At 41.1% G+C, this 288,358-nt stretch overlaps 1 protein-coding gene across 6 annotated transcripts; it reads right to left on the reverse strand.

Moving 5' to 3' along the window:
• Positions 1 to 5,850: 5,850 nt before the first annotated feature.
• On the reverse strand, positions 5,851 to 171,474 carry LOC126235873 (ubiquitin carboxyl-terminal hydrolase 45). 6 transcript variants are annotated; one of them, XM_049944782.1, is made up of 16 exons: positions 171,305 to 171,465; positions 166,056 to 166,186; positions 165,654 to 165,793; positions 152,951 to 153,105; positions 118,727 to 118,842; positions 103,722 to 103,852; positions 92,330 to 92,491; positions 91,528 to 91,746; positions 76,798 to 77,040; positions 73,872 to 74,088; positions 70,755 to 71,009; positions 68,923 to 69,558; positions 50,154 to 50,338; positions 43,786 to 43,893; positions 25,246 to 25,317; positions 8,501 to 8,621 (listed from the first exon to the last, which is right to left on the reverse strand). In XM_049944782.1, exons 2-15 carry the CDS (start codon positions 166,150 to 166,152, stop codon positions 25,282 to 25,284), a joined length of 2,700 nt encoding a protein of 899 aa, XP_049800739.1. In that variant the 5' UTR covers positions 166,153 to 166,186; positions 171,305 to 171,465; the 3' UTR covers positions 8,501 to 8,621; positions 25,246 to 25,281. The 6 variants fall into 6 exon arrangements, with proteins under 6 accessions (XP_049800735.1, XP_049800737.1, XP_049800734.1 ...); XM_049944778.1 differs by lacking the exon at positions 25,246 to 25,317 and having other exon boundaries at positions 5,851 to 8,621; positions 171,386 to 171,474; XM_049944780.1 differs by lacking the exon at positions 25,246 to 25,317 and having other exon boundaries at positions 5,851 to 8,621; positions 152,951 to 153,102.
• Positions 171,475 to 288,358: the final 116,884 nt, after the last annotated feature.

Genomic DNA, 288,358 nt, shown 5'->3' on the forward strand with positions numbered 1-288,358 from the left:
ACAGAAGAACCCCAAAAGTGCCCCACTTGTGACAGGATACTTTCTGGGATTGGATCAGACTCTGAAAGTGGCTCTCCAGCAGGGATGCGACTTCCTCAAATCCTGCCCTGAAATGAGATCCATCCTTCATGAAATCCTCCCCACTCCACCAAGAGTGTCTTTTGCCGTCCACCTAACCTTCGCAACCTCTTAGTTCATCCCTATGAAATCCCCAAACCACCTTCCCTACCCTCTGGCTCCTACCCCTGTAACTGCCCCCAGTGTAAAACCTGTCCCGTGCACCCTCCCACCACCACCTACTCCAGTCCTGTAACCCGGAAGGTGTACACGATCAAAGGCAGAGCCACGTGTGAAAGCACCCACGTGATTTACCAACTGACCTGCCTACACTGTGAAGCTTTCTATGTGGGAATGACCAGCAACAAACTGTCCATTCGCATGAATGGACACAGGCAGACAGTGTTTGTTGGTAATGAGAATCACCCTGTGGCTAAACATGCCTTGGTGCACGGCCAGCACATCTTGGCACAGGGTTACACCGTTTGGGTTATCTGGATACTTCCCATAACACCAACCTGTCAGAATTCTGGAGATGGGAACTTGCCCTTCAGTATACCCTCTCTTATCGTTACCCACCAGGCCTCAACCTCCGCTAATTTCAAGTTGCCGCCGCTCATACCTCAACTGTCATTCGACAACATCTTTGCCTTTGTACTTCCGCTTCGACTGACATCTCTGCCCAAACTCTTTGCCTTTACAAATGTCTGCTTGTGTCTGTGTATGTGCGGATGGATGTGTGTGTGTATGCGAGTGTATACCTGTCCTTTTTTCCCCCCTAGGGTAAGTCTTTCCTCTCCCGGGATTGGAATGACTCCTTACCCTCTCCCTTAAAACCCACATCCTTTCGTCTTTTTCTCTCAATCCCTCTTTCCTGATGAAGCAACTGTTGGTTGCGAAAGCTTGAATTTTGTGTGTATGTTCGTGTTTGTTTGTGTGTCTATCAATCTGCCAGCGCTTTCTTTTGGTAAGTCACTTCATCTTTGTTTTTTAAATATATTTTTCCCACGTGGAATCTTTCCCTCTATTATATTCAGATCATTTATTTATATAGAAAACAACAGTGGTACTATTGTAACCTCCCTCTGACTAATTGGCCTACCCTGCTTGCGATATAAAATATGAGCGTGGATCGCGTGTATGCCTAATGGATTTTTTCTAGTTGTATAAGGCTATCTTTTCCCAGTAAGTAGGAGGAAAGTGTACAACCAACCCTTCTGATGGAAAGTCTACTAAATTTAAAAGTAATCAAACCAAACAGGGCTATAATTCGGAAAATGAATGTTATTTTGTGCATTCACTCATTAACAACACTGGACAGAAAGGGGTACCACTGATCATGAATTCAAAAGTTACACTAATGAACGAAAAGGAAGGAAATAACGGTCGCTAGCCCACTAGGGCAATTTGCATCCAAAATCCTGTAAAAGATGACGGGAAATATAAATATGTATTACTAAACACTGACATAGAAACTAAAGGTGGCCACAATTTTTTTTTTTTAAACACTAATTTTAAGTGAGTATGTAATGATAAAGAAAACTGTGAAATCACTCTTACGTTACGTTTGGCATTATTCTGAAAAAGGCAGTCAAGTAATGATTTGAAAGTATGCAATTAAATTGTATGTTAGTACTGAACTTCATTAAGTAAACAATGACTTTCAGTGACCTCAGCGTAAAGTCATCAAAGAAATTTAAAAAAAAAGCAAGCACTTTTTACTTTGGTGTTACTTATTTTGAAAATTTTACTGACTTGAACAGAATTAAACACTAGAATACGTACCAAACCAAATAGCCATGTGCTCCATAGTATATGTAAAATAAATAAAACTTCCACACTCTTAATTTGTGCATTTCTTTAGATTTAGATTTTTTCCAGTGACTGATTCTCAAACTTGAAAAATGAAATTGCTTTACTTTGGTCATGTACTGAAGCCTCTGTTGTACAACAGTTAATTGAAATTAGACTGAGGCTAAAATTCTTAAAAGATAAATTACTCATTAATAAATTGTCTGTAACTATTCAATTTGTTTCTTATGAAACTCAGTTAGCATATTAGGGGGGAAAAAAAAACAAGGATTCTGCTTGGTAACAATGTCGGGGGGGCGGGGGGGGGGGGGGGGCGAGGGGCGAGGGGGGGCGCAATGAGGACACAATCACACAGAGTTTAACTGGTTATTATTTAAATAAATAATCTTCTCAATCAAATCACATTCAGTTATGCTGCTGGGTTAGCCGTTAATACTTTCTACCTATGAACAGTCTTACTTCAGTGCTGCGCATATGACAAAACTCTGAGCGGACGACGAAACTGTGTTGCTGGAACTGCTGCTGTTGTTGACGACGGTACCATATTGTGGAGCCATGGCTAATTATAGAAACAAGCAATCGTAATTAATACAGCCACTTCCGCCCGTCCACTGTCCGTACTCCTGCTCTAGACATCTGTCTGACATGCGTACATGATGTCACCGAAAATGGTACTGTCTAATGCGAGAGCGTTAACACCACACTTCCACAAACTACAAGCACTGGAACCCGTCTCCCGCACTCTGCACAACAACTCCCTACACAAAGATTCTACAACACACAAGCACTGCTATTATAGTTGCTAGTCGATGCAAATAACAATTTCTTTGGCTTTTTCCCAGAACTTATAAGTTTCACAGTAAGACACAGATAAATAGAATGAAATGTCAACAGACTTCTACCTAAATTTACACATACAGTGAAGCAATGTCCTTACTTATTAAAAGAAAGCATTTAAATTACAAATATTTACATACAATAAAAAAAACTAATAATTGGTAGCAGGTGCCATGCATCCTGCATTTTCGGTGTTACACTATTACACTTCCCTCGGGCGCTCCTGACAATATTCTTGTCTCTGTATATGAAGTATACAGCCACTGGCCACATAAGTTTAATGTAAAAACCTTGACCAAGTTTCGATACCAGCAAGAGTATCTTTTTCAGAAGGAAGTCACATGGTGTCACGTAATTCATGACTTCCTACCAAAGAAGATACTCTTACTGGTATCAAAACCTACTCAAGGTTTTTACATTAAACGTATGCAGCCAGTTGGCTGTATACTTCATACATTGAAAATTAGTTTATGGTTATTCCTGTCAGCCTTGTTTAAAATTTTGAGACATAAATGTCTGTTACTTAAAAAGTCTTCAAGCCACTCGCGTCTTCCATGTGCTTGTTGTACCTTCGTTACCAGTCTGCAGTGGGGCATCATCTCAAATGCTTTTCGGAAATCTAGGAATATGGAATCCGCCTATTGCCCTTCATCCATAATTCGCAGTGTATCATGTGAGAAGCTGACTGCTGCACAAGACATGTTTTCTAAAATTCTGTTGATTCTCATTCAAAATCGGAATACAGTCAAGAATTCTGCAGAAAATCGATGTTAAGGACATTGGTCTGTACCTTAGCAAGTCTATTCTTTCATCCTTCTTATACACAGGAGTCACCTGCACTTTTTTGCAGTCGCTTGGGACTTTGTGTTGGGCAAGAGCTTCACGATAAATGCAAGCTAAGTAATATCAACAATAATATCACCATAATGATGACATTGAGATGCAGACAGGTACAAAGAAAAGACTCTTGTGTAACATCCTTTTCACTGTGCCTGTCTGCAAATCAATGTGTCACCTTCATGGAGAGTAGCAATCTATCCTTTTTATAATATTGTTGAAACATTGGAACAGTCTGGTGCTATTATCAACCCGTGTTAAGTTATTACTGACTGGTTTTCCCCATATGCAAAAATTTAGGAATTCTGAATGTTGTGAAATAGCCATCAGCCAACTAGGGATGCTATTATCTCTCTAAACAAACAATGGCAGAAGCTAAGTTACAAATATTCAGTTACCAGGCACACAGATTATCCCACCAACTTTAAATGACCAAATGAAACGGTGGAAAACAATACTCATAAAACAGCATACGTAATTACAATTAAATCTCTCATTTTGGGGTTTTACACTTAAATGCCTCAGTTGCACTAGTAATCCAGATGACTGATGACACACTCCACTAGAACTAAGAACAAATGTTAAGTGAAACCCTCAATACTGAACAAATGCTTAGTTGGGCCTGTAAAGGAACCAGAAAATGGCCACATCTTCATCATTCATACATACTGATTGAGTAAAAATGAATTAGGATAGCTGATAGGAATTAAATCCCACAGCTCTTGAATAAGTGTCCACTGGCTCAATAGCTGTGATGTATCAGCCTGTTCTTCCTTCCCCCCCCCCCCCCCCCCCTGTTGCCGAATAAATGAAATAAGCAGTAAAATATTAATTAAACTATCAATAAATATAGTTTCAGAGCACCAATATGGCAGGCTTGGTTAAATTAAAACACAAACACCCTCATATGTAAATATATTTCAGGTAATAAAGTTACATTTCAAAATAATCTCAAGAAGTATATGTATCTAAAACTTCACAGAGCTAATTATTATGAAATATATTTAATGCTGACATAAAAATTATATGAAATGCACATATACAAACCAATATAAATAAAAATAGCTGTTTACTTACAAGTAACGCCACTTAAATAAAACTTACAATACATCAATAAATAAACAACTCCTTCAATAAGATCAAATACAACAATACAGACAATTCCTCTGCAAAATGCAGTTATCAGTCAAGACATTTCATCACAGGAACTGCACCCTAAACACAAAACTGTAACAATATTCTTCCACAAGAAAAACACTACTAATAATGTCTCAACTATTTTCCCAGAAAAAAAGCAAAAAATGTGTGCAGGAAACTCTCAGACTACCATGTCAGAATGACATAACACAGGTCTAATAAATAAATACAAGGGTAAATGAGAGAGATAGGGGGAGAGGGGTAGGGAGGGGGAGAGAGGTAGGGAGGGGGAGAGAGGTAGGGAGGGGGAGAGAGGTAGGGAGGGGGAGAGAGGTAGGGAGGGGGAGAGAGGTAGGGAGGGGGAGAGAGGTAGGGAGGGGGAGAGAGGTAGGGAGGGGGAGAGAGGTAGGGAGGGGGAGAGAGGTAGGGAGGGGGAGAGAGGTAGGGAGGGGGAGAGGGGTAGGGGAGAGGTAGGGAGGGGGAGAGAGGTAGGGAGGGGGAGAGAGGTAGGGAGGGGTAGGGAGGGAGGGGTAGGGAGTGAGGGAGGGGTAGGGAGTGAGGGAGGGGTAGGGAGTGAGGGGAAGAGAGGTGGAGAGCCAGGGGGGAGAGGGGGACAGTGTGAGGGGGAGAGAGGGGGAGGGGGGAGAGGGAGGGGGAGGGGAGAGAGGGAGGGGAGAGGGGGGAGGGGAGAGAGGGAGGGGAGAGGGGGGAGGGGTGAGAGGGAGGGGAGAGGGGGGAGGGGTGAGAGGGAGGGGAGAGGGGGGAGGGGTGAGAGGGAGGGGAGAGGGGGGAGGGGTGAGAGGGAGGGGAGAGGGGGGAGGGGAGGGGAAGCGGAGAGAGGGGGAGGGGTGAGGGGGAGGGGTGATAGGGGGAGGGGAGAGAGGGGGAGGGGAGAGAGGGGGAGGGGAGGGGAGAGAGGGGGAGGGGAGAGAGGGGGAGGGGAGAGAGGGGGAGGGGAGAGAGGGGGAGGGGAGAGAGGGGGAGGGAGAGAGGGGGAGGGGAGAGGGGGGAGGGGAGGGAGGGGCGAGAGGGGAGGGGAGGGAGGGGCGAGAGGGGAGGGGAGGGAGGGGGAGGGGCGAGAGGGGAGGGGAGTGAGGCGTAGGGGAGAGGGTGAGGGGAGAGGGGGGAGGGGAGTGAGGCGTAGGGGAGAGGGTGAGGGGAGAGGGGGGAGGGGGGAGGGGAGAGGGGGAAGGGGAGAGAGGGAGGTGGAGTGGGAGAGTCAAATATATATATAAAAACAGCAACCCCTTGGACCAATTTAACATTAAGCAGCGTGCCACTGCAAAGTCACATGTCTTCCAGTTTCTACAAAGGTGCTGGTCCTTTTCATACAAACAATAATGCACCATTGGTCATTTGTAGGGAGATGTGATTACTACAATCATAATAGTGTTATGTCACACATATCCATTCAGATCTGCAGTAGTTGTTTAGGCATAGTACATAGAGATTGTGCATACAAACACAGACAGTGAAATTTAGATTTTACATTTAACAACATGCCACAAATTTTATATAGTGACAATTCTTTCGTGAATCTACATCATCCCAATATTTCCATATGAAATGAATGACATGCCACTTTGCATACAGTATAAAACACCAATAATTTCTCATTCACTGTATCATGTCAAATAGTTTACGTAAGTTATCACATAAAAGTCTGGTTTTCACAATTTCAATCTCAACACAAAATCCTCCTCTTCAGAGTTGTTCAGATACCTTCAACTCCTCATATCATTGTTAAAAATCATCGAACTAATGTATTACCATGAAATGACAAAATAACTGCAATTTATATTCAAACTGCTAAACTGCTTTGTACCTTTAACAAGGCAAATAATTCTACGGTCACATCATTGCGCGCGCACCCACACACACACACACACACACACACACACAGCATATTACTGGCCACTACAGTGTCCAGAATTTCCATCCTATTACATCAAATGTCTTTGTTCATCACACTTACTTCCACTTTTTTAAAACATACCTTCACATAACTCACATTCATATAGCACACAATTTCTGAGAAATATTTTATACAACAATGGACATAAGTATGCAATACATTTCAATGAATTTATTTTTAAACTGTGTAAATATTTAGTTATAACTAATTTAGCCAGCACAATTTCTGAAAACCGTTTCCATCAGTAAACAATTGAGTAGCATAGATTAGAAAACACAGATAAAGAGTACCTGCAGTTCAGAAATAATGGCCAGTTACATAATTTTGAGATGTGGACTTAGTATTTGCTTGTCATCATCAATTTTTTTTCCTTTCTTTTTTCTTTTCTTGTAGCATTCGTAGAGATTGGCCAATTTTCCATCTGTTAAAGAGCAACATTTTTTTTATCATTTCATACGAAACTGTCTTTCTTGTTGTAAACTCTTCACTGAGACTTACTGCTACCACATTGCTTCATCTCTGTGACAACATCTGGTATTTCCAATTTATATGAAACATGTGAGGAAAGGAATACTGTAACTATAAAATGAATTTTATTCTGTACTTTCTCTTTTCTGTAACTTGCACGTCATTACTTCACCCTTTTAAACACCTACAGAATTTATAATCAAGTTCAATAAATGAATACCTTCCCTGAGATGTTTTCTTAGAAATTTCTCATTAACACTGTTTAAATAACTGAACTTTCACAAACACATAATTTTGTAAAATTCTCCTCTTATCTACATTCAGTTTCACATTTTTGTTCTTAGCTGTAATAATTAATGATTTTCTTATCACACAGCTCTCTGCACACAGCATAACTCAGTAGTACACAGCAAGAGGAATACAAATATAGACAGAAAAATGCCATATCAGCTAACACTTCATTTTTGAGAACAGATATAAAACCAAACAACACAAAAAAGCAGTGCTCTCAAATATAACAGAACAATGTATCATTTTTCCATTACATAAAGATAAGAAGACAGATGGCCTCAGTCAAAACACTAACTACTTGCCCAGAGCTACACAACAATTACACCAGTATTTCTGACTCAAAAATAATGTCAACTACCACAGAGATTTTCCTGCACACACAAAAAATAGTTATGTAGCAAAACACATCACAACAGCAACATTAACAACAACTGAAATGCCAGCACGACATGAAGGAACTTTCTTATGGATGAAACATCAACTGTTTTGGCAAACATGGACAGATTTCCTTATAAGGTAGGTACTAATGAATCAAATCTGACATTGATCATGCAACATTCACTCAAATGAAAAGGATCATCGTTCTGAGCAACACGAATATACCACCAACAAAGCATTTCTACACATCAAACCTTAATGGCTACTATGCTTCATAAATTTCATAACAAAATCCTCAGAAGAATCTGCAAGAAAACAGTGTAAAAGATACAGTACGTGTGCACGCGCACGCGCGCATGCGCACACGCGCGCACACACACACACACACACACACACACACACACACACACACACACACACACACACAGTTCAGAAGGGTTACTTCACAGTTTACTACATGTGGAGGAATTAAAATAGTTCTGTTCAAAAATGTAGGGATATTTCTTTTCGGGTGTTGTAATCTTACATTCATAGAACTAAATAATTAACAAATAAATATCTTCCAACAAAATAATTGATACACGCTGGCAAATAAATGCCATCACCTTGCACACCACTGAAGAACTCACACACACACAGTCTTCACCTGCTACCATATGCGCTCATAAAACAACATATATGCCTGACTGCGCATCACAACCTCTTCTTCAACTTCTCTCACTCTAGAGTCACTGACATAATACCAGCGACCTGGTGGCGGAGTGAACGTTCCACCTTCTGCAGTGCCTTGTGCTTGGCTCTTCATTGTCTGAGATGTATTTCTGTGGGAGCCTTGTGATGTGGGGACAAATGACCAACGGTAATCATCTTCTGACAGTATTGGTCGCACCTGTAATCAAAAATTTTTTATTCTTCTACAAGTTTGTGACAACTTACAATTACACATTAGACACGTGTGTGGACATATTACTATTGCTCTCAAAGTTTCACAGACAGGTTACAACCTCCTGCAGAAATTCTACATAACAGTTACAGCACTATTGTTTCAAAAGTGAGCAAACCTAGGATGTCTTATCATATTTTTTGAGAAAAAGAAATGAGAAGTCTTGACGATAACAACAAATATGCAATATTTTAATGAATGCTTGCTTTAAAAAGACACAAAAAATGTAATCTAAAGTGACATAAGACATGTGAAATACCTGAAACGAGGAATAACTGCAAAATTATATATGGCCGATGAACTTTACTGTAATTTTTCACAGGGGTGCAAAGACTAGCACTTGCTTTAAATGCTTATAAAACAAATTTAAAACTGTGCACTCAACAAAACACAAAAATGCAAGGTTCTCTTACTACAATATCAACGAATCATAGCTGGAATTAGGGATGGGAAAAAACTGAATGGTTAAAACCGATACTGATATTTGAATTCTGAATGAACGGTATTTTTCGGTATTTGTTTGAGCTCAGTTATAAGAGGTACATTTTATTTTTTACTAATAACTGAGTAAAAAACCCAAAATATCTATTAACTATAGCAGCAGTGCTAAAATTTTTCATTTTAAAATAAACCTTTTCAAAAAGAAGTAATTTTTACACATAAAATTTGTATTGGTTTGAAATATTGCGTTATTATAGAAAACAATGCTGGCAGAAACAAGCAACAAACACAGCATAAGAATTTGTACTGCATTATCAACACAATAATGTCCCTGTTGGTGTGTGTCATAGCTTAAGGTACGCAGTATGAACAGTGTGCAAGACTTGCCCCAACCTGGTCTATACAGTAGTTTCTCGCTGTTGTTGCCAAACATCCGGTGTATTGCAGAACGGCGTCAATCCCTAGTCTGGAAATATTTTTATGAAGTGACATTGCAATGAAGTACAATGCTTCATTTGCTTTAAAAGATTAAAGATTTATCTGTCATTTCTATGAAATAATCAAAGAGGGAGGAAACTATGGTACCACTACGGGTTTCTCTGAGAACAACACAAATCTTAGTACAAGAGGAAATTAGTAGTTTTCGTTCCAGCAGGTGCCCTTAATATCCATTGCTGTTCCACTGGATCATCAGGCTGAGGGTGTCTTGGTTAGGTGTGAACCAGCCAGGAGGAAAGGTCAAGTCTCAGGATCACTGTATGTCACCAGTGGGGGTGGAAAACATACGAAAATCTGTTCAGAGTCACTTTCTCCTGAGATTTCTTCTTCTCCTCCTCCTTCTCCCCTTTCACAACCTTTTTTCTTGAGAGAGCTTATCCACTGTAGGTGTAGGAATGAAATAAGAGCAGGCAGCCCTGGGACTCTCAGTCCGTGGCTATTCCGGCTACCGGCTGGTGTCGACACTCTGATCTGCAGAGTTCCAGGAAGATGGTTCTTGAGACGGAGCTCTGTCACCAGTATTTGCCACAGGAGGATGCTGCTTCCCCAGCCAGGTGTGGTGAGTGGTTCCCAAAGGTGGTGATGCAAGAACCCAAAGAGAGGAGGGCCTATCGAGTCCATGGGAAAGTTAATTTGTACAACCATCAGTTGATGCTGTGCAAGGGAGCAAATACACCACATACTGTCGATGACCTGCCCACAATATTGGCAAAGATCAATATTACTCAAACTGGATACAAATTACATTTCTTCTGAGCTTTAAAACAGCGGAGGCAATCTGACCTCCAGTTCCTGGATTTTACATTCCTTCAGTTGGTCAGCAGATTTCAGAAATTGGGAAGGATGTCTTTCTGACAATTTACCCAGATAGGTGGTAGTGCCCCTGATAAATTTTTGCCAGAAGCGGCCACCCAAAGTCTCCACAAAACTGGTCATATATACACCAGGAAGACATATACCTGAAGCAGTAGCATGTAAAACACCAAAACAGGAGTGAGAAATATAACTTCACACTGCAGCAGTAACACAATTTTGACCTTTTTCTGGAAACAAAATCTCTTTCAAAAATGAGGATGAATGTGCCGTGCCGGTGTCTAGTTTGTTGTCTGGCGGGCCTTGACACACACAATGTCTAAACTCATCCAGTCTTTTGCTAACAGTTAAGCTCATTTCACATTCATTCTGAAGTAACCATTGCATTTCCACCTCCCTGAGTATGTGCGTAGTTCTTCGTTCATTTACAGTGTTGGGTCCTGGTGAAAAATTAATCACTGTACCATGTTCAGGTTGTTATGGGGATTGTGTTGGTAACAGGTACATCACCAAGATATTTAAAAGTTGTTTACAGCCAGGAAAGGATAGGATCTGACTCTTAATTAAGATGGAATCACTTTGTAATTTGCTAAGAGAAAAGAGTTCACCTAGTAAGATTTCAATAGCCTCCAACAAAAAGCATTCATTTAGTACAGACAAAGGACACTGCATATGTTTGGGGGCAAACTAGAATATGAGGAGAATAACTGATTGCAAATCTTACAGTTTTGTTTTCCCCTCATGGAGTAACCAAGGGAAAGTACCTAAGACCATAATAATTGATACTAAATTGCGGTCTGTCTGAAGAGACTGCCTGCCAGATCCTCACAAACACTGGCTGATACACTGGGTAGTTTCTTGATGCCAAAATATCCGCTATGATGCTGTCTACTCTGGATGAGGGCTCTACCCACAAGCACCACCCAGATAGAGAAAACAGTTGGAAGCAGTACTGTTATCTTTGATGTTTTAACATATAAATGTCATACTCCTTACTTATCACTGGTTTCTGGAACTTTCGAAGCTGAGTGTGCCTCTTCCATGGAGGAAGCATTGTTTGCTGAATAATGACAACAATGCCCGAACAGTAGTGGTCTCACTGTGGGCAGAGGAGAGTGACTGTCGGGCTTCCGCACAGAGCAATTGCGAGCAGTTGTGTTGTGGATAAATAATATGAAAAATTTGGCAGAAAGATGCACGAGTTGAAAGTTTTATGTCATATCGTAGAAGAAAAGTATTATAAGAATTTAGTTGCTTCGAGGAAAGGTGTGTGGGAATAATTATGAAGTTTAGGTTGAAACAGTGACGTTAATGAATCAGTAATTGTCATGGAGGAAAATATTGATAGTAGAATGTAAATGTGAAGGCTTCTGTGATCAGTGAGTACTGTTTAATTAATGTGGAAATGCAATGGTTACTTCAGAATGAATGTGAAATGAGCTTAACTGTTAGCAAAAGACTGGATGAGTTTAGGCATTGTTAGGGAAGTGAGTTATGTGCTAAAGGGACAATAAAATAAGGTCATTTGACTTTTATTATTATTTCAAAGTTAGATTTTAAATTTTTCTACTGAATAACTTTAATATTTGGAATGTATAAGAGACCTCTGTTCATATTAGGAACATAGATTTATTTCATAATGAAGTGGGTTCTCTGTGCAAAGCTGCCATACTACAGCCAGACAGCTGCAAAAAATTAATCTACAAAAAAATAAACTGAAAAGACGACGACAGAGCTTTATGTCTGGTGCCGCATGAAGGATGACTGCTCTTTCGTGAAGAACATTATGCAGCTTTACATTTGGTATATGTGCACGGACAATTGTTTTCTAGTACAGAATAGCAATTCGAAACTCAGGAATGAGAAAAAACTGATAACGGAACAACACTCCATGGGGAGAACATAATTTTCAACAGAATCACGTGTGAAACCGAAATCTACAGAATCCTGGAGCGCAGTGGTTTGAGATAAGATGAGGAATTCTACATCTTGGATTGCAGTGGTCCGAGACAACCATCTCAATAAGACAAAAGCTGCGGTCTGCAGAATCACACCATTACACAGCAACCAACAGCTGCCGCATTAACACCAATTGTATGTAGTTTAAAACTGCTGCTGTAGACGAACATTTAGAATCATTAGGCATGTGGTGAATTTCATGTGAATGAAGTTAGTAAGACTTGTGTTTTGTACTTTTTGACTTTCAAGCATAAAAATGTCATCAGAAAAGGAACAAGTACCACTTCCGGAAACAGTCTTGATATGCGTCTTCCTGGATCATGTAAACTGCCAGCTGTAAATTTTCTTTTATCTCAACTATCATTGCAAATCTTTGTCCTTCCAAATATGTTTTCCACTTCTGAAATTAAAAAAAAGTTCACAGTGGCCAGATCTGGAGATTACAGAGAATGAGGCAGCATAGTTTTTCGTGCAATAGTCACGTGCCAACAGGGATGAATGTGCAGTGCGTTGATGTGATGGAAGAGCCATGAACTGTCTCACCACATTTCAGGCCGTTTCCTTCTCACATTTTCTCACAGGCATCGCAACAAGTCCTGATCGTACAACCGATTAACAGCTTGTCCCTGTGGCATAAATTCACAATGAACTAATCCTTCGAAGTCAAATAAAACTGTCAGCATGGCTTTGACATTTGACCTGACTTGATGAGCTTATTTCGGTCTTGGAGAGTACTTCCCAACACATTGTGAAGATTGAACCTTTGTCTCAACATCATAACCATAGACCTATGTCTCATCACCAGTTATGATTCTATTAAGGAACATCTCGTTCTCACTTGCACAATCCAAAAGCTCTTCACAGATTGTGAGATGAAGGTCTTTCTGGTCTTGACTGAGCCACGAGATGAACTTTGTGGCAACACAATGCATTCCACAATGATGTGTCAGGTTTTCGTGACATGATCCAAATTAAATGTTACATTTTTCTGCAATCCCTCGGGCAGTCAGTCTTTGGTTGACATGCACAATTTCGTTGACGTTCCTGACATGAGCACCATCAATAGATGTCATCTTTAACATCTGTCCAGCCATTTTTAAAACCGTTTCCACCATCTGTAGCGAGTATGACTTAAGCACTCACCACCTTAGCCTTTCTGTATCATTTGATGTGTGTCTGTACAGGTTTTCACTAGTTTCACACAAATTTAATGCAGATGTGTTTCTCCTCTAACTCTGCCATCTCGAAATTCACAAACAGCGCGATACAACGTTCCACTGAATACAGCACTGAACAATAACTAACAGACATACAACAATGAAACTTCCGGCAGTTACACATTAAACACAGGCATATGCAGCGATGCCATATGCATTTTGCTCCAACATACCATTGGCGAGAAATTACGAATGTTCCGGAATTTTTTGGACACACCTCGTATGTCATGAAACGTAAAAAGCACCTGTTCATTTCCAGTGGAGTCACAATTAGAAGCAACTTCAGTCACTGACTTGTTAATTGAAATACCTAGTTCTAAACTTCATATGTCATGCAGAATGACAGGTACTGCAATCTTAGGTGAAGAAATGACTAGTACAAGCACAGACTGTGATAGTATTGCATTGTCAGTCTATGAAGAATGTAATCTGTAACAGAAGGATCAAGCAGATGATGCAGAGACCTTACTGGTTATACACATTCTCAGTGCAGATTCAGATGTATTGTCAGTAGATGAAGAATGTATTTTGAAATGGAATATTCAAGCAGAGGGTACGAAGATTGTCACCACAAAGGAACTGGAGCAGACTGTTAGAAAACAACACAGCATTTAAAAGAGAAATGTCAGAGTTTGTTAGATCAAGGGAAGAAACTTGAATACATGTTGTTTGGGGAGCAAGAAAAGGAAATTTTGTCATATAAAGAGATTGAGATGTTCTTAAATACATTTTGGTCTAAAAGAACTAAAGATGAGAGTTTAAATTTTATTTGCGACCATCCATATTACCAGAGATATGACAAAATGTATACAGACTTTTTGAAAAAACTCAATATTTTGAAGTTCAGTATAAAGAGAACAACATTGTCTGCAGGACGACACAACGCCTACTGATCAAAGTTTGTGTTCATCTAACTGGTGCAATAACTGGTACTGTAGATAGATGCAAAGAAGACCCACACAAAACAGAATAGACAAGAAGCAATGAAGTCGAGAGAAAATACAAGTAAAAGGAATAAGAGAAGGTGCGATTACCACTGCAAAGACGTGTCATAATTATGGCTCTGCAACAGGTGGACAGAAACAGAGGAAGAAATAAAAGGAGAAAAGATTGCGCAGAATGGCGCAAAGCAGAATAGGCCGATCACTTACAAAAACATAAATATTATGCGATGGAAGTGGAGAAGAAAGAGGAAGATGAAGAGGTCGACAAGATGTGTTTTGCATTATACAGCCACAAGAATCCTGACTGGCACTTATGAAAAGAAGAACTGTCAAATGTTTATGAACAGTGATTTATTTAATAATTATGTACTGATGTGTTAAAATACTGAATGTGTGTTAAGTTAGCAGCAATGTAGACTGTCCTTATAGTGAACAGTAAAATTTTCTTTCTTTTGGCATTTCATAATTGCAACATTTAAAATTTCAGAGTGTTACATGGTGTGTGTGCTTTGGTTTCTTGTCAGGCATACAGACACTGTGCCGTGTGATTGTTTCCACATTTGTTGCACTCAGACATCACGTAATGGGGGTTCTGGTGATGGAGTCATCATTACCACCGCACCTCGCCTCATCTGCATTCTAGAAGGTGGGGGATGTGCCGGCCCAGGAGGGCGCTCACTCTGGTAGTCGCCACCAGCTGTGCCTCCATGGAGCCAATGCTGCTTGGAGGGACTGCGCAGTTGTCTGTTTAATTCTCGCCACCAACATGCTGCCGGCTGTTATGAAATAACTGAAGCAAACAGCAGTTGCCTGGCGTCATCAACAGGAGCAGAAATGTCAAAGTCAGCTGCTATGTCCATCTGTCAGTGAGTAAGCACAGAGCTTAAATTGTTGTGCACAAAAGCATAGTGTCAATTATGTGTGTGTTTGCAAGTATTTAGTTTCAGCTGACAATCATCACCTTTTATTTCTTTGTGTTAAAAACATTATTTCAACTGTAAATAACAGATTCGTTGCCTGCCAGACATTACCCACACACATACAATTTTTATTTAACTCTTTATGTCAAGATAGATGAATAAAACACATTGATACAAGCGTTGTGGGAAAAAAACCGCAAACTGGCATTCATAAGAACAACAACAACACCAAAAATGCAGCAGGAGCTTAATATGTAAGAAATTGTCCACGCAACCTGCCACTAATGATGCCTTGTAGAAAATAAAGGCGAAACGCGTATGACACTAAAATTGTGTTTTATTCAGTTGCTGTTCGACGGTCCATAAGTAAAAATTATCAATATACCATAATATTACACGCAACTGAGGAAGACAGGACCAAAAAAGTTGTTGAGGTCATGTTTTCCATAGATGTATAAATTATTTTTTGTTTCCCAATCTGATCATGAGAAATGATGATCTATAGGATGATCAGTTGTAAAATGCCGTTAGGTAGCCAGCTGGTAACTAACTGAATTCCTGCTTAATGAAAGCTTGCATTTCTTTGAATTCTTCAACGCACTGAGCAGCAGTTATTGTATTAACAAATTGACCTTTTTTCAGCTACCTGAGACTGCAGTCGTGTGTGTGTGTGTGTGTGTGTGTGTGTGTGTGTGTGTGTTTTTCGACTATTGTTGGCGAAGGTCTTAATGGCCGAAAACTTTATTTGTGACCTTTTTTTTTGTGCCTATCTGCGGCTCAGCATCTCTGCTATATGGTGAGTAGCAACTTCCCTTTCATAATATTGTTACATTCCATTCTGGATTTTCTATTGTTTGATTCTGACTTACTTTATGATTTTCATGGTCCAAAATGTGTCTGTGGCTTAGACTCAGGGGCAAAACCTAAGAAAGTTCCAAAAAATGTTGCTAGAAGCTGCTGTACATAGTTACTTTGCCACAGAAGGCATTTTGTTAGTGTTTCGAGTACCTAAGTTAATTATTTTTTTTATCAAGTGGGAAATTCAAATTTAATATTGCTCACCTTTGAATTTAGCAGTTTTTCATGCGCGCGCCACACACACACACACACACACACACACACACACACACGTGCACCCGCTACATTTTGACAGTTCCAGCTCCATTCAGAAGCTGTCTGCACATGTCAATGAACTGGATTGGTGCAAAAGTTTGTTGCATTTTCCCATAAGTTCAATAAACACAACAAAGACTTTAGTCATCAATGACATATTTTCCTTCACTATTTACAGCTGTTTGTCAACATTGGATCTGTGACTATAAATCATGTAGTTTTGAGATGAACTCGTTGAGCCATGTTTGGAGTGCATTTTCACCTGGAAAGGAAGCTCTTTGAACGCTGTTTTCAATAAAGAGTAGAAAAGATGAAAATCTGATGGTGGAAGATTATGTGAGTAAGGTGGGTGCTGAATGACTTCCCAACCCAACTCCTGTCCAGTGTTTTTTGTTGGTCTAGCAGGATGGAGCAGCATCACTTCATGCAAATGGTGCTTCCTTTCTTTTCATTACGTTAACATAAAGACGCCATTTCTCGTCACCAGTAATGGTGCAGGATAGGAATGGTCAGTGTTGTTCACAATGCACATATGGCCAACTGCTTATTTTTGATTTTGGCTTATAGCATTTGGTACCCATAAACCCAATTTCTAAACATTCCCCATTGCGTGCGAATCTTGCACATTGGTGGCATGATCACAGTTCATCACACTTGCCAGTTCTCACATACACTCATGCAGATTGTTCTGGATTAATGCATTTAAATGACCTTCATCAATCCCAAAAGGTCTTCCTGAACGAGGGGAGTCACTAATGTCAAAACGATACTCCTTAAAATAAGAAAACCATTTTCTTGCTGTGCTCTGTCCAATGGCATTATCCCCAGACACAGCCTCTGCTGCCATCACCCCTCTCTTGAACTCTGACACAAGAACATGTCAGAAATGTTCTGGATTTTCCAACTGGCACTTAATTTTCTAGTGTCCACAGCTCCATTCACTACCTCCAAATGACAAAATGACAATATGTAACTCAAAATAGCAACAGTGAACTACAAATAAAAAATGACGATCTATAAACAAACTCACAACAACAGAAACACTAACATGCAAAATAAAAATGCTACTAACTTATGCACCAACTTAGTACGTCAAGACATTTCTCAATACTGCCAATATTTACGATGTAACAAGAAATTCCACTGTTTTCAGGTATGCAGTCCAGTAAGACTCGCCTGTGATGTCACCCTTCACAAACCACCTGCATGTAGTTTGTAATTACAGCCACCTGTATTCTACCCACCTGTATTCTACACAGTCGCACCCTAACTTGTTTGCCAAACAACACTGACAGGCATAGGAGACACTGCAGGAGAAAGATTTTCTGCAGTGATGACAATACTTACAGTTCACACTTTGCGTGGATCATTTGTGTTGGAAATGATTGTGTGTAGACAGATTATACTGTTTACAATGTTAAAAAGTAATCTAATAAAGTACGCTGTCTAACCACTACAAGAGATGATACAAATCAGTGTCCTGAATATGTGGACTGGTCTTCACTCAGTTTATATCCTTTAAATCAAATGTGATACTCTGTCAGGCCAAAATGTAACTTTCTTGGATGAAAACACTATTTCATTTGAAGAAAAAAAAAAAACTTCAGATGACATTCATGTGATATGCAAAAACTAACAACAACTAACACATGCTGTGGTACAGTCTATAAAAGTCTCAGTGGCCCCAGCTGCCCTAGTTTCAGTTGAAATATTTTGATAGATATTGTGAATACTCACTGTTGTCAGTGTTTGCGATGTAACAGTAGCCCAACAGGCTGCATTTAATTCTATATGAATTATTACAAACACGTACTACTCCCCGCAAATCCCTAAGAGGTGGGGCCACTTTATACATTATCCACTATATGATGAGCCATATTTGATTCATAAGTTTGGCTTGAAACTAGGGTAATTTCTTTTTCCTTTGAGTCTCGTTCCTGGAGTGTAGCCTGCATTCAAGGTCGGCTTACATTTAGGTAAACACGATAAAGGTATAACAATATTCTTTTTGCTTCCACTGATCAAGGTAAGGACAGTTGAGATATCATAATTGCTGAGATTAGGAAAATATGACTAAAGGAAGTGAAAAGTAATGCATAATTAGAGTCAAAGATTTCTCAGTGATGCTGAGCTAGGAAAAAAGAAGGGTATACAAAGTTTTGAATTCTTTGAGAACTGACAATATTGTACAGCACTCTTATTTTTTGCACAATCAATGATATTTGTGAATAAGTTCTTATCATTGTAAATATGACCCTGTTTATTGAGAAAAATTACGATTAGGATAAGTGGTAAACCACGGAGGCTAAATCACTTTGCACACGAATTATTATTATTATTTCTTTCTTTTCTCAGACGAAATGTCTGGTCAAAAATGGAAAGTGACGCGGACCTTGATCAAGCGTGACTTCCTTTTAACTGTACGGTATATGTTATACTGCATTTAGGAACTTTTGGGTAGTTGAACATGTATCAATAATTACAGATTTCTGTAGTTGTATATATATATAAGTTTGGATGTAGCTGTATTGCATTGATGTACTGGTGGATATTGTGTGGTATGACTCCTATAGTTGATAGTATAATTGGTATAATGACAACTTTATCCTGATGCCACATGTCCTTGACTTCCTCAGCCAGTTGGATGTATTTTTCAATTTTTTCTCCTGTTTTCTTTTGTATATTTGTTGTATTGGGTATGGATATTTCGATTAGTTGTGTTAATTTCTTTTTTTTATTGGTGAGTATGATGTCAGGTTTGTTATGTGGTGGTGTTTTATCTGTTATAATGGTTCTGTTCCAATATAATTTGTATTTATCATTCTCCAGTACATTTTGTGGTGCATTATGTGGGAACGTGTTGTTTTATAAGTTTATGTTGTAAGGCAAGCTGTTGATGTATTATTTTTGTTACATTGTCATGTCTTCTGGGGTATTCTGTATTTGCTAGTATTGTACATCCGCTTGTAATGTGATCTACTGTTTCTATTTGTTGTTTGCAAAGTCTGCATTTATCTGTTGTGGTATTGGGATCTTTAATAACATGCTTGCTGTAATATCTGGTGTTTATTGTTTGATCCTGTATTGCAATCATGAATCCTTCCGTCTCACTGTATATATTGCCTTTTCTTAGCCATGTGTTGGATGCTGCTTGATCGATGTGTGGCTGTATTAGATGATACGGGTGCTTGCCATGTAGTGTTTTCTTTTTCCAATTTACTTTCTTCGTATCTGTTGATGTTATGTGATCTAGAGGGTTGTAGAAGTGGTTATGAAATTGCAGTGGTGTAGCCAATGTATTTATATGAGTGATTGCTTTGTGTATTTTGCTAGTTTCTGCTCGTTCTAGAAAGAATTTTCTTAAATTGTCTACTTGTCCATAATGTAGGTTTTTTACGTCGATAAATCCCCTTCCTCCTTCCTTTCTGCTTAATGTGAATCTTTCTGTTGCTGAATGTATGTGATGTATTCTATATTTGTGGCATTGTGATCGTGTAAGTGTATTGAGTGCTTCTAGGTCTGTGTTACTCCATTTCAATACTCCAAATGAGTAGGTCACTATTGGTATAGCATAAGTATTTATAGCTTTTGTCTTGTTTCTTGCTGTCAATTCTGTTTTCAGTATTCTTGTTAGTCTTTGTCTATATTTTTCTTTTAGTTCTTCTTTAATATTTGTATTATCTATTCCTATTTTTTGTCTGTATCCTAGATATTTATAGGCATCTGTTTTTTCCATCGCTTCTATGCAGTCGCTGTGGTTATCCAATATGTAATCATCTTGTTCAGTGTGTTTTCCCTAGACTATGCTATTTTTCTTACATTTGTCTGTTCCAAAAGCCATATTTATATCATTGCTGAATACTTCTGTTATCTTTAGTAATTGGTTGAGTTGTTGATTTGTTGCTGCCAGTAGTTTTAGATCATCCATGTATAGCAAATGTGTGATTTTGTGTAGGTATGTTCCAGTAATATTGTATCCATAATTTGTATTATTTAGCATGTTGGATAGTGGGTTCAGAGCAAGGCAGAACCAGAAAGGACTTAATGAGTCTCCTTGGTATATTACACACTTAATCTGTATTGGCTGTGATGTGATATTTTTTGAATTTGTTTGGATATTAAGTGTGGTTTTCCAATTTTTCATTACTATGTTTAGGAACTGTATCAATTTAGGATCTACTTTGTATATTTCCAATATTTGTAGTAACCATGAGTGTGGTACACTATCAAAAGCTTTTTGGTAATCAATGTATGCGTAGTGTAGCGACCTTTGTTTAGTTTTAGCTTGATATGTCACCTCTGCATCTATTATCAGTTGCTCTTTACACCCTCGTGCTCCTTTGCAACAGCCTTTTTGTTCTTCATTTATAATTTTGTTCTGTGTTGTATGTGTCATTAATTTCTGTGTAATGACTGAAGTTAATATTTTGTATATTGTTGGTAGGCATGTTATGGGGCGATATTTAGCTGGGTTTGCTGTGTCTGGATGATCTTTAGGTTTCAGGTAAGTTATTCCATGTGTAAGTGTATCAGGGAATGTGTATGGGTCTGCAATGTAACTGTTAAATAATTCAGTTAGATGTGAATGTGTTGAGGTGAACTTCTTTAGCCAGAAATTTGCTATTTTATCTTTTCCAGGGGCTTTCCAATTGTGAGTAGAATTAATTGCTTGGATGACGTCATGTTGCAAAATTATCACTTCAGGCATTTGTGGTATCATCTAGTATGTGTCTGTTTCTGCTTGTATCCACCATGCATGCCTGCTATGTTGTACCGGGTTTGACCATATGTTGCTCCAGAAGTGTTCCATGTCTGTTATGTTTGGTGGATTGTCTATTTTAATGTGTGTGTGTTATCTATTGTCTGGTAAAATCTCTTTTGGTTTGTGTTGAATGTTTGGTTTTGTTTTTTGTTTCCTTCTATTTTCACTTTTTTTGTATCTTCTAAGTCGTTTGGCAAATGCTTGCAATTTCTGCTTCTTTTCATCTAATTGCTCTATCGCTTCTTGTTGTGAGATTTTACCTAACCTTTTTCTTTTTTTTCTGACATTTCATTTCTTATAAATTGTGTTAGCTGTCCGATGTCTTTTCTCAGTTTTTCTATTCTGATCTGTAGCCTGTGTTGCCATGCTGGTTTTGTGGGTTTCTTCTGTGTGTTGGTTGGTTCTGATCTCTGCCTAGTGTGTATATTTAGTGTAGTGAGTGCTCCTATATAAACAAGTAGTTTTAACTCTTCCATAGTTGTGTTTTCAATTATTTTGTTGTGTATGATTGTGTTGATAGTTTTTATTGTTGTTTCGACTTGTGGGTTATTTGGCGGTCTATGCAAGAATGGTCTAATGTCTGTATTTGTGTCTTCGTATTCTATGTATGTCAGCTGAAATTTTTCTCTTCTATATCTAACATGTGTGTCACTTCGTATTCTATTTGTGCTTGTTCTGGTGGCTGTCTAAGATTTCGTTTTCCTCTGATTGTTTAATTGATGCATGTTGTTCTTTGTTTGTTTGCTCTGGGATGTTTGAGTCCATTACTGTATTTTCTTCTTCTTCTGATTGCACATTATTTTGTTCCAGTATCTGTTGTTCTTGTTGTTGGATGTTTTCTAATTCTGACTGGGGTATCCTGTTATTTTTGATTATTACACGGATCTGATCAGCTAGTCGTTGTTCTGTTAAAAATTTTAATTCTGGGTATCTGGTAATAAATGTTGTGCATACTTGTGATCGGTATCCAGTTGTGTTGGTTCCTTGGTTTGTTGCTTGGTAATAACAGAACATGAGGTGTCGATTAACTTCATCTGACCATCTCATCCACTGTCTTTGTTTTCCTTCTAGGGTGGTCACAGGAAGCATATCCTGCAAAACACCTCTATTTGGATTTAAATAATTTTCCAGTTGGCTAGCGGTGTCGTTACCATTGTGGGCGGGCATAGGGTTCAAGCGTTGTCTCCGACCATGACGGCGCTTGTCCGAGGCTTCTTTAGTTCTGTCCTGAACCAACTAATCACACTAAAAGGGGGGTTAGCCCTATTAGTTGTTTGTTCTTTTCGTTGCCTTTTATGACTGGCAGAACATACCGGAGGCCTATTCTTTTCCCGGGCCTCCACGGGGTTTATTATTATTATTATCCCCCCCCCCCCACACACACACACCCATTTTCATTTCTGTGTGTGTTGACTGCCCACTTGTCACATATACACTCCTGGAAATGGAAAAAAGAACACATTGACACCGGTGTGTCAGACCCACCATACTTGCTCCAGACACTGCGAGAGGGCTGTACAAGCAATGATCACACGCACGGCACAGCGGACACACCAGGAACCGCGGTGTTGGCCGTCGAATGGCGCTAGCTGCGCAGCATTTGTGCACCGCCGCCGTCAGTGTCAGCCAGCTTGCCGTGGCATACGGAGCTCCATCGCAGTCTTTAACACTGGTAGCATGCCGCGACAGCGTGGACGTGAACCGTATGTGCAGTTGACGGACTTTGAGCGAGGGCGTATAGTGGGCATGCGGGAGGCCGGGTGGACGTACCGCCGAATTGCTCAACACGTGGGGCGTGAGGTCTCCACAGTACATCGATGTTGTCGCCAGTGGTCGGCGGAAGGTGCACGTGCCCGTCGACCTGAGACCGGACCGCAGCGACGCACGGATGCACGCCAAGACCTTAGGATCCTACGCAGTGCCGTAGGGGACCGCACCGCCACTTCCCAGCAAATTAGGGACACTGTTGCTCCTGGGGTATCGGCGAGGACCATTCGCAACCGTCTCCATGAAGCTGGGCTACGGTCCCGCACACCATTAGGCCGTCTTCTGCTCACGCCCCAACATCGTGCAGCCCGCCTCCAGTGGTGTCGCGACAGGCGTGAATGGAGGGACGAATGGAGACGTGTCGTCTTCAGCGATGAGAGTCGCTTCTGCCTTGGTGCCAATGATGGTCGTATGCGTGTTTGGCGCCGTGCAGGTGAGCGCTACAATCAGGACTGCATACGACCGAGGCACACAGGGCCAACACCCGGCATCATGGTGTGGGGAGCGATCTCCTACACTGGCCGTACACCACTGGTGATCGTCGACGGGACACTGAATAGTGCACGGTACATCCAAACCGTCATCGAACCCATCGTTTTACCATTCCTAGACCGGCAAGGACAATGCACGTCCGCATGTATCCCGTGCCACCCAACGTGCTCTAGAAGGTGTAAGTCAACTACCCTGGCCAGCAAGACCTCCGGATCTGTCCCCCATTGAGCATGTTTGGGACTGGATGAAGCGTCGTCTCAAGCGGTCTGCACGTCCAGCACGAACGTTGGTCCAACTGAGGCGCCAGGTACAAATAGCATGGCAAGCCGTTCCACAGGACTACATCCAGCATCTCTACGATCGTCTCCATGGGAGAATAGCAGCCTGCATTGCTGCGAAAGGTGGATATACACTGTACTAGTGCCAACATTGTGCATGCTCTGTTGCCTGTGTCTGTGTGCCTGTGGTTCTGTCAGTGTGATCATGTGATGTATCTGACCCCAGGAATGTGTCAATAAAGTTTCCCCTTCCTGGGACAATGAATTCAAGGTGTTCTTATTTCAATTTCCAGGAGTGTATTAATCCAACTATAAAGAATTGTAAAATTTCAGAGCAGGGACAAGTTAGTGTGAAGTGTACTTAAGATTTTTATCATATTACAGTATAACAATTCAGGAGAGAGCCATTGCTGTGTTGTTTGCAATGTGTGATTGTCTTCTGTGGGGACCTTGTGGCTGGGTAAAATTTCTAAGATATTTCTGTTTACTTTTTTGGGGGGTTTTCAAGAAAGATTTTTTACCCATTTTTAAAAAATTCTCCTGGGGAGATGTAAGGAGTACTGCTATCTTTGACACTGCAACATATTGATATTGTATTCCTTACTTATCCCTGCCTTCTGGAACATTTGAAGACAGTGTCAGTGTCAGGCTTTCGCACAGAGCAGCTGCACACAGCTGCATTGCAAATAAATGGTACGAAAAATCTGTTAGAAAGATAATTAAGAGTTGAAAGTGTTATGTCACACTGTAAAAGAAAAGTCTTTCAGTAACTCAGTTATTTCATGGAAAAGCACACAGTATTGATTATGGGATTTATGACAAACAGTGTTTTATTTGTGAATCAGTAATTGTAGTGAAGAAACGTATTGACAGCAGAATGTACATGAAAAGGCTTTCATGATCACTTATTACCTGTTTGATTAAAGTGGAAATGCAATGGAACAATGGTTACTTCAGAATTAATGCTACATGATCTTCACTGTTAACACAGGAGTGGATGAATTTAAACATTGTTAGGGAAGTACGTTATGTGTTAAAGGGATGATAAAATTAAGTTATTTTACTTGTACTGTTATTATTTCGAAGTGACATTTTCCATTTATCAACTGGGTAATTTTAATATTTGAAAGACATAGATCCCATACCCGAGTGGATAGTCCAGTAAGCACAAAAAATTAATCAAAACAAATAAACCAAAATGATCGTGACGAAGCTTTACAAGGCCACCTGGCACAATGGCCAGTGTCCGGAGTCCCAATTGCCCGCCAAGTCGACTGGGACCACCACCTCAGCATGCTCAAGAGGACAGATCAGGCAACAATAATGTGATTGCTGCAAGGTCCGGGGGCATCCACCATATGAGTACCTGATGATCCCTCACATCATCTGGTTTTCATGCTTGTTATTGAGCAACCCTTCCCTGCATGAACCACACAATCTGTAAAAAGTTTTAAGAGGCACAGGTCAAAATGTGCTGCAGGGACCGAACACAAATTAACCAATATAAACAGAGTGAAATACAGGAAAAAAATGGGAGAAGGCAGAATCGACATCCTACAAGTGAGCTGGACTGTCAGCAGGAAATCTGTCCTAGAGAACGAGTAATGACATAGTAAAGTAAAATTCAGCACAGACAAGGAAAATGTGCTACAATGGCTTGGCACCCTAGGCTCGCCGTGTGCATACTCACTAAGGAACGATCACCGCAAACAGAAATAACTGGCCTAAGTCTATCACTAATAAAAAATCATCAGTTCAAGAATAGGCTCACTCTCAGACAATTTGGTAAAAACTGATTCAGATAAAGTGGTGAGCTAAGCACTTTCAGGATTTCAAATTAATTGGGAATTAACAAAGTTGTTTAAGTTTATGCAGAATGGGGAAACACAACTATGTGAGCTGTATGTAAAGTACCTAGACTGCCAAGAAGTCAAAATGAATTCATTAAAAAATAATTCAATACTTACCATATATACAAACTGAGGTGTCATATCTTAACATCACACTATAAATATTAATGACTGTTTTATAAATATTATTTAACAGGAAGAGTGGAGGAAGATTACTGATGTTCAATACCCAGCACAAAATTAGGAAAGTTGAAATATATTTACGGTAAGTACTGATAATATTGATATATCAACAGTGTAATATCAATTTATTAGTATTAATTCTATACAATATTGATATTTCTGATAAACCACTGCCACCCCTATTTGGGACTCATATTAAACAGGACTGAGTAGGAATATTTAGCATACAAAAAGAAGAGCAACACAATTGGTCACATGTTCGTCCCACTTCTGTCACAGAGCAACACAGACATGCTGAAAAACTTGAACTGCCTTATGCTTGAAAATAAGATGGAACCTACCTCATAAAACACTACGCAAAGTTTCAAGAACCACAGAGAGAGAGAGAGAGAGAGAGAGAGAGAGAGAGAGAATACATGTGCTAGATCTAGAAACAGAGATAATACTAAAAGCTAGACCAATCTTCAGATATTTAAATGTGTCCATGCGCCAATAATCTTTCATCTAATAGTGAATTGTTGCCTGCTCTCAATGTTTATTTGCTATTTGCTTCACAGAATTTGTAGGGTGATGCACATAATTTAGATCACAAGGGGATAAAGGTAGAGAAGCCGCAACTGCTTGATAACACAGGTGAATGCCACCAGGTGACAACATGCATCCTGGTCCAGTCGTGTTGTGTGCTGTCAGTGACAATGCAGAGTGCCACCTAACCAGAGGAAGAAGTCAACTTTGGATTCTTTCTGAGAAGACTCAAAAAAAGTCTGTCATCATTTGGTTTAGGGTGTAGACCCAGCAGTAATAGGCTGGTACTGCGTTGGTAAAAGTGTAATTTGTGTGTGTGTGTGTGTGTGTGTGTGTGTGTGTGTGTGTGTGTGTGTGTGTGTAATAACTTTTTAAACAGCACTTGTTGCTGTCAGTATCAAGACTGCTTCAGTCCATGACAGTGGCACCCAAGACATTCAATAAAATGGAGACGTTTGATGCCAAAACCTGAGTAAGCTTGCTCAAATTTGGTTTATGCTACGGAAGGTGGTGATGGAGTCATAAAACTTTTCTGAACTGCGCTGGTGACTCATTTTGCCCCTATGAAACTCTCAAAAAATTCTTAAGAAAATTGACTGTGAGGTCTTCCTGATCATCCTTAAGGAATGAAGATGGAGGGGGGGGGGGGGGGGGGGGGGGAAGGCGGGGATAATATTGTTAGCTCTCGATACTATTAATCCCTGAGTCAAGTCTCATTTAAGTCACTATATTTTTCACTTTTTTCCATTCAATTTTATACATATGTCATTTAAAATACACAAAATATGTACTTATTAACACATACTCAATTCAATTTTTATGAAAAATGTGCACCCATGTTCTTATTTCAAATTGCACATCACACACAAAAATCCAGTTTTCACTGAAACTATAAATCCTTAATTATTGACTTTTTATAAAGGATTGTTAATAAAGATTATTTAAATTTAAATGATCTTTTTTCACCTTAGTGTATTTTACATTTCACAGACGTGCTGGTAGAACATGCAACTCTGTTTAAAAATTTACACATCCAGGATCAAACATCAGCCATCCACGTGACAGTCAATCATTCAACCATGCAGCCACATGGCTCGGCAAAAATACGACCTTGCTCCAGGGTATTAACGGCACTCTGAAAACTTCAAAGCCTATTTTCTTGAGAATTTTTGAGAGGTGCACTGAATTTCTTTGGGATATTGGTATTATAGTTCTGAACTTCATGTGCCAAAAAAATCCAAATGTCATGTGGTCCCCTTGTTCATCCAAAAAGTCCGAGACAGATTTTATTTCTGGTGTACAAGCAATGTCAGTGCAACAACTGCGGTGGCAACTTGAATTAACAACTGTAAGCAACATATGTGCATTCGACCAGCCAGTTGTGAGCAAGCATTGTCGAGTAGTGGAAGTGCAATCCTAATGTGTCAACACTGTTGTGTCACTAATGCAATGAAGCAAGCAGATGGAGCAATGAACAGTGATTTGATTTAAAGTTGTACTCAGCAGAATGGCTATGGAGACATCTGAGTCTACGAAGTCAACCTAAGGTATTAATTGTTTAAGTTGTGCGGGGTGTTTGATTAGTTTAAACATTTTAGAGGCTGACAAGAGATTATGGCATCCCACCTCACGTTCATCCAACAGAAACATTGAGAACATTTGTGGTCTTTTGAAAAGCAAGCATCATCATCTCTCACACAGAGCTATAGCTAAAGAATTGAAAATCTCTAAATCAAGTGCTCAAGGCATTCTCCAGAATGTTTCACCAAGGAGAAAAGTGTGTGCAAAGTCTGCCTTGCATACCTTGACTTCTGATCAAAAACAACATGTGGATGCCTGCTGCGACTTCACTGAAATAAAAAAACGCAGACAATTGTTTTCTGGAATGGTTTGCCAAGACGGGGTGTATACAGGGACAAGGAAAAAAAAAACAACCAGATTTCCTGGTTAAAAAGTACAATTTCTCCCAGGTGAAAATACACATTTTCCCTGTTTAAGTTACTGTAAACTTTTCCTCAGAACTGTAAAACTTATCAAGCTTTGAATAGTTTAGGTTTTACAGACCGCCGTAGAACTTCTGGGCACTTTAGAAAACGAAAACAAACAAACACACACACACACACACACACACACACACACACACACACACACACACACACACAAAACAACAATGCATACGCACATTTTGGGACAAGTTTCAATGTGCAGCAACATGTACACTGCCTATTTTCGTATTACAAAAGTATATATTGAAGTTCCAGCAATCACAGCACTTTAGTGAAATCGATATTGCAATGCTTTTGCATGCCAGTCATAGCTCATATCACATGATCTCTCCAGCCAATGACAGCAGATGTTCAGAGGACAGGGCACGTGATGTAGTCAGCCAATAGCATCACTGTTATGAAGCATTAACACAAAAGTAGGAAAAATTAATGGTTTAAATTAATGTACATAGTGTAGCTACAAGAGAAGCTCAGCTTTCACGTATAGTATTTGTCTTTTTTGTATTTGTTACACTTTAAGATACATCACGCAAATGTGCCAGTAAAATTTTAAATAATGACGTAAATATCTGGTCTTCAAAATGTTAAGCTTTAAATGAGAGTCAAACACTCTGTGATTTAAGAAATTCAAAGGACAGTCTTGCATAAAATTAAATTTACTTTGAAGTAACACTTTTCAAACCCACCATTCACAATATTTTCCCGTGACCTGGTAGAATTCATTTCACCAATTATCTGGCAATGCCAGAAAACACGTGTTATTGCCCACGCGCAACTACGATGACGTAGGAAGCCCGTATGTATATAGCATTTACAGATTTTGCATAGCATTAAAGATGTAGGCCCAACCTGATATAAACTTTTCGGGATGCAAATTATCTTGGAGTACCGCTGTATTAGCTCGTGTTTGGTTCTTTATTATGGCGTAATGCCATATGTGCCGGAAGATGAAAATGTGCATTTGAAATTTAGCAAATAGTTGAAACTAGCCAATGGTGTGGAATGAAACACTTCGTTTCAAATAAATTTACTGCCTCTGCAAAAAAGACTAATAAAAGGCAAATTTATTTAGCAGATCGACAAAAATAACTTCATTGTTCTGCAAGGCAATTAATGCTTGACTGCCAAAAATGTGGAAATAAAATAAAATCAGCAATCTGAAACTAGCCTTCCGTAATTATGTGAATTATTTTAATTCACTTGATAGCTCCCAGCCACAGAATTATATTTCTGTTTTCATTTAACATGAAAGCTGTAAATAAAGAGTAAATAGCAAAATCACTAGAAGTGGACACTATTCCCCCTCCCCACTACAACTCAGACTTCTCTGCGCATGTGCAAATCTGGCAGCTTGGGCACGCCAGAAAAATTTTTCCGCTTAGTATCTGGCTGCTTGTTGGTACTGATGATACAGCTAACACTCCTAACAGTCGCACTTCAAGTAGGCAAAAGCGGTAGAGGGTACTGCTCATACGCGACTCAACAGTGCACGCGCAAGAGCCCACTAGCAACTCGTCAAACGAACCTGATGTGAACAGCTGTGACGTCACGGTCATTGAAAGCAGTTTGTTATGAAGACTTGCATAGTCTTCGTCCTGTAGTCTTGACATGTTTCGCTGTTGGCAGCCACTTGCGGGTGCACTGTGTTTCATTGTTGGAAATGGCACATTTCCTATGCAGCTTACATTTTAATTTTTTTGTCTCGTTTATATTTTATGGCAGCAGTATTGTTCTACAGTGGTGGGATATAGTAAAATTATTTGTCAGAGTATCAGTTCTTACCAGTCAAAATTACAAAAATTTAACTGAAAACTAAAACAATGAAAAATTCCCAGGTTTTTCCCAGTTGTCTCCCAGATGAAAAAAATTCCCAGGTTTTTCCCAGTTTTCTCCCGGATGAAAAAATTCCCGGGTTTTTCCCAGATTTCCCAGTTGTCCCGGGGTGTATACACCGTGCAAGACAAAAGGACACGCAAATGACAATATTGAAAGCGAAGCCTATGCTCCTCACAGTTCGTGATGCTCATAGCATTACCCACAGGGAATTTGTTCCCACTAGCACCCCTGTAAAGACCCAGTATTATCTGGGTGTCATCAATCAGTTGTGCAAGAGGATTCAGAGAGTTAATCTGCTACAATGGAAGAGGAGGGATTTCTTCTTGCTGCATGACAATGCACTTTCTCACATGGTTTCTGGAGAAACAAGAAGTGCCAGTTCTCAATAAGCACCCATATTCACCCGATTTGACACCAAATGACCCCTTTTAATTCTCAAAATAATAATTCAGACGAAGGGTGAACACTTTGATGATACAGTCATCATTAAAGTCAATGCAACACATGAGGTGAAAACAATATGGAGAGGGACTTTTCTGAGTTTCACTGCGCATGTTGCATGTTATACTCAAATTGGGGGGCTGGGCGAGACTGTACAACACCTGCAGCATTCATACTAACATCTTAAATTTTCTTTTTTTTATTACTCCAATAACTTTTTGGACTGATGGAGTAGGTGATCTTCAAATTATTGTTGGTAAATTGTAAAGAAAGATTCTGCAGTTAAAAGCAGACAAATGGGGGCTTGGTTATCTGAATGAGTAGCATAAGATAATTCATGACACATATGCTCAACACGGAACTCGCCGCCGCCGCCGCCGCCACTGCCACCACCCACCACCGTGCGTCAAGGAAAGCTAATGAGTCCATAAGAGTGTGTTTTTGGAAAACTTAAAGGTGCTACTGCACTGGGCTAAAGGACTGATTTTCATATGTTAGAAACTGTAAAACTGACGAGTACTGGGAGACACACATGACCTCATTAGCACAAAACATATATGCACAAGAGTAGATATAGATGTGTAGTGTCTGTTCTAACACTGGTGGCACAGTGGTTGGATAAATTACACGATTACATGACATTTGGCCATCTGCAGGTGTTGAAATAAAACAATAGCGAAGGTTGAAAATTTGTGCCAGACCAGTGCACTAATCTGGATGCTCTGCTTCTCTAGAACAATTACCCAACAGCTTCGGCCATCAAGACAAACTTTCCGTCTGACTCAAATTCTCAACCTGTCACATGCAAGTAGTGCCCCATCTATTACTCCCACTGCTCATATCATTCTCCAAGTTCCACAGGCAGCAGCCAATCCCAGCAAGAGGTAATGAACGAATGAAGACATTTGCTTCCATTAACAAGTTGGTACTCCTGCTGCACAAAGACAGTGAAATGACACACAGGTGATCCAGTGTTTTCTTTGACCCAGAGTAGCCACCACTGATCCTCTGTCATGTACATCTATTCGCAATCAAATGATGGACAATGATGGTGGTTTCTTTCTTTTTGCCTATCGTACTCAAGTATGTGACAAAACTAATGTGTTTGACTATCTTGGTACATGCAACTTCTCTAGAATAAATGATAATTAATCGAAATGATATCAACAACACCTGAGGTGGGGGGTGCAGGGTGGGGTGGGGTAGGGTAGGGTAGGATGGTGCGGGGTAGGGTGGTGTGGGGTAGGGTGGTGTGGGGAATTCCCAGAATTTTCGCGGTGAGGTATGGAGAGATGTGGGAGGCAGGGAGCGGTTGGTGGGAAGCATCTAGCAGCTCGTGGTGCAGTGGGGAGCCGTTTGTGGGCTGAGGGGGCAGGTGGCAGACGGCTGGGTACGTGTTTTCACAGACTAGTGCATGAGATAGCAACACACAGCTAGCTGACACGAATTGGGTGGGGGTACTAGACAAGGCATGGTGTCTTCTCCCCCCCCCCACACACACACACACTAGTGGGGGGGGGGGGGGTAGGCACAGAAAGTTACCTTAGGTTTAGACCAGGGAGGTTACAGGGGCGAAGGATGTGCTGTAAGGATAGCTCCCATCTGCACAGCTCAGGAGCCATTTAAATCTTCCATGTTGTGCTCCACTGCACGTTGTGCCACTGGGTGGTCCATCTTGTTTTTTGGCAACAGTTTGGCACTGACCATTCATTCTTGTTGACAGCTGGTTGGTTGTAATATCAATTTTAAACACTGTGCAGTAGTTGCAGCAGAGCTGCCATATAACACGGCTGCTGTCACAGGCGGCCCGGGTGGAATAGGATAAGCCTGTGATGGGACTGAAGTATGTATTGCTGGGTGAGTGGATAGGGCAGGTCTTGCATCTGGCTCTTCCACAAGGGTATGATCCCTGTGGCATGGGTTTGTAGATGGGAGTGGCATAGGGATGGACTAAGATGCTGTGGAGGTTGGGTGGGCAGTTGAACACCATTTTAGGAGGGGATGCAAGTATCTTGGGTATGATGTCCTCATTTCTGGGCAGGATGATAAATAATCAAAGCCCTGACAAAGGACGTGGCTTAGTCGTTCCAATACCGGGCAGTATAAGGTGACAAAGGGGGTGCTTCTCTGTTATTGGTTCTTGGGATGGATGTGAGGAGCAGGTGTGAGTGGAGATATGGCTCGGGAGATCTTTGTGTACTGCAAAGGCCTTTGTGAGGCCTTCAGCATACTGGACAAGGGAGTTTTCATCATTGCAGATGCATCTGCCACAGGTGGCCAGGCTGTATGGAAGGGATTTTTTGGTGTGGAAGGGTTGGCAGCTGTCAAAGTGTAGATACTGGTGGTGATTGGTGGGTTTGATGTGGACTGAAGTCCGTTCCTGTGTATCACACACACCGGCATTGTGAGGGCAAGATTAGAGTAATTATAGCACGCACAGGCATTTAAACAATCATTCTTCCTGCACTCCGTACATGAATGAAATGGGAAGAAACCTTAGTAACAGCTACAATGGGATGTATCCACTGCCATGCACTCTGCAGTGGTCTGCAGAGTGTAGATGTAGAACTAGGTTCACATGGCATTAAATTGGGGTAACTTGATATGTGATGGTTGTGACAAGGGTCCAGTAACTACTGCAAAACTCTTCAGTAGAACAATGTCAGGTCTTTTTTCCATTCTACTATATCATGGAAGATATAGGTTCTTTAGCTTGCTGTAGTTTAATTTTGCATACTGGGCCATTCCATCTCAAGCAGGGTGTATATGTGGACGAAGAAAAAAAATTCCCGGAATTTTTGCGGATTTCCTGGTTAAAAATACACTTTCTCCCAGATGAAAATACACTTTTTCTGTGGTAAGTGATAGTATAATTTTCCTCAGAACTGTAAAACTTATCAATTCTTTCAATGGTTGTGGTTTTACACACCGGCGTAGAATTCCCTGGCACTTTAGAAAACGAAACTCAGAGGAAAAGACATGTTTTGGAAAGATGTCTGACGTGCAGCAACATGTACACTGCATATTTTCGTATTGCACAAAAGTATAAATTCGAATTCCACCAAACACTGCATGTTAGTTTCCGAAGGATTGAAATTGAGACTGTGATGCGCTTTTGTAAACCAGCCGTAGTGCTCATGTCAAGAGATCCCGCCAGCCAATGACAGAGGATATTCAGAGCATAGGATATGTGATGTAGTCGGCCAATAGCAACATCACTGTTAAGCAGCACGAACACACAAATAAGAAAAGGTAATGGTTTAAATTAACATACATAGTGCTGCTACAAGAAAAGAAAAGCTTACACATATAATAATGGTCTCTAAGATTAATAAGCTGCAAGAGAAGCTAAGCTTCCACACATAATGTTGATCTTTTTTGTGCGTGTTACTCTTAAAGATACATCACACAAATGTGCCAGTAAAATTTTTAACGACGACATAAATGTCTGATCTTCTGGGCTCGAAAATATTCTAAATGGTCGTCCTCAAAGATTTGATTTTTGAATGAGAGTCAAACGCTCTGCGATTTAAGATATTCATCGGACATTCACGCGCAGAGTTCATCTTGCATAAAAGGAAATTTTCTTTGAAAGTAACGCTTTTCAAACAACCATTCGGAATATTTTCCTGCGACCTGTTAGAAATAGTTTCGTTTCAGCAGTTGCGAGGGAGCGCCAGATAACAGGCAACGCCGAGAATGCACAGCTACGATGACGCAGGAAGCCCGTACATTCGTACGTGCAAAACATTACAAGATCTTACATTATATCATAAAAAAAAAAACAAGGCATTAGAAGATACGCCAGGAGCATGGGAATTTTGGGAGCCATACTAAAATGCATAATTCGGCTTAAAGGGCACATTCGTATGTCCAGATTCAGATGTACATTTTCTTGGAGTACCAGTACTGTATTATTTCATGTTTGGTTCTTTACTATAGCATAATGCCATACACGCTAGAAGATGAAAACGTGAACTTGAAATGCAGCGAACAGTTGAAACTAGCCAACAGTGTGGAATTAAACACTTCGTTTCAAACAAATTGACTGCCTCAGCAGAAAAGATTAATAAAAGACAAATTTCTTTAACAAACCGACAAAAATAACTTCATTGCTCTGCAAGGCGATTAACACTTGACTGTCAGAAAGGTGGCAACAAAATAAAATCTGAAATTAATAACATATTCCAGCCTTCCGTAATTATGTGAATGTATTTTAATTCACTTGATAGCTCCCGGCCACAGAAATCCGTTTTGTTTTCATTTGACGTGCGAGCAATAAACGAAGAGGAAACAGCAGAATCACTTAACGTAAACACATGGAGACTACCACCTCCCCACTACAACTCAGACTGCTCTGTGCATCAGGTCCGGATCTACCATATTTTCGAACCTGGGCAATATTAGATAGTGGCGCTACCCCACCCTCGAGCGTTTGAGGTAAGGCGCCAAAAATTAAAAAAATCGACTTTTCAAAAATACCTTCATTCTGTAGCGCACATTTTTCTGAAGAGGGAACATAAGACATGTTATTTGGTCTTAAGTGTGCCAAAGTGCAGTACCACGCCTCTTCACACAGCATTCTTCCATCACGCGTCTCCCTATTTCGCTCTGTGGAATTCAAACGCATAATATTTTGTAATGCGTGCCATCAAACTATATTCAGGCCACTGGAAATTAAAATGTACTGTGATGCCTCTCGTACTCACAGTCGGCCGGTTTGACATCCTGCCCCTCATAAAAAGAATCTCGCAATTAATACTGGATGGGATTATTTTTAACCGGCAGAGCAAGAACTCTTCAGAAACCTGCAGTCTTTACTGCCTATTAGCTAGTAATTTGCAGTTCTGTGTGACATGAAATTAAATATAGGATACATAAAACGAGTAAAGACAAGAGACAAGATAGATAGTACACATTTCTTCAATCCGTAAGTCCTAGCTTCCCCCCCCCCCCCCCCCCCCCATGTAATCGAAAAGCAGTAGTACGAAATTTTTATACAAATTTGGAACCGTCATATTCTTCCATAATTTGTGTGAGTCCATTTCTTCTCCTTCCTCATTCTAACAAACAATCTTGTCATCACTAATTCTGTAACTATTCCTGCCAGTGTCAAAACTTATTCTTTGGTTAACTTCACTAACCCTGCCACAATCACCGCTTTAGTTATCCCACATTTATTCTCCGGTTAGGCGTTATAACGTGTTCGTACAACGCGTTTTCTACACTATTCCCAGAATAGAATAGAACTTTAGTGGCTGCTAGCTGGGGTCTGTATAACTGGCCCTTAGTAGTGTAGTGGTCTGGCCAAAAATTTTCTGTCAAAACTTCACTTTCTTGGATACACGGAGAAGACAATAAGTGATTTTTGTTGCCTGTTATTCCTGTTAGTCGTCTATTTCCACTCTGGTAGTCTGAATCTATGGAATTCGCTAGTAATTATAACAATGCTGATAATTTACAAACCCAGTCAACCACATAAAAAGTGATTGGCATTCACCCGTTCGACTTCATTCCACTCAGCTCGTATAGACCCGTCCCCTTTGTCTGCAGGAAAGTTTATTTCTAGATGCGACGGGGATTCCCCTGGCAGAGACATCACGTACACTATGCACGTGTTCAAAAATCAACTTATGATTCATTCAGAAATCAACTTAGAATTTGTTTGTGAAGAAAGGTCTTTTTCCTCAATAATATGAATTTGCCCCTCTGAAACTGCCACCTGGGGCAGATATCCGGGTTTGCCCCCGGCCCCTAGTTCCGGGCCTGTTGGGCATATGTGAATCTGACAGCTTAGGCGCACCAGTAAAATTTTTCTGAATAGTGTCTGGCTGCTTGCTGCTACTGCCACACTTCTGTAGCCAGAAGCAGGAGAAGGTACTTCTCATACGCGACTCAACTCCACATGCACATAAGCTCACTCGCAACCGCTAATCATTCCACTTGGGACCTGTGGAATGGTACATTAGCTTATTTGTTTTAGTTGTAAATATTTGTCATGTATTGTTGTTTTTGTGACATGTTCCACATCCTGGAGGACCACCTCACTACAGATCAATTGGAATGAAAGTAAATCTAATCTAATCTAAAAACGAATCTAATGTAAACAGTTGTGACGTTACGCTCATCGGAGGCAATTTGTTGTTGTTATGTTACATTGCATAGCTTCCTAAAGCCTTTGACACATTTTGCTGTTGGCAGACACTTGTATGAGCACTGTGTTTTGTTGTTGTACTGGTGCATTTCCTTTGCAACTTATGTTTTATTTTCTTTTTTTTTTTTTTCCTCTCTCTCATTCGTTTTTTATTGCTGCAGTATTATTCTGCAGTAGCAAGACACAGTAATATTCTTTGTCAGAGTATTGGTTTTTACCAGTCAAAGTTACAAAAATTCAAAAATTTAACTGAAAACTAAAACAATGAAAAATTCCCGGAATTCTAAAAAATTCCCAGGTTTTTCCCGGTTTTCTTCTGGATGAAAAAATACCCGGGTTTTTCCTGGATCTTCCGGTTGTCCCGGGTTGTATACACCCTGTCAAGTCATCTAGGCCATGACACCCATTATCTAGTTGTGAACTTGAGATTTTGTGTACTGCTTTCGTATCTAATATCATGAACTTCTGCCAATTTTTATTGCATTATATACATTCTATTGGTAGCAATTGCTGAAAGTTTGATGTAATGCGTTACTTCAAAGCAAACTGTAAAAAATTTGAAAACTGGCTGCAGTTTTTAACAAAAAATGGTATGCTGACAGTTTTTCCCTGAATATCCTTTCAGACGTGCAGTTTCTGAAAACATGTTAGAATTGTCCAATTAAATTTTTGTAAATTAACTTTATTGTTAAATTAGAAAAAATATTTTGTACAACTGCCCCTCTGGAAAACACAGAAAAAATTAGAAAGTGATCTACAAATAATTAAGTTTCATCACACAAAAAATCAGTTTTGAGAAATGAATGGCACTGGGGAAAAAAATTATCCTGGAGAGAAATACAATTACTACCCAACAGACATTAACAACTTAAGTACACATAACAAAATCCAAATTGAACAAGAAGTGTAATTTATGAAACAAAATTACACATTATAAAATACAGGGCAACTTGCACATTACATGACATATGAACACTTTCTTACCTCTGCAATAACCAAATTAACTCAATTTAAAAATACATAGCATTTTGTTTATAATACTTAAGCATTTTGTCCTTTTTTTTGGGTATGAAAACCACTTTTCTTCCACCAACTTTGAGGACACTCTGCTCAGAGAATAAGTACGGCCTGTTGCTGTGGTTATACCAACTTCACACAGAATATGATAGAAAGAAACATCACAAACATCATTATCAGGCCAACAGCAGGACGGGGATGGTCCGTGAGGATGCATGAACCTTACTGTAACATCTCCTTCTTCACAATTCACCTTCTCAACAATTCCCAAATACCAAGAAAAGTCATATGTACATGGAACATAGCAGTTAGGCTGCACAGTGCATTCTGGCATTAGTGTCTAAAGTGCATCTGAGAAATCATGCACAATACTAAAATCCATATCACAGCCCAGCCTTTTTGCTCCAACCTTGGTTGGTGATATTGGTACAATGTGATGCATAGGTCTTGTTCCAGGAATTGTTTTTGCACTTGTGAAGCGCTCAGAAAGATAATGTCTGACTTGTACAGTTTCATCTTTTGAAACAAAGATAACTGAAATGCCTTGCAGGTTCTCACGTCCAAATTCAAATACTGTGAAGCTGTAAGTATTTGGTCTTTATAAACTCTTTGCAAACTTGTTTTTGTGATAAGTCTTAACAGTGCCACCAATACCAACCATCATAGGGAGATTTGCCATGACTGGGAGCAAAAAAGGACCAGCTGCATTTTACATTGAAGTCATGTTCATGGTAGCAGATATTTCTGAAATTCTTACAATTTTTATATTGTGCAGCACCACCATCAGTGAAATATTCAACATATGCAAGATTAATTTCTGGGAATTCACACTTAAAAAAAAATTCAGTACAGTCTTCTAATGTCTGGTACACCAAGGCAACGTCATATTCGAGATCATCAGAAACAATACAAATACTTTTTGCATGCAACTGTTTGTCCTTTTTGTAACATACATGGACAGTGCGAAGAGTGCAGCTGCCATTGTTCCAATTGTACCCCTGTACTTCATCTTCAACAACAAAACTGAGATTTTCGCTGAATTCCACTAAAATTAACACTGATCGATCATCAAGTGTTTCCTTCTTCATTTTCAGATAATCAGATTGTGATTGAGAAATAAAAGAGCATGGAGTAATTTTTTCAATTTCCTTAATTAATGTATCACAGAATTCTGATAGAGAAGTGATTTTAACACTTACAGTTATTCGATCAGTTGATACCCATTGATTGTACTGAACCATCTTCTGTTTCATTTTCTAAGTGAGTTTTAAGCAATGAACTGACAGGGAATTTTTTACACAGACGAAGCATACAGGCTCAGTTATTTACATCACATATTATTTTAATTAGATCTTGGCATGTTTCTTTAACAGAAATAGAATTTAGAAGCAATTTAACATTTTGGTAGTAAATGCACATATACATGGTATGTGTTCCTGATGATCCTGCAAGTATACACTGTTTTGGTCGAAGAGAAGCAAATTTTGAGAATCCTACTTTTGTCTTTAGGATACTTAACACAGTTCAGTTAAATTACTTAAAACAAGATGCTTTTGTTCATACGTATTTTTGCTGGTGCTCACTTTGTCTTTTTCCCAGGCATTATTCTTGTGTTTTAATCATCCAAATTAAAACTCTTTACTTTTGCACTGTATCACGTGGCAATGTCTTTCCTCTTTTCTGCTCAGCCATCGATAAAATGCCCTTCTCCATTAAAAGAGCTCTTTCTTGTCGTACCAAATATTCAGAAACCCGAAATTTGGAACTGACTTTCTGTCGAGACCAAGTTGGTAGCACAAGAGTCAGTAACTGAATTTTTTCACACTTATTTGCATATTCAATTTTTTATTTGATTTTGTCCATGAGTTGATCATGATGTTTTGCCTTTTCTTCCAGTTCTGTTAAATCACTGTCAGGGATAGTGCTTGCATCAGCAGCCAGCTCAACTTGATATGTATGTGAAATTTTAGTTTTCGGAGTGTTAAGCAGCAAATTATTGTGGGATAACGTTTATTCCAGTAAGATACGCAGATGTGGAGCCGGTGGTTGAAAGGAGGCTGCAGAATTGTGCCTTAGTGATGACTCATAGCATAGCTGTCACTACGAGCCAGCATGAGAACGGGCTGCCACGTCATCTAGTACGAACGTAAATTAATACCCCCTATGAATCTAAATAAACTATAGACATGAATATAATAGAGGGAAACATTCCACGTGGGAAAAATATATCTAAAAATAAAGATGATGTGACTTACCAAACGAAAGTGCTGGCAGGTTGATAGATACACAAACAAACACAAACATACACACAAAATACAAGCTTTCGCAACCAACGGTTGCTTCATCAGGAAAGAGGGAAGGAGAGGGAAAGACGAAAGGATGTGGGTTTTAAGGGAGAGGGTAAGGAGTCATTCCAATCCCAGGAGTTGGCTGGCTCTGAGCACTATGCGACTTAACTTCTGAGGTCATCAGTCGCCTAGAACTTAGAACTAATTAAACCTAACTAACCTAAGGACATCACACACATCCATGCCCGAGGCAGGATTCGAACCTGCGACCGTAGCGGTCGCTCGGTTCCAGACTGCAGCGCCAATCCCGGGAGTGGAAAGACTTACCTTAGGGGGAAAAAGGACAGGTATACACTCGCGCGAGCACACACACACACATATCCATCCGTACATACACAGACACAAGCAGACATTTGTAAAGGCAAAGAGTTTGGGCAGAGATGTCAGTCGAGGTGGAAGTACAGAGGCACCGTTGGTTGCGAAAGCTTGAATTTTGTGTGTATGTTTGTGTTTGTTTGTGTATCTATCAACCCGCCAGCGCTTTCGTTTGGTAAGTCACATCATCTTTTTTTTTAGATATAAATAAACTATAGTAAATATTATCCAATTAGTTTCAAATTTGGTATACTACTTTCTGTTATTCAGTAGAAGATTTCAGCTTTTTATTGGTTATAGTTTCAGAGATTGAAAAAAATTACTTAAAAGTCATAAAACCGACATTCACTCAGTTTACAAAACTTTGATAGGAGTAATAACAGTTGGTCTTTTGTTATCATTTGAACCCAAAACCAGAATTTTCAGTATATAAAATAATTTAATGGGATTTTTTCTTTTCATAAACTTTAATTACCTTGCATTTCGTAGTATAAAATTCATGAAAAATTAATATTTGGTTATTACGTTGTCGTGTGAATAAATGGGAATGAATGAGAGTGTTTATGTGGGACGTACGTTAAAATTCCATATTTTCTGTAAAACTTGTTGCAACTGGACAGTGGGAAAGATGTATTGTACCCACGTTGTTGATGATGTATGTCGAGGTGGGCGTGCTTTTGTAAAAGACCAGCCAGAATATCAGTTGGAAGTGTAATTGGTTTCTAAATTAATTTCAATATTATTTTTCATTTCGGTCATTTTTATTAAACAATATATTACTATTTGCATTTGGAATAACGTCAATGACTTTCTGTTTAGCGATTGCCGCTGTTTAGTTTTGCCGCAAGAATGATCTAGAAGGATCATTTTGATTGGTCAGTCAGACTTATCAGCCAGTCAGAATTAAGATGTTCCCATGCACCGAAAGTTGGATAGGCAGGGAGTGGGGTAGCATCGATATAGTCGCTCACTAGCTATCGGACGTATAAGGTCATGTTACATGTCACGGTGCGCATTATGTGTAAAATGAAGGAATACTGAGTTTCTCGCGTTTAGTATGAGTCATGACTAAAGCTGTTGCAGTTAAGCACATTCTGACGAAAGCAGGACTTTTTGGATTGATTTGTTGGAAAGTTATGAGCGTGTGAGATTTCGGCCTTTAGTGAAAAATCAGTGTAGCATATACTGTGTTCATTATGGAATACTTGGCGAGCACTTCTATGATAGAAGGCCACTGATAAGACCGAATGTGAAACTCGCTTATAGTAGTGGATCAGTGATTGCTGGTTTGCGTATTCCATCAGTTCGGGCTGGAAATGGATTTATTGCTGCTTCTGCATGTGAAATTTGTTGTTTTGACTGTGAACTGAGAATGATAGAGTAGTATCTCACTAAATGTGGACTTGATAGCCATTCCCAATTTTTGCCTAAGCAATAAAAAGCCTTGTCTTGGAATTTTCAGACACTTATTAAAGTAAAAAATACACCATATTACTGCCCAAAATATTGATAAATATGGCCCTGAAGAACTGTTTTTCACTACTAGAGTTACATGGCCTCAGCAGGGTAGGTATTAGGTGGCATTTTTCTTCAATGCTCCTTTTTCGCTGCCTAGTAAGTACCTACGATTGCAGAGTGAAGGGACGTTGAACGGCAGCCGTACTGAGGTACGTGGACATTTAATACGACCAATATGAGGTACGAACTGCCCCAGCCTTGCTGCAGGAGCCCCAGCTGCCGATTCCAATTTTCATTTGGCTGCTGCGTACCGACTATGCTAAGCAACTGAATGCTGGAGATACTCCTAAGCTAGTTAAGCTAGTATTGAGCACAGATTTTTCAGGAGTCTGCACCTTCTTCACATGACTGTCAATTATATAGCCTGGCGATGAATCATCACTTGCTCATTTTTCATAGATAAGTTTGATATGGAGTGGGCACATTTTCTCCCCAGGAATAATGCTAAAGCCTCTCATTTTGAAGGTTTTTGCCTTTTCTAAACTAATTTCACACAATCCAGATGAAACAGATCGTTTATGGCACTTGAAGGGTTGACAGCAAATTTTCTTATGTAGAGAGAATCTGCTAAGGTACCTGCCTTTGTGTTTAACACACACACACACACACACACACACACACACACACACGAAACACTTAATTCACAGTATGAAAGACTGTTGCTTCGTCATAATAAAAGTTCTTGTTCTTCACTGGTCAGTTCATCCACACAAGTCACCGCATTATCACATATATCTTGCAGATACTGTCCCAGAAACACTGCCTACTTGTACTTCCCATACTGCTTTAGCCATAAAACCAATATCTGTCATAAATAATTCAAAAAATGCTTGGTGTAACCTAAAAAGTAATTAAATAATGAAAAATCTTTCCATCCCAGTGTTTCATTACAAAAGTATTTCACATTATTATTGAAACATTAGGGGAATTACTTTTCTTTTGGGGTGAATAGTTAAAAACTGCAACAATTGAATTTTCAACCAATAACTGAATCTGGGTACAACCCAGTACAAGAGCTCAGAAATGCATGCTCAGTGAACACGACTTAAAACAAAGGAACTGGATGATGCAATACATGTAGTGTTCCCAGATATGATTTGTTCCTAGGGAAATCCAGTGCAGCCAACTTCAGCAATTTAGTGGTGACATGGTAGTCATGAATTATAAACTTCAATATTTCTTTTACAATAACATTGTTTTTCACACTTCCCATTACTTCTACATCCTGAATTTTTCAAAGTTATCTATGAGGGGGCAATACCTTAAAATTATAATGTCCATGCACAGATTTTGTTTAAAAGAAATAATTTACAATTTTTTCTCGGATGTGGATGATGGATATTCACTACAAGAAGCAGGACTATAAAAATATAAACCTTCTTTTTTTTATATATATATATTTAAAAAAAAGCAGCAGCTTCCGCTGCAAAAACAGTAGGAACTATTGCATTTTTAAATTATAAAGGAGCTAGTCTATGAAAGCCTGAGTCTACACAACTTATTATCATAAATGAAAAAGTAATTGACCTGCTGCATTTACATTTTGGAAATGTGAATATATCTACGTAAACTTACACTATCCAAAATTTCATGGATTTGCGTGACAATGGGTGTCATTTCCTAACATTTCTGGATGATTTGACATGGAATGACCCTATTTGCTTCTTTAAAACACAATATTGAAGTCAAATACCTCTGATAAATCATATTTACCTTGACAAATGCAACATAATGCCCTCCATGAAGTGTTCCGCTGTGTTCCACTACGCCATACAGAGAATACATTATTTGATTTTGATCTGGCCTCACAGTTGGAGACTCCTGAAAAAAGAATGGAAGGGCTCTTAGCAACTGAAACACATATCAGTAACTATTTTATAAATCTGGGTATCAGAAATAAAAGTGTGAGTCTATAAGAAATAATCATTTCAAACGTTCTAAGGCTGTGTGTTTCGTACAATGTCTCCCATTTAGTTACTACAAATGATAGGTAAGTACTACCATGACAAGCATACAAAATATGTATACTGGTTTGAGTGCCCTAATCTGTACGTGCTCCTTAAAGCAGCTTTCACATGATAAGTCATACACAACATTTTGTTAATTGCAGTTTATTTTAAATCACTATGGTTACAACTATGAGCAGAACAAACCAAAATGTTGAAAACGTATTGACAAGGATATGAGAATGCCTGAAATATATTGTGACTGATAGAGCCAGTGGGTTATACTTTATTATAGGCTATGATTGACAGAAATTACGGTGCCAACAGGTATGTCTCCAGGAAGCATCACAGAACTGCTAATAATCTCTATGCACCGGGTGGTTATAATTAGATAGCAGCTACTTACAAAGGTGCAGTGTGCACCGTAATTTTATATTGCAGCAAAACTGGAGAGAGATTCTAATGTGTTAATGCAGAACTGATTAATGCGGGGGAATGGGGGATTGAAATAACTGAGACCGTTTTTTCTGAAGAGTCCCAAAAAATTGTAGAGCACCACTAAGATACATATATTTTACACAAATGTCGACTGCAGATGAAATATCATGTATTCTGGATGTTTGTCTTAAGGCCTACGTGAACTTTCATGGTAGTGTGAAACATAACATGTTTCAGGCAACCTAACAAAACTTCTCACCACTTTTTTTCTGAAGTACAAAACTGTGACTGCACTGTTTGTCAACTTTTTTTTCAGTTTTTGGACTATTGTAGAACCTACAGTTACAAAGTTCTCTATTGTGAACACTGTGATGCATTTAATTTTGCATTAAGTCAATCAGTTCAGGAGATATCACAATTTAACGATTTCATATGTTCATCGCAATGCCAAAGTTTAAAAATTCAAATTAAAAGCCAATCACCTAGCAATTTTACAGCCCCAATTCTTGCTGATTCCGAGAAAGCAATTAGTTAATCACAAAATTCTAAATTTCAAATGTTTTTAGTTGTGTTAGATACAATTTTGGGGCAGCACACATTCTTCTATCATAACATATTTCTGAAATCTATTTCGAAAATTCAGTAAACCAAAGTTTTCTGAAAATAACTGTTTTTTGGATTTAGCATACTTTCTATTTCACATACGATAAAAATTTTTAACTATCATTTAACAATTTATAGATAGTTTCCATACTGAAATTCAGTGAAACATGAATGTGGATGAACATATGACATCAAAAAGGGGTGTCTTGTCTTATAGCAAAATACAAGAATACAAATCATTTTTTACTTGGAATTATTACTTCCAAGGTCTGATATGGCTGATTTAATATTATTTACTTTTTCGTATCATCATTCAAATTACAATTTACCTATAATTAATGAAAAACATGACATTATTAATTACTGCCTAAGGCTGCTGCTATAAGTAGCCAAAGAGGAGAGCTGACATAGCAGCCTGGCAGTGTTCTTAGCTGAGTATAAACACTGTGACAGAATATTAGTATTAAAGCATTACAAAGGCAATAGTAGGTGAGCTTTTATTATTAGATGTGTATATTTCCAGTCACTGTCAGGATGTAGTTTCTGGTGTCATTACAGTGTGTATTTGGAGCAAATTAACTGCCCAAAAGCAGTAATTTCATGTCAGTGTTTTCAATTAACACCAAAAAGGTAACCAATTCCATATCTCAAGTGTTGTTATTTTGGAAGTTCACAGTGTTAGTGGACTATGATGTAGGGTACAGTACAGAATGGAATTGCTTCATGTGCTGCAATTAATCAACATTTTATGTGCAACTGGGACTCGTGGAGATCTGTGACTAACTAGACATGATTCTGGATCACACATCCATGATGGCCTGTCAGCTTTTTCTCTACATTTGCCTAAAATATTCCCTTTAGAGTAATTTAAGTTGGTTCCATAACGCTCAAAATTCTGACATTAAGTGCACCTTTGACATGCTTATTTTAAATAGTAGGAAGCTCGTAATCAGAAAGTAATTTTTGGACTCCTTACATAGGTCACATAAAGAAAATCTTACCGTATTGTTTCCCTGCAATTCCTATATTTTTTCTACTACTGTCAAAATATGTATATCTTAAAATTAAACAAGATAAAATTCTGAGTACTGGAAATAGAGAAATCTTTTTCTCTAGTCACTTAATTATCACTCCCCAAGCACCCACAGTTGCTGCCTCCATCGTCTAGTGGTCAGTATTGATGGCTATTGACATAATGGACCTGGTTTTAACTGTCAGTGGTGGAAAGTTCTGAAATGGTGTACACTCAGCCTCACAAGGCCAAATAAGAAGCTGCTGAAATAAATAAGCAGCAAAATTGACATGCAGGACACTGAAGTGGTGACAACCAAATGGGTTACATCAAGAGCCCAGTCACACAAGATTGATTTATTTTATCACCCACAGTTGTCATCCATTGCCCTTCTAACCTTCACAAAATCCTACTCTAACATTAGGGCACTGCTAGGCCATTATTCTTAACCCAATTCTCCTATGGCTACAATTGTTCCCACTGTAAAACCAGCCCCATCCCTTCACCAAATAACACTTGTTCCAACACCACTGCTTGAAAACCTGACAACACCAAAGGCAGAGCAACATATGAAACACTACTACAGCTCTGGTCAGGCCTACTGGCCTCATCTCTCTCTCTCTCTCTCTCTCTCTCTCTCTCTCTCTCTCCCCCCCCCACCCCCCCCTTTCTAAAAAATGGCAACACTGAGCAACAATTGTTGCCTAGTTCAAGCCTAAGCAGAGTGTCAGTAGCAAGATGGTGTGTACATTTCTTTGATAAACTGCCTCAAAGCAAAAGCATATTTTATGCTATTATTCATGCAGTTTATTTACTGAGCGAGAGTGTTTGTGAAAGCTGAAAATCGAAGACTGGGTTTACAAACAGCTCCAACAAACAAGACGCACTTTGACATCAGGAAGAACGTGACTGAGAAAGGCAACTGAACATCTTGTAGACAATGGTGCTGCAGTGTTAGCATCTATATGCATTACCTTTAGGGAAGACTTGCAGAATGTAGGGAAAATCAAAAGTGATGATATAAAAAAAAAAAAAATGCGGTGATATGCTACTAAAAAACAACCATTGTAAGAAAAAAAACCTTGCTAATGTGAAGGTTACTTGCGCAGCAGCTTGTGGCATTGGTTTAAGAACTATCTGACATGTATGTTGTAAGGGAAAGTCCCCAATGTCTGATTTTCCCATGAAAAATATTAAACAACACAGCTCTTTAATCAAACTAAATGACTTAAGATAAAGACGAAGTGAGGCGGAACGTCTATGAATTTTACAACAGTGGAAATACCCAACATCAGGAAAACTGATAAGTTAATTGAAAAATAAAATTTACTGGATCTGCTCGACACATATTAAACAATATAGGATTGAAATACAAAAGTCAGACTGAAGGCGGACAATTTCTACTTGAATATAACAACATACTGGCCTCCAGAATTCAACGATGTATTCACTATGGATTTCAGGTGATGTACTTATATTCAATTTGTGCAAACTTGGGTTATTCAAAACCATTCTTTATAGTATACGTGGTACGATTTGAGTCAATGTGGGGGGCCTTAAGGTATACGTTGGGAAAGAGGCCATGCTGACTGGTGCACATATGGGGTCAGCAAAGACTGGTTTCTTGAAGAAAGTGAATTAGTTTCAGATGTAGCAAAACACACAAATCAGAAGATCATCATTCAGAAATGAACACAGCAAAGCTTAAAAACTGGTCTGGGATCAGTGTTTTTAATTAACTGGAGGAAGGTTTCATCATTGTCATGAACAATGCCAAGTATCATTCAACAGGCATGAACTGAGTGCCAACAATGAAAACACAGAAGGGTGACGTAGCAACTTGGCTGACTGGAAAAAATACTGTCTTCTCATCTACAGACATGAAAGCTGATATGTTGGATAAAGTTCATTTCTGAGCTAAATGTATTTGCAAATGAAAGGGGGCACTAAGTAGTATGCTTACAGCCTTATCATTGCCAGTACAGCCTGCTCTGAACTCATTTGGGCCCAAGTCAAGAAAGAGGTAGCTGCATAAAACAACACATTTCAAATCACAGATACTGACTGCTTACTGCACGAGGCCTTGGAAAACACCACTGCCTAACAATGGCAGAAACATGTTCAGCACGCAAAAAATCTACAGAAAGGTTTTGAGAAAGAGTCATCCGAGACACTGTAATCGAGCTTATAATCGTCAATTGCAATGATGATTCAATAACCACAGATGATATGAGCAGTAAAGAAGATGAATGAGAAAAATTCACTGAGGAAGGTGACACAGGTGAAGGCAACTGAGATGGGACATCTGCCACATTTTAAACTTCCCTCAATTGACTGTGCAGTTACAACATGAATGTTTCATAACTAATAATTTAATTAAATTATTTGTATTATTAGCATTTTGTATTCATTCACAACCAAAACTGACATGCATGGGATTGGATTCCATAGGGAACTAGTGTTCTCTATGACTGTACAATGATTTGGAAAACAAGAAAGGTATTTACAGCAGTATCACAGGAATCTAGTTTTACTGCAGATCTAGATTTCAAGCTATCTTATAGGTAACATCAGTGCATTTAGTATGTGTCAAATCAATTATGCATTTTCATCAGGGTGCTAATTTGCTTGAAATTCCAGTAGTTATATTTTTCAGTCTGATACACATTTTTGTCGCGATTTATATACATTTACAATTCATAAAAACATGTGATACCTAATGTTGTATATAATAATTTTGTACACTGCAGACTGCAAATAAGAAATTGAATGACAAGACATTTTAAAATGTTTTCAAATTCAAATACTGGGATAATCTAATATTCAATTTCTAAGCATGCTCTACAGAATGTGTCTAATGACCAGATAGCACGCTATGCTACAGGGGTCATTTGAGTCTTCCCATCTGGTACTAGTTTTCCTGAGCTCCAAAGAAAGGAAACTGCTGTGTAAGATAGGCCCTTATTCACCACCTTCCTTAACTTTATCTTGGTTAACAACCAATCCTATTTCTTTTTGGTAGCATTTATTTACTCATTGTGATTTTCATCCTATTCTACTTTTTTTTTCTAGCTCTTATCTGCACAGTTCTCATTTCTCTTCCTCTTAAAGCGTCTTTACTTCTCACTCAGTTCTATCATCTCTAAACTAATACTGACACAGGGCTTACCAATGTACTATGTTTTATCTCCTACTCTGATGCGGCCCCTTTCATCTTTGTCCCACCTGTTCTCACAACAGGTATATCCCTCTTTATTAAGGCCTGAGCAACCTGGACCTCCTTTAAAATCTTCCTAAAACTATCTCTCTTGACTATTTAAAGATGGATTAACAGTGCAAAAAGCTAAGATAGTTTTCTCGGCTTTTACATGTGTGTATCGGCAGTTTATGGAATTTAACCTTCTGAAGATAGGTACTGGCTGTCATATCTTCTTGCAATTCCACAGTTTTCTGAAGTGAATTTTCCCTTAGATAGACAATATATATTAAAATATATACATGAATAAATGCATCTTCATAACAACTAAATAACTATTTCAAAGCAGTACCTTTGAATTTTTTTAACGGTACTTCTTCAGTGAGACATACAATACATTATCAGTTTTTTAAATCAGGCCATAAGAGTAAAGTGGAATATTTATGATAAATGTGTCATCTAGCTGTATCACAAAGTTTTAATATTATGGAAAGGACAGCTGCTACTCACTATATAGCAGAGATACTGAATCGCACAAAGGCACAACAAAAAAAGCCTGTGAAGCAAAGCTTTCAGCCAAACAGGTCTTCAGAATAGACAACACACATGCACGTGTACGTGTACGTGTGTGTGTGTGTGTGTGTGTGTGTGTGTGTGTGTGTGTGACGCGCGCACGCATCTTGTCTAGTCTGATGAAGGCGTTTGGCCAAAAGCTTTGTTTTGGCAGTCTTTTTGTTGTGCCTATCTGTGACTCAGTATCTCTGCTAAATGGTGAGTAGCAACTACCCTTTTCATAATATTGGCACTGTTCCATCCTGAATTTTTCACTGTTTGTAACACGATGTTGGTCTATATTATGTTACACAAAATTAACATATTCAGTTACCTTAGATTTTGTGGAACAAATAGGTGCAAGGTCCAAAACCAGTGGAAAAGTAACATGGCGAGTGATCTTCCGCAATGTGTTCACATGAACCTGGAACCTTTTGAGGTGCAAGATCAGCACTGCTGGTGGGCTGCTGATCAGTAGTTGTTTCGTGGAGTTGGTGCACACCATCTTACCCTCTTTTCCTGGAAAAAGAAAGGACTATGAGCCAAACAAAATCATTACAATCTACAGTTTACTGATATTATCATCTCAAGACTGCAACAAAACATGAAGACGTCTTGTTAACAAATACATGATTTGAGACATTGTCGAATAAGTACGACTAGTTTCACAATTGACAGACCTCTAATGAAACAGTTACTGCATTTTAATTGGTTCATTGTATCAACTATGTCACTGCCCTTCCTTCCAGAAATCCAGTTATGCTCAAGTTGTCTCTGCCTATTAGAAGTGCATAACATCACATTACCAAAGATATATATATCTACACATATATCTCACAAACAGCTGTATAGAGCATGACAGAGGGTATTTTACTCATCATTCCCTTTTCTAACCATACAATGAAGCCTTTCACGACCGGATGGTACTGTTGTTGATAATTCTTCCGGGTTATATGGCTGGCAGTCGGCAGGACTCAGCAGGACCAGCCATACCTCTGAGGATGTCCGACATAGTATTGGACGAAACGTTAGGAATAGAAGAATTCCATGGACCACGGCCATATAACCCGGAAGAATTAACAACAACATTCCCTTTTCTGACTGTGTTCACTATCTCACAGTTCAGTTGAATGTAAAAAGTTTACAAGAAATTGTTACAAGCTATATCACACAGAGATATGTAAAAATAAATTCTCAAATTTGATGATTTGCAAACAAAGTCAAGTACCGTTTTATGTGACATGAGAGGTTAGTCTGTTAACAATATTACTGGATGAACTGTATGCGATAGGGCAAGTAGTGTTGTGAATAATACATATATTAAAAGACTGCACAGAATCATGTCTGTCTTCCCTCAAGACCATCACTGTAGGATGGAGTGATGTTCAATACACAGGGTGACTCATAAATCAGGAAAAATATTTCCTACATAGTGTCATCCACCTAGCAACAAATGCAAAATATTTGTTCACATGTTCCTATGTCAAAATAGCAAAGTAAGCAAATCAAAAACAACTGAGGAATGTGACAGAAGCTTGATAGTTCTAGTGCAACTAGATAAGCTCCGGAGAGAGAGTGATGTGCTCGCTCTCTCTCTCTCTCTCTCTCTCTCTCTCTCTCTCTCTCTCCCCCCCTCCCTCCCTTTTCTTTCTCCTTTTAGTGTCATTTCCTAATCTAATTTCCTCAGTATGATTTGATTTAATTTGACTACATTCCATTACCCTTGTTCTGCTTGCTTGGAGCAGACATTGGTAATGCAGGTTTTGTGTGTGTGTGTGTGTGTGTGTGTGTGTGTGTGTGTGTAAAAGTGCCCTCTATTGGGATCAGAAAGGAACAATGTGAATGTCCACTGCAGTGCCATTTGTCTATCAGTCATGCTCAATGTGAGGTCACTGAGTCATGTATGCAACCCACTTCTCTACAGCAGCCACAAAAGAGGAACTGCGAGGTTTAGTGCAGTTTCCAACTGGAAACGACTGTCAGGAAGCGAAATTAAAGCCTGAATGTCTGCTGTGTATGGCAAACAGAATATCTCATGTGCAAGGGTTTTCATGAAATAAACTATTTTGAGGTCAAGTGTCATGGAAAGATAGCAATCAGCCCGTGCAGTCTTATTGTGTCATTACCCTTACTGTCATCGGAAAAAGTGGGCAGTAGTGGGTGGAAGACATTTGGCTCATGTTGGGCATCAGTTATGGTACTACTCACACCTTCATAACAGGGTATCCAAAGGTACAGAAAATCTGTGCACAATGGGTTTACCCATAGCCTGACAGAAGACCAGAAGTTTAAGCTATATTAACTTGTAAAAATCGGATTTATATACCAGCTGAAATATTTATTCCAATGCATGTATTCGACACTACAAAAAACATCTCCAAAATCCTTTAAAGTTTATTCTTTAATGATGTTGTTACGATGTATATTCTTTGTACTTTGTGATAATGTTTTGTCTTCTGCTATACCATTCATGGACCTAATAGTGATGTGTTACGACAATGAAAGGAATCTGTGACCACTGGAGGTACTCTATTTTACTTATTTTATTTTTATTTTTTGATGTATGTTTAGTTTTTGTCAAAACCCAAAACCATTTTCTGAAATAGTGTTTTGTTTCTCCACTAGACAGTGGCACAAGTTCCTCCAAAAAATCTTAAAAGAACACACACACTAATGTCATACTAACAAACGTAAATCTTCCTTATGATGGAGGATTAAACTTTTGAAACGCATTGTGGAGATAAATGAACAGTGACAGGTAACAGTAAACTTGTTGTTTCATTTAATGTTAATAACAGCCACAGTAAAGCCTAACCTAAAATATTAGCATTTAAAGAATACTAGAAGTTGAAATGAATGTCTACATCACTGCAGCACATGGAATGGTATCATGATGAAGAGTATTGTTTCCTGCCCAATATTGTCATTGTACCTAGCCGGAGAGGAAGTGCCAGAGCCAACAATGGAAGTACATGGATTCACTCCCACCAAAAAAATCCAAATCTGAGCATGCTCAATCCAACCTTTTTCTTTGACTGCTAGGGCCTGCTGCTGATTGACGTTTTGGCTCAAGGCACCAAAATTAATGCACACCAGTATATTGTTGATGGATGGCATCATTCTGCTGCAGGATAATGCCCACCCACATGTTTTGACTATGTAACAAAAAGTTTCACTGGGAAGCCCTTACACATCCTCCAAATAGTCCCAATCTCTCAACATGCTTTTTTTGGGGGGTCGGGGTGGGGTGGGGGGGTGGCCTGAAGGAGGACATTTGTGGCCATCTATTTGTGCCAGATGAAGATATGTACATTTGGGTCCATATGTTTTTTTGCTTTGGTTTTAGGGCGCAAAACTGCTATGGTCATTAGCGCCCGGTCTGTGACTTAGGAAACAGTAAAAAACCGAAAATGGAAACCAGCAGCAATGGGAACCAAACTCAAAATATTGGAAAAACTAAAAGCAGAAGGAAGGCTGAAACATACACTACAGAAAGGGGTTGGCTGTCCCCAAAAAAAGCTTCAAATGACTGACGTCATTTCACTGGCACTAATAAACTCGAGAACGCCATCGGCCGAGCGTGTGTCACCTGCTAAAATTGACGATATATCAGGCGACAGCTGTAGACGGGCACGTAATGGAGTAAAATAGGGGCACTCAATTAAAAGGTGTCATACCGTCCACAGCTGAGAGCAGTGGGGACAGAGTGGGGGAGGATCGCCGCTTAAAAGATGTCGATGGGTAAAAAGACAGTGCCCTATCCGGAGTCTAGTTAAAATTACCTCCTCCCGACAACGCGTTCAGGAGGAAGAGGTCCAAGCACAAGGAAGAGCTTTCACGTCCCGCAATTTATTATGGGGAAGTGTCGACCAATGTGCGTGCCATAAAAGAACAACATGACGACATAAAACACTCCGTAGATCGGCGAAGGGAATCGATTCAATAGCTGGCCGAACAAGAGAGACTGCAGCCTTGGCCGCTATATCGGCCGCCTCATTTCCACAGATACCAACATGTCCCGAGAGCCAGAGGAACGCCACCGAGACGCCCCCCAGGTTGAGCAAGCACAGACAGTCCTGAATCCGGTGGACCAGACGGTGGACATGGTAGAGAGCTTGGAGACTGAGGAGAGAGCTGAGAGAATCTGAACAGATAACATACTGTATCCGCTGAGGCGGCGGATGTAGTGGACAGCCTGGAGAACAGCGTAAAGCTCCGCAGTATAAACCGAACACTGGTCGGGAAGCCGAAATTGATTTGCGGTGTCGCCAACAATATAGGCACTCCCTACACCAAACTATGTTTTTGAGCCATCAGTGTAAATAAATGTGGCTTCCTTCATTTGTGCACATAGAGCAGAAAATGCCCGATGATAAACAAGTGAAGGGGTACCATCATTGGGAAACTGACAAAGGTCATGGAGCAGGCAGATCCGGGAACGGAGCCAAGGCGGTGCTGTACCCCAAAGTTGTCAAGAAGGTTTTAGGAAAGCGGAAGGGAAGAGAATGGAGCAGTTGACGGAAGCGAACTCCCGGTGGTAGTAGGGAGGAGGGGCGGTCTGCATACCCTACATCAAAGGAGGCGTCGAAAAAAATGTCATGGGCTGGATTAGCAGGCATGGAAGACAGATGGCTAGCATAACGACTCAGAAGGACTGCTCGCCGATTGGACAGCGGAGGTTCAGCAGTCTCAGCATAAAGGCTTTCCACAGGGCTGGTGTAAAAAGCTCCAGACACTAAACGTAATCCTCGGTGGTGGATAGAGTCGAGACGCCGAAGAATAGACGGCCGAGCAGAGGAGTAGACTATGATTCCATAGTCCAATTTCGAGCGCACTAAGGCGCGATAGAGGCGGAGAAGGACCACTCGGTCCGCTCCCCAGGAGGTACCATTCAGGACACGGAGGGTGTTGAGGGATCGCAGACAGCGAGCCGAAAGATAGGAAACATGGGAGGACCAGCACAGTTTTCTGTCAAACATAAGACCCAAGAATTTAGCGACGTCCGAAAACGGAAGGTTGACAGGTCCTAGATGTAAGGAGGGTGGAAGAAACTCCTTACGTCGCCAAAAATTAATACAAACGGTCTTACTGGGAGAAAAACGGAAGCCGGTTTCGATGCTCCAAGAGTGGAGGCGATCGAGGCATCCTTGAAGACGTCGTTCAAGAAGGCTGGTCCGTTGAGAGCCATAGTAGATCGCAAAATCGTCCACAAAGAGGGAGCCCGAGACATCAGGAAGGAGACAATCCATAATTGGATTTATGGCAATGGCAAACAGTACAACAGTCAGCACGGAGCCCTGGGGTACCCTGTTTTCTTGGGAGAAAGTACAGGAGAGAGTAGTGTTCACCCGCACCCTAAATGTGCGCTCTGCCATAAATTCGCAAAGAAAAAGGGGCAGCCAACCTCAAAAGCCCCAAGAGAACAGTGTGCGGAGGATGCCTGTCCTCCAACAGGTATCGTATGCTCTCTCCAGATCAAAAAATATCGCTACTGTTTGGCGTTTCCGGAGAAAATTGTTCATGATATAAGTGGAGAGAGCAACAAGATGGTCAACTGCAGAACGATGCTTTCGGAATCCGCATTGGGCAGGTGTTAAAAGACTGCGGGACTCCAGCCACCAAGCTATACGGCAATTCACCATACACTCCAAAACCTTACATACACTACTCTTGAGAGAAATGGGGCGATAGCTAGAGGGGAGATGTTTGTCCTTTCCAGGTTTCAGAACAGGAACGACGATAGCTTCCCGCCATCGTCTGGGAAAAGTACTGTCGGTCCAAATTCGATTATAAAGGCGAAGGAGATAACGCAGACTATGGGTTGATAAATGTAGCAACATTTGGACTTGGATACCATCCGGTCCTGGGGCGGAGGAGCGAGAAGAAGAGAGTGCATGTTGGAGTTCCCGCATGGAGAAAACAGTATTGTAGCTTTCACGATTTTGAGAGGAGAAAGCAAGAGGTCGCACTTCCACTGCACGTTTCTTTGGAAGAAACACTGGTGGGTAATTTGAAGAGCTCGAAATCTCAGCAAAGTGCTGACCCAATGAGTTAGAAATTGCGACGGGGTCCACTAATGTATCATGCGCGACAAGTGAGCCCAGAGATCGGGGAGAAACTAGGCGCGCCTGATAACCGTCGAAGCCGACTCCAAACTTCCGAGGAGGGAGTGAAGGTGTTAAATGAGCTAATAAAGAATTTCCAGCTTGCCTTCTTGCTATCGCGGATGACGCGACGGCATCGCGCACGGAACTGCTTATAGCGGATACAGTTGGCCAAAGTAGGATGGTGGCGGAAAACGCGAAGAGCACGTCGCCGCTCACGTATTGCGTCACGGCACGCCTCATTCCACCAAGGAACTGGGGGGTGCCGGGGCAATTCGGAGGTGCATGGTATTGAACGTTCCGCAGCTGTAAGAATAACGTCTGTAATATGTGTGACCTCATTGTCGACGCTGGGGAAGTGACGGTCATCGAATGTCGCTAGAGACGAAAAAAGTGTCCAATCGGCTTGGGCAAACTTCCAGCGTCGCGGGCGCATACATGGCAGTTGAGGTTGCAGTCTAAGGACACATGGAAAGTGGTCACTCGAGTGTGTATCATCAAGGGCGAAACATTCGAAGCGCCAAGCTAGCGGAACAGTACCGACCAAAAGGTCCAAATGAGAGAAATTTGTCATGGAGGCAGACAAAAATGTAGGGACCCCAGTGTTGAGGCAAACTAGATCCGCTTGTTGGAAGACGTCTAGCAATATTGAGCCACGTGGACAAGGATGTGGAGATCCCCAAAGCGGGTGGTGGGCATTGAAGTCCCCAACCAGCAAATAGGGGGGTGGAAGCTGACCAAGAAGATGAAGGAGATCAGCTCGTGCCATTGGTGTGGACGATGGAATGTATACAGTACAAAGAGAAAAAGTATGTCCAGAAAGGGAAAGACGGACAGCGACAGCTTGGAAGGAAGTGTTTAAATGGATTGGGTGATAATGGAGAGTATCATGGAGAAGAATCATGAGTCCTCCATGGGCTGGAGTGCCTTCAACAGAGGGGAGATCATATCGGACGGACTGAAAATGAGGGAGAACAAAGCGGTCATGGGGACGCAGCTTTGTTTCCTGAAGACAGAAGATGACCAGCGAGTAGGATCGTAAGAGGATCGACAATTCATCCCGATTGGCTCGAATGCCGCGGATATTCCAGTGGATAATGGACATAGGGTGAACAGAAAATGGAGGAATGTGACCAAGGTTGCCATCAACTCAACGACTGCTCAGAGCGTGCGACCGACAGCATGGAATGGCATTCAGCCGAAGGCAGAAGATCCTGATCCATAGGTTGTTCAGGAGCAGCTCCTGCCACCAGCGATTGGCCGGTTGATCGGCCGCCAGCAGTGCGCCTCGGCGACACAGAAGACGGCCGAGGGTAATTTCCGCCAGATGGTGCTGTAGATGAGACACGCCTTGGCGGAGAAGGAGATGAACTGGGTTCCTCAGTAGCCTTCTTGGAAATATGATGTTTAGATGAAGGAGGAACTGATGGTTGTGAAGTTGGGGTACATAAAAAATCTTCACGAGTATGCTCTTTTTTCAAAGTCTTGGTGTCTGACTTTTGGGCTCGAGATTTAGCAGAACCCGATGAAGGGTGAGCCATAGAGTGGGCAGGCGAAAGTGGTGAGGTTGAACGGGCGATCTTTGCGCTGGCCGATCTGACGACCGTGGCACTAAAGGTGAGGTCGCAAGTCTGCGTGGCCGCCTCCTTTGTTGGCCGAGGAGAAGCAAGGACAGTGCTGTATTTTCCTGTCTGAGGCACGGTGGGCTGTCGACTGGCGAATAATTTTCGAGCAGCAAAGGTCGACACCTTTTCCTTCACTCTGATTTCCTGGATGAGCTTTTCGTCTTTAAAAACGGGGCAATCTCGAGAGGAAGCAGCGTGGTCACCCATACAGTTGATGCAGCGAGGGGATGGAGGTGGACAAGCACCCTCATGGGCATCCTTGCCACACGTAACACATTTGGCCGGATTGGAACAGGACTGGCTGGTGTGATTGAAGCGCTGACACCGATAGCAACGCGTAGGGTTTGGGACGTAAGGGCGAACGGAAATTATCTCATAGCCTGCTTTGATTTTCGATGGGAGCTGAACTTTGTCAAATGTCAAGAAGACAGTGCGAGTTGGAATGATGTTCGTGTCAACCCTTTTCATAACTCTATGAACAGCCGTTACGCCCTGGTCAGACAGGTAGTGCTGAATTTCTTCATCAGACAATCCATCGAGGGAGCGTGTATAAACGACTCCACGCGAGGAATTTAAAGTGCGGTGCACTTCAACCCGGACAGGGAAGGTTGGAGCAGTGAAGTACGCAGCAATTTTTGTGCCTGGAGGGCACTGACTGTTTCTAACAACAAGGTGCCATTCCGTAATCTGGAACAAGACTTTACAGGACCTGCAACTGCATCGACACCTTTCTGAATAATGAAAGGGTTGACCGTGGAGAAGTCGTGACCTTCATCAGACCGAGAAACAACAAGGAACTGTGGCAACGATGGAAGAACTGTCTGTGGCTGAGACTCAGTGAACTTACGCTTGTGAGCAGACATAGTGGAAGGTGAGGAAACCATTGCGGAAGAATCCCCCATGATTACTGGCGTCTCCGATGACGCGCTCCTCCCTTGTGGGGGCCCTCTCTGAGGGCACTCCCACGGCACTTTCGGAAGGTATCAGCTCGGGTAATCACCCCTCCCTGGGCCTGGCCATTACTAGGGGGTACGTACGTGTCCTACCTGTCTACCCGGGGCGGGGAATTACGCGTTACCCCGTCACCGGCTACGCACAAAAATGCGTGGGTCGGCCTTCAGACACGCACAGGGAGGAAGAAAGAGAAAGAGAAAAACAAAGAAAGGGAAAGGAAAGAAGAGAGTTCTCAAACGCCGCAGCGGAGAAAAGGGTAAAGAGAAGAGGTAAGGAAAAGAGAAGGACAAAGGAAGGATGAAGACATACAAGCAGAGAAGGCGAAGAATGCGTTACATTTACGAGCGTCCATCTCCGGACGTAGGCACAAACCATACTCCCAGAGGGGGAGAAAGGGAAGGAAAGAGCCAGAGGTGAGGGGAGGAGGGGCGAAGATGGGGGATAGGGAAGGATGCGGAAAGGGAAGGTATGCAGCCCGGAAAGGAAGGAAGGCCACATTAGCTCGGGGTCCCGTGTGTTTCATTTTTATCTGACTACTCCTTATAGCTGCTCAGTCTACAGACTGAGTAACACCGGAGTCTGTGCTATAATCCTGTCTCACTCCCTTCTTGACTACTGTTTACCTTTAATATCCTTCAGCTAATATGATTGAAACTTCCTGGCAGATTAAAACTGTGTGCCCGACCGAGACTCGAGTTCGAGTCTCGGTCGGGCGCACAGTTTTAATCTGCCAGGAAGTTTCATATCAGCGCACACTCCGCTGCAGAGTGAAAATCTCATTCTGGAAATATGATTGAAGTCTGGTTTCTATACAAGTTGCAGATAGCCTTTCGCTGCCTATATTTTACCCTGCTACTTTTAGAATTTCAAGGACAGTATTCTCTAGTCAACAGTTTAAAGTTTTCTCTAATCCTAAGAGTGCTGTAAACATGTTTGCCTTTTCAGCCTTTTTCTAACGTAAGACTTAGGGGAAGCATTGTCTCAGGTGTTCCTACATTTCCACAGTATTCATATTGATCCTCCCGGGTGTCAAACCCTGCCTTTCTTCTGTAGATCATTCATGTGAGTATTTTGGAACCATGACTTATTAATCTGATACGTCAGTAGTGTTCACATCTGGTAGTACCTTAGGAACTGAAATTATTACATACTTCTCTGAGTCTAATGGTATTTCTCCAGTATCACGTATCTTGTACACCAGGTGAAACAATTTTGTTATGATTGGCTCTCCGTAACATTTCTCCAAGTCTGAAGGGATATTTTCTATTCCAAAGGCCTTGTTTTGACTTAGGTCTTTCAAAGCTCTGTTTAATTCTTCTCACAAGTCATATATTTTTGTATATTAGGATCTGAAAAAAGAAAGTTATTTTCATGCGAAGCTCTACTTAGTTTAGAGCTCACAATAAGAATATTACTAATACCTTACAAACAGTTCTGGTCCATGAACATTTTTCCACATGGGCAACTTATCATTTGACAGTCCTTTCTGTTTCACCCAAGTCAACTTTCGCCACAAACTGCAATATACACTGTATACCAATCTTCCACTTGGATGCTCTTCTAAACTTGGTGCCCCAAGCGGCAGCTGGGCAGCTTGTATGGCTTGAGCCAAACTGTCCCTACTTACTATGTACCAATTCTGACTGAGAAACACTTCGAAGTGCAAGACATCAAGCACCTTTTAAGAATAATCATCACTCAGGAAAAAAAATATTTTGATCCCCAGAGATTAATCAAAAACGGTGTTTTTCTGTAACTGATAACAAATACTACAATGTACATTAAACAATAAAAAGTGTCCATGACAGTAAAAGGACTCAACAAAATAATTAGACGAAGAAGAAGAAGACGAATATGAGGATTACACTCTTCATACATGACGTTTTCGATTCATTAATGATCGAGAGTATTAAAATTTTTGAGTGTAACTCTACTATTCCATATTTGAGTGATTTAAGTAGCTTAGCACACATTTTCCTTTTACTCTATAGCTCCCAAGGCTACAGATTTGGAGTGACGTTTACAGCACTGCTCTATACATCAATATCTACATACACCAATGCTGCATGGCAGAAGCTACCTTGTAAATCACTAGTCATCTTCTATTTGCAAGTGGAGGAAGGAAAAAATGACTATATCCTTACTCCCATATGAGCCCTGATTTATCTTGTCTTGTATGTTGCCAGCAGTAGGACCGTTCTCAGTTTGTCACAAATTCCAGTCCTTTAAACTTTTTCAATAGTGTTGCAAGATAAGATCATCATCTTCCTTAAATGTATTCACAGCTGTGCTCATAGAGCATTTCCATAACATCCAAGTGTTGGTCTCTAAAATGCTTCCATATCTCCCTTTCATTCAACCTGGTGGGGACCCCAAGCACTCTGGCAGTGCTCTAGAATGGGTCATATAAGTGTTCTGTACATGGTCTCCTTTACAGATTAGCTAAATGTCCCTAGAAGTCCCAAGTAAAACAAAATTGATCATTTATATTCCTTACAACTGACCTTTTGTGTTTGTTCTACTTCATGATGATTTACAATGTTACACCTAGATATTTAATCAGCTTGACTGCATCGAGCAACACACTAATTATACTATTTTCAAACATTACAGGATTATTTTTCCTACTCATCTGCATTAATTTACATTTTTTTTTCACATTTGGAGAAAAATGCCTTTCATCACACAAATTAGAAATTTTTTCCAAGTCATCCTGTATCGTCCTCCAATCACTCAGGCAATAATAATTTCCTGCAGATTTCAGCATTAACAGCAAACAGTCGCAGATTGCTCACGTTGTCTCTTATATTGTTTTATGTATACAGATAACAAGAGCACTCCTATCACACTTCCCTGGGGCACTTGTGGCAGTACCATTGTCTCCAATGAACACTTGCCGTCTTTAACAGCATACTAGGTTCTATTACATCAAAAGTGTTCTCACCACTAACGTATTTGAGTACCTAATCTGTATGCTCAGAACTTCATTAACGGTCTGCAATGTTGTACTGAGTTGAACACTTTCCTGAAATCTGGAGAAATTAAAGCCACCTGTTGTCCATCATCCATAGTTCACAAGATATCATGCAAGACAAGGCAAAGCCTAGTCACACTTACTCTTTACTGTCTGCCACTAATTTTAACAAATTTTCTTCTGGCCAGTTTTTTCTACCCCCATTTTTCAAGTTTTGTAACACTTATACATAACATATGTACTGCTTCTCATATCTGGTGTACAAGAACTACTACTAAACCATTCCCAAGATAAGGTACTACCACACAAAATGAGGGTTACAGAAAGTTGAGTTTTATAAATAATGTATAACTGCCTTAGGCTGTTTGGTGTAACATATCACTCTGGCCGAGTGATGTGTAGTTATATGCCTACCTAGCTGACGAATGAGGGTCACAATAGTTGAAACCACATAATAGTTTAGTGGTTACGGATGGAAAGCTATTTGTGGGCTTTTGTCGTCTGTTTTGCACATTAAGCTTATATGGCTGCACGCCACAGACAGCAATCACAGTTTTTCCACAAGCTGTGGTGCCTATGCGTGGTTTTTGTAATCTCTGTGAAATGACGTGCTGGTTTGGAGCAGTGTGGTGTGCCACTGAGTAACGAATACATCATGACAATGCAATACAATGCCACAGCCAGCGGACAGAAGAGGCCTAGAGAACCGTCAAAAATTTCATTAATGTAACGTAATGAGTAAATGTATGATAAACTGTACTTATGAGCAATGATTTCCCTTTACCAAAAGTTGAAATACAATAAGTGATAGCATGTAAGCTTGTGTGTGCTGCACAGTCAACAGTCCACAAATGAAAGTTATTGGTCAGGCACAGCAGTTAAGAATTGAAAAATAACCGCAAAGTTAAATCTGAACACACAAATATTTTTAGTGGAATTTTGCAACTGTTAATCTAATTTATTTTTGAATATTTGAACATTTCGACCACAGTTATACTGCAAAAACGGCAGTTAAAATCATACAAACTGTATGAAGAGAAGAACATTTTCACACACAGTCTTAAAATTCATCACTGATATATTGAAATTATGTTGTTGTTGTTGTTGTGGTCTTCAGTCCTGAGACTGGTTTGATGCAGCTCTCCATGCTACTCTATCCTGTGCAAGCTTCTTCATCTCCCAGTACCTACCGCAACCTACATCCTTCTGAATCTGCTTGGTGTATTCATCTCTTGGTCTCCCTCTACGATTTTTATCCTCCACGCTGACCTCCAATACTAAATTGGTGATCCCTTGATGCCTCAGAACATGTCCTACCAACCGATCCCTTCTTCTAGTCAAGTTGTGCCACAAACTTCTCTTCTCCCCAATCCTATTCAATACTTCCTCATTAGTTATGTGATCTACCCATCTAATCTTCAGCATTCTTCTGTAGCGCCACATTTCGAAAGCTTCTATTCTCTTCTTGTCCAAACTATTTACCATCCATGTTTCACTTCCATACATGGCTACACTCCATACAAATGATTTCAGAAATGACTTCTTGACACTTAAATTTATACTCGATGTTAACAAATTTCTCTTCTTCAGAAACGCTTTCCTTCCCATTGCCAGTCTACATTTTACATCCTCTCTACTTCAACCATCATCAGTTATTTTGCTCCCCACATAGCAAAACTCCTTTACTACTTTGTTCATCTTATATCCTCCCTTCAAGACACCATCCATTCCGTTCAACTGCTCTTCCAAGTCCTTTGCTGTCTCTGACAGAATTACAATGTCATCGGCAAACCTCAAAGTTTTTATTTCTTCTCCATGGATTTTAATACCTACTCCGAATTTTTCTTTTGTTTCCTTTACTGCTTGCTCAATATACAGAGTGAATAACATCGGGGAGAGGCTACAACCCTTTCTCACTCCCTTCCCAACCACTGCTTTCCTTTCATGCCACTCGACTCTTATAGCTGCCATCTGGTTTCTGTACAAATTGTAAATAGCCTTTCGCTCCCTGTATTTTACCCCTGCCACATTTAGAATTTGAAAGGGAGTATTTCAGTCAACATTGTCAAAAGCTTTCTCTAAGTCTACAAATGCTAGAAACGTAGGTTTGCCTTTCCTTAATCTTTCTTCTAAGATAAGTCGTAAGGTCAGTATTGCCTCACGTGTTCCAGTATTTCTATAGGATCCAAACTGATCTTCCCCGAGGTCAGATTCTACTAGTTTTTCGATTCGTCTGTAAAGAATTCGTGTTAGTATTATGCAGCTGTGGCTTATTAAACTGATTGTTCGGTAATTTTCACATCTGTCAACACCTGCTTTCTTTGGGATTGGAATTATTATATTCTTCTTGAAGTCTGAGGGTATTTCGCCTGTTTCATACATCCTGCTCACCAGATGGTAGAGTTTTGTCAGGACTGGCTCTCCCAAGGCCGCCAGTAGTTCCAATGGAATGTTGTCTACTCCATGGGCCTTGTTTCGACTCAGGTCTTTCAGTGCTCTGTCAAACTCTTCATGCAGTATTGTATCTCCCATTTCATCTTCATCTACATCCTCTTCCATTTCCATAATATTGTCCTCAAGTACATCGCCCTTGTATAGACCCTCTATATACTCCTTCCACCTTTCTGCTTTCCCTTCTTTGCTTAGAACTGGGTTTCCATCTGAGCTCTTGATGCTCATACAAGTGGTTCTCTTATCTCCAAAGGTCTCTTTAATTTTCCTGTAGGCAGTATCTATCTTACCCCTAGTGAGATAAGCCTCTACATCCTTACATTTGTCCTCTAGCCATCCCTGCTTAGCCATTTTGCACTTCCTATCGATCTCATTTTTGAGACGTTTGTATTCCTTTTTGCCGGCTTCATTTACTGCATTTTTATATTTTCTCCTGTCATCAATTACATTCAATATTTCTTCTGTTACCCAAGGATTTCTAATAGCCCTCGTCTTTTTACCTACTTGATCCTCTGCTGCCTTCACTACTTCATCCCTCATAGCTACCCATTCTTCTTCTACTGTATTTATTTCCCCCATTCCTGTCAATTGTTCCCTTATGCTCTCCCTGAAACTCTGTACAACCTCTGGTTCTTTCAGTTCATCCAGGTCCCATCTCCTTAAATTCCCACCTTTTTGCAGTTTCTTCAGTTTCAATCTGCAGTTCATAACCAATAAATTGTGGTCAGAATCCACATATGCCCCTGGAAATGTCTTACAATTTAAAATCTGGTTCCTAAATCTCTGTCTTACCATTATATAATCTATCTGATACCTTTTAGTATCTCCAGGGTTCTTCCATGTATGCAACCTATCATGATTCTTAAACCAAGTGTTAGCTATGATTAAGTTGTGCTCTGGGCAAAATTCTACTAGGTGGCTTCCTCTTTCACTTCTTAGCCCCAATCCATATTCACCTACTACGTTTCCTTCTCTCCCTTTTCATACACTCGAATTCCAGTCACCCATGACTATTAAATTTTCGTCTCCCTTCACTATCTGAATATTTTCTTTTATTTCATCATACATTTCTTCAATTTCTTCGTCATCTGCAGAGCTAGTTGGCATATAAACTTGTACTACTGTAGTAGGTGTGGGCTTCGTATCTATCTTGGCCACAATAATGCGTTCACTACGCTGTTTGTAGTAGCTTACCCGCATTCCTATTTTCCTATTCATTATTAAACATACTCCTGCATTACCCCTATTTGACTTTGTGTTTATAACCCTGTAGTCACCTGACCAGAAGTCTTGTTCCTCCTGCCACCGAACTTCACTAATTCGCACTATATCTAACTTTACCCTATCCATCTCCCTTTTTAAATTTTCTAACCTACCTGCCCGATTAAGGGATCTGACATTCCACGCTCCAATCCGTAGAACGCCAGTTTTCTTCCTCCTGATAACGACATCCTCCTGAGTAGTCCCCGCCCGGAGATCCGAATGGTGGACTATTTTACCTCCGGAATATTTTACCCAAGAAGACGCCATCATCATTTAATCATACAGTAAAGCTGCATGCCCTCGGGAAAAATTACGGCCGTAGTTTCCCCTTGCTTTCAGCCGTTCGCAGTACCAGCACAGCAAGGCTATTTTGGTTAGTGTTACAAGGCCAGATCAGTCAATCATCCAGACTGTTGCCCTTGCAACTACTGAAAAGGCTGCTGCCCCTCTTCAGGAACCACATGTTTGTCTGGCCTCTCAACAGATATCCCTCCGTTGTGGTTGTACCTACGGTACAGCTATCTGTATTGCTGAGGCACACAAGCCTCCCCACCAACGGCAAGGTCCATGGTTCATGGGGGGGGATATTGAAATTAGGTTCCATAATTTAAGATATGTCAAAACATATTACACTGCCTGGCAATCTCATGACTACCTTGCTTTCACTGTAAAATCTGTAGACTGTCATTTGTATAAAAGAACACAGAACTACGAACTATTAATGAGAACATAAAATAGCTTACATCATGAATCACTTGCATTAAGGGAGTGCTATTACTACCACAGGAACTGTAATACCATCAGGCAATTGAAACACCCAGATTAATTCACATCATTGCAGCAAGTAAAATATGAACTTCTTCCATATCAGTGATGATATTTAAATAGGCTTTGTGAAAGTGGGTACTCTTCAATGTATGAGGAGGACAAATGTGACAACTGAAATACATATGAAAGAATACAACAATTACTTAGTTATACAAAAAAATGAAAACCAAACTCATGGGTATCTTATGTAGATGAAACAATGCAGTGTGGTAACACTTGGTTACCACCTCTATCACACCAGCACCTCGCTGTCCGTTAATTCAGCAGGATGCGAGACGTCGGCCCATCACATATTAATTCAACTAGCCCACTCTGTCGTATGGTGGCTGAGCTGACAGTCAGGTACCAAGATCGATGGGCACCAGCCACACACGCTGACAAAGAATATGGCGATTCAGAACTTCCTCAGTCTCACTTCTGCTTGAACTAGCTACCTCTAGATACAGTGCAACTGCACAAGAATACAACGGCAATCTTGGCGATAGAAGCAAGTTAGTAACATACAGAGTTTGGCATAAATAGCTCTCAAATTACTAAGAATAACTGCTTGGGCTGTGTACGGGATAGAGTGCTGTAATGTGTCTTATTCGTTACATGTGGTACTGCCTTCTTACTTATAACTGCAAGGAGGTCACAGAAGCAGATGCCCAACATGTGAGTGGTTTTCATAGTATTATGCCAAGAAAACATGTCACTGATCTTGGAATTTTTATTAAAATTGTGGAAAGATTGCTGCACCCACATGTACAAACGCGTGTGTGTGTGTGTGTGTGTGTGTGTGTGTGTGTGTGTGTGTGTGTGTGTGTGGGCGCGCGTGCACACACACACACACACACACACACACACACACACACACACACACACACACACACCCTTACGAACGAATATACCGTATTTACTCAAATCTAAGCCGCACTCGAATCTAAGACTCGAAATCAAGGAAAAAAAATTTTCCCGAATCTAAGCCGCACCTGAAATTTGAGACTCGAAATTCAAGGGATAGAAAAGTTTTAGGCCGCACCTCCAAATCGAAACACAGTTGGTCCATTGTAATATGAGACACAATTTAGATCGAATGAATGACGATACAGCTACAGTAGTTTGGTTCGAGTCGTAAGCTTAGCAGTTAAGCTTTACCAGGTAGCCATTGCTATGCGTCAGGCGCTCCGTCCTTATTTATACGGGTACCCTTCCTTTTTCACATTCTACGTCTGGTTTGAATCAATTGCTTATTTTTCTTTGATCTGATAAGTGCCGTTCTCTTTGTTACAGGTGTTTACGTCACTCTACGCTGAAAATGTGTTTTTGTACTGTGTCATGCATTGTTTGTCACACTCTGATAATGTATGTGTACGACCTGTCGTCGCTCGCGGCATGGCTTGCTTTTGTGCGCGCTAACGCCGCTTACGATTAAAAAAAAGAGAGAGAGAGAGAGAGAGGAATTGTCTCTTTAGCGTAACAATGGCAACAGACTGCTATTTGTTGTTACTTACACTGCTGCTTTCTTTGATAATGATCAACAAGAACCAAATAATAGACTGCGTATGACATATGTTCTGAACGAGAGTTTAGCTAAAATTTTTCGCCGTTTGAAAATCTTTGCAGACGCCTCTTTTGTACATCACATTCTGCACAGAAATTAAGAGTCATCTTAGATTTTAAAATTTAGTCAATTGCCGTGCTTCATTTCTGACTGTATCACTATTAGGCATAAGAATAATACGAATATAAACATGACATGATATGTATATTCTTCTGCATTTGCTGTTGTCTCACACTAGTTTCGTCGTTTATTAGGCAAACAAGATTTAAATGAGATAGCAGTAAACACAAAAGAATACATGGTAAAATGTTTATATTCGTATTATTCTTATGGTCAAGAAAATACTGCATGTGATTCACAATTCATAAAAGTTCCTATTAGCAACAATCTCTTCTCACAGGTAGGAAAAAATTAAGAACGGAGAGTTGGCCATATTGACAAACATCCCAAACAGTCTTGCCAGTCGGATTTTCATAGTACATTGAAATGCTGCTACATTCGAAGATGAACAATACGGAATTTGTATTTACTTCGTTGGATAATGTAAGAAAATGCAATGGTCGAAACTCGGGGCGGAGAAAAAAAGCTCGTCTTCCACCCTTCTTTTAAATTTATTTACTGAGTCAGAGGTTTTGGCACCAGTATTTATCTTTGTGCCTGCAAAGCATGCCTGTGTATCACTACATATATTCGACGGCAGAAGTTAGTTGTGGCGGTACCAACATTTTTAAGAACTTCCGCTTACTTTGCACTCGATTCTAAGCCGCAGGCGGTTTTTTGGATTACAAAAACCGGAAAAAAGGTGCGGCTTAGATTTGAGTAAATACGGTATGCCCTAATGCTAAATGAAAAAGTGCTAACTTTTTGTGAGGGGTAGAAACCCAAGCAGCTGTGTGTGTGTGTGTGTGTGTGTGTGTGTGTGTGTGTGTGTGTGTGTGTGCGTGCGTGCGTGCGTGCGCGCGCGAGCGCGCGCACGCGTGCGAGGAGGCAGGGATACAGTTTTCTGATGAAACTTCTAGCAGTATTATCAAGAGTTAAGGAAGGAAAACAGCAAATAATAAAGATACATTACTCCCATTTTCAAATGGATGAGACCATGAGTATAAGTTACATGATACTAAAGACAAAAATAAGGGCATTTTATTGCGCATATCACACAAATAGCAAATATGTAAGCATGAATCTTGCAAAACTGAGCTCAATACCCATCCTCAAATGTGCTAATAAAAAAATCAATGTTATATTTGAGTATACAGTCTTCTTGGAGATAAAATCATACTTCAAAAATAAGGCTACATCAACAATATTTTGTTAACAGCCAATGTGACTGACTCGTGAATCAATCTTGCTGCTGAACTCACCTTTGTTGTGCCTCTGGGTGCAGTTCACACAGCCCACTTTGTTGTTACCAGTCATCAGCTCAATTGCAGTAAATTGGTTCAAGCAGGAGAGCACTGAACACTCTCCCTCTGCACACTGATACCGTGGTGCAAGAGTTCGATTTTTGGTATCATATTCATCTGTTCCCTCAGGTGATGGAGGTGATAGGATGGGAGATGGTGTACAGCTTGTTACACCATTCAGAACAGCACCCGTCTCGTCACCAGCTGCACCACCAGGGCTCAAAGACAGAGTGCCAATTCCACTGCAGATGTCCACAACGGGTGTCTCTTCGCCGACTGACTGGTTGGGTGTGGGCACCATGTCATCTGCCTCACGGAATCCAAAGCGAGAGAACGGCCTATCCTCCAGATCAGCAAAGTCAGCCGAACCCATATCCGGCACGGGGCTGCCACATGCGACTTCCACACTGACATCAGAGGAGGCAGGACTGGGTGCTCCTGTTGGTGAAGATGCAGGTGGTGGAGGCAGAGGGATTATCTGTGGCAGTGAGAGTGTCAGCTCAGACCGCCCCGGGAGTGACAGTGTCGGTGAAGGTGAGTGTGGTGGTGGTGGAGGAAGTGGTATGATGGACAACGGGTCTGCTTCTCTTGCACCTACGAACAGAAAATGTATTAACCAGAAAATATTTACTTGTTTTAAAACATTTACGCCTTTTAAAACTTAGGTCTTTATAACTTCAACTTAACTTTGGTGCAAATTTTGCAAAAGCAACAATCACACTTCTCATTACCAACTGCTTAAGCTTTTTTCTGACATTACTACTAGTTTATTGTGCATGTTACTGCCTGGAGACTGGTTTTCTGCAACTCTTCACATGACTTATGTTTATGTATCTTCATATCGGCATAATATATACAAATACATCCACTGGAATGTACTCACTGTGCCCAAGCCTTGCTCTCTATTACCAAATCAAATATTCCTTGATGCTCCGGGATATACCCTGTTAACCTAGCCCTTCATTTATTAAGTTGTGTCACAAAGCTATTTTCTACCCATTTCTATTCATTAGCTTTTAATTAGTCATTCAATAAACCTATCTTTGGCATTCTTACGTAACAGCATATTTCAAATGCTCGTATTTTCCTATTGCTTTTACTGTTTATCATTCACTTTTCACAGCATAAGTTGCTCTCTAGACAATTACTTTTAAAGACTACTCCCAAATGTTTAAATTAATACTGAATAGGAACTTATCTCTTTTTCAGAAACCATTTTCTTGGTATTGCTAGGCTACATTTTATAATGTTTCTACTTAGGCCACTGTCTGTTATTTTACTGCTCAAAGAACAAAACGAAGTGTCTTATTTCCTTATCTCATTCTCTCAGTATCGCCAGATTTAATTGAACTACATTCCATTACTCTTGTTTTACTTTTATTTATGTTCACCTTAGAACCTATTCTCAAGACACTACACATTCAATTCAACTGATTATCTATGACCTTTGCTATCTCTGACAGAATTTCATTGGTAAATGTAAAAGTATTTATTGCTTTATTTTAAACTTTAATCCCTTTCTCAAATTTCTTTATGGTTTCTTTGCTGCCTGCTCTAGGTACAGATGGAGGATAGGCTACAAAGCTATCCCATTCCTTTCTCAACCAATCCTACAAAAATACTGTTAAAATATTCCTGCACAATCTCCAAAATTTCATGAGTCTGGGCTCACCCTGTATAATAGCAAATACAACCTACAGGATCAACAACAAAAAGCCATCAAAACAGCACATAAACCTGCTTATATGAAAACAAAAATTGCTCACAGTGATTGCATTCAGAATACTCACAAGCAGTTGGAGACCCAGGGCTGGCTAATGCTGAATCACCATTGTTGAGCAATGGCCCCACCACGATGTGCTCATCGTCATTGTAATCAGCATACTCATCACAGAGCAGTGGAGCGCCCAAAATGGGGCTTGAACCTCCTGAGTCCTCCCGACCCACATCTGCCTTCTCTGAGCTGTAGCCAGACTCTCCATTCTGCCCTGGTGCCAGTGTTGCTTCTTGCTCCAAGTTATCTTCTACATCAGCATCACTGTGCTCTGCATATCAAACAGACCAACATTTATTTACACCTTATTTCTAATGGCCTTACTGCAACCAAGTTTGTACTAATACTCAACTAAACAAATTATCAAACAACAAATCATTTTCTGCAATTATTTTGTCACTGATAAAGAGTATTATATACAAATAAGTTGTCTGAATTACCAAATTCCCCATACTCACATCCAGTATCAACATCAACACCACACAACTTAAGTTCTCTGAAGTTAGCTTTTTCAGTAGGGAAAATATGTATGTATTTGATTTGTGTGTCCACAAATAGTTAATAACAATCTCAATTCCTTGTTAAGTATCCTCATCAGTGTTCCACAGATCGGAGATCAGGCAATGTCTGTGTAAAAAACTAAAACTCTGTACCAGAAGATTTTTTTTAAATGAATATTATATAAAACCTTTTAGAACTGCCACTAATATGATTCCAATCAAAAGTTTGTAACTAAAGTAAATATGAAGAAGTTCACTTCACATTGCTTATATTTTTGATCATGTCTGATGTACAACTTTTTATTTTGAAGCAATTTTAATACAGTTTTATTTGATATACTCACTGTTTACTTGGAAATTGATCTAATGATCAAATTTTGGGTAAATGTAAATAAAACACATATTGCACAGCAAATGGTGATGCAGTGTAGAGGAACAGAACAATATTGACTAAAACGATGCCCTCTGGCTTTTGCAATTTTATGAAGGTTGAGATAGGAAAAAAATATTTGTATTTATTCCATAATGTAGTACCATTCAAAGTTTTTGTTTCCATACTGTAATACTAGTCAAAGCTTTTAGTCACTACAAATGTGGTGCACAAAAGAAACATTTTCCTGAAAGTGGTACTCCAATCTTTTTTTTTATATTTTTTTTAAATATAAAATCTCTACAGAAGCTATGGGAAAATGGCTAAAATCAACTTTATTGGTGAAGGCTGAGTCATCACAATCTGATTATTGTTCTACTGTATGTTCTAGCAATGACATGCAGTACTTCAGAGGAGTGTTGCCATAAACTACCATCAGTATTCTTCAAATTAGCTTCAGCCTGCTTCCAAAATGCAGAAATCTACCTCAATAAAAATATACTTCTGCAATTCAAAGAACTGTAAGAACTTATATATACTGACATGTTTCTGCAGGGCTATTTAGCTAAATAAGGAAAGGAGTTTCACTAGCTTAACACTAAAATACTGAATTATAAGGAGACAGAATGGCTGTCCAGTACTTACATTCATGAGGTGAAATTCCAAATACTGCCAACAGATGCACTTAAAAGTAGGAAAAAATATTCCTTGCTATTGGAACTTTTTAATTCCCTGCCTCTAGAAGTGGGGATGGTTGGGACAGCTGGATATAGCTGACAGGTCACTTTGACACCATACTGATGGGGATTCACCTGTTTTGTCTTTCTTCGTCCTCATAAAGATGCTGAAGAAGGTGTAAAGGACAGCAGGAAGTCAAAGACATTACAATGATAAGCACTGTGCTGGTATCATCATCAATCCAGAGATGATGGAAGGTATCGAGTTAAATGTAAAGACAGAAGAGGAAGAGAAATTATAGTGGCATGAATAATACAATTAGGGACTACGAGGAAATTGGAAAACCCAGTGTGTGTGTGTGTGTGTGTGTGTGTGTGTGTGTGAGAGAGAGAGAGAGAGAGAGAGAGAGAGAGAGAGAGAGAGAGAGAGAGAGAGGGGGGGGGGGGGAAGTAATGGAACCCAAAAGTTGGTTTTACAAAGCTCTCTCCCACACTATAACTGAGCTGGCAAAAGCTAATGCCTGACAGTTGCAGTGGGCTGGGCGTGGCATAGCTTAACCAATAACATAATGTGATTTTGTAAGCATCTCTATGGCAATGCCTCATGTTGTCACAGCTCTGTAGATAACAATTATTTTTACCTGCAGCCATTTTTGCTTCACACCTGAAAGCTGGCAACAGCACAGCAAGCTGTCAAGGATCTTCTTCTCTGTCTCGACTGTAGCCTATCCTGTGCAAACCCTCCATCCTGCACACACTTCCTGGCATTATGCAACTGACAATTCCTTGATGCTTTAGAATGTATTGCATCAACAAATTGCGTCTTTTAGTAAAGTCGTGTCATAATTCTTTTTCTCCCAATCTGATTAAGTAATTGAGTCAGTAATGCAATTCTTTCATTGGGTAAAAAGTTGGAGGTTGGGGGGGGGGGGGGGGGTGATAAAAGCCTATAGCATGACATACTGCACCATACCCTGTGAGAAATTGAGAAATATTTCCACATTTTCTAAACTACAAAATCAGTTGATAACAGTTCAAAATTATTCACATAATTAACACTATTAATTATTGACGTATTATCTTCATACACATTTAGGTCTGTTGTAATTTGTCTAGATCAACACTGACCAGAATGGAAAATCTATTATGTTAATGAAGCAGATTTTATACTAAATATTCAAAATTACTTCAACTGGTCAATTTTACAGCCTTAGTTACTCTCCCTTTATTGCACGGAACTATATTCTTCAGAGGTCCTTCTGGCATGCCCAGGTATCTCTGTAATTAACCAATCATTTAGCAAAGGTAAGCTCTGTAATGCAAAGGAAAGGAATTTAAGGTCTATGTCCCAGCAATAACATAGTCACTAGAGATGGAGTACATATGTGGACTGTACAACGATCAAACAGTTTTGGTTGAGGCTATTTCAAATGTGCTGTTTCAGTATTTTCTTGAAGTTATTTAAAGAAACAACAGAAAAATTGTTTTTGAATGGTCAGCCAAAGATTTGGGTGCCACTCTTCCCAAAGGCAGGTCTAGTGGACTGAACCACTGTGCACCTCTCTCACTACCTTAAAACAGCTTACCTGACTCTCCGGAATTCCTTTTGCTGTTTGTTTCCTCTGCTATTGTTGGTTCAGCTTTGTGCGGATCAGCATTAAATCCTTTCTTTATTTTTCTGGCTTTACGTTGCATTCTTCGTTCTTTTTTCAGCTGATGTTTTGAAGGGTGATCGTCTGTAGAATTACCACCGAAATCAAATGATTCCATGCTGTTCTTTTTCCTCACTGCTGGAGGCTGAGGCTACAAATGACAATCACAAATATTCTTAGCACTCATATATCACAGACTCAGCTAATGATCTATTCACTTAATGGGGACAGGCACCTTTCATTACAGTCAGATAACTTGACAATTTTTTTGACACAGAATTACAGTATCACTACACTTTTTTTCCTTTTTTTCAGGAATCTACCAACTGTGCTAGTTAGGTATACATGTTAAGACTCCCCCCACTTGTTCCATGCACCTAGTGTACAAATGAGCTGAGAAATGAAACTAACCATCAAAAACTACTAGAAATATTTGAATGAAGTAAATAAATGTCATCAAAATTAAGTGATGGCACCCCAGAAGTTGATCATTTATCCAAAGAAACCAAATTTGTAACAAACATTGCACTCACTGATCAACATGACGACGACTTCCCAGAGTTAAAGCGAACAATGTCAGAAACTTCTGTTGCATCCCTATTATGAGGTTATCGGATGGGCAAAAAGAAACAGTTCATTGTTGTAATGTACTTACTGTAAAAATAGGCATACTTCTTTTAATTAAAACACCCTATACAGTTAACAAAACCAATTAGAGGAAGTAGTCATATTTGAAATTTATATAAAGAGCATTACATAGTATATACATATAGCAATTTTTTTCTTTTAATCTTAATTTGCAACAAAGTTTGATAAATGTAACCCAACCCCACACAGGCTGCTTATTAATATGATCATCTACAGAGGAGGATTATCATTATCTGCCAAGACCTTTAATTCACAAGGGAGATGGTCAAATATTTTTATAACTGCACATTTTGTTCCTTTTTGTGCGAGAATAACATTACGTTGTGAATAGTGAAGGATATTTTTCTTAGTGGAGGATATTTTCCTTTCTAGTGTTATATTTATGAATAATTTATTATTTTCAAATACTGCCTGATTCTTCACAACAAACTTCTTGAGACAGTAAATGCATTGCGAGACTTGTTTGCATTACTAATTTTTTTAGCAGTTGCTTACATGAAGACTGAGGATGTATACCATTAGCATCCTTAAAAATGTTTCTGTGCAATGAATGCTTATTCTATTGTGGAACTGCCCCAGATAATTATCCTCTATGACATCAATGAATGGAAGTATGCAAAGTAAGCTAACTTTCTAATACCTTGATCATCAAAATCAGAAATTACATGTAGAGCAAATGTTGTAGAGCTTGAGCATTTGAGAATATATGTAATATATGATTTCCAATTCAAGTTCTGATATGCACAACCAGGAACTTCGAACAGCCACTTTTACGCACTGAATTTCCCCTATGTTATATTGTTATTGATGGTGACATCTTTCCTTATACAGAACTGAATGAACTGTTTTTCCTAAGTTCCGTGATGACTGTTCACTGACATGTTCAATAACATCTTTGAATATTTTATTTATTGCTCATTCTGTTGTTGAAGCTCTGTTGGGCTAGAGTTTGATGGTTGCATAATCAGTAAAGAGTACAGTTTCTGCTTTATCAGTGTGAGATGGAAGGTTATTTATAGACAGCAACTAGAACTGAAACTTGTGGAATGCCAATGATAAGATTTGAGAAGGACAAAACAATAGGCAGTCTATGAGATATTCTGAGTGGCTAACTTGGACAGAACTGCTTATGAGGTCTAAGCCTCTATTTGGGGAATGCCTAATACTGTCGCAGGAGTATGACTCAGAGACTATGCTACTAACAATATAAATGTCATTCTCGAAAACAGAAACCAGTTTATCATGCAAAAAAGAGAGTGATTTGTTCACCTGAGAGTGAATCTACGTGATGACAGACTGAACCATGTTAATGCTCTCAATTATGCATAAAATTAACATTATCCCATCTGCTTCTACAATGACTGAGAACAACAATTTTTGTCATGACCGGTCATACAGAAATTAATGAGCTAAGTATGCTAACAAATGACAGTGTGAATCTACTAAACTACAGTTAAGGAAGTAATACGCAGTGAAAGTATTAAGGAATTTTCAGAAAAAGCGTTTTGTTTTGTTAGACAAGTTCTACTCCAAAATAGGGCAATTGTCTTGACAGCTACATCAAATATGTGTACATCCCACACATTTGAAAGGTTAATTTTGGAACTGGATAGAACAACTGACACTGTAAAAAAATGAATACGCTAGCAATGAGTGAACTGCCTATGAATCCCATACATTAGTCTAACTTGTTTACCATGAACAACAGTAGTATTGAATAAGTTCCTGATTTCACAGTAACGGAAGATGGTCCAGTGATGCAAGTTTGGCTGACAACACCTGTGAAAGTCACAGTGTAGAACAAGGAGTTTGTTACTAGAGACTGCTGGGAGAAGAGAGAAACTGATTATGTTAGTCCCAGAAAGAGATACTGCTGGAAAAAAGAGAAACTAATAAGGTTTGTTGTATAAAAGTTAATGAGACTGGGAGTTATGGTAGGCAAGGTAATCCCATGTTACGTTCACTGTTAGAAATCCAGTTTAAATTTGCAAGCAGAGGTGTAGGTGATACCATTTGTGAATGCTAATTCATAACTGCACTCTCCTCACACCCAAAGTGCTATTTAACTTTTGTCCTACAAGCAAAAGACTGTTTCACAAATAATCAGGACAGTTCCAATTATGAATACCAACATATGTCCAGGAATCTTTCTTCAATACACTGTTAAGTAGTACAATTCAATGTGTGGTCACACAAATAGCCACAGACTCACCTTATCGCTATTAATGGGCAGACTGAGATCGAGAAAGCTCTCAATTCGTTGAGAGTGGTGGAGACAGTCCTGGCACTCCAGTGTGCTCACCAGATGCCCCTTGAACACCTGTTCTGGATGCAGCACTAGCTCCTGTGCCTGCATGCCATACACTTTTGCTTTCTTCTTCACCTCCTCATCCACTGATGCTGGATCTGTTTTTGGTGACAGTCCTAATTTTGCCATGATAGTCTTCTGATAGCGCTGTGGAAAAAGTACTGATATATCAAACTTTCAAAGCTGATTTGTTTTAAACTAAATTAGAAAAATAGCTCAGCCCTTACATTGATGTGACAGACGTCATGGGATATTTTCTAATATCATGTAGCATCTCCTTTCTACCAGCGCAGCACAACAACTCAATGTGGCACGGACTCACCAAGTCATTGGAAATCCCCTGCAGAAATATTGAGACATGCTGTCTCTATAGCTGTCCTTAATTGTGAAATTGTTGCCAGTGCAAGACGTCGTGCACGAACTGACATCTCAATTATAAGTCATCTAGGGTCCAACTGATACAGTCGCGAGCCCAATAGAGGCACTGCAGGCAATGTCTTGCTGTTAGCAAAGGCACTCATGTCGGTTGTCTGCTGCTATAGCCCATTAATGCCCAGTTTCTCCCCACGCTTTCCTAAAAACAGATACATTTGTCGTATGTCCCACACTGATTTCAGCAGTTATTTCATGTAGTGTTGCTTGTCTGTTAGCAGTGGTGAATCTGCACAACCACCTCTGTACTTCATTGTTAAGTGAAGACCATTGGTCTCTGGGTTATCTGTGGTGAGAGGTAATGCCTGAAATTTGGTACTCTCCGCACACTCTTGACACTGTGGACCTCAGAATATTTAATTCCCTCACAATCTCAGAAATAGAATGTCCCATGCATCTAGCTCCAACTACCACTCTGCGTTCAAAGTCTGTTAATTACCGTTGTTGTTGTTGTGGTGGTCTTCAGTCCTGAGACTGGTTTGATGCAGCTCTCCATGCTACTCTATCCTGTGCAAGCTGCTTCATCTCCCAGTACCTACCGCAACCTACATCCTTCTGAATCTGCTTGGTGTATTCATCTCTTGGTCTCCCTCTATGATTTTTACCCTCCACGCTGCCCTCCAATACTAAATTGGTGATCCCTTGATGCCTCAGAACATGTCCTACCAACCGATCCCTTCTTCTAGTCAAGTTGTGCCACACACTTCTCTTCTCCCCAATCCTATTCAACACCACCTCATTAGTTATGTGATCTACCCATCTAATCTTCAGCATTCTTCTGTAGCACCAGATTTCGAAAGCTTCTATTCTCTTCTTGTCTAAACGATTTATCGTCCATGTTTCACTTCCATACATGGCTACACTCCATACAAATACTTTCAGAAACGACTTCCTGACACTTAAATCTATACTCTATGTTAACAAATTTCTCTTCTTCAGAAACGCTTTCCTTCTCATTGCCAGTCTACATTTTATATCCTCTCTACTTCGACCATCGTCAGTTATTTTGCTCCCCAAATAGCAAAACTCCTTTACTACTTTCAGTGTCTCATTTCCTAATCTAATACCCTCAGCATAACCCGATTTGATTCGACTACATTCCATTATCCTCGTTTTGTTTTTGTTGATGTTCATCTTATATCCTCCTTTCAAGACACTATCCATTCCATTCAACTGTTCTTCCAAATCCTTTGCTGTCTCTGACAGAATTACAATGTCATCGGCGAACCTCAAGGTTTTTATTTCTTCTCCATGGATTTTAATACCTACTCCGAATTTTTCTTTTGTTTCCTTCACTGCTTGCTCAATATATAGATTGAATAACATTGGGGAGAGGCTACAACCCTGTCTCACTCCCTTCCCAACCACTGCTTCCCTTTCACGCCCCTCAACTCTTATAACTGCCATTTAGTTTCTATACAAATTGTTAATAGCCTTTCGCTCCGTATATTTTACCCCTGCCACCTTCAGAATTAATACAATATTCCAGTCAAAATTGTCAAAAGCTTTCTCTAAGTCTACAAATGCTAGAAACGTAGGTTTGTGTTTCCTTAATCTAGCTTCTACGATAAGTCGTAGGGTCTGTATTGCCTCACGTGTTCCAATATTTCTACGGAATCCAAACTGATCTTCCCCTAGGTCGGCTTCTACTAGTTTTTCCATATGTCTGTAAAGAATTCGTGTTAGTATTTTGCAGCCGTGACTTATTAAACTGATAGTTCGGTAATTTTCACATCTGTCAACACCTGCTTTCTTTGGGATTGGAATTATTATATTCTTCTTGAAGTCTGAGGGTATTTCGCCTGTCTCATACATCTTGCTCACCAGATGGTAGATTTTTGTCACGACTGGCTCTCCCAAGGCAGTCAGTAGTTCTAATGGAATGTTTTCTACTCCAAGGGCCTTGTTTCGACTCAGGTCCTTCAGTGCTCTGTCAAACTCTTCACGCAGTATCATATCTCCCATTTCATCTTCATCTACATCCTCTTCCATTTCCATAATATTGTACTCAAGTACATCGCCCTTGTATAGACCCTCTATATACTCCTTCCACCTTTCTGCTTTCCCTTCTTTGCTTAGAACTGGGTTTCCATCTGAGCTCTTAATATTCATACAAGTGGTTCTCTTTTCTCCAAAGGTCTCTTTAATTTTCCTGTAGGCAGTATCTATCTTACCCCTAGTGAGATAAGCCTCTACATCCTTACATTTATCCTCTAGCCATCCCTGCTTAGACATTTTGCACATCCTGTCGATCTCATTTTTGAGACGTTTGTTTTCCTTTTTGCCTGCTTCATTTACTGCATTTTTATATTTTCTCCTTTCATCAATTAAATTCAATATTTCTTCTGTTACCCAAGGATTTCTACTAGCTCTCGTCTTTTTACCTACTTGATCCTCTGCTGCCTTCACTACTTCATCCCTCAAAGCTACCCATTCTTCTTCTACTGTATTTCTTTCCCCCATTCCTGTCAATTGTTCCCTTACGCTCTCCCTGAAACTCTGTACAACCTCTGGTTTAGTCAGTTTATCCAGATCCCATCTCCTTAACTTCCCACCTTTTTGCAGTTTCTTCAGTTTTAATCTACAGTTCATAACCAATAGATTGTGGTCAGAGTCCACATCTGCCCCTGGTAATGTCTCAAAAGCTGGTTCCTAAATCTCTGTCTTACCATTATATAATCTATCTGAAATCTGTCAGTATCTCCAGGATTCTTCCATGTATACAACCGCCTTTTATGATTACCGTTGTGCAGCCAAAATAATTCTGAAAATTCTGACATGAATCACCTGAGTATAAATGACAGCTCTGCCAATGCACTGCCCTTTTAAACCTTATCACGCAATACTACAGCCACCTGTATACGTGCACTTCACTATCCCTTGGCTTTTGTCACCTCAGTGTTCAATGACTGACTCAAAGGGAGTATCAAGAGCATTCCTACTAAGAAACTTAATTTTCTCCTTCTTGTTTGAACCTCGATTGTGTGTCTTGCTCTTACTAGACAAAATGTCCTAAGATATTTTCACCTTATTTAAAATCTGTCCACAGATCAAAGTCATTTATCCAGTCATTCATTAATCACAATGGTATGTTAACAGTTCAAAGAGAGAAGGCGGAAATAGTGAGTTCCTTCTTTTGAAATTGTTTCCCCGCAGAAGATCATACTGAGGTTCCTTCTTTTGACTACCACATAAGAACTACAATGAAACATGCAGAAAAGTAATTGTTATAACCAGAAATCAAATGTAACTGCTTGAATGAACAAATGGCACAGAGCCTAATGAGATACCAGTTTGATTCTTCATAGATAGGGACTGGAAAAATTCGTTTCAACAATAACACGACGAAGAACACGAATTTGGTGGTTATTTTTAAGGAAATAATGCGAATTCATCAGTTTTTAAGGAAGTAACGCGAATTCGGCGGTTTTTAGGGAAGTAATGCAAAATCGGCGTTTTTCAACAAAATTTGTGTGTCTCCTGGTAAGAAGTGCCGTAAATCTAATGATGTTAGTGACATATTTAATACTGAAATGTTCCATGTTCAACCGTCGCACTACTTTTTGCATTCGTTGTGTCACTGTGTCCTTTTGACTACCAACTTTTGTGAGCACACACAAACGACTACTGCATGAATTTTGATTACTTATTTCTTTTGTAGTGTAAGTGTCACAGTATGCCGTTTCCAAGCAATGGCACAATGAGAATATATCACACAAACACATCATCCTGCTCATCAAATGCAGTTAATAATGCAGCAACGATATATGGCTTGAAGAAATGTGATCATTGACACTTTAGACAATAGCCGGAAGAGTAAGCCATAATGTGATGGATATTTTCGTGGTTTATGATACGAACGGATGTAGGTTTGCATGCTAGTATGTATTTTTTTCCATCGTAGCATTGTCAACACAGTCTGGGTCTTTGTTATGAATGTAATGCATGTATTCAAAAGAAGGTGGGCGTGAACACTGCCAACACCGTCTTCAGCTTATGACTCTACCACTTTTTACAGTAAAGTAAAGGAAAAATCCAAAAGTGTAATAAAAGTATGTTCTTCAATAAATGATGTTAACATTTCCGTCTAATTAGAGATTGAAGAATGAAATAAATATTTGGGTGTTTATTTCCGTATATATGATAAGTTCCGAATGGTTGGTGCGGCAGGTATCTTACAGGACAGCACTAATTTCTCCTATGGAAACAAGCAGCTATATAAAATTCATCTTTTAGGATTTCCAGCACACTGGATTAATAACATGACAGTACCTTGAGTTAACCAGTTTGATGCAGAAAACAGCCAAAGTTGCAAAATTCAGTTACTTTTGTTTAATTGATGACCAGTTTCACATATTAGAACTCATTCTCAAATCATTCAAACAAAGAAAAAGGGGTACTCTGCGATAGCACGCAAACCACGTTAATATTGTACATGCTTGTGTTTCAGCCATTAGTCAAGTTTACAAACACCATTCATTGGCAGGACAACTGTTTTGCATATGCTCGCTGCCAACCCTCGCGAATAAACAATATTGTGCGTATACCAATTGCATTGTGGTTTTCAAAGCTGAGTGCAAATTTTTCTGCATGTATTAACTTACCAAAATTTCAATTAATATTAATATGCTAGTTTTCAAATTTCGTTGAAATAAGATTCATTTAAGAATTTACCAGACAGCTTGCCACGCATGCGCAGAGTTGAAATCGTGTATAAGTGGTGCCTACTCGCACTCTTGGCTACTTGGGAGAGTGGCTGTCTCCTGTATAAGCAGTGAGAGAAAGCAGCCAGAATCTACGCAGAAAAATTTTTCTGACACTGCCAAGCTGCCAGATTCGGGCATGTGCATAGCTGTCTGAGTTAGAGTAGGGGTACACTTAACTTGACTCTTGTTTTGTTTGTGACACGTTTTTCAATCATTTCAAAGCTATTGCAGTCCCGTGTTCAGATACTCATTTTTACCATCTGCTTTTTTTCCCATTGTATTCTTATTCTAGACTCAGCAATAAACGCACGTGTTCTGTGAAAATGTCGAAGCCTGCAGTCACTGCTGACGAAAGGGTGAGAGAATTTGAAATCAATTGTTTGTATGTTCCCGACACGTTAACAGTGTTTTGTGAAATCTGCAATATCACAGTTTCATGGGAGCCTTAAGATTCTATAGCGGTCTACAATTAGCAGCAGCTTTGAAACTGCAAAAAAAGAAGAAGAGCGATTGTGAATATCTGGTCGAAAGGACTGTGGAAACATTTTTGAAGGCCAACATTCCACTCCACAAACTGGAGAACGAAGACTTTCGGCAGTGGATGAACGAGCTCATGAAGGTGAGCAGTGGTGTTACTTTTTTATTTACATTGTGGCTACAGCCTGCCTCAAAATTATTTTGGTGAATATTCACTTTATGTGTACTCCCAATCAGTTCAAAATTGAAGTCTGTACCTCTCATCTTTGATAAAAATATAGGGGGCACTGGAGCAATTAGAATAGAAATTAATATCTTTTTAAATACTTGCAAAGCTTCAGACCAAAGCAACTCAGATATTTCAGTTAAAATTTATACTAATGCTCAGACTTTCCAATCTTTGTATCTTATTTTAGGGACAAACCATTAACTGTTAAAAAATAATAATGTTAAGTCTGCAACTGTAAGTTCTAATTAGCACATCTGGAGGTACTGAAACAGTGTGTCCCACTCCTTCACACTTATAATAAATGAATGTATTGTAGGGCTGTCAGGAACATACCTAACCTCAGCACTACATACCCTGAAATTTTCACCAAAATCTAATTAGTGAATCTTAAATAATGGTATTAATTTAAGCATAAGATCTAATTGTTACAAATACACAACAACTTCTTGGTACCTTTAACTTGCTTGGGTTACTGTTTGTAGGCCATTGTTCTAATAACCTGGCATTCCAATTACTCCGGTTCCCCCTATTTTGCTCTTTGTACAGTATCGCATTATTTTAAAGGTTCAGATAACTAACAGACTATTCTTTTTAGGTGCTGGTAACATCCCATTTTGTAAAGCAAAGAGAGACTATTTGCCTACAATACAACAGCAAAGGAAACGGGGGTTATGGAACAACTAGCAGCGAAAGATGATATATTAGCCGACGAGACCACTGCCGGAAGAGGCCGTTGTGTTTTTGCTGTTTTGTTGAGAACTATTGAATCTTGGAATGAGCAGAAATTTTTGTGGCAAGTGTGAAAGTTCTCAATGCAGCGAACTCGACACAATGTGCTCGTGCTATTTTGGGGCTCTTGAAACATACACTCCGGGAAATTGAAATAAGAACACCGTGTATTCATTGTCCCAGGAAGGGGAAACTTTATTGACACATTCCTGGGGTCAGATACATCACATGATCACACTAACAGAACCACAGGCACATAGACACAGGCAACAGAGCATGCACAATGTCGGCACTAGTACAGTGTATATCCACCTTTCGCAGCAATGCAGGCTGCTATTCTCCCATGGAGACGATCGTAGAGATGCTGGATGTAGTCCTGTGGAACGGCTTGCCATGCCATTTCCACCTGGCGCCTCAGTTGGACCAGCGTTCGTGCTGGACGTGCAGACTGCGTGAGACGACGCTTCATCCAGTCCCAAACATGCTCAATGGGGGACAGATCCGGAGATCTTGCTGGCCAGGGTAGTTGACTTACACCTTCTAGAGCACGTTGGGTGGCACGGGATACATGCGGACGTGCATTGTCCTGTTGGAACAGCAAGTTCCCTTGCCGGTCTAGGAATGGTAGAACGATGGGTTCGATGACGGTTTGGATGTACCGTGCACTATTCAGTGTCCCCTCGACGATCACCAGTGGTGTACGGCCAGTGTAGGAGATCGCTCCCCACACCATGATGCCGGGTGTTGGCCCTGTGTCGTATGCAGTCCTGATTGTGGCGCTCACCTGCACGGCGCCAAACACGCATACGACCATCATTGGCACCAAGGCAGAAGCGACTCTCATCGCTGAAGACGACACGTCTCCATTCGTCCCTCCATTCACGCCTGTCGCGACACCACTGGAGGCGTGCTGCACGATGTTGGGGCGTGAGCGGAAGACGGCCTAACGGTGAGCGGGACCGTAGCCCAGCTTCATGGAGACGGTTGCCAATGGTCCTCGCCGATACCCCAGGAGCAACAGTGTCCCTAATTTGCTGGGAAGTGGCGGTGCGGTCCCCTACGGCACTGCGTAGGATCCTACGGTCTTGGCATGCATCTGTGCGTCGCTGCGGTCCGGTCCCAGGTCGACGGGCACGTGCACCTTCCGCCGACCACTGGCGACAACATCGATGTACTGTGGAGACCTCACGCCCTACGTGTTGAGCAATTCGGCGGTACGTCCACCCGGCCTCCCGCATGCCCACTATACGCCCTCGCTCAAAGTCCGTCAACTGTACATACGGTTCACGTCCACGCTGTCGCGGCATGCTACCAGTGTTAAAGACTGCGATGGAGCTCCGTATGCCACGGCAAACTGGCTGACACTGACGGCGGCGGTACACAAATGCTGCGCAGCTAGCGCCATTCGACGGCCAACACCGCGGTTCCTGGTGTGTCCGGTGTGCCGTGCGAGTGATCATTGCTTGTACAGCCCTCTCGCAGTGTCCGGAGCAAGTATGGTGGGTCTGACACACCGGTGTCAATGTGTTCTTTTTTCCATTTCCAGGAGTGTATAATATACAGTACGATAATGTTAAGGCAGTAGTGAGTGACAGTGCTAAGTAGATGAACAAATGTGTCGACTCCTTGAAAACAATAATAGGTGATAATTTAATCCATGTTCAATGCTGAGCACGTAAAATTAATCTAACTGCTAAAATTTATTTAAAGGAACTTAGTAAGTTAAATACTACAATCCCTTATTTAAAGAGTGCTTTTTTAAACACCGGAAAGAGGAAACATTTATATTTGCAGTTTCTTCAAGAGAAAAACAGAAATCCACAGATTTTTCCTCTTCCAGTTTTAACATGAAGGAACTCTTGGCTCTCCACAGCCACTTACATAGCAAAATATTTTGAGATAATGATTGAATTCTTCCACAGTGATGATACGCAAGAGCTGTCGAATGCAGGCATTGAGTATATTATTTCACTGTCAGATAATGATGTAACTAGGATTCTTGCAGAGGCCATGTTTGTTTAAGAACATGCCAGAGACTTGATGAGCATGGCTGTCTTCTTAGCGACTTCAAAGCATCCAACTTCACATGAACTTTGAATAAAGTTGAAGCATCTTTAAGTATGCTTCAGTATTGTGGGAAAAGGAATATTTGGCAATGAAAACAATGAGATTATAAAAACGATGAAGAGGGAAGTGCTTGAGGCAGAAATTAAGGGGGAAATGAAGTGAACTACACTGCACCTCCAAACAAGATTGTCGACTCTCATGGCCACAGATCCAAGTAAATCAGTTTTCAGAGCCTTGGATTCTTGTTTTGATCCAAGGACAATAATTCTCAATCCTATTAACCCCGAAGTGGCCAGGATCTTGCAATCTGTACCTGGGATGACTGTTCTTAGTACTGCACATACTCTGAAGGGGTATCAATCTCTACAGAATTTTATTCATAACCAAATGTCAATGTAGTCGGGACATGTTGGCATAGCGAAATGTCTGCAGGCAACTGCAGTCGACCATCAGCAATTTGAAACAATCAGAAATTTGCAGCTGCAGGACTGAAAGATGTTTGGTTCCCTTGTTCCAATGTTGACAGCCAGAGACTGTTTTCTAACTATAACGAAGTACTGACAGACAGGCAGCGCAATCTCTCTGAAGACAACACTGAAATAATGATAATGCTGTCATTCGAAAAACTGTTTCATTATTGCTATTCCATAACAAATTTCAACTATTTAACATAAATATTTAAGTTGGAGAGAAAAATTGTCGAGTGACAAAAACATACTACGGACCTGAAACAAGGGGAGTTCTGTAGATTTTCCAATCTGTTGGATACATCATTGATATGTATCAACTCCACACCATTCTGGCCAAGCGCAGCAACAGTATATAAATGTTAAAAATTGAAATAATAGTCTTTGTTGAAGATACTTTATTGATGGTGCGTTTCATGCTTTTAGCGCCATCTTCAGGTCATTCTTGAGCCTCTGAGACCGGCTTCTGTCGTCTACACAGCTCAAGAACGATATGATGAAGTGTGAAACATGTCATTAATAAAAATCTGCAGCATACTGTTATTTTCATTTTTACATTTGGTATTTGTTTTTAAATAATTATTTGCGTCAAAATTTTTTGTTAAAATAATTTTTCTCTACTTTTGTCTCATGTTTGGCCCACCCTATCTTAGGAATAGTTCCATTTTCAACATAGTGCTGAAAAATGGTTAAATATGACAAAAATATATAATTGATAATAGGAAGAGCTTACCAGAAAATAACACTGTGCAAAAAATAACACCGATTTTGGCCATAACGTAACACCAATTTTTTCCTGTCCCTATTCATAGATATACAAAAGGATTTTTTTGCCTTCTAACAGCAATTTTATAACAGTCTGTTAGAGGAACAAAGCACTTACAGCAACATGAAGATGTGAAGACCATTCTTGTTTTAAAGAAGTGTCATCAGACAGATGTGTGTGACTACAGCCTCAAACACTGACATCAGTCAGAATAAGTTAACACAGTTTATTAACTTATTTGAGACTAGAAAGCCCCTAACAAATTGATACAAATTTCAAAAACAGCAATTCTATGAAACTTAGCCCACTCTGTTCATCCATGAGATCTAGAAGTCAATGAACCCTGTGTCACACTCAGTGATATATGTGCTGATCAAAAGCAAATTTGTGTCTGTTGTTTTCATGGCAAAGAGCACAAATGTCTTGTTCACTGAGCAGCAGAGAACTTTAATGTCTCTTGGTGGTAATCTATGTCATCAGTCATTTGCTGAGTATATTCCAATCCCCAGTTTTTACTCTCTACAGCTCACTCTAGTACCATGTTAGTTATCACCTGATTTCTTAACAGACAGCCTGTCATCCTGTCCCTTGCCAGTGCATTCCACATATTCCTTTCCTCACCACTACCAGGGAGAATCACCTCATTCCTCACCCACCACACCATCTAATTTTCAACATTCTTCTGTAGCAGCTCAAAAGCTTTCATCTCTTCTGGTCTGGGTTTTAGTGTCTGGGTTTCACTATCATACAGTGCCGTGCTCCAAATGTACATTCTCATGAAGCTCTTCCTTCAGTTAAGGCCTATGTTTGATACTAGTAGACTTATCTTGGCCATGAATGCCCTTTTTGCCAGTGCTACCTGTTTTTTATGTTCTCCTTGCTCTGTCCATCATGAGTTATTTTGTTGCCTAGAGAGCAGAATTCCTAACATTGTCTATTTCATGATCCCCAATTCTTTTGTTAAATTTGTCGCTGTTCTAATTTCTGCTACTTCACATTCCTTTCATCTCTCTACGATTTACTCTCGATCTGCATTCCCTGTAATTATTCTTCACTCTCACTCAGGATAGCAATGTCATCAACAAATCTTATCAGTGATATCATTACACTGAATTTTAATCAGACTCTTGAGCCTTTTTTTCCTTCCCCATCATTGCTTTTCGATGTATAGATTGAACAGTAGAGGCAAAAGATGACAGCCCTGTCTTACACCCTTTTTAATCCGGCTCTTCGTTTTTGGTCTTCCAGTCTTATTGTTCCCTCTTGGTTCTTGTACATATTGTATATTTTTCCCCTTTCCCTATAGCTTATCCCTATTTTCCTCAGTATTTCGAATGTCTTGCATCATTTTAAATTGTCAAACACTTTTTTCAGGTTGACAAATTCTACAAACATGTCTTTATTTTTCTACAGTCTTGCTTCCATTATGCAGTACATCAGAAATACCTCTCTACCTTTTCCACTGCCAAGTCTTTTCGTCATCTAAAGATCCTCAATTTTCTTTTCCAGTCTTCCATATGGTTATTCTTCCCAGTAACTCAGATGCACTATTGTTAAACTGATTGTGTGATAATTCTCGCACTTGTCAACTGTTGCCATCTTCAGAATAGTGTGGATGATGATTCCTGAAGGCTGATGGTATATCACCAGTCTCATGTATTCTACACACCAACATGAATAGTCTTGTTGCCACTTCCCCCAATGATTTTAAAAATTCCAAAGGGATGTTATCTATCCCTTCTTCCTTATTTGATCTTAACTCATCTAAAGTTCTTTTAAATTCTGATGCTAATACTAGATTCCCTCTCTCTTCCCTGTTGACTCCTGTGTGCTGTTCTACCATGTCATTAGACAAGTTCCCCCACACCACAGACGTCTTCAATGTACTTCTTCCACCTACCTGCTCTCTCCTCTGCAATTAACAGAGGAATTTCCATTGCATTCAACGTTACCACCCTGCTTTTTTTAAAATTTTATCAAAGGTTCTTTCGACTTTTCTGTATGTTGAGTCAGTCCTTCCAACAATCATTTCTTTTCAAATTTCTCCACATTTTTCATGCAGCCATTTAATTTTAGCTTCTCTGCAATTCCTGTTTTATTCCATTCCTAAGTGATTTGTATTTCTGTATTGCGGGGAATTTCCCTGCACATTTTTGTACTTCCCTGTTTGTTCAATCAACTGAAGTATCTCTTGTGTCAGCATGGTTTCTTCACAGCTACCATTCTTAGACCTATGTTTTTCTTCCCAATTACACTGAGTGCCCTTTTTAGGTATATCCATTCCTCTTCAACTGACATGCCTACTGAGCTGTTCATTATCATGATATATACAGCCTCAGGGAACTTCAAGCCTCTCTTAATTCCTTTGTACTTACATATCAATCTTCTTTGGGTATTGATTCTTCCTGGCTAGTGTCTTGAACTTCAACCTACTCTTCATCATTACTAAATTGTGATATGAGTCTATATCTGCTCCTGGATTCACCTTACAGTCCAATCTGATTTCAGAATCCCTGCTTCACCATGTTGTACTCTAATTGGAATCTTCCTGTATGTCCCAGCCTTTTCCACGTATACCACCACCTCTTGTGATTCTTGAACAGTATACTCACAATTACTAACTTATATTTACTGCAGAACTCAATTAGTCTTTCTCGTCTCTACATCCTACTTCCAAGCCCATATTCTCCCATCATCCTTTCTTCTACTCCTTCCCCCACAACTGCATTCCAATCAAGCAAGGCTATTTGATTTTCACCTCCCTTTATGTACTGAATTACCTGTTCAATATCATCATATACTCATATCTCTTCATCTTCCATTTGCTAAGTCATCATATATATCTCAACTATTGCTGTTGGTGTTCATTTGCCGTCAATTCTGATGGTAAGAACACTATCACTGAATTGTTCATAGTAACTGACACTCTACCCTACCTTCATATTCACAATGAATTGCACTCACATTATAACATTTTCTGTTGCTGTTTATATTACCCTATACTCGTCTCTGATATGAAGATGCCTCGAAAGGTATAGTAACAAGCTGTTAGTGAGAAAAGGTGTATACAGGAAACAAAAAATATGCACAAAGTTGATAAAGCATTGGAAGATATCACTGTTCCCCAGTTCCAGTGGCTGTGCAAGTATTTGCTCCATTGGAAATCCGATCTGTCAAAACTGGCTTAAAAATCAAGCTACAGGTCTAGAACCCATTTAACAAGAGCATGCTGAACCTCAGCATCAGTCCTAAAGTGATTACAAGTGCTTCTTTAACAGACTGAAGAGACAAAAATCACTTTGTGAGAGACCCAAATTGTACAGAGGGTGTTACAATACAGCCCAATGGAAATCTGGACCAAATAACATAAATGAAACAGTGTGGTGTTGGGCATTGTCATTCAACAACACAACACCTTTAAAAATCAATCCCAGTCATTTTCTCCAAACTGTCTTCTGTAGCCATTCTATCGCATATCAGTAACCTGCAGCACCCTCAGTCCATGGATGAGCAAATACATCACAGCAGCACACAGTGTGTGTCCCAAAAGACTGAGACATAACTTTCTTCATGGCTCAGAAGTCATGCACATTTTTGAACTTATTTGCGATTAGAAAGTTTCTAACAAATCACCACGAATTTCAAAACCGGCACCTTTATGCAACTTAGCCCATTCTGTTCATACATGTGATCAAGAGAGCCACATTTCGACCCATGACAATACAGTAGAGGAAGGGATCAATATCTGCCTCATACCACATTAAACTGCATGAAAGATAACCCCATTTGCTTGGCATTATTCTCATCTGAGAGCTGCCATGGTATGCTGTTGCCACACCATACAGCAAGAATATATCTTCTGATAGTCCAATGTGTTGTGCATAATATCCACTGCACTGCTAATGGAGATGTTGAGTTTGTGTGCAACTGCAATGGTCAGTCTGAATTAGCCCTTCAACATCATCAGAATTGGATGTAGTTGATTCTCCTGACCTTTGCTCGTCTCGCACTTCTGTTCTGCCTTCCTCAAATTCCTGCCACCAAACCCATGCCTGTATTTGTGATATTACACTCACTCTGTAAACTTCCACTAGCTGGCAATGAATTGCACCTGGGGACATTTGTTATAAATGGAAAAACCCTATTACACTGTGTAACTTCGTAATTATCCGTCTTTAAACAGTATCTCTAAGTGCAACAACACAGCTGTCTCCATCTACCAGCAGCGTTCAACAATTTTGATTGTTTCTTCAATGTAGACATGGAATTCAATTCAAATGTGGTATTTATACACCTGTGAGAAACCTCTGCTACCTTTCTTACAGGGACACTTTCGTGTTATTCCAGACACTTTTTATATCTAATACAACTATTGTCATAACAGCTAAATCCTTATGCTTACTTTTCCGAGCATGTTGCATACAGCCTGAATTTTCTACCTAATGGAGACATCAACGTCTGATGACCAGCTAAATATTATGCTCACTTTGTTTTACAAAGGAAAGTCAGCAATTACGGTCTCAACTTTTCCGGTATTTATAATGTTATACTGGATAAATGGAAGCAAGGAAAGAAATTTTTGTACAGAGCTTAATGAAAGCAGTTTTCAGATTAAGGACAACTTCATCTAAATTCTGTAAGAGCACGAAAACATGAGTATTATTTGAAATTCGATCTCTCTACATAGGGACACAAATGCATTCCAAAATTATCACGCTGTGCACATAATCAAAAAGGAAAAAAGCCCACTAACCCACTCACCTTAAGGTCTTCGGTGCGCACTTCTTCAAGCAAGTGTCTGAGTAACTCATGTGCATCATGCTGATCACCGCCAGCAAACTGTGGACAGCGCTGAGATAGTTTATCGAGCAGCTGCCGAGGATCTAGTATTTCAACTCGGCCTGACCGGAGCTGGTGCAGTATGTCAACCAGCAACTCTGTCAGTTCCCGCCACTTGCATAGATCACCTTCCAGTGGAGGCTAGAGAAAAGAGTAGGCTGTAAGACCAATTTCGTTCCAGTGTTGGCTGTGGCATTCTAATATCGTAAGGTTGGACAACAACAAACCAAAGAGTTGTGAAAATTCTTGTCCATATGAATTGCAATCAACTAAAAGTTACAAATGATAAAATTGGAGCTATTTCAAAGTGGCAACAAAAACTAACCAGAAGGAACACACACACAGTATTTGTTTATTTGTAATCTTCTATTAAAATAAATGTATCATATTCCAAAGACAGAACATGTAACAAATTTAAGTGCAAATAAAGAAAAGCTACCACAATCCAAACACTGATTTAAGCAGCACAATGGTGCTCCATAAACATCAGAGCAAACTTCTCCAACCAAACCTTGCAACAAAAATGGAATTTGATTAACGGATCAATGGGGCCTTTTTTCTTCCCTTGGATTCCCAAAACACTATCACATGTTAAAGTCACATTAACTCCAGAAAAAATAGGATGACCAATGGGGGCTTATCGAACAATCCATCTGAGACTAAATATTGAGAATACAAAATATGGCATCATTAAATTAATAATGAATACTACACAATTTCTTACCAATTTTTCTTCATTTTCCAGCAGTGGGTGGGCACCCCCTGGTAGCTGGAATTTCGCACCTGCTTCTTTCATTTCCTCCAGAACGGGCAGCAAGAAGGGTGTTTGAGCTAGGCACTGCAGGACAGCATTGAAGAAGCAAGTATTTCCCAGATTTTTCAAACCCTGTGACACAAAAAAAGCCATGGGCTTAGGCAAGCATGACAAAAGGCTTTATCCTTCCCTAAACTACTAATAACCTGTCAAACCAACTGTCCATCATACCTATTATGCTCATGATTGTCTAAATTTTATTGGCCTGTGGTAAACACAGGCATCAAAAATTCTAATCCAGTCATCTTTCTAATTTGTGTGTGAGCTAACTATGTACCCTTCCAAACCACACGATACCACAAGGCAGAGGATGACACAGCAGCCAGTCGACACCCTTCGGCCTTCACAGCCTGGACAAGGAATTCAAGGTGTTATGTAACACCATGTGTTTCCCATCCAAGCCATGAAGGCCAAGGGATTTTGACTTGGAACTGTGTCATCCCCTACATTGCAGTGTCATGCAGTATGGAAGGGCATCTGGTGAGCACACTGCTCTTTGACCGTTTTGGTAACTTTCCAGACCGTGGAGCAGCTACTACACAATCAAGTAGCTCCTAAACTGGTATCATGAGGCACACTACAGAAAAATCCTTGGCAGCACCAGAAATAGCACCAGGTCCTCCACGTGGTAGCCATCTACAGTGTACACTCGGCTATGGAGGCAGACAAACATTTATAAGCATCAGCATTAAAAACAGATTAGTCATTATAACTTTTTCTTTGTTATTGTCAGAACAAATACTCAGAGGGTACTCTTGTGGCAAGTTCATTACTTGCCTTTCCCCTGTTTCTATACCGTTAACAATATCAAAACCATCTGTATAGGCAGTTTTCCAAAACGAAACAGTGTTGCTGTGAATAACGTCACGTAAAACCTTGATATGACATGAGAATAGACATACAATATATAATATATTAATTTCAGAAAACATTCACTAAGTGGCCCATATTCCCACTAGGTCATAAGCAATCTTTTATGTCCAAACCTTTATGAGACTAGGTTGTCTTCCTTCACCAGTGACTAGTGACAGTCTCTCCAATTATTGTTATACATCATTTCAGCGTGACATCATCTGTGCTTCTCCTTCCATATTTATTTCTAATTGTATAAGACTCACCCACAAATTTTTAAGAAACTATCACAGTCCTAGCCCTCCTGAGTGTTTCCCTCATCTCTTCTCAACGAAATTTCCTTCAATTTGTATGCATCGGTGGATCCTCAGACCGCCCTATGATAAAAAAGGTAAGTATACTTGGAGAAAAGAGGCAAATGGAAAAGAAAAATGAGAGCAATCACTGCAAATAATAATCACAAATTGCCCACAGAACTCCAACTGTGCTACCTGTAAATGAAGATCATCATCCCAATTCCAAATAGGTATGCAATTTGTAGATAAAATGCAGAGCATTAGACTGAATATTTCAACTGAATATGACAATACGATAGAATGGGGAATGGTAGTAAGTGAAAATAAGATCAGAAATATGATTCTCTGAAATGAATCTGATGGAACACTGAAAGACCTAAGAGGTGACAAGGCCCCTGCAATAGAAGACATTGCTCATAATCATTGAGATATATGAGAGAGCCAGAAATGACAAAACTACTCCAGCTGGAAATGGGGTCAATGTGGCAAGGTTTGTAGGTGGAAGTATCTCAAAACTGGTGGAGTCCTTCTGCCAGGTAATCCTTGCAGTTCAAAACAACAGTGGTGGAGCCTTTGTCCGCAGGTACGATTATAAGGTTGGGATTATTTTTTAGATGGTAGACTGCAGTTCTTTCTGTGGATGTAAGGTCAGTTTGCATGTTGAGGGATCTGCCATATGGATCCTTCCCACCAACTCCAGTTTGTCTTAATTGCACAGGTGGGAACTTTCCCTGCAACACATCCTATGTTCCCATAACCTTTCTGGTCTCAACCTTCGTTAGTCACTGTCCTCACCCATCCAGCCCCTTCCCTGTTCCCATTCCAGCACTACAGAGCCGTCATCCCATCACCACACTCAGCAGTCTTTTTGTTTCTCTCCTTTTCTGCTACTTCCACCCTACCCCTCCCCACCTCTCCCCTGCCCTCCGCCTAAACTGTAGCACTTCACTGTTTGTCACCCCCACCATAATATCCCCACCCCTCCCCGCCCTAGCCTCCTCCTTACCCCCACCCAGTTACCACTCCCATCATGCACTGGTGCTGCTGCTCGCAGTGTGGTTTCAGTTGCCTAAGATGTGCGTGTGTGTGAGTGTGTGTATTGTTGTCAAGGGCCTTAATGGCTGAAAGCTTTAATTGTGAGAGTCTTTTTGTTATGTCTATCTGCGACTCAGCATCTCCACTATATGGTGAGTAGTAACTTTCCTTCCCGTAAACTGTCAGTTTAACCCATTTCTGCCTAGTGTAACATATATGTCACGGAACAGCCTGTCATTGTTTTCTCTCATTGGCAACAACGCCTGTGTTTGGAGTGGCTATTGTTGTATGGCTTTCAGATAAGGAGGCTTTGTTGTTCATGTTTAGGTAGGTTTCAGTCAGTTGCAAGCATTAAGTGGTCAGTGTCTGGTGCTTCAAGTACGGAAGACTTTCCCGAATGAGATGTCTTGGAATAAGAAGTAAGTATCATTTTTTATCGCAAATTATAATACAATTTGTTTAAATTATGGTTGATTATAATGTTAAAGTACTGAAATTTATGTTAATGGTTATCGACAAAATGCAATTCTTATTTTTGTGGCTCCAAATACAGTTTTAATGTTGTGTTGCATATATGTCACGCTAGGCAAAACAGTGAAAATAACGATTCGTTTTCTTTAGAGGTACATCTCTCCATGAGATCCTGGCTATTCTTGAAGGGGAGGAAGAAGATGCAACAGATATATTTATTGAATCTCCTGAAGCTAAAGTGGATTTGGATGAAGATTCTGGGGAAGAAGATGGGGGAGGAAACGTCGATAATTTTGGACCAAGGCAACTCCAGGCTGTTGCAGAAGTGGTTTTAGCAAGTAAAAACAGGTTCGGTAGTGAACCTGAGATTAATTTCTCTTCTGATGACAAACTAGATGAACAGGAAAAGTCACAGTTCTTAAAAACTGTAATCAGAGATTGGAAAAAAGACGATCTGCGTAGTGTTAGTTCTGTATTTCCTGAGAGTCATTATAGTAAATACAGAAACTTGTCTCCAGTTCAGTTCAGTGCTTCGAATTATTTTGGAACGACGAAGTAATTGAATTTCTTCTCGCTGAATCGACAAAGTATGCTTTGTTCAAGAACTACTCAGATCCAAAAATAACATATGAAGAGAGAAAAGGTTTTCTAGGAATTCTAATTCTTTCTGGCTATAATCCTTTACCTAGCAGAAGATACTACTGGGATTCTGGATTGGACATGAGAAATGAAATGGTCCACAGCACGATGAGAAGGGACAGGTTTGAATCAATAATGAGATTCATTCACTCGTGTGACAACACAAAAATAGATGCTAATGATAGAATGTGGAAACTTCGTCCATTAATAAATATGCTAAGAAAAAAATTTGCTCTCCACTTTCAGCCTGAGCAAGATTTGTCTTATGATGAGAGCATGATAAAGTATTTTGGCAGACATGGATGTAAACAGTTTCTGAAAGGTAAGCCCATTAAATTTGGGTACAAAGCATCGTGTCTAAACACAACCATGGGTTATCTAGTGCACTTTCAAATATACCAAGGAGCTGATCCTCAGAGGAATGAAAAATATGAGAAAGCATTTGGAAAATTTGCTGCTCCTTTGATTCAAATGATCAATTCTCTTCCTGAAAAGAACAAACATCTTCCCTACAGATTTTATTTTGACAACCTGTTTACATCACAAACATTGTTGATTTACCTGAAGCAACGAGGTTTTGGTGCAACTGGGACTATTTGTGAAAATTGTCTGCCTAAAGTGTGTCATCTCATACCTTCTAACGATATGTCCAAAAGGAATAAGAGAGGAGCTTTTGATTACAAGAGCAGCAAGGAAAGTGGAATAATCATTGCCAGATGGTTAGATAATTCTACAGTAACAACTGCTCCCACAAGCCATGGTATCAGTCCAGTCAGCACCGTTGCCCGATACTCTAAACAAGAGAAGAAAACAATACTTGTACCTCGACCTAATGTAATTGGAGAATACAACAAAAATATGGGAGGAACTGACCGAATGGATGAAAATGTAGCGTTATATAGAATGAGTGTAAGAGGAAAGAAATGGTGGTGGCCAGTTTTTACGCGGCTTCTAGATATCTCTATACATAATGAAAACTGTAAAGAGAGACCTAAGCATGAATACCATAAGCAGGTTCAAATGGAGGTAGTTGCAGTAGTTATTTAGGAGATGAAGCAGGACAGAGTAGTGTGGAGACATGCATCAAATCAGTCTTTGAACTGAAGACTACGACTATTACTTCGTGAAATTAAGAGTCCAAACAAATATTACAAGAAGTGTAAACATCTAGGCTCAAACCACAATCTATAGTTGAGTCAGCATAAGCTGATCCCTGACAGTTGCAGTGGGCTGGGTGTGGCAGCTTCACAGGCCTACCTCAACCAGTAACATATTGTGATTTTGTTAACTTTTCCATGGCAACACCTCAGTGTTGTCACAGCTCTGTAGACAGCTACTGTATTCACCTGCAGCTGTTAGTGCTTTGCAGCTGAAATCTGTCAGGGATCTTCATACATTGTCTCAAATATAGTGCATGTGAGAGCAATAAGCCAACAGGGTTACCACAATACCAACTAGGCTCCAGAAACAGAAACATGTATAGCTCTCTCATATGTCCATCAAACCACAGGCTAACAGATTTGGTTATGTAAATTAGAGCATTGCCATCTTGCAATTTGGTAAGGTTGTCACAGTCATACAGCATGCATCTGGCTATCCAGCACACTACTGGTGTATAGCTTCTGAGAAAGTGAGCTCTCCAAAGAAGTGAGGTCATCTTGTTTTTCCTGGCCTTATCCTGTATCTTAGTGGTGTCGGCACGTTAATCTGGATTTGACAATATTAATGGTAGGGTAGCCAGATGCCCTCCCTGTCCCAACACTTTCCCTCCCACCCAGACAAAATTTGTAAAACCCATGTGTCTGTATAGTGTTATCACATATAAAAGTGAAAGAACATTGTTGAAGTATTTGCGCATCATGTAACTGAGGTGAGATGTCACTACCAGCCCAGAATGCAGAAAAACTACCTAAAAAGAACATCCAGATTGTCCGGTGCACCGGCCAACATTGTTTATCCATTGGATGTATCTGATCCAGAACCAGTGCATCTCCTTGAATTCCAGAAGAGGCACACTAATGTACACTGCTATCCTGGCAGTTCCAAGTAAATAAGAAAACAAATAGGTCAGTATTACAGCAAATAAAAGCAGATTGACTCTTGGAAGGCCCGATACTGAAAAAAGAACTGACCTACCTTCAACATATTATGAGAAGACATGATTTTCTGGGAAACACGTTAAGGCTGGGAAAGACTGAAGGTACAACGAGAAGAGGGAGACAAAGATTGAGACTGATCAATGGCATGACCGAAGTAATGGATTCCAACCTGGAAAGTCTGTACTGAGGCACAACAAACAGACAAGATACATATATTTCAACCCTCCCCCCTTCCCCGCCGCCCATGAACTTTAGGCCTTGCCACTGGTGAGGAGGCTTCTGTGCCTCAGCAATACAGATAACCATACTGTAGGTGCAACCACAACAGAAGGGTGTCTGTTGAGAGGCCAGACAAATGTGTGGTTCCTAAAGAGGGCAACAGCCTTTACAGTAGTTGCAGGGTCAAACAGCCAGGATGATTGACTGATCTGGCCTTATGCAAGGGAAAACTACAGCTCAAATTTTTCCAAGAACATGCAGATTGATTGTATGCTTAAATAATGATGGCGTCCTCTTGAGTAAAATATTCTGGAGGTAAAATAGTCCCACTTTTGGATCTCCAGGCGGGGACTTCTCAGGACGTCGTGGTTATCAGGAGAAACAAATTGGCGTTCTAAGGATCGGAGCGTGGAATGTCAAATCCCTTAATTGGTAGGTAGGTTAGAAAATTTAAAAAGGGAAAAGGATAGGTTAAAGTTAGATATTGTGGGAATTAGTGAAGTTCGGTGGCAGGAGGAACAAGGCTTCTGATCCAACGAATACAGGGTTATAAATACAAAATCAAATAGGAGTAATGCAGGAGTAGGTTTAATAATGAATAAAAAAATAAGAGCACAGGTAAGCTACTACGAACAGTGTAGTGATCGCATTATTATAGCCAAAATGGACACGAAACCCATGCCTACCACAACAGTACAAGTTTATATGCCAACTAGCTCCACAGATGAAGAGATTGAAGACATGTATGATGAGATAAAAGAAATTATTCAAATCACAAAGGGAGACAAAAATTTAATAGTCACGGGGGACTGGAATTCGATAGTAGGAAAAGGAAGATAAGGAAAAGTAGTAGATGAATATGGAATGGAGGTAAAGAATGAAAGAGGAAGCCACCTCGTAGAATTTTGCACAGACCATAATTTAATCACAGCTAACACTTGGTTTAAGAATCATGGTAGAAGGTTGTATACGTGGAAGAGGCCTGGAGGCAGTGGAAGGTTTCAGATAGGTTATATAATGGCAAGACAGAGATTTAGGAACCAGGTTGTAAATTATGAGACATTTCCAGGGGCAGATATGGATACTGGCCACAATCTATTGGTCATGAACTGCAGATTAAAACAGAAGAAACTGCAAAAAGACAGGAATTCAAGGAGATGGGACCTGGATAAACTGAAAGAACCAGAGGTTGTAGAGAGTTTCAGAGAGAGCATTAGGGACTGATTGACAAGAATGGGAGAAAAAATATATGGTAGAAGAAGAACGGGTTGCTTTGAGAGATGAAATTGTAAAGGCAGCACAGGATCAAGTAGCTAAAAAGATGAGGACTAGTAGAAACCCTTGTGTAACAGAAGAGATATTGAATTTAAATCATGATAGGAGAAAATATAAAAATGCAGCAAATGAAGCAGGTGAAAAGGAATACAAACATCTCAAAAATGAGATCAACAGAAAGTGCAAAATGGCTATGCAGGGTTGGCTACAGGACAAATGAAAGGAAGTACAGGCATATATAACTAGGTGTAAGGAGAAAAGAGAACCACTCGTATGAATATCAAGAGCTCAGATGAAAAACCAGTTCCAAGCAAAGAAATGAAAGCAGGAAAGTGGAAGGAGTATTTAGAGGGTCTATACAAGGCCAATGTACTTGAAGGCAACATTATGGAAATGGAAGAGGGCGTAGATGAAGACGAAATGGGTCCTAAGTCGAAACAAGGCCCGGGAAGTAGACAACATTCCATTAAAACTACTGGGAGACCTAGCTCTGACAAAACTCTGCATCTGGTGAGCAAGATGTATGAGACAGGCGAAATACCCTCAGACTACAAGAATAATATAATAATCCCAATTCCAAACAAAGCAGGTGTTGACAGATGTGAAAATTACCGAACTATCAGTTTAGTAAGTCACGGTTGCAAAAGACTAACATGAATTCTTTACAAATGAATGGAAAAACTGGTAGATGCTGACCTCGTGGAAGATCAGTTTGGGTTCCATAGAAATGTTGGAACACCCGAGGCAATACTGACCCTACGGCTTGACTTAGCTAGAAGCTAGGTTAATGAAAGGCAAACCTACGTTTCAAGCATTTGTAGACTTAGAGAAAGCATTTGACAGTGTTGACTGGAATACTCTTTCTAATTCTGAAGGTGGCAGGGTCAAATACAGGGAGCAAACGAGTATTTACAATTTGTACAGAAACCAGATGGCAGTTACAAGAGTCAAGGGGCATGAAAGGGAAGCAGTGGTTGGGAAGGGAGTGAGACAGGGTTGTAGCCTATCACCAATGTTATTCAAATAGTATATTGAGCAAGCAGTAAAGGAAAAAAAGAAAAATTTGGAGTAGGAATTAAAATCCAGGGAGAAGAATTAAAAACTATGAGGTTTGCCAATGACATTGTAATTCTGTCAGAGACAGCAAAGGACTGGAAGAGCAGTTGAATGGAATGGACAGTGTCTTGAAAGGAGAATGTAAGATGAACATCAACAAAAGCAAAACTAGGATAATGGAATGTAGTTGAATTAAATCAGATTAGGAAATGATACACTTAAAGTAGTAAAGGAGTTTTGCTATTTGGGGAGCAAAATAACTGATGATGGTCAAAGTAGAAAAGATATAAAATGTAGAATGGCAAAGGTAAGGCAAGCATTTCCGAACAAGAGAAATTTGTTAACATCTAGTATAGGTTTAATTGTTAGGAAGTCTTCTGAAAGTATTTGTATGGAGTGTAGCCATGTTTGGAAGTGAAACATGGATGATAAACAGTGTAGACAAGAAGAAAATAGAAGCTTTCAAAATGTAGTGCTACAGAAGAATGCTGAAGATTAGACGGGTAGAGCACATAACAAATTAGGAGGTACTGAATACAATTGGGGAGAAGCAGAATTTGTGGCACAGCTTGACTAGAAAAGGAATCGGTTGGTAGGACGTGTTCCGAGGCATCAAAGGATCACCAATTTAGTATTGAAGACAGCATGTAGGGTAAAAATCGTAGAGGGAGACCAAGAGATGAATATACTAAGCAGATTCAGAAGGATGTAGGTTGCAGTTGTTACTTGAAGATGATAAAAGCTTGCACAGGATACAGTAGCATGGACTGAAGACAACAACAAGATTTTTCAATTGAAAGGGCTATGTAGAAGGAGTAGAAGTAAAACAAGGAAACTATTATTCAGATGCACTTCTGTGCATCTCTAAATTCTACTCAGCTGGACAACTGAAAAATATTTCAGCACAATGCTCAGCATGCTGCAATTAAAAATAATAACTGTATTGCATGAACAGTTAATGCACCATGATACAGAACTTTGGTTGTTCTTTAAAAGTACAGTAAATTCAAAGGGAACGTCAACACTTACGTGAGCACAAAGTATCAACAATGTATCGCAGAACAATGATGCAAATTAAGTGCTTGAATAAATCAGACACACAGCAAAAAGCCTGCCCAAGAATGTTACCATTTAACGCAGACAACAGACATGAAGAGAGGAAGCAGCATACAATATGAAGAAATGAGATTACTTTCACACAAGATGACAAGCTGACGATTTACAAAGGTATTCGATCTGCGTTACTACATCTGGTGTTAAATCATTATTTGGCTCAGAGACAATCCCCTTCATAATCTAATGAACCCATATAATTAATAGAAGGCAGTATATTCACTACTGTTCTCATTTCGGTGAGAATAAAATCAGTAAATAACAAACAATTTTTAAAATAAAAAATTGTGTAATGTAACACATTTTTTTAAAGTGACTACAAAGTATAAAATAATTTCTCCTAGTCCCATACAAATTCATAACCCCATGCAGATAATTCTGAAAACTTCTGATTGTGCTTTTCAGTGGTTACGAAAATACTTGAAGATTTATAATGAAAAACATGGGTGCAATTCAATACATAACTGTTGCAAGAATTTTATACATATTTTCATAGCTATTAAAAATTTACCATCACAAAATTTCAGAACTACCTGAAGGTGTTAGGAACCTATTTGGGGCCAGGAGAACTTTTTTATACTTTTCAGTTGGATTTTAAAATGTGTTACATAAAAAATTGTTTTTATTTATATAACTGTGTTTTTTAGTCTTGTGTATGAAATATCTCAAATGATTTTAAACATACTGATGAGGAGAGACAAGTTAAATTTCAGGTTTATTTCTGTATCTTTTCCCCTGATAACATCTCAAATAGTGCTAATAGTATATCAATATGTATGTTATTTTCCTGTAAAATAAAATACATAACCAAGTATAACTGATCATACACTACATTTTTTACAAGATTTTTATTTCTTTAGATACTAGCTTTATGCCCATGGCCTTGCCCTTGTACATATATGTCACATATACCCCTCCCCTCCCCGTCCCCTCCCCTCCAACCCCTTCTGTCCATCTCCTTGCCCCCTCTCTTTGCCAATTTCCTTCTCCCCAGTTTCTGTCCATCTCAACCTTTCCCCTCTTAGTATCCATCTCCTCCTAGCACCTCTCCACCCAGCTGTGTTCAACAGCGTATATGTCCCTGAAAAACATGCACTACATGTCAATCCTGTAGGCAGCCTAGATGTTAGGTGTTCCTAAACGTTTTGACCCTCATCCAAACCCCAATTGAACAGACCAATGAGAAAGTGAGTTAACATTGCACTGTCATCCAGTTCTGAGCTATGTTTAAAATTTCAAGTGTGTAGGTCATCGGGGAGTTAATTTAAAATCAATTGCAAAATTTGTAATGAACAGACAGACAAAGAAGTGACAAAACAAAAATGGTTCAAAAATGGCTCTGAGCACTATGGGACTTAACTTCTGAGGTCATCACCCCTAGAACTTAGAACTAATTAAACCTAACTAACCTAAGGACATCACACACATCCATGCCCGGGGCAGGATTCCAACCTGCAACCGTAGTGGTAAAACAAAATTGTGATAAAATAGATAAATAAACTAAGACAGAGAGAAGAGATGACAAAGTAAAGGACAGCTGATACACTTCTGTTGAAAGTCAAGTGTTTATGGCAAAACATAATAGAAATATTAAATTCTATGCACGAGTTTCAAACTGACTGACACACAATTTCACAAACAAAGCTATAAATTCTTACATATTTTCAGTTATTAAAGACTATTCCTGTATCTTGAACTGTCAAATTCAGCTCCTGGAACGTAAACTATGAAGGTTAAGGCTTGCAAATAGCAATGCTGTTCAGTCTCTGTCAAAATCCTTTGTTATGTCAAACATTATACATGAAATGTGTACACAGTCGTGAATATGAGTGTCCTAGAATTTTCTCCTTTTGGCAAAAACCTCTATCCAACATTTATTTCTTGCTATACTTTTTCAGATAAAGTAATAACATAACTATTGTTCAGATGAAAGTCAAATTTGGAGCAAATGATACGGGATGGAAAAGAAAACTTACAAAGTCCCTCTCCATTGCATCCCATAAACTGATACACTTCAGTCCTCCATTCTCAGCCAGTATTTGACTAGTTTGTATGTATTACTGATTTTGCAGTCAATTTTTTTCCTTTAGCATTTGAGAGCAAATTTTAGAAGTAAAGGACTGTTTTTCTTGTGGAAAGAAAACAGTGTGTTTTCTGTGTATTATCAGTATAAACTATTAATGAACTCCATTATAATACTGACCACCTTACAAAAATAATAAATAACATATGAAGATTACAACTCACCCTCACTCTTGGCAGATCATTCAAAACAGCCTTCCTTATTTGTTCAACAGACGAAGCCACTACTGCAATAGTGTTTGTTACATCTGAAAGTGGTTGGTTTGTATCTGGTTCATTAACCATGTTAACATCACCTGCAATAGAAAACGTCGAGAAACTGAAGCATACGAAAAGCATGGCTCGAAATCAGGACAAACATTTCATATTGCTAAGTCACAATTAGACTTAACCTAAAATTTTTACAATCAAATGTCAACATACGAGAGTCCATGAGCAAACCATTATTAAAAGAATTCTTTCAGTACATAAATTTTAACATTTATACTCCTGTGAGGTCTTACAAGTGTAATTTTGACAAAGAAAACTGCTCAAAACAAGGTTTTCACCACTAAACACTTGCATTACACTTTCTTGGTTCTCTTGTGACTGCAAGAAGCACTATATAAAGCCACTGTGTAACTGAGGTAAGATAAACATGCATTTTCTGTGCAGTGTAACTGGGACAATGCAGCTTGTGTATACCAGTCACTCAACATGCCTCCAACTATCATTTCAAGTTTAGATCATGTGTACTTTGTCACTTTACAGCAGGGAGAGTTGGGATTACACAAAGCCACTCTCTATACTGACACACTATACAGTGGCACTGCTCAAATATTTATAAGATCCGAAACATTGAAGACCTGATGCCTAGTAGTCACTTGTGGTCAACAATATGAGCTGAAAGACTACTAGTTTCAATTTAGGGATCTCTCTCTCTCTCTCTCTCTCTCTCTCTACCTACCTACCTATTATGGGGAAAACACATATACAATTGTTACACAAAATATCTAAATTATTACTCAAGCAGGAATTCATAATACTTTATTTGTTACTCGCAGTGTGATTTCTCGATTACTCATTACAATTGTATGGTTAATTTACCTGGAAATAATTCTTATAAGGAAATGTTTATAATTTAATATTCATAAGGAACACATGGAGTTGAAATTTTTGGTGAGCAAATAACTGTGTTTACAAATTGGCATACTCATTTAGAAGCTCTCATTTTCCTCTTCTCAATGTTTTTCTTTAACTTGCTCTTTCAAAACTTATTCATACTCATACTCAAAGCTCTGTTCTTCCAGAATATTTGAATCTTAAATAACAGTTATTTTCAAAATGCAGTAAAATAGTTTTGCAGCTGGATTTCTTCAGATTCTTAAAAGACCCATTTTGAACCAATCAACTTGTTAGTTTGATAATTATTCAATTTGGAAAATTTAATTTTTTTTAAGCAACATTGGAGGGGGGGGGGGGGGGTCGGCATGGCCTCTGGGAACACCCTTGGAAGTAGAAATTATGTCTATGAAATAGTCCTCATTATTTTGACTCTTTCTGATAACAAAAGTCATAGTTAAATTGCTCTTTTCTTAATTGGGATTTTGTGTCATCTGATTTTGCTATCTCATATTAATAACTAATATGTTAAACCACATTTTGATTTGTATTCTTATGCACATTTATAATCAGGTTAGCAAGACAATGCTTCAGGCAATCCCTGTCTATCTAGCGAGATGTTCAGTTACCATATGTCAGTCTGTAGTTTGCACTCATTTCAACAGCATCATGTAACCAGTATTGTAGTAAAGTCAACATCTCTGTGTCAATACTGAAGTCAGTATATGGTTAGTTGTTGAAATGTTCCTAATAAATTAGAAATGAGTTTGCACCTATATGTGCTCAGTAATAAAGTCAGACAGCACCTTATGATCACCTACTAAACATCTCTGTGTGCTACTTGCCATCAAAACCAGACATTTATTATGCTTAGTCAATAACACTAATTGGATAGTGATAGTGAAGTGACCATGTAACAAAGTTAATTTCATGTTGTTTGATAGAACTTAACTGTGAAAGCGTACTGCAAAAACATTTCTGCTCTGTCAAAACACTCATAGTGTAGGTGTGTGATAGGTGAGCTGCTCAAATCATCGAATGAAAGCTGATTATCACCATATCATTGACATCAATAAATGTGAAAGTTTGTAACTTTATAAGTCATACAGTTTTGTGTTTGTCATTTAATAACCCCTCATTACACCAAGTAATACAGTAGCAGGAAGACGGACAACAAAGAGAAGTAGCACTACAACCAATGTACAATCCAGGTCAGTAACCTTACATGGTTTAGGGAGCAAGAGAATACCTGGAGCTGAACCTGGATCAATAGCATCATGTTCTCTTGATGGATAAATCCAAGACTTGTTTGACACCTGACGTATGTTGTATGGAGGTGGCTAAGTACCAATGTATGTATACGCTACGCAGTACCATTGGTTTGCAGCAAGGTGGGTCAGGCATGTTTTGGATCAATATTATGTACCCATGTCTGACACCTCGTCGCTATCACGACTAATCTCAGGGCTGTCCAGCATTGGGAAAGGAGCCTCCTCCAGCCCAACATTCAACATTTAGTTGTGTTCAACTTCCAAGGCAATAATGTATGAGAACACCACACCCACCTTGTGAGTACCTTTCTGCAGAAGACAGGAACCAACCAAATGGAATATCCTGTAGTATCTCTTGACATGAATCCAACTGAGTATAACTGGAACCAGCTGAATTTAGTTGAGCATCATTGCAGGAACACCCCTAAATACTGGATGATCTTAGGAAGAAGCCTTCAAGGAAACATGGGCTAGGCTTAGGCAACAACGCATCAACTATATTGTGGATGGTATACCAAGTATGATCCAGGCATTTTACAATGCAAGTGGTGGATCAACAATGTACTGAATGTTATCCACAACTGATTTTTATTTCACAGATTAGCAAAGTGTACACTTTCGAACAGACTGCCTTTATTTTGGTTGTTGTTGTTGTTCACGATAAATGCATGTTTTTCAGTCCTAAGTCCAAAGGCTTGTTCTATCATTCCCTGTTGAGAACAAACCTACATAGATTCGCAGATATGCAGATGGCACAAAACTTAGTTTTGAATGGTTTATGCATATGTCAGTTAATTGCAAGTGATGACTGTAATGAGGATATTATTTGGAAAAACAGTAACTAACCACAGAAAGGTATTTACATTGCTATTTTCTGTCCACTGCATGCACCCTAAAAATTATAAGTATTTTGATTCATATTTTTCATTTTCCATTTCTAAATAGTGCCGAATGTTACCCTAAAAATTGCACACAAAAAAATCAACTTCTATCAACCGTATCTCTGTTGATCCCTCACCCATCTTATGACAGAGACCTGGTTTTCTGGAACATGTCACATAAATAAATTGACAGACTACAGGCATTGGTGTACCTCAACAAAAAAAAAAAAAAACTAATCATTCTTAAATTTGTCATAAGATACTGTAATGTAATCCACACTGACCCTAACAACATTTACACAATACAGGGTGTACATAAAGTCCGGCAACATTTTCAATTATTTATTGCACACGAACCAAACATTGTACAGACATCATATGTATGTCATTTTGAAAAGAACCACTGAATTTTTTTTTCATGTAGACCACCACAGCATAGTTTGGTAATTTGCTGATAGTTAGCGCTAGTCGCAAACATGGCAAGTTCAGGTAGGGAGCGAGCTTTCTATGTGTTGAAGTTCGACAAAAACAAGTGTGCTACAGCTGTTCAACGGATGTTTAGAGCCAAACACGGGAAGAAGCCACCAAAAAGGAAGGCCATATATCACTGGCACCACAAATTCGTTACGACGGGTTGCTTGCACCCGGCAAAGAGAAACGGACATCCCAGTGTGAGTGAAGTGAATGTGGAGCGCATACGAGACACACTAGCACGTACGAGAGACATTCATAAGGAGTCCAAGGAAATCGGTGTGTTGTGCATCCCGTGAACTCGAAATGGCTCCAATGACAATGTGGAAAGTCCTGCGACATAAGCTCTCTATGAAACCATTCAAATAAGAGCTAGTGCAGAAGCTCAATGACGACGACAAAGACAAACATTTTGAGTTCTGTTCGCAGTTGCAACAACTGAATAAGGATGGGGATGGCATTGTTGATCGCTTAATTTTTAGTGACAAAGCCACTTTTCATGCTAATGGGAAAGTGAACAGGCATAACTGTCGAATCTCCACATGAAAGCATTGAATTTGAGCAGGATTCCCCAAAGGTAAATGTTTTTTGTGTCTTATCACGTCAAAAACTGTACGGGCCATTCTTCTTCACTGAGAGCACTGTCAGTGGACATTTCTACTTTGACATGCTGCAGCAATGGCTGATGCCTCAAATGCAATCAGACTTTCTCCATTCATCTTTCAGCAGGATGGGGCTCCACCCCATTTTCATCATGAACTTCGTAGGTACCTGGACATGGAGCTGCCACATCGATGGATCAGCTGTGAAGAGGACAGCTGTTTCACGAAATGGCCTCCCCGATTGCCTGATCTCACTCCGTGTGACTTTTTTCTGTGGGTACACTTTAAAGATCTGGTGTATGTACCGCCTCTACCACGTGATGTAGCAGAGCTCGAAGAGAGAATACGAGAAGCAACTGCCACAATCGACAATGTCATGCTGGGATGGGTATGCCAGGAATTTAAGAATTTGATTACCGTGTTGACGTCTGCCATGTCACTCATGGTTCACATATCGAATGTCTGTAAAAAACTTTCAGAGTTTCTCTTCAAAATGCAATATGTATGACATCTGTACAATGTTTAGTTCTTGTACAATAAATAATTGAAAGTGTTCCCGGACTTTATGTACACCCTGTATAATTACTCCGTCTTAAGATCCCCATAACCTGAAGGTTCACCTTCAGTACTGACCAACTGCTATATAATGAAACTCTCTTCACTTTCAATTCTTTCAGTAGAGTTTAACACTCAACAAGTGGCAGCAAGAGGACACACGTACAAATGTATTTAAGTTTCCAAGTTTTTGAAGCTAGTGGCCCCTTCTTCTGGCAGACGAGCTGAAAGAGAAGGAAGAGGAGTGAAGGAAAAGGAATGGTGGGGTTTAGGAAATGGGCATAATTTGGAAAAGTCACCCAGAACCCCAGATCAGGGAAGACTTACCAGAGGGGATGAGAAGGAAAGGCCTCTCCTCCTCATCCTGTCTGGTACATCTCCCCTTGACCTGGGGTTTTGGGTGCCTTTTCTGAACTCTCCCCATTTCCTAAACTTGACCAGTCATTTTCCTTCATCCCCCTTCATTCTCCTTCAACCTTTCTGCCAGAAGAAAGAGCCACTGTCTCCAAAAGCTTGCAAATTTAAATACCTTTATATGTGTGTTCTCCTGCCACCGCTTCGTGAGTAGATTTTTTATCAATCCAATTCCATAATATTTTCAAACATTATTACGAGGGCAGTTCAATAAGTAATGCAACACATTTTTTTCTGAAACAGGGGTTGTTTTATTCAGCACTGAAATACACCAGGTTATTCCCCAATCTTTTAGCTACACAACACTATTTTTCAACGTAATCTCCATTCAATGCTACGGCCTTACGCCTCCTTGAAATGAGGGCCCGTATGCCTGCACGGTACCATTCCACTGGTCGATGTCGGAGCCAACGTCGTACTGCATCAATAACTTCTTCATCATCCGCGTAGTGCCTCCCACGGATTGCGTCCTTCATTGGGCCAAACATACGGAAATCCGACGGTGCGAGATCGGGGCTGTAGGGTGCATGAGGAAGAACAGTCCACTGAAGTTTTGTGAGCTCCTCTCGGGTGCGAAGACTTGTGTGAGGTCTTGCGTTGTCATGAAGAAGGAGAAGTTCGTTCAGATTTCTGTGCCTACGAACACGCTGAAGTCGTTTCTTCAATTTCTGAAGAGTAGCACAATACACTTCAGAGTTGATCGTTTGACCATGGGGAAGGACATCGAACAGAATAACCCCTTCAGCGTCCCAGAAGACTGTAACCATGACTTTACCGGCTGAGGGTATGGCTTTAAACTTTTTCTTGGTAGGGGAGTGGGTGTGGCGCCACTCCATCGATTGCCGTTTTGTTTCAGGTTCGAAGTGATGAACCCATGTTTCATCGCCTGTAACAATCTTTGACAAGAAATTGTCACCCTCAGCCACATGACGAGCAAGCAATTCCACACAGATGGTTCTCCTTTGCTCTTTATGGTGTTCGGTTAGACAACGAGGGACCCAGCGGGAACAAACCTTTGAATATCCCAACTGGTGAACAATTGTGACAGCACTACCAACAGAGATGTCAAGTTGAGCACTGAGTTGTTTGATGGTGATCTGTCGATCATCTCGAACGAGTGTGTTCGCACGCTCCGCCATTGCAGGAGTCACAGCTGTGCACGGCCGGCCCGCACGCGGGAGATCAGACAGTCTTGCTTGACCTTGCGGCGATGATGACACACGCTTTGCCCAACGACTCACCGTGCTTTTGTCCACTGCCAGATCACCGTAGACATTCTGCAAGCGCCTATGAATATCTGAGATGCCCTGGTTTTCCGCCGAAAGAAACTCGATCACTGCCCGTTGTTTGCAACGCACATCCATTACAGACGCCATTTTAACAGCTCCGTACAGCGCTGCCACCTGTCGGAAGTCAATGAAACTATACGAGACGAAGTGGGAATGTTTGAAAATATTCCACAAGAAATTTCCGGTTTTTTCAACCAAAATTGGCCGAGAAAAAAATGTGTTGCATTACTTATTGAACTGCCCTCGTATTTTCCTTTATATATTTCAAAAAATTTCATAATTAACAAATTTCTTTTATTAAAAGTTTCAGGTCAAACACACTTAATACCTAGACATTCAAAACTGCTCTACCCTAGTTACAGTTGCCCATCAAATTGTAGGTTGTTCTTTACATGAATTGAAAACTATTTTCACTACCTGTAATTTCAATCAACATGCTTCTTTGCAAGTGTTTAAGGTACATGGGAGAGCCAGTAACCACTTTCTCAAATTTAACCATACCTGTGAAAAGCCAATTTCTGCAGATTTGACTTAAAAGCACAATTGTAATATTCACATACTGGTTTTTTTTAAGGGCAGCGCCACTGCTCCAGCTCATGGCCACTTTAGGCAGCACTGAAAGAGTCGATGGCCATTTAAAAGCACCTAAATCAGCCATGGGCTGAAGCAGGACTGCTGCTGTTCATCCCTAAAAGAAGCCATGAGTGGGTAGTACAAATGTAGTCTTAAGCCAAACTGCAGAAATTGAATCTACTTACCGCTACCTCAAGTATGGAAATGTGCCTCTGTTCATACATTAAATTTCCAGTATTACCAAATTAAAATACAACAATGGATGTACTTCAAAATAGTGTATTTTATAAATCAATATCCTCTCTCTTTCTTTTTTGCAAGTCACCCTATGGAGTAAAGTGGTACATACATATTGCATCAGATGCACCCAACCCCTTTTCCAATTCCACCTTGAATTGTTACATGAGAAGAAAGACTATCAACTGCATAGACCAGCAATTCTCTAATTTCAAGATCATTCTCACTACATGAGAAGTATTCTGGAGGAAGTAATATGTTTTGTTGTCTCTTTGCAATGTGGGCCTTTGTGCCTTTATAAATACGGCTCTCGCCAATGCAAAATACTTTTCCATTATTCCCCATTCTATTTGTTAACTAGTGGGACTCTTTCATAATGACTAAACAAATTGCAACATGGTATTTCCTAAGCAGGAGTGAATGCTATAGCTGTCATCCCCTCTTTACAAAAACATAACCTAAATGTATGATTTAGTAGGATATTTCCACATGGAGGGATGAATAGATGATATGTAAATCAGCACTTCATCAACAAAGTGAATAAATGTAATAATTATAAATTACCAGTACAGCTAGTCACATCACTAAATTATCCTTCACTTCTACTGTTGTCCCATTAAGTGTGATATCAATGGCACATTTATTATGCTGCAAATAAATGTGAGGAAAACTACATCAAAGTCTCGGTGCAGTAAAAAAGTCACCAATATTAGCAATTACGAAGAGGGATAAAAGGTTTGACAGCCCTGCACCATAGGTACAGCACGAGACACACCCACTACTTTCAGTGCTGTGGTCACCTCTCACCAACTGTGGGAAATGCTTGCCCTTGGCTTGTGATGGTAACAGTTGAGTTGTGCCTCTATTAAATTGGTGTCCAAAAGCATGTAGTGGGAGAGCTGCTGATTTTGAACAGTGAAATAATAAAGTTAGCAGCATGGTGTTGTCTAGAGTTCAGTTCCCTCAGTCCATGCTGATTGTTGTCCCTGTTAAAACATTCATTGCTAGCTGTGGCAACATGTGAGCTGTTTTTTTATGAGGTGAGCCTGGCTCATCATTACCTTCCCTTGCAACATACTCCATCCTCTCAATTTTGGTTGGCGTGACTACATGTACACCCTTAAAATTTAAAGTATCCTTTACCCATATATAAGTGACACTCTTAACACAATGAAAACTGTTCTGCTACGCCAATTTCAATTATGTTCCCACCAAGGAACGAAATAACTATGTTCTCACCAAGGAACTAAATAAACTTTTTATTTGTTTTTTTCTTAATAAATATGATTATTTTGTATGATGAATAACTGCAGAGGGAAGGAGATAATGTATCCCTTGTATGTCATGGTAAATACAAAATCCACTATCATTTAAAGTATAGTACACAAAATACATTGAATTCCTTGTGCAAAGGAAAGATGATATTAATTGCCATTATACTGGAACAGCCTCACAGCACACCACCTCTTCCCAGAAGCCTATCCTCCCCCCAATTTCTAATGTCTCCTTTCTTCACCCCGTATTACCATAAACTCCATTCTGAAGCTTCTCTATTTCTTCTGTTAATCCCATCTGGTTGGATCCCAGAAGAACAAACAACATCTAAATAAAGATTTTTTTTTATGTAACATCTTTCCTACACCAATTGCCCTACCCTAGAATTCATCCCATAAAACTGAGTATGGCATCTCCTCCCCATCACTACACTTTAACAGCTACGCCACCTTAAATCATTCTGGACAGCCACTCCCCTTTACTTGATGACTGAGTGATTTCAGTGACTGATCACTGATCCCACAGTCAAACAATGTTAGATCTTTTCACAGTCATATGACAATTTCTTGAAGTAACCAGATGCTGCTTTTGCTTCCAATAGTGTCTCATTAAGAATGTCATACTGAAAAGAAGAAGGCCTCAGATATGGCCAAACGATTCGGCTCATATTTGGTAGGCCATTTGTGTACAGCCTAAAAAGAAAGACTAAGCTATTTTCCTCATCACCCCTCTGTTTTTGAGAAAACCACCCCTAAAGTTCACGACTCCCAATCAACTCAAAACTGATGGAATCAATAGATAATTGAAAACTGTGCATTTTTCAACATATATGAAGTCCACAAACACATACTTTCCTAGAAATCAAGTAAAGAAATTATTATGACTGTAGATTATGTAGGCATAAGGTATACGCTGTTCAACGAAAGCATCGCTGTCTTAGCAAGCAAGGCATCTGATTGGTGAGCAGAGAACCTACGTTCAATTCAAGATGCATTCAGCAGTTCTTTTTTCCCTCCAATTGTATTTTTCCACACTGAAATTGGTAGTAATGTGAGAATTAATAAAGTAAGTGAATCACTAAGGAATAATAACAAAATAGATAAACAAATTTCTCAAATGACTTGGGTTAATAAAGACCTACAATTTTAAGCATTGTACAAAATCAGTTCCGAGTAACACTGCTGCAAATATGAGCATTCGATTCACATTATAGCATATGGGAGAAAAGCGAATCCTTGTTGCAGTTGATAGTGTAATGCATTCATACATGAAAAAAATACTCCATCACTGCAACTGGAAAATTTTTGCCTAATGTTTTCATGTGCTTATAAAAAAACAGGAATCAAAGTGATTGATATAGAAGAAGTCAATCGTAAGCCAGACATGTTAAAAAATTATTTACATCACTTGCTCCAAATCCAAGAAATTGAGAAATACAATTTACAAAAACATCTCAAGAACATTGTAAGCCCATACATTCCTGATTCAGTGAAATCCCTATTTCACCTTTTCATGTGGTGTGGACTTAAAAAATGCAAAACTGAAGAAAATGCAGAATCGAGGAAAATGTTAAAACAGCCCAAGATATGAGCAGAAATACATGTAATTGTCATTTACAATTAACAATCACAATCCTCTCCAATACTTAGTACAAAATCTGTCTAAGTGAAGGAATTAAATGTACAATACCATGTTTACACATTAATTTGTGATAGTGAATTTTCTCAGTTCTTGAAAAATCACAGATGTGCAACAGCACATAAAAACTCATCAAAAAATTGAAATTGGTATCTGCATAAACATAAAAGAGCTGTTTTCAGACATTCTACAACCACAAATTATTCACTCAAAATGTGCATTTTTGAGGGATCACCCTTTGTGCTCACCTAGAAAAAGGCAAAAAGTTTATGAAGATGTTTGAATTAAACCAAAAACATCACAGCAGCTAAGTGGTTAAACCATAAGCATAGATGCGGACATCTGCTTAATGACATACTTTGTCACCATTGCTGTTTTTGTTTAATGCTTTCCCTGCGGGCCCACTTCATATGCTCACTGCCGTTAAAGTGTTATTTTAGATTTGAGGAGAGAAACAGAGATGTTAAAAAATGAGTTTACTTCCCCAATTGATGTTACAAGCTTATTAGAAGGGGGCTCAGTGAAATTTCTGTTCGCTGTGTAAAATGTAAATTTGAAAGAAAGCTCAGGTACAACAGTTTCACTTCATGGCCTCTATCATTGCTGCCAATCTCTCTGATCTATAGTATGTGGCATCTGCGGTGCAAAGTATATACACGAGTAGTGTATGTAGTTGCTGCAGCTGTACCATGTCAGTTTTGAACATGGAAGTCATTAAAATGTGCTACTGCAAAACCTTTGTTCTAGTTATGAATGACATCTCTGTCACAGCTCATCTGCAAAAAAAAGTGTATTTTCAGCACTTCACAGAATGCTTTCATCCCTACCTGCACCCCCTTTCCACATACCCATTAGGCGAGCTAATTTTGTGTGTGTTAGTGTGGTGTGGTGGCTGCACTGGCTATTAGGTGACTTAACAAGTCGCTAACCGATAAGAGTTCACTAGCTGGAATGGGCGGCGTTTCCTCAATTATGATCAAGCAAATTCTTCGAGACTCAGTGTTTGAATTTAAAAGGTTGACGACTGATACTGTTGCTAATGCTGCAACCTAGCAGTAGTTGTATCATAATTGTGCAGTGAAGCTAAACATTACAAGTTGTGTTGGCAACACCAATTGTGGATTACGTCAGCATTTCCTCTCTCACAATTCAGCTCTCCACAAAGACCTAAAATATTCCCGTAACTCTGCCAAAAGCCGTGATGTGAACCATCTGTCTTTCGTGCCGCTTAGAACTCGTTGAATCACATCAAATGCCAGTAGGAAAAAAAGGGATGAAGTCAAGTGAGACATCAAGTAAGAACTTAGAAATGAGGTAAACATTACTAGGAAGAAATGTAAAATCAGGGAATTTTTAGCATCGATCTTATGGGTTTGTCACAGAGGCTACGAATTTATGGTGCCGACTCATGAAAATCTTAAAATCATTGAATGTAAAATCGAAGTTCCACTGTAATAACAAGTTTTTTGATAATGGATTCCTGGAATGAATAAACTAATACCATAATGTATGACAACATATTTATAGATGGCAAGGTTGAACCACCTTGCACAGTAGAAGTAACACCACCGAACTGCACACCTGTGTGCCCACCATGTGATGTTTATTTCTATCACCAAATTTCAAACTTTATTTCGTGGCTTCAAACTTGCAGCCTGCTTCTGAAAACCTACCAGAAACTGCACAACTGCCTGGATGGAATAACAATTCACAGTACAATTCATTATCAACTTTCAGCACCAACTTTCAGCACCAACTTTTCAGGCAATGTTATCGTATGCTTGGTATGAATCAAAATTAATTCTATATATTAGATGTTCTTGATTCTGCAAGTGGATTTGCTTTGAATGTTTATATGACAAGTACTACTGATCAAGTTATTCAAAGTTAACTGAGGACATGTACAAGAGTAAATAGTGTATGGAGGTTCAACGCGATTAAATTTTTAATTCATTACTAATGCAAGTCATTTGCAAAATTGAAAAAAGAACAGCAGAATACATGTGGGAATCAAACACAGGTTCTCTGCTTCCCATGTAGATGCCTTAGACACTTCCCTTGCAGGTTCGTAAACGGCAGTCATAAAAGTTTCTTCCCTCAATTTCAAGGAGAATGTGTGTATGTGAACCCAGTATATTATTATGAAAAATGAATGTTCAGTTTTCAATTACCTATCAATTTTGTCAATCCTGAATTGACTGCAGGCCCTGAACTTTGGAGTGGTTTTCTAGAAAATGCAGATGTATCTCAGTCTCTTTTTTTTTTTTTTTTGATTTAGGGCACAAAAACAACTAAGGTCATAAGTGCCAATGTCATAACCTTAGAACACTAATAAAAAACGACTACATGTTAAGCCCAATTGATGGAAGGAAAAGAGCTACTAACAAGGATTCTCTCTTGGAGAAAGGTCCACAAAATACACCACAGAGACTGCGGAGGTGCCGAATCAAAGATTAATGTCCCCGCCATACTGCTGTGATGGATAAAAAGTAAAATGTGGTCGACAGCCCGCGCGTTGTTTGCTAAAACTGCCAATAATCAGACAGCAAACATACACTAGAAAGTATGCAGTTACAAAAGGGGCATTCGGTAAGGAAATGGCAAACCGTCAAGGGTTGACAACAATGAACAGAAAGAGACATCACCACTTAACAAATGGCAACGGCTAAAAAGACAAAGCCCAATATGCAACACAGTTAAAATTCTCTCTTTGCAGCGAGAGGGCCGAGAGGAGGTTGGTCAAGCCACTGGGAGAGGTTTAATTCCCCAGGGCTTGTTTCCACGAAGAGAAGAGCAATCGTGATGCCAAAGTGACATCACCTGCCAATAGACGGCAACATGGAGATCATCTGGAGGAATGGAAGAGCTAGCAGGCCGAGATAGGACTGCTGCCTTGGCAACAGCGTCAGCAGCATCATTTCCTACCATACAGATGTTACCAGGAACCTACATGAACATCACAGTGGCTCTCTCAACAGTGAACATGTGGAAGCTTTCTTGGACCCATTGCACTAAGGGATTAACTGTGTGCAGCGCACAGAGGCTAGAAGGCCACCAAGAGAATCAGAGCAAATGACACAATAAAAAGGCTGTGTCGCCGAATGTAATGGGTGGCCTGATAGAGGGCGTAAAGAGTTCTGCTATAAATACTGAGTAGAGTTCTGGAAGCCGATATCAAAAATGTCGATGCCAAAGATACAAGGCACACCCAACACGACAGTCAGTTTTAGAGCCTTCAGTGTGCACGAAGACGGTATTGCTAAGTTGTGTGCAGAGGTAAAGAAACTTACAAATATAGCTCAGAACTGGAGTAGTTTCCACAGGAAGTGAATGAAATCCAAGATGAACATGGGCCGCCGCACAAAGCCAAGGAGGTGAAGGGTTCACACCCATCAGGTAGTGAAGTTAAGTGCCGCAGCTGTAGCCATAAGTGAACCCCTGGAGGTAACAGAGAAGAAGGGCGCACCAAATACTCGTGGTCAAGGGAGTCATTGAAAAATAGTGCACAGAATAGGTGGCCAGGTGTAGTAGACAAATGGTAAGCAAGGAGGACATCAGACTGGTATTACAGTGGTAGTTTGGCAGCTTCTGCATAGAGACTCTCAACCTGGCTAGTGTAAAAGAAGCCAGTGGCCAAACTTATTCCACAGTGGTGGATAATATTAAGACTGAGTAAGATGGATGGACATGCAGAGGAATTAACGAAACACCCTCAGTCTAGTTTCAAATGGACAGGGGACCAGTATAAACAGAGGAGGGTTGTTCGATCTGCACCCCAGGAAGTACCATTGAGGGCACACAGGGCAATGAGGAACTGGTACAATGTGTAGCCAGGTAAACCACATGGGAGGACCAAGAAAGTTTTGCATCAAACATGAGTCCCAGGAATTTTGCAGTTTCAGTAAATGCAAGAGCAACAGGCTAAGGTGTAAAGACGGTGGAAAAAAGCTATTGTACTGCCAGAATTTCAAACAAACTGTTTTTTCAGTGAAAAAGTCAAAGCCATTGTCGATGCTCCACAAGTGAAGACAATTGAGACATCAGTGAAGAAGCCACTCAAGAAGACATGTCCATGGAGAACTGCAAGAGATCGAAAATTCGTCAACGAAAAGGGAGCCAGAGATGCCTGGCAGTAGACAGGCCATAATAGGGTTAATGTCTATAGCAAAGAGGACGACATTAAGATCAGGACCTTGAGGCATCCCATCCTCCAAGATAAAGGTGTCTGAAGTGGCTGAACCCAAACGTACCTTCAGGCCAGCTTAGAGTCTTCTATTTTAGGATATATACAAGTGACCTGCCAAATATCAGCCGAATCGGTTGACCATGTCTGAGCACTTCCCCTCAGTTCTATTTGCTGCAAAGTCTGCTATCCAAATGTAACCTGCACCAACACTCCATATAAATATATTATTTTTACTACACAATGATTGGAATTGTACTGAGAGCTTTAAACTGGATCCCTGCTGTTAGAGCCCTCTTTACGTACTGGAGCCACCTGAATTTTGCTTTGTCTCTAGTCACCTGCCTCATGTACTAGCTAACTGGAACAGTTGATACTAGAAGGGGAGCTAGCTCTTCAGAATTCCTAATTTACTTATTTTCTTATTAGATCTAGCACAATTTTCTCTATCAAGTGTCTGAGTTTTCTTTTAGTTTTACATTCTCTTATTTCTGATTTGTTATTTTTACAGTTGTGCAACAACTGAAACAAGAAACTTTTAGGATCTTTTTGGTAATGCAGTTGCAAAACTTTCTGACATTGGCAATTTTATTTGTTTTCCACATGGTATTCCAATCCATCATTGTACACATTATAAAGCAAATACATCAAAAAGTAACAATTTATATTTTGATGCTTACCATTTAAATGAGGCTCCTTTGCTGGCTTTGGACATTCTAGACGCTTCAGGAACTCGACACATTCATGTACTTTCTTCCTGCAGACTGGATCTATTTCTTTGTCACATTCGTAACACCTAGAAATTAAGTTTTTTTGTTAGTGTCAATATTTAAATGAGACGCTGATATTTTAATGCAATTTTTTTTTTTTTTTTTTTTTTAAACTTCTATTGACACCCTACTGATTCATATCTACTAAAGACTTCTGCAACCATGACCTGGCAGTCAACTGTCTTTTCAATGTGGTGCCTGTCAGAACCAAATCTGTTGTACATTGCCACCTCCAATTCTACTACTTGTCATTTGCAATTTTTAATATTTGAATCTTTCTGTTCTCCATGTTTGACACTCATCATCACGCTCATTCCACATGTGCCTATTCACACACCATTACTGTTAACCTCTCACCTATTTATCCAGTCACTTCCTCTGTAATCACATCTTACACCTTCTCCCCAATCCTCAGTAACTTCTTCCGCCCACCTAACAGCAAACACATGATATTTCACTGTTCCCAACACAACATAAGTGTTAGACTAACATAAGTGTAAATATGGATGTGCACAGGTGTGCAAATTTGTTCAGTACCGTAAAAATTTGGAAGCCAAGAAAATTTGCTCATCTAGTTGTATGCTAATACTTCTAACCACAAGATAAGCTGCATTAACTTGGTGAAAAATAGATTTTTTAAAAATTTTTTCTAGGACTGTATACATAGGTTAAAATTTGTGATGACAAAATTGTGTAAAAGATATAAATTCCTTTTTTCATCTAGGATGTATTTATTAGCAAACAATGATTAGCTGATTTTAGTTTTAAGCCATTTTTAAGTGGATGTGTAGTTATATTGAAATGGCTTAAGCAAAATCTGGGACTTGAATCTGGATCTCTCTCTCTCTCTCTCTCTCTCTCTCTCTCTCTCTCTCTCTCTCTGTGTGTGTGTGTGTGTGTGTGTGTGTGTGTGTGTGTGTGTGTGTGTGTGTGTGTGTGTGTGTTGGGGGGGGGGGGACGCCCGCACGCGTTGCGCGCGCACGCGCACGCACACGCACACGCACACACACACACACACACACACACACAAATTTCAACCAAACTTGTTAAGATTTTAGTACCCAGAGACAATCGATTATCATTATTTATGGGAATGGTGGCAGGAGTGGGAAAATAGTGACATGTAAAGCCTCTTTTACGTAAGAGTGAGTAGCAGTGAACACAACTGTACATACATTCGTAGACAGTTTACAGTGTTCATTACCACTCACTTATACCTGTCAATGATCATTTACATTGGAGGGAATGGCAGAGAACATAAAATATAGCGTATAGAATGCTAATACTACGAAATCTGCAAATTATTTATTTATTTTCAACTGCCTTATAGGTTTCACTTCATACAACACACAAGTTATAGCCACAATACAAATCTGGGGTATTCAGATACAAATATTTTGGATAGTAAGAGCGCTATTTTTGAGAAAACATGCAAAATGGCCTAAGGAAAGAAAAATGTAGGCAGCTGGGTTTTTATTCAAGTGTGAAATGCGTGGAGGTACTGCATTTATCACTAAATTGCACCTCCAGCCTTTATTAAGATAATTCTAAATCCCGGCACATATGTTGGTTGACACTTTTTGCTGGCTTCTATTGCAACAGAAGAAAATTTAAAAGCAGAGTACTAATTACTGATTACTGATTAGCAACACAACCTCAAGAAAAGTTAGTAATTATACAGATTTTTTAGCAACTGGAGACAGTTAAATTAATACCCTAACAGTTTCGTACTTTAATAGTAGGTACACCTCTGACAGTTCTGGATGTCTGCAGTAATATATACAATTTGCAAAGCACTTCAGGATTTTATTAAAATATGCATGAGGAAGACAATCTCAATAAAATACTATTAATAGAATAAACAATGGACAATCCAGGATGGAATGTAACATGTTATGAGAAGGAAAGTTGCTACTCACCATACAGCGAAGATGTTGAGTCGCAGATAGGCACAACAAAAAGACTTTCACACTTAAAGCTTTCTGCCAATGGCCTTCGTCAACAATACACACACACACACACACACACACACACACACACACACAGTACTTGATAAAATCTGCGATGTATTTTGTTGTAAGGGAGATAGAGAGAAAGCAATATTTATTTATTAGATAGTTCCAATAAAAGCTTCTAAAATAATAGTGATACATTTGTGATGTAATCGCAGCTACGTTGAATGTGAGCCGTGAGAATAATCAGAACTTTCATATATATTTAATTTCACATTAGTCACATGGAATTTATTATCTTTCTTATGCCCCCACTTTCATCTTTGAGTTCTTTGGTGACTTCTGATCAAGTATTCTATTTTCCTTACAGATTCTGTGCTGTGGGTCTCCTGGATGCCACAAGCATCTGTAACACATATTCTTCTTGTTAGCAACAAGATCAACACTAGCAGAAAATGGGTGAATACGTGAATGCGAACTAAACATGACCAAATGCTGTTTGCTCATGCTCACTCACTATTTACACCAAAAAGAATGCTAGTTTGCTTGAGTTACTCTGGTGTAAACTAGACTTGAGCACAAGCCTTGAACACATGGAGAAATTTCAAGGAAACTTGGTACATACATAACTCAGTACTTGGAGAAATATGCAGCTGATGAAAGATACACTCAGCAAATTTAATGTTGTGCAAAGGTCTGGACAAGTGACATGTAAAAATAATCGTTAACAAACTACATTATACCTGGATCAGAATAACAAAGTGATTGATAGTGAAGTACAGTTGAGTGTGGAACGGAGTGATGTTGCTCCTTAGTCGGTGAGTGCGCACGGATTATGGCTGTAACAGCAACAGCTGTGCAATTCCTTATTGGACTATCTTTTAATACCACCGTTAATGTGTGGTATTGAGTTCACTTTACAGGATCGTTATAGCCTTGTGGCTTAACAAAAGTACTTCCATGTATAAAATGTAAGGTAACGGGGATAATATGGAACTGTTTCAAGTAATTTAAAATTTAAAGCACAGCAGCAGAGATAATATGCTGGGCAAAATAGACCGGAAAATACTTGTTTTGTGTTTTGATGGGCGTTGTAGTTCCGTTGCATAGTGTATTGGTTTTCTTTTAATTGCAACAAATTATATAAGTGTGGTGATAATTTGTAAAATTATATAATATATTTAGATTTAAGTATTTAAATATTATAAAATATTGTAAATGAATTGTGGCCATGTTTAGCGATTATTTTGACTACTGTGGTGTCATGTGACCCGACTCAGGACTGTGGATATGAGCGGGAAAATTGGGGTCTTTTGGTCGTTGGCCGTTGTGGTGGGGAGTTGGGGGCGGAAAAGTGCCGCGAGTGCAAGCATGGACGCGAGTGTATGGGTGTGAGACAAACAGTGTACGAATTGCACCGATTATTGTTTGTGAACTTAAAAATGCATGGCCACAACGTTAAAGTGTTTATTTTGAATAAATAAGTTTCAATCTGAACGTGTATAGTTCAATACACTGCTCTTCAAAAGCCAGCCATATCTGACTCAATAATAGGAGCGCAAATGCAACCGTTTACTACCAACCCCCTTTGCAAACAGTGTACGAATTGCACCGATTATTGTTTGTGAACTTAAAAATGCATGGCCACAGCGTTAAAGTGTTTATTTTGAATAAATAAGTTTCAATCTGAACGTGTATAGTTCAATACACTGCTCTTCAAAAGCCAGCCATATCTGACTCAATAATAGGGGCGCAAATGCAACCGTTTACTACCAACCCCCTTTGCAGATGAGCCACGTGAAAAATAGGTAGTAAACGAGCCCGAGTTCAGTTGCAATTGGGGGCTCGTCCGGGATAGGACTTTCTTCCATATTCCATAGTATTTCGGAATCGGATGTCCGTCTGATGTTAGGCTTTTGAACAGTCAGTGTGGGGGTTCTGAGCTAAATCAGTGCATTAGCAGTACCGGAGTGTTTGTGGTGGACAAGATACGCGCTGCCACGTGGTTACGCTGATATACGGCCACCACAATTGTGAGGCAGTCATTTACACAGTCTGATGAGTCGACCACGTGTTGCCGCGGGTAAAACAGTTGTCCGTGTCGTGACCACGTGTTGCCGCGAGAAAAAACTGTCGCCCGTGCCACGTCCACGTGATGCTATGGGTAAAGCAGTCGAAGCTGTATCCACGTACTGCCGACGATCAACGCCATCGGCCGTGCCACCGACCAACACGACTACATGCTGCCAGGGGCCTACGCAATGTGTTCTTGCTCCTGATCGAGTTTGCTGTGTGTCCACGCCGCCAATTACGATTCATTGCATAGCTGTGCTGCGGAGCTCACTGCAGACGTTGCGTCACACGAGGATATAAAAGGTAAGTACAGCCAGCAGCTACATTGCAAAATTGTGTCCTTTCATTAGCCATGGCCGATGAGACGTGTGAATCTCAAAGTGAAGGCGAATAAGTGGATGTTAGGAGTAACTGTAGTAGTCCTAGTATGCCAAAAGACATAGGCTGGATACCAGGAAGTGACCTGAGTACATTTTTTGTAAAACTTACTAGTAAATAGGGAGAAATAGACTCGAAAATAGGGAACATAAAGACTGCAATAGTTGGAGAAATGGATTCAAAAATAGGGGATATGGAATTAAGGCTTAGTGATAAAATAAAGACAGTGAGTGAAAAATTTGGTCAGCTAGATCTCAAATTCACTCAAATTACAGATAAAGTCGAAAACACAGTTAAAATTGTCGAGGGAATTATTGAGAGAGTTGATGAGGTTGAAAGAGGCCTAGTAGCCAAGGTGGACACTGTGCAAAGTAATCTTGTGGGGCAGATTCAGTTACAGGAACAGAAATTCACATTATTTCAAAGACAAACAGAGGCAGACATTGAATCCATTAAGATAGGAGTGCTGGATTGCCATAAGGGAATTACTGATAATAAAAAGGAATTAGAAGGGGAAATAAATGTCTTGAGGGAAACAGTTAATACTGTGGCAGCATGGAATGGAAATTTATTGTTGGGATATCCTCTGGGGCATGGATTTCAGTCAAAACCTTTTAGTGGAGAGAATAAATACCATGCAGTTGGCTTTCTGGCTGCGTGTAAGGATAACTTTGTGACAGGGATGAGTGAGCAGGCAAAAATTAAATATGTTAAGAGGCAGTTGGAAGGGGGAGCTCAAACCTGGGCGAACCAAAATGATGATAAATTTTGTGATTTTAAAACCTTCGAAAACCTGTTCTTGAACAAATACTGGGAGCAGGCAAAACAATTAAGATTGCAAAACGATTTTTTGAATGGACCCAGTTACAAGAGTGGAAAGGAAAGTATGAGAGAGTTCTGTGTTAGAGAACTGAATACATTAAATCATCTAGATAGGCCACTGGGTATATTGACAGAAATATCTACACTAAAGAGAAGATTACCAGAGCATTTGCAATGGGATTTGATTCACAGTGCAACAGATTCAGTGGAAGAATTTCTTAATTTTGTGGATAATATGGACAGGGCATTGCGTTACAGACCTAAATACATGGAACATAGGGAGAGTGGAAGGTATCATGAAAGGGGAAACAGTATTAACTATGAATACAGTAATAATCATAACAGGTGGAGAGAAGATAGAAGTGATCAGAATAATCAGGATAGAGATTGGAGAAGCAGACCACAAAGATATAACAGAAATTTTGGGGGGAGAAGAGACAATTTTGATCACATGAGGAATCGGGCAGGTAGGTTAGAAAATTTGAAAAGGGAAATGGATAGGTTAAAGTTAGATATAGTGGGAATTAGTGAAGTTCGGTGGCAGGAGGAACAAGACTTCTGGTCAGGTGACTACAGGGTTATAAACACAAAGTCAAATAGGGGTAATGCAGGAGTAGGTTTAATAATGAATAGGAAAATAGGAACGCGGGTAAGCTACTACAAACAGCTTAGTGAACGCATTATTGTGGCCAAGATAGATACGAAGCCCACACCTACTATAGTACTACAAGTTTATATGCCAACTAGCTCTGCAGATGACGAAGAAATTGAAGAAATGTATGATGAAATAAAAGAAATTATTCAGATAGTGAAGGGAGACGAAAATTTAATAGTCATGGGTGACTGGAATTCGAGTGTATGAAAAGGGAGAGAAGGAAACGTAGTAGGTGAATATGGATTGGGGCTAAGAAATGAAAGAGGAAGCCGCCTGGTAGAATTTTGCACAGAGCACAACTTAATCATTGCTAACACTTGGTTTAAGAATCATGATAGAAGGTTGTATACATGGAAGAACCCTGGAGATACTAAAAGGTATCAGATAGATTATATAATGGTAAGACAGAGATTTAGGAACCAGGTTTTAAATTGTAAGACATTTCCAGGGGCAGATGTGGACTCTGACCACAATCTATTGGTTATGACCTGTAGATTAAAACTGAAGAAACTGCAAAAAGGTGGGAATTTAAGGAGATGGGACCTGGATAAACTGAAAGAACCAGAGGTTGTAAAGAGTTTCAGGGAGAGCATAAGGGAACAATTGACAGGAATGGGGGAAATAAATACAGTAGAAGAAGAATGGGTAGCTTTGAGGGATGAAGTAGTGAAGGCAGCAGAGGATCAAGTAGGTAAAAAGACGAGGGCTAGTAGAAATCCTTGGGTAACAGAAGAAATATTGAATTTAATTGATGAAAGGAGAAAATATAAAAATGCAGTAAATGAAGCAGGCAAAAAGGAATACAAACGTCTCAAAAATGAGATCGACAGGAAGTGCAAAATGGCTAAGCAGGGATGGCTAGAGGACAAATGTAAGGATGTAGAGGCTTATCTCACGAGGGGTAAGATAGATACTGCCTACAGGAAAATTAAAGAGACCTTTGGAGAAAAGAGAACCACTTGTATGAACATCAAGAGCTCAGATGGAAACCCAGTTCTAAGCAAAGAAGGGAAAGCAGAAAGGTGGAAGGAGTATATAGAGGGTCTATACAAGGGCGATGCACTTGAGGACAATATTATGGAAATGGAGGAGGATGTAGATGAAGATGAAATGGGAGATACGATACTGCGTGAAGAGTTTGACAGAGCACTGAAAGACCTGAGTCGAAACAAGGCCCCCGGAGTAGACAACATTCCATTGGAACTACTGATGGCCTTGGGAGAGCCAGTCCTGACAAAACTCTACCATCTGGTGAGCAAGATGTATGAAACAGGCGAAATACCCTCAGCCTTCAAAAAGAATATAATAATTCCAATCCCAAAGAAAGCAGGTGTTGACAGATGTGAGAATTACCGAACAATCAGTTTAATAAGCCACAGCTGCAAAATACTAACACGAATTCTTTACAGACGAATGGAAAAACTAGTAGAAGCCGACCTCGGGGAAGATCAGTTTGGATTCCGTAGAAATACTGGAACACGTGAGGCAATACTGACCTTACGACTTATCTTAGAAGAAAGATTAAGGAAAGGCAAACCTACGTTTCTAGCATTTGTAGATTTAGAGAAAGCTTTTGACAATGTTGACTGGAATACTCTCTTTCAAATTCTAAAGGTGGCAGGGGTAAAATACAGGGAGCGAAAGGCTATTTACAATTTGTGCAGAAACCAGATGGCAGTTATAAGAGTCGAGGGACATGAAAGGGAAGCAGTGGTTGGGAAGGGAGTAAGACAGGGTTGTAGCCTCTCCCCGATGTTATTCAATCTGTATATTGAGCAAGCAGTAAAGGAAACAAAAGAAAAATTCGGAATAGGTATTAAAATCCAGGGAGAAGAAATAAAAACCTTGAGGTTCGCCGATGACATTGTAATTCTGTCAGAGACAGCAAAGGACTTGCAAGAGCAGTTGAACGGAATGGATGGTGTCTTGAAGGGAGGATATAAGATGAACATCAACAAAAGCAAAACGAGGATAATGGAATGTAGTCGAATTAAGTCGGGTGATGTTGAGGGTATTAGATTAGGAAATGAGACACTTAAAGTAGTAAAGGAGTTTTGCTATTTAGGGAGCAAAATAACTGATGATGGTAGAAGTAGAGAGGATATAAAATGTAGACTGGCAATGGCAAGGAAAGCGTTTCTGAAGAAGAGAAATTTGTTAACATCGAATATAGATTTAAGTGTCAGGAAGTCATTTCTGAAAGTATTTGTATGGAGTGTAGCCATGTATGGAAGTGAAACATGGACGGTAAATAGTTTGGACAAGAAGAGAATAGAAGGTTTCGAAATGTGGTGCTACAGAAGAATGCTGAAGATTAGATGGGTAGATCACATAACTAATGAGGAGGTACTGAATAGGATTGGGGAGAAGAGGAGTTTGTGGCACAACTTGACCAGAAGAAGGGATCGGTTGGTAGGACATGTTCTGAGGCATCAAGGGATCACCAATTTAGTATTGGAGGGCAGCGTGGAGGGTAAAAATCGTAGGGGGAGACCAAGAGATGAATACACTAAGCAGATTCAGAAGGATGTAGGTTGCAGTAAGTACTGGGAGATGAAGAAGCTTGCACGGGATAGAGTAGCATGGAGAGCTGCATCAAACCAGTCTCAGGACTGAAGACCACAACAACAACAACGAGGAGTGATAGAGAAGGTATGAGAATAGGAATGCCAGATGCAAATGGACAGGGTAGGCAATCAAAAAACTAATTGATGCCTCACTTAAGGTCCGCAGGGGGGCTGGTAATTATGTGAACAGGGCCAGACAAGGACATGGTGGGATGAGTAATAAAGTCAGCAAGGAAAATAGGGAAATTGGGATATGTCATATGGATGCTGTCTCAGGAAATGAAAATCTATGGGGAGGTTTTAACAATTATAGAAATACAGATAAAAGGTATAAGAGGGAAAAAGGGAACAAGGCTAATATCAGCAATGAACAGTGTGAGTTTAACATTGATGACATGTTTAAAAGGGAAGAGAAATTACAAGCAGAGGAGGACAATATTGGTTTGTGTGCAGCAAAATTCATCGAAAGATCAGAGACATCATAAGGGGGAACACAAGTGGATATGGAATTAAGGCGCAATGTTCACAGTAATAATGGGTGTGATGAATGGGTAGCGATGACTATTGGAAATAGTATGGAGAATTGTGGAAAAGGTGAGGAGAGGGTTATTCAGTGTGATGTAAAGGCTAATATGAGTGGTGTATTTGACAATGTGGAAAATGCTAGTAAATTACCTACTAATAATGTTACTGTGCTTGTGGGTGTAGGTGTTAACTGTGGTAGTGATAATGACTTCAATGTGGATATGGAAATGTGTAATGATATGGAGTATGTTGCTGTAGGTTGCCCAGAAGATAAAATTGAAACCTATGTTTTCTTCACTGATGATGCAAGCCTGAAAGATGTTAATTGTAGATGGTTAGGAAAGGAAGAGGCTGATTATGATTTGAGTGATTGGGTGTCCTATGCAAAATTACATAAAGCTTTGATGCCTGAAGAATGGGATAAAATAAAATTTAAAATTGCCAGAAAATTGGAAGAATTAAGTGAAGAAGAGAATTTTGAGTTTGCTATTAAGGATCTGTTTGAAGGGGATACTGATGTATGTTTTGGAGAAAGACCTAAAGATATTTGCATTATGCAAGAGGAAAGCAGGAGTGAAGTAGAAAGAGATTTATTACAGGAATCAGGGCTGAACAGAGTAGAAATAGAGGTGATACAGCCAATAATTGATATCAATGTGGGAGGAGCTACAGATATAGCATTATTAGACTCTGGCTCAAGTTTATCTGCAATCTCTGAATCTTTCTGGCAGCAAATTAAAGGTTTAGGATTAATAGAATTACCAGTTACAGGAGTTAAATTTAAGACAGCAACTGGGACATGTAGCAAGCCCATCAGCAGGGAAGTATTACTGGAATTTAATAGTAATGAGTACTGTTTTGATATTAGTTGCTTTGTGGTGAAGGGTTTGGCATTGAATGTAATTTTGGGTATGGACTTCTTGTACAAATATGACTGTAGCATTTATGTAAAGGACAGAGTGGTAGAATTTGATGCTGGTGGAAATAGACGAAGAATAAAATTTAAAGGGGAATTAAAAGGAGGTGAGACAATTACTCATTTACAAAGGATAGAAGAGGTAGATGATGAAATGTGCACTGAACAGCAGATACATGACAAAGTAAATGAAATGGGACATTTAAATGAGAAACAAAAGGTGCAGCTTACAGATTTATTGTGTAAATATAAGCATGTGTTCTCCGACAGACCTGGAAAAGTCACAGATTTCAGTTATGTTTTGAGGGTATTGCCACATGAAGTGATAAGTGCCAAACCTTATCCTATAGCAATAGCTAATAGAGAGGCTTTAAGGGCAAGGATACAGATGATGATGAAGTGGGGCATTCTGGAAATGGGGAGGAGTGAGTATTGTAATCCAATAGTAGTGGTGAAAACGAGGGATGGTTCTGTAAGAATAGTATTGGATGCAAGAAAACTAAATAAAATAATAGTCAAAGAAAATAATCAGCCAGAGAACATGGATGAGCTGTTGCAAAAATTTTATAATGTTAAAATTCTGTCAAGTGTTGATTTGACTTCAGGGTTCTGGCAGGTGCAATTGGCTGAAGAGAGCAGAAAGTACACAGCTTTCTTATTTGAGGGCAGGACTTATATGTTTACAGTTGTGCCATTTGGTTTATCAATATCTGTAGCAGTTTTTGTAATGGTTTAAAGTCATGTGTTGGGTGATGAACTAATGAGAAAATTGACAGTGTATATAGATGGCATTTTGATTACGAGTAGCAATTGGCAAGAGCACTGCCAGCCGTTGGAGGATGTATTCAAGGCTATATCTAAAGGGGGGATGACCCTTAAGTTAAGTAAGTGTGAATTTTTTCAAGCAACATTACTATTTCTCGGTCATCAGTTAACTCCTGATGGCATTCTGCCCAATAAAGAGAAAATCAAGGCTATTGTTGACTGCAAGATGGCAACGAACAGGAAACAATTGAAATCATTTATAGGACTATGTTCATTCTACAGGAAGTACATAAGTGATTATAGCCTGAATACACCTAACTTATGTAGACTATTAAAGAAAAGTGTAACCTGGTGCTGGACATCTGAGTGTGACAGGGAATTTAAAGCCATCAAGAATAGCTTAAAAAATAGCAAAATTTCGTTCTATCCAGATTTGTCTTTCCCTTTCTGTATTGGGGCAGACAGCTCAGATTATGGGATAGGGACAGTGCTATTTCAGGAGAGGGTAGTAGATGGGAAGACCGAGCACAGGGCAATCGCTTTTGCAAGCAGAATGCTGTCCAAACATGAATTAATGTATGGTATCTCAGAGAAGGAACTTTTAGCCATAGTTTTTGAATTTTAGAAGTTCAGGATATATGTGGAAGGTAGGAAAGTGATTTTTACACAGACCATAAGGCTCTGAGCTATTTGCAAGAATGTAAGCTGTTAAATAATAGACTCATGAGATGGGCCCTGTTTCTGCAGCAGTTTAACTATGAGATAAAATATGTTAAAGGCACAGACAACAACGTGGCTGATGCCTTATCAAGGTTACCTTTCATTGGAGAAGAACATGAAGGGAATGGAGATGAGAAAGAACTACAGATATTATATATGAAAGGAGTGGGTGGAGAGAAGGAAATAGATCATCTGTAAGGACACGAGGAGACTTCAGAATGGGGGCCAAACCTTGAAGTTTATCAAAACAAACTTTGGAAGTAGAGAACATGAAAAAATAGCTAAATATTATAGAATTTACAAGGGTATTTTATTTAGACGAAGAAATTTGGACAAAGAGGAGTGGAAGGTATGTTTTCCAGATGAGCATATGGAAAAATTAATCAATTACATCCACCTTAGCCATGGGCATTATGGGGCTCAGAAATGTTTGGAAATACTGCAGGACTATGTTAGTTTTAACAACATGGCCAGGAGAGTAAAGAGACAGTTGGCTTCTTGTGACAAATGTCAAAAAGTGAAGTATAATACCATTGCAGTACAAGGAGAGATGCAGAATATTGTTCCTTAAAGAAATGGTGAACTGCTGGCTATTGATTTATTTGGGAGGCTGCCAACAGGTCGAGGGGGTGTAAAGTATGTTCTTTAAGCTGTTGATGTATTCTCAAAGTTTGTAAGGCTGTATCCAATGAAAAAGGCCACTAGCCAGAATATAATTACCAAGCTAGAGAAAGATTACTTTGTGAATATTATAAAACCAGAGAATGTTCTGTCTGATAATGGAGCACAATTTGTATCTAATGTGTGGGGGAAGTTTATGCAAAGATCTGGGATAAAGCATATAAGGATTTCAGTGTATCACCCTGCGGGAAACCCGGCTGAGAGGTATATGAGGGAGCTGGGTAGGCTATGTAGGACATATTGCAGTAAAAAGCATAGTCCTTGTGCAGAATACATAACTGTGTTTGAGGATCTTATGAACACAGTGAAGAGTTGTGCGACAGGATTCTCACCCTATGAGCTCATGAACGATATCAAGCCAGACAATCTAATAGCAGAACACACAGATAATTGGAGTATTATTTGTGTTACTGTGTGTGTTGTGATGCTACTGTTGGTGGTCAACAAACTTCATTACTGTATGTATTTGCAATAAGGGAATCTGTTGTCCAATGGATTTGCACAACTGGTGTGGGTGTGATAGAAGCCTTGTTGCAAGTCATACGGGAACTGAAACCTACTGTATATATATGGTCTCTATTTCTGTATAAATGTGTGGAGAGTATAGGAGGAAGGAAATCCGCAAATAGTTTGTTTAAAAAAAATAGTTGAGATTTTATTAAAATTTCTAATGTATCTGTGGCACCTGGTGTTGATACTGGTGCGTGGGGGTAGAATTGTTGCTGGGACAGTCATGTAGGGCAATCACTACATACGCAAATTGTAGAGGCATATGGGAAATAATTAACTTGCTTATTATGTCTCCATGAAGTGAGGGAAAGAACACTAATGGCTAAGTGGATAATTGTAAAAGTTTATGACCTTGGTGAGTTTGTTTGCCATTTATGATTGAATCTAGTTAGCCATGGAAATGGCATAAAAGAATGGGTTTCAAGATATTGCCAAATATTATGTGAAAATTTATATAGGAATTCATGGGGAAAAAAATTGAGCATATTTATGTACAGTGATATAGCTGTATGGATGCTTAAAAAATATAAGAATCTGCATCTGGGAATAAATTCTCTTGGTGCAGGGGGTAGAAGTGTCAGAGCTCCTGATCTGGGAACATTTGAAGGGTGAAATAGAATATATTTAACTATGCCATGTTCGTGTTTGATTTGTGTGCATGTTTGTCATTTGTACAAACCTCAATAAGAACTGATCAGTGAACACAGGATGTTCCAGGGAGGATTTGGATAGCCTGACTCCTGGGAAATGTGGGTCTACATGTCTAGGCAAGATTTATGAGGATTTGATTAAATTTTGATAGGATGGCTTGGCTAACGAGAGGAAGCACAGTACTGCTGGCTGACAAGTTTGGGAAGACTGTATTCCAATGCATAAACCCGTGAACACAAGGATCTGGTTACAACAACTTCGTGCAACTTAGAGAAACAACTGTGTAAAAATTGGAAGTGTTAATGTGCAGTGAGTGTGCAACCTACATATAGACTAACATGGGCATTTATATAAGTTTATTTGCATTTTGCCTGCCCAATCAGGCTCAATAGGAGACTATCTAATTGTATATTTGAGTTGGATACATTGTTGGATTATGTTTGTATGTTTTCTGATGACAGTACTTACACTGATTAACTCACCACTAGAACACTGCTCTACATGTTTTGGTGCCATTATAGTTATAATTGAAATGTTTAATATATAAAGTAGTATGGGTTCACTCCATTTGGTGCTGCTTCATGTTGCCATTACTAAGGTAATGTCTCCATGAAGTGGGGGTATGTAAGGTAAAAGGGGATAATATGGAACTGTTTCAAGTAATTTAAAATTTAAAGCACAGCAGCAGAGATAATATGCTGGGCAAAACAGACCGGAAAATACGTGTTTTGTGTTTTGATGGGTGTTGTAGTTCCGTTGCATAGTGTTTTGGTTTTCTTTTAATTGCAACGAATTATATAAGTGTGGTGATAATTTGTAAAATTATATAATATATTTAGATTTAAGTATTTAAATATTATAAAATATTGTAAACGAATTGTGGCCATGTTTAGCGATTATTTTGACTACTGTGGTGTCATGTGACCCGACTCAGGACTGTGGATATGAGCGGGAAAATCGGGGTCTTTTGGTCGTTGGCCATTGTGGTGGGGAGTTGGGGGCAGAAAAGTGCCGCGAGTGCAAGCATGGACGCGAGTGTATGGGTGTGAGACAAACAGTGTACGAATTGCACCGATTATTGTTTGTGAACTTAAAAATGCATGGCCACAATGTTAAAGTGTTTATTTTGAATAAATAAGTTTCAATCTGAACGTGTATAGTTCAATTCACTGCTCTTCAAAAGCCAGCCATATCTGACTCAATAATAGGGGCGCAAATGCAACCGTTTACTACCAACCCCCTTTGCAGATGAGCCACGTGAAAAATAGGTAGTAAACGAGCCCGAGTTCAGTTGCAAAAATGACAATGTGTCCCTAGAACTTGTATAGCTCAACAAAAGAAGCAGGAAGCGCACTGATTTTACAATAACCAGAATGAATCATGTTCAGTTGTCATATTCGATATGTAAGGGGTGTTAAAATGGATCTGAATCATTCATGCAAATACAATAATTAACAATATTGAAATAACATAAACTGCTTGAGTACTTACCAATCACTGTAGCATGCACGTATAGTTTTATACTCGTGCAGAGGATTATTCCTTAATAATGAGAAGATTTATTGTGCAACTGCAGTACACGCCATTTGGTCAAAAATAGGAAATACAAACACAAAAAAAAAGATTAATTAAGCCAGAGAGTAAATGCCACCAACTACAGAATCACTTTCTTCCTTGACACTGTCATTATGTGACATCTGGTCCATTGGCGAGCCACTGGAGTTGCCCAAGGATATAATTATATTTTCAATATACCCTCTACACTCCCTTCACTTTTCCATGTTTCTTTAAAAACAGCGTCTGTGTGACAACATTTCTCCACTTCTCTGGCATTATTTGCGCCACTGCATCATGTTGAAAAGAGTCCAAGTTTGTTATGCATGTTTCTGTCTTCGTCCTCTTTGCATGTGTGTGCAGTTTAGATGAACCAGCTCTTCCCCCTTCTGCACAGTATTTCTCCTTCCAAATTTTGACGGCAGTATTTTTGTATATCTTCAAGCCGTCTGCAGTTCCTTCAACTACCTTCGTTAGAGGCAATACAAGCCAGGATGTTAGAGGCATATATTTCAGTAAAGTACGTATCATGATGGATGTTTTCAATTATTCTTCAAGCCATATCTTGTACCCGGCTATGTGGATATTGTACTGTGAAAAAATTAATCGCAAAAATTTCCTTGGGCCCTTTTGTACGTATTAACTCTTTCATGTGTACAGGTAACATAGACAAAGCATCAAGTACAATATTTTCAGAACATTTCATTTATTGTATTTTAATGTCATAGTCCTGTACAAACAGCATCCACCACAGTAATCAACTATGCAATAATCGACTGCTCATTAAAAAGGATAAAGCTTGGTGATCCGTATATAAATGTATTTCTGACCCCCTTATTAGTGTTTGGAATGTCTGAATACCCCATAATAGTTCCTTTTCTGTGGCTGTAAAGTTTAATTCATGTTTGTCGAGACTCCGGCTAGCAAAAGCTATAGATCTGTGATCTGTACTTTCCAGACCCCACTCTCCTTGGAAAAGTTCTGCTGCTATACCATAGTCGGGTGTATCTGCTGAAATTTTAAATGGCTCACCCGTAACCGGATAGTGTAATATGGGTGATTCGACTAGTGCTCTTTTTACATTTTCAAACACATAATTGGTCTCTTGGTCCCAAACCCACAGTATTCCCTTCCTTAATAAATGTTTCTCGAGTCTTTTAGCTCTTGACTTCATATATACCATCTACAGCACCCGGCCATTCCAATAAATCCCTTCAATTGTCTTATGTTTCTAGGGGGTGGACACTCCTTAATGGCCTTTATATGTTCCAGATCTGGTCTAATTCCTTGCACTCCTATGATATGCCCCAAAAACTTAAGCTCTTGCCATGCAAAGTGTGATTTAGACAATTTTACTGTAATACCTTTTTCTTCAAACCTTTTCAGAGTTTTACTCAAGGTCAGGCAATGCTCTTCCCAAGTAGATGAGATTTCGAATATATCATCTACATATATCACTAAAACCTTTAACAATTCCCTTCCTAACGCCTCGTCCAGTGCCCGTATAAACACAGATACTGAGATATTTAGCCCGAATGGCAACATATTAAAATGATACGATTTCCCATCAAATAGAAACACTGTATCTTTCTTTGATTCAGGATGTATCCGAATTTGCCAATATCCCAATATCCAGCAGTCAGGTCCATCGTGCTAAAATACTGTGCTTTCTCAAATTTGGACAATAATTCATCGATGTTAATGCGTGTGTCTCGTTCTGTCTCTATATGCTTATTCAAAGTACGAGCATCTAGTACTAACCGCACATCTCCTGCAGCCTTTTTTACTACTACCAAGGGGTTATTCATGACGCTAGTACTACATTCTACTACAAGGGGCGTTTGAAAAGTCCATGCAAAGTCCGAGTGATGGCACCACCGGCGCATATCGAGGTCATGTTTAGGTAGTAGCATCTTTGGAAAGAACGCACACCAAGTTTCAGCCATATTGGTCAATTTCTTTGTGTTTGGCATTCGTGTGAATCAAGGAAGTCGAGTGATTGTCAAAAAATGGACGAAAAAGATTTTCATGTCGTGATGAAACATTAGTTTATGAAAGATAAAATGCCTCAGGAGACTAAAGAGAAGCTTGATAAACATTATGGTGACTCAGCACCTTCGATTAGAACAGTTTATAATTGGTTTCAAAATTTTCAGAGTGGCCACATGGGCACAAGTGATGCTGAACGTTCTGGACACCCTGTGCAGGTTACAACTCCAGAAATCACTGATAAAATCCATTATATGGTAATGGATGACAGAAGAGTTAATGGGTACATAATATTTTGCATAAACGTTTGCACATGAGATGGGTTCCATGATTGCTCACGCTTGACCAAAAACGGAATCGTGTGAAGTGTTGCAAGAATGGTTTGCAGTTGTTCAGGAAGAATCCGCAGGACTTTAAGCGTCGTTTCATTACTGTGGATGAAACATGGATGCATTACTATACTCCTGAGACCAAACAATAATCTAAACAATGAGTTACCAAGGGAGAATCTGCACCAAAAAAGGCAAAGACCATTCTTTCGGCCGGAAAGATTATGGCGACTCTTTTGGGGTTCACAACAGATAATCCTCATTGACTCTCTGGAAAAGGGTAAAACTATTACAGGTAAATATTAATCATCGTTAATGGACCATTTGAAAGCTGAGGTGCAAGAAAAACACCAGCAATTTGACTGCAAAAAAGTCCTTTTCCATCACGACAATGCACCAGCGCACAGCTCAGCAGTTGTGGTCACAAAATTAATGGAAATAGGATTCCAACTCATTTCACATCCCCCTGTTCTCCATACTTGGCTCCTTCGGACTATTATTTGTTCCCTTATTTGAAGAAATGGCTGGCGGGACAAATATTTTATTCAAACGAGGAGGTGATTGCAGCAACTCATAGCTATCTTGCAGACAAAATGGATTACTATCTTTTAAATTTACATACATAGTCACTACTACTACCCGGACTATCAGAAAATACCATTTCATGTTCCACTAGAATTTTAGATAAATCTAATTTTTGTTCACTGGTTAATATTGGCAATTCGTTTATTTTGTTTTGTGTGTCAGCAAGGTGTGATACGTGACTTGCGTTATCAATCACTGGTGACAATCTTGCTGTAGCAGTTAGTCTCAGACATCGACTCTTAGTTGTTTGTTTACTAATATAGCTATCCGTTACAAACTTCACACAATATTTGTAGTCACCTTTTCCAAAACAAAGAAGATTCTCCTCAAAATTCAATATGATGTTAAATTCTGATACCCAGTCTAAGCCAAATAACACATCCCTATTGATATTTTCTACTACTAAGAGTGTCTGATGAAATGGGATATTCCCAATGTTGCAGTTCACCTGGGTCTCATGTTTTACAACTTTGCTCTTTGTTCCAGTAATACCAACTATATACACCCCCGTTACTGGTAATACCGGTAAGTGATATTTCGTTCATAGTGTGTGAAAGAAAACGCTAGAAATAAGTGACACTTCACAACCGGAATCTATAAATATATTAATGTCTCTACTTTTCCTATTATTATTGGTTGTGGATTAATGACAGTTAAGCTCGGTTCTTCCAGTAACAACCATTCTCTTGTTGGTATTTTATGCATGAAATTAACATACCTATTATAAACCAGGCCTCCTAATGTATTTCTAAGACTTGGGCCCCGGCCCTAGATCCAGATCGCTCTATGTTAAATTGGCCTCATGTCTCTTCAAATTGCTATTATTGTTATTACTACCCATTCTGAAATTCTGATTTTCACTTTGATGCATGTTCTCGTTGTGGTCTTTGTTTAAGGCATCAAGTGTGTCTTTAAAGGATAATAATTCTTCTACGGTTTTCCACCCACTACATAATATATCCTTCCTTGCATATATGGGTAAACGTCTTATTAAAATTCGCACCAACCCTTCTTCCATGGGCTTATCTAAGTGCTCTCATTAAATGACAGTCAAAATACTTTCGCATCATACCCCACGAACTGTTGTTATACTTTGGGTCCCAAAAGCTGGATATTAGTTTTTCCTGGGTGCATGCTGACCAATACTTCTCCTTAAACTTTTTCTGGAAGTCAGCCAAAGACAAAAAATTCTCTACGTTCACTGTGCCCCACTCTGAAGCTTCTCCTAAAAGGTACCCCAACGCAAATTCAATCTTTGTTGAATCTTCCCAGTTTTTCGGCAAGGCGCGATTAAACCATTTCAGAAAATGAGTAGGATGTACTTCCCCGCCTGGCTTAAACTTTGGAAACTGTCTTGATAGTCCAGAATTTGCCCCTTATTGAAGGTCGGTCTTTACCTCACTGATTAACACCATGTTAGGGGAAGTCACCTTCTTGTCTACCGCATCCTGGATAAGTTTGAATTCTTTCCATAAATTATCTATGGCTCTCTTAGTATCATTAAGTTCTGAAGCTAAATTTGAAGAAACATTGTCGGGAGTTACCCTCTCGGCAACTTTTCAGTCGATTATTTCCTCTACCTGTTCCTCCAGATTACTTATATTTACTATTGTCTGAAGTGGCTAGTTTCCTGTTTAACATTTCGTTCCAAGTCATCTACTCGAATGCTTATGACTGCAATTTGCAATTGGACCATAGGTATTAATTTATCCTGTTTGTCCAAACTCTCCTTTAAGGTGTGCAACCTATGCTTTACAGCATCGAATGCAACAGTGCATACGCTTTGAAATGATCCTAGCTTTTCGTAAACTTCAGTTTCTACATTATTACATTTATCTACAATATCAAATTCTAGTTTTTTAGCTAAGTCCTGAAATTGGTTATTCTGTGCCTGACTAAAGTCAGTGAACAGTTGGTTTACATGGATAGTCAGGAAATTACTTAATTCATTCTTTAAATCTAACTGCAAACTCTCCACTTCATAATTTAAGGCATTCAACTTAGCATTTAAAACCTCACCCTGTGCTTCTAGTTTTTCACTTAAAGTAGCACTTAGTTCCTTTCTTATAGCAGCTGAATCCGCCTTCTGTTCATCTCATCTATCATTTAACTGAGTATTTACTGAGTCTTAAATTAGACTTAGTTCTTGTCTTAAAGTAGCTGAACTTGAACTCTGCGCGTCTAATCTAGAATTTAATTGTAAACTCTGAGCTTCTAGATTTTTACTTAAAGTAGTAATCTGGGCGCTTTGAGCTTTGATTACATTCACTACTTCCGACCAGTCTGGCATTTCCCTAGTCACTCTAATAGCTGTGGCTGGTTCTGCTAGTTGCTGTTCTTGATCCATATTCTTTCTACTTTTGGATAAAGTTATCATTAAAAAAAAAAATTCACCTCTGAGTAATAACTATGCCTGCCCGGTTAGTCGTGTGGTATGTCGGCGTTGCTGCACAAACAAGGTCACCATGCAGGCGTACACCACCATTACTCTACCGCGCAAACATAGGGGTTACACTCATCTGGTATAAGACATACCCTGGAGGGGTCCACCGGGGGCCGAACCGCACAATAACCCTGAAAGAGTGGTTCAGTGTGGGGCGGCAGAGGGGTGAAGTGGACTGCGGTAGTCGCTGTAGGGTTGTGGACCACTGCGGCTGCGGCAGGGATGGTCCCTCTCTGTCATTTCTAGACCCCCGGTTAACAAACAATACAATACAATAATAAATATACTAACAGTCTATTATTGAACAGTGTCCTTAACTTCACACTCAATTGTCTTTCACACACAGTTTTAGGCTGCGTCAGTGAGCAGGTGTGGACTCAGCGCCGGTGAACAACACAGGCGCTGGCAGCGTCAAAGGTTGGTTTCAGCAACAGTGTCAGTGAACGGATTTGTAGTCAGCACCGATGAGCAGCAGCTGGCGTCGTTGGCGAAAGTTGATGGTTACAGGGTCCACGCCCCCACAATGTGTGCGAGTGCTGCTTACTCCCCACACTGGATCTTCATCGTCGAATAGTTTTCGTCATAACTCTTCTTAGTCTAAACTGTTGAAACTTTCCTTGCATGGTATTTATTAATTTTCACTCCTTTTTGCCGTTTATGCAGAATCCAACTCTGTGAACCATTTCCCTATCTTGTTTCTAATGGTTGCTATGGCAACTCACAATATCCTTTTATCTTGATTTCGTTTCGAAATTCCTCTTTCTTCGAGTCCTGATCACGTCAGTCGCCACGTTCTAACGGTTTCGGCGACAAGAGAAGTGGTGCAAAGCTGGATCGCTAACTTCATACTCCTCTTACTACAGTTGACTGACTTGAAACTTTCAGCCGATCCTCTTCTCTGGATATGCGGCTGAAATCTATCTCCACAACTTCTTCTCCGAAGAAATAATGCTGGTTAGATGAAATAACAAATATTCTCTCTCTCCCTGGAAATAACTCTGTAACCTCATACTTTCAGTTCAGTTCAGGTATATTTTTTTCTCCACAAGTTTCACATAAACATACAAGTTTTTGTAAGTCAACTATGACGACTCCCATTAGACACAATTAAACATAATCACAATTGCCTGGTTTTAACAACCAAATAATTTATAGAAGTCCCCTGTGTCTTGCCTTGTTTAGAGCTAAGATATGAAGTTAGTTAAAAGTCTATATTCAAATGTTCGTTTTTAACAACAATCACATATCACATTCACTAACACAGCAAAGAGTAGCATTTAATTACTCCGTGTCCTCTCCTACAGCATCTGTGGCGCTTGCGGCAAACACTTGTCAGTGCCGTTCATCTTTTGCAGCTCCTGTCTTCCCTCAATCAACATCCTGTACACACAGACATGTGTTGTGCAGTAAATGGGCTCTCTCTCACACTTATCTTTAAAATATCGCATGTTCCAGGAGGCAGAAGGTCGAGTGGTTCCAGAATTTACGTGTAAATTCTCGAAGCACTACAATATTCTCACACATTGTTCATCTTGCATAAAAGGAAATTTACTTTGAAAGTAACGCTTTTCAAACCACCATTCAGAATTTTTCCCATGACCTGTTAGAAATAGGTTTGTTCCAGCAGTTGCCAGAGTGCGCCAGATAACAGGCATCACTGCGCTTGCGCACTTACAATGACGTAGGAAGCCTGTATGTTCGTACGTGTAAAACATTAAAAGATCTTACATTATGTCATAAAAGAAACAAGACATCAGAGGATAATCCGATAGTATCAGAATTTTGTGAAGCATACTAAAATGCATAAATTGGCTTAAAGTGCACATTGGTATGTCCAGATTCCCAATGAAGTAGGCTGGTTTTCTGGAAGTAAATTTTCTTCAAGTATCAGTACTGTATTATATCGTTTGGTTCCTTATTATGGAATAACGCCCTACGTGCTAGAAGATGAAAATATGCATTGTTTGGTTCCTTATTATGGAATAACGCCCTACGTGCTAGAAGATGAAAATGTGCACTAGAAATGCAGCAAACAGTTGAAACTAGCCAGTAGTGTGGAATGAAACACTTCATTTCAAATAAATTGACTGCCTCAGTGGAAAAGATTAATGAAAGCCAAATTTCCGTAGCAAACCGGCCAAGAAAACTTCAGTGTTCTACAAGGTGGTTAATGCTAATAATACATTTTAGCCTTCCGTAGTTGTGTGGACGTATTTTAATTCATTCGATAGCTCAAGGACACAGAAACCCATGCTGTTTTTATTTGATGTGAGAGCATTAAACGAAGAGGAAACAGCAAAACAGCAAAATCACGAAACGTAAATATGGGTCACATGGAGACTACCCACCTCCCCACTACAACTCAGATTGTCTGCGCATCACCCCCGGATTTACGATATTCCCCCTCCCCCCCTCCTCTCCGGCCCTAAGCAGTTGAAATAGGACTTTCCAAAAAATATGTACATTTTGTAGCACACATCTTTCTGAAGAGTCTGATACATAAAACAAATATATGTTCGAGGAAATGTAAGATATGTTATTTGGTTTTAAGTGTGCCAAAGTGCAGCGCCATGCCTCTTCACACAGTATTCTTCTATTGTATGTCACTGAATTTCACTATGCGGAATTCAAACGCATATATTTCGTAATGGATGCCATTAAACTACATTCAGGGCAGGTTTGACATCCTACCGCTCTTTAAAAAAAGCTCGCAATTACTACTGGATAGGATTATTTGTAGCTGGGAGAACAAGAGCTCTTCAGAAATTTTGCAGACTTCATTGCCTACTAGCTCGTAACTTGGTGTTTCGTGTGACATAAAATTAGATAAAGGATACATAAACCAGTACAAGACAAGAGACCAGCAAGACAGTAGACATTTCTTCAATCCTTAGGTCCTAGTACAATAGACATTTCTTCAATCCTTAGGTCCTAGTAATTTTTTCTCTATACTCTTGCTACAGCTTTACATGGGGTGCTTTCCTTTCTGCAAAAGAATATATGACCTCATCAAAGTTTGTCAACTTTTGCTACATCAAAAATCGAAATGTCATTGTCTAATAGTGAGGTAGCTGTCAATACAAATAGAACCCAAGACTCACATGGTTTCTCAATCTGATTATGTTTATTTTGTCACTGTCTGCTAGATAAAACAAAATAGGCCTTTCTAATATTGCAGCCACTGTAACATACAGCAAATAAACGAGACTGTTTTGGCACATATGGTCATTTTTATAACACAGCAGAATATAATTCACAAAGTACCAATATCAAATGCCTAATATGCCTGGTGCAGTTTGGGACCCCCCCGTCCCCTAGATCGAAGCCTGCTGCGTATGGGTGAATCTGGCAGCTTGGGCGCGCCACTAAAATTTTTCCGGGTAGCATCTGACTGCTTGCTGCTACTGCTTCCACAGCTAACAGCCGCACTTAAGTTTTATTTCCATTTTTTCTCTCGTTCATGTTTCATTGCTGCAGTATTATTCTGAAGTATCGAGGTACAGCAATTTCCTTTTTGTGTTCTTACCAGTTATAATCAAAAAAATTCAATTGGGAACTAAAATAATGAAAAATTTCCAGAATTCTAAGAAATTCCCGTTTTTTTTCACAGTTTTTTCGCAGATGAAAAAATTCCCGGGTTTTTCCAGGATCTCCCTGTTGTCCCGGGTCACATACACCCCAGGAGTACTCTGATTGGACGAAGCCATCTCCAACATGTGAATTACCAACTATCAAGTACTTTTAATCAAACTATAGGGGTATTTTACTCCCAACTGACAGTAATATTTTTCCTTAGTAAGCCACATACTTTCTTAGTTTGGCTGAAATTTCTACAGGCTTTCTTTATAATAGTAAGACACAGATCAACCAAGTTCATTTTTACACAATAGATAGAATTCATACCTTTTCCTATATTATATAAGGTCTGGATTTAAAAAATTAGCAGGTGTTAACTCACCAAACCTAACCATAGACACGGCCACTGCAGGAACTAACTTGATCACATGGTTTACTATTAACCTCATTAATAATATTATTGAAAGGGTAGATTGTTACGATAGAGAGGAGACATGGCATTGCAGACAGGCACAATGAAAAGACTGCTATACATTTAAGTTTTCAGTCAAAACTCCTTCTTCTGAAGTAGAAAAGAAACACAAACACATTCTCACAAGCACAATTCACACACGTGGCTACTGCCATTGTCTGCTGTGGCTGATTCCATCCTGAACTTTCCATTGTTTGTTAACCTCATTAAAATGTGTTGACAATGATGAGGAGAAGGCAATGGCAGTGATAATAGAAGTGAGGAGATGTGCAACCAAATTTTGACAAGCAAAAGTTAGATATGTCAATGGTATGCAAATTATGGAAGGAGGGTCACGTTGTTGATCTGATCTGGATTCAAATGGCTCTGAGCACTATGCGACTTAACTTCTGAGGTCATCAGTCACCTAGAACTTAGAACTAATTAAACCTAAGTAACCTAAGGACATCACACACATCCATGCCCGAGGCAGGATTCGAACCTGCAACCGTAGCGGTCGCTCGGTTCCAGACTGCAGCGCCACTCTGGCCGGCCGATCTGGATTCAGGTATCTGCCCCAAAGCAGAAGCAAAATCCATAGAGTAAGTATGTCGGTGGTAGGAATAATTTTGTTACTAGTTAAAAATTTCTGCAATACAGGGAATACCACTTTCACAAATTTCAGCCTCTGTTGCATAGAACTCAGCTTCCAGCCTTAGAAAAAATTTTGAATAACTGTGTTCCCTCTGTGGGTTCTGATTTCAAAAGGGGCAGAATAGACAAGTCGTCATCTGCAAACAAGCAGACATACTTGCAATTAAGATTTATTACAGTCTATTTTGACAGAAAAATGAAGCATAAGGATTAAAGCAGCCAGTTGATTATTTAGAAGAAATATTGTTTCATGCTAATTTCAATGAAATAGAGGTTAGCAAAGTGACAGTTTGCAAGAAATACTGTCATACAAAAGTGACAATGTTTTACTGTAGTGCATGCAGGCTATTACATAACAGCCAAACTCTGAACTATCATATGGAAATGGGCAGGAAAAATGTAAAAGACAAGGAAAGCAACACTTTTGACTTTAATTAAGGAGCACCAACCTTCTCTACTATTTTTACTGACAAAATTTGCAAGAAAATTGAGCCACCACACTGGTCGGGAACATGTACCCTCACTCCCAATCTGTAGCAAAATGGGTTGTGTGTGCTTCTTGTTTGCTGCACTAGATTGTTACACTAAGACTGTAATGTTGTATCTGGTTAGAACAATGTTGGCCATGGTGTTGGTAAGATGCATGAGCAATTTCGCTGAAGAGTTTGGCAACCAAATCTTATTGGACTATGGACTGCAATTTATGTCCCAAGTTTGGATCTGTGTAACATCCAACAGTGGGGCCCATCACTGTACACAGGAGAGGTGTTTACCATGCAGCAGCCAATCCTGTCGAGAGACCTTTCTGCGAAGTTGGAAAGCCGACCCAGCTGCACTGATGAGGAAAACAGGTGGGCCAAGTACATCCCACAATCTGAGAGCACAATAAACATTCTAATCCATGGCCGGTCACAGGCCGAATTAATGTCAGCAAAACATACAGCCACACCCCTTAGAGACATGGAAAAATTATCCCCAGTCCCAGATGTGACAACAAAAACTGCTCCCCAGAACAAAAGAGGTAAGGAAGCCTAACGAAAAGAATGGCTCATGGCAGAACTGCCAACAACTTCCATAAAGATAGATGACATGGTGTTGATTGGAACATTTGTGGCTCAGATTGCCTAGATAAACAAGATATCCAAATTCTACCTCCTGTTTTATGCCCTTATCAGGTAAAAAAGAAAAGGTGATCAGCAATCATTTGTACCTAGTAGTAGACACTGGCTTGAAAACAGATACCCAAAATAGCAATCTAAAGGCTTTCATCCACTAATGGATCCATTTCTCAGAACATTCCTGAAATTAACATCAAAACCAGACATTATGTTTTTAGTTGTTTTGCTTTAATGTTGTTTCGTTTGTGGTTTGTTAGAAGTTTCTTATTTCTTTGGTTTCAACATTTAATTGACAGGGAACAGCAACTTTATTTAAATTCCTTAAATCGTTTGTTTATTAATGGTTCTGTCAACAGTTGCAGTTATTTATAAGGTGATCAGTTTCAAACCCTTACAGGTTCATTTTCATGCCTAGCCCATTGAGGCTGCATTAACAGTGCCGGATCTTAATAACAACATGTTCGCAGAATGAATGCTACAATTCACACATCCCTCTTACCAAGTCAAGCTGATTTTGACTTGCTCATCCTGCTAACATTTATAGAGCATGTGTTGCCACTCAATGTTATTATTAAGACCAGGCATTGTCAGTGCAGTCACAGTGGGCCAGGCTTGACAATGAACCTGTAAGGGTTTGAAACTAGTCCTCTAATAAATTACCACAACTGTTGACAGAACCATTAATAAACGCTTTAAGAAAATTTTCCATTTGGCGTTAATTGTCCAGACAAGGACTGTGTTAGTTAGATATATTTAAATTTAAGATTATAGGCTCTTGATGGCAAGCAGTTCTACAAGAGGGATCCAGAGGCAAAAGGTAAGAAACTTCCTCTGCTAGTAGAGGCATCACAAGTATTTAGGAGTGAACTCTGTTTCAGTTGTGAAAGAATCTGGAGATACAGACACTTGTCCTCAAGTAGGAATGGTTTGGCAAGAATGGAAACGACTTGGATCTGTTCTCCTAGTTCAGGATACACCCTTCAGATGTTTGCCATTGCATGGTGTGGTTCTGACCAGTGCACCCTACTCCTTTTCTAAGTACCAGCCAATTGCAGATCAGATTGAAGGATCAATCTATGTCATTAATTGTCTCCAGATGAATACACAGCTCATTCTAACCACAACCCTGAGGTGCAGTAAACATCAGTGCAAGCAATGTAAACCACACCAGTGGCAGCTGCTGTGTAAGAATACAAGAGCTTGTGAACACCCTAACTTTTGACACCTTGCAAATTTATTGGTTATTTTTCTTTGAATGATGTTAAAAGTAACGTAGATGCAGTAATCTGAAATACACAGCACAAAATCTACCCTGCTGTGCTACATATTGCTCCACTAGACTCAGCGAAACTTGGCATCGGGTCGTGAGCAAGCCTTCACTTGTGCACATTTTAAGGAATTTCTGCACAAGCGCAACTGGCTTGACATAATTGCCTTACAGACCAAATACATACAGATTTGATGAACAATGTGTACAGTCCATAGTGTGCACTGCTAGCCCTTACCACTCAACTACTGGTTTACATCAATGCCACAGGTGGTAGCACACTGCAGCAGTCTTTTATCTACATACATTCACCGTAAACCCCACTATGTGGTAGCACACTCCACAGGTATGCACATTCACACACTATATACTAAAATTAGATCAGATATCAGTTTGTGGGGTCCTGAATGAGATATGATACATAAAGTTTTGGATTTTATAACAGAGTAATCCATTCTCAGCAAAACCATAAAACACATCACCATCGATTCTGAGACTGCAGCATTTATTCATGCTCCAGACAGCTGTTGATTTGATGGTTTATCTGTACTGTAGGGCCACATTGTACATATATTTGAACATTCATGAAAAGCTGTCTCACTGATTTCTTTGATATTCAAATAAATTGGTGGGTCGAAGACCGTGTGCTTTTGGCTCTTATGGCTCTCTGTGCCTCATCTGTATTTTAGTCAAGTGACCTTGTTGGTAGATAGTACCACATGAATTTAATCATTTTTGCAAATGGCGGTTTGTGTTTGGAGTTGGTTGTCTACTGCGCAGGAATCGGCTTTCCCGTGGAGTGTCAACATGAACTCTGTTGAACCTGTATTAAGTGGTTCAAATGGCTCTGAGCACTATGGGACTTAACATCTGAGGTCATCAGTCCCCTAGAACTTAGAACTACTTAAACCTAACTAACCTAAGGACATCACACACATCCATGCCTGAGGTAGGATTTGAACCTGCGACTGTAGCAGTCGCGTGGTTCCAGACTGAAGCACCTAGAACCACTCGGCCACAACGGCCGGCTGTATTAAGTGGTAACAGAAAAGATAATTACCAGGAAAGCACAAAGAAACTAGGGCATTCCAGACCAGATTCGTTGTCTGAGAAAGTGAAGGAATCAGATCAGCATGACTAAAAGCAAACACTTAACAAAGAAGTGTATAGCAAGTGTATGACGCTACGTGGGGGCAAGGTAGGAGTGCCCGATTTTCAACCCAGAAGTTAATTTGTTAACTAATACATGAATTAGGGAGCTTGTACCTTAGTCCAAAAAAATAAAAAAGCATGAAGGACTCCCACTTACACAGAAATATGAAACGGAGTAGCAAGAGCTTAAACATTATCTCGTTCTTGGCATAAACTGTACTTAATTATGTACAAAACAACAAAATTCCATGACAACAAGACTTCCTTTTACAGACGAGTTATGCATATTATTATTATTATTTCTTTCTTTTCTCAGACGTTATGTCTGGTCAAAAATGGAAAGTGACGCGGACCTTGATCAAGCTTTACTTCCTTTTAACTGTATGGTATATGTTATATTGCATTTAGGAACTTTCGGGTAATTGAACATGTATCAATAATTACAGATTTCTGTAGTTGTATATATAAGTTTGGATGTAGCTGTATTGCATTGATGTACTGGTGGATATTGTGTGGTATGACTCCTGTAGTTGATATTATAACTGGTATAATGTCAACTTTATCCTGATGCCGATGCCACATGTCCTTGACTTCCTCAGCCAGTTGGATGTATTTTTCAATTTTTTCTCCTGCTTTCTTTTGTATATTTGTTGTATTGGGTATGGATATTTCGATTAGTTGTGTTAATTTCTTCTTTTTATTGGTGAGTATGATGTCAGGTTTGTTAACTGGTGTTGTTTTATCTGTTATAATGGTTCTGTTCCAGTATAATTTGTATTCATCATTCTCCAGTACTTTTGTGGTGCATACTTTTATGTGGGAACGTGTTACAAGTTTATGTTGTAAGGCAAGTTGTTGATGTATTATTTTTGCTACATTGTCATGTCTTCTAGAGTATTCTGTATTTGCTAGTATTGTACATCCGCTGTTGGTGTTTTATTATTATTATTATTATTATTATTATTGACAGCAGCTAAAGTAGTATAAATGTGTTTATGAGCATAACTGTTATACAGCAGATGCTATTAATTTTGCACTCTCATATTTACCTGAATTTAAAAATTTGTGAACACCCAGAATGTATGTCTACGAGCCGCCACTGAACTATGTCAACAGAAACCCATAACTTGAGAAAACTAGTTTCTCCAAGCAGGCAAGGAATTGGGATTACGAAAATAAGAGTGAAGTTGTTATGCAACAACTGTTATTGTTTAGTTGGGGTTCAAAAAGTGGATCTTATCAATAATAAAGAGGGATTAACTACGGGAAACCAGGTTGGTAATCTGAAAATGCGCTATTGCAGTTACACAGATTGGTTCAACTGAACACAGGGCTAAGTGTCATTACACAAAAAAATTGTTAAGAATGAAGCAAAGTACAGGGAGTACTCATACTCTCACCTCCCAGCCGGTCTGTGACACGAGGATCAAGAGAGATAAGGCCAAAACGAAGTCATTTCGATATCAGTCTCATTTCTGGTATCATCATCTACCACAGTAGAAAAATAGCCAAATTCCTTGATGTAGATTAAGATAACACAAACATGTCCACAGAGAAGGTTTAGTGTTCAGAACTCCGGGGGGGGGGGGGGGGGACAACTGTTTCTAATAAATGTATAATAGAAATATGAAGACAAAGAGTAAACATACTTATTTTGTGTATTGATAATATAATATAAACGAATAGATAAAAAATCTACTCATCAAGCAATGGCATAAACACAAAAGGATTTAACTTTTACGAGTTTTCGGAGCCAGTAGCTCCTTCTTCAGGTACGAGAGTTGGAGGGGATTCCTCCCCAGTGACAATAAGCAGTGGGAAAAGTTTCTGGGTGAGTTACTCATTAAGGTTTTTTTTAAGGATCTGTCAAGGCGAGACCAAAAGGACAATGACAACACCAAAACACACACACTGACTTGCTGTAGGAGAGACAGTGCTGCCCCCTAATCAGGTTGGCTGTATTGAACTATTTTTCCTCCAGAGTAGCAACACTAGTTTGTCATCCCAAGGTGATAAAACCAGGAGCCACAGGCTCTGAACCTAAATCTGAAGCACTTCCTGATCTCCATTGGTTGATTACAGTTTATCATAAGACTGACATGCAAGTCAGCGAACATCTTAACCATGACACATTCTGTAAATAATTACTTTGCAGCCAAATGTGTTCAGTAAAGACATGAGAACACAACTGCATTTTTCAATAATGCATGACAGGATCATGATCACAGTGACTACATGTGCTTGTGTACAGGTATGTGGGTGGTCCACTGCCTACTGTACATTGCACTGGTGATAAGCAACACACTGGTACACTTGTGTTCTCATTTCCTCATCCAAATCTCATGGCTCATTTGTTATGTGTGTATCCTCCCTTGACTGGTTCTCTCTAAATACTACATATATTTTTTATGAGAGGCTGGATAAACTCTCACTATTATCTATTTTAAATCATGTATCAATTTTCTGTGCATAGCTTGTTGAGGCCATTTGTAATCTGAAACTGAGGATTCTGGGCTATTCCCACTTTCTGGAAGCTGTTTCATTTTTTTACATTGTTCTTGAGAGCATAATACTGATCTTAATTCAATATGCAGTATATCAGTTTCTTCTGTAGCCCTTCCCTCTGGCCCTAAATAATCTTAACCATGCTACAATTGAAACACCCGTTTTTGTTAGCGAGGTCAGATGCTAATGATCAAGGTGGCAGGCAATTTTACAGGGAGCACTCAGATTCTCATCTCTTGATCTGTCAGCATCATAAGGAGCAAGAGAGGTAAGACTAGCAAGAAGCCGTTTTGGTCTGAATCACATGCCTGCCAACACCATGTATCACCACACCATGTATCACAGCAGAAAAACAGTCAAAATCCTAAATGTAGATTAGTGATAACCGAAATTTGTCAACAGGGTACATTTAGTGTTTCAGATCTCCATAAATGTGAAGATTAAAAGAAAAATTGTTGCTAAGAAATCTCTCTCAGAAATGAGAAGAGAAAGGTCAATGTACTTATTTTGTGTGCCTGTTTGTTTACCCGTTGAATCACAGGAAGGATTAGCTGAGTTGCAAGTACAGTTTGATCAACAGTAATCTACATTTTCTCTTAATTAAATCTTGTCACGAAGAGTGATACAATTATTCTCTCCAAGGCTTCACAGGCCTGGAGCTTCTCAAGCATTTACTGGAACTAAACAGGCACTCCAATATGTATTAAATAACTTTGTAAAGCATTACAGATGAAAGGCAGAGATCAGGATTAAAATTTCAATCCAGTACACACATTTTTGACTTGCCACAAATGCTCACTGCTTTAAGTTCCGATCTTCTCCAGGGAAAACAAGTTAAAAATGATCACCAAGAATGGATTTGTAACTAATAATCTTTTTTTTCCTCTTTCACTTACAGTTTCAGAGTATTTGTCCTATTATTTCTTGAGGACGTAGACATACACCTAGTCAGTGTAGAAGAAACTGTTACTCTTTAAGAGTAGGCTGCCTATCATAATTCAGCAGTAGAAATTACATTCTTCCCAATGCCTTTCCCTTCATCTTCACATGCCCTCTGCTCCACAACAGGTGACAGTGATCTGCTCTCCTTTCCAGCTTTCCCTTCTTTCCTCTCTGAGGAAGGAACATTCAAGTTCCAAAAAATGAATATACACCGACGGAGCAAAAAAAACTGCAACATCAAGGAGGAATCGTGCAACACAAATGAAAGTTGATAGTTTGGCTAGTTGCACCATCTGAAAGATGATGTCTATTCAAATTTCATGCCACTCATATAAAAGTGGCACTAGTAGTGTCACCATGAGGATGTGAATCAGGTTTGCTTTAAATACACCCTGTAATAGTTGTGAGCATTACTTACCTTTGAGTTTGGATATGGTGAGTTTACATTAGACAAAAATACCTTTAAGGCAACAAAGATGGCATTATCAAGAATTCACAGAGTTTGAACAAGGTTATGTGACAGGGCTACGAGAAGCTAAATGTTCCTTCTGCAATACATCAGAAAGACTTGACAGGAATGTAGCCACTGTACATGATCACTGGAATCGGTGGTCATGAGAATGTATGGTCACAAGAAGACCAGACTCTGAACAGCCAAGTAGCACTACCAAGAGGGAAGACCATCATGCTCAGTGCATGGCTCTGGCACATCATACTGCATCTGCACTAGAGTGACACAGCAAACTGTTACTAGTCAGTTACAGCTCCAAATGCTCTTTACCAGGCATTTCACTGACCTCAAACCATCACAATTTGCGATTCCAGTGGTGTCAAGTGAGAGCTCATTGGATGAAACCCCATTCTGCCTCAGTGCCAGTGATGGCCGTTTGTTGATTAGGAGGAAGCCAGTCAAGGACCTGCAAGCAACCAGTCTGCATGCTAGACACAGTGGAGCTACACTTAAGAGTTATCACTCTGACTGCGAAATTGTATGTTGATCTCGTGATTTGACCTGGTGTGCCACCATTCCTGAACAGCATTCCAGGTGATGTTTTGCAACACAATAATACTCGCCCATATACTGCTGTTGTAATCTACCATGCGCCACATAGTGTCAATATGGTTCCTTGGCTTCCTCAATAACCAGATCCATCTCCAATCAAACACGTATGGGACAGCATCAGACAACACCACCAGTGTCATCCTCAGACAGCATTAACCATCCCTATATTGACTGACCAAGTGCAACAGACATGGAATTCCATCCCAGAAACTGACATCTGGCACCTGTACAACACAATGCATTCATGTTTGCATTCAACATTTTGGCAGTTACACTGGTTATTAACATACCAACATTTCACATTTGCAATGGCTTATCTCACACTAACTTCACCCTGTGACCTTGCAATGTTAATCACTTAACTATGTTACCTAGACAAATGTATTCCTGGAAGTTCATTACTCTATGTTAATTACATTTTAGTGTAGCAATTTTTTTCCGTCAGTGTACGTTTTCAACGTCTATGAGCAATCACGTAGAAGCAGCAACTGACCAGCAATTCTGTCTCATTGCAAATTTACAATTTCCTTAACTGATCTTTGCCTTTGATACTGTGAAATAATTTACCACTTTTGATATTCTACAGAGAGAAGATTATGTACATATTTTATATGCCAGTAAAAGAAGGTGACAGCATACAGTTAGAGACGATAAAAATGTAATATATTACTCTTAAAGTCATTTTCATCAGTGTTTATCATACTAACATCGTATTCCATTTCTTTTACAGTAGAAAGTGGGCATAAAGAAACGCAAAAACAATGTATTACAACGTGGTACAGAAACCAGAATGCCTCTACGTAAGGGAATGCCCAGCACGGAATTGTAATTTAAACAAACAAGAAATATTAGAGCAAAGAATCCTCTGGAACATTTAAGATCACATAAGAAGCACAGAGGCCAAGAAATTAAGAAGCAATAACGAAAAGTATCAAAATACAGAAACAGTAAGGAAATGACTGATTTTATTTACACACACACACACACACACACACACACACACACACACACACACAGGTTGAATGTCAACAGGCTAACAAAACAGATATACTACCATCTCTGAAGCAAAAAAAAATTAACAAAAGTGGATTCACTAAGTTAAAAAGATTTAAACACATAACATACATAAAAACACAAGAAACAGCAGAAAAAGGTACCCCCAGAAGAGAGAAAAAACACAAGAAACAGCAGAAAAAGGTACCTCCAGAAGAGAGAGAGAGAGAGAGAGAGAGAGAGAGAGAGAGAGAATAAATCACAGCTAAACCAAAAATGGAAGTGCGTTAGTACCCACCAAATCTTCCACTGCTCCGTGTTGACTGCGAGGGCATGGCTGTCCGAGTGGGGGGTCCGCTGGTGCTTGAGGGCATGCTGTGCTCGCATGCGTCCGCAGCCCTGATGACCACAGCGGAGGCAGAGCCACAGGCCTCCCACGGAACCAGAATCCTGCTGAGGGATTACTGTCTTTTAATTTTTTAAAGTTCAAAATATTTTCTATAAATAGTGTTGCACAACCTCAATGTATTTAAAGATTGGTATCACAGAAGCACTGAAAGCCATTGTAACATACTGTTTCTTCAGACATAAAGTTTCGAACAAGTGAACATCTACCAGTCAGATATTAACACCACACCAAGTTTTAAGAAAGGTTCCTTGGTATCAAAATCATAATTGTTTCAACCAGCTGTTTACAATATGACTTTGGCCAGACAGTATGTTGAACACTGCAAATGGTTGTCTATTGTAGTACTTGGCGATAAATGAAAAATATATAACAGATGTATGTGTACATGATAACTGCTGTAACTAAAATCAATTATGTATTTAATGGCAAGAAACAGTCCTTTCAACTGAGGTAATGTTAATTTACAACTTGAAGGAAGTCAGTTGACAGAAACCAGTTTGTGAATACACACACACACACACACACACACACACACACACACACACATTACAGCAGCTTTTGGTGGTTTCATAATGCTGTTCTTTTAATGTCCCGTCAACAAAAGCACATTATGTTGCTAGATGCACAAATTTTTATCTACAATGAAGTGGAGAACTCTTTCTCAGGGCAGGGAATTGTCATCTACAGGCTCGACCAGTACGATACTTCCTGCCAATTGGGGACCTCACACAATACTGAATGACATATGTTTTTAGTGGATGCTGAGTATTTTGTGACCTGATCCTCCCCTTCCCCTACATCAAGTGCTTGTCCCTCACTCAGGGTGTTTTTTTTCCTGAAATTTGTCACGTCTAAGGTAATTCTGGTCTCCTAGAAAGACAAGGCAGTTACCTGATGTATATTACGCATCACATCCCCTGATGGTATACTACAATCACTACTTTTAAATACAGCAGTTAGATAAACCTAACAATGTTTGCACCTTTCCCTTTCTGCACCTTTCAAATGAGGAATTGCCACGTGGATGGCACCTTCAAAGCCTCTGCACAGACTAAGAATGGGACTGACTTCCAGCAACACCACTGCCTATCGCATTCCCTGATGGTGTACTACACCCACTACTTTTTAATACAGTGTTTCGGTAAACCTAACATTGTGCAGCTAAAATAGTCATCATCGTGTAAATACCCTGTAGAACTAAAGCAGTCATGCTTTGTCTGCTAATATGACCTAGCAAATGCATTGTAAAATGCAAGTGTCTTAGAAGAACCATGTCTTCAAACCCCGAAGTATGACAATCAGGGAATATTATGATTAAAAGTAACTTTCAGAATTCTTATAAAATCCTCAAAATAATAAGTATAACTAAATTCTGAAAGACAAGAAAGAACCCTCACACATTTCTCAGTCAAGTACTTGAAACAATTTTCTTGGTGCATTCATACAGCACCCAAGAGTTAACTATTTTGAATATGCTGCTGCAATTAATATGACAAAAACTGAAATTTCTGTCAATGAATTAAGGAACACTGTTGGCAGCCTCTTACCAAGAAGGTTATACTGTTCTTGGCATATGCCATATAAGGCTGACAGGATAACACTGATCAGCAGCTTAAGATAATGATGACTGAGGTAAATCCATACTGTCACAGGATGTAAAAACACACATGGATAAGGAGCATGAAATGAAGAATTTGATACGCCAGATTTTTGCTCTGTGCAGAGGAATGTGCCTAATGAGATGCAACATTGTTTTTATGTTACAAGTGAAACTTAGGAGCCATCATACTGTATGGAATTAAACTTTGTACAGCGAGGGTTTTCTTTATCATAGAGTAAATGGAAGGAATATAGCTGTTTTAAAGCATACGCAAATTTCAAAAATGTGTTGTTTTAGCTACAATCTGTTATCATAAAATGACAGGAAACTACATACTGGTACTTAAATGTCTCGTGTATTTGGTGTTTTTAGTGTTATAACCTTGTGCTTTGAAAGTAGACTGTTTCAATGTTATGGCACTATTGTGATCTATCAAAAACAAATTGTTTTTGGTACAATCTGTCACAGTTAAATATCAAATAATGACATTTGCAGGTACAGTCTTTAGACAGTATATACCATATTGCCATATAAGGAGGTGTTGAAGCTGTAGTAGAGCAGCTGATAGCATTGTGAGCTTTAAAGTAAAAGGTAGAAATATTATCTGCAATAGCCAATGTTATTTGCCATAATTCTTGTTGTACAGGCCACTGACTGGAATGTTTCCCCAGTGGCCAGAAATCTTAACGTAACTGTCAGTTTGTGACACAAAGTAAACACAAGTTACACACTGGCAGTTTTTGTTATCATCAAATTTGTGTAAAATATATATACCTATCTCTTCATTTTAGGGGCTGCCTCATGTTTGTATCTTACCGGCAAATACCTTTTTCAATTATGGTGAGCAGCTTCGAAAAAATCTCCTCTTCCTATTACAAATCTTGAAATTTAATTGCTGAAGTACATTACTCCAGAGTGAGGATAGTCAATGCAATACCAAAAATATGGATATTATGCATATGCAAACTGACATTAGACACTATACTTTAACTTATATTTAATTCAAAACAGAAAATGGGATGAAGATTCAATTGAGTTAATGAATAACTTTACTAGTATGTATCTCAAATCACTATACAGGATTATGTAGTGTTCCTCTACAGCAATTCACTTTTCAAATCCATCAACAAGTCCGCAATCTTCTTCAAGATTTTCACCACTCTTCTTCGACAATTAATGCACCCTATTTCATGAGCATCCATTTTCATAAAGGAACCGTGCGATTTACATGCGAGATGCAGCCAAGCTACTGCTGGAAAATGCCGAGGTCGCAAATCATGAAGAGGAGCAAGTTCTGTGAACGTAGCATTTCAGAGTGCGCAGCAACCACAACGGACACCACACCTGGCATGCTTTAAGATTAAGAACATGTTCCATGTGAGGACAGCATAAAGGATTGAACATAAATCTGACAACATACCTTGAAGCTGAAATCAGTGAGCTAGCAGGAGGATAATGTGTGTGCACGAACAATTACGGCCTGAACAAAAGTAAGATTACATCTAATATGAGCCTACTTGGAAAGCCACCTCTACTGGGGCCTGTATATGATCAATAGAAGTTGAAAGCCACTATGGGGTGATTTCTCAGACACTTTCAGCATGACTGATTAATGGACCACTTCCACATGTTCAGCTAAATTGTTGATTTCATTTTATACATAAAATGGAATCAACAACTCAGCTGAATAGCCAAAAGCACACTATCATGCCACTAAGATGCTTTCTGGATTCAGGTCCAGATAAGGCAGCGGTTTATATAAGAATTTTTAACATTGTGCAGCCCTGTCAGCAACTGTGATAATTGAACATGCAACACGTTAGCCTCAGTTGCAAATAGAAACCAAACTTTACCCAGGTTTAAGCCAAAATAATTTGGTCTTCTTCAGAAGCAAGTGACACTAAACTACCATATGCCAAAGTTTGGCCATGTCAAGTATAAACCTGTAGCACCGTAGTAACTAGTCATAATCTACATTACTTGGGCTGAAGAGTAACAGCAGGCTCCACTGTGCGGATGAGGTCGGTAGGCCACAAGAGCTGCACCGGAACTAAATGCGGCGAGCAGCTAGCTGTGTACCGAGCATTGCTGATAGTCATGCGCATGCGCGCGTGGAAATATAGATACTTAACAGTAGCTAACTTTACATTAGGAATTGGATTAATATAATCATTAAAACCTTTAATGGCATAATATGTAAAAGAACTTACTTCTGAGGAGACCAATACCCCTATTTAGGCATTGCTGCCTTTCTCTCAACCATTATGTTTTGCTAAGAATATGTAATTTGACACAATATACATGCACGTACATTGTTCCACTGTAATTATGGCGTTATATGCCAAAAAAAGATCCTCGGAAACCTAACACTTAGCCTGAAGTTTGAGCAATGTATTCAAAACTGAGAAATAATTTTGCCAAGTAATATCTATTCTTTCTCACAGGCTCCAAATCTGTTATAGGGGTATTAGTCTCCTCAGAAGTAAGTTCTTTTACATGTTACGCAATTAAAGGTTTTAATGGATATATTAATCCAACTCCTAATGTAAAGTTAGCTACAGTTATTATCTGTATTTCCACGTGTGCATGTGCATGACTATCAGCAATGCTCGGTACACAGCTGCTCGTCACGTTTAGTTCCGGTGCAGCTCTCGCGGCCTACCGACCGCGTCCGCGCAGTGGGGCCTGCTGTTTCTCTTCAGCTAAGTAATGTAGATTATGACTGGTTACTATGCTGCTACAGTTTTATACTTGACATGGCCAAACTTTGGCATGCAGCAGTTTAGTGTCACTCGCTTCTGGAGGAGGTCGAATTATTTTGGCTGAAACCTGGGTAATGTTTGGTTTCTATTTGCGACTGAGGCTGACGTGTTACATGTGCAGTGGTTTATCACCTGGTCCAAAGCTGTCTCTATGCAGCTAGTGATGGCAACACTGGTAGCTATTAAGGCTCATTCAGACTTTCCCTTATTTACAAAGAAGAATTTAAGTTCCTTCATTTCACAACCTGGAATGTCTCCCAGATTAAATAGAAAAGGCCGTGATGATTTTTTTTCTCTCGCTCAGTAATGTGCCAGCATTCTAAAAACGAAAAAAAAAATTTTTTCAACTGCCTTGCCTGCCTGCCTCCTTCCCTCCACGTTAAATGGGCTCTGATGCTGCAAAAATCCACCTCACAGATAGTGAGCTACTCCCATTTTAATTTTATATTCTCAAAAACAAGATTTCTATCAAATTGCTTGTGTCAGACACTTTCCATATCGATGTTGGCGATGATAATACAAAGCACAAAAATAAAATTACAAGATAACCACTGGACAGTACCTACCTTCACAAGGCAACATTTTTAGTACTGCCGACACACACAAAAGTACATAAAACTATTTAAGCTTTCAGAACTATCAATTCCTTCATCGGGGAGGAAAGAGGTATAGGTTGAAGGAAATTAAAACTGATGGACAGGTCACTCATACTGCAGGATGAGAGGGAACAACCTGTTGTGAGGATGATAGGAGGTCTCTCATTCTGGTGCCTGAATGACCTGTCCAGAATATTTATTAGAAAATTTATAAAATCTATAAACAACCAAGAGAACATGAAAAAAAAAAAATAAGATAGTATAAAAATGAATAACACATTACAGAGGAAAGTTCTGAACTACTGCAAGGAACACCCACACCAAACAGGAGTAGTGTGTCACAAGGAAACCTTTCAATTTAGATTTGAATGTTTGAATTTATCACTTTCTCTCAGTTCTAGTGTAAGTACACTGAAAACGAAATCTGCTGTATAGTGAACCCCTTCTCACACAGTGCTTGGAGAAAAATTAACCAAGTTCCTATAATTTTTCATATAATGTTCACAGAATGAATGTTGCTATTTTAAATCTCTTCCCTGTTTGTTGACCTGTTTTCCTAATCCGATAATGTTCCACACAATCCACACCTGCATCAAAATAACAAAGTGAATGACAGGTAAGCTTGGAAGGGGGGAATGTTGCCAGTTTGCTGTTCGCACAAGGACAACAGGGCTCTGGTAACATCAGCTGTGAGGTTACATATTGAGGACATTCACATGTTCCCTGCTAAAGTGCAGTACTGAGGTCATATTGCAGGATAATGACAGTCTTTCCTATAAAATTCCACAGCTGTCTCCACACATTCTGAAAAAGAGAGACACCACACAGACAAAGTAAGCATGTAACAAAAGTCAAAACTATCACTTTTAAGAAAGTAATTGTTACCACATCTGACTGGTAACCATAGCTGCGGAAACAGAGCAGCTTGACAGCTGTGGAGACGGACAGGTGTGGCCAAATTAATGATCAGATTGGTTGTTGATATGTTAGCTGTCCTGTAAAAAACTAGCTGCAAGTCATTATGTTATTTTGATCCAAGTATAAATCAAAGAAAATACCTTCCATTTACAGCCTGCCACCTAGTCTTCTAATGCTTCACATGAAAAAGAATGAACCACATTTTTGTGGGGTACACCTTCCCTGACATGGAACTGTTTGTCTGACAAATCATGTGTACTGAGATGCATCAATACTCGGTAATACAAAGCTTTCTCTCAAATTTTTGAAAACTCTGGTGTGGGAGGGGGAGTAATTGTCTACAAAAATTTTTATTTAACTTGAGAACTACTGACAGCGAGTGACTCTTTTTTTGTCACAAATAAAAAAAGATGTGCTTCAGTATTTTGGGAATTGAACCCCTAAGGGCATGAAATAGGGGACGAGATTTTGTATGAATATATTTCATTATGAAAGCCTTCAAACTAAATCCACAAAAATTAAAAATTTGGCTTTTCAATTAGAAATAGCAAAAAAACGTGTTTCATTGTTTTTAGAAATTCAACCCCTATGGAGGTAAAATGGCAGATGAAAGTTTTTATGCAAATATTTCATTGTTTAAGCATTTTTGAAGCTAAATCTACGAAAATTTCTATTTGGCTTCCCAGCTAGAAATAAAACATACACATGCCACTGTTTCTGGAAATTCAACCCCAAAGGGGTTATTTAGGGATTGAACCATTTTATGGAAATATTTCATTGTAAATGCATTTTTAAAGTGAAATCTTCGAAAAATGGTGTGCTCTTGGTTAGAGATGAAAAACTATGTGTTTAACTGTTTTGGAAATTCGACCCCTAATGAGGGCGGAATAGGGTCAGACTGATTCACTGACTCATCATTGCCCAGCCCAAACCACTAGGACAAAAACTTTGAAGTTTGGAGAGGGTGTGGCTCTTATGCTGGAGGAATTATTTAAAAATGGACTGTCTGATATTCCACTCCTAAATGGGTCTAATAGGAGATGAAAAGCTTTTTGAAAGTATGTCGCTATTAAGAGGATTTTGAAGCTAGACCTACAATAACTGGTGTTTGAAAAAAAAGAAAAGAGAGAGAGAAAATTATGCTTATTTCTATATCGTCCATAGGGGAGTCAGTTCTGATGGTCAAATGACGGTATATTTGTACAGTCCTCCTGTGTGACAGACAGGTGTCGTCGGTGCCGACATGAGCCGCAACTTGCATACGACTGCACCTTGCACGCTCCACAGCCACTGGCAAGGCCAACTCCACATCACGGATGAGCCCCCCCCACCAGCAGACATACCGAGTGCACACAAGCCCTGAATGCTATTTGCCTAAGGGGCTCCTAAAGCACCTAACATTGGATCTCTCAATAAACTGTAAAACAGCTGAGACAATACTCCATAGGCATACAATTTCATTCAAATTTGTTTGTGAAAAATTGTGTCAAAAGCATTTTGGAAAACTATAATTGTGCAACAAAAATGAGATCCCCTGTTGACAGCACTCATTACTTTGTGTCAATAAAGACTCAGCTGTATTTCATAAGAATGATGTTTTCTGAATCTGTGTCTAATAAATTGTATGCTGTGAAGTATTTTATGATGTTGCAACATAGTGTAGCTTACAAAATTCTACTGCAAATCAATGTCAATGATACAGATACACAATTCAGTCGATTACTTCTATTTTCTTTTTGTGAACTGATAGATATGACCTACTCATCTTTCCAGTCTTTGAGCATGAGCTTTTCATCGAGCAAGCTGTTGTATAGGATTGCTAAAAGTGTAGCTATTTCATCAACATACTTCACATGCCCCTTTCATAGTTGACCATACTGTTGTAACTTTGTTCCACGAGCTTTCTGTTTTGTTGGTATAATGCTCTGATTAAGCCTGTCCGGTGATGTACTTCATCAATTTTCAGCATTATCATAGAAGGGGGCATTGGGTCCGATAAAAATCAATCAATGTGACAAGCTGATCGTGATGACAGCAAAAATCCTTAAAAACTGAACTCAGATCTGAGTCCATTATCACAGGAAGCGTGTTTGATAAAATAATCATGCTGCACAGTACAGCTTGTTGTGCTGATATAATGTCTTTGTATTTCTGATATTTTACTACCTTTGTGACTTCTGACCAGCACACCGTCTTCTTCCTTTGCATGTGTTTGCATTGAATGAAAAAAAAGTTCTGTGCCTCGAGTTTTTAAGTGTCTCCTTTTTACTCAAAAATTAAAACTTGTTTATCATATGCTGTTATAATTTAATCATCACCTGTCCAATAGTTTATGGGCCTAGAAAAACGTGTTAATTTACTGGTCGCAATGCTTTATTTTCTTCATGTCAATCTCGTCTCGAAAATGTGTTCAATTACATCAAGTGTTTTACCTGGAAAGTGAAAATGTAAAAGATAAACTGAATGAAGCTTTTCAACATACAAAAAATTTGATGAAGGTAATTTTTAGTTAAGGAAGTATCAAATGGAAATTATGTTTCAAGTTGAGAAATTACGAGAGGCTGCTGACATTAGTGATGTAATATATGGTGAAGACACAGATGCACAGAACTTGAGAAATGAGCTTAACGTAAAAGCAATGCTTTTTATTTTATTTGGCACAGAATCTGACCAGCTGAAACTTATGTCGTGTGCTGCAGCAAATGGTACATGGAATCGGCTTAAGGTAATTCATGAGCAGTAATCTGCAATAAATAAAGTAGCATTGAAATGACAGTTCTCTGATTATAAGATGTCACTATGTGATACTACAGCGCAATGTATTAGTAAAGTTGAAGCATTGGCACAGCCCCATTGCAGATTTTGGTGTACCAGTAGGAGACGGACAGCATTGCTAAAGCTTTAGGCAGAGTTCTGATAAAACATGGTTGGTTTGTTATAGCATGGGACTCTTGTGACAAAAGCAGGCAGACGTTTGATAATTTAACAGCAAGACGAGAAACGTGTCACAGAGTGAAGAATGGCATCTGCATTCATTGCTGCCAATGGTAATCACAAAAGGGTTAAAAATCAGAATCAGTGTTTGCAAAGCACTTTAAGCAAAAGGTCTGTGAGTAAGAAGAATGCTGATTGATGTTACTGTCAAAAGAACGGTCATTATAAGGCTGACTGCACGAAAGACTGATGAAATTTTCAAGAGAAAATCAAGAAGCTAAACATCAAGCTCAGAGTTCAGAAATGAGGAACATTTTGGTTACTAATTGTGATACTGTTTGTCTTGCTGTTAGCACTAGGTCAAAACACACTAAGTCACACTAGGAATACTCTTTAATGCTCAAACCATTAGGGAAGTTCAAAGTTCCTGTACAGATAGGAGATAATTCAGTTGCCTCTGCTGAAGGTATTTGATCAATGAAGTTAAATGCACTAGTTAATGGAGCATGGGAACCTCATACACTGGAGGCTACACTGTATGTATCTTATATGGAGTGGGGAGGGGGAAAAAATCTGTTTTCAAGGGAAGATGTAGGCAGTAAAAGTTCGGAAGTCACATTTAATAATAATAAGATTGAGGTCTTTAGTATGAGGCTAGTGGCAAGTAATGTAACAGGTGAAAATCAATGTTACAGAATGTTATTTTGAACGGACAATATGGAAGAAGCAAATTGTGCATCTTCTGACTTAGCTCTGTTATGGTACAAGAGGTTGGGACATGTAAATTTCAGAAATTTGAAGAAAATTGCTGACTGTGATATGATCCCAGAAATAAAATAAAATGCCTTAAGTAACTTTCTCTCTCAGTATGTTAAATTGCATAGGAAGGGATTTAGATCAAATTTTCAGACTTATGCCTGTGCTCCAGGAGAATTTATTCATGTTTATGTATGTGGAGAGATGCAACACACATTATTAGATGGAGCTAACTATTTTCTTGTATTTAAAGATGACTGTATTTCATATAAATTTCTATATTTTCTCAAGAACAAAATTTACGTCGCTTCTGTGTTCTTAGAGTTTCAACAGTTTGTAGAAAGACAGGCAAGGAATAAGCTTAAAGTTATAAGGACTGATATTCGGACAGAATTTGTTAATGATTAACTTCATAATCATTTCAAGAAGACTGGTATCATCCTTGAATCCAGCTCACCACATACACCAGAGCAGAATGGTAAGGTTGAATGTGAAATCAGATCTGAAGTGGAATGTGCTCTCACAATGCTTATCAATTCTGTCTTCCAGACATAATTTGGACAGAAGCTGTCAACATGGGAGTCTGTACATTAAATTGCTGTCTATGTATGCATAATAGTGATGAGGTGCCTTATGAGAATGGTTCGGGAAGAAAACATCATTAAAGCATATGATGAGATTTGGTGCTGAATGGCTTTTCCAGATTCACCAACAGTTTCGGTCCAAATTTCAAAGTAAATCAAAGATGATGGTAATGGTTGGTTACAGTAACAATTATAGGCTGTATGATCACACAGCAAAGAAGATAACTTGTTCACGAGATGTGGTTTTCAATGAAAATGCCACAGAGCACACTACAACACTCAGGCCCAAGAATGTTACATTCAAGTATAACTTCCTGACAGCTGCAGAAGAGGAATTTGTGCAAGACCACGGATCCTATGCTACTGAAAAGGCTGCTCAGTCAGGAACAAATCTTAGAAACCATTAAGAACTTTGCTCTCCAGTTTGTTTCCAAAATTATGTGGTTTATGCAGCAATCACCGATGAACCACAAGCTTTCAGGAAGGTGATGGCACCCAAAGACTCTGACGAGTAGTACAAACCAATGAAAGATCAAATGCCATCATTGGCACTAAATAATAGGGACAATTTAGTTGGTCTACCTCCATATCACCAGGCTGTTGGTTGTAAGTGGGTTTACAAAATTAAACTAAACCAGGTGGTAGCATAATGAGGTATAAAGCTAGGTTGTGTCCAAAAGGGTATTCTCAGAAAACTGGACTTGATTACAGAGAAATGTTTTCACCTGTTGTTCAGTATGAATCAATTCACATTTTTTTTTGGTTTTCGCAGGAGTGTATTATATTGTAGTGAAGCAATTTGATGTGAAACCTGCTTTTCTCAACGGTGATTTGCGAGATGATATATTCATGAAAAAGCCTGAAGGTTTTATTTGTGAAAATGCAAACTTAGTCTGCAACTTAAACAAAAGCATTTACAGACTGAAAGAGTCCTCAATGTCAGAATCAAAAATTTTTCCAGTTATTAAGTGTTTCATTTTCAAACAGCTTCACTCAGATAGTTGTATATTTTGTGCTTAAAATGATGGCCAAGAACTGTTTTTATCTATTCTGTTGACGATTGACTAATTATGAGTAAATCAACAACAACTATAAATAAAATACATGAAGAATTCAAAACTCATTTTAAAACTGTGCTTGGCAATCCCAGTTACTTTGTCTGCAATGAGGGGTACATTAGTCACCCCTTAGAAAAATTTCACATGAACAATTGCAAGTCCTACGCAACACCCACTAACTGCAGTTTACAGTTGAATTTAGGACAGTGCTCAGCAAATGAAGATCAGAAATCTATGGAAAATGTTCCATTTCATGAGGCTGTGGACTGATGTTTGCTGCACAATGACAAGACGTGACATCTTTTCTGTCAATCAAGTCAGTCAGTTTTTTTCTTTAACAACCCTGGGCCTGAGCACTCAACTGTTGTTAAGCACATTCTGAAGCATCTCCAAGGTACAAGAGACAAAGGTGTTAAACACAGTGGCAATAAGCTTAAACTTCTGTCACAGGGTCATCTCACAGGCAAAAATGTGTTGCCAGATCCACAACAGAAGCAGAGTATGTCTGAGCATCTGATACAGCTCATCACCTGGCTTTGCACATTATTACAGGTGCTTGGAGTTAACATGGAACAACCAACACTACACTTTGTGTACAACCAAACTGCATTACAATTAATGAGGAACAATGATCATCACAAAAGGATTAAACATATTGATAAGAGGTTCAATTACATTTTAAAAAACTGAGTGATTATTCTATTCTTGTTTCTTACTTGAAGTCAGTAGATCAATTGGCAAACATGTTCACAAAATCACTGTCAAAAGAAAAGTTTCTATCTGATTGTAAATAATTATTGATTGTGTCTTTACAATCAGCAAACAAGAGTGGTAGTGTTGCACAGTATAGCTTGTTGTGCTGATAGTGTGTCTTTGCATTTCTAATATCTTATGATCTTTGTCATTTCTGATCAGAACAAGGTCTTGCATACCTTTGCATGTGTTTGCATTATTTTCAAGGAAATGTTCTGTGTCTGGAATTTTTAAGTGCCTTCATTTTATTCAAGAAATAAAACTCAGTTCATCATATGCTGTTGTAATTTAATTACAGCCTGTCCAACAAATCACACCGAAGGAACACACCAGAAATAAAAATAATTCAAAAAACACTCAATTTGTTGCTCTCCCTTGAAAATTAAATTAAAACTACTCACTAACTGGGATGTCAAATGAATGGGATGCTTTTTCATTTATATACTGACATAGAAAGCCACCACTAAGTACAGGAGTTCTGAATTTTTAGAACAGTGCCCAATACTTAACCAATACTTCTGTACTTATCCGCCTGTGTTATAATTATTTCACAAGTTGGGCCATCCTCTACCATATCTAAATTTTACCAAACTGAAGGTGTCTTAACATGTGGGTAGTAATAGCCACTTACTGTTCCATCAGTTGATACTGTTGCACCAGCACCACTCTTTAGACATTCTGCACATTCACTCGCTATGCCTCCTGGTTTCAGTGCCTTCTTCACTCTTGTGAAGTCAACTGCTTTTGTCACATGGGGACAGCACTTACCACCTGCATTAAAAAAAATTTTTTTCAATAATATCAAAAACTGAACAAACAACTGAAAAGAAATTTAAATACCTTTGACTATAAACTTCTCTTGCAAAACTAAACTACAGATTTGTACATCATCATCCTACATTTTGTAAAACAGTTCATACATACTGATTAATATAACAATATTTCCTGAACTATTGTTTCAACACTGAGTATCATCACACAACAGCCATAAACTAAGCAAAGCATAAACTCAATGTAGAATACACACTCTTACCTGTAGCACTAGCCTGATTTTCATCATTAGAATCTGTTGAATCAGCTCCATTTTGCAAGGATGGCTCTTGTTGACGGCTCTTCTTCTTTTTTCCCATGTTAAAATTTAAGTGTGCTCTGGCTACCTGAAAACTGAATGTAAAACAATGTGTGTTACACACCAATACAAAAGCTCACCATGGAACCGTTTACAGCTAAGACTGAGTGAGGGACTGAAAGTGTTCTCCTCCTCCACCCCCCCCCCTCCCGATACCTTGGTTGGGTTGACAGACTGACATCTAACGTAGACCAAAGTCTAGATTACGATGAACTATGGTATGGAATTGGTAAGGCAATTAATGTGACTACAGAATACGAATTGTGATAGAGAAACTGATCTATAGTGAAGCCCTTGGTCTATGATGACTCCAAATTTAACTCATTTCTCACTATCAAAACTGAAACTGCAAGATAAGTTCAGGAAACTATTAAATAATACACAAATCACCAACTAGTCTTTTCACGCATGTTTAACAACATATACCACACATACACTTTTAAAAAATCATGATATCACACCAACAACGATGTCAACATGACAGATATTTGTGCCTCAAGAAAGAACTACTGGATGACATCTCCAGCAAACACAACATCTCCAGAACAAAAACTAACAAACTACTGGGGCGTGAGTATAGGGGAGTTTTGGCTGAAATTGAAATTTAGTGAATAAAAAATATTTGTCAGGGACTTGCCTAATACGTATTATAGCTTCTATGAATTTACTTATTTATGAAAAAAGTGCACTAAAGATTAAGTAAATACAGAACTGCGGCATTGCTACAGGTCAATCTGTTACCAAAATATTTTGTAGTCACACTCACTAGCTTCAACTCACTACCAAACTGTCAGCTTCAGTCTAACCTACATAATGGACTGCATTACAACTCAGTCTTTTACTCAGGGTGGGATGCAATATATAGGGTGGCTCACATTCAAATCCTCCTTTCTCAGGCAGTCTCAAGTTCTCGTCTGTTTATGCTCCAGCCAACTACCATGAGATATAGGTCCACACTCTTATGACAATTACGACACACAAAGAAACATCATAGGTGCTGTGTCTGAAACATATGCCACAGTTCAAAGAATACACCAATGGACTGCACTATTCATTATGCCATAAGCAGAAGGGAAAAGCGAACAGGGGTGTCACTACATAACTCCTACCATATATGTGTGTCAGAAAGGACGATGACTTTATCAAAAACATATTTAATTATCCTGAAATTTAAGGAAACACAATGCCTACTATTCATTCTTCTTCTGTGAAGCATTCTCTGAGAATTGTGCAGAAAGCAGGAGTTTATTTGGTCCTTCTATAGCTCAAAATAAATTTGTTGACAGATGTAAGTAGTGTGGATGGAGGGGTTGGGGGAGGGGCAAATCTGCTTTTCCATGTACACAAGCCATCACTGTGTTTGGCTCTCCACCTCTACCTCATGTAACCTATCTCTGAACTTAGCTATCAAACAAGCAACACAAAGAATGTTTGTCATCAAAGAAAGCTGTGGTTGGCTGATGCCTGATCCCCACTACTCAAATCACTGAAACTATCACAATTTAATTTAATCATACAATATCATCCAATAATACAGTTGTACATCCAGGTACCAGCATTTTATTTCCTTTATAATTATAATTAAATCTTCCACTCCAACATATTTGCTAATCTATCCGTTTACTTTCCTATCTCTTCCACAATTCCTAACATACCATTCTCCATTATCTGGAAAGCAATTCTCAGGTAATTAATGTTTTTTTTAGTAAAATTCCACGAGTCTCTGCTGCGAGTTTAAATTAGCAAACACTGATTTTTAGACACACCAGAGGCTTAGTTCTGACAGCTCCTCTTATTTTATAAAGACCATCCAGGCCACTTACTCTTGTTTATTTCTTTCCTTAACCATCCACTCATCTTTAATTGTCCCATCAATCAGTTTAATAACTTTATTAATAATTTGTACAAGTTTGTTTCCAGTGTGTCATTTACCTGTTGTTTCAGTTTTATCGTTACGGATCTTCAGGCCAACTTTCAAACTTATTAGAACACAGTAACATCAACTTAACAACATTATGTCCTGAAATGACTTGTTTGGAAGTATGGTAACAGGTCTTCTCCACGTCAAGAATAAGCTCAAATGGAGTCTGTATTGGGTCAGTGTGTGGTAATAGTAAGTCCCCTTCAAAATCTTGGCTCTGTCAACAGTCTAATCAGCAGTCGAGCCAAGGTATCAGTTAGTCTGAAAGGTGATAATTCAATTGTGAGTTGGCGAAACTAACAAATGTGAATACAAAATAAAGATTATAATAACTGATTGATTTGGAGCACAGACCAGGCTCCGTGTTCCCTTCATATTTAATATACCTTTTGTTATGAACAACTGTCAACTCCAAAGTATATTCAGAGAAACCGTAAGACAATGTAAACAAATCACCAACTGCAAAAAAATGCATGACTGGGATGGAGTGCTCTTCAAAACACTCATTCCTTATGGGAATGCCTATGGCTCTTGCATAACCCCCCGCCCCTCCAGAACCAGCATCTCTTCAACACCCATACAAAGCTGCTGAGGAGCTTTCTGCATTATTCCTGATAATGCAGTTGTTATTAGTGCTTGGGAACAAAGATCCCTGTGGGTATATTATGACAAGTAGATAAATATTAGGAATACGGAAGTGTCCGATTCCACCCGTCTGCTTTGTCCCATGACATCATCAATACGGTGGAAATGGCTAAGCTAAGTGACTCCAATATGGCGCCTATGATATCACTACACACACACGGCAACAAACACGAAAATACGTATAAATTAGGGGTCAAGGGAAGTGTCAGATTCCTGTGGATTTTGTTGTTATTGTCATTATTATTATTATTATTTTATTATTTTATTTATTTATTTTTTCTTTTTTCGTCGTCTTGTGGTTTTGGGATGGTGGTGAGTTTTTTTAATGTTATATTTAGCTTGTACCCTCCCAAAAACCCCCAATTTCCCGCGGTTGTCCCATCAGTTTGTATTTTTGGAGGGAGATGTCTTATTTATACGTATTTTCGTGTTTGTTGCCATGTGTATGTAGTGATATCATACAAAAACCCCCAATTTCCCGCTGTTGTCCCGTTAGTTTGATTGTATTTTTGGAGGGAGATGTTGTTGTCTAATTTAAGGTCAACGGCAGCTGACGATACCAAAATACCAACGCCTACAGCAAAAACCACAGAAATTGGAATCAGATATTCCCCTTGACCACAGCTGACAGTACCAAAACACCTATATAGGTCAACTACAACTACTGATATGTAAAAACCAACACCTTCAACTACGAAAAACAAAACCAAAAACACAACACCTCAAAAATTAAAAACTCAAACATCCCTACGTAAATTAAAACACATTCAATACACAATAAATACACAAAACTTCACAACTCGAGAAAAACAGACCCAAAGAAACAATTACTTACCACCAACAAATTTCAGTTAGCCAGCCCCCCCCCCCTCAAAACACACACACACACACACACACACACACACACACACACACACACACACACACACACAGAGAGAGAGAGAGAGAGAGAGAGAGAGAGAGAGAGAGAGAGAGAGAGAGAGAGAGAGAGAACGCCATAAAACACAACAAGACAACATTTACAAACACAACCAACTCAAACTCCGTGCCGTAATAATGTCACACACCACACCACCTTATGTCATGGGTCAAAGCAGATGAGCGGAATCGGACGCTTCCGTTGACCCTAAATATTTAATCAATTTCAAAGGATCAGATGATAAATTCTGCAATTCTGACATTGAGCGTGAGCCCAGTGGTTTAGCTGTTTTGCAACTTTTGTAGAGTCTACAAAATAAGAACACACACCTGCACTGTTTCATCTAGCATTCACTCAATCTCAGAGCTACTGGTAGAAAAAGTGTAATCTTGCAAAGTTGAAGCACAGTGAAGCCCAATCATTGTGCAAATATGTGGAGGAACAATTGGTAAAATTATTATAGCACATATCTACTTCAACCATGGTGGCAAATGACTTAAGGAAGTACACTCTTCTGCCATCAGTAAAATAATATAGGCCAACATGCATACAGCTGGCAAAGGCTCAGATAATTTGTTTATAAGTCACCATGCCAATGAAAAGCTATTCTATTCATTAAACAAAAACATAACTAGACAGAAGCATAGTATGTTGGTCAGCACGAAACTCAAATTAACAATTGTTTGCTCTTTACAGATTATATAAATGTAAGAACTATGAATAAACCACTGTTCCAAAGTGGATGTTTTTAAATTTAGGCTAATTCATTCTACACTAGCCAACTGGTGCTTTTCTAACAATTTATAAAGACTTTTCTTTATGAAAAGAAATATGACACTGCAATATCAACATACTGAACATACTGGCCACATATCCAGCATCATGTCCTCTAATAGCTTTTTTATTTGTTATTCAAGGCTAGTTACAATTTTGTGTTAAGAAACTGATCTCCAAATGCTGAGAAATAATGTGTCAAAAGTGGGTAATTGGCATTTGATGTCTTTGACTGCAAATTAACTACAATACCAATGAACTACCGTGCCCGAGTAGCCACATTTCCGGATAAGGAATAGAAGTAATATTAACAACAATCTCTAAAGATTCTGTAAATTCAGGAAGGGGGGACGCATACCTTAAAAGGCGCAAGAAAATTGACATAGTTTAAAAGGGTGGCATACTAGCACAATTTGTAGGAACAGTATCAAAATAATTATCTGCCTTGTTACTGTTTACATAATAAAGCACCATGCATCAAGGCGAAAATGTTACGAATGGCAGCAACTGCTACGTGCAGTATTCCTCAGGTGAGTTAGACATGTTCAGGTGCTTTGTCTCATGCTCAGTCTGACCATTTTGACTACAGGGAATGACAATTACTTGTTTACTTCACTAAATGTCACGAATCAATTTTCACGAGAAGTGCCACACCAAACGATGGCAGTGGTAATTCACCTTCCATTAAGTGTCACCACAACAACACAACGTAGCCCTAGAAGTGCTCACTCACAGATGTTCACAGTATAGACACAACATAAGCCTGCAAGACTATAGACCAAACTGGCATTCGATGACTACACCAACATCAATTATCTTTTGTACGGAGTAACTTCAATTAACAGTGTGCCACAAGTAGGGTTTTCGGTAACCATTCTACAACATTTTACTCACAAGCGTTCGCTTAGACAGGATAGTACAGTTCCACACGAATAGCTGACAACGTCTTTCACCTTTTTTAAGTTATCGACTTACGAGAAAATGTCATTATATTAATTCTGTACTGATATATCTGTTCCAAAGTTGGGCATCATGAACACCATCACCTTCGTACGACAACCTCATGGCAACTATCAGAGGGATTACAAGAACAGCGCTTGCAGGTCTAAAGAGTTAATCTCTGGTGAAACGGCGCTAACTTTCAAATGTAGTTACTAGATATCGTGTCTGGTTAGCCTGCTACAAAAACTTTTTTTTTATTTGGTAAGTTTTGGCGTCCTCCATATTCAATGTGCTACAGATGTAGCACTAGTTGAGTAAGGAATGAAATAAAGCATGGCCTGTGTGGACGCCAGACAAAATTCTACTGATATAGTTGAGAAATCATAAATCATAGATAATCGACATGCGTATTTCTCCAACTGTGTTGTTTTGCTACAAGAAGCCAATAAAATAAAAAAAATTCTCTCAGCACACGAATCCTTGGTCTTCTTAAGGAGTCACGTCACTTGACATGCAATGAAATATAGTCGTTGGTCTATACAAAACTGCTTTGGGGAAAGTGCCATAAAATATAAATACGTATTCGTAACAGTACAGGAAAATTCGCAGTTGAGAGACGAACCTTTCATTAAGTTTTCAACATATGGGTACCACTAATTCTATCAAAATATTCATTACCCACAAGTCGAGTTTGTTTCGGCTCCGTTGTACAATTTTGGGCCAAGTTCATTGTTGTTAGATATGTTCAGAAAACAAATGATTAACGTACTAAGCAATAAAAACTAAAGCAAAAGAGTGCTTTTCTCTTCGCCTACTTTGCTACCCTCTTATGTGTGCTGTTTCTTAAGATTCATAAATACGTGACAAATGTTAAAGCACGTGAATAAATTGATTATCAAAATAATAGGAAAAATTACACTGAGTGTAGCGTGATGGCTAATTGAGTAAGAATCAGACTATAAACTCAAACCTGTGAGTTCAATGCCAGGTTGGTATCAGAGATTCTTCTGTCTATGCTCTGAGTATAATATGCGAATAATAATCTCGTTCTGTAGTTTAGATTCCTTGTTAAACGCTAGATCCACTGTGTCTGGCTGGGTAAAACAATTCACACGTCTGGAAAAGGTAAGTTCGTAAAATCTCCAATAGGCTCTTTTTCTTTTTCTTCTGATGAGTAGGCAGTTAGGATATTCCTGTGGCGTAGTGAGTTGTTACAAATGTTTTCTTGGATTTCCAATGCATCTCCTACCAACTGGTCTATATGACAAAAGTTATTTTAGTATTATTCCTTCTTGTAGTTTATTCAGGTGTCAGAGCTAGTTTTATAGTACCATCTACTAAGCCTAGTAAAATACTGTGGCACTCAAACTAACGTTCCAGCTGAAGACAGCTTTACTTTTTATCTTTATTACCATCTTCGTAACTTGTTATCATCGATTATTATTCCAGAATGAAATTTTCACTCTCTAGCGGAATATGCGTTGTTATGAAACTTCCTAGCATATTAAAACTGTGTGCTGGACCGACACTCGAACTCGGGAGCTTTGTCTTTCACGGACAAGTTCTCTACCAAATGAGCTACCCAAGCACGAAAACCTGTAGACCTTTACTTCCGCCAGTACCTCATCTTCTACTTTCCAAATGTCACAGAAGTTCTCCTACAAAACCAAGACTAGCATTCCTGGAAGAAAGGATATTGCGGAGACACTGCTTAGTCACAGGCTGGGGGACATTTCCTGAAAGGAATTTTCTTTGTGCAGCGGAGTGTGCGCATACTCTATGGAAAACATTGAAGGTTGTACGATATATTGTAAAATATACTATCGGATTCAACTTTTATTTTACAAACTGCTTAGACTGTATAGTCTCTGGCCAATATTGTATATCTGTGTCAGCTAAGATTCGTATGTTGAACTAGTTATTTTGCGGGATTTGTTTGTTGTGAAATGGAAATGGCTTCGAAATCAAAGGAATGCACTTTCAATTGGGAATTACTGGAAGTATGCAGGGTACTGTCAAGCTTGCGGCGTGTTAAATGAAACGAGTATAAGTGTCGCCAAAAGAAAACAAAGAAATACGATCAGCTTTTGTCGAAATGAAAGGAAATGTTCAGTACCCGAAAGCGCTTTTGTTAGTATACAAGTTAAATTCGTTGCAGACAAATTATAAGAATGAACTGAAAATAATTATGAGTGCATCGAATTAGCGGAGTTGGTCCCGACGAACTGCTAGAGACAACACTTTGGACCTTTGATGCCTTGAAGGGCAAAAAATTGTTAACGTAATGTAAATAAAAATTTGTGAACTTCTTGTATTTTTAAAATCGAATTTAAATAAATAAATAGTACGTAGATATAATTACAATTATTGGTATAGCCATTTGCAGAAGTACATGAAATGAGCGAGCGTTCTATCTTCAGAACGTTCCAGTAATCATTTGTCTCACTTATACTCAAACCAGTTAGTAAATTATCATGTGTCAATCACGCTCTCTTCTTACACCACTCTTCCATTCATCTACATTGCGTCTTTTTCTTCACACGAGCCAAATAAATAACAACTAATCTGGGTATTCGCCATGTTTGCACGTCCGAGATTTAAACGAAGTTTGTGCACTATCGCTTTGTTGGCTGGAGGCAACCGCCGATGTATTGCACAGTATTGTTGATAGTCTGGAGACCGCTAAGGACACGCAGGAACAGCTTGTAGGCCACTCAGCTGGTTCCGATACTGCAGCCTGAATTACCGGCCCACTTACCACAATAACAATATGGTGGCCGATGTTTGCTGTTAAGACTTTGCTGCTCGTTTTGCACTCGAGCACAGTGTACTTTTCTTTTACCATGCCCCTCTGACAGTGAACAATCCATTGTCCGACCATGGCATATAGCGAAATTGTCCATTTAACTGTGCAAACTTGGACAAGTGAACGAACGATGAATTATCTGATAGCCGCTGTGAATAAGTTATTGAAGGAAGTGTATTGGCAATTTCCATTATGTTTGTTGTTTTGAGAACAATATACAGTTCGGCGTGATTGATACCTGATACCCTGATGGGCCAGTTACAAATTCCTCATCACCTCTAGGAACACTTTAATCGTGGCGCTGGTGGGACGGACATGGTTTAAAAGTGAGCAGTCATGACTGGAAAAGGGAAGTAATCTAGGATCCGACAACTCATTACTCGTTTCAACAACAGGCGACCCTTATTGTTGAACACGCCCAAAGAAATCTATCCTTCTGATTGCTTAGTTTGTATTGTTAAACAAGGATGACTTCATTCATGCTTGTTGGAAAAGTTTTATCTTGTATGACAACTGTGGTGTAAATCTGAACCTAAAGGAATCCACTATAGGCTCTTTTCTATTTCTTACAAATAGGTTAGACGCTGACTAATTGACAGCAAGTGAAACCGAGACCCAAGCACTTGTTTCTATTCTTACATGATTAACGTCCCGATGAACTGAATATTGGCTCCTTTGGGCCACGACTGTGAACGCGACGCTTGCAAGCATAAGACTATGAAGGAACGTCTTGTCGATGCTGGGGTTACCAGCGACGATTACCACCTCCACTGAAGAAGAACCAGAGGGTTCACGACTCACTACACACGAAAGTACTACTCCGTGTTACTTTGTAGGTAGCCAATTTGTGCGCTGCTATTGTTACATATATTTATTACCGAAATTTATCCAGTAAAAGTAGAAGCACTGTATAGCTTCTTATCACCTGACCTGTGTTGTCCTATTCTCCCTGCAATGAAAAAACACAGCTCATTGAGTTCTGTATTGCCAAAGTACCTCACCTCCTATTTATGTCGAGCACTAACAAAAAATAATGAACAGGGTAGAAAGTTTCAAGTTCTTAGGTGTGCATATGGATGGAGATATAAATTGGAAAACCCACATAGTAGATCTACTAAAACGTTTAAGTGCAGCTACTTTTGCCATCAGATAATTGACAAACTTTGTGTTGTAGCGTGTGACTGGTGCTTTTTTAAATTTATTTCATGTGGAATGCAGTAGTCACTCGGAAGGAGAGTAGTTCACAGACACATAAGCAATCTCGGTTAATCCGCATTCGGGAGGACGATGGTTCAAACCAGCGTCTGGCCATCCAGAGTTAGGTTTTCCGTAATTTCCCTAAATCGCTTCAGGCAAATGTCGGGATGGTTCCTTTAAAAGAGCACGGCCGACTTCCTTCCCCATCCTTGACATAATCCGAGCTTTTGCGCCGTCTCTAATGACCTCGATTTCGACGGGATTTTAAACCCAATTTTCCTTCCTTCGGTTAAGCCTTGTAGAAGTGTGATACGTTCGTTACTGTCCATGATAGTATAAATAATTTAGAAGGTATTGTTAATCACCATGTCAGACATTTGCATGTGAAGTGGCTGTTTATGAGAATCTGTTTCTTTTCCGTTCATTTATTTCATTATTTTTTTATTTAAAGTAATATTCATTCATATATTCGCAAAGTATCACCTGTGCAAAACTGGCAGTTTTGTTGAGAGATTAGAAGTTTTGCACGTCAAGGAATTAATAATTTAGTAGCTGTTGCGTAGACGATTAATGAGGTATAACAAGTCAAGGTATATCATACGAGGGTGGTTTGATAAGTCTCGTAAATTTCCATGAAAAACGAACGTTGTCCCTTCATCGTTGGTAAGCTCGATTATTCAAAGGAGATCGTATAAGGAACTTCAACAATGTACAGCGTACAGTTCATTATTGAAAGTCCTCTTAATTGGTCAGTTTATCAACTGCGATTGAAATTGAGGAAAACCAAGTTTCGTGCTGTTATTAAACATTTTTATTTGGAGGGATGAACTGCCAAACAAATCAAAACAGAACTGAATGAAGTTCACGCAGACATTTCACAATGACAGAAGACCATTTACCTATTGTTTAACGAATTTAAACGTCATCGGACAAGCATCGAAGACGAAGAGCGGTTTGGGACGTCCACTTGAGATCACTAAGAAGAGAATCATTGGTCAGATTAAATAACACGGTAAAGGAAGACCGCTGAATAAACATTCGTGTGATTGCTGAGACTGTAGGCATCTCGCCTGAATGGGTGCATAACATCCTGCATGGAGAACTGGCTAGGAGAAAATGTGTGCGCGGTGGATGCCGCGATTGCTCACCATCGACCAAAAGCGCATCCAGCACAACATTGCAACACACTGTCTGGCGATGTTTAATAGCAGTCCGCCAGACTTTTTGCGCCGATTTGTCGCTGTTGATGAAACCTGGATCCATCATTGCACACCAGAGTCCTAAAGGCAGTCAAAACAACTGACAAAGGCTGGTGAAAGTGCACAGAAGAAGACAAAGCTCATATTTTCACCTGGTAAGGTGATGGCCATTGCTTTCTAGGACTCTCAAGGAATAATCCCCATAGGTTACTTGGAAAAAAGAAGAACCGTAACTAGACCCCACTATGCTTCATTGCCGGATCGTTTCAAACTTTCTTTGGCTGTAAAAGAACAAGGTTGGCATGCAAAAAATACTCTTTCACCAGGATAATGTACCATCCCAGACATCAAAGACAACGGTGTTGAAAGTGCATGAACTGGACTTCGAATTTGTTCCTCATCCACCCTATTCACTAGACTCAGCCCGCAAGTGACTTTTTCCTGTTCCCTAACTTGAAACTTTGGCTTGCTGGGAAGAAATTTTCATCAAGTGAGGAAGTGATAGTTGCAGTCAATTAGTATTTTGCAAAGTTTGACAGAACTTGTTTTCCGATCGGATGAAATTCTGAAGGATCACTGGACCAAGTGTATGTCTCTCAAAGGAGACTGTCGAGATATAAGGTGAATTGTTTAAGAAGCGAATATTTTTTCTTGCTTTTTTTTACCAGACTTATAAAACCACCTGAAAGTGGCATCGTTTAGTGATATGAAATGGAGTGGTCAAGTAGGATCAGTAAAAGAGAAGTCTTCATAGTTACTGCCAAGGTGTTGGGAAAATCAGCATGTCTACAGAAGAGATTAGTTTCAAAACGCTAGTTGTACCTGTACTAAGTACAATAAAAAAGGTTTAAAACAAAAGAGAAGAAACCGAAATACATTTTTTTTTCGAAGAATGCCGAAAAAGTGGTACTACATTTTCAAGCTAAGCTAATTTCCATTACAGTACAACATTTCACGTTCCCTCTCATATTTACTATTGTAGATATACTGATGAGGCACATTATGAGCATCTGCTTAACAGCTTGTATGGAACGCAATTCGCGATTCTGCGTGGCATGTATTTGAAAATTCCTTGGTAGATTTACGGAGGTTTATGGTACCAGACGTCTACACACAGGTTACGTAATTCTCGTAAATTACAGGCACTGAGATGACGCCCGATAGCGTCGCAGTCGTGCTCCATCGTGTTCAGATCAGGCGAATTTGGTGGCCGAAACATCAACGTGAGCTCACTATCACACGCTCTTCAAACCACTGTCGCACGAATCCAGCCTTGTAGCATGGACAGTTTACTTGTTGGAAGACGCCATCGCTGCAGGAGAAGAAATCAAGAGAGAAGAGATTGAAATTTTAACTCTGTACGGAGTGTGCGTTGATCTGGAACTTCCTGGCAGATCAGAGCTGTCTGCCGGACCGACTCGAACTCAGGACGTTTGCCTTTCGTGGACAAGTGCTCTACTGACTGAGCTACCTCAACACGACTCACGACACGTCCTCACAGCTTTACTTCCGCCAGCACCTCGTCTCCTTCCTTCCAAACTTCACAGAAGCTCTCCTGCAAACATTGCAGAAATAGCACTCCTGGAAGAAAGGATATTGCGGAGACATTGTTTAGCCACAGTCTGGGGGCTGTTTCCAGAATGAAATTTTAACTCTGCAGCGGAGTGTGCACTGATATGAAACTTCCTGCCGGATCGAAACTGCCGGCACACAGTTTTAATCTGCCAAGAAGTTTCAAGAGAGAAGAGATGCAAGTATTCCGTAACAACGATCACATGGTGATGCAGACCGAAACTATGAATTAAATTTAGTACCAGCGCTACAATACGATTCCTTGTCTCCTTGTTATTAGGTAGATGCGCTAGCCATTGCGCCACCCTGGCATTGCTACTGCATGTCTTCCTCCCTGATCTAAATTCCAACTCAAGCCTCAGTCCATTGTGATTTTCTCGACGTTGGTACACATGTTAATTCATTGCTTCTGTCTACATCAATATCTTAGACAAAGGTGAGACTCAGTACGTCTCAGGAACATCAACTGTATGTAATCAACGATCACATAGTTCACATCTGTCACGGGTGCCTTTGATTATTACCACAGGTACAATGGAGGCCCAAGTGAATGTCCTCAATAGCATAACTCTTTTCCTAGTGATCTGCATCCATGGTGCAGTGCATGTTTCCAGCAGCCGTTCACCTGGATGATGGAGTATCCGGACACGATCACTGACACAGAGTAACGAGAAACGTGATTCTGCTGACCAGATGACGTGTTTCCAGTCTTGACGATACATTGCCCACTGCAATCGTAACTGATGATTTCACTGCCGGTTGGTGTAGCCGAGCGGTTCTAGGCGCTTCAGTCTGAAGCCGAGCGACCGCTACGGTCGCAGGTTCGAATCCTGCTTCGGGCATGAATGTGTGTGATGTCCTTAGGTTAGTTAGGTTTAAGTAGTTCTAAGGTCTAGGGGACTGATGACCTCGGATGTTAAGTCCCGTAGTGCTCAGAGCCATTTGAACCATTTTTGATGATTTCACTGGAAAAACAGGAGAATACCAAAGGGCATCTGATGCAGCCCTTCATGTCCAAAAATATGTACTGAACAGTGTGCTCTGCAACACTTGTACCAGCTTTGTACTCTGCTCTCAGATTTGCTTCTCTGTTTATCCTGGCATTACAGAATGGGCAAGCCTCTGAACACCATTTCCTGAGGTGAGGCGTAGACATCCAACAACTTGTCACCTACTCGTGGTTACACTGTTCTGCGGCCATTTTTCATAGATGCTCACGACTGCAGTAAGCGAACAATCGACCACATACGATGTTTTTGAGACGCTCGTTCCCAGGCGCCGTGGCATAAGGATCTGCACTTCGTCAAAGTCACTTATTGCAATGGATTTCCTCCCTTGCAGTCCGTGTCGTTGCTAGAATTATTCCCCACTTACTCATGAAGGACAGACCCTTTCAGGCCTGATGTTGTGCAACCTCAGGAGTCTTGAGTTGTTCCTGCAGTCCCGGCGTCATTCTGACTTGAATTGGGGACATCAAGTTCGAAATGGTATCACGGGATGAAGTCGTCCAAGAAGTTATTCTGTGATGTTGCAAACGCCCCACACCCCTGAAATAAGTCTACCCAACGTGTGTTCATCCTAAGATGAGCCTGATTTCCCAATTGTTGGATGAAGACGTTGTCAGACAGCTGTACCCTTTCATATAAAAGACGTGAAGTCTGATGGAAAGGTGGTCCAGGAGCAGGATTCCAGCGTCCACAACAACCTGGTGAGTGGGGTAGTTGAGCGAGATGTTCAGCACAAGCTCCATGGCCCGACTCTGCACCGTCTGAAGTCGCTTGATGTGGGTCAGAGCAGCACTACCCCATACAATGGCAGCATACTGCAACACAGAGCGAATCATGACCACGTAGAATGTGACATTACAGTTCGGAGGATGAGTAGACGCCGTGTTGAGAAGCCGATATAAGGCGCGAAGGCCCTGCGGATGTCCCGGATACGGGGTAGCCAGGTGAAACGGCGGTTCAGGGTTAACCCCAGGTACTCACCCCTTGTGGACCAGTGGATGGGTCCTCTTCTACATCTACATCTACATTTATACTCCGCAAGCCACCCAACGGTGTGTGGCGGAGGGCACTTTACGTGCCACTGTCATTACCTCCCTTTCCTGTTCCAGTCGCGTATGGTTCGCGGGAAGAACGACTGTCTGAAAGCCTCTGTGCGCGCTCTAATCTCTCTAATTTTACATTCGTGATCTCCTCGGGAGGTATAAGTAGGGGGAAGCAATATATTCGATACCTCATCCAGAAACGCAACCTCTCGAAACCTGGCGAGCAAGCTACACCGCGATGCAGAGCGCCTCTCTTGCGGAGTCTGCCACTCGAGTTTATTAAACATCTCCGTAACGCTATCACGGTTAACAAATAACCCTGTGACGAAACGCGCCGCTCTTCTTTGGATCTTCTCTATCTCCTCCGTCAACCCGATCTGGTACGGATCCCACACTGATGAGCAATACTCAAGCATAGGTCGAACGAGTGTTTTTTAAGCCACCTCCTTCGTTGATGGACTACATTTTCTAAGGACTCCCAATGAATCTCAACCTGGTACCCGCCTTACCAACAATAAATTTTATATGATCATTCCACTTCAAATCGTTCCGCACGCATACTCCCAGATATTTTACAGAAGTAACTGCTACCAGTGTTTGTTCCGCTATCATATAATCATACAATAAAGGATCCTTCTTTCTATGTATTCGCAATACATTACATTTGTCTATGTTAAGGGACAGTTGCCACTCCCTGCACCAAGTGCCTATCCGCTGCAGATCTTCCTGCATTTCGCTACAATTTTCTAATGCTGCAACTTCTCTGTATACTACAGAATCATCCGCGAAAAGCCGCATGGAACTTCCGACACTATCTACTAGGTCATTTATATATATTGTGAAAAGCAATGGTCCCATAACACTCCCCTGTGGCACGCCAGAGGTTACTTTAACGTCTGTAGACGTCTCTCCATTGATAACAACATGCTGTGTTCTGTTTGCTAAAAACTCTTCAATCCAGCCACACAGCTGGTCTGATATTCCGTAGGCTCTTACTTTGTTTATCAGGCGACAGTTCGGAACTGTATCGAACGCCTTCCGGAAGTCAAGAAAAATAGCATCTACCTGGGAGCCTGTATCTAATATTTTCTGGGTCTCATGAACAAATAAAGCGAGTTGGGTCTCACACGATCGCTGTTTCCGGAATCCATGTTGATTCCTACTGAGTAGATTCTGGGTTTCCAAAAACGACATGATACTCGAGCAAAAAACATGTTCTAAAATTCTACAACAAATCGACGTCAGATATATAGGTCTATAGTTTTGCGCATCTGCTCGACGACCCTTCTTGAAGACTGGGACTACCTGTGCTCTTTTCCAATCATTTGGAACCCTCCGTTCCTCTAGAGACTTGCGGTACACGGCTGTTAGAAGGGGGGCAAGTTATTTCGCGTACTCTGTGTAGAATCGAATTGGTATCCCGTCAGGTCCAGTGGACTTTCCTCTGTTGAGTGATTCCAGTTGCTTTTCTATTCCTTGGACACTTATTTCGATGTCAGCCATTTTTTCGTTTGTGCGAGGATTTAGAGAAGGAACTGCAGTGCGGTCTTCCTCTGTGAAACAGCTTTGGAAAAAGGTGTTTAGCATTTCAGCTTTACGCGTGTCATCCTCTGTTTCAATGTCATCATCATCCCGGAGTGTCTGGATATGCTGTTTCGAGCCACTTACTGGTTTAACGTAAGACCAGAACTTCGTAGGATTTTCTGTCAAGTCGGTACATAGAATTTTACTTTCGAATTCACTGAACGCTTCACGCATAGCCCTCCTTACGCTAACTTTGACATCGTTTAGCTTCTGTTTGTCTGAGAGGTTTTGGCTGCGTTTAAACTTGGAGTGAAGCTCTCTTTGATTTCGCAGTAGTTTCCTAACTTTGTTGTTGTACCACGGTGGGTTTTTCCCGTCCCTCACAGTTTTACTCGGCACGTACCTGTCTAAAACGCATTTTACGATTGCCTTGAACTTTTTCCACAAACACTCAACATTGTCAGTGTCGGAACAGAAATTTCCGTTTTGATCTGTTAGGTAGTCTGAAATCTGCCTTCTATTACTCTTGCTAAACAGATAAACCTTCCTTCCTTTTTTTGTATTCCTATTAACTTCCATATTCAGGGATGCTGCAACGGCCTTATGATCACTGATTCCCTGTTCTGCACATACAGAGTCGAAAAGTTCGGGTCTGTTTGTTATCAGTAGGTCCAAGATGTTATCTCCACGAGTCGGTTCTCTGTTTAATTGCTCGAGGTAATTTTCGGATAGTGCACTCAGTATAATGTCACTCGATGCTCTGTCCCTACCACCCGTCCTAAACATCTGAGTGTCCCAGTCTATATCTGGTAAATTGAAATCTCCACCTAAGACTATAACATGCTGAGAAAATTTATGTGAAATGTATTCCAAATTTTCTCTCAGTTGTTCTGCCACTAATGCTGCTGAGTCGGGAGGTCGGTAAAGGGAGCCAATTATTAACCTAGCTCGGTTGTTGAGTGTAACCTCCACCCATAATAATTCACAGGAACTATCCACTTCTACTTCACTACAGGATAAACTACTACTAACAGCGACGAACACTCCACCACCGGTTGCATGCAATCTATCCTTTCTAAACACCGTCTGTACCTTTGTAAAAATTTCGGCAGAATTTATCTCTGGCTTCAGCCAGCTTTCTGTACCTATAACGATTTCAGCTTCGGTGCTTTCTATCAGCGCTTGAAGTTCCGGTACTTTACCAACGCAGCTTCGACAGTTGACAATTACAATACCGATTGCTGCTTGGTCCCCGCATGTCCTGACTTTGCCCCGCATCCGTTGAGGCTGTTGCCCTTTCTGTACTTGCCCAAGGCCATCTAACCTAAAAAACCGCCCAGCCCACGCCACACAACCCCTGCTACCCGTGTAGCCGCTTGTTGCGTGTAGTGGACTCCTGACCTATCCAGCGGAACCCGAAATCCCACCACCCTATGGCGCAAGTCGAGGAATCTGCAGCCCACATGGTCGCAGAACCGTCTCAGCCTCTGATTCAAACCCTCCACTCGGCTCTGTACCAAAGGTCCGCAGTCAGTCCTGTCGACGATGCTGCAGATGGTGAGCTCTGCTTTCATCCCGCTAGCGAGACTGGCAGTCTTCACCAAATCAGATAGCCGCCGGAAGCCAGAGAGGATTTCCTCCGATCCATAGCGACACACATCATTGGTGCCGACATGAGCGACCACCTGCAGATGGGTGCACCCTGTACCCTTCATGGCATCCGGAAGGACCCTTTCCACATCTGGAATGACTCCCCCCGGTATGCACACGGAGTGCACATTGGTTTTCTTCCCCTCTCTTGCTGCCATTTCCCTAAGGGGCCCCATTACGCGCCTGACGTTGGAGCTCCCAACTACCAGTAAGCCCACCCTCTGCGACCGCCCGGATCTTGCAGACTGAAGGTCAACCTCTGGAACAGGACAAGCAGCCATGTCAGGCCGAAGATCAGTATCAGCCTGAGACAGAGCCTGAAACCGGTTCGTCAAACAAACTGGAGAGGCCTTCCGTTCAGCCCTCCGGAATGTCTTTCACCCCCTGCCACACCTTGAGACGACCTCCCACTCTACCACAGGTGAGGGATCAGCCTCAATGCGGGCAGCATCCCGGGCAACCACAGTCGTAGTCCGATCGGGGGATGCGTGGGACGAGCTGGCCGTCCCCGACAAACGCCCATCCGGACCCCCACAGTGATGCCCATTGGCAACAGCCTCAAGCTGTGTGACCAAAGCCAACACTGCCTGAAGCTGGGAGCGAAGGGATGCCAACTCAGCCTGCATCCGAACACAGCAGTTGCAGTCCCTATCCATGCTAAAAACTGTTGTGCAAAGAACGTCTGAACTAATCTACAGAGAGCGCAAACAAATCGACAAAATTTAAACGCTTATTAAAATACAAGATTGCCTAGTAAATGCAGTAATGCTGCTACTTGCGCACTGCTGACACACTGCTCGGCGGCGGAAGGAGACTACGCGATTTTACACTATTCAGGTTTTAAAACGCGATGCTACAACTCTCAAATACTATAATACGCCCGAAATTTATGAATTAAACAATGCAAGTACCAAAAACACGAAAAGAAATTAAGAATTAAACTATGTAACAAATGAGTGAGCTAGGAGTATACGACTTGCTGCTGCAGCTGCTTATCCAACGGCGGCAGGGAGCACACTGACTGACCAACCGACACTGGCCGTTCAAAACAAAAACAGAAGACAAACGACTACGCGAATTTACACTATTCAGGTACTAAAACGCGATGCTACAACTCTCAAATACTATAATACGGCCGAAATTTATGAATTAAACAATGCAAGTACCAAAAACACGAAAAGAAATTAAGAATTAAACTATGTAACAAATGAGTGAGATAGTGGCTGGGAGCCGGCCGAAGTGGCCGTGCGGTTAAAGGCGCTGCAGTCTGGAACCGCAAGACCGCTACGGTCGCAGGTTCGAATCCTGCCTCGGGCATGGATGTTTGTGATGTCCTTAGGTTAGTTAGGTTTAACTGGTTCTAAGTTCTAGGGGACTAATGACCTCAGCAGTTGAGTCCCATAGTGCTCAGAGCCATTTGAACCATAGTGGCTGGAGGCAGCACAGGAGGAAGCACCTGCCATATGAACATAGTACCTGACTGAAACTTCCTGGCAGATCAAAACTGTGTGCCGGACCGAGACTCGAACTCGGGACCTTTGCCTTTCGCAGGCAAGCGCTCTACCATCTGAGCTACCCAAGCACGAATCACGCCCCGTCCTCACAGCTTTACTTCCGCCAGTACTTCGTCTCCTACTTTCCAAACTTCACAGAAGCTCTCCTGCGAACCTTGCAGAACTAGCGCTCCTGGAAGAAACGATATTGCGGAGACATGGCTTAGCCACAGCCTGGGGGATGTTACCAGAATGAGATTTTCTCTCTACAGCGGAGTGTGCGCTGATATGAAAGTTTCATATCAGCATACACTCCGCTGCAGAGTGAAAATCTCCTTATAGTACCTGACTGTTCGTGGCATTGAACGTTTGTTGACCAGGCACCAAGAATGTCACAAGAGAGCTGCATATGGTGGCGAAGTATCTTGGCACTCACATTTCTGTTGAAGAGAGCGATTTCACTTGCGCACAGCGCCAGCTGGACGCGTGCCACCTTCGGGACGTCGGCTGTTGGGGTTGGGTTGTTGGAGGGAGGAGACCAGACAGCGAGGTCATCGGTCTCGTCGGATTAGGGAAGGACGTGGAAGGAAGTCGGCCGTGCCCTTTCAAAGGAACCATCCTGGCATTTACCTGGAGCGATTTAGGGAAACCACGGAAAACCTAAATCAGGATGGCCAGACGCGGAATTGAACCGTCGTCCTCCCGAATGCGAGTCCAGTGTGCTAGCCAACGCCGGTTGTGTAGGGCGAACATGGAGAGACTCCCGGCGAGGTAGGAGCGGAACAGGCGTCCGTGTGACGTCAGGACCTCGTACTCAAAGAATGATTCCTCATTTTTCTCTGCTCCGCTCATTTACTTTCCTTGCCATGTCAGGTGCTCGCAATGCCACCAGATGGCATTGTGCTTCGTGGTGGGTCGTGGTCATGTTTTGGCTCGTCAATACACATAATGTACATTAACAGTTTGTATATAATATTTTGTACTTTTATATATTTTTTAAATTTTTTTGCCGTGTATCCGTATTGACAATACAATCGATGGACACATTGGACACCATTAACGCATTTTTTACAATAATTTTTTTGAAACACAGCGGTTATTAAGTTTTCCCAGTGACAAATACAGGAAGTTTCCAGCTACATCGTATCAATACCGTTATTGTTCTCTTAAGATCAGTGGTCGTCGCTCTGTGTCCCATTAGCCTCATGTGACCCAAATCAAGTACTCGTGCGACCCGACATTCTCAGCCGTGTTTTATAATAATACGCGTCTAGCGACTAACAACAGAATTCAAAAATTCTAATAATATAGCAGCTTCTTAAGAGTGAAGTTTTCCTGCTCAGTATCAAACAAAAATACTTACAGAGAGATAGAAATATTTTAAAATGCGCTTATTTTTAATTGATGTTGGTGAATTCGGCCATGATCTAAGTAAAGTTGATCGCTTACCTCGAGAGCAGAGACATAAGTTAGCATCAACACTCGACTCTGAATACATCCACTGAAATCTAATTGTTCTCAAATCGGTACGTAACAATTTTGAATTGTTATTCGCTATATCAGAGTATTTTAATATCATAAGCAAAGTTGATCATTGTCATCAGCAGCACAATAATTTAATTCGACGAAGAAGTCAGACACAATCAAGTGTTTCGAGTTTATTCTTTATTGGTCTCAAATAATTTCCATTTATAACAAATATTAACTTTTAATTGTTTCTGAAGAAATATAACTTACGTATATCCGAAACTGGTAAAGAGTAAATACTCACTTTTTGTTAACTGTTGGCTGTGCCTAATTCATTCATCGAATCGAAAATGTACCAAAGGAAATAAGAGTAGGCAGCGAAAAGTTGGCCGGTCACCTCAGGGGCGGAGCTGGATGCAAGGGCAAAAGCTTCGTCATTGTGGTGTGAGAGGATGTGATAGGGGGAATGTTTTGTTGTTTGTTTCCCAGTGCTGAGAACTTATGGGCGCATCCGGTACAAGGCTCGGATCTGGGGGGAGGGGGAGGGGTGGCGGGCGGCAAGATGGGGTATCTTGCCCTGGGCGGCAATTTCAGGTGGTGCCGAATTCATATTCTTGGGGAAAAAAAGGCCTTGTTTCACAAGGTCTGTCGATTATTCATCTGATTATGAAACGCATCCCTGTTGATTTTCGAACATTTTTCAACACATTCTGAGTTGATTTCTGAATAATAAGATGATTTTTGAAGGCGTGCATAGTTTATTTAATATCTCTGCCAGGGCAATCCCCGTCGCATCTAGAAATAAAAAGCTTTCCCGCAGAAGGGGACAAGGCTGAGGCGAACAAACCCGAACGGGTGAATGCCAGTCGCCGTTTCTTTATGTGGTCCAATGAGTGTGCGAATGATCAGCGTTGTTATAATTATTAGCGACTACCAGAGTGGAAATAAACGACTAACAAGAATAACAGGTAAGAAAGATTTCATATTATCGTCTCGGTGTTTTCAAGAAAATGAAATTTTGAGAAACTTTTTGACATCGCTACGCTATTATAGGGCCAGTTGTACAGTTCGCGGTTATCAGCTGGTTAATTTTGTTCCCGAGATAGAGCAAAAAACGCGTTGCACGAACACATAATAGCGTCTAACCGGAAAACAAACGTGGGATAACTAAACTGGTGATTCTGGCAGGGTTAGTGAAGTTAACCGGAGAATAAGTTTTGAGAATAGCAAGAACAGTTACAGAATTAGTGATGACAAGATTGTTAGAACGAGGAAGGAGAAGAAACGAGGACTTCACACAAATTATGTGGAACAATGTGGCGATTCGAAATGTACATAAAAATTTTGCACTACTTCTTTTCGATATCATGCTTGAGAAACTGGAGCGTATGAATGAAATGTGAAACTATTTCCTAATATAAAACTTTTTGCTTGTAGTTAGCGTAATAGGCATTTGATATTGGTACTTCGTGAATTATATTCTGTCGTGTTATTCATGTAAATGAGGTGGATAAAAGTAACCATTTGTGCGAGACTGTTTTAATCTCGCTTATCTGGCGTGCGTAACAATTACTACAATATTAGAAAGGCCTATTTCGTTTTACCTAGCAGTGACAAAATAGACGTAATCTATTAGAGAAACCACCAGTTTTGGATACCATTTGTATTAACAGCTTTTTCAGTATTAGGCAAAGACATTTTGATTTTTCATGTAGAAAAACGTCTGACGAACTTTGACGAGGTAACAGATTCTTTCGCAAAAAGGAAAGCACGCCCTGTAAACAAGATTAATGAGAAAACAATACTGAGTCCTAAGGACTGAAGAAATGTATATTGTCTTGCTTGTTTCTTGTCTGGTTTTATGTTTCCTATATTTAATTTTATGTCACACAAAAGAGAAAGTTATTAACTAATAGGCAACAAAGAATGGAAATTTTCTAAAGAGTTTTTATTCTCCTGGTTACAAATAATCCAACCCAGTATTAATTGTGATTTTTTTAAGGGGATTAGGATGACAAACCGGCCGACTGGGAGCAGGAAAGGCACCACAAAACATTTTAATTTCCACTGGTTTTCCATATAGGTTTGATGACTTCCATTATAAAATACACACATTTGAATTCCACAGAGCGAAAAACAGTGATGTGCGATAGAAGAATTCTCTGTGATGACGCATGGCACTGCACTTTGACACACTAACACCAAACAACATTCTTACGTTTCCTCGAACATATAAGTTTTATATAACAAATTCTTCAGAAAGATCTGCGCTACAAAATAAACACTTTTTGAAAAAAAAATTTAATTTTTGACGTCCTGTCTCAAACGCTCGAGGGGTGGGAGTGGGGGAAGGGCGGCGCCACTATCAAGTTTTTCTGCCGGTTCGGAAATATCGTAGATCCGGGACTGCCGGCACAACATGTCAACGTCTTTGTGTTCAGTCGTTCTCATGCGTTTTCTCTCTGTGTGTAACATGTACTTACCAGTGCCGTAATATGAACTCTATATTTAATCATCGACAATAGTGTAGTGTTAGCAAGGCCAAACTCTTCATAGATTCCCGTTTTCGACCTCTGTTATTTACCAACTGTCTTAAGCAATTCTTGATTTTAAGCGAAGTATCAGTTTGTTTACATCTAGATTTTCTGTCACTGTTCATAAAAAGAACGGCAGTGGCTGTATTTAAAGCACAAAAAAAGCGAAACGATATTGGTAAGAGTGACATCATTGTTTTCTTTGTTAGGTCTAAGAAAATGCATATAATTCTGTATGGCGATGCGACTGCAAAAACGAGGATACTTGTTCGTCCGAGAAGCAAAATTTTATCATGCTAAACAATTTTTGTTTCACGTTAAAAGAAAAAAACATGTTATTTTGTCTAGACCATAGTAACGTTCCGTCCTAAACTTTTTTCACTCTATGTGGTATCCACTATTACGTTGGACTAATGGAGGACTGCCATCCCACCAATAAAAAACGATAGTCCCTCCACCCCAGTTCTTCTGTACAATCGAAAATTGAGTCAACGGCTTATGTAACAAACTGACAAAAGGAGCAGAAATAATACGAGTGCGTGCTGAAAACTAATGCCTCCGAATTTTTTATATGAGAACCCTTGAAGCTTTTTTTTTTAAACTTTAATAGCATTTTACACCTTTCTTCTTCACGTATACATATTTATTTCTCATCTCAACATAGTGACACTGGCGATGAGCACATTTCTCCAAACGGGAGACCAGTTTGTTGATACCGTCGTTGTAGAAAGTTTGACTTTGTTGACGGAGCCGCAACCTCATCTCTGCTTGCATCGCTTCATCACTATCAAAGTGAAGTCTTTGAAGGTGTTCTTTAAGTCCTAGAAACAGATAATAACCGGATGGGGTCAAGTCGGGACTGTATGGAGGATGATCGAGGACTGTGAACCTAAGACTGTTGCACACGTCGTAATACTGTAAGGCGTGGGGATCATCTGCTGCCTCATACAATTTTTATATCACCTCCGTGACTCTCAGGAAGAAGGAATTGATTCCAAATCGCCTGCTGTAGCAGAAAGGCCAGACCAGGACCCACAATTTCTGGCAGTGACCTGCCGATTACGGACGGCCGCCGGGGTCAATTGTGTCCTTAGCTTTTATTCCCCAACTTCAGTGCGATGTGGCTCTCTTCTTTTAAGGTAGGAGAGTTTTGATTTCGGTACCAGTGATCGCTTCTTTAACAAACAAGGAATTCAAGGTCAATACGACGCAGAAACGAACTTACACAATCGGTGTTTTCTTGACTACTGGCGCTGGTCACGTTATATACCATTAGTTCCCAAGCTGGAGATAATTGCCTCCTGAGGGGTATAACGACATTTTCTGAGGCTTAAAAACAAACGGCTTCGATTGCGTTTAAATCACAAAACTAAATTATTTTCAAACGATCATAACTATTATCGTTATTTCATAAGATTGTAATATTAAGTACAAAGGTCACCAATAATTACGTTTTTCTTTCAAAAACTAGCAATAACGTGTGACACTTCGTGATGGAGGTTACAGCTCTTGAAACGAATATATGAACGACGTCTTCCTCACGTAGTCCACCAACTACACACCTACACACATAAACTGAGGTGACGAAATTCATGGGGTACCACCTATAATCGTGTCGGACCACCTTTGCCCGGCATAGTTCTGCAGCACGACATCACGGCATGGCATGGACTCAGTAAATCGTTGTAAGTCACATGCAGAAATATTGAGCCATGCTGCCTCTATAGCCGTCCATAATTGCGACAGTGTTGCCGGTGCAGGATTTTGTGCACGAACTGGTCTCTCGATTGTGTCCCATAAATGTTCGATGGGACTCCTGTCGGACGGGCTGGGTGGAAAAATTATTCGCTCGAATTATCCAGAATGTTCTACAAGTCAGTCACGAACAATTGTGACTCCTTTGAAATGGCGCATTGTCATGGCAACTTGAAGTTCACGAATGGTTGCAAAGTAGCCGAAGATAACCATTTCGTGTCAATGATGGTTCAGTTGGACCAGAGGAACCAGTCCACTCCATATAAACACAGCCCACACAATTACGGAGCCATCACAAGCTTGCATCGTGCCTTGTTGACAACTTGGGTCCATGGCTTTGTAGGGTCTGCGTCACACTTGAACCCTACAATCAGCTCTTACCAACTGAAATCGGGACTCATCTCTCCAAGTCAAGGTCTTCCAATCGTCTAGGATCCAACCGATATGATCACGAGCCCAGGAGAGGCGCTGCAGGCGATGTCGTGCTGTTAGCAAAGGCAATCCCTTCGGTCATCTGCTGCCATAGACCACTGACGCCGAATGTTGCCGCACTATCCTAGCAGATACGTACGTCCCACATTGATTTCTGCGGTTATTTCAAGTAGTGTTGCTTGTCTGTTACTACTGACAGCTCTTCGAGAACGCTGCTGCTCTCGGTCGTTAAGTGAAGGCTGTTGGCCACTGCGTTGGCTATGGTGAGAGGTAATGCCTGAAACTCGGTATTCTCGACACATTCTTGACACTGCGGATAACGGAATATTGAATTCCCTAAAGATTTCCGAAATGACTGACCTATGCGTCTAGCTCCAACTACTATTCCGTGTTCAAAGTCTGTTAATTCCCGTCTGTAATCTTTCAACATGAATCACCTGAGTACAAATGACAGCTCCGCCAAAGCACTACCCTGTTATACCCTGTGTACGCGATATTACTGCCATATGTATATGTGCATATCGCTATCCCATGACTCCTGTCACAACAGTCTAGTTTGTACTTTATACCATGGATCTATCACCGTAAAACCGAGACATGTACATCACAAATGCTTAAATATCTTATGAAAATGAGTTCTCCGTACTGTGTAGGCCGTGATAGCCGAGCGGTTCTAGGCGCTACAGTCTGGAGCCGCGCGACCGCTACGGTCGCAGGTTGGAATCCTGCCTCGGGCATGGATGTGTGTGATGTCCTTAGGTTAGTTAGGTTTAAGTAGTTCTAGGGGACTGATGACCTCAGAAGTTAAGTCCCATAGTGCTCAGAGCCATTTGAACCATATTCATTTCGCAACACATAAGCGAACTAATTGACAGCACAAAATAACAGTAACTACCCACTGGCTTCCAGTTTCTGTCATTTCAGAAGTAAGAAGTCCAGCAGTCAAGTGATTTGCAGATAATACGTATAGTATGCACATTTTAACTTAGTTGACTTTAAGTTGGGGTGCATTCTGTGGATGAAGGAAGTGTCGTTAGGGAAGAGGAGCGGTGCAGAAAGGCATGTTTCGTAACACGTGTCTTCCCTCAAGGTGGATAGTTGGCTTTCTTTTCTGAGAAGGAGATGTGGGCAGCACTCTTGATGCACTGAGAATTTCTTCATCACTCTATAAAAAAAATGTTACTGCAAATAAGTAGGACCACTGTCTCACTGACTCATTAATTCACTGTTTAATAAAACAGCTACAAAAACGAAATATCGTTTATCCTATGTCATTTTAAAAATAAAAGCCCTCGTAGTTGATAATTTTGATGATTGTGGTGTGTGTGTGTGGGGGGGGGGGGGGGGGGGGTACTAGCTAATCTCTAGATACACTCAAGGTTACTGGTCTGAGAAAAGTTGGGAACCACTGCCGTAGATGCTAACGATGTGTTAATGATGTCATAAGTGCATACAATCTGCAGATTGTGGTGAAAGTTCTTTCTCTTAAAAGCGTTCCTTAAAAAAATCCTGGTCGTTAATTTCAATATTACCCCGTACACTGTACAGTTACGCATTGTCCATCGATTATTGGTTGCATGTATATCAAAAGAGATCATTTGGCGGGTACTTAGTTATTAAGTGATCATTTGGCGGGTATTTAGTTGTCAAGTGTGACTCGGTGGTTCAACAGAAAACTGTCCGATTACGGGTTCAGAGCTTGCGATTTGATCCCCAGTCGGACCTAGGATTTTTATGTCACTTGCCGCTTCTTTCACAGAGGAGCAGCAGAGATAATATCCGTTCCATTCTCTTGAGACTATGAGATAGCAGAGTAATGCCCCTGTAGTTGCTGGGTTTCCATCTGTCTTATTTCGTAAACAGAGGAAACGTAACATCTTCATCCCAATCGCAGAGAAATTTTCCTTTTTCCCACATCGTGCTTAGGACTAATATTGAAATCTTTGCACTCTAACTGCCGTGATCTTCTTGGCGCTTACCTCATCTATGCCTGTTACCATGGCTTCATTCCTGTTTCTGTTTTTGCTAGCGGGAGGCCCAGCATCTTGAATAATTTCCTCCCTTTTTGACTCCTCCAGTTTGGTAGTTGAACTTTTACCATTTATTTACAAAATACTGTGTCATGTTATTTCTCATTTCTGTGTCATTCCGAGTGATATTACCATCTCCCTTCTCCATGTCCTTTATTGGTTCATAGTTGTTTGTCTTAATGCTCACCAACTGATATAACAGTTCCTTGTCGTTTAGTTTCTGTGAGGGTTCGGTTTAAGCTTTCTCTTTCGTAGTAGGAATGGTTCTAATCCGAAACAGCCCAACCTTCTGCACTTTCGTCGATTTCAAGAAAGCATATGACTCACTTGACCGACAGTCCCTTCTTGGTTCGTGGTTTTTCGAAACCTCATTATTATCTCTGATATTTCGGCAGATATCTGCAATTTCACTCTTGTAATCTTGTATTAAGGCGCTGCAGTCTAGAACCGCAAGACCGCTACGGTCGCAGGTTCGAATCCTGCCTCGGGCATGGATGTTTGTGATGTCCTTAGGTTAGTTAGGTTTAACTAGTTCTAAGTTCTAGGGGACTAATGACCTCAGCAGTTGAGTCCCATAGTGCTCAGAGCCATTTGAACCATTTTTTCTTGTATTAACTGGGACAGTAAAACACGAAGAATAACCGATACTCCACCAGCGAATAAGCAGCGCTGGTGCATGGTGGTAGCAGTCGCTGCAAACCAGGGCGAAATTTGTTGGGGCTGATTCAACTACACTGATATCTGAGGAAACACCACAGAAAGTGCACTTGACGTCTCTCAGGAGGTACAAGCTACATACACTCTTGGAAATGGAAAAAAGAACACATTGACACCGGTGTGTCAGACCCACCATACTTGCTCCGGACACTGCGAGAGGGCTGTACAAGCAATGATCACACGCACGGCACAGCGGACACACCAGGAACCGAGGTGTTGGCCGTCGAATGGCCATTTTGCCGTGGCATACGGAGCTCCATCGCAGTCTTTAACACTGGTAGCATGCCGCGACAGCGTGGACGTGAACCGTATGTGCAATTGACGGACTTTGAGCGAGGGCGTATAGTGGGCATGCGGGAGGCCGGGTGGACGTACCGCCGAATTGCTCAACACGTGGGGCGTGAGGTCTCCACAGTACATCGATGTTGTCGCCAGTGGTCGGCGGAAGGTGCACGTGCCCGTCGACCTGGGACCGGACCGCAGCGACGCACGGATGCACGCCAAGACCGTAGGATCCTACGCAGTGCCGTAGGGGACCGCACCGCCACTTCCCAGCAAATTAGGGACACTGTTGCTCCTGGGGTATCGGCGAGGACCATTCGCAACCGTCTCCATGAAGCTGGGCTACGGTCCCGCACACCGTTAGGCCGTCTTCCGCTCACGCCCCAACATCGTGCAGCCCGCCTCCAGTGGTGTCGCGACAGGCGTGAATGGAGGGACGAATGGAGACGTGTCGTCTTCAGCGATGAGAGTCGCTTCTGCCTTGGTGCCAATGATGGTCGTATGCGTGTTTGGCGCCGTGCAGGTGAGCGCCACAATCAGGACTGCATACGACCGAGGCACACAGGGCCAACACCCGGCATCATGGTGTGGGAGCGATCTCCTACACTGGCCGTACACCACTGGTGATCGTCGAGGGGACACTGAATAGTGCACGGTACATCCAAACCGTCATCGAACCCATCGTTCTACCATTCCTAGACCGGCAAGGGAACTTGCTGTTCCAACAGGGCAATGCACGTCCGCATGTATCCCGTGCCACCCAACGTGCTCTAGAAGGTGTAAGTCAACTACCCTGGCCAGCAAGATCTCCGGATCTGTCCCCCATTGAGCATGTTTGGGACTGGATGAAGCGTCGTCTCACGCGGTCTGCACGTCCAGCACGAACGCTGGTCCAACTGAGGCGCCAGGTGGAAATGGCATGGCAAGCCGTTCCACAGGACTACATGCAGCATATCTACGATCGTCTCCATGGGAGAATAGCAGCCTGCATTGCTGCGAAAGGTGGATATACACAGTACTAGTGCCGACATTGTGCATGCTCTGTTGCCTGTGTCTATGTGCCTGTGGTTCTGTCAGTGTGATCATGTGATGTATCTGACCCCAGGAATGTGTCAATAAAGTTTCCCCTTCCTGGGACAATGAATTCACGGTGTTCTTATTTCAATTTCCAGGAGTGTATATGCGCTGCAGATATTTCTTGAAGCAGCCGCGATTGACGATCAGGCGTTCGACGCTGGTTCTGAAGCTCGTTGAACATCGGCAGATGACATACCAGTGACTCATTGGCGGCGAAGGCTGTGTTTATGTGTAAGGTCCTCCCCTACTTACGGATTCCGGAGCGCTCGCGCCAACCTTCGTTCCGCACTATCCTAGCGGAAGCTCCAACCCACTGCAGGAAGTCGCCAGCTAGAATTCCACACTGAGTAATTTGTCAGTCTTGTGCCCTCCTTATCTACCACTATATTTCCCGTAATGCCGCACTCCGCCTTTATCCAGAAGTCTCATCTTAGCAGTTCCTACATGTCGTACAGAGCGAAGTAATTACCTCTCTCGTTGCATAAACGCTTCAGATGAGTAAGCTCTGATTTGGAATCGGATAATGCGAAGAGCGGTTTTTCGACTTATTGTTAAGGATACTGGCCATCTTTACATGCCTGTGAGGTTAGCTGTTAGAATATGGATAAAATTTCCCTCGATTTTGACAACACCATCTCTATAGGCGCGTCTGCACCATTCTTCGCTTAGCAAGGCATAGCATCAAGGGAGTGTACACTTTTGGAAGATCTGCTGCTGACAATACAATGACTTGCAGTCACAAAGTACCATACGAGTGGCGAGAGACGCCTGCTCAACCATTATTTCGTGATGAACACTCGCAGGTTAACTGGTGAACATTCACTAAGAGCTTTCTGTCGTAAACTGAGATATCGGCGAAGATGTAAGAAACATTTTCGGTAACATGGCAAGGAAATGCGATAAGACGCTACCGATAATGTTTCAATATATTATTGCTATTCCGGATATAATTAGTCATAATTTTAGGTATTTCGCGGATGTCATGTTTGTCTATGACAAGGTATTATTCGATAAAAATGCCTGTAATATTCAGTCATATATCGTAAAAGTATGCGCCTTGTGCAAACATTGGTAACAGGTTCCTAAGGTGAAAAAAATGTAAAAGTATGTATTTTTGTCTGCATCTAAATTTACACTCTGCAAACTACTATGAAGTATCTGACAGAGGGCACTTCCCACAGTACCTCGTGTTAAGTTTTCTTCCGTTCCACTCACGTATAGATAGCGCGAAGAATAGCGCGCGATGTGCGTCACGGAGAGGCTTATTGTTGAAGTTTTGAGAGCGTTCGTTCTAAGAAAAGAGGGCAGCGTATTACTTCTTCCTACGTACGTCTCACGAAATGATCAAGACGAGAAAATCAGAGAAATTAGGTTGCGATATGGAGCTCTGTCGAGGATCGTGATGGGGTGAAGATAGTGATATCAGAACTACCCTCCGCCGCACACTGTAAGGCGCCCTGCGGATTGTATACTGTGTATGTAGATGTAGTCTAAAACTGTATTCACAGTCTCAGCGGTAATGGTGCGTAGGGGACTGCAGCGAGGTTCTTCATTTAATGTTCATTCTGAAAATTTCGTAAGTACAGTGGTTGGACAAAAACATGAAAACACTGCGAGGAACACATGTTTCAACATGAATGCTGATGCTTGCCAAGTCTGTAGCGCCAGCTTCAGTCGTGGACAAAACAGTGTTCCGTGTAGTTGTGAGTGCATTACGTGGGGGCTAAGTGAATTCGAACGTGCGCAGATTGCTGGTGATCGCATGGTGGATGTCTCCGTAACGAAGGGAACCGAAGTGTAGTTTCAAGAGTATGGAGAATTCATACCACATGCGGGGAAAGCGGAAAAACGTCATCCGCTAAGTCACAACACACGAAACTGTGTGTTGAGTGATCGCAACGGACGGTCATTGAAGAGGATTGTGACGAGAAATAAGAAAAATGTTCAGATGTGTATGAAATCTTATGGGACTTAACTGCTAAGGTCATCAGTCCCTAAGCTTACACACTACTTAACCTAAATTATTCTTGGTTCAAATGGCTCAAATGGCTCTGAGCACTATGGGACTCAACTGCTGTGGTCATCAGTCCCCTAGAACTTAGAACTACTTAAACCTAACTAACCTAAGGACATCACACACATCCATGCCCGAGGCAGGATTCGAACCTGCGACCGTAGCGGCAGCGCGGCTCCGGACTGGAGCGCCTAGAACCGCACGACCACCGCGGCCGGCCTAAATTATTCTAACAAGGGAACCTCCCCATCGCACCCCCCTCAGATTTAGTTATAAGTTGGCAAGTGGATAGGCCTTGAAAAACTGAACACAGATCAATCGAGAAAACAGGAAGAAGTTGTGTGGAACTACGAAAAAAATTAGCAAAATATACGAACTGAGTAGTCCACGTGCAACATATGCAACGTCAAGGGTAACATGTAGCCAGGAGTGCCGTGGTCTTGTGGTTAGTGTGATTAGCTGCGGACTAAGAGGTCCACGGTTCAAGTCTTCTCGTGGCTGAAAATTTTAATTTTTTGTTTTCAGACAATTATTATCTGTCCGTCCGATGCGATCACTTTTTTGGGAGTGATAATCACATCCACAAGAAAACCTAAATCGGGTAAGGTAGAAGAATCTTTTTACCCATTCGCCAAGCGTGCAAGTTAGGTGGGTCGACAACATATTACTGTCATGTGACGCACATGCCGTCAACAGTATCGTATAGAATATATCAGACTTGTTTTCCTGTGGAGGAATCGGTTGATCTATGACCTTGCGATGAAATGTTTTCAGTTCCCATTGGAGAGGCACGTCATTTCGTCTACTAATCGCACGGTTTTGCGGTGCGGTCGCAAAACACAGAAACTAAACTTATTACAGTGAACAGAGACGTCAATGAACGAACGGACAGATCATAACTTTGCGAAAATAAAGGAAGTAAATTTTTCACTCGGGGGAGGATTTGAACCGTGGTCCTCTTGTTCCGCAGCTAGTCACGCTAACCACAAGACCACGGCACTCCTGGATGCATGTCACCCTTGAAGTTGCATATGTTGCACGTGGACTACTCAGTTCGTATATTTTGCTAATTTTTTTCATAGTTCCACACAACTTCTTCCTGTTTTCTCGATTGATCTGTGTTCAGTTTTTCAAGGCCTATCCACTGTTCCAACTTATAGCTAAATCTGAGGGGGGTGCGATGGGGAGGTTCCCTTGTAAGGACAAACCCACACCCATGCCCGAGGGAGGACTCGAACCTCTGCCGGGACCGGCCGCACAGTCCACGACTGCAGCGCTTCAGACAGCTCGGCTAATCCCGCGCGGCGAGAAATAAGAGGACGACAGCTGAAAAAGTCGCAGAACTGAATGTCGAACTCGCGAACCCCGTCAGCACCATAACTACACGCAGGGGTCTCCATAAACCGGGAACTTCAGGGCGAGCTGGAAATGCCCGTAATAGGAAAACGTGGTATGGAAGCCATAAAATCTGGACTATGGTGCAATGGAAGAATGTCACTTGGTCGGGTGAGTCTCATTTCACAATGTTTCCAACAACAGGCCGAGTTTGCGTCCCAAGTGTGAAACATGGCGGGGATACTGTGATGTTTTGGGCAGCCATATCATGGAATTCCATGTTCAAGCGTCTGCCAGTTAGTTTTTCCGGTGTTTCCGTGACGCTCTCCCATGGCCCAAACAAACCGGTGACAATTCGCGCTGCTTGTCTTTTGGTAAGTTTAATACCCCGGTTAGTGTTACTTGGTGTGCATCTCACACACTTAAGTAATATTGCAGGACTGCTAGCACGAAGTTTTTGCTAGCAATCTCCTTTGTAAACGGACTGTATTTTCGAAGTATTTCGCCATGAATCGAATTCGGCCACCTGCTTTATCTACGATTCATCCTTTCGGTCATTCTATCTCACAACCCACCAAATTTTCACACACTGGTATTTATATGAGTTGACTGATTTCAACTGCGACTCATTGGCACAGTCGTCGTAGGAATCATATTGTATTTATTTTTGCTTTTTGTTAAATAAAAATTTGTACTTCAAAACTAGCTGCCAATCTTTGCACCTCTTTGAAATCAAGATGTGGCTGCATCGTCAAAAAAAAAAAAAAAAAAAAAAAAAAAAAAAAAAAAAAAAAAGAGAGAGAGAGAGAGAGAAGGAGAAGAAAAAGAAGAAGAAGAAAGGTCTGAGGTTAGTATCAATGTTTTCTAGCAGGTCATTAATATAAAACATCAACAATAACGGTCCCAACTTATCTCTCTGGGGTGCGACTGATGTCGATGGCTCTAGCAAAGATAACGCGCCGCGTCCCCGGTGGCTCAGAAATGTAGAATTCAGCAATCATACGGTACGCGCTGTGACAAAGTACTGAAGCTCTAGACTAGAAGCAAGTAGTTAATGTTTTACAGGTTTTCCCATTTTTTAATATCTTAATCTACTACATGTAATTCCTTTTCACGTCATGCAGTTATCATCCTTATCTATGAAACGATATTTTTTCCCATTATCTTTCTTCTAAGCTCTTATCCGATGTAAATGAAGTCCCTTGTTCTAATGCAAGTGAAGAACATTTATTTCTCATGAAGGGAAAACAAATTTCATTTCTTTGATTATAAAACTATCACTCCAAAACGAAGAACGACTTTAGTTTTAATCAGAATATGAGCCTTTTAAAACTGTTTCACGATGAAATATATTACTTGTTTATGAAAAATGATAAAAAAGAAACATGGAAATTAAAAATGTGCTATATATACAGGGTGGTCCATTGATAGTGACATGACCAAATATTTCACGAAATAAGCATCAAACGAAAAAACTACAAAGAACGAAACTCGTCTAGATTGAAGGAGGAAACCAGATGGCGCTATGGTTGGCCCGCTAGATGGCGCTGCCACAGGTCAAACCGATATCAACTGCGTTTTTTAAAACAGGAACCCCCATTCTTTATTACATATTCGTGTAGTACGTAAAGAAATATGAACGTTTTAGTTGGACCACTTTTTTCGCTTTGTGATAGATGGCGCTGTAATAGTCACAAACATATAAGTGCCGGCCGCGGTGGTCTAGCGGTTCTGGCGCTGCAGTCCGGAACCGCGGGACTGCTGCGGTCGCAGGTTCGAATCCTGCCTCGGGCATGGGTGTGTGTGATGTCCTTAGGTTAGTTAGGTTTAAGTAGTTCTAAGTTCTAGGGGACTTATGACCTAAGATGTTGAGTCCCATAGTGCTCAGAGCCATTTGAACCAAACATATAAGTACGTGGTATCACGTAACATTCCGCCAGTGCGGGCGGTATTTGCTTCGCGATACATTACCCGTGTTAAAGTTTACCTATTGCGGAAAAGGTCGATGTCGTGTTGATGTATGGCTATTGTGATCAAAATGCCCAACGGGCGTCTGCTGTGTATGCTGCTCGGTATCCTGGACGACATCATGCAAGTGTCCGGACTGTTCGCCGGATAGTTACGTCATTTAAGGACACAGGAAGTGTTCAGCCACATGTGAAACGTCAACCACGACCTGCAACAAATGATGATGCCCAAATAGGTGTTTTAGCTGCTGTCGCGGCTAATCCGCACACCAGTAGCAGACAAATTGCGCGAGAATCGCGAATCTCAAAAACGTCGGTGTTGAGAATGCTACATCAACATCGATTGCACCCGTACCTGATTTCTATGCACCAGGAATTGCATGGCGACGTTTTTGAACGTCGTGTACAGTTCTGCCACTGGGCACAAGAGAAATTACGGAACGATGACACATTTTTTGCACGCGTTCTATTTAGCGATGAAGCGTCATCCACCAACAGAGGTAACGTAAACCGGCATAATATGCAATATTGGGCAACGGAAAATCCACGATGGCTGCGACAAGTGGAACATCAGCGACCTTGGCGGGTTAATGTATGGTGCGGCATTATGGGAGGAAGGATAATTGGCCCCCATTTTATCGATGGTAATCTAAATGGTGCAATGTATGCCGATTTCCTACGTAATGTTCTACCGATGTTACTACAAGATGTTTCACTGCATGACAGAATGGCGATGTGCTTCCAACATGATGGAAGTCCGGCACATAGCTCTCGTGCGTTTGAAGCGGTACTCAATAGCATATTTCATGACAGGTGGATTGGTCGTCGAAGCACCATACCATGGCCCGCACGTTCACCGGATGTGACGTCCCCGGATTTCTTTCTGTGGGGAAATTTGAAGGATATTTGCTATCGTGATCCACCGACAACGCCTGACAACATGCGTCAGCACATTCTCAATGCATGTGCGAACATTACGGAAGGCGAAGTACTCGCTGTTGAGAGGAATGTCGTTACACGTATTGCCAAATGCTTTGAGGTTGACGGACATAATTTTGAGTATTTATTGCATTAATGTGGTATTTACAGGTACGCACGTTGTAACAGCATGCGTTCTCAGAAATGATAAGTTCACAAAGGTACATGTATCACATTGGAACACCCGAAATAAAATGTTCAAACGTACCTACGTTCTGTATTTTAATTTAAAAAACCTACCTGTTACCAACTGCTCGTCTAAAATTGTGAGGCGTATGTTTGTGACTATTACAGCACCATCTATCACAAAGCGAAAAAGTGGTCCAACTAAAACATTCATATTTCTTTACGTACTACACGAATATGTAATAAAAATGGGGGTTCCTATTTTAAAAAACGCAGTTGATATCCGTTGACCTATGGCAGCGCCATCTAGCGGGCCAACCATAGCGCCATCTGGTTTCCCCCTTCAAGCTAGATGAGTTTCGTTCTTTGTAGTTTTTTCGTTTGGTACTTATTTCGTGAGATATTTGTTCCAGTCACTATCAATGGACCACCCCCTATTTATATATATATGACCTTCAAAGTAGTTACCAGCATTGTGTTTAACCCGTTTCCTGCGATGTGGAAGTCGTAGGATACTCTTAGCAGTGCCAGTGTGTTGACAGTTCTAGCGGCGCGGTCTATTGTCCGTTGAATTAGTAGCAGTTCTGAAGAGAATGCCGTGAAGTGTTTCTTTCAGTTTAGAAATTGAGTTGAACTTGTGAGGGCTTAAGTCAGGGGAGTGCAGTAGATGGTATAGCACTTAGCAGCCCCATCAGTCAAACAAATCAGTAACAGCTTGCACTGTACGTGCTTGAACATTGTCCTGTATAATGATGGTCAGGTCCTGCAGAAAGTGTCATGACTTCTGTGTCTAAGCTGGTCGTAGGTTGTGTTCCAGAAATGAACAGCATAGAGACAGAAGTCTTCCCCCATGAACCATGGACCTTGTCGTTGGTGGGGAGGCTTGCGTGCCTCAGCGATACAGATGGCCGTGCCGTAGGTGCAACCACAACGGAGGGGTATCTGTTGAGAGGCCAGACAAACATGTGGTTCCTGAAGAGGGGCAGCAGCCTTTTCAGTAGTTGCAGGGGCAACAGTCTGGATGATTGACTGATCTGGCCTTGTAACATTAACCAAAACGGCCTTGCTGTGCTGGTACTGCGAACGGCTGAAAGCAAGGGGAAACTACAGCCGTAATTTTTCCCGAGAACATGCAGCTTTACTGTATGATTAAATGATGATGGCGTCCTCTTGGGTAAAATATTCCGGAGGTAAAATAGTCCCCCATTCGGATCTCCGGGCGGGGACTAATCAAGAGGAAGTCGTTATCAGGAGAAAGAAAACTGGCATTCTACGGATCGGAGCGTGGAATATCAGATCCCTTAATCGGGCAGGTAGGTTAGAAAATTTAAAAATGGAAATGGATAGGTTAAAGTTAGATATAGTGGGAATTAGTGAAGTTCGGTGGCAGGAGGAACAAGACTTTTGGTCAGGTGATTACAGGGTTATAAATACAAAATCAAATAGGGGTAATGCAGGAGTAGGTTTAATAATGAATAAAAAAATAGGAGTGCGGGTTAGCTACTACAAACAGCATAGTGAACGCATTATTGTGGCCAAGATAGACACAAAGCCCATGCCTACTACAGTAGTACAAGTTTATATGCCAACTAGCTCTGCAGATGATGAAGAAATTGATGAAATGTATGACGAGATAAAAGAAATTATTCAGGTAGTGAAGGGAGACGAAAATTTAATAGTCATGGGTGACTGGAATTCGTCAGTAGGAAAAGGGAGAGAAGGAAACATAGTAGGTGAATATGGATTGGGGCTAAGAAATGAAAGAGGAATCCGCCTGGTAGAATTTTGCACAGAGCACAACTTAATCATAGCTAACACTTGGTTCAAGAATCATAAAAGAAGGCTGTATACATGGAAGAAGCCTGGAGATACTGACAGGTTTCAGCTAAATTATATAATGGTAAGACAGAGATTTAGGAACCAGGTTTTATGTTGCAAGACATTTCCAGGGGCAGATGTGGATTCTGACCACAATCTATTGGTTATGAACTGCAGATTGAAACTGAAGAAACTGCAAAAAGGTGGGAATTTAAGGAGATGGGACCTGGATAAACTGAAAGAACCAGAGGTTGTAAAGAGTTTCAGGGAGAGCATAACGGAACAATTGACAGGAATGGGGGAAAGAAATACAGTAGAAGAAGAATGGGTAGCTCTGAGGGATGAAGTAGTGAAGGCAGCAGAGGATCAAGTAGGTAAAAAGACGAGGGCTAATAGAAATCCTTGGGTAACAGAAGAAATGTTGAATTTAATTGATGAAAGGAGAAAATATAAAAATGCAGTAAATGAAGCAGGCAAAAATTAATACAAACGTCTCAAAAATGAGATCGACAGAAAGTGCAAAATGGCTAGAGGACAAATGTAAGGATGTAGAGGCTTGTCTCACTAGGGGTAAGATAGATACTGCCTACAGGAAAATTAAAGAGACCTTTGGAGAGAAGAGAACCACTTGTACGAGCATCAAGAGCTCAGATGGAAACCCAGTTCTAAGCAAAGAAGGGAAGGCAGAAAGGTGGAAGGAGTATATAGAGGGTTTATACAAGGGCGATGTACTTGAGGACAATATTATGGAAATGGAAGAGGATGTAGATGAAGACGAAATGGGAGATACGATACTGCGTGTAGAGTTTGACAGAGCACTGAAAGACCTGAGTCGAAACAAGGCCCCGGGAGTAGACAACATTCCATTAGAACTACTGATGGCCTTGGGAGAGCCAGTCATGACAAAACTCTACCATCTGGTGAGCAAGATGTATGAGACAGGCGAAATACCCACAGACTTCAAGAAGAATATAATAATTCCAATACCACAGAAAGCAGGTGTTGACAGATGTGAAAATTACCGAACTATCAGTTTAATAAGTCACAGCTGCAAAATACTAACGCGAATTCTTTACAGACGAATGGAAAAACTGGTAGAAGCGGACCTCGGGGAAGATCAGTTTGGATTCCGTAGAAATGTTGGAACACGTGAGGCAATACTAACCTTACGACTTATCTTAGAAGAAAGATTAAGAAAAGGCAAACCTACGTTTCTAGCATTTGTAGACTTAGAGAAAGCTTTTGACAACGTTAACTGGAATACTCTCTTTCAAATTCTGAAGGTGGCAGGGGTAAAATACAGGGAGCGAAAGGCTATTTACGATTTGTACAGAAACCAGAGGGCAGTTATAAGAGTCGAGGGGCATGAAAGGGAAGCAGTGGTTGGGAAAGGAGTGAGACAGGGTTGTAGCCTCTCCCCGATGTTATTCAATCTGTATATTGAGCAAGCAGTAAAGGAAACAAAAGAAAAATTCGGAGTAGGTATTAAAATTCATGGAGAAGAAGTAAAAACTTTGAGGTTCGCCGATGACATTGTAATTCTGTCAGAGACAGCAAAGGACTTGGAAGAGCAGTTGAACGGAATGGACAGTGTCTTGAAAGGAGGATATAAGATGAACATCAACAAAAGCAAAACGAGGATAATGGAATGTAGTCAAATTAAATCGGGTGATGCTGAGGGGATTAGATTAGGAAATGAGACACTTAAAGTAGTAAAGGAGTTTTGCTATTTAGGGAGTAAAATAACTGATGATGGTCGAAGTAGAGAGGATATAAAATGTAGACTGGCAATGGCAAGGAAATCGTTTCTGAAGAAGAGAAATTTGTTAACATCGAGTATAGATTTAAGTGTCAGGAAGTCGTTTCTGAAAGTATTTGTGTGGAGTGTAGCCATGTATGGAAGTGAAACATGGACGATAACCAGTTTGGACAAGAAGAGAATAGAAGCTTTCGAAATGTGGTGCTACAGAAGAATGCTGAAGATAAGGTGGGTAGATCACGTAACTAATGAGGAGGTATTGAATTGGATTGGGGAGAAGAGAAGTTTGTGGCACAACTTGACTAGAAGAAGGGATCGGTTGGTAGGACATGTTTTGAGGCATCGAGGGATCACAAATTTAGTACTGGAGGGCAGCGTGGAGGGTAAAAATCGTAGAGGGAGACCAAGAGATCAATACACTAAGCAGATTCAGAAGGATGTAGGTTGCAGTAGGTACTGGGAGATGAAGAAGCTTGCACAGGATAGAGTAGCATGGAGAGCTGCATCAAACCAGTCTCAGGACTGAAGACCACAACAACAACAACAGAGACAGAAGTGATGGCACTTTCTGCAGGACCTGACCATCATTTTGCAAGACAGTGCTCAAACACGTACAGTGCAAGCTGTTACTAATTTGTTTGACTGATGGGGCTTGCTAAGTGCTATACCACCTCCAACATGACCATGTCTAGACGCCTAGTAAACGCTGCAGTTTTCATACCAACATTTTCATTGACTAAGGAAACCTCAATCCAGTCAGAAATTTCATTTTATGCCCCACTTGACTGTATTTTTGTAATAAGCGTTGCTGTGGCACCAAGTAAAATACATCTCGCAAGTTCAGAAATATTGCATCCATCTTACTGCCTTTTTTCAGGGCTTTACGTGTGTCAAGTGAGAAAAGTGTGAGTTTCAATGAGCTATGTTTCCGGAATCCATGCTGGTTGACGTGAGCTTAGATTACTTTTTCAGACTCTACAGCAGTTGGATGTCAATGGTAGCGGACTGTTCATCACTTCTTGTAGGCGGGCGTGATCTATGCTTTCTTCCAACTAATGGACACCGTTTATTGGTTCTAGGGGTCTACGGTTTATTGTTCTAGGGATCTACGACACATTACGTTTAAAAGAGGTGATCATTCGGCCGCAGATGCTGTATGGAATCTGACTGGGATTCCTTCGAATTCTGGAGCTTTGTTCGATTTTAGTGTTTTCAGATGTTTTTTAGCGCCACTGCACTAATATCTATATTACTCATATTTGCAGTTTTGCGAGGATTAAAGTGGAACAGCACTCCAGGACTTACCTTTCATCTACATCTACATCGATACTCTGCAAATCACATTTAAGTGCCTGGCAGAGGGTTCCTTTGTGAAGGAACATTCTAAAACGGAATTCAGCATTTCTGCTTTTGCTTTGCTACCCTCAATGTCAGTTCCTGTATCATACCTGACCGTCCGGACACTAGCTTTTGTGCCACTAACAGCCTTCACAAACAATCAGAATTTCTTTGTGTCCTGTGAGAGGTCTTTCGCTAAGATTCTGTTTCACACTTAAGTTCTCACAACTGAAATCAGTGATTTCACACAAATACATGGTTGTGAAATTGTGTGCGTATATGAAATGGAGCGATGATCACAAGTGCTCGGTTATAGGCGAAGCAAAGGCCAGGCTTTGATCTGTCGATTGGATACTGGGAACTTTATTATTTCACTCAGAGATATCTTACAAAATACTTGCACTGCTTGCTCTGAAGTTTACTCAGGTGTATCGGATTTTTATCACTGTGGATCTATAGCACTTCGACGAGTTTAACAGAAATTACGAAATAATTTAGCTGGCAGGAGTTTGAAGAGGTTTAATATTTCGAGCAAACTACATATAACATTTTTAGATCCCGATTTTCGGGGCAGAATCTATTAGTATTTTACACACATCTCCATACTGCTCCCGTACAAAATCTAATGATAAAATCAGAGTAGTAACAAGTCGCTCAGAGGTATTCACAGTTCCGTCACCAGCTATGGAGGACGAATCTTTAACAGTGCTAGCCACTCCTGCTGGCGAAAAGTCAGACGGCCTTAGGCCAAAGATGCCGAGAAGCATGCCAAACAGCAATGCGTGAACAAGCGGCCGTGAAAGTCTCAACCATTTTAGGTATACACGGTTGTCCCTAACTACAGATGTTGGTTAACTTTTACAAGTATAATCTGGAGTAAGTAATTCGTTATGGTACAACCACTAAGTCTTTTGCGATGGATTTGTTGTATTAAATGTTCTCAGTGGATTTACAGCATTAATTATATATGAAAATCAGAGCTTTCGACAGTATGTACTATTGCTTCCTCAAGAGAGCAATTGACTGTGGAAGAACTGACTGTTTGACACTGTCTACAATTGACATCTACATCTGTATTCGGAAAGCCACCTAACGGTGTGTGACGGAGTGTGCTTTGTGTACACCGATACTACCCCCTTATCTGCTAATGTCGTGTATGGTTCGCGTGACGAACGATTGCTCTTAAGCTTCCGTTTGGGCTCGAATTTCTCTAATTTTTTCTTCATGGTCTTTTCGCGAGATTTATATAGGAGGAAGCAGTATACTGGTCGACTGCTCTATGTATGTATGTGTGTATGTTATCCGGGGACCTAGAAACGACGGAGAGGCTCCGTCCCCGCCGCAGCCGCAGTGGTCCACAATCCCACGACGACTATCGCGGTCCACTTCACCCCTCCGCCGCCCCACACCGAACCAAAGGTTACTGTGCGATTCGGCCCCCGGTGGACCCCCCAGGGAACGTCTCACACCAGACGAGTGTAACCCCTATGTTTGCGTGGTAGAGTAATGGTTGTGTACGCGTACGTGGAGAACTTGTTTGCGCAGCAATCGCCGACATAGTGTAACTGAGGCGGAATAAGGGGAACCAGCCCGCTTTCGCCGAGGCAGATAGAAAACCGCCTAAAAACCATCCACAGACTGGCCAGTTCACCGGACCTCGACACAAATCCGCCAGGCTTCGCGCTTACGAAATGAATCTGTACTGAAACGTGCCGTTCTTCTTTGGATCTTCTCTGTTTCCTCCGTAAATCCTCTCAGGTACTGATCCCATACTGCCGAGCAATATTCTAGTACTGGTCGAACAAGTGATATGTAAGCTACTTCCTTTGTTTATGGACTACATTTCCTGAGGAATCTTCCAGTAAATCTCAGTCTAGCATCTGCCTTACTCTCCGTACGCATGCTGCTAGATATTTTATGGAAGTAATTGCTTCCAGTGATTGTTTTGCCATCGTGTGATCATATAATAAATGGTCTTTCCGCCTATACATTCGCAATACGTTATATTTGTTTATGTTGAGGGTCAATTCTCACTCCCTACAGCAGGCGTCCATCCTCCGTAAGTTTTCTCGCAATTCACTACAATTTTCAACCGTTGCGACTTTTCTGTATACGGCACCACCATCCGCGAAAAGCCTCGTGGAACTTCTGACTTTAGCAACTAGAACATTTACAAACTGTTGTAGTATGAAAACTAACTGTCGTGTAACACTACATTGGGGAACACTCGGAGTTACTTTTACGTCTAAAGACTCCTCTCCTTTCAGTGATATACTGTCTTCTGTTTGCTAGAAACTCTTCAGTCCAATCACACAGTTGGTATGACATTCCGTAAGATAATATTTTGTTCACTAGACGGCAGTGCGAAACTATAAAACACGGAAGTCAAGGAGCATGACATCTTCCTGGGTGCCCCTAGCTCTCCGGGTCTCGTGGACAAACAAGAGCGAGATGGGTTTCAAAAATGGTTCAAATGGTACTAAGCACTATGGGACTTAATATCTGAGGCCATCAGTCCCCTAGACTTAGAACTACTTAAACCTAACTAACCTAAGGACATCTCACACATCCACGCCCGAGGCAGGATTCGAACCTGCGACCGCAGCAGCGGCGCGGTTCCGGACTGACGCGCCTAGAACCGCTCGGCCACAACGGCCGGCCGAGCTGGGTTTCACACGATCATTGTTTTAGGAATCCATGTTGATTCCTCTACAGATTTTCCATCTCCAGAAATCTCATAATATGCGAGCGTAAAACATGTTCCAAATTCTACAACAGATCGACGTTAGAGATGTATGCGTATAGTTTTGTGCGTCTTTTCGACAATCCATTTTGAAAACAGGAATGACCTGTGGTTTAAGCCAATCATTAGGGACGCTTCGCTCCTCTAGAGACTTGCAGTACACTGCAGCTAAAAGAGGGGCAAGATCTTTCTCATAGCCTGTGTAGAATGCTCTGCTGACTGATTTCAGTTGATTTTGTTTACTTTGATTATTTATTTCGATTTCTGCGCCTATTTACAGGAGGATCTTCCTCGATCTTCCTCTATGAAACCATTCTGGCAAAAGACGTTTAGTATTTCTACATCTACATCTACATGATTACTCTGCTATTCACAATAAAGTGCCTGGCAGAGGGTTCAATGAACCACCTTCATGCTTTCTTTCTACCGTTCCACTCTCGAACGGAAAGCGGGAAAAACGAGCACTTAAATTTTTCCGTACGAGCCCTGATTTCTCTTATTTTATCGTGATGATCATTTCTCCCTATGTAGGTGGGTGCCAACAGAATGTTTTCGCAATCGGAGGAGAAAACTGGTGATTGAAATTTCATGAGAAGATCGCGTCGCAACGAAAAACGTCTTTGTTTTAATGATTGCCACTCCAATTCACGTATCATGTGTGTGGCACTATCTCCCCTCTTTCGCGATAGTACAAAACAAGCCACCCTTCTCTGAACTTTTTCGACGTCATCCGTCAGTCCCAGCTGATGCGGATCCCACACCGCACACCAATACTCCAGAATAGGGCGGACAAGCTTGGTGTAAGCAGTCTCTTTAGTAGACCTGCTGCGCCTTCTGAGTGTTCTGCCAATGAATCGCAGTCTTTGATTTGCTCTACCCACGACACTACCTATGTGATCGTTCCAATTTAGGTTATTTGTAATTGTAATCCCTAAGTATTTAGTTGAATTTACAGCCCTCAGATTTGTGTGACTTATCGCGTAATCGAAATTTAGCTGATTTCTTTTAGTACTCATGTGAATAACTTCGCACTTTTCTTTATTCAGGGTCAATTGCCACTTTTCGCACCATACAGATATCTAAATCATTTTGCAAGTCGTTTTGATTGTCTGATGACTTTACAAGACGCATCTGCAAACAATCTAAGACGGCTACTCAGATTGTCTCCTATGTCGTTAATATAGGTCAGGAATAATAGAGGGCCTATAACACGTCCTGCGTCATCCTGTGTTTCAGTGCCATTATGGTCACAGATTGTCTAGGCAGATAGCTTCGATCCGTTTACTGATTTATCCTAATACGAAAACGTCTTAGCATTTTCTGTCAAGTTGGTAGTTAGAGTTTTACTTCCGAATCCGTTCAGCCCTCCTTACACTAATTTTGACTTCGTTTCGTTTCCGTTTGTCTGTGAAGCTTTAGCTACATTTAATTTTGCAGTGAAGCTCATTTTGCTTTTGTAGCATGTAATACAAATGCAGAAATTTTCAGCATGCCCTCAACACTAATTATTTTCCTATTCTTTATATATGCGTAGAATGAAAAAAGAAACCTTTAATACACACCGAGGTGACAAAAGTCAATGGATGGCGGTTGTATCGCGTACACAAGATATAAATGGGCAGTGCGTTGGCGGTACTGTCATTTGTACTCAGGTGATTTTTGTAAAAAGATTTCCGAGGTAATTGTGGCTGTACGACGGTAATAATAGATTTTCAACGCGCAGTAGTAGTTGGAGCTAGAAGCGTGGGACATTCAATTTCGGATATCGTTAGCAAATTCAATTTTCCGAGATCCTCAATGTCAAGAGTGTGCCGAGAATACCAAATCTGAGACATTACCTCTCACCACGAACAACACAGTGGCCGACGGCTTTCGATTAATGACCGAGAACAGCGACGTCTGTTTCGAGTACTCGGTGCTAACAGACAAGCAACACTGCGTGAAATAACAGCAGAAATGAATGTGGGACGTGCGACGAACGTATTCATTAACAGTGCAGCTAAATTTGGCGTTAATGGGCTATAACAGAGACATAACCTTTGCTAACAGCACGACATCGCCTGCAGCGCCTCATGGGCCTGTAACCATGTCAGTTGGGCCCTAGATGACTAGAAAACTGTGGCCGGGGCTTTTGAGTCCCGATTTCAGTTGATAAGAGCTGATGGCAGGGTTCGAGTGTCGTGCAGACCCCACGAATCCATGAACACCTGTCAACAAGGCACTATGCAAGCTGGTGGTGGCTCTATAATGGTGTTTACATGGAATGGACTGGTTCCTCTGGTCCAATTCGATCATTGATTGTTCGGGTGCTTGGAGACAATTTGCAGCCATTCAGGGATATCGTGTTCCGAAACAACAATAGGATTTTTATGGATGGCAATGCGCCATGTTACTGGGCCACAGTTGTTCGCGATTGGCTTCAAGAACATTCTGCACAATTCGAGCAAATGATTAGGCCACCCAGAACGCCAGACATGAGTCCCATCGAACACTTATGGGACATAATCGAGAGGTCAGTCCGTGCATAAAATCGTGCAGCGCCAATGCTTTCACAATTATGGACGGCTATAGAGGCAGGCTGCCTCAGTATTTTTGCATGGGACTTCCAACTTGAGTCCATCCCAGGTCGAGCTGCTACACTACAACGGCAAAAGGATGTCCGACACGATATTAGGAAGTATCCCGTGACTTTTATCACCTGGGTATACAGTAGGCCTAAAACACAAGACACGCTCTGGCACACTCGTCACAGTGAACTGAAGAATATACCGACGTCGGTATAAGTAAAATTACGTTCATTCAGATACGTCCGTGTTTCCGAAAACACAGACGAGAGAGTAACGAGTTCGCGCACAGCAGTCTCTGCTGTGCTGCAGAGTGCGACTGCACTGTGAACCCCGGAACGCTAAGTCAGCGTAAACAGCTGAGAAACGGCAGCCATCGTTTCTGTCAGCTGATTCAGCGCAACTGGGCTGGTGGCCTTGGTGGGACACGTCACCGGACAACAGCGCGGAAGAGTGGGGGGTTATAGACAGATGCGGCCGTAGCGCGCTCCACATACCGCAGACTTCCCGGTGAAGCGTAGCGGCGGGTGCCAGGAAGTGTGTCGCTGTCGGATAAACAGATGACATATGGGTTCCAGCCTTTCTATGCGACGCCATTTGGACGACTTACGTGTCATGTTCGCTACTTGCTTAGTCAAGCGGCTCCTCATTTGGCCTCACGAGGCTGAAGTGGACCCCATTCCACACTTTTCCATGCTAGATGCCGGGAATCAAATATGGGACATGCACATTAATACCCTGCAACACTAACCATGTTTTATTGTTTTTCTATTTATTTTGTCAATGTCTTAATTTTAGGACTTTCCCCTCCAGGCCTACTTTCCGCTTGCCGATTTATTTGCCTTCTCGCTCTGGCTTCATAGTCATTTTCTATTGCAAAAATAAAAGTAATCTTCTTTCGCTTAAAATTAGAAATAAAAATATCTTATATACTTAATAATACTTTTCCTTTTAAATAAGCACATTACGAAGGAGGAGAGATAAGTGTAACGTTCTGTCGACATCGCTGTCATTGGAGCCAGCAAAAATTGCTGGTGACTGGGTTTGAACTGGTGTCCTTCAGCAAGCCAGCCAACGACGCTAACTACTCCAGCACACAGCTTGCACCCACATTACTAAGATGATGAGTTAAATAATACACAAATTATAAAAAACTAAGTGCGTTTCTCGTTCTTATTCCGTTCTCTTTCATTAGATTTTCAAATTTAAAATAATCGTGGAATTTATTGAAAATGAGTTATTCCTCTGAATAAGATTAAAAGGAATAACATCGGAATGTTTATCAGCATAAACGAGTTGAGGTTTAAAAATTACATTGTTTTCCTCTTCAGCTCTTTTCTTCTCCTCCTTGAGCCGGCCGCGGTGGTCTAGCGGTTCTGGCGCTGCAGTCCGGAACCGCGGGACTGCTACGGTCGCAGGTTCGAATCCTGCCTCGGGCATGGGTGTGTGTGATGTCCTTAGGTTAGTTAGGTTTAAGTAGTTCTAAGTTCTAGGGGACTTATGACCTAAGATGTTGAGTCCCATAGTGCTCAGAGCCATTTGAACCATTTTTTCTCCTCCTTGAAGACATGAAGTCAATGAAACCTACTTGAAGACTGATGAAGACTTAGTGGTCACTATATGCAGTTCGTTGAAAAACATATACATCTACGTCCTCACTCTGCAAAGTACTGTGAAGTGCATGGCGGAGAGTATTTCTCATTGCAGCACTGCAGATCGCGCTCTTACGCCTTTTAGGATGCCATATATTAGGGTTTCTTTGTGTTCCATTCGTGTATGGAGGATCTATATCTACCTGTACATCTACACCAGTACTACGTAAGCTACCTGATGGTGTGTGGGGGAGGGTACTTCTGTTACCACTAAATGATTTTCCCTTCTTTGTTCCACTCGCGAACGTCGCGTGGGAAGAATGATTGTCGACAAGCCTATGTATTAGCTCTAATTTCTCGAATTTTTTTTTAGCGTGGTCATTTCTCTATATGTAGGTGGAACGATGTAATATGTTGTCCGACTCTTCCCGGAAAGTACTCTCTCGAAATTTCAATAGTAAACCTCTCCGTGATGCACAAAGCCTCTCTCGTAGCGTCTGTCACTGGAGTTTGTTGAGCATCTCTGTAAAGCTGGACTCCCATTCGGGAGTCCGACGGTTCAAACCCGCTTCTGGCCTTCCTGATTTACACTACTATCCAAAAAAATTGCTAAATCAAGAAGAAATCCAGATGATAAACGGATATTCATTGGACAAATATATTATACTGACATGTGATTACATTTTTACGCAATTTGGGTGCATAGATCCTGAGAAATCAGTACCCAGAACAACCACCTCTGGCCGTAATAACGGCCTTGATACGTCTGGGCATTGAGTCAAACAGAGCTTGGATGGCGTGTACAGGTACAGCTGCCCATGCAGCTTCAACACGATACCACAGTTCATCAAGAGTAGTGACTGGCGTATTGTGACGAGCCACTTGCTCGGCCACCATTGACCAGACGTTTTCAGTTGGCGAGAGATCTGGAGAATGTGCTGGCCAGGGCAGCAGTCGAAAATTTTCTGTATCCAGAAAGGCCCGTACAGGACCTGCAACATGTGGTCGTGCATTACCCTGCTGAAATGTAGCGTTTCGCAGGGATCGAATGAAAGGTAGAGTCAAGGGTCGTAACACATCTGAAATGTAACGTCCACTGTTCAAAGTGCCGTCAATGCGAACAAGAGGTGACCGAGACGTGTAACCAATGGCACCCCATACCATCACGCCGGGTGATACGCCAGTATGGCGATGACGAATACACGCTTCCAATGTGCGTTCACTGTGATGTCGCCAAACACGGGTGCAACCATCATGATGCTGTAAACAGAACCTGGATTCATCCGAAAAAATGACGTGTTGCCATTCGTGCACCCAGGTTCGTCGTTGAGTACACCATCGCAGGCGCTCCTGTCTGTGATGCAGCGTCAGGGGTAACCGCAGCCATGGTCTCCGAGCTGATAGTCCATGCTGCTGCAAACGTCGTCGAACTGTTGGTGCAGATGGTTATTGTCTTGGAAACGTCCCCATCTGTTGACTCAGAGGTCGAGACGTGGCTGCACGATCCGTTGCAGCCATGCAGATAAGATGCCTATCATCTTGACTGCTACTGATACGAGGCCGTTGGGATTCAGCACGGCGTTCCGTATTACCCTCCTGAACCCACCGATTCCATATTCTGCTAACAGTCATTGGGTCTCGACCAACGCGAGCAGCAATGTAGCGATACGATAAACCGCAATCGCGATGGACTACGATCCGACCTTTATCAAAGTCGGAAACGTGATGGTACGCATTTGTCCTCCTTATACGAGGCATCACAACAACGTTTCACCAGGCAACGCCAGTCAACAGCAGTTTGTGTATGAGAAATCGTTTGGAAACTTTCCTCATGTCAGCAAGTTGTAGGTGTCGCCACCGGCGCCAACCTTGTGTGAATGCTCTGAAAAGCTAATCATTTGCATATCACAGCATCTTCTTCCTGTCGGTTAAATTTCGCATCTGTAGCTCGTCATCTTCGTGGTGTAGCAGTTTTAATGGCCAGCAGTGTAATAAACAGCAGCAAAAATGACAATAGCGAGAAGCTTAACACAAAAATGGGTCAAGGCAAAGTAAACGAAGTCAAGCGATTCTGCTACCTTGGAAGTAAAGTAACTTATGACGGACGAAGCGAGGAGGACGAGAAAAGCGTACCAGCACAGGCAAACAGGGCATTCCCAGCCGAAAGAAGTCTACTGGTACATAGGTCTTAATTTGAGGATGGAATTTCTGAGTATGCACTTTTGGGGCACAGCATTGACAGTAGTGAATCATGACTGTAGGAAAACCGGAACAATGAGAATCGATGGGTCAGAGATGTGGTGCTACAGAAGATTGTTGAAAATTAGGTGGACTGATAAGGTAAACAATGGGGAGGTCGTCCGCAGAATCGGCAAAGGAACGAACATGTGGGAAAAACTGACAAGATAAAGGATCAGAGTGATAGGACGTGTATTAAGACTTCAGGGATAAACATCCACGATACTAGAGTGACCTGTAAAGGCTACATCTAACAAACAAATAAATGGGGTAGTTGCTTGCAAGTGCTACTCTGACATGAATAGATTGGCACAAGATAGGAATTCGTAAAAAACTTTGGAAATATTATTTCACACAATAGTAGGTGTCCATTTTCAATCACCTGCCAATTCAGGTTTTTGGGCATTTCAGTGACGTTCTCTCGTGAGTCAGACAAACCTCTGGCGGCTATGACGATTCTTGCCGCCCTAGTTAGCCTAAGTTCATTGTCTCCGTTAGGCTTGGACTGAGGTGACAAAAGTCACGTGATAGCGAGATGCACATACACAGATAGCGATAGTATAGCGTATACATTGTATAAACCGGCAGTGCATTGGCGGAGCTGTCATTTGTACACATGTGACTCATGTGAAAAGGTTTTCAGATGTGATTATGGTTACTGATTTAGCATAAGACCAAAACTTCTTAGGATTTTCTGTCAAATTGGTAGATAGAATTTTAGTTTCGAATCCATTGAACGCATCACGTACAGCTCTCCTTACACTAATTTTGGCTGCGTTTGGTTTCCTTTTGTCTGTGAGGCTTTCGCTACGTTTAGATTTGCTGTGAAGCTCCTTTTGCTTTCGTAGCGTGTAGTACCAATACAGAGATTTTCAGCTTGCCCTCAGCACCAATTATTTTCCTACTCATGTTAACACAATCTTCCGTCGGTTCTTGGTAGACAACATTATAATAAATGGAAAGCACCAGTGTACTTTTGTTCTACAATATTACTTTTATCGTGTTAACCGGTTTTCGGCTTACAAGGCCATCTTCAAACATTTACTGCCCCACCTGTGAGCATCTTGCTCACAGTCCAGATCTAATCCTAAATGACCAGACACAGTTCAACGCTTCCCCTCTCCTAAACTTGATATAATCATCTCTGTTGTTCATAACTTCCCACACTGTCTGTTCCTACATATTCCCATTTTCCTGTATTCATTAAGTTCTTTTGCTTTGTCTAAGTTGTCTTTGTATTCCATATAGACTGTAGTTTCATTAGTTAAGGCTTTCTTTTAACTACACTCCTGGAAATTGAAATAAGAACACCGCGAATTCATTGTCCCAGGAAGGGGAAACTTTATTGACACATTCCTGGGGTCAGATACATCACATGATCACACTGACAGAACCACAGGCACATAGACACAGGCAACAGAGCATGCACAATGTCGGCACTAGTACAGTGTATATCCACCTTTCGCAGCAATGCAGGCTGCTATTCTCCCATGGAGACGATCGTAGAGATGCTGGATGTAGTCCTGTGGAACGGCTTGCCATGCCATTTCCACCTGGCGCCTCAGTTGGACCAGCGTTCGTGCTGGACGTGCAGACCGCGTGAGACGACGCTTCATCCAGTCCCAAACATGCTCAATGGGGGACAGATCCGGAGATCTTGCTGGCCAGGGTAGTTGACTTACACCTTCTAGAGCACGTTGGGTGGCACGGGATACATGCGGACGTGCATTGTCCTGTTGGAACAGCAAGTTCCCTTGCCGGTCTAGGAATGGTAGAACGATGGGTTCGATGGCGGTTTGGATGTACCGTGCACTATTCAGTGTCCCCTCGACGATCACCAGTGGTGTACGGCCAGTGTAGGAGATCGCTCCCCACACCATGATGCCGGGTGTTGGCCCTGTGTGCCTCGGTCGTATGCAGTCCTGATTGTGGCGCTCACCTGCACGGCGCCAAACACGCATACGACCATCATTGGCACCAAGGCAGAAGCGACTCTCATCGCTGAAGACGACACGTCTCCATTCGTCCCTCCATTCACGCCTGTCGCGACACCACTGGAGGCGGGCTGCACGATGTTGGGGCGTGAGCGGAAGACGGCCTAACGGTGTGCGGGACCGTAGCCCAGCTTCATGGAGACGGTTGCGAATGGTCCTCGCCGATACCCCAGGAGCAACAGTGTCCCTAATTTGCTGGGAAGTGGCGGTGCGGTCCCCTACGGCACTGCGTAGGATCCTACGGTCTTGGCGTGCATCCGTGCGTCGCTGCGGTCCGGTCCCAGGTCGACGGGCACGTGCACCTTCCGCCGACCACTGGCGACAACATTGATGTACTGTGGAGACCTCACGCCCCACGTGTTGAGCAATTCGGCGGTACGTCCACCCGGCCTCCCGCATGCCCACTATACGCCCTCGCTCAAAGTCCGTCAACTGCACATACGGTTCACGTCCACGCTGTCGCGGCATGCTACCAGTGTTAAAGACTGCGATGGAGCTCCGTATGCCACGGCAAACTGGCTGACACTGACGGCGGCGGTGCACAAATGCTGCGCAGCTAGCGCCATTCGACGGCCAACACCGCGGTTCCTGGTGTGTCCGCTGTGCCGTGCGTGTGATCATTGCTTGTACAGCCCTCTCGCAGTGTCCGGAGCAAGTATGGTGGGTCTGACACACCGGTGTCAATGTGTTCTTTTTTCCATTTCCAGGAGTGTAGTACTTGTATTACTGTCCGTGTTTAACACCTCTTGTAGTTGTCTCATCAGATATTGTTCATATTTTACTTTGTTCATTTATTTAATGCAAACTGTTACATAGCCACTGTTTTAATATAATGTTAATTTTAAAATGCAGTACCACCACACTCTCAAAGATTACATTTACTGTATGTTCCTTCAAGCGCCTCCATTTTCCTGCATTTATTTATTTCTGTTTATCTTACTGATATTACTTAAGTTCCTTATGTATTCTGTAGTTACACTGATAATTGTTTCTTCTTTTAATTGGTTTGTGTATCACTCTCCATGTTTCATACCTCCTGATGTAGCCTTGTCTAGGAATAATTTCATTTTATTTTATTACTTTTGTTTATTAATGGAAACTGTTTTGTAGGCATGCTGTTCCTATTTTGTGTTAAAGGTTTTCCTGTCTACTCCGTTGTTATTTATTTACTGTTCAGTTTTTTGCTTTTTCATTGCATTACCACCATACTGTCAAAGATGTTTCTTACTGTGTGTTTCTGCTTCAGTCTAGATGTGTTACTTCTCTTCCAATCTGTTTTGCAAACATTGTAACTTCTTTGGTGACAATACTCAGTAAATGTCTGAAGATGGTCTTCTAAGCCGAAAACCGGTTAACGCAATCAACGTAATATTGTAGAACAAAAGCAAACTGGTGCTTTTCATTTATTATTTTCCTGTTCTTTATACATGTGAGGTGACAAAAGTCGTGGGATACCAATATGCACTTACACAGCTGGCGGTAGTATCGCGTACACAAGGTATAAGAGGGAAGTGCATTGAAAGAGCTGTCGTTTGCACTCAAGTAATTCATGTAAAAGGATTTCCGACGTCATTGTCGCTGCCCGACGGTAATTAGCAGACTCTGAATGCGCAGTGGTAGTCGGATATCGTTAGGGAATTCAAAACCCCAAAATACACAGGATCAAGAATGTGCCGGGAATACGAAATTTCAGGCATTACCTCTCACCACGGAAAGGCAGTGGTAGAGCCGCGGCGTTTGTGTTAAGAGACAAGCAAAACTGAGCGAAATAATAGCAGAAATCAATGCGGGACGTACGACGAACGTATCCGTCAGAACAGTGCGGCGAAATTTTGGGAAAACCGGCTATGGCAGCAGATGACCGATGCGGATGCCTTTGCTAATAGCACGACCTCGCCTGCAGCGGCTCTCCTGGGCTCTTGGCAATATCGATTGAACCCAAGACTACTGGAAAACCGTGGTCTGGTCAGATGAGTCGCGATTTAAGTTGGTAAGGCCTGATGGTAGGGTTCAAATGTGGCGCAGACACCACGAAGCTATGGACCCATGTCAGCAAGGCATTGTGCATGTTGTTAGTGGCTCCATAATGGTTTGGGCTTTGTTTACAAGGAATGGACTGGGTCCTCTGGTCCAATTGAACAGATCATTCACTGGAAACGGTTATGTTCGGCTACTTAAAGACCGTCTACAGCCATTCGTGGACTTCATTTTCGCAAACAACGATAGAATTCATATGGGTGACAATGGGCCATGTCGCCAGGCCACAGTTGTTCGAGATTGGACGTTTCGAGGGAATGATTTGGCCAGCGAGCACGCCTGGCATGAGTCCTATCGAACATTTATAGGACATGATCGAGAGGTCAGTTCGTGCACAGAGTCCTGCGCCGGCAATGCTTTGGCAATTATGGACGACTATAGAAGCGGCATGGCTCAATATTTCTACAGAGGACTCCAACGACTTGTTGAGTCCAGGCGGCGGCCACTTGCTTCACTACGCCGGACAAGACGAGTTTCGACCTGATATTAGGAAGTATTCCAAGACTTTAGTCATCTCAGTGTATTTTATATGGGTCCCACAAGCTCGAAGATTTTCTAGGATGGGTCGCATAAGGGTCAGGTAAGCGTGCACTTCTCTAGACTCAGTGCAGTTTCCCAATACTCTACGAATCAACCGAAGCCTGCAATTTGTTTTACCTACAATTGTATTGTGATTATTTATTCTAGTAAACGCCAAAATTTGCTTTCACTGTAGGACAAATAACCAGCAGTTGATGTAATTGGCACTTTCTAAGACTCCAAAAGGCAGCGTTGCGTTTAGTGTGCCGGCATCGTACACCGTTGGGCTGGAGCGTCTCCATTTTACGCTCAGAAGACGTGTACTTGGTCTATCAGTGACGAGACAACCGACAGCTAGCTTTATAAATCGTGGAGCTGTTCCACAAGTGAAACTGTGTGCTATCGAAACAAAGCCTCCGCGTATTCTGCAAGCTGCATCTTACAGCGTCTCAGTCAAACGATACTTAAAATACGACACTTTATGAGTATATTATGTCTGGTCTAGCACAGTATACTTGCTACACCAGAGACGCAGTACGCGTAATTTAAATCTCTGTAATCGTATATACTTTTGCTCACTGATTTCGATGTCACAAAATCAGACGAAACGAATTTTCAATGTGTCTTGAACCATTATACTGGCGAGAAAATATTTGTTGGTCGCGGTTACGTCCCCATTTTGTGTCACAAATTAAGAACAACAAAAATATTATATTAGGGTGAACATAGCAAAAAGCACTGACCCTAAAATTTTATTGTCCTTGATATTACTACTAACAGATATCTACTCTGTCAGACTAAAAAGTTACTAGACTGTATCAAAAGAAATAGAGAAAAGTTAAGATGGTGGTTCTAATGCTTCAAGTTTTGTACGTAGCTCTCCTCCGTCCCCCTGCGCTTGAGCACAACGCACAGTTCATGCACAGAGTCCTGCACCGGCAATGCTTTGGCGATTATGGACGGCTACAGAGGTGGCATGGCTCAATATTTCTGCAGGGGACTCCAACGACTTGTTGAGTCGATGCGGCGTCATGTTCATACAATCATACGAAACTTTCTGAAAAATCCTTGTTAGGAATGTTTTTCAATTCGCACGTCGCACAAGCATGAATATTGGTTATGTCGTCAAAGCATTGACTCTTCAAATGGTTCAAATGGCTCTAAGCACTATGGGATTTAACATCTGAGGTCATCAGTCCCCTAGATTTAGAACTACTTAAACCTAACTAACCTAAAGACATCACACACATCCATGTCCGAGGTAGGATTCTAACCTGCGACCGTAGCAGCCGCTAGGTTCCGGACTGAAGCGCCTAGAACCGCTCGGCCACAACAGCCGGCCATTGACCCTTCATGTGAACTTCTGCAGTTTGTCGTTTTTTGGTAGTTTCGTATAGTTAATACCAAAATCGTCACCCATTGTGGTTTTTTCCATAAATGAATTGTCCGCGTATTTCATTTCAGTCAAGGCGCGATAGGTGTCCACATGTCGTTTTGTTTTTGTTCGTGAGTCAAGGTATGCGTGGCATAGTTTACATACACTTTTCTCTTCATCGAAAAATTCTGGTGGATGTCTTAAACACTCGATTTAGATATATTGCTTCATTGCAGTATGTGACACATGTTGACACGGCGGTCGCACAACTACTCATTAACACTGTCTGCTCGCAACTGACTGGTAATGCTCATCTCTTGTGTACAGTTGTTAGTTCAAGCTGCCACTACAGCTGCTGCGTTGAGATGTTATAAGCCAGCAATAAAACCAGTCTCTAGACTTTTTGGACGGACGGTGTATGTTACAGGGTAGGATTTTTCATTGGTTTCACTGAAGACCCAGAGGACTGACACAAAGAAATAACTTGTTTCTAATATTTGTATGCTGTCTCTTTCTGTATAAATCGTAATAATTACTGATGGACTTTCAATAATTTTCATTTCTGCAAATGTAGCAATTTATTTTGGCTTTTATTTTGTAAAAGACAATATTTTACGACTCCAATTCATTACGTATTCAGGCAACAGCTTCATACAGAAAGAGTTTGTAATATCACACTGTCCAGTCACATTAATTTGACCACCTGTCAGAAACCTGAATAACGACCTCTTGGAGTGCAGACTGCTGCAAAACGTACAGGAACAGAGTCAGTGAGGTTCTGGAAGGTACCGACAGGGCTACGAAGCCACGATGACTGCAGTGCCGGACCAGCTGCGTTAGGTTTCTTAGCTGGAGATCCATGGCGCGAAAGGCCCGACCGAGGTGCTTCCACAGATTCCCGATTGGGTTTCAATCAGGTGAAACTGGTGGCGAGTGGAGTACGGTAAACTCATCCTGGTGCTCTTAGAACCACACACGTACACTGCGAGCTGTGCGACATGGTGCTCCGTCCTGCTGGTAGGTGCCATCTTGCCGGAGAAAAATAAACTGCATGTGATGGAGGGCAGGGGTCACCAAGATGGATCCATATTTGTTTGGATTCAGTGTGCCTTCCAGAATAACGAGATCACCCAGGGAATGCCACGAAAACATTCCCCCAGACCATAACCATTGCAGGGTGTTTGCTTTCAGGCATTTCACACCATGGACGCCAACGGCCATCTGTCTGATGGATCATAAAACATGATTCATCTGTAAAGACCAGCTGTCACCGATCAGTGGAGTCCAGTTGTGGTATTGGCGTGGTAATTCCAGCCTTCATCGCTGATGAACAACAGTAAGCAAGGGTACACGAATCAGGCGCCTGCTGCGGAGGTCCATACGGCGCAACGTCCCCCGAATGGTCGTTGAGGAGACACTGTTGGTAGCTCCTTAGTATATCTGGGATGTCAATTACTCAACAGTTGCACATATATTCGCCCGCATACATCTTCGCAGCAGCCTTCGACCCTGTCATTTATTTCCTGTGGTGCACCACAGTTGACTCGGCACTGGTTTTGGATAGCGCCATTTTGCCACGCACAGTATACTTTAAACAACAAGGCAAGCAAACAATTTACAAACTTGCCTGCTTCGGAAATGCTTCACCGCTGGCCCGAAAGGAAACGATCATGTGCTTTTGGACGTCACATAAATCACTCCATTTCTGCACTGTTTCCCACATTCCCCCAACACACTTTGTATACCCTCCACTGCTAGTGCTACCACTTCCCGTCTGTGATTGGTTACTTTATGCTGACATCGAACACACACAGTGATCACATTAATGTGACTGTAGAGTATACAGGGTGTTACAGAAAGGTACGGCCAAACTTTCAGGAAACATTCCTCATACACAAATAAAGAAAAGATATGTGGACATGTGTCCGGAAACACTTAATTTCCATGTTAGAGCTCATTTTAGTTTCGTCAGTATGTACTGTACTTCCTCGATTCACCGCCAGTTGGCCCAATTGAAGGAAGGTAATGTTGACTTCTGTGCTTGTGTTGACATGTGACTCATTGCTCTACAGTACTAGCATCAAGCACATCAGTACGTAGCATCAACAGGTTAGTGTTAATCACGAACGTGGTTTTGCAGTCAGTGCAATGTTTACAAATGCGGAGTTGGCAGATGCCCATTTGATGTATGGATTAGCACGGGGCAATAGCCGTGGCGCGGTACGTTTGTATCGGGACAGACTTCCAGAACGAAGATCTCCCGACAGGAAGACGTTCGAAGCAATTGATCGGCGTCTTAGGGAGCACGGAACATTCCAGCCTATGACTCGCGACTGGGGAAGACCTAGAACGACGAGGACACCTGCAATGGACGAGGCAATTCTTCGTGCAGTTGACGATAAGCCTAATGTCAGCGTCAGAGAAGTTCTTGCTGTACAAGGTAACGTTGACCACGTCACTGTATGGAGAGTGCTACGGGAGAACCAGTTGTTTCCGTACCATGTACAGCGTGTGCAGGTACTATCAGCAGCTGATTGGCCTCCACGGGTACACTTCTGCGAATGTTTCATCCAACAATGTGTCAATCCTCATTTCAGTGCAAATGTTCTCTTTACGGATGAGGCTTCATTCCAACGTGATCAAATTGTAAATTTTCACAATCAACATGTGTGGGCTGACGAGAATCCGCACGCAATTGTGCAATCACGTCATCAACACAGATTTTCTGTGAACGTTTGGGCAGGCATTGTTGGTGATGTCTTGATTGGGCCCCACGTTCTTCCACCTACGCTCAATGGAGCCACGTTATCATGATTTCATACGGGATACTCTACTTGTGCTGCTAGAACATGTGCCTTTACAAGTACGACACGACATGTGGTTCATGCACGATGGAGCTCCTGCACATTTCAGTCGAAGTGTTCGTACACTTCTCAACAGCAGATTCGGTGACCGATGGATTGGTAGAGGCGGACCAATTCCATGGCCTCCACGCTCTCCTGACCTCAACCCTCTTGACTTTCATTTATGGGGGCATTTGAAAGCTCTTGTCTACGCAACCCCGGTACCAAACGTAGAGACTCTTCGTGCTCGTATTGTGGACGACTGTGATACAATACGCCATTCTCCAGTGCTGCATCAGCGCATCAGGGATTCCATGCGATGGATGATGGATGCATGTATCCTCGCTAACGGAGGACATTTTGAACATTTCCTGTAACAAAGTGTTTGAAGTCACGCTGGTGCGTTCTGTTGCTGTGTGTTTCCATTCCATGATTAATGTGATTTGAAGAGAAGTAATAAAATGAGCTCTAACATGGGTAGTAAGCGTTTCCGGACACATGTCCACATAACATATTTTCTTTCTTTGTGTGTGAGGAATGTTTCCTGAAAGTTTGGCAGTACCTTTTTGTAACACCCTGTAGAATCTGCAATTATATGAAAGTAGAGGGACAATGTTAATTTGATCACAGCCTGCATTGTTGCCAATTTTTTTCACAACGGCGGCTATCCCTTTGTGGTTCCCTCACCTCCTTTCTGTGGGGGTGATGTGACAATGTTGCATTGTCGATGCCACCACTCTCACTCCTCTCCCCTCCCCCATTTCCTCTTACCCCCCTCTCCCCCACCCCTGTTTGCGAACTGGCGGGAAAAAGCCTCAGTTTGTGCTGAGCTGCTGGAGAGGAAAGATATAAGGTAACATCTATATTTATTTATTTTTGAGGGCGTTATCCCACTGGAAGAACTCCCCAAATTTTGGCTGGGAAACCGAACTGACAATTACCCTACGCCTTGCTGCTTGAGATTCAGATAAACCCACAGCTTAAAATTGACAGGGTGAGAGAAAAACGCTCTCATGAAAAAATTGATCTCATGACACAAAATGAGCGATAAATTAGATCAATACAACGGTAATTTTTTTTACCATTAATTAAATTGCTGGGAAATGTGTACAGTTGACGAGATTCTGGTGTTGGACAGAGAGGAGTTTGATAAGTGTATAACCTGTAAGTATACAACTGAAGACCGTGTACATAGCTTCCTGTGTGAAGAATGGAAGGAGATTATGATGGATGGGCAAAGGGGGAATACTGTTCAGCAAATAATGGCTGTAGGAGGATGGACTGAGGATGCATTTCATGACTCATAGAGACTACTGCCTGTGCTGGAGCTGTTTGTTTCTTTTGAAATGCCTTGTAAATCTACAGTGCAGGAGGCTTCATATTATTCCACTACCCCTAACTAAATGAACCATAAGGGCTCGCCATGGTGTATGGGGCTCAACTGAGGATGCTTTAAACGGGTTTTGTCGCCTTTCCAATCACATATGTGTATATGTTCACCTTGCTGTGTGCCCTAAACCACAATACCACCAGAAATTGGCTACAGCTGTATACCGGCTGAGAAACTTGTAGACAGATACATGGTAAGAAGCAGTAGGGGGAGCAAACTATAACCGAAGCATGGCAAGAGTAGCCTCCTACCGTTCTATAAGTGAAATATATGATGAGAGACATGGCCACATGAAATGATCGTATGGCATTTATTGGCCGGGATATCGCTATTGGGGTTCGGCGTCTGTATTGCAAATCTTTTTAGTTGACGCCACTTCGGTGACTTGCGTGTCAATGATGGTGAAAATGATGATGAAGTGCACAGAACACCCAGTCCCCTGCCAGGAATCGAACCCGGGCCCCCTTGCATGGTAGGTGGTAACGCTACCACTGTGCTAAAGAGGCGGAACATGTGCACAGATACATGGTAACAGGCGTAGGACAGCAAACTATCACTGAAGTGTAGGAAAAGTTTCTTCCATCCAATATACAAGTGTAAAGCTGCTGAGGAACTTTTACACACATAAACATACATGGTAAGAAGGGACAGGGCAACAAACTTTCGTGTTGAAACGCCAATATACGCTCCCACAACTGCCAGAAAAGGTTTCACTGCTGTAATTAAACACAGAAATCGTCGTGAGAAAAAAACACCACTTGTAAACAATCATAATCCAACACACACATTAGAAATTGAGAAAAATTATTGTAATAATACAACTACCACAAAAGCCGACCCCAAAAGATCTTGGCATGAGAGAGTGGCGGCAGTTGCACATGTTTTCACCTTGATGTGCGGATACAGACTAAGTAGCTCAGAGCCATTCTTATCTCCACTAATTCTTCCTTCTCCCCCTGTAGGTTGAGATATCATTTTTCCAGGCCAGTACTAACCTGTCGCTTATGAAATACAAAGAGGTCCATCTGCCAGCAATGATATACTGTTTCCAATCTGCAGACACCAGCTAAATAAGTGTAAATGCACTTATGCTTGCTACAATGAATGTTTAAACAAGAACACTAAATCTTGCATTGAATATACCAAAAAATAAGCATTTAACACCATCCATCAGTCCTTAAACATACATTCATATAACGAGTTCCAACACCATGGTGAGTAGAAGACTTCACCGAAAACGTAATGCTGGTATGATCAAGTAACAACATGATAATCAATAGTGAGCGAACATTCCAGGATGGTAGACGTGTTTTCTTATGAGTGCTACCAGTGTACCTTAGGAGGAGAGAGACATAACCCTCTTATAAGTGAGCAACTATTAGCAAAGTACAGAAAAGCAATGATTATGTCATGCTATGAATGTATCCCAGCCTTGGTTCAACAGGAAGATGGAACACTGTAATATAATCAAACACTGTAATATAATCAAAACCTTCCACTGGAACAGTGCATGTGTCTTCACCTCGATCTATGGATACAGACTAAGCAGCTTAGAACCAGTCTTATCTCCCCTCCTCCCTTCCTCTTCTCTTGCATAGGTAGGGACATTGGTTTTCCAGGCCTGTTGTATCCTGTTGTTGCTGGCGGTACACAAACAGCTCCATCCATTGCTGGTGTTCTGTTTTGGTCAGTGTTGGGTTGACAATGATATACTACTTCCGTTCTGCAGCTGGCCTGTCCCATAGGTAGTGCTTTTTCGGGACTGTTCTATCCTCTTGCTGATTGTACACAAAGAGATCCATCTGCTGACAATGCCCTGCTTTGGTTGGTTTCTGGTTGACAGTCATATACTGTTTCAGATCTGCAGAAATCAAACATATTTCCAGCAAATGCTGACTCTGGAACAATAGCGAAATACTTGACTATTTGTCGCAGATGGAGCAAACACAACTCTCCAGTAGAAGAACGGCCAACAGCATGCTATGGCCATCGGCTATGTCTCACAGTGAGAAGAGGCAGCTCCAGCATTTGTTCTCGCCAGAGGGGCAGGTACCGTGACCAACTCAGGGGCTGCAATATACAACTACGTGATGGACCATATGGTTGACCCCATGCAAGACTGTGTAAGTGTTTTAAACTCCAACAAACAGTATTTACAATGTGCTGCTCTGTACTCTCTCAATCACAACCATGCAGTGTCATCTAACAAATACCTTACAGAACAGTTGCCATATGGTTTGTAGCAACATTCTGCAGTATGTCGACTGAGGTAATAAGTATACATTCAAGTAGACTGCCGTCTTGGATGCTTTCCTGGAAAACAGACCCATCTGTCTCTAAATTGACGTGGTTCTGCATTAAGGGATGACAGAAAACGGATGGAATAGAATGATGATGCATTCTAGACAGCGGAGATGTTGTGGTACGTAATTTATCACACATTTTACCATTTTTCCCCATTGTTCTCATAGCCTGTGTCAGCTGTGTGGCATAGCCTGCATTCAACTCATCTACAATCATGTGTTCTGGATGTGACTTTGAGTGCTATCCACCTGCAATCATTAACAGCAAAGCTCCTCATAACACAACCAGCAGAGGACTTCCAATGCATGTGTTATGAATCATGTCCACCAAACTGATGGAAAACCTGTTTCAGTACCCTGCTCTAGATGAATGAAGATGCATGCAAAGTACATCGTTTCCCAGCTAAATACTGCATATAAATCGAGTCTTCAGTTTCATAACTGCAATGATGAGTTGTATACAATTGTGTGTTCTAGGTGTGACTTATAGCACTACCTACCTGCAATCGTTAACGGCAAGCATCTCCATAACACAGTCAGCAGAGGACTTCCAATGCATGTGTGATGAACCATGTCCATCAAACTGATGGAAAACTTATTCTGACACCCTCTTCTAGACAAATGAGAATGCATGCAAAGTACTCCCTGTAACATCTTGGACATAAACAGAGTCTTCAGTCATAACTGCAGTGATTCTGCCAGTGACAGGGGTCTGTGATGTACTGTGATGCTTGTGTATACATTAGCTCGACAGTTGTTGTGTGTGGAAGAGACTGTGGTCTGTGCACAGAGTTCATGCAGCATGGCACGTAGTTTCACAGGTCAAACATTGCTGCTATCCATCTGTCTATTTCCTGGTAAGATGCCACTGTGCGATGCATTTTCCATAGTTGACCATCATTTTATAGGACTGACGCGAGCATAGCATAATTTCTGAACTGTAATCAGACGCGAACAGTGGGCGCTATACATCTCTGGAAACCTATCTAGTGCATGTATAACAAAGAATCTATGTTTTTTTATTTGGTGTAAAAGGTAATAGTTGTATCATCTTAAAGTTTGTAACCATAGTGAGCGGGATAGAAAACTTGCAGGGTGAACGTATGACAGGCGTTGGGAATATAGTTCCTGCACTGGAGTATTAACAGCACTGCTTTCCACGACTAATATATCGGAAACCACACTGCTTTAACTTTATAGCATGTTTAAGTGCAGAACTGTGTAGCCTTAGGTACGTGTTTATGTTCTATGATCATTTCTGTTTTTCCAATACCTTCTTGGTATGGACTCCAAACACTAGAGCAATATTCCAGAATTCATACCGTAGCACAAATGATTAACGTAAAATGTTTCAAACTCCTTCTGTCTGCAGCTCCATAACGCAAAAGTCATACGTTTCTACTTCTTCTTGACCGCCTGTTATATCAACACAACATCTTCAAATGTATCCGACTCGTATCTACAATCTCCACAGAACGGCAGCTACGGTATTGGGATGAGAATACCGGCCTACATCACTAGCGTCGGTCAGTTGTGCAAGCGTGGGTCAATGTTATGCTCTTTCTGAAAGCAAAATATCGAATTGTATTGATTATGTGGAACTCACCTCGTTCTATTAGTACACGAGACATTGAATGTAGCGGATATAGTGCCCTCCTGTTTCTGGTCAGTTCCAAATTAAATCGAAGACAATGTTCCAGGGAACATTGGTTAAAGACAGAGGAGGAGTTACAAGATGTACAGAAAGAGATATCCAGAGTTTTTCTCAGGATCCTCAGCCAATAGGTTCAAGGGAGGGGCAGCTCATAACGAAACGGAGGACAGAGTGCTGCTATGGATATGATTCGTTTGTTGGTGTGGTGATCATCAAAGGCGTTGGTGAGATCTTTCAATCTCTGATTTCATCCAAAGAATGCGGGAATACTTCATTACTCCCGTCTATATAAGGAAAGATGGTCAAACGTAATAAAATCTTTCCGAATTTATAAAGTGTTTCGGCTAAGGGACGTATTTTTCGCACCTCCTCTTTACTGCTGGCTATTTCTCACACTACGAAAGAGTCTTTGTCTCATATGATTAGGCAGTGTAGCAGCATTCATGATATGTCCACATGCATATAGCACTCGCAGAGTAATGGAGGAGGTGGTTTAGCAATGATACAGAAATTGAGAACCAAGCTGCAATGTCACTGGCTGATAGCATCAAGAGATCGACGTGACGAGACGTTGTATTGACGTGAAAAGTCGTCGAGATCGGTGGTTTGGAACTAGAGTAATTGGATAAAATGCTTGAAATTATGGAAGAATCTTGTAAAATAAATTGACAGAAAATACGTAAAACTGAGGAAAATACGATAAAATCATTGTTAGAGAACTCAAACCTCGGCAGTTTACTCATCTATCATCGACAACAATATCGTAGACCGATTTCGTAGTTTTACTCAGTTGGATGTTACGAAATAACAAGGAGGGTGTGGGGTGATGCAAATTGTAGCTTGCTGTTGGGTTTTTTCCCAGCATGTGGATAGATAGCGCGAAAACTGCTGTTCTGTATTGATATTTCTGCATCTGAAATGTATGTAATACCCACATGGGTAGATCACGTAACAAATGAGGAGGTACTGAATAGAAATGGGGAGAAGAGGAATTAGTGGCATAACTTGACTAGAAGAAGGGATCGGTTGGTGGGACATGTTCTGAGGCATCAAGGGATCACCTGCTTAGTATTGGAGGGCAGCGTGGAGGGTAAAGACCGTAGAGGGAGACCAAGAATGAATACTCTTACACTAAGCAGATTAAGAAGGATGTAGGTTGCAGTAGTTGCTTGGAGATGACGAGAAGCTTGTGCAGGATAGAGTAGCATGGAGGGCTGCATCAAACCATTCTCTGGACTGAAGACCAAAACGCACATGCATGACAGTTTATTTCCAAGACTTCCAGAGACACTAACTTTGAGTGCTTGGTTTCTATCAAAGCGCGTGGGCTCAGGGAGACTACTGCTGGAAGCGGCCGGAAGCATAATGGGGGTGTCTGGCACTGTCATATTGAACAGCGACTGCCCAGAGCGAGCTCAATGGCCGCTGTTCACAGCGCTCGTCCCTCTGGCGAGTGCAACCCCTGGAGCGGTCTCTTGCCAGAGCGAGATGTAGCCATGGGCCGCAGCATACCGTTGGTCGATCCTCTATTGGAGAGTTGTCTTTGCCCCATCTGTGACAAACAGCCGAGTATTTCGCTGTTGTTCCAGGGATCAGCATTTCCTAGAAATACGTTTGATTTTCGCAGACCTTAAACAGTATTGTCAACCTGACCCCGACCAAAGCAGAACATCGCCAGCAGATGGATCTCTTTGTGTACCATCAGCAAGAGGATAGGAAAGGCCTGGGAAAGTAAAACCACTACCTACGGGAGGGTCCAGCTGCAGACCGTGTAACGTTACGCATATTTAGGTGGGCTAACCGGCCGCCCAATACTGGAACGGGATAAGATGAATTTGTTATATGGCTGAACGCTAGCGGGTCCAGGTCTCAGGGCGTGCCACGGCAGTTCCGGCTTCCGACTAGGTGACCGGTACGGGCAGCGTCGCTGGAAACGGGGAAAATCCCGAAGCTGACAATTTGGACGGCTGATACTCGCGTGGTCTTTGTGCAGGAGGTGCTGCAAGAAATGGCGGAGTATCAGAGAATCTTAACGATGGCTAAGTTACTGCTCTCTGAGATTCAACTCACAGTCAACTATTAGTGTAAATCTGAATACACCTGCGATCTCAGAAAAGTAAGGCACATCCATTGATACAACAACATTTCAGCATCTTTAAAACACCATAACTTGATATTTCAGAGTAAATAAACATTTAATCAATGAACCTCTGAATTGATAACTTTAAATTATTTCAAGTGATTTCAACAAATGATATCTCAGATGATAGTTTTGCACTATAGTTATCATCCCTGAAAGCTGCGTATCTGTCTCTATTTTATTTATTGACTTACGATGTCTGTTATATGTTTTCATTATGCAAATGTTTGTAAGAACATCGTATTAATCACATTCACACAGTAAATGAACTCAGCATCAATACTTCATATTTTGTCATACTTGTGTTTTTATTTAATGAACAGTTTAGAACACTTGGAAGAAATTTTTAAATGTTGATCGCAAGTGCTATTAAAAAACTGTTCTAATTTAAAACTGGTCAGTAACATGTGTTAGCATACACCACAACTGAAAAAAGAACCAAAATATGAGTCTGTCAAGAGGGCATAAATAATAGTTTCAGTAATATCTGAAGACAGCCTATAGTCATTTAACGTGAGCGCACTTTTGCAAGAATACTGGCTTATTTATTTGTGAACCAGCTATCTCTTATATTTATTGTAAATGATCTGAATGTAACTGAATGTTTTTAACATTGCTTTTATATATATACAGTTGTAATACACTCCTGGAAATGGAAAAAAGAACACATTGACACCGGTGTGTCAGACCCACCATACTTGCTCCGGACACTGTGAGAGGGCTGTACAAGCAATGATCACACGCACGGCACAGCGGACACACCAGGAACCGCGGTGTTGGCCGTCGAATGGCGCTAGCTGCGCAGCATTTGTGCACCGCCGCCGTCAGTGTCAGCCAGTTTGCCGTGGGCATGCGGGAGGCCGGGTGGACGTACCGCCGAATTGCTCAACACGTGGGGCGTGAGGTCTCCACAGTACATCGATGTTGTCGCCAGTGGTCGGCGGAAGGTGCACGTGCCCGTCGACCTGGGACCGGACCGCAGCGACGCACGGATGCACGCCAAGACCGTAGGATCCTACGCAGTGCCGTAGGGGACCGCACCGCCACTTCCCAGCAAATTAGGGACACCGTTGCTCCTGGGGTATCGGCGAGGACCATTCGCAACCGTCTCCATGAAGCTGGGCTACGGTCCCGCACACCGTTAGGCCGTCTTCCGCTCACGCCCCAACATCGTGCAGCCCGCCTCCAGTGGTGTCGCGACAGGCGTGAATGGAGGGACGAATGGAGACGTGTCGTCTTCAGCGATGAGAGTCGCTTCTGCCTTGGTGCCAATGATGGTCGTATGCGTGTTTGGCGCCGTGCAGGTGAGCGCCACAATCAGGACTGCATACGACCGAGGCACACAGGGCCAACACCCGGCATCATGGTGTGGGGAGCGATCTCCTACACTGGCCGTACACCACTGGTGATCGTCGAGGGGACACTGAATAGTGCACGGTACATCCAAACCGTCATCGAACCCATTGTTCTACCATTCCTAGACCGGCAAGGGAACTTGCTGTTCCAACAGGACAATGCACGTCCGCATATATCCCGTGCCACCCAACGTGCTCTAGAAGGTGTAAGTCAACTACCCTGGCCAGCAAGATCTCCGGATCTGTCCCCCATTGAGCATGTTTGGGACTGGATGAAGCGTCGTCTCACGCGGTCTGCACGTCCAGCACGAACGCTGGTCCAACTGAGGCGCCAGGTGGAAATGGCATGGCAAGCCGTTCCACAGGACTACATCCAGCATCTCTACGATCGTCTCCATGGGAGAATAGCAGCCTGCATTGCTGCGAAAGGTGGATGTACACTGTACTAGTGCCGACATTGTGCATGCTCTGTTGCCTGTGTCTATGTGCCTGTGGTTCTGTCAGTGTGATCATGTGATGTATCTGACCCCAGGAATGTGTCAATAAAGTTTCCCCTTCCTGGGACAATGAATTCACGGTGTTCTTATTTCAATTTCCAGGAGTGTATTTTAGTTTAGTCCGGGAAGTGGTCAAGATGAGTCGAGTCATGTATGCAGAACCTAAGAACGATGTATGTTTGGTGGGGACGGCCTTGAGCCAATGAGAGTTGGACAGTGGCGGACCATTGCTGGAGCCAAGTGGACACTGGGACTTACCGAGTGAAGAGCTCAAGAGCCCTTTCTTTCGAGTTTGGGAAGAAGGGAAAACCTGTCTGGTGCATCGTGTGTCTTTTGATGGAGTGGGTGATTGACTCTGGGAGGTGAACGGCGCTACCATACTTTAACTTCTGAAGGGACTTTATATTTATAGACGTCTGAATGTGCTCCAGAGTAGGAGTGTATTTTTTTCCACTTGCAGTACGAAACTGAGGACTGTCTGAGCATGAGTTACTGTTCGTTGCAATGCGTGTGTTAAATCGTACATCATCATGTTGAACTCTGGACTGCTTTAAGGTGTCGAACATTTCGTCTATTGCAATGAGGAAATGGACTTAGTTTTCGCGTCTCTGTGATGAGTGTTTAGTCTGGGGAGCTTGCTACCATTCTCGTAACGCTCTCAACGTAACTTTACTGCATTTGACAAGGGTATTTTCTGTATCTTTTCATTTGAATATCGTAGGAAGACTTTCCGTTTATCTGAGATGTCCTGTCTTGAAGAAACATTATTGATCATAATTCTATGCCGTCTATAGCAATTACAGACGTGAGAGCAGAGCCGTTTTTATTATACTATTTATTTAATTTTATTTTGTATTTCTGTGTATTTTACTAACTCGCAGTTCTAGCCAATGCATAGACCATTTGACTGCAGGATTATTTGTAGGGAATTAGTTGTAGGGTATGAAACTATACATGTGCGACTCATCCCTGTGACTACATCGAGCTATTCTTTTTAAACAGAAATTGCCCAAATACCTAAGTACGAGCAACAGCAGGTAGAAACGCAACTGTTTTGCTGATATGGACTGCTGTTTGGAAGGAGCAACTACATCGTCGTTATTTGCTGAAAAGTATTCCCTCCTACGCTCATCCATTGTCACATATTTCCATTCCTTGTGTAGGAGGCTATGTATGCAATTCTCAGCTGTAATACCCTTATTAAAGTACTCTCTGTCCAACACAAACATCTTGTCAGTTGAACACATTTCCCAGCAATTTAATTAATGTTTAAATAAATTTCCAATACATTGCTCAAATTTATCGACCCTTTCGTGTCATGAGATCCGTTTGTTAACATGAACATTTTGCTAACATCATGCCAATTTTTAGCAGTTGTCTTTATTTGAATTTCAAGCAGAAAGGCTGTAGGGTAATTGTCAGTTCAGTTTCCCTGTCAACATTTAGGTACTTCTTCCAGAGGGATAAAACCAACAAAAATAAATAAAGTAAATGAATGAAGACAGCACCTTACGTCCTTCATCTGCAACAGCTCAGCACAGACTGAGCCTTTTTCCAGCCAATTCATAAGCGGATGAGGGGAGGGGAAGTGAGGAAGATCGAAGGAATGTGGGTGGTGACATTAACATTGCGAGGTTGTTACATTTAACTCCCACAGAGAGGAGGTGGGTTTCACCCAGGGGGAGCCGCCATCTTCAATAAATTTGGCAACAATACACACTGCACTGAAACGAACATTGTCCTCTACTAATGAATAGTGTGGAGTTTATCATTAGTCGAATTTATTCTTTCACAATAAAGCACCATGAAGAGCATACCTGTGAAGGCAGAAAAGTTTCAACGATATTACGCCACAAGGACGACTATTTGATCTGCCTTCCCTTTTTCTCAGTCTATGACCAGACTTGTGTTTCTCAATCTTTTTTTTCTTTTGGGGCACACCAAATTACCTTTTAAACTTTATCGGCGCTCCTACCTGTGACTTTTTTCCCAGATGCAAAAAACCGAACTCATAAAGTACATACAACATTTTTTTTTTAAAATTAGGGAACGTCTAAGAGACAAATTTTACAACATTATTACGTAAAACTCTTGAATAGGAACATATGAACATAAATGTAAGTCATCCAATAAAAGATACTTACTACTCTTCAGCAGGAACATAAAAACGCAGCAAACACATAAAGTATAAGTCGACCACAATATTATTGCACCCGAGGGTTAGGGAGCTTTGGTCGGCGTATCGTAACTCAGGACGTAATTGGGGTTAATAGTATATTTACAAATGGCCTGAAAGCGTTGACATTGCGACGCGTTCTCCTTAGTCTCCACTGTACTTGTTTGCCGTAACGTTACCCAGTGTTTGTGATAACAACCAAGTGCAATAATATCATGTTTGGGTAGTACATAGACTACATATTATTATGGGGCGAATACGAGATATAAAACAAATTAGTTACGTAAGACTCTTGAAGAGAAACACATGAACATAAAGAAATTTACGACTCTTAAGCAAGAACATAAAAGATAAACATTAACATGAGAAATAAAAAAAGAAATAAAAATAGTTGCAAAGTGGATCTATGTGTGGACGAACCCTTAACATACACACACACACCTCGCTGCCCGCATCACGGAGGGAAACCTGTAGTCAAATTTTATTTATTCAATGTAGCGAATCCAGACTCGCAGAGCTAGGAGGTTCAGAAGGGCAATAAAGGAGACTGCTTTATCGCGATATGCGGATATTCACTTTTGATTGAAATCCAAAGAACATTAGGAGCACTTTCTTTAAACTTCAGTTTCAGGACTGTACTCGATGATACTTCGACACATTGCTCGTTTTCGGAGCTAATTAATTCTGCTTTGGATACGTTTTCCTATGGCCGAGCGGTTCTAGGCGCTTCAGTCCGGAGCCGCGCTGCTTCTACGGTCGCAGGTTCGAATCCTGCCTCGGGCATGGATGTGTGTGATGTCCTTAGGTTACTTAGGTTTAAGTAGTTCTAAGTCTAGGGGGCTGATGACCTCAGATGTTAAGTCCCATAGTGCTTAGAGCCATTTGAACAATTTTTGATACGTTTTCCTCGTCAGGTGCAATCAACCACTGCCAACCGGTACTCAAGATCGAGGGAAAATGTTTGGCTGTCCCTTCTTGCAACTCAGATACGTGTCCTGTTATGTGTTCTTCTATCTGATTTTTCCTTTCTGTATTCAACTCTATTCACGGGCTAACCGTAGCTGGAAAAGCGGTTACATCATTCTCTGCTATGACCGGGATCTAAAGTGTAAGTTTTTACGAAAATGCGCTGATTTTATCACATGATGATATCATAATTTCATGCAGTTCCTGCCTACTTGAATTCAAAAGTTAAGTTTGTCGAAAATATCGGAAAGGTACGCCAGCTCAACACACCAAATGGGTTTCTTAAGACATTCACATTAACCAAACATTTTATCATTATTAGTTTTGAAAAACGCAAGTTCTAGAATTCTGGAAAATATTTTTCCTTTGAAAATCTAACGGATTTTGCTGTAGAATAAGAGCACTTTACGATATTTACAGAGCTCTTCAAACACTCCCGATTTTGCACGACGAGTCTTTCCATAGATGATCAAAGAAACAATGGTCTGAATGACGTCACCCAATCGATTTCCGTCCGCAGTCTTCACCATTAAAGTCTCTCTATGTAAAAAGCAGTGAGTAGGTGTTACTGATCGGTTTTTATTCCGCACAATACTTAGAAACCGTTTTATACACTGAAGTGACGAAAGTCGTGGGATACTTCCTAATATCGTGTCGGATCTCGTGTTTCCCGGGGTAAGGCAGCAACTCGACGTTGCCTGGACTCAACAAGTCGTTGGAAGTCCCCTGCAGAAGTATTGAGCCATGCTGATTCTATAGCCGTCCATAATTGAGAAACTGTTGCCGGTGCAAGATTTTGTGGACGAACTGACCTCTCGATTATGTCGCGTAAAAGTTCGATGGATTTCATATGAGGCTATCTGGGTGACTGAACCATTCGCTCGAATTGTCCAGAATGGTCTTCAAACAAGACGCGAACAGTTGTGGCACGGAGACAAGGCGCACTGTCTTCCATAAAGATTCCATCGCTGTTTGGGTACACGACGTCCATGATTGGCTGCTAATGGTCTCCATGTAGCCGGACACAATGATTTCCAGTCAATGGCAGGTTTGCAGACACCCCACACCATTATGGAGGCACCACAGCTTAAGGGGCTCCGGAACGCCCTATACTTGCAATGTTAAAATAACGCTTATAAATTACATCTTTCCTCACGAAGTATTTGAGGTAGGAAATTGAACTTTTTACAGATTATTTATTGGAATATGGGCTACAACTTAACACAGGGATTTTAGAAAATTTTAGTTCAGTTATTAAAGATGATTTTTTTTCAATTGTAATGAAAATTCACAACATTTTTTTGCAATTTTTTATTTATATATTCAAAAATATACAGTTTTTTGGAAAAAGGCTGTGTTAAATTATACAGAAGGTACTGAGTAACATTTACTGAAAGTTTGAAACAAATATGTTTGGAAGATCCTTAGAAAACATGTAATTAGTATGAGAAAATAAAAGTTTTGGGAATCGAGCGACAAAGATTGGATTAACTTTTTAGTTCATTCCAGGTCCATAGGATGGATTATCTTCATCCTCTGCAAACTCCTCCTCCAGCTTCCTCTTGTTCCTCCTCCTGTTTACTCTTGCTTGTATTTCTACTCTCTTTACAGCCCTGTCTGCAGCCCGAAGGCGTTCCTTGTCTAAAGCAAGCATCGCTCGTACCATGTTAGAACCTATCTTCATTCCCATATTTCTAAATACCTTTGGCTTTCCAACATTTCTCCTTTTCTTAAAAGCCTTCAGAAGATTTCTAATAACTTTACTTTTACTCCTTATTATACTTCAACAAAACAGACACTCAAGAAACAGAATTAATTACGAATATTTTCGAGATAACGACAGAGTAAATAAACATGAAACAATCGACAATCACACCAGCGATATATATTGAACCATCACAGGTTAGCCACAACACATACTTTATCTCACATCACTAAAATGTACCTGATGAACACGGACGTTAATAATAACACCATTTGACAGCAGTTTAACAGCGCCACAGTGGGTCACGCCCATGTAGAACACATTTCAAAAAAAAAAAATTTTTAAATAGTTGTAGTCTTCGGAATTGAATAAATTATATATCTATTAAAAGGTAATCGTCTGCAGATTCAGAAAACGCAAAAAAGTAAAAATTGAACTTTTCATGATTTTGAGCCTTTCCGGAGCCCCTTAACAGTGCCTTGTTGACAACTTGGGTCCATGGCTTCGTGGGGTCTGCGCCACAATCGAACCCTGCCATCAGCTCTTCCAACTGAAATGTGGACTCATCTGACTAGGCCCCGGTTTTCAAGTCGTCTATGGTCCAATCGATATATTCACGAGCTCAGGAGCGGTGCTGCAAGCGATGTCGTGCTGTTAGCGAGGGCACTGTGGCTGGTCGCCTACTGCCATAGCCCATTAACGCCAAATTTTTTCGCACTGTCCTAAAGGATACGTCCCATATTGATTCCTGCGGTTACTTCAGGCAGTGTTTCTTGTCTATTAGCACTGACAATTTTACGCAAATGTCGTTCTCGATCATTAAGTGAAGGCCGTCGGCCACTGCGTTGTTCGTGGTGAGAGGCAATGCCTGAAATTTGGTGTTCTCGGCACACTCTTGACATTGTGAATCGCGGAATATTGAATCCCCTAACGATTTCCGAAATGGAATGTCTCCTGTTTCTAGCTCCAACTACCATTCCGCGTCCAAATTATGTTGATTCCCGTCGTGCTGTCATAATCACATTGGAAACCTTTCCACATTAATCTCTTGAGTACAAATGACAGCTCGGCCAATTCACTGGCCTTTTATACCTTGCGTATGTGATACTATCTGTATACGTGCATATCGGCAATGGCAAGGAAATCGTTTCTGAAGAAGAGAAATTTGTTAACATCGAGTATAGATTTAAGTGTCAGGAAGTGTCGTTTCTGAAAGTATTTGTATGGAGTGTAGCCATGTATGGAAGTGAAACATGGACGATAACCAGTTTGGACAAGAAGAGAATAGAAGCTTTCGAAATGTGGTGCTACAGAAGAATGCTGAAGATAAGGTGGGTAGATCACGTAACTAATGAGGAGTTACTGAATAGGATTGGGGAGAAGAGAAGTTTGTGGCACAACTTGACTAGAAGAAGGGATCGGTTGGTAGGACATGTTTTGAGGCATCAAGGGATCACAAATTTAGCATTGGAGGGCAGCGTGGAGGGTAAAAATCGTAGAGGGAGACCAAGAGATGAACACACTAAGCAGATTCAGAAGGATGTAGGTTGTAGTAGGTACTGGGAGATGAAGAAGCTTGCACAGGATAGAGTAGCATGGAGAGCTGCATCAAACCAGTCTCAGGACTGAAGACCACAACAACAACAATGTGCATATCGCTATCCCATGAATTTTGTCACCCCAGTGTATTCTGACATTGTAGCAGCGACATCAGTATAGAAGGCAACGCAATCAGTCCACTTGAGTCCGTTATCTTGAAGGAAGCTCTCAACAGCAGCAGAAATATCATCTCCAGTGGTTGTCGTTTCCAGTTCTCGACAAAAGAGGTACTGCTTAACAGTTTCTGATCTGCAAACAAATCACTCTAAATATAATAATTGAGCTTCTCAAGAAACGTCAGTGCTTTCGTCTAACTGTAGAATAAACTGGGTTTTGGTTAAGTTTTCTGTTACATTGCTTTGAATATCAACTGGCATGTCCATAATGCGCCGATGGACTGCATCATTTTACAGAGGTGCTATTGAATTCAGTTCAACTGCTTCCGGTTCCAACGCAGTGGCAATAGTTTGTATACATGGAAGTAAAATAAAGCGTTTTGCCGATCTGTATCCTGGTAATGATTTCAGAAATTTTGAATGGCACTACAAAGGCTTCATCCAACAGCTTTATTAGTATTTCCATCATGACTGAAGATGCTTGAATGGAAGTATTCAGACGTTGAAAATACTGTCTCGGTTTTTCAGAGATTCTGTGGTGGTTTCGTTCTGAACGCCTTTTCAGCTTTTTAGGTACCATACGCACATTTGACAACAATGTGCTGCACACCAAACATCTCAGTATACTCTTGCCCTTCTCACCTGTTCACGTAAATCCGAAATTTATATATTTTTCTTTATAGTGGCGGTTATGTTGGACTTAACTTGAGCCTCGTTTACATTCCTCTGGTTAGCAGATGACGAAGTATATTCATCTTCACTCTCCTCAGATGCAGAAGAGCTGTCGACGTCTAAGGCATTCTGTTAAATCTGTCCATGATGAAAAGAGCACACTAGCAGCTAGTACACGCACTAAATCACTGAAACTAGTATAAAACTGTACCGAGCAGCGAAACTGAATACCAAAAAATAAAACGATTGAGAAGTTAATTTCGGTCCTCTTATCTATATACATAACGAATTGAAAAAGGAATAGTCCAGAATTTTCACATTGCTGCCATGCCGAAAAAGGATCAAAGAATGCCGCTCACCACAAAAGATGGGACTTTTTTGATGAAGATTATTCATGGAATGAGGGATCGATCGCTATAGAGCTGAATAAAAAAAATTTTGATCGTATGATACATGTTTAAACGCTATATCACTTACAACGATGGGCGATTTTTGCAATTTTATTGTACTACTCCAACGAACGATTTGGCGATAATTTTTTTATGTTACAGATATTGGCCAAACTGAAACTTTCAACTTCGTTTGAACTTGTGAGTGTATAAGCTCCACTCTATATCATAATTTTGCTGCACAGCAGATCTAATTCCCAGATGCACATATACATTCTTTAAAATTATTACGTGGCGCAGATGGCAGAGAACGAGTCTGACTCATACCACATATCACAATCATTATCTGGAGCAGGCAAATAGTGCCAATATTGAAGAAGGCAGGGCGCCCGTCGTAGCACATTGCCATATCGAGGCGGTGCAGTACGACAGCACCCAACATGTCATTCTGCGACAAGCCACACAATATCGTGTAATAAATAACGTGTAACATCCCAGCTCAGCCATCCACCGCATCCTAGCACTGATGGAAAGTGCGACGGCGAGGGGAAATGATAATAAGTGAGACACCACGGGAGGGACAAGTCCACTCACAATTCCAGATAATAAGAACTTATGACCGCGTCATCAACCACGATGACGTCATGTCCAGCTTAAAGACCCTTGTTCCAGAAGTCTCAGTGTCAGTGTCTGGCCCTTACCACGTATCACAATCATTATCTGTAGCAGGTCTGATTCTGACGGAATCACTGTCCCGATAATCAAGTGACTGCAACCGCCACCTTCAAACTGTTGGGCGAGTTTCCTGAATACCCCCTCCTGACTGTATGTATTGCTTCTTCACGACACCCAACATTCGTGATATGGCGTTGGTACACGCCTAGCGAAGAGCAGTTTTTGAGATTGCTGAGATAGGCCACACTAGCTGCCGATGAGCCACTGCAGGATTGCGCCTGCAGACCCTCGAGTCGGCTACCTGCACAACATCGCTGTCGGATTCTGACGCGCAGCATCCAGAGTGCTTCATTCACATCCCTTGTTGCGCAAGGGTGTGTGATTCAGTGCGTCTTCCACCGTTCTAGAGAGGACAGTCCATGTTGTAAAATCACAAGTGATAAAATATGTTCGCAGACAACGTCGTTTAACTGACTGCCCCAGCTGTGTGATAACCACCTCAGCTGCTCAGTCTCCTGCACCTGTAGCACCACGTCATCACTGGCTCAGCCTCCACGCTCACTAAAAATCTGGACCAAGAGGAGATTGATCCAATTTGTTGAAGGTCGTTTCAGTACATAAATGATCCCAGTAGTTGAAATAAACACAGAATCACGTACCGAGCGAAGTGGCGCTGTGGTTAGCACACCGGACTCGCATTCGGGAGGACGACGGCTCAAACCCGCGTCCGGCCATCCTAATTTAGGTTTTCCGTGACTTTCCTAAATCGCATCAGGCAAATGCCAAGATGTTTCCTTTGAAAGGGCACGGCGGATTTCCTTCCCCATCCTTTCCAAATCCGATGAGACCGATGACCTCGTCGCTGTTTGGTCCCCTCCCTCCAATCAACCAACCACCCAGGGTCATGTACATCTATATTAAAGGCTCACATGTATCTGGAATACAGACAGAGGATATGCTCTGAGTTCAATGATTATAACCAACAAAATGAACACCTTGGAAATCAGCAAGGAATTCGAAAATATCGATCACACGAAACCCAACTCGCGTTATTCATACCGATATCAACAGTGAAATGGATACATTACTTAATCGAAGCGTTCTAGCGAAAAATACGACTTGCAGTGTGCAGTTGTTATCCTGGATAGTGCATGGTTTACATAAGCTATCGTAGTAACAGATGTGCCTTGGAGAAATTATACTTTAGTGTGTCTATACAATTAAATTTGTTGAAATTTCAAACTCTTCGCCAAAGGTGCAAATGTCTATGAGGAAATTCTGTCCTGAAAAACATGGAAATACCCTTTTGAACCTCGACAGACGATCAGTCTGGTGCAAACACTGGTAACTGTCCGCCTCCACAGCTGAATGGTCCAGTGCGGCAGAATGCCATGTGAGGGGCCCAAGGTTCGAATCCTGACCAGGTCGGAGATTTTCTCCGGTTGGGGACTGGGTATTCCGTTGTCTTCAAAATCATTTCATCCCCATAGACACGCAAGTCACTGAAGTGGCGTCAGTTAAAATGACTTTCACCAGGTGACTGGTCTACCCGAAGGGAGGCTCAAGCCACGGGCGTATTTGCATTTATTGTTAACTAACTTGTAACATTGTGGAATTCATGTGACATAAGAGCTTGGCATCTTTTGACTGCAGAATTAATGAGCCACAGCTGAAACCATACGTGACGTACAAATACTTGACAGTAACAATACCTAGAGGTACAAAGTGGAACGAAGTATACGCTCAGTTGTAGGTAGAGCAAATGCTAAGAATTTGTGGTGGGCATCATTTTAAAAAAAGGACGTTTTTCATTGCGGCGGAATCTTATCACGAAATTCCAATCACCAACTTTCTCCTCCGAATGCGAAAATATTTTGTCGACACCGACCTACATAGGGAGAAACGATCACCACGATAAAATAAGGGAAATCAGAGCCCGTACGGAAAAGTATAGGTGTTCGTTCTTTCCGCGCGCTATACGAGATTTGAATAATAGAGAATTGTGAAGGTAGTTCAGTGAACCCTCTGCCAGCCACTTAAATGTTATTTGCAGAGTATCCACGTCGACGTAGATGTAGAAGCTTCGATAAACTGGTATGTTATTGGGAGACTACAGTCACACACGAAAGAGACTGCACGCAAAACATTTGCAAGACCCAGACTTGTACAAGCATGTATCAGTTGGGAAATTTGAAAATACTCACAGACTTGTTTGAATGACAGAAGAGTGTAACAGAAACGTTGAAAACCTTAAGTGGCAGTCATTCTAAGAGAGACTTCGCATGCCTCGGGAGTCTCTGCCTAGAAAACTGCAAGAACTGGCTTTCAGAAAAAAACTAAAAATATCCTTCGTCTGTAATTTCCTTATAATCGTGAAGGTAAAAGAAGTCGTTCTTCCTTCGATACATCTGTGAATTAAACGCGAAGGTATCTTATTATACACAGAATAAAATGTGCCCTGTGCCACACACTTCACAGTAATTCACAGACTAGAGACGTAGACAAAAAATAACTCTTGGCTCTCTGTTTACTTTAAGTCTCTTGATCTGACACCACTTGGAATTAGTGGGTTAACATCGCTATTTCCTTATTCAGTACCGTTGCGTACTTGACCTGACAGAACTGTTCACTTTTGTTGTCGCACCACTCCAAGACTCCCATCTTGGCAAAGTTTTAAAATACTTGTTTTTGTTGTTTAACCAAATGTCGTCTCTGCTAATACTCTAACAGCCTTTAGGTGAACACCTGCTTATTAGCGTGTTGATCTACCTATGGAACGCAATACAGCTGCGATTCTGCGTGGCATGGGGTCTTTGGTGGGTTACCGAAGTTATGTAGCACCAGGTGTCTATGCACAAGTCATGGAAATCCTGTAAATTACAGACCATGTGAGTTAACGATCATTGCGCACTCATTTAAATATATAGGCGAGTCAGCCTGCAGTAACTGTGAAACGAACCCTGACATCGAGGATCATGTGCCACGAAGGGCGCAGATTCACCACGAAATGGGGAAACTAACAGGCGTGTATTGTCTATTGAGGCCTAAGCGATGTAGTGTGCGAGTGACAGAGACGAGAACATACGTCGTAGGGAAACCCAGTAGAAGACTTTTGTGACCAAGGAGACGTAGCAGTGCCAAATATGGCGGACCTAAGATTGGCCATAAACAGAAACATTTATGGAAACTATTTAATTCTGTAGTAATGCAGGGAATCATTGCACAGTAATTTTAATCTACCATCCTCCATAAATTTTCATCTTGATCCCAATAAAACTTAAATATTGATCATACCTATAATAGTTTAGGATTTACTGTTAAAGTTCAAATTAACAAGTTTTGTAACAAAGACCTGAATGCTAAAATCTGAACGCTTTGGTCGGTCTTAACGATCGACATTTCATATAGAAGCGCATCATTAAAATGACAAACGTTGCAAATATCAACTCTGTAACTTTATTTTTTTAAACGATATAGTAAATTTAAATTATCAGTATATGTAGTTAAGCATCAGATCATCATTTCCTCCACACAAAACAGACTGAACGATGACAGCATGACACCTTATTGAATCATTAGGTAATAGAATATTTGTTGTTTACTTTTGTTCTTTATTTATTTATCAGAAAGCACATTGGTGCAAGCTACTGGCCGTGACATTCAGAGTTAATAAGGAAATTGTATTGGTTTTGTGTAAAAGAATTTAATGTTTATTATGTAATGGATATTATTGTTACTTATTTAGAACGTGAAAGTGGTCAAGCTTTGATTATTTAAAAATTTTAAAATGTAAAGTAATGTAGAATAAGCTGTAGCCAATCAGATGGATGACTCCAGCAAAGGGAATTGCGCTAGTCAGTTGAGCGAAGATGTTCGGCGCGCGGGAAACGCGGTCGGAGACGGCAGAGGGCAGTTCTGGTCTAGACACCGAAGAGGACAGTTCGGCTACAGACACCAGTGAGTACAGTTTGGATTGTCGCGATGAGATTGTGAATTATCGAACTGTATCAAATGGATACGCGCTCGAGTGTAATAGTAATTCTAAATACGACCACTTTCGCTATTAGCTTTCTTTCAGAATAAACATTATTCTAACCAAATCGCAACTGTGTGGCCTACATCATTTATGGGTCTTTAATTTAATTCCAGATATTATTATTACTGTTATTATATATTACATTAACTTTGTTTCATACAATTTTGCAAACTTGCTATCAGCCAGACAATTTAACCAAAGGGTCACAAGTGTCTAATTTAGGGCTCTGTAATGCGACACATGCAGTTCAACCTCTAGACGAGTTTGAGCCAAGACATTTCGACAAAGAGGAACCGCATGTGAGCCTGAACGTCTTTCGGGTGTTAGCTCTGAACCAGTAGTTTGTGGGTGCGGAGCAGGTGCCCTATAGTATCCCCTCTGGTTCAGATAAGTCGAATTTGCTGGCCAAGACATCAATGTGAGTTCACTATCACGGTCCTGAAATCACTATAGCACGATTCTGGCCTTATGATACCGACAGTGATCATGGTAGAAGACATCAAACATAAAGTGTTGCGGGTGGTTCGTAATAATGTTCACGTAGTCCACAGCTGCCATGGTACCTTCGATTACTACCACAGGCACCACAGATGTCTACGTGTATTCCTTTCTTTCTTTCTTTCTTTCGTTTACGCCACAGTCCCGCAGCCATCGCAGGGTCGGCGTGGTTACAACGGATTTGGCAGTGTTAGTGTTGGGGATGGCCGGATGCCCTTCCTGCCGCCACCCCGTATCCCCCACGACGAAATCAGTGTACCCCAACTGTCTGCGTCTAGTGTAAATCGTGAAATAGTGCAGACGTGTTTCAAATGCCTGCGACGCGTGTAACTGAGGTGGAACGTGGGGACCAGCCCGGTATTCACCTAGCGGGATGTGGAAAACCGCCTAAAAACCACATCCAGGTTGGCCGGCACACCGGCCCTCGTCGTTAATCCGCCGGGCGGATCGATCCGGGGCCGGCGCGCCTACCCGAGTCCAGGTAGCAGAGTGTTAGCGCGCTCGGCTACGCTCGCGGGTGGATGTCCACGTGAATGTCCGCCGTAAAATAATACTGCCCCCACCACCCTAGGCCCATGGTAAGGTGCGTGCTTCGAGCAGCTTTTCGCTGTTATGACAGCATATGTGGAATATATGGACATGACCATCGAACTTGTATCACACGAAACCTGATCAGGCGACACATTTACATTGATGCAATGTCCAGTCTCGATGATTCCGTGGCCACTGCAATCGTAAATAACTTTGTTGTTGGATGAACACACAAACATGTAAGGGTCATCTGCTGTGGAGCCCGCTGAATGGTGTGCTCTGAAACACTTAACCAGCCTTGTATTCCGACGCCAGATCTGCCACAGATCGCCACCTATCCTCCTTTGCAGAGCAGTAAAGCCCTGATCTCCGCGTTCTGTAATGAGTCGTCGACGTCCAGCACCTTGCCATCTGCTCGTGCTTTCACTGTCCTCCAGCCACTTTCACGGCAGTAGCATGCGAACAATCGAACAACTTCGCCGTTTCCAAAATGCTCGTTTCTAGGCGTCAGGCGATAACAACCTGCCCTTTGTGGAAGTTGCTTATGTCAGTGAATTTCCCCATATGTGGCACGTATTTTTGCTACAATGACACCACCTTCATATCTGCTCAGCTTATACGGGGTGTTCAAAAAGTCTCTCCGCAGTGCCTTAAGGCACCGAGCTAAGCCTCACAAGATGTTAGCCGAGCGTGCCGTATGCCGCAGTGAATATACCGAAATGAAACTCAGTGAAATACAAGTTATTAATTTACTGAATATTCATTTTTACTTACAATTTTTCACATTAAATGTTCAAAGTGTCCCCCCTATGGTTGAATACACAATTCAATTCGTCTAATCATGTTTCCAAACACAAGCTGTAACGTTTCTTCTGTAACAGAAGCAGTGAAAGTGGATATTGCAGTTTTCAATTCATCGATGGATTTTGGACGGTTTTTATAGACAGTTGCTTTCGCTGCACCCCAGAAGAAAAAGTCAGTTGGTGTTAGGTCAGGCGATCGTGGAGGCCAAAGTCACTGTGAAATTATGCGGTCACCAAAAACATCAGCAGGCAGTGACATTGAAACGCGAGCTGTATGGGCGGTTGTACCATCTTGTTGAAAATAACCGCTCAGTTTTTCACTTAACACAAGTTCTCCTATGAATAGGTACAGAATATCACTGCTGTATCGTTGTGCGTTTATTGTTTCGTTGAAAAATATGGGAGCCACAATCCGACATCTAGAAACTGCAATCCAGACTCCTATTTTCACATAATGAAGTGGTTCCTCATGAATACACAATGGATTTGCAGTACTCCAGATACGAGAATTTTGCGAGTTCATGTACCCGGATAAATGAAACCACGCCTCATCAGTGAAAAACGTTTCATTAGGAATATCCCTTCCATTTTGTTGAACGAAATTTTTGAACCATTGACAATAATGCAGTCTCTTGCCATGATCAGTATTTTTCAGTTCTTGCACGACTGTCACTTTGTATGGGAAAAGTTCTAATTTTTTCCTTTCAGCTGTGTGGGTCGTTACGACACTAACATCGATTTCCTGGGCGAGTTTTCTTACTGACTTGTTCGGACTCATGGACATTTTATCGGAAATATCGAGTAGCTTATCCTCAGACAAAACGCTAGGACGACCACTTCTCGGTGCACCTGTCACTGAACCCGTACTTCGAAATTTGTTAATCAAATCTCGTACAGTATCGCGATGTGGGAGTGTTGTCTCCGAGAAAACTGAATTAAATGTTTGACGAACTGAAACTGTGTATTTACCGCCAGCTTTGAACACTCGTTCGACTAAAAACACACGTTCTTCAGTGGTTAGCATTTTAACAGTGACAAAAACGAAACAGAGGAACAAAGGAACTAAACTTAATTGTTCACGTCAACACGTAACGACACACACCAACGATACTACTGACCCTGGCGGAGGTAAATGAAACAGTGGGAGAGTCCACTTGAAGGGAAGTAACCCAGGCAGGCGAACATTCATACGGCACGCGCGGCTAACAATCATACGGCACTGCGGAGAGACTTTTTGAACACCCCGTATATACAGTGTGTTCCAGTTTCGTTAGGACCGCTTCTGTGAAATTCGAAACTGTAATGCTATCTCGTGGCGAGTTGCGGCGCTACAATCCCTGAAGTTTCAGCAACAATCGTGTAGAAGATCAAAGCAGTAGCGTCAGTGCAGCAGGTGTCCTGGCCACGAATGTAACAGTATGTGTCTGGTATTCGTCTTAAAATAGCGTTGGAGCAGCAGGTTTTGTGTCTGTGGACGAGAATGCATCAAATTTGAGCCGAATACCGAGAGTATTGCTCTTCCACGATAATGCCCTAGCCACACTGATTTTGTGAACATAATCAATGACTTGTTTTTCATAGCCACAGTCGTAACGGGACGGGGACATACCGTGTACTTTCATCACCACGTCACTTGCCCGCCATGTCATCCGGTGAGATTCAGTGTTGCGGTGGGTAACCACAGCGGTCATAATTTTTTGACTCATCATTGTATGCGGTTTCAACAGTATTGTTGTCCTTCAAGTTTTGCGCTCTTAGATGAGCTACACGCCCTCCATATCACACGCCAGCGATTTTTTTAAGAACTTTGAAAAGCACCAACTATACTGATTATAAGAAGAGCCTATGGGTACATTGTGGACGAAACATTTTCATTTTCACTCTCTCACGACTTTTTACAGAGATTCGCCACTGTCGGTGGAAATCATCCTCAGCATTTTTTTTACACTAAACCATTTGCGCTGTTTTACAAATGTTCTATAGACTTACGTTAATCTTTGAATACCTGTACTCAGTGACGCAGCATGTGAAGATTGCTGTGTGGGGACGGGTTACTCCTGTAACCGAAATTGCAGATCTGAAGATGGTTCTAGAGGAACCGAAACCGGTCATGTGGATAAACATTTTATGCAATCAAGACGGATTATAATTAACATTGTAAAGCTTTGTGTCGTGCAGTCATCAAGGGTACACGAGTGGGCCTTCGGCTCCGTGAGCCCATACCGATGTTCTTTCGTTGAATGGTTCGCATGCTGACATTTGTTGATGGCCCAGCATTGAAATCTGCAGAAATTTGCGGAAGTGATGCACTTCTGACACGTTGAACGATTCTCTTCAGTCGTCGTTGGTCCCGTTGTTGCAGGATCTTTCTCCGGCCACAGCGATGTCGGAGATTAGATGTTTTACAGGGTTCCTTATATTCACGTTTCACTCCTGAAATGGTCATATGGGAAAATCCCCACTTCATCGCTTCCTCGGGGATGAAGTGTGCCATCACTCGTGCGCTGACTATAACACCACGTTCGAACTCACTTAAATCTTGATAAACTGCCATTGTAGCAGCAGTAAATTATCTAACAACTGCGCCAGACACTTGTTTTACATAGGCGTTGCCGACCTAGCGCCGTATTCTGCCAGTTTACATATCTCTGTATTTGAACACGCATGCCTCTAGCAGTTTCTTTGGCGCTTCAGTGTATAACCACGTTCGTGTTAGAATGCAACATTGTGTCAAAATTTCGAAGTAATCGGTGAAGAACTTTCAGAGATTTACGATTCTGAACAAACGAACATTTACATTTCATGTAGATTTCCTCTTTAACTATTACATATATTTTTTTATATTAAAAGCTGATCAGCCAGAACATTATGACCACCTACCTACTGTCGATATAAACCCATTCAGGCGTTAGCTGCGTCACCTGGCAACGAATTAATGCTCGTCAGATACACGCACAGTTCATGTAGTACCAGTGAGCGTTCTGTCCGTGTGTGGAATTGGGAAGGCAGGCGTTCTACCTGCGTTTGATCGGGGGCAGATTGTAATGGCCTAGAGGCACGGAACGAGTATTTCGGAAACTGCGCGGCTTGTCGGATGTTTGACGACTGCTGTGGTATCTTCAACACGTGGCGAAACGAAGGAGAAACCAAGTCCTGGCGTCTTGGGTTTGGGGCCCACCGATCGTTACAGGTGTAGGACGTCGTTGGCTGGGCAGACTGGTAAAACGGGATAGGCGGCGAACTATGGTGGAACTAACATCAGACCTGAATGCTCGGCAGAATACAAGTGTGTCTGCGAACACAGTGCACCAAACATCCCTAACAATAGGCCTCCGCAGCCGATGACCCACGTATGTGCCAATGTTAACACCACGACATCGGCAACTACGACTGAAGTGGGTACGTGACTATCGGTACTGGACGTTGGCGCAGTCGCAGAGCATTACATGATCTGATGAATCCCGATATCTTCTTCCTCATGCCGATGGGAGGGCGCGAATCCGTCGTCTTCCAGGGGAACAGCTCCTTGACACCTGTACTGTGCGACGGAAACAAACAGGCGGCAGCTCCATTATGCTCTAGAGCAGGGCTTAACAACTGGCCGGTTTTGAGCACGAGTACTCGCGTCAGCTCATGCACCTGCTCGCGAGCAGCTGCAAGGTCGCGGAGTGGGGAGGGAGGGGAAATGCGCGCGCACGTTTGAATAGGGCCGCAGCGTGCCTATTGAATTCGCGCCGACTGTGTAACGTTTGAAGTACTACGATCAGCTCGTAACAGTCACTTCGCTGGTTAAGAATCATGTCAAGTCGCCGTTGTGTAACCCCAACCATGCTTTCGCAGTTCAACCCCCATTGGGAGGAATTGTATCTGTTTACTGAAAAAGATGGTGTTGCAAAATGATTAGTATGTCACAAAACGCTGAATTCTTTTACGAAATTTAATTTGCAGCGACATTATATGTTGTACCACGCGAAAGACTACGGACGTGGGAAATGTGATTGACCAGATCGTGCACAGGAAGTTACTAAACTTAAAAGGAAGCTATCCGAAGAAGATCTGGACGACGAAGAAAAATCAACTGAGGCAGCTCTCAGAGTGAGTTACAAAATTGCTTTATTTTTAGCAAAATCCCTGCGCCCCTTCACTGATGGCGATTTAATAAAAGATGGTTTTGTAGTTGCAGCGGAACATTTGTGTCTATCTCAAGCTGAACAGTTTCGGATTGTGCCATTATCTGACATGACCATTATGCGTCGCATACAGGACATGGCAGACGACGTCCAGAGCCAGTTTGTAAATATCTGTAAAGATTTTATGGCGTATTCTCTAGCTCTAGACGAAAGTGTTGATATCACTGGAACAGCGCAGCTTGCCATATTTATTAGAGGTGTTAATAGAGATCTTCAGGTGAGGGAGGAGCTCCTCGATGTAGTAGCCATGAAGAACACTACAACCGGAGGTGATATTTTAAGTAGTGTTGAAGAAAGTGTTGAAAATATAGGATTGTCGTGGAATTCTTTAGTTTCAGTGTCTACAGATGGTAGAGACATACACTAAGCTAATAAAATTATGAGGCACGTGTACATTCTCCTTTATTTGTTTCATTTGTCGCAGTAATAATTCGTGAGTGATATCCCTGCAGGTGGCCGCGGATTTACATCGACTGGCGGCAGCTGTTGTGTACCCCACTTGACTCTCCCCACTCTCCGCTCTGGTCCGGTAGTGGGGGTAGCGTGCTCGCGCTGCTCCGTGCTCGCGCCTTGCTGCTCACAGCTTGCTCCGCGAGCACGTATGCTGTGAAGCCCTGCTCTAGAGAACATTCACGTGGCTATCCATGGGTCCAGTGGAGCTCGTGCAAGACATCATGACGGCCAAGGAGTATCGTACACAGGTTACTGACAACATACGCTTCAAGACGATCGTGTTTCCTGGCAGCACTGGCATTTTCAACAAAATAATGCGCCATGTTACAAGACCAGGAGTGTGATGGAGTGGTTGGAGATACATAGTGGCTAGTTCCAATTTATGTGCTGGGCCCCCATCTCACCATATATGAACCTCAACGAACACATCTTGGATGTGACTGAACGTGGCGCCAGAGCTCATCGCCACCCTCCCCAGAGTTTACAGGAATTAGGTGACTTGTGTAGGCAAATGTTGTCAGTTCCCTCCAGCGACCTGCCAAGCCTCACTGCCTCCATGCCACGACGCGTCACCACAGTTATCTGTGACAAAAGTGGGCATACGTGCTATTACGTAGATGATCATAATATTCCGGCTGATAACCATATATACACCGATGAGCCAAAACATTATGATCACTTGTTTAATAGCGTGTTGTTCCACTTTTTAAACACAGTACAACAGACATTCTACAAGTCCTTGACAGAATTTCAGAAGACTGCTACGCACAGGTCAAGCAATTCCCGCAAATTACGGGATGGCAGTTTACGGGCACGCAACTGGCGGCCGACATGTGTTCCAGTCGATGCAGATCAGGCACATTTTCTACCCGAAATATCAATGTGAGTTGACTATAATACCTCTCAAACCAATACGAGGTGCGACTAGAAAAAAACCGGACTGATGCTGGAAAAAATATTTATTTACAATTATTTACAATTTCATGTTATCTCCTTCAATGTACTCTCCTCCTCGGTCTCTACACCGCTCCATACGCATTTTCCACTGTTCATAGCAATGCTGCAGATCATTTTCGGTAAGTCCATACATTACTTCCGTCGCTTTTTCTTTTACTGCTTCAACAGTCTCAAATCTAGTTCCTTTCAAAGCTGACTTGACTTTAGGGAAAAGAAAAAAGTCACAGGGGGCCAAATCAGGTGAGTAGGGTGGATGATCTAAGATGGGAATGTTGTGTTTTGCCAAAAACGTCTTCACTGACAACGCACTGTGAGCTGGGGCATTGTCTTGGTGAAGGATCCATGACTTTTTTCTCCACAAATCGTTCCGTTTTCTCCGTACTCGCTCACGTAGGGTAGCCAGGACGCTAATGTAGTAATGCTGATTCACTGTTTGTCCCTCTGGTACCCAATCAATGTGCACAATCCCTTTGATGTAAAAAAAAAACAATCATCATTGCCTTGAATTTCGATTTTGACATTCGTGCTTTTTTTTGTCGTGGAGAACCAGGAGTTTTCCAATGCATCGATTGGCGTTTAGTTTCGGGATCGTAAGTAAAAAACCACGATTCATCGCAAGTAATAACATTTTGTAAGAAGGTGGGATCACTTTCAATGTTTTCCAGGATGTCAGAACAAATCGTTCTTCGGCGTTCCTTCTGTTCAATTGTGAGACACTTTGGAACCATTTTTGAACACACTTTGTTCATGTTGAAACTTTCATGAAGAATCTGCCTAACACTTTCCTTGTCAACTCCTGTTAACTCAGACACTGCTCTGATTCTTAAACGGCGATCTTGTCGAACAAGTTTACCGATTTTTTCAATGTTTGCATCAGTTTTTGCTGACAATGGTCTGCCAGTGCGAGTGTCATCACTGGTGTCTTCGCGGCCATCTTTAAATCGTTTAAACCACTCAAACACTTTTGTGTTCGCGATAAACAATCATCGCCGTACACTTGTTGTAACATTACAAACGTTTCACTTGCAGATTTTCCTAGTTTGAAACAAAATTTGATGTTAACACGCTGTTCTTTCTGTACACTCAACATTTTCCGACGCACAGACAAAACGTCAACTACTTAAAACAGACGCCACGGGCAGACTGAGCGCAGGAGGCAGATGAAACTCGAGCAGTAGGCGGAGCGAGAGTCACGTGACAGGCCACGCGACTTTCAGCCTTATTGCATTCGTTTTATTGTTTCACCAGTGATAGTCCGGTTTTTTTCTAGTCACACCTCGTATAACACGATTCTGACCTTCCAACACGGACAGTTATCCTGCTGGAAGATGTCATCTCTGTAGGGGGAGACTTCAAGCATGAAACGGCGCAGGTGATCCGCAATAATGCCCAAGTAGTTCACTGGTGTCATGATGCCTTCGATTATCACCACAAATCGTATGGAAGCTCAACTCAATATACGCCATAGCATAATTCTGTCCTCACCGGCCTGCACCTTTGGCGCGGTGCATGTTTCGTGCAGCCACTCGTCTGGACCCAATCGTCGACCTGGTGTAACAAGCTATGCGATGCATTCGAGAGGTGACACATTTCTAATGATCCACGGTGAAAACTCCGTAGCACTGTGCCCACTACAATTATAACTAAAGATATCGTTGGGTCAACACAGGAACACATGGGGGTCATGTGATTACGAGCTTCATGTTCAACAATGCTCCGAAACCCTTCTGCCTGCACCTTCAGTGTACTCTGCCGCCAGATCTGCCACAGATCGCTGCCTGTCCTGGATTACACAGTGGGGGACCCTCCGACCTCTACGTTTTATCATGAGACGTGGTCTTACAACACCATATGGCCTACTCGTGGTTTCACCATCCTTCAATCACTTTCCCTAGGCGCTCAGGACAGTAGTACACCCACAGGCGTCCAGCTTCACCTTTTCAGAGATGCTCGTTTCCAACGGCAGCGCTACATCATCATGCCCTTTATGAAAACCGCTTATACGGAGGGTAATCACAAAAGTAAGGTCTGCAATTTTTTATAAGTATATAGACTTGTTTATTTCTACAATGGTTTACATCAGTTTACAGCTTGAACATTAAGCTATTTTTCGACATAATCACCATTTCTTTCGCTGCATTTTTGTAGTCGCTGTGGCAGTTTTTATATGGCCATGTCATACCAGCTCGCCGCCATGCTGTTCAGAAAGTTATGAACCTCTTCTTTCACCTCGTCGTCGGAGCTGAATCCCTGGGACCACAATTAACGCAGAAAGGTACTGTGAGACTCTGAAAAAACTCAAACGGGCAATTCAGAACCGGAGAAGAGGAATGTTGAGCAAGGGCGTACACATTCTCCATTACAACGCTCGCCCACACGTTGCTCGGCAAATCGTTGCTTTCCTGCAACAGTTTCAGTGGAACATAATCACCCACCCATCCTATAGTCCTGACTTGGCGCCCAGTGACTATCACTTATTCCCTAGGTTAAAAGGACATTTGGCCGGAAAGCGATTCAGCTCCGACGACGAGGTGAAAGATAAGGTTCATAACTTTCTGAACAGCTTGGCGGCGAGCTGGTATGACATGGGCATACAAAAACTGCCACAGCGACTACAAAAATGCAGCGACAGAAATGGTGATTATGTCGAAAAATAGCTAAATGTTCAAGCTGTAAACTGATGTAAACCATTGTAGAAATAAACAGGTCTATGTACTTATAAAAAAATATCAGACCTTACTTTGGGGAATACCCTCGTATCAGTGGATTCCCGCATTTGCTGCCCATATCTTCGCTATAATAACTACCCATTCGTCTCTCTCGCTTTCATTCTTTCCTTAGTGCACCACGTGTGCCCGCGACACTACCAGGAGGCATTCAGCCTCACGGTGGGAAGTGGTCATAATGTTTTGGCTCGTCAGTGTGTGCGTGCGTGCGCGCGCGCGTGTGTGTGTGTGTGTGTGTGTGTGTGTGTGTGTGCGCGCGTGCACGCGCGCGCGCGCGCGCGCGGGTGTGTTTCTGCGCGCCCCTCTCAGCCTGGCGCCCCATTATTACGAGGGTTATTCGCAAAGAAAGGAACGATCGGTCGCAAAATGGAAAATACAGTGAAAATCTGATTAAGCTTTGCACAGATGCGTTGGGCACTGTGTATAGTACGCCTGTCGATCGCATCAGGTCGCTCTTTTCAGTTCTGAGCCCACAGTGAGAACGTAAAGATGGCTAGAGATTAGCGTCTTTCGCCAAGTATCAGGGCCTGGCGAAAGATTTCGCCTGAAGCTATGCAATCTACATAACATAATTGTCATGCGGTTCGTTCTACACGACAATTCTCGGCCGCACTCTGCAGGGGCAATGAAGATGCTCCTGCAGCGTTTTCGGTGGGACGTGTTTGATCACCCAAAATACATCCCGTAATTGGCTACCCCTGAGGTTCAAAAAATGGCTCTGAGCACTACGGGATGTAGTGTTGATTTTCACTGTGGTTTCCATTTCGCGACCCATCGTTCCTTCCTTTCCGAATAGCCCTCGTATTTGTGATACGCCCTCTACAGAAATCTTAACAGTTGTGGCGCCTCTGGCGCCCTAAGCCGCGGCCGTGTTGCTTGTGCCCTAAACCGGCCCTGGCCACGAGCCCGGAGGCCTTGTAACGTTTCTATCACCGGGCCGAATCTTCTGCAACGATGTTCAAGCTTTCAGCGGCGGGCAGAGACAATCTTGAAGTCTGCCTTGGCATATCTGCTACACCAAACGGCTACAACGGTTACTTTATTCCTGTTCCATGTTGCCTATCTAACAGCTTCCAGGGATAACAAAACTTTCTGTATTTGATATAATTATTGACAGAATTTAAAAATTAAAACCTGTGTCATTATCTGCTGATTAAGAGGTATAGTCTTACGTTAAAGTTTTACAGTAAGACAAGTATTAAAAGTCTTGATGCAGCGTAACTCGCGGGCGCAAATTACCAAGACTACTCTGATCCAATGTTTGAGAATGACAGCACTTAGTGTTATGGACTGGCAATACAGCCAATCCACTATGACAGGAAGCCGAAAGGCACGCGTTTAGCTCACGCAGGCTGGCGTGAGGTCTGGAACAGGACAATGAATTAGAACTTAGAAAAACGGACGCAGATAGTAATACTTAACTTTAATCCATAAATGGTGGACATCGCTCTTGACGGTACATGTATTACAATCAATAGTAACTAGTAATGGCGCCTTGCTAGGTCGTAGCAAATGACGTAGCTGAAGGCTACGCTAACTATCGTCTCGGCAATTGAGAGCGTAATTTGTCAGTGAACCATCGCTAGCAAAGTCGGCTTTACAACTGGGGCGAGTGCTAGGAAGTCTCTCTAGACCTGCCGTGTGGCGGCGCTCGGTCTGCAATCACTGATAGTGGCGACACGCGGGTCCGACGTATACTACCGGACCGCGGCCGATTTCAAGGCTACCACCTAGCAAGTGTGGTGTCTGGCGGTGACACCATACTTAGCAACTTCCAGCAAACTTTACACATAATTTCCAACATTTTCGAAACTTTTTCTCGCTGATAACCCCCACAAAGTAATTAAAGGAGAAAAGTTTATCGCTTAACACATTTTCAATATTCAGGGAGTAAAACTTCAACTTCAGGCATGACGTTTTCATATATTACTTCTCTAGTAGTAATTACTTGCAATACAGGTAGCAAATAGTATTCGCTTATATCGCTGAATGTACCTACAAAATTATACCACTGTACGACATATAGTCCAGCAAACATGATGTCAAGGTGCAAGTTGCCCAGACTATACTCATCAAATGTTCGATAATGAGTACTTAACGGCTTCCAACAAACATTAAACACGATCTGATGCTGTTTTATACATGAGAGATTGATTCTTTATAGGAATGGGGGTGTGGCAGGACTATTGCCATATTCAGAAAACGATGACTATTTCTGAGAAAATTTCACTGCAAACGTTAACAGATGTTATATCTCTGAATTCCTGTTTCCAAAAGGTGTTGAATGCTGCTGAAAATAAAAGCCTTACTTTATTTATGAAAACAATAGTTTTTTTCAATATTCTCAGAAGATAAAAAAGGTAACATTGCTACAAACACAGCAAAATACTTGCTCCTACGTTAACTACAATTTTCGTTACCATGAATCTTTGACGAAAGATTCAGAACATTCAACTTACGCATGAAGGATCTGGTTAGGGACGACACTGGGTAATGACTTTTCGACTGCAAACAAATATTTGCTCCTCCCCGGCCTCCTCTCTTTGAAAGATGTAATCAGTTTGACGTGAAAATGAAACTGACGTGTGCTGGAATGTAACCAGGCAAATGATGATTGTAAGAGGGACCGAAGAAGTCCATTGCCGTATTCCCAGACAAAGGAAAAGACAGAGGCGCTGACCTAATCGGAGGTTGAGGGATGACATTAGAAAACATGGAGAACGAACTAACAAGAACGCGTAGACTGAAAACCGTAATGCACAGAAAAGTCTACAGGAGGCCTTTACTGAGCAGTGGAAGTAAAACGACTGGTGATCACGACGGAGTAGCGTTTCCTCCATGTCAACCGAGGTGCGAAAGATAGAGTGCAAAGAACGTTTTAATGCTTAGCTAGTTGTTCCAGCCCGTCCGTTGCGATGCGTCTTCCTGGCTGTTCAAAGGGCATACTACGCTACTGTAGTATATCCGATCGACTTTCTTGGCGTATCAAATTAATTCTGTATCCATCATGTGTGAATGATTCTCGCTGATCACTGCTAGATTAACGTAGCGTTCTTTTTGTGCCAGTTTGGACGGCCAGGGAAATGAAACTGTAGAAGTATGTGAAACTTCGTGGTGGCCCATAGCCTACTGGTCTCGATGAACTCTAAGAAGGCCCCCAAATATAATGTCTCTACCTGCCACATCGATTATTAACGATGTCTCATATCCACACTACAGCAGACACTGTGCAGAGGTTAGAGATTTAATCCTAGATACTTGTGGATGCCAGGTGCACGCAACCAACCATCTATCATTCCATGGCCATCTAGATACTGCTTATGAAAACACTACAGGATAGGAACCGATTATATCCGGATGAAGCGCCATCACACCAGCGACCTCTGCCACAGGACTACTAAATCACATATTATGGTATGGGTACTTTCAATGGGCCACTCGTGACGGAAACTGGAATTTGTGTAGCCTACTCACCGACGTGTCCCAGTGACGCTGGGCATGGTGTTCTGCAGGAATTCTCGTCCCAACTGAGCCGAAAGAAGACTGGCGGAACGGAACGAGGAGCGTGTCTCACGGATCAGGGATCAATTCGCTTCGCGCCGAAGGGCTGAGCTGCTGCAAGTCATCCAGATTGGCCCGTCTCAATCCGTTTCCAACAGAGCTTTCAGCAAGAACCAGCATCGCATGAACGTTCTCAGCGACATTACGGGTAAGAAGCCACTCAACTTCTCACACATCTAATGAGATGGTGCGGAGGACAAGACAATCGAGTGGTATTTATGAGCTGAAGTTTATTTACAAGTGAACTTTGTTTTCTTTTGCCGAATATAAAGAATGTCACTAAATCGTCACGAAACTTCGCCGTTTCCACATGTTTCCACGTTTTGGCTAAGAGAAAGTTTTTTCGATTTCACCATCTTGTTCTTGGTCTGCGCACTGATTTTCAGCCCCAAATAACAAGAAGTTATCGTTAACATACCACGTCAAATTCGGATAACATTCCACGCTCTCGATGATAGCCCCGTCATTTAAAGATTGGGATTTTATCCGAATTTGACGTGGTAAGTTAGCTGAGAACTTTTTATCCAAGGACTACCTCGCGAAAGGCTACGTTGTCATGATCTCCAATAAAATTTATGATGTAAAGCTTGCTTTCGGAAACTGGTCTCCTGGTTATAGGCAGAACATATTCCTTCCGATAAATCCTTTTTGTCCCGCATAACTTTCACTGTTACAGGTTTCGCACCGAGTTTCTACATCTACATCCATACTCTGCAGATTACTGTGAAGTGCATGACGGAGGGTACGTCTCATTGAACCAATTATTAGGGATTTTTCCCATTCGATCACGTACGGAGCGCGGGAAAAATAACTCTTTAAATGCCTCTGTGTGCGCTATAATTAATCTAATTTGTCCTCACGATCCCTACGGGAGCGATACGTAGAGAGTAGCAGTATATTTCTAGAATCGTCATTTAAAGCCTCTTCTTGAAATTTTGTTTATAGACTTTAGGGGAACCGTATTTATTTATCTTCAAGTGACTGCCAGTTCAATTTTTTCAGCATCTCTGTCACTTTCTCCCATGGATCAAACTAACCTGTGACGATTCGTGCTGCTCTTATCTGTATTTTTATTTTATTTTATTTACACGTCAAGTTCCGTAGGATCAAATTGAGGAACAAATCTCCAAGGTCATGGGACGTGTCAGTACATGAAATTACAACATAAAAGTGATAATATATAAACCCAAAAATGTCAAGACATAAGTTTAAGTAAACGCAATAAACAATATAACGTAAAAATCAGTTTAATTTTATCAAGGAACTCTTCAACAGCACAGAAGGAGTGACCCATGAGGAAACTCTTCAGTTTCGATTTGAAAGCGCGTGGATTACGGATAAGATTTTTGAATTCTTGTGATAGCTTATTGAAAATGGATGCAGCAGTATACTGCACACGTTTCTGCATAAGAGTTAAGGAAGTCCGATCCAACTGCAGGTTGGATTTCTGCCGAGTATTAACTCAGAGAAAGTAGTTTATTCTTGGGAATAAGCTGATATTCTTAACAAGAAACGATAGTAAAGAATATACAGGTTGGTCCATTGATCGTGACCGGGCCAAATGTCTCACGAAATAAGCGTCAAACGAAAAAACTACAACGAACGAAACTCGTCTAGCTTGAAGGGGAAACCAGCTGGCGCTATGGTTGGTCCGCTAGATGGCGCTGCCATAGGTCAAACGGATATCAACTGCGTTTTTTTAAATAGGAACCCCCATTTTTTATTACATATTCGTGTAGTACGTAAAGGAATATGAATGTTTTAGTTGGACCACTTTTTTCGCTTTGTGATATATGGCGCTGTAATAGTCACAAACATATGGCTCACAATTTTAGACGAACAGTTGGTAACAGGTAGGTTTCTTAAATTAAAATACAGAGCGTAGGTACGTTTGAACATTTTATTTTGGTTGTTCCAATGTGATACATATACCTTTGTGAACTTACCATTTCTGAGAACGCATGCTGTTACAGCGTGATTACCTGTAAATACCACATTAATGCAATAAATGCTCAAAATTATGTCCGTCAACCTCAATGTATTTGGCGGTACGTGTAACGACATTCCTCTCAACAGCGAGTAGTTCGCCTTTCGTAATGTTCGCACATGCATTGACAATGCGCTGACGCATATTGTCAGGCGTTGTCGGTGGATCACGATAGCAAATATCCTTCAACTTTCCCCACAGAAAGAAATCCGGGGACGTCAGATCCGGCGAACGTGCGGGCCATGGTATGGTGCTCCGACGACCAGTCCACCTGCCATGAGATATACTATTCAATACCGCTTCAACCGCACGCGTGCTATGTGCCGGACATCCACCATGTTGGAAGTACATCGCCATTCTGTCATGCAGTGAAACATTTTGTAGTAAGGTCGAACATTACGTAGGAAATCAGCATACATTGCACCATTTAGATTGCCATCGATAAAATGGGAGCCAATTATCCTTCCTCCCATATGCCGCACCATACATTAACCCGCCAAGGTCGCTGATGTTCCACTTGTCGCAGCCATCGTGTATTTTCCGTTGCCCAATAGTGCATGTTATGCCGGTTTACGTTACCGCTGTTGGTGAATGACGCTTCGTCGCTAAATGGAACGCGTGCAAAAATCTGTCATCGTCCCGTAATTTCTCTTGTGCTCAGTGGCAAAACTGTACAAGACGTTCAAAGTCGTCGCCATGCAATTCCTGGAGCACAGAAATATGGTACGGATGCAATCGATGTTAATGTAGCATTCTCAACACCGACGTTTTGAGATTCCCGATTTTCGCGCAATTTGTCTGCTACTGATGTGCGGATTAGCCGCGACAGCAGCTAAAACACGTACTTGAGCATCATCATTTGTTGCAGGTCGTGGTTGACGTTTCACACGTGGCTGAATACTTCCTGTTTCCTTAAATAACGTAACTATCCGGCGAACGGTCCGGACACTTGGATGATGTCGTCCAGGATACCGAGCAGCATACATAGCACACGCCCGTTGGGCATTTTGATCACAATAGCCATACATCAACACGATAACGACCTTTTCCGCAATTGGTAAACGGTCCATTTAACACGGGTAATGTATCACGAAGCAAATACCGTCCGCACTGAAGGAATGTTGCATGATACCACATACTTATACGTTTGCGACTATTACAGCGCCATCTATCAGAAAGCGAAAAAAGTGGTCCAACTAAAACATTCATATTTCTTTACGTACTACACGAAAATGTAATAAAAATGGGAGTTCCTATCAAAAAAACGCAGTTGATATCCGTTTGACCTATGGTAGCGCCATCTAGCGGGCCAATCATAGCGCCATCTGGTTTCCCCCTTCAAGCTAGACGAGTTTCGTTCTTTGTAGTTTTTTCGTTTGATGCTTATTTCGTGAGATATTTGGCCCGGTCACTATCAAAGGACCACCCTGTACATATTGAGAGGCCAATGTCAAAATACCCAGACTAGTGAACAGGGGTCGACAAGAAGTTCGCGAACTTACACCACTTGTTGTCCGATCCTCCCGTTTCTGAGCCAAAAATATCCTTTTAGAATGGGAAGAGTTATCCCAAAATATAATGCCATATGACATAAGCGAATGAAAATAAGCAAACTAGACTAATTTTCGTGTCCAGTGATAACTTACTTCAGATACCGTTCGAATAGTAAAAATGGCAGCATTAAGTCTTTGAAAAAGACCCTGAACGTGGGCTTTTCACGACAGTGTACCAGAAATTTGAACTGTTGAGTTTCACTAATCATATGACCATTCTGTAAAATTAAAACGTCCGGTTTTGTTGAATTGTGTGTTAGAATCTGTAAAAACTGAGTTCAATATCCTCTATTAGTCCCACTTGTTAAGGTTCCCACACACTTGAGCACTATTCTAGAATGGGTCATATGAGTGATTGGTAAGCAACCTCCACTGTAGACTGGTTGCATTTCCCCAGTGTTCTACCAATAATCCAAAGTCTACCACCTGCATTACCATGGACTGACCCTACGTGATCGTTATAATCCATATCCGCACAAGCTATTACACCCAGCTATTTTTGTGAGTTGAAAGGTTCTATCTGTGACTCGTTAATACTGTAGTCATAGGATACTACGGTTTTTCTTTTTCTGAAGCACACAGTTTCACATTTTTGAACATTAAGCAAGTTACCCATCTTTGCGCCACTGTGAAAAATTATCAAGATCCGACTGCCTTTTTCATAAAGTACGTCATTACAGATAATTGCATTATAGTGGCTTTAATTCATTACACAAGACCGCACTATCTACAAGAAGTCTGACGTTATAACACACAATGTTAGGAACCCTCCCAAGAACGCGACGTGCAGTGACGTGCGCGTGGGCGGCCACGCAAGGCTGGAAACAAAGGATGAATCGAGAAGTATAGTTACTGAACGTGAAATCAGGAGAAAGATTGGTGACTTTTTGACGAGAAATAAACCGCAGATCTATCCATAATGTGCATATCAATGTCATTTCGAAGTATATATAGCTAGCCGCTTGACCACCCAGCAAGTTGGCTCCGGAACTACTTTTGTCAGTCGCAGGTACACTAGTATACCGCCCGGCACACAAAATCCCTGAGCATCACTGCTCCGGATTATTCTGCAACGTTTACTTGGAAGGTCCACTAGTTGCCGTCTCGGCCGCAACTGCCTTTGGTCCATTCGTTCGACCATCACACCACGGTAAAGTTTAACGGTTCGTTACTTCTGACACAGTCTAGTAATGATGCTCAGATTCGATCGCCGTTTCAGTCGTTTGGCGATCGCGAGTATTTCGCGATAATGCGAGAGAGCAGCATCGCCAGCCATGTGGTGGGGTTCATCGAAGACTGCCACCGTCCTTTTGTTGCCGAAACCTAGTTTTCATGGTTCACTGTTTCCTCTCCGAAGTGTTCTAAGTTAAACTTTTGTAGTTACGGGTGAATGGAAAACAGCTCAGATTTGGCCAATCATAAGAAGGGCGACAAACTGAAATGTGACAACTATCGAGGAATCGCCCTGCTTAACGTCTGCTATAAGATTCTGTCCAATTGCCTCATACATAGAATTCAACCAGTGGCAGAATCGGTGATTGGGGAGTACCAGGGAGGTTTCCGGCCAGGACGGTCAACAGTAGATCACATTTCAGTCTCCGGCAGCTCACTGAGAAACTGGGTGAATATGGTAAAGATTTGCATATTTTATTCGTTGATTTTAAGAAGGCCTATGATTGCATACATCGCAAGAGCCTGCTCAACTGTTTAAGGGAGTTTGGCATAGCAGAGAAACTCATCAATCTGATAAAGATCTGTCTGAACGAAACACGTTCAAAGGTGAAGATGGGAAATCGCGTAACTGAGGAGTTTGAAATTGTGACAGGACTCAGGCAAGGAGATGGGTTGTCCCCTATCCTGTTCAACTTCGCCCTCGAGAAGATCGTACGCGAGACCTTCCAAGAGAACGAAGGGATTGAAATCGAAGGAAAGAGACGCATACTTAGCCTATGCAGACGACATCTGTTTACTCTTAAGGTCGGAAGAGGAGTTGGAGCAAATGACCAAAGCACTAAAGGAGGCTGCCAGCAAATTTGGGCTAAACATAAACGAAGCCAAGACAGAGTACCTCATGACGCGTGGTCATTGTCAGACAGCTGATTATCTACAATCACTGCAGGTTGGGGACCATTCCTACAAGAGATAGCAACAATTCAAATACCTAGGGGCACTTTTCACTGAGAACTCATCATGTGAAGCAGAGATCAATGCCAGAATACAAGCAGGAAACCGACCTTACCACAGCCTAGCACAACTGCTTCGGTCCAGATCTCTCTCCGGACAGTTCAAGATTCCACTGCACAAAACCCTAATCCAGCCTGTTGTTCTATATGGCTGGAGACATGAAGTATCCGGAAACAGGACTTCCATAAGCTCCTCGTTTTTGAGAGAAAAGTGTTCCGGAATATCTTCGGTCCGGTTCTGGATGCATATACAGGAGAATGGAGGATCAGATACAACCAAGAGCTTGAGGAACTATACCAGCAGCCCAACATATCAGGAACTGTCAAAGCCAAACGAATGCAGTGGGCCGGCCATGTGGCCCGGATGGAGGATCACAGATGGCCTCGGAAGCTCCTGGATTTCACACCTACAGGAAAGAGACCGCCAGGGAGACCCAAGAAGCTTTGGAGGGATGGACTCCATGAAGATTTAAACCAAGTGTCAATAGATGTGAACGGATGGCGGATAGCAGCAATGGACAGAATACAGTGGAGGAGGGAACTTGCAGATGCGTGCGGTCCACTGGGCCTGATCACGTAGTAGTAGTAGTAGTTACGGGTGAATGCTATTTCTGTATGCCGATTTGTCAATGTATCTATGTCAGTGGAGGCTGCCCTCTGTTAATAGTACGTTGTTCTGAGCTAATTCCGTAATATCTCTCTTTGTGTTAGTTGCTAAATCTCTTACTTGTGTTATTTCGACTATCTTTCCTCCCAGTATCCATTCAGACCAGTGGTTCCCTGTAAGTAGGGTCGTAGTCCATGCCTTCCTACAGTTTGATGCAGGGCAGAATAATAACATGAGATCCTGATGGTCTGCCAATATTTATCTCGCCCACTAACTGGGGGCAAGCTCTTTTCATCCACGTTACCTAGGATACGAAAATTACGGCCGTCAGTTCAGGTGAGGTAGTACAACGTTACTATTAACATTATTTGCAGTATATTTTATATACAACATAACAGCAAGGTTCAAATGGTTCAAATGGCTCTGAGCACTATGGGACTCAACTGCTGAGGTCATTAGTCCCCTAGAACTTAGAACTACTTAAACCTAACTAACCTAAGGACACCACAAACATCCATGCCCGAGGCAGGATTCGAACCTGCGACCGTTGCGGCCTAACAGCAAGGGCCCCAGCACTTTTCCTTAGGCCAAACCTGAAATTAAATCCACTCCTGTCGACATCTATTCAGCCAAAGTAACATGCTGCACCCTCTCTACCAAAAAAATTCTCAATACAGTCACAACTTTCGCATGAGACGCCAAACTATCATACTTTTGATAATAAACGTAGACGTGTTACAGAGTCAAATGCTTTCCGGAAACTCAGAAATACTGCGTCTACCTGACTGCTTTGATCCACGGCTTTCAGGATATCACGTGAGAAAAGTGCGTCTTGGGTTTCACGTGATCACATGCAGGTTAGCCTTTACACAATTTTTCTAATTTTATACTTTCTGCTACGAGTATCTTGTCATAGGTTCGTACAAGCGATCAGTAGATGGAGTTATCGAGATGCGACGTAATCGTTGTTTTACAAATATATCGTTTGTGTGGTGTAACGAAATATCAGAACCTGTCACACAGCTGTTCTTACAGCCTCAACTAACAGGTGAGAAGACGACGTAATTGAACGTTATGACGTTATGCATGTAAAGGGAATTGATTTGAATTCGTGTACTTAATTTGTATCTTACCCAACATTTATTGCAAGAATGTTTGTTTTCGTAGTTCGATCTCAAGACCAAGGGCGACGCAATACGTCGACGGTAGAGTGTTCGGTGCTTATGGCCTGAGATGCTGTACTTTTCGCTGCATAACTGAAGCTATATCCGGCGATACCAAGAAGATCCTGCCAGCGACTGTTGGAATCTCTGGTGTTTATTGGGCATCAATCGCTGATATTGTAATTAAAAGAACAAAAATAAAATCTGATTGTGCTTTTAATGAAACTGTAGCGATGCAAAGTCAGTCTGTCTGCTGTTGTCTTTTACTGAGGACATACATATTATACAATGTATAGGAAGGCAATGAAATAGTATAGAATTGAACTTTGATTTTATATGTTATTTACTCCTGAAGTAAGCCAGCTAATTTATAATGGGCGTTCAATAAGTAATGCAACACACTTTTTCTGAAAACAGAGTGGTTTTATTCAGGATTCCAATACACCATATTATTCCCCACTCTTTTGGATGAAAAACCCTATTTTTCAACACAATCTCCGTTCAGGGCGACAGCCTTGCGTTGCGTTACTGAGAGGACTTTTATGCCCTTATGGCGGTGAAAGAAGGTATACGAAAATCAAGTTCCGCGAAAAATGTAAAAAGGAGTGAGTCTTTATGTATTCAGTGCAAAAAGGTATCGTGGTTCAACCTGGAAAATGTTACTGAAGCGAAGTTAAAGCAAAAAACGCAGACGAAATCATTACGAGATCAAAGTCTAGTGAAAAAACAGTGGCAAATGTTAATTCAGTGACATCCATATGTAAATATTGCGATGACCTTCGTCTCATTTTAACTGCAAAAACAGTGAAATCAGTGAACTTAAAAGGACTATAATCTTATTGGAGAAACAGCTGCAACATCTTGGTTGTAAAACTCAACAAACAGAGCGTCGACTCAAAGAAATATCGGCTACCAATGACGTAAACAAAAGAAGAACGACTGTGGAAACCAGCACAAAACTTGGAAATATAAAAGTAAGTGCATCACATAGCTATAATAAGAAACGTGATTCTACAAACAATGTCACTCAGAAACATATGAATCCAGATAATAATTACGAACAACAACAGCCGTGTACTGTAAATTTTTCGCGTGTGTCGCATCGTAAACAAAGTAATGTGATTAAAAAATCAGTCGACTGGCCTCAAGTGTGCAAAAAATAACGAAAAGTCTTAACTTTTGCTGACAATCATACACGCCAGATAGAGAAGGTGGCAGATACACAGACTAACGCAAGTGTCCATGCCTTTGTCAAATCAGGAGCAGGCATTGCAGAAGTGACATAAACAGTGCTGAAATCGTGTGAAAATCTTGACTTAAAAGACTGTGTCGTAATTTCTGCAAGTGCAAATGATGTTGCCAGAGATAAAGGCAGTGAAATCATCACTGTTCTTGAAAGTGTGCTAGCGAAATTAGGCAACACAAATGTGGCTGTTGTAAATCAACCACACAGATACGACCTACCTAACTTCGTCATGTGTGAATAAATTAACAGGAAGAGCAAACAAAAAGGTAGATAAAGTATGCAAAAACTTTCTGCATGTGACCTTAATAAATGTAACTACATTAGACAGATCCATGCATACCAGCCATGGCCTTCATTGGAAACACAGTGGGAAACAATTTTTGGTTGGAGAAATCTGTCGTTTAGCAAATTTGAGTCACAACAGGCATAGTATAGAAGCAGTCCAAAGTACCTTGGACAAATGGATCATAAAGAAAGATGAAATGGCTTACAAAAAGGGCATAAGACATGTTTTAGGGAAGTAGACTGTATCATAAAAAATGTGATGCAGAATTAAATTGCAAATACACACTGGAGATTGTACACCAGATTGTGCAGTCATAAACAGACAAAGTTGATGAAATAAATATACTCCTTTGGATTTATAAGGCTTTTGACACAGTTGACCACAGAATTCTATTACACAAATTAGAACTATTAGGGATAAGGGATACAGCAAAGCAATGGTTTAAATCATACCTGGAAAACAGGGTGCAAAGAGTTGAAATCTCACATATTTGCAAAATATTGGTAGTAAAACACTTATCTGATCCAATATATATTAATAAAGGTGTCCCCCATGGAAGTGTACTGGGCCCAATCCTCTTCCTTATATATATAAATGATTTCCCACAGAGTGTCAGGCATGGGGAAAAATACTATTTGCTGATGACAGCACTGTAGTGATTACAGACAAAAGCTCAACACTGTTAATAGAAAAATCGAATGAAGCTCTCAAAGACATCCACAACTGGTCACTAAAGAATAAAGTAAATCTAAATGTCAAAAAGACAAACTGTATAAACTTCCGACTAAATAAAAAAACTGTTGACATTACACTAAAAGTAAACAATGAGGTACTTGATTGTGAACAGACAGCAAATTCTTGGGGATGAATGTAGACTGTCAGCTAAAATGGACAGAGCATGTGAGAATTTTAGCAAAGAGGCTATCTTCAGCATGTTACGCCCTGCAAATCCTTGCACCAGTGTACAATATTTCATCCCTCAAAGTAGCCTACTTTGGGTATATGCATTCAGTCCTCAGTTGTGGGATAAGGTTTTGAGGGTAAGTGCTGGAAACATACAAACTATTTTCAAGAAACAGAAAAGAACTGTTCGAATAGTAACAAATAGCAGTAACAGGGCACACTGTAAAGAGTTGTTCAAACAGTTAGAAATTCTGACAGTTCTTCCATGTGAGTATATTTATCAAAACATAATGTATATAAGAAAAAACACTCATCTGTACACCACAAACAGCACAATTCACGACCATAGACCCAAATCCAGACACTGTTTACATCTATACAGAAGAAACAAGTCAAAATCTCAAAATTGTGTATTATATCATGGTATTAAATTGTACAACAGATAATCTCTAGAAATAAAAGATGTAAATGATCCCGACACATTCAGTCAAAAGCCAAAAAAATATTTACTAGATAATAGCTATTACACTGCAGATGAGTATTTAAAATAACTATAGACTAATTTTCATGAACACTGTACTGCATAACAAATTTAACTTGACATGATTATAAAAGTAGAACTAAGTATAGGAGCTGTATATACTGTAAAGAGACATGTTTATTTTATAAGAAATATTGTGCAAACATTTGACGACATCCATGCAATGTACTCGTATATTGTTCTATGGATGAATAAATCAGTCAATCAATCAATAGTAAATGGAAAGGTGTTTCAGTTTTATGTTTTTGTGAGTATTGGTTACAAAATGAGTATTTCCAATACTTAAAAAATATTGCATTTTAATCTTGCAAACTGCTTTTGCAGAATGGAATCAGAACATTGGTGAACTTGTATATATGTAAAATAAAATGTAGATTGTAAGAGTATAGCCTCTGTTTGCAAATTAGGGTGTGAAAGAGACTTTGAAATTTCAGCTGTTGAATTAATGTCTGAATAAACTATTATTTTATGTGTGTATAGATCCCCTGTTAGCAACATAAGTGTTTTTTTCCAAAAAACTAGATCTTGCTTTAGGCAACCCCAAGACAACTGGGGAAACAGTGGTACTGTGTAGAAATTTTAATATTGACTTTCTGAGCCATAACCTTCACAGGGGAAAGTTCTTCAATATTATAAAAACGTACAATCTTTTTCTGACTGTTAACACTCCAACACATCTAACAAAAATAGTGTCACTCTCCTTGATCAGGTATGTGTAAACATGGACAAGTGTATATAAGAAAACTTTGATACTGGCTATAGTGACCACCTTTCGCAATTACTAACCATATCTGTAAATCACGTTTCGACCAGTGTACAAAATATTATCCATAAAAGGATGTATAGTCAGAAAAATATTGAATACTTCCAATATCTAATCAGTGTACAGTCTTGGAGAGAAGTATGTGATACCTCTATTACCAATGAAAAGATGGAAAAATTTTTGAACATTTTCAAACATAACTTTGACATAGCTTTTCCACAAAGGAAAGTGATTTCCAGAATCATAGATAGATTCAAAAACTGGATTATGTCAGGCATTAGAGTATCTTGTAAAAGGAGGCGGGAACTTTTTCTGCAGTCAAAAACTGACAGCAGTCCAGAAATTATTTCAAAAAATACAAGCTGGTTTTGAAACGTGTCATAAAAGAGGCAAAAATTAAGGAAAATGACAAATATGCTATGAAGTCACCCAATAAAACTAAGACCATGTGGAAAGCTCTGCAGACTCTTACGGGGATGAAGGTAACTCACAAAAATATTGCGATATCGCACAATGACGAGAATGGCACTGACCCTAGGGCAGTTGCAAACAGCTTCAATTATTATTATTCAACTGTTGCTGGAAAATCAGTGAACGAAAAATTTGGAAATCCACCTATTACGACATGGAAAGAAATTTCATTTATTGAAATAAATAATATATCCATGTTCCACAGTTCAATAGGCCCAACAGAGCTCATAAATACCATTAACTCATTGAAGAGTAATTATTCTGCTGGTATTGATTATATTCCAGATTATATCATAAAAATTACAACAAGTCAAATACTCTCTCCTTTGTTAGACATACGTAATTCTTCCTTATCATGTGGTGTCTTCCCATAGCAACTGAAAATGTCGAAAGTAATACCCCTACATAAAACACGTGATCAGCAATGTATGGTGAACTATAGGCCTGTGTCTCTACTGTCATGGTTTTCGAAAATTATTGAAAAAGTATTCCTTTCACAACTAACTACTTTCTTCGACAAGAATAATATTATTTATGGATATCAACATGGCTTCAGACTACAGTGATCAACTGAAACAGCCACTTTCAACCTGATACACCATCACTTAAATGCAATGGACAACCACAGAAATATCTCAAGTTTATTCCTGGACCTAACAAAAGCTTTTGATGTGATTGATCATTCTGTGCTCCTGATGAAACATGAACAGTATGGTGTGAGAGATGTGCTAAATCAGTGGATTAAATCATATATGGAATATCGTTCTCAGGTAACTGAAATTAAGTACATGGAAGGAAATGAACTCCAGGTACACCTTTGAGAACTATGTTGACTAAGTCGTGGTGTTCCACAGGGCTCTATTTTAGGTCCCCTTCTTTTTTTGGTATACCTTAATGATTTCCCATCACACATTAGGGATTCTGAACCTGTAGTGTTTGCAGTCTATTGATTGAAGGGAATAAAGAAGAAAATCTCACTGCATCTGCAAAAGATATTACAAAAGAAGTGTCTCAGTGGTTTACCAGAAACAGGCTAATAGTTAATCTCCAAAAAACTGTACTCATGAATTTCCACACAGATCAAAATAAAAATGCAACACAACCCGTAGTATGTGTAGATAACCAAATCATTAGTCTTGTCAATGAAACTAAATTTCTTGGGATTCATATCCAGGAAAATCTTAACTGGAGTACTCATATCACATCCATAAATTCAAAACTAGCAAAAATGAGCTGTGTAGTAAGAATTCTTTGCAACAATATTAGTGCAGAAACGGTTAGGGCTGTATACTTTGCTCATGTACATTCGATACTGAAATACAGTATCATTTTCTGGGGAAATTTACACCAGGCCATGACAGTTTTCAGTAAACAAAAGGCAATTGTAAGAATAATGAAACAAGTGAGCAGAGAAAATCATACAAACCTTTCTTTAAAGATCCCTGCATTTATATACTGTGAGCAGTCATGCATGTCAAAAGAAAAAGTACACTGAGAATAGAAAACCTTTTTCCTCAAAACAAAAGTGTCCATAATTACAGTACCAGGTCAGATAGTGACATACATGTTAATCATTGTAACATCATACTGTGCCAGAAAGGTGTATATAATGCAGGAACAAAATTATACTAGTGATTACCAAGACATACAAAATCTCTGCCTGAACTACAGAGCTTTAAAAAGTCTGTGACAGCCTACCTTCTGAAAAACTGCTACTATTAAGTGTCACAGTATCTCATGCAAGAAAAACTGTAATTTGTGTTTAATTGTAGTAATAAGATAAAAATATACAGTATTTAAAAATTGTAATTATTAACCGCATAGGTCCAATTTGTTATAAAAATTTAAATAATGTATGTTTGATGTTTGCAAAACCAATAGATAAAAAGGTTTTCTGTCCAATTCCTGTGTACGATATATGTACTGAAAAAGAGATTTATATGTGCAAATAAATAAATAAATAAATATGGTACCACTCTACTTGTCGATGGCGAAGCCCACGTCTTGCTGCTGCAGTAACCTCCACACCAACCACATACTCTTTCCCGCAGAGCGTATCCTTCATATGGCCTAACAGATGGAAGTCACAAGATGCAAGATCCGGACTGTAGGGTGGATGAGGAAGAAAAATCCAGTGAATCTTCCTGAGCTCCTCTGGTTGCGCAGACTTGGGTGAAACCTTGAGTCGTCATGGAGAAGGTGCATTTTTGTGGCAACGAACACGCTGAAGTCACCGCGAATGAGAATACCAGCGAGTTCCAACATCGCAGGAGTCACAGATGTGTGCGACTGGCCGACACGTGGGTGATGGGTCAGGTTTGCGCTACTGTGTTGCGATCATAGACTTACTAAATAAAAACTAGACCGCGCATTGGCGCTAGTGTCGCGTCCTCAACATGAACGTGACAGAAGCCGCCATTTGCAGGGAAACAGTACGTAAACGTGGTTCGTTCGTGTGCTGCTTTTAATTGTTAACAGTAAGAATGGAAGCAAAGACGAAGACGGAAACAATGTTACATTTTACAGGTCAGTCATTTCTGGTTGTTTGTTACTTTCTATTACTCGTATATAGTATTTCAATGGAGAAATAATATATCATGAGCGCTTGTTTTTGTTTAGATTTCCCCTTACAAATGATTTTCTAAATCTGAAATGGATTGTTGCTACTCGGAGAGAGAACTTCCAACCGACAGCAAATCGTTTGCTGTGCTCTCTTCATTTTGAAGAGAATTGTTACATGGAAAATTATGTAAATAGACGTCAACTGAAGGACGATGCTATACCGACAGTATTTGGATTTCCAACTCACTTGAAAAAAGTATAGTGTTTGCAAAGCCAATTAATGCAAATGCTAAATGTAGGTGACAGCAGATTGTTCTATAGCCTAACCTGACGTCTATATTTACACCTTATACTGTATCTAATAAACTTTCTGTTACAAAAAAGTGCAAGCTACATAGGGAAAAAGTTGCAGTGTTAGATTACAGACAAAGGTATTCTGTTGCATGTCAACTACTTATATTGTAGTTGCATATAAATTACTAAAAATACTAAAAGGGTTAATGTACTAACAAGGGAACCTCCCCATCGCACCCCCCTCAGATTTAGTTATAAGTTGGCACAGTGGATAGCCCTTGAAAAACTGAACACAGATCAATCGAGTAAACAGGAAGAAGTCATGTGGAACTATGAAAAAATAAGCAAAATATACAAACTGAGTAGTTGATGTGTCACATAATTAATATCAAGGACGATGTGAGCTCAGGAGCGTTGTGGTCCCGTGGTTAGCGTGACAGCTGCTGAACGAGAGTTCCTGGGTTCAAGTCTTCCCTCGAGTGAAAATTTTAATTTTTTATTTTCAGTTTATGTGACAAACTCTTATGTTTTCATCACTTTCTTGGGAGTGATTATCACATCCACAAGAAAACCTAAATCGGGCAAGGTAGAAGAATGTTTTTACCCATTCGCCAAGTGTACAAGTTAGGTGGGTCAACAACATATTCCTGTCATGTGACGCACATACGCACATGCCGTCACCAGTGTCGTATGGAATATATCAGACGTGTTTTCCTGTGGTGGAATCGGTTGACCTATGACCTTGCGATCAAATGTTTTCGGTTCCCATTGGAGAGGCACGTCCTTTCGTCTAATAATCGCACGGTTATGCTGCGCGGTTGCAAAACACAGACACTAAACTTATTACAGTGAACAGAGACGTCAATGTACGAACGGACAGATCATAACTTTGCGAAAATAAAGAAGGTAAATTTTTCACTCGAGGAAAGACTTGAACCAATGACCTCACGTTTCGCAGTTGCTCACGCTAACCACGGGACCACAGCGCTCTTGATCTCGTACAATTCTTGATGTTGCATATCTTGCACATGGACTACTCAGTTTGTATATTTTGCTTATTATTTCATAGTTCCACACTACTACTTCCTGTTTTCTCGATCGATCTGTGTTCAGTTTTTCAAGGCCTATCCACTGTGCCAGCTTATACCTAAATCTGAGGGTGGTGCGATGGGGAGGTTCCCTTGTAAGTTGAACTGAATGAAGAACTAGGCACATGATAGGTGTTTAGATTTTTAATCAAATATGTATTAAGTATGAATCAGAGGTAAGTCGAATAATTGCGTTTAGATACTTAACATGTTTTGTCAGATGGTGATTATACTTCGTAAATGGTCAAATATTTTGTGGTGTCACCGCCAGACACCACACTTGCTAGGTGGTAGCCTTTAAATCGGCCGCGGTCCGTTAGTATACGTCGGAGCCGCGTGTCGCCACTATCAGTGATTGCAGACCGAGCGCTGCCACACGGCAGGTATAGAGAGACTTCCTAGCACTCGCCCCAGTTGTACAACCGACTTTGCTAGCGATGGTTCACTGACAAAATACGCTCTCATTTGCCGAGACGATAGTTTAGCATAGCCTTCAGCTATGTTATTTGCTACGACCTAGCAAGGCGCCATTATCAGTTACTATTGATAATGATTCATGTACCGTCAAGACCGACGTTCTTCATTAACGGATTAAAGTTAAGTATTCCACCAACTACATCCGTTTTTCTAAATTCTAATTTCCTTGTCCTGTTCCAGACCTCACGCCAGCCTGCGTGAACTAAAACACGTGCCTTTCGGCCTCCTCTAGTAACACGGTGTTGGCTCTCTTGCCAACCAAAACACTGGCGACGAAGAACAACCGCGTTCTTATCGATATTGCCCTGATTTACTTGTGTAATGGCTACGCCACAATCTCCAGATGTACTGTCCGAATTTTATCGCTTACAGAATCAGCAGACGCAGGCCTTACTGGATGCCCTTGGACGGCTCGTCCAGGGTCAACGGGCAATGCAAAACGATGCGGCAGCTGCCGCTCCACCGCTAACGCACCCACAACACGCTGTTGCACTAACTTTTCGACCTTTTGATGCTGCACTGGAAAGCTGGACGGAGTGGTCACGCCAATTTGGATTCCATCTCGCCGCCTACAGAATTCAAGGTAACGAGCGGCAGCCTTTTTTGTTATCATCCGTCGGGGTGACCACGTACCGTGTGATAGTCAAATTATTTCCCCGATGCGACGTAGCAACTCTGTCCTACGACGAAATTTTGTCTGCATTAGATGCATATTTCAAAGAATCAGTTAATGTAGTCGCGAAAAGGTATACCTTCTTCCGTACAAAACGTACAGCAGGTCAGACTAATTGGGAGTGGGTTGCAACCTTGCAAGGCTTTACTATGGATTGTGCTTTTGAGTGCCAATGTGGACTCAGATACTATGGTACGTGATGCAATTGCACAGAATGTTTCTGATGTTCGTATAAGGGAACAGATTTTGAAACTAGTCAATCCCTCCCTTAAACAAGTGATGGACATATTGGATTGGCAGGACACACTTGACTTTGCCCAGGAATCATTTGAAACTTCACCAGCCGTGTGTCAGGTTAACCGGCCCGCCGGGCGAGCTGCACGGAGCAGTAAACAGACCTCGCGCCCGGCCGCGCCGCTGCTGCCAGGCTCTCAGCCACATGTGCCGCGCAGGCAAGCAAATGCAGTACTAAAATCATGCCCGCGGTGTGCTACTAGACATTCGCGTGAGAACTGCCTGTCACGCCAGGCTATTTGCTTTTTCTGGAATAAAAAAGGACATGTTCAGACTGTTTGCCAGAAAAAGCTCAGATCGGAAACTCACAACCATTCCAGGCCCTTTGCTTCGCGCCGAATTCGAACCAAGGATACTCAGGCTCGTGAAACTTCGCCCATGGAAATTCATGTAGTTCATTCCACTCCGCCCAGTGCCACTCTCTCTAACAGTGACTGTGTTCGTCCCACAAATAGTGTGCGTCAACATCGCTGGAAATCCCGTCAAGTCGCAAGTGATTATGTACCAGTGTCAGTTCACGTTGCACGAGACAGTCGCTCTTGTCGTCAGCAGGACAATAAACTTTTTGTAGACTTGGACATTAACGGCAAAGTGATACCATTCCAGCTCAATACCGCGGCTGCAATTTCACTGATCAATCAAGACACTTACAAACAGCTGGGCACACCTCTGTTGCGTGCTGCAAATGTTAAGTTAACTAGTTATTCCGGTCAAGATATCCCTGTGTTAGGACAGTGCAGCCTTCTTGCAACATACAAAGGACAAACAAAACTTGTGTCATTTTACGTCCTTCGCTCTTCTTCTGCAGTGAACTTGTTTGGTTTCGATTTATTTCAGTTGTTTAACTTGTCTATAGAAAATCAGGTCCTATCAGTGAACCAGACTGTGCCTTCAGACAGTGTTTCTCGTCTATGTGAAGAATTTGCAGACATTTTTGCACCGGGCCTTGGTTGCGCTACGAACTATAAAGCACATTTGGAACTGAAAGTAAACGCGCAACCGAAATTTTTCAGAGCGCACAATGTTCCCCACGCATTGCGTGATGAGGTCGCAAAAACATTACACGATTTGGAATCACAAGGTGTAATTGAACGTGTGCAGGCTTCTCTCTGGGCATCACCCTTAGTAATTTTGCTGAAACCTTCGGGAAAATTGAGACTTTGTGTGGACTTCAAGGCAACAGTGAATCCACAACTAGTGATTGCAACTTTTCCTTTACCCCGTCCAGAAGATCTTTTTGACAAACTGTGCCCGGGTAAATATTTTTCGAAGTTGGACCTAGCAGATGCGTACTTGCAAATACCAGTGGACGAAGAATCCCAGCGCGTTTTGGTGGTTAACACGCATCTTGGTTTGTATCGATTCAAACGACTGCCATTCGGGTGTTCATCCGCCCCTGCATTGTTTCAGCAATATCTCCAAACTGTTTGTGCGTCGGTCCCTACTGCAGCAAACTATCTGGACGATATTGTGATCTCCGGAAAGATGGAAGAAGAACATTTAGCCTATCTCAGAACATTATTTCAGGTCTTGCGACGAAATGGTCTTGCTTGCGGAAGGACAAATGTGTGTTTTTTGCTCGTGACTTGCCCTACCTGGGACATGTACTCAATGCCCAAGGCATACATCCTAGTCCCGAGCACCTCCGTGCCATACAAGACTTGCCTTCGCCGCAGAATTTGAAGCAGCTACAGAGTGTGGTGGGAAAAATCAACTATTATCATAAATATGTGCTGCATGCCTCTTCCATTTCAGCTCCGCTTCATCGCTTACGCCGTAAAGGTGTTCTGTTTGTCTGGACGACGGAATGCGAACGCGCCTTTCGCCAGTTGAAATCGGCGTTGCTTTCCAATACTTGCCTTACGCCATTCGATCCCCAGAAGCCCCTTTTGTTGATGGTGGATGCATCGGATTTCAGGATCGGTGCTGTGCTTGCGCACAAAGATGGATCGCACGATCGCCCTATTGCCTTTGTGTCCAAATTGCTCTCGTCTGCGCAAAGAAATTATTCACAGATTGAGAAAGAAGCATTGGCTCTCGTATTTGGTGTTACAAAGTTTCATGATTTCTTGTATGGTCGTCACTTTACCATCATCACAGACCACAAACCTTTGACATCGCTTTTTCATCCGAACAGGCCTGTACCTCCACGTACAGCGCAGAAATTCATTTGCTGGTCTATTTTCCTCTCGCAGTACCGCTACGATATCTTGTATCGGTCCACTGCTAAGCACGGAAACGCCGATGCGTTGTCCCGTTTGCCTGTTGCTGAGGATAGAGCATTCGATTCCTCCGAACTTGCTTGCATGTTCATTGACTCGGAAACCGATGACATGGTCGAATCGTTTCCGATTGATTTTCGTCGTGTAGCTACTGCCACAGCTGCCGCCCCTGTCCTTGCTACCGTTCTGCGTTTTGTTGCTACGCAATGGCTCTTGTCAAAGTCACGGATCGGGGATCCGTTGGTTCGCCGATTTTTTGCTCAGAAGGAGAGACTTTTTGTTCGACGTGGTGTTTTGCTGTTGCGTTCTGATAATGATCAGTCCAGAGTCGTGGTCCCACGTTCGTTACAGTCCTCTGTCTTACAGCTTCTCCACAAAGGACATTGGGGTATAGTGGGAACGAAACAACTTGCTCGTCAGCACTGTACTTGGTTCGGAATCGATGCCGCGATTACGAATATGTGCTCTTCTTGCATGGTGTTTGCTGAACAACAATCAGCCCCACCGCGGAAATTCTTTGCATGGCCAAAAGCCACTTACCCTTGGCAACACTTGCACATCGATTTTGCTGGTCCATTCTGGAATGCTCGATGGTTGGTTGTGGTAGATTCATTCAGTACTTTTCTTTTTGCTGTCCGGATGTCTTCCACGACGTCATCTGCCACCATCCAAGCGTTATCTGCTATCTTTTGCATTGAAGGTCTTCCACAGACTACTGTTTCCGACAATGGCCCACAATTCATGTGCGCAGAATTTCAGTCATTCTGCAAGGCCAATGGTATTCAACATCTGACGTCCGCGCCGTTTTCGCCACAGTCAAACGGTGCCGCTGAACGATTGGTCAGGACTTTCAAGTCACAGATGTTGAAGTTAAAAGAGTCGCATTCTCGGGAGGACGCGTTATTGCTCTTTTTGTCCTCGTATCGCTCTCAGCCCCGAGATGGTCGCTCGCCGGCTGAGTTGCTCCATGGTCGTTATCATCGAACCTTGATGTCTTTGCTACATCCGCCGCATCAGGTTCCTGTGCAGCGGCAGACACCTGCTTATGCTCCAGGCGACGTTGTCTACTATCGTAACTACCGAGGTTCACGGCGTTGGCTCGAAGGGCGCATTCTTCGCTGCCTCGGACGCGCTATGTATCTGGTTTTGGGGGCCTCTGGTGAGGTGCACCGGCATCTCAACCAGTTGCGCCTCTGTCGTCGCATGGGATCTGCCGCTCGCCGTCTGCTTTCAGCGACGGTGCCGTCCGGTCAGCGCCCTGGGGACCCATCTACTGGCTCGCCTCAGCCCCAGGTGTTACCGACGCTGCCTTCCATTTTGCCCCATGGCGACGCGCCGCCGCCACCGCCACCGCCACCGCCGCCTGTTCTCCCGCCGGCGACGCCCGCAGTGGACGCGTCGCTGCAACCGCCGGGCGCCTCCCTGGGTCACGCGCTGCCGATCGCTTCCCGTGACCGGATGTCCTCCGACATGGAACTCTTGCCCGCTCCAGACCATATGTCGTCTTCGCCCGTCGGGTGCCCCGACCCGATGGAGGTCGACCCTTCGACCCCTCCTGTCTCTCTGCGGGCGCATACACCGAATGTTGGCGCGCACCCTGGAGCAGGTTTTCAGGCGTTTCCTAGCTCCCCGCGGTCCGAATGGCAGGGTGCGGGTGGCACAGCCTCGCCTGGTGTTAGGCTTCCCACCTCGTCGCATACGTCAACATGGGGTCCTCCCCACGGCGGGCGGAAGCCTTATACCACAACCGTACGCCGATTTGCGGGGGAGGAATGTGGTGTCACCGCCAGACACCACACTTGCTAGGTGGTAGCCTTTAAATCGGCCGCGGTCCGTTAGTATTAGTCGGACCCGCGTGTCGCCACTATCAGTGAGTGCAGACCGAGCGCCGCCACACGGCAGGTCTAGAGAGACTTCCTAGCACTCGCCCCAGTTGTACAACCGCCTTTTCTAGCGATGGTTCACTGACAAAATACGCCCTCATTTGCCGAGACGATAGTTTAGCATAGCCTTCAGCTACGTCATTTGCTACGACCTAGCAAGGCGCCATTATCAGTTACTATTGATATTGATTCATGTACCGTCAAGACAGACGTTCTTCATTAACGGATTAAAGTTAAGTATTCCACCAGCTACGTCCGTTTTTCAAATTCTAATTTCCTTGTCCTGTTCCAGACCTCACGCCAGCCTGCGTGAACTAAAACGCGTGCCTTTCGGCCTCCTCTAGTAACACGGTGTTGGCTCTCCTGCCAACCAAAACATATTTGATCAAATGTTGCAAACTCAACCACTTTCAGAGGTGCTATCAGTGTTAAAACTAATGTGCGAATGAAATTCCTACGGTATTTGAAGTGATATGGGTTATTACAATTAATCATACCAATATTCGAGTGTAGACAATACTGTGCTAAACAAAAATAAGCGTGCAAAATGTACACAGTAGTCGGCAAAAAGCAAACAGGGCCTGACAGGAAAATTGTGTGAATTAAATAATAATCGTACTGTCTGCAACTTTAAAAGTTTCATGTAATTATCTAATGCAAATAGCTCGATATTAACTCCACCTTGTCAGGAATGAGCCTTTCATTCTTAAATTTCGCGTCTCTATGCAGACGTATTCCTGAAATTAGGAAACTTCATTCATTTAAGTATACTTTTAAAATAGACTCGAATACTCAGTATTTTTTTTAAACAAACATGTGTTTAATTTGTGCTTCATTTTGCTCTTGCTGCGTCTCATATACTTCAAATCACAACCCAAGTACTAGGATTCATCCCTGCAAATGGCGGCGATCAGCTCTTCAATTGGGGGACAGTTGCCTCGCTTCTCCGCTACGGCGTGGTAGGGGCTTGGTTGCGATGATGACAGACGCCTCCCCCAAAGACTCACCGTGTTTTTGTTCACTGCCAGCACCAAAAGAAAATTACAGCCGTCTGCTTGAAACGCACCTCCAACACCTACTGCAGTTTGAAGGCTACGTATAGCGCTTCCACCTTGTGAAACTTCAAGAAACTGCAGGGAATGAAGCGGAAATATTCCACGTTGTTCTACAACCAATTTCGCCGAGGAAACAATTGTGTTGCATTACTTAATGAACGCCCCTCGTATTTTTAATGGAATTGTAATGACTTAAAACGTCAATCTATATGCTATTGAGGACGTACGCACTGTATTATGCATAGGAAGAGAATGAAACCGTACAGAACTGAAATTTAATTTTATGTCTCGTTTACTTCTCCAGTTAAGAAGCTTCTTTATTTTCAGAACATGATGAAAGAGGAGTTCATATGCTGCTAGGAAAAGAAATTTTTCAGTTACGTATATAATTTGAAATGTAGATCTCAAGTCCTCGAAAGCTCAATTTTGTTACGAATTTCACCAATATACAGTGTCTTTGTCTGGCCAATGTCGGAATTACAAATTTTCAGAAGAGCTAGTGAATGAACTTTGTTTCCAATTAAGTCTCATTCTGATACAGCGGATCCGCAGGTTTATTAATTAAATTTTTCAGTGTTATACATCGAAGCTTTAATGTGGCCTATGCCCTGGCTACATGAAATCCGAGCGCGGTCTAAGTGCTTGCTTTGAAGTCAACCAGTCTAAACACACTTCTTCGGACTAGATGTGTAGTGCCGCAACTGTTACTGTTGAAACAATGTCAACTTAAGAGATTGGCAGAGTACTTCGTACACAGGAAGCATTAAAAGAGACAATGTCGTGAAATGAATGGAAATGTTAACATTGAAGTTTTCTTTGGACTTAATTTTTTCTGGTTTTTCGTAAAGTCGTAATTCAACAACAATGGCTCAGATCGACTGTTGGTTATGTATTTCGAAACGGTCGCCCAGAATCTTTTTTGTTCCAAAAAACATCTGTGAAGTGCTCAAAATGACTGAAAAGGAGCGGCACGTGACTTCCCATAAGATACAAGCACCCTTAGGTCCACCGCACACTTGTCCGGCAACCGTCAAACGGCGCCGTGCACACGGCACGGGGCCGTTTCCACGGATAACCGGCTGCTGTCGTGGATGGCACAACACGACACGGCTCCGAGCACTATGGGACCTAACATCTGAGGCCATCAGTCCCCTAGACTTAGAACTACTTAAACCTAACTAACCTAAGGACATCACACACATCCATGCCCGAGGCAGGATTCTAACCTGCGACCGTAGCAGTCGCGCGGTTCCCGGCTGAAGCGCCTAGAACCGCTCGGCCACCGTGGCCGGCCCGAATTTTCAATTACCGTCTCGCACGAGCTCGAATGTATGTTGAATGTGCTTTCGGAATATTGAGCAACAAAGGCTTTTCAGACATCTTTGCACTCGTATCCTGATACTTCTCTAGATATTGTACATGCCTGTGTCGTTTTGCATAAATTGGTATGTGACAGACGCCAACGAAACTTTAGTACATTATCGACAATTTGACTTCAACGAGTTCAAGCAGCTAGTGTAGTGTATTATATAACTTTGTTGGAATAATGGGTTGCACAAGCATTTTTCAAACTGACGAATGTCGATTTCAACTATAAAAAAGTTTATTTTCGTAATGTATTAGATAATCTACTGCTTTGATGTGTATTGTTCTTACGCGCGCACTTATCATGAGATGGATGGACGCAGCGAATCTGCAAGCCAGGGCGACGATAAGCAGCGTGCCACTTTCGCAGTACCTGCAGGTCGTACGGTTTACTCCACTTCGTCGGCTCCTGCTAAGGCTGTCGATAAAATATCGATCTCTTCCAACAATATACCGATACATCTATAACAAAGTGGCAATTTCGTGTGCCGATATTTTCATTTTAGATTTTTTTTTCAAAATTTTCGGTAAATATTTGAAGTCGTTCTTTTGAAATTGGAGTAAGACGTAATTTTACTTTCTCTGTGTGAATAAGTCTTACTACTTTTATGAAGAAGTCTACTTAGTTTTTGAGCTTTGATCACATCCAGTCTTTCTCTTGGACTGTGTGAAGCAAGTAGAGTGGTACAAAAGAAGTCCGATAGCACTGGGGGATGGCGGTATGAATGGAATAACAAAATTTACGATGTGAAGAAATAGTATACCAGTTGCGTTAAAGGTCAATTTTTAACGCAGCTAGTGTGCTATTTCTTCATATCGCCGTCCTTCAAAAATAGCTGATGAAAATAATGAAGAAAGATCTAAATGACAAGATTGGTCTTTGCGGTGGACGGAGTCGTTAGAGGGGAAATGCTGATGTAACCGGCACTCGGCTACCAACAGAAACTGCAACGTTTAGCTTCACCACACGAGTTTGACATTACAGCTGCTGGCGTTGACAAAAATGAAAAAAACAGGTAAGTCGACATGAAGTGTTCCAGAAAAATCAGATGTGTGACGAAACCGAACCACGGATCCATCGGACACCTTCTATTATGCTACTTACACGCAGCTACAATTTTTAGCAAAGTGATTAATCTTGCTCTAAAGGAGATAGGGAAGCTGCTAGCTTTTTGATGTGCGGAATATCTCATAATAAATCAATATTTAAACATACAGCTTTAGAACCAGCAGCGTATTTACCATGTGCAGCCGGTTCTTTTGTAGACGGTATGTCCAGACTTTTTTCGTCGATATATCGATAAATTTTTAAATATCTATATATCGAACTCCTGATATTTTTAAAAATATTAACAGTCCTAGTTTCTGGCTTAGAGATACGGTGCGCGCCATACAGGAAGAGCGGACGTGACAATGTCTATGACGTCACAGGGACAAGAGAGCACTTGTTATATAGGGTGTCTCAAAAGAAAGTTTATATTTGAAGAGCTCTTTGCACATGCGCAACAAATCGGAGAAGAGTGAGGGGTGCGTTCATCGTTTCCTTGGCCTTTAGAAATTAAGTCGATATGGAGCGCTTCTCGGGAGCGGATCGCGCGTTCTGTGTGCGAGAATTCGGCGACTGTAGCATAGAGGAAATTTTGCAGTGATGGTGGACTGCATAATGTAAATGATGCTGCAAGTGTTCCTCTTATCCGGAAATGGATCGTAACCTTTGAGGAGACTGGTTCAACTTCGGCCAAACCGAAGTCCGGACGACCAAGGTAATCAAGAAGGGATGAAACCGTGGAGAGTGTAAATCGGTCTGTTCGTAACGATCCTACACTCTCCATTCATTAGCGTGAAAGCTCTATAAATGTGCATAGATCACCACTGCACCGAATTCTGCATAAAAACCTTAAACCACACCCTTATAAAATCCAATTGGTGCAAGGATTAAAGCCTCAGGATGGCAGACTTAGGCTGCACTTCGTTAACGATATGACTGAGGGTCCTTCGTTTAACATCGACTTGGTTTCTGACGAGGCTCATTTTCATCCGAACAGTCACGTCACGTCCGTAAGCAAAATTGCCGCTGCTAGTGGGCAACGATTCCTAAACATAAGCGTGATGGTTCAAATAGCTCTGAGCAATATGGGACTTAACTTCTAAGATCATCTGTCCCCTAGAACTTAGAACTACTTAAACCTAAACATCCTAAGGACATCACACACATACATGCCCGAGGCAGGATTCGAACCTGCTACCGTAGCGGTCGCGCGGTTCCAGACTGTAGCGCCTAGAACCGCTCGGCCACTACGGGCAGCTCATAAGCGTGAGAAACCACTTCATTCGCCCAAAGTTACCGTATGGGCTTTGATGTCAGCTTGAGGCATAATTGGCCCATACTTTTTCGGGGACAAGGGCGGCCGTGAAGTTACAGTGAATTCGAAACGTTATATGACGATGTTAAATGAGTTTTTGGTGCCTGACTTGCAAAACTTTCCTGCTTATAACCAGAGAACATGGTTTCATCAAGACGGGACCACAGTATACACGTCCAATGCGTCTATACTGCGATTTCGTGAAATTTTCTCTGGCAAATTGATCTCCAGAAGGGGTGACATAAATTGACGCCCACGCAATCCAAATTTGAGCCCCGTGGATTTTTTTTTTTATGATGATATATATCAAATCTAAAATATATGACAGTAATCCGAGTTCTCGGGATCAACTGAAAGAAAATATTCGTAACGAAGTGGCTTCAAATGGTTCAAATGGCTCTGAGCACTATGGGACTCAACTGCTGAGGTCATTAGTCCCCTAGAACTTAGAACTAGTTAAACCTAACTAACCTAAGGGACATCACAAACATCCATGCCCGAGGCAGGATTCGAACCTGCGACCGTAGCGGTCTTACGGTTCCAGACTGCAGCGCCTTTAACCGCACGGCCACTTCGGCCGGCAGCGAAGTGGCAGCCATCCCACTGTCTACATGTCGAACCGTCATGCAACATTTTGTTCGTCGTTTAAATCAGTGACGTAGGCAAGCTGGATTGCATTAAAATGACATTATTTTTAAAAAGTAATTTCCTAAGCTGTGTATTTCATTAATAAATAAAGGATTTTTGTCGATAGACTACAGTCTCTATTTTATTTTGACACATCGCATATAAGCTTTCTTTTGAGACACCTTGTACAAGGTGTTCGCCGGCCGCTATGACCGAGCGGTTCTAGGAGCTTCAGTCCGGAACCGCGCTGTTGCTACGGTCGCAGGTTCGAATCCTGCCTCGGGCATTGATGTGCGTGATGTCCTTAGGTTAGTTAGGTTCAAGTAGTTCTAAGTCTAGGGGACTGATGACCTCAGATGTTAAGTCCCATAGTGCTTAGAGCCATTTGAACCATTTTGTAAAAGGTGTTCGGAAATTACTGTTACAAACTTCTAGGACTTGTGGAGGGGAGTAGTATACAATATTTTGAATAGGAACTCACGTCCAGAAACGTACCGTTTCTGTTCTACGATGGCTTCAATTCAGATGATAATTCATCCACTTCCGCTTGGTAGTAAATGGAAATGCCGTGCGGCTAGGGTCTCCCGTCGGGTAGACCGTTCGCCTGTTGCAAGTCTTTCGAGTTGCGTGTTGATGGGGATGAAATTATGATGATAAGGACAACACAGCACCCAGTCCCTGAGCGTAGAAAAATCTCTGACCCAGCCGGGAATCAAACCCGGCCGTTAGGTATGACATTTCGTCGCGCTGATCACTCAGCTTCCAGGGGCGGAAGCTTGACGTAGTGAATTCGGCGTGACACAGCACAATTCCGTAACAATTGGAAAGGGAACGTAACAAAACATCCTTTTATCACTTAAGTACATTTGTTTGTGTTAACACTTCAACATTACGTGTTTACACTATTCCAATACAAAAAATAACCCAACATACTATACATACAGAACAGTACCGATGCATTACAACAGCGGCTTAGTCACAAAAAAAAAGTTTGTGAAATCTTATGGAACTTAACAGCTAAGGTCATCAGTCCCTAAGCTTACACACTACTTAACGTAAATTATCCTAAGGACAAACACACACGCCCATTCCCGAGGAAGGACTCGAACCTCCGCCGGGACCAGCCGCACAGTCCATGACTGCAGCGCCTTAGATCGCTCGGCTTAGTCACAGACATTCTACCTACGAAGCGTTCTGGTACACACTCTCCATCCCATGTGGTGTCTCTTCACTCTCTAGTAAAGCGGTCAGAGCATGTGACAGGAAATATGTATCGGGGATGCACAGGCATTGAATAGGTCTCACAGCAAGGCAAACATAAAATGACATCAGGCGACCGTCTGACGTAGTACACGTCATCTTGTCTACCCTATTGCATACCAGAACAAACAACTCTTGAGACTTTTCTCCTTCCCTCAGCAGGCGTGGGCATTTTATGCATCTGAACTGAACGGCACGTTTCCGAACACTGATTCCTATTCACAATATTATATACTCACTCTCCGCCACGTCTGCTGAAAGGTGCGTTTAATTGACATCTGTTAATGAAGAGAGAACGTTCTTGAACTTTGTCCTTAGCTATATTTTTGTGATGTTCTGCATCATGTAATAAATTTGTAATACACAGTTATTGTAAATAACAGCACAATACACGAGACGCTGTTAATGAGAAGCCTCGCATTTATTTTGAGAGTTGAATGCTGGACTTGTACTCCTTAACTTCCAGCAGTAACTGCAACACTTCGAGAAAAGAAGTTCGACCGGAAGATGTTGGCGACTGCGATGAAATAATAGGGTAAGCAAGATTCTACATATACATCTACATCTACTTGACTACTCTGCAGTTCACATTTAAGTGCTTGGCAGAGGGTTCAACGAACCACAATCATACTATCTCTCTACCATTCCACTCCCGAACAGCGCGCGGGAAAAACAAACACCTAAACCTTTCTGTTCGAGCTCTCATTTCTCTTATTTTATTTT

This window comes from Schistocerca nitens, chromosome 2 (assembly GCF_023898315.1).
Source record: "Schistocerca nitens isolate TAMUIC-IGC-003100 chromosome 2, iqSchNite1.1, whole genome shotgun sequence".
NCBI lineage: Eukaryota > Metazoa > Arthropoda > Insecta > Orthoptera > Acrididae > Schistocerca > Schistocerca nitens.

What these genes read in the sequence shown, in the direction of transcription:
- LOC126235873 (XM_049944778.1), bottom strand. Translation starts at nt 166,152, where the DNA reads ATGGGAAAAAAGAAGAAGAGCCGTCAACAAGAGCCATCCTTGCAAAAT. An exon ending in CAGTATCAACTGATGGAACA is followed by an intron (nt 153,106 to 165,653) that starts GTAAGTGGCTAT and finishes GTAATCCCTCAG; the next exon opens with CAGGATTCTGGTTCCGTGGG. An exon ending in CACCCAGAGGCACAACAAAG is followed by an intron (nt 50,339 to 68,922) that starts GTGAGTTCAGCA and finishes TTCTTTTTCCAG; the next exon opens with GAAAAGAGGGTAAGATGGTG.